The sequence below is a fragment of the Prionailurus bengalensis genome, chromosome D2 (assembly GCF_016509475.1).
Source record: "Prionailurus bengalensis isolate Pbe53 chromosome D2, Fcat_Pben_1.1_paternal_pri, whole genome shotgun sequence".
In the NCBI taxonomy this organism is placed as follows: Eukaryota; Metazoa; Chordata; class Mammalia; order Carnivora; family Felidae; genus Prionailurus; species Prionailurus bengalensis.
The window spans coordinates 44,595,259-44,883,616 of record NC_057351.1 but is presented as its reverse complement, the minus strand read 5'-3'; the positions used below and the strand labels follow the sequence as shown (position 1 = coordinate 44,883,616).

General features: G+C 41.9%; 7 protein-coding genes across 9 annotated transcripts in view; 2 read left to right on the top strand and 5 right to left on the bottom strand.

Annotated features, from left to right (window-relative positions):
- SHLD2 (shieldin complex subunit 2) overlaps positions 1-50,719 on the bottom strand; it is an 83,098-nt gene extending 32,379 nt beyond the window's left edge. Inside the window, exons 1-3 of one of the 2 annotated variants that reach the window (XM_043596786.1) lie at positions 50,636-50,702; positions 36,437-36,572; positions 1,432-2,968 (exon numbers count right to left, since the gene is read on the bottom strand). In XM_043596786.1, coding sequence (XP_043452721.1) covers positions 1,432-2,905 — 1,474 coding nt within the window. In that variant the 5' untranslated portion in view covers positions 2,906-2,968; positions 36,437-36,572; positions 50,636-50,702. Of the gene's footprint in view, positions 1-1,431; positions 2,969-36,436; positions 36,573-50,635 lie in introns of both variants that reach the window. The other variant, XM_043596787.1, reaches the window with a different exon arrangement.
- A 41-nt stretch (positions 50,720-50,760) lies between these two features.
- GLUD1 (glutamate dehydrogenase 1) lies at positions 50,761-88,807 on the top strand. The gene is made up of 13 exons (XM_043596789.1): positions 50,761-51,505; positions 67,501-67,581; positions 68,094-68,149; positions 68,958-69,021; positions 73,734-73,828; positions 78,136-78,315; positions 79,048-79,185; positions 79,391-79,528; positions 79,960-80,040; positions 81,394-81,517; positions 82,300-82,391; positions 86,434-86,496; positions 87,384-88,807. The coding sequence occupies exons 1-13, from the start codon at positions 51,046-51,048 to the stop codon at positions 87,501-87,503; spliced, it is 1,692 nt and encodes a 563-aa protein (XP_043452724.1). The 5' UTR covers positions 50,761-51,045; the 3' UTR covers positions 87,504-88,807.
- Positions 88,808-98,092: 9,285 nt separating this feature from the next.
- Positions 98,093-103,131, bottom strand: FAM25A (family with sequence similarity 25 member A). Its single transcript, XM_043596785.1, has 3 exons — positions 100,935-103,131; positions 99,220-99,282; positions 98,093-98,282 (listed from the first exon to the last, which is right to left on the bottom strand). The coding sequence occupies exons 1-3, from the start codon at positions 101,005-101,007 to the stop codon at positions 98,149-98,151; spliced, it is 270 nt and encodes an 89-aa protein (XP_043452720.1). The 5' UTR covers positions 101,008-103,131; the 3' UTR covers positions 98,093-98,148.
- Positions 103,132-110,002: 6,871 nt separating this feature from the next.
- ADIRF (adipogenesis regulatory factor) lies at positions 110,003-112,320 on the bottom strand. Its single transcript, XM_043596784.1, has 3 exons — positions 112,177-112,320; positions 110,398-110,460; positions 110,003-110,195 (listed from the first exon to the last, which is right to left on the bottom strand). Exons 1-3 carry the CDS (start codon positions 112,235-112,237, stop codon positions 110,092-110,094), a joined length of 228 nt encoding a protein of 75 aa, XP_043452719.1. The 5' UTR covers positions 112,238-112,320; the 3' UTR covers positions 110,003-110,091.
- Positions 112,321-115,996: 3,676 nt separating this feature from the next.
- SNCG (synuclein gamma) lies at positions 115,997-120,688 on the bottom strand. 2 transcript variants are annotated; one of them, XM_043596782.1, is made up of 5 exons: positions 120,322-120,680; positions 119,468-119,509; positions 119,031-119,158; positions 116,536-116,607; positions 115,997-116,293 (listed from the first exon to the last, which is right to left on the bottom strand). In XM_043596782.1, the coding sequence occupies exons 1-5, from the start codon at positions 120,440-120,442 to the stop codon at positions 116,273-116,275; spliced, it is 384 nt and encodes a 127-aa protein (XP_043452717.1). In that variant the 5' UTR covers positions 120,443-120,680; the 3' UTR covers positions 115,997-116,272. The 2 variants fall into 2 exon arrangements, with proteins under 2 accessions (XP_043452717.1, XP_043452718.1); XM_043596783.1 differs by lacking the exon at positions 119,468-119,509 and having other exon boundaries at positions 120,322-120,688.
- An 822-nt stretch (positions 120,689-121,510) lies between these two features.
- MMRN2 (multimerin 2) lies at positions 121,511-138,536 on the top strand. The gene is made up of 7 exons (XM_043596781.1): positions 121,511-121,780; positions 130,835-130,963; positions 131,056-131,162; positions 131,262-131,342; positions 132,093-132,245; positions 132,412-134,148; positions 137,312-138,536. The coding sequence occupies exons 1-7, from the start codon at positions 121,617-121,619 to the stop codon at positions 137,695-137,697; spliced, it is 2,757 nt and encodes a 918-aa protein (XP_043452716.1). The 5' UTR covers positions 121,511-121,616; the 3' UTR covers positions 137,698-138,536.
- Positions 138,537-146,509: 7,973 nt separating this feature from the next.
- Positions 146,510-285,296, bottom strand: BMPR1A (bone morphogenetic protein receptor type 1A). Its single transcript, XM_043596780.1, has 13 exons — positions 285,201-285,296; positions 205,238-205,352; positions 178,988-179,206; positions 170,789-170,951; positions 169,862-169,964; positions 165,443-165,539; positions 165,180-165,279; positions 159,628-159,772; positions 155,333-155,525; positions 153,537-153,834; positions 151,447-151,622; positions 150,313-150,443; positions 146,510-150,228 (listed from the first exon to the last, which is right to left on the bottom strand). The coding sequence occupies exons 3-13, from the start codon at positions 179,052-179,054 to the stop codon at positions 150,103-150,105; spliced, it is 1,599 nt and encodes a 532-aa protein (XP_043452715.1). The 5' UTR covers positions 179,055-179,206; positions 205,238-205,352; positions 285,201-285,296; the 3' UTR covers positions 146,510-150,102.
- Positions 285,297-288,358: the final 3,062 nt, after the last annotated feature.

Here is a 288,358-nt window from a genome sequence, read left to right as displayed (position 1 = left end):
TCTTTTTCCAAGCTTCTAAGGCTCACCACTCTTCTTCTCTACCACATTCTTTCTTTAGACACGTTATTGAGCTTAATCAGTTTCCTCCCAGTCTGGGACTCATCCTTAAAATGACTGGTATCTCCGGTCTAATACAATGTGTATTTATTTTCAATTAATGAAGAACCTGTAACACAATGTTAGATTTCTTATGTCAGAAAAAGAAGCAAGGTAAAAACTGTTCCTTGGAAGGTATTATGCTAAGTGAAATAAGTCAGTCAGAGAAAGACAGATATCATATATTTTCACTCATATGTGGAACTTGAGGAACTTAACAGAAGACTGGAGGGGAAGGGAAGAGGGGGAAAAAATAGCTACAAACAGAGAGGGAGGGAGGCAAACCCTAAGAGACTCTTAAATACAGAGGACAAACTGAGGGTTGATGGTGGGGGAGAGGGGGAGGGCACCTGTTGGGATGAGCACTGGATGTTGTATGTAAGCGACGAATCATGAGAATCTACCCCCAAAACCAAGAGCACACTGTACACACTGTATGTTAGCCAATTTGACAATAAGTTATATTAAAAAAAAAAAAAGAATGTTCTTAATGATTACAAGTATATAGTAAGAGTATGGGTTCCAGAGTCTAGGTGAAATTCCGGCTTTGCCACTTCCTAGATGTGTGAAACTGGGTAAGTGGCTTTACTTTTCTGGGTCTCAGTTTCCTCAAAGTAAAAAATGGGGATAATAATCCATACCTTTTTCATACAGTTGTTGTAATGAGTTGACATACATGCAAAGTTTAAAACACAAAATAAGTTCCCAATAAACATCAACCATCCTCTGCGTACGAATACACATTCTAAGGAGCACAGGGAGAACAACAGGACGGTAACTCTCCGAAACATTACCAGTGGTGACATGAGGCTGGTTTACTATCAAAAGGTCTTCCTTTCCACATTTCCAAATGTGATTAATACAATTTTAGTAATTAAAAACACAATAGAAAATCTGTCTCTGATCCCTCACTAAGAATGCGATGTGCACAGCATTATCAGGGAGTAAGGAGTAGAAACACTCTCCTTTCATAAGACTGCTAATATAAAGAAAAGGCTTAAAAATAAGACACACGTAGACAAAGCCGTAAGAAAACAAAGAGCAAGCCTGATGATATGACCTGATTGCTAACAGAGCAAATGAAGGAGGGGTGCAACCAGGGAAGGCTTCGTAAAAGAGGAGTGGAAGGGAGGTTCAGAACAAAGCAGACTAGAGCACGGGCCCAGATACAGCAAAGCACAGGATACAGGGCAATGGTTAGGAGACCAAAGCAGATGCTGGAAGGGGCTGGACCACGTTGGCTCCCACAGAGGCAAACGGTAAAAAGGCGGGGTAAAAGTGGGAGTGCAGAAAAGCCTACAGCTTTAAGCTACCACTATCCCATGATGACCTTACCTGTGAGCAAAATTATATCTCCAAGAAACACTGTAAGTGCCCAAAATGCTGCAGTCCTCCACAGAACGACCTTCTTCTTAATTTCTGATTGGTCAGTTACCACAATCGTTGCTAAAGGCACTTGAGAGCCAGAATTTGGCCCAGACTTTATATTTATTTCTTTCACATGACATGGAGATAATACCATGACTAAACAATTATACTTCCGACCTTTAGAATCACAATTTTTTATTAATGATGTCTTTTTAATCCCCTTAAAACTAGACACATGCCTCTGGCCCACTGCTGCAGTAGGATCTCTTGCATCAGAAACCAACTTAATTTTCTTGGATGGTTGGAAGGCTTTAGACAGAGCTTTGGAATGGCCCAATTTATCTTCAGAGGTCCAATTTCTTTTAGTAGAACTTTTCTGGAAGGTATTTAGTTGGGAACACAGTATTCCTGAGCAATAGGACTCAATACATACATCACTGGGGGGCACTTTGTCTTCAAAATTGAAAAGTTCCTGAGATCCTATATTTTCTTCAAGACCTTTATCAGGCTTCACGTGAGTGTCACCACTTTTTGTTTCAGGACAAACAGGACTGAAGAGTTCAAGGGAATGTGCTTGGTTTTGTCCACTTTCATCTCCTGCAAAAGCATTATTAGGCTGAATCAAACTATCTTCAGTTATCCTTATTTCCCCATCACTTGCCTTTGGTTCAATCTCCACACTTACGGGCCCTTTATTTCTAGAATTTTGTCCTTTATACCTCCTCTGAGATAAAAGAACAACCTGGCTGGCAGTCATTATACTAAGAAATTCAGTATCAGTAGATATTTTAAGGTCTGAGACCCTTCTAACAGGTTCAGACCTTGGCTTATCTTCCGTCTTCAAGGAAAAGAACCCTAGACACTGGTTTTGTCCCTCATAATGTCCGGTTGGCACACATTCTGTTTCAACAGCTCCCGGCCCTGTATGAATGTGTTCTGTACCACAGACTAAATCCAGTGCAGCAGCATGCTTATGATCTAACTGAAAGACATTTTTGTGAAAGTTTTGACCACATGTATTTGACTGATCTTTGTGCTGTTCATCTGTGATTTTCTTATTGTCACTGAAAAGCTTTGGATACTTTTCACCTTCAGTTAAATGCTGAACTCTGCCCTTAAGTTCACGTATTTGCACATCAGAACTAGTTATATCACTCACCCTTAAGAGGTGACTCTTCTGGGATTTTCCAGTCTCCGTGTCAGAAATACAATGTGTAAAGTCTTCTTTCACATGAACAGGTTCATTCATCGCCTTTGTTAAAAAATGACCACGAGGGAGATCTGGAGGGCCAACAGCTTCTAGGACTTGATAGTCTTCAAGAGTTTCGTGCATGCCTTTTTCATCCCTCGGATGTAAAGAACGGTGATTGTATAAAAGTTGAATTTTTTTCCAGGGGTCATCATCGGATATTAAAGAAGTTCGCTCCTGTGACATTGTCATGTTCAGTGGACCACCTGGGGCACCCCAAAAAAATGTGGACTTGAGATCTTCCACTCATAGTTTCTGAAAAAAATTTAAATGAGTATTTTGTCAGATTTTTTATATATTAACTTATTATATGTCATCAAAAACATAATTAATAAAGGTTGTTTATTTTGGTATTCCATTAAATTACGAAAGGCATAAATATACAAGAAATCATAAAGGGAAATCAAAATAGCCAGAAAATATCCTCACATGAAGACTCTTTAATACATTAAAAGGGATACTTAAAAAAAGACTACAAAAAAAATAAAGCTAAGTACACTGACATCAAATGGTGTTTAATTACATTTAAATAACAAGTTAGTAGAGAAGGAAAAATAAAGCATTGGTTTAATTGTACTACAATCACCTTTAAATTTCCTGTTTTCTTCACTCCATAGACTATCTCAGTAACTTTGGGGCCTCCTTCCTTCAACTGTGAACTTAGTTCCTGAGACCAAAATAGAAGGTTCAAACGGGAAGCGAGAGAAAATTAAAAAACTGAGGCTTGAGGCTCTCTTCAAGATGTAGAAGTGACTGTCATCTATGCTCACTCCAATCTGTTAGCATAATAATTACTTCTGTATTTTTAAATCTTCTCTGAAATACAAAGAATTAAGAGTAGTCATTTTGTAATACATGGATAAAAGAAACTCGTTATAATTTAAACTTTTTTCATTAACTGTGGCACCTGATATAAGTACACCTAAGAAAGCATCTTATTCATTAAGGTAAAAATGAAGAATTTTACCATGATTTACTTGATCATAACTGACTTTCAAAGGGAACTTATTAAAGAGATCCAGTCCTAGAGTTTGTTGAGAACTCTTTCACAGTGCTCCAGGGACAAAAAGACAGATAAGGCTCTTGGCCTAAGGGAACTGTCAGCCTGGTTTTAAAAAAACAAAATGGAGGGGTGCCTGGGTGGCCTAGTAGGTTGAGTGACTGAGGGTTCAACTCTTGATTTCAGCTCAGGTCATGATCCCAGGGTTGTGGGACTGGCCCGTGTCAGGCTCCACACTCAGTGTAGAGATTCTTGAGATTCTCTCTCTCCCTCTGCCCCTCTTCCCCACTCACACACTCTCTTTCTCTAAAATAAAAAAGTTAAAATAAAATTAAAAAACAAAAACAAAAAGGAGGGAAAAATAGTGAGTGTAAATTAACATTCTCAAAATAATGTAATGGATACTATAGACTATAAACAGGAAACGACCATCAGCCAGGGAAGAACGCAGCTACGGAAAGCAAGCACTGTGGCTAAGAGCACTTAAACAAAGGAAACAGCATCAGTAACAGGCAGAGTTATGAAAAACCATGGTATGACTAAGGACTTTTGATTAGAGTATAGGGTCCTTTGTAAAAAGATAAGTTTTCAAATCGTGAAAAGTCCATATAGAAGTATGGAAGTATATAGGAAGGAGGAACCATCAAGAAATGACAACTATAATCTCCTGTCACTCTTATCCTTGAAGATTCACTCATTGTCACCTTTTCCAAATCTAATAATTTATCCAATTATAATTCTTATGATTTCAATATCAGTGTGGATGATCCCTGGCCTCTCGACTCCTTGACCTCTTCTCCTCCATTGACTGTATTCTCCACCTTCCCCCAGTTATCCATTCGTATAGTCACGTACCCTCTCATTATCAATAACTGCACACCCTTCCCTAAACTCAATTTTAAACCTTCAACTCTCTGACTAGCTTCTCCCATCTTCCTACTCACTCCCTCTAAATGCACAACTCCAACAACTTTCTGAACGTGCAGGATCTACAACTGATCATACATACCACATTTTTACAGCTTTATTCTTCACTTCCCTCCTTAACCAGCTCAGCTGCTATGGCCCATTATTATAATCACTCCCTAGCACACATCGCTAATTCTACTGCTCTCCTCACTAAGATATTTGCCCAGCTGAACTCAAACACTGGTTGAATCACCACCTACTCTGCACCTATAGCCCATGGGCTAGAAGTAACTAGGAAAAAAAAATTACACCTTCATCTGAAAATTAGTCTCATTTTAAGTTCATTACCACTAACCTCCAAGTGGTACCTAGGAATCTATCTTTCCCTATCTGCTCACTCACTAAGGAGCTCTTTCATACCTCTTCATTCTCTAAGTCTCCAGAATCTCTTCCCCAGTCCTCGAGTACAGCTGGTGACCATGCTACCACCATCTCCATTTACAAGCTCTCAACAACATTCCTACCAACCCACCCCTGTCATATTATATACTGTGCCCACCTTCCTGTTACTATGGATGGACCATCCATGCTTCGATGCAAGGCCATCTCTTCATCACTTAGACATTAGATCTTATTCCCTTGTGTTTCCTCAGGTTCCAACAATTCTCCCCTTTGCTCCTACGTTATTTTTTTGCTCCGTACTGGAGCATCTCCATCCACATAGAAACATGCTACCATTTCTTCTCATGTTGTTATTCCTCACCTTCTTTGCTGCTCCAACTGTTGTACCATTCTGCTCCCTTCTTCAGCAAAATTCCTTGAGAGAATTGTCTATACTCCCTCTTCTCTTGTTCTCTCTTAAACCTACTCCTCTCAAGCTTTGGTCCAAACCACTCCACTAAAACACCACATTTCGAGGCCCCCAATAACCTCCACATTGCCATGATAAGTCAACTCTCTATCTTCAGCTCACTCAGCCCATCAGCAGCATTTGACACTGCTGACCATGCCTTCCTTCTTGAACACTCTACTAATTTGGCTTTAGGGATACTACATTCTCTTGGTTCCCACTCCACTTCATTCTATTTCAGCAGTTGCTCCTTCTTAGTCTCCTCTGCTAGCTCCTCCTCATTGCCAAACTTCTTGCTCAGGGGCCCGTCCTTGGATCCCTCTCTGTGCTCACTCTTGAAGTGACTTCATTCAGCCTCAGGCTCTGAATACCTTCTATACACGAATGACTATCACAAGTTTACCGCCATCACAACCTTTCCTCTGAACTCCTGACTCTTCAACCCACTTTCTACATACTCCCCACCACCACAAAATGTCTAATAGTCAGCTGTGCAGAAAAGAGGTAACACAGTAAGGCCTGAGACTCCCGTCATTAAAGACGGCTTGCTTGCAAGGTGGGCCCAGGTTGGCATCTAGGAATTTAAATTCCAGGAGGGTTCCCACCATTCCTTGATAAGAATAGCTCAGCCTGCCTAAACTATCTATGTAAACAATGTTACAATGAGCTGGAAACATCAATGTGTGCGCTATGCAGATGGTAGCTACGTAACCAGCACTCCTTAGAGAAATGGCTGATTCCAGGTCTGCAGCAGAAAGAGTACAAAAGAAACCTGAAATATCTCATCACACCAGGCAGCAGTAAAACTAGCAAAGACTACTAGGATGGTGTCAAAATAACTCAGGAGCCAACTTAAAGAGGTTCCCACTGGCCAAAGTTGAGCAACCAATAAGAATAATTACCATAATAGGTTGAAACACACCAAATCACCAAATATGTTTAAGCCCATGAGTTCACAAAGCTAACTAAAACAAGCTCACTTAGTGATCACCTTGAGAGGATATTGGTGACTAAGCAATTGTTTTAAAAGCTGGTGAGTGAAAAGAAACTTTATCCTTTCTTTACTAACAGTATTGTAAGATGACCAACTATTTAAAGAGAAGAAATCTCTCTTTACAGAGGTATCCTGCTAATAAACCAACAAATAAAAAAGAAATGACAGAAACACACCACTTTGCCACTCCTGATGAAGTAGCAGATTTTCTAGGCAATAAGTATAAGTGACTGCTAACATCGCAAGGTAGATGTCATAAGGGAGAATGGAGGGAATCTGTAGACTGAGATCAATTATAATGTACAGACCTTATTCAGATTCTGACTTGAAGACACAAATGTAAAAATACCTGTATTACAAGACAGCTGGAGGAACTGAAACTCTAATGTTTAATAACATTAAGGGATTATTGTTAGTTTTTAGTGGAATAACAATACCGAGGCTATGTATGAAAGAGTTACGTGCTAGAGACGCAGGAGTATCTGCAGGCAAGACAGCGTGACATCTCAGATTCCTTTAGAACACTGGGAGGGAGAGGGAGGGTGGGTGTAGATGAAGCAAGATGGGCCGTGTGTGATCAGGATGACGAAACACACAGAGGCTCACTGCACTAGTCACTCTCCTTTTGTATGTTTCAAATATCCTGTAACACAAGTCTTCACTTCTGTGTTGGCTTTTTTTACTATTTTATTTTAGAGAGAGGGAGAGAGCACGCACATGGCGTGTGCACAAGCAAACACAAGGCAGAGAAAGGGGCAGAGGGAGAGAGAGAGAGGATCCCAAGCAGGCTCCATGCTCAGCACAGAGCCCAATGCACGGGGCTCTATCCAACGACCCTGAGATCATGACCTGAGCCAAAATCAAGAGTAGGCCACTCAACCCAGGTGGCCCTCTTTGTTGTTGCTCTTAAGAAATACTGTTTCATACCCACAGGACTGCAAAAAGGTTTATGCAGAGATACCTAAGATTGGGGAACTCTCACACTGCAGGTAGAACAGGAAATTAGCATTCTACCAAATAATTCCACTTCCAAGTTTCTGCCCTGGAGAACTCCGGTCATATATATGTATACAAGAAAACATGTATGAGAATGATCATGGGATACTTTATAAGCAAAAAAAGTTTGGAACCTAAAAGCCCTTGGAGAGGAGAATGGATACATCGTGGAATATCCAGAGAAATATTACTGTACTATATGGCAGTAAAAAGCAGTTACAGGTCAGCATGGATACATCTTACAAATATAATTTTAAATGAAGGAAACAATTAGAAAAATATGTAACTTTTGGTATCAATATATTGAATATTTTTTGTATTTTTTAAAATTTGAGTATAGTTGACACACAATGTTACATTAGTTTCAGATATGCAACTTAGTGATTTGACAAGTTTATACATTATGCTATGTTCACCACAAGTATAGCTACTCTCTGTATTGAATTAAAATATATTTATTTTTAAATATGCCTGAGTATAAAATATATTTATTTTTAAATATGCCTGAGTATATGCCTGAGGATTGTGGTTAACTTTGGGAGAGAGGAATGGGGATATAATAGGTAAAGAGTAAAGGGCTTGAACTGTTCTGAACATGTTTTTTGTTTTTTGTTTTTTGTTTTTTAGTGTGGTGTGGTTAAAGAGGTGTTCCTTATATTGTTCAAAAATATTTTAATATTAAAAAATCCTAGAAAGAAAAACATTGAGAAGCAATATTAAGGATTATTTTTAAATTTTTTCTATATTTTAAAAGTTTTATTGTGATGAATAATGAATATGCATTATTTTCATAATAATTAAATCCTTTTTGCTTGGTAATTCAGGTTTTTCTTTTACAATCTTCAAACTGAATATGATGTTCCAATAGTTGTAGAACAAAGGACCCAAATCTAACATTGCAGAGTAAGACTTGAGCACAATGATGGCAGTTATTAATGTATTAGCAGCTAAACAAAGATACACTGCAATTTTCAAGGTTCACAATAATGAATTATTACCATAGAAACAAAATTATAGTGTTTAGGTGTCAAGTTTTGACAAATAAAAGAGAAGTAAGCATCACTAATTACCATAACTACATATCCCACCCTTGTCTAATCCACAGAAAGAATAACCTGTGTAAGGAATAACTTATATGTTGGACCAATCAACAATTTACTACTTATATATCATTATCCAGATTGGCCACTAGGGGGCCCCCAAATAGCAGAGCAAAAACCTTCAAGTTGTGAAGATGTGTTCAAACCAAGCAGAAGGAGAAATAAAACAGACTGACAAGCAGGTGAGAATACTTATTTTCAAATAAAATGTATAAAATTACTATGATAATGACCTCCCTTCTCTTAAATCTTTGGGTTTCTCTCCAATGGTTTCTTCCCTTTAATCTCAAATCTTTAAAAAACAAAACAAAAAAGCAAACTTCTATTTTGTTTCTATGTTCTTATTTCCCATTTATTCTTCAACTCACTTAAATACAGCTCTTACTCCACGCATCTTGCTAGAACACTTTTTACTATGAAAACCAATGCCCTCTAATAGCTAAATCCAAAGGTCAGTATTTGATCCTTATCTTATTACTACTTGAAACTGTTTGTAAGTCCCTCTTTCCTGAAACATTCTTTTTTTTTTTTCTGTGAGAGCATCAAATTGGAATTACTTTGTGCTTAAGAGACAGATAATTGTTGGTTTCTTCATTCAGTCATTCACATAACAAATACCTATTCAATACTATGTGCCAGACATTATGCTAAGTAGTGGGAACTCAGCGATAACAACAGGGAGTTTTAATAGTCTGATGAGAGAGATAAAATGACAATTCACAATAGTGACATTGAACTGCCATGGGATTAAATGCAGGGGTGTGCCTAGAAAGCAGAAGGTGGGGGCTACCAACCAAAATAGGACTGCCTATTATCTGCATTGGACTACAGTTAACGACAAAATTTTGAAACTAAATTTAAATAAATACAGGAAAAAAAAAAGGAGTACAATACAGCCCCCAAGTCCCCTTGCCCCCACTCCAGCACAGGACCCAGGAAAGCAGCTTTAGTTGCCTTACCCAAGAGACACCAGCTACAGAACGTTTTTAATCTCCAGAACGTTTTTACAGACAGTTTAAGACACTCACTGCTTCTGTGTCCTTACTTAACCTTTTCTCCTAAATGTCCTGCAAACAGACTTCTATTTCTTATCTCTGTTAAGACAACAGTGAAGTCCAAATTGTCAAATAAGCACTCACAGTACAGGACTACTCCAATCATAAAACTCTCTTTCCTTCGTTTCTAGAATGCTATGCTTTCCTGTTTCTTCTACCTCTCTGGTTCTTCTTTCTTTTTCCTTGGACCATCTTCTTTTCACTCCACACAACTCTGCAGAATTTCATCCAATCTCCTTCATTTAACTACTAAATATCCAATTATGCTTTACCAATCTATATTTAACCAACCACTCTCCCTATTATCAGACACATTTCTAGTTTCACTATATTTGACACAATCACAGTAGATTAAAAAAAAAAAAAAGCAACGTTCTATTTAGCTTTCTTGAAGGGAAAATCTGACTAAATGACCTTATATCTAGCCTGGATTACACAGTCCTTGGACTCAACTCTAGTATGGTTTATGGTTACAGGGCCATGAGGCCATAAGTCCCCAAGATTTAGAGCTCTATGTGCCCTCTAGACAGGGGAGGATGGGGAAGTGCACAGAGGTGACACAGGGCATCTTGAGAGTTCAGAAAAGATCTGGGAAAAGAGATGTCTGAAATGAATCAGTTCTATAAAACACAAGTGTGGAACTTCCCACACACACACCAAAAAAAATGGACTAGAAAGTATGGTCCTGTTAATTTAAAAAACAGTAATTTTGGGGTGCCTGGGTGGCTCAGTCGGTTGGGCGTCCGACTTCAGCTCAGGTCATGATCTCGAGGTCCATGAGTTCGAGCCCCGCGTTGGGCTCTGTGCTGACAGCTCAGAGCCTGGAGCCTGTTTCAGATTCTGTGTCTCCCTCTCTCTCTGACCCTCCCCCATTCATGCTCTGTCTCTCCCTGTCTCAAAAATAAATAAACGTTAAAAAAAAATTAAAAAAAAACAGTAATTTTTTACAAAGTCTTTATACCTAAGGCTGCTGCTATGAAATCCAGTAATTTATAGGAGTTGTGAGTATGTGAATAGGGGAATGGGATGTGGGCATCCTAGGTGAGGGCAGGGGAAACAAAATATTTATCAAAGCAAAAATACACAGACTGGAGAGTTGTTATAGACAACCGATAAATTTCAATGATTCTAGGATATGTTTTGGGTGTACTCAGAGGGTTAAAGCTCATTAAGATACCAGATGAAACTTGCAAGTACATATCCATTACCGTAGTTAATAATTACACAATTTCTCAATCTGCAGAAGGCCACTTCAGTCAGAAAGACCAATACAACCATAATCCTTTATCTTTAGAGTGGTCAGAGTCTGATGAATGGGTCAAAGATTTATAAAGCAGGATGAACTGTATCAGCAAGTTTTGTCTTTGCAGAACACTTCAACTAAAAATGCTTATTACAAAATATATGTGGTTTAAAGAGAGTGCTTTCTCCATCTTATTACCAACCTATAAATTTCAGTTATAATGCCTTTCTACGTCTATTTTACCAAAACCACTAAGCATCATAGATATTCAATAGCACCAAATGACAAAATGAAGAGTCAAGACAGGACTGTAATGAGAAACATGGGTTTTAGAGTAGGGTATATGGGTTACAACCCTATTCTATGACTTTACTAAAAATGTAAACTTGAAATTGTAGAAGCTAGGTGATCGTTACACAGGGTTCATCTTGCTACTTTTATATATATTTGAAAACATCTATAACAAAAAGTTAAATTGCTTTATAGGTCACATGGGAATCAAGTTTCTTTACCTGTCAAATGAGAATAACATCAATCCCTGTCTTATAGTGTTATTGTGGGATGGACACGGTACTCACTCAGTAAATATTAGTCTTAAAACCTGGACACTCTATACACACACACTTGGTAACACAAACAAAAACCAAGCCATTGTATTTCCTCCAAGGTTTTGTTTTTTTATGTATATTTTTATATAGTTGTAACTATAAAATTGAAATAAGTTCGTATTCTGTTTCCACGGTTTTATATGGCCACCGTTGTATGTCAATCTATAATGTTCCTAATCATTTTTAATGCTAGCTTAATAATTCAGTGATGAATCTAATTTAGTTAACCATTAATCTCCAATTCATTAATTTGTTTCTAACTTGTCACTATTATAGTCATTGCTGCAATAAATGATTTGGGGCATTGACCATCACGTTTCAATTATTATCTTGTGGTAATCTCCCAGGTGCGGAATTATTGGGTCAAAGACATGTCCATTGTTACCGCTCTTAAAATGTATTATTGTGTCATTTGCAAAAGAACTGAACAGTTTATAAAGCCACACAGGACAGCTGAGGGTTCCAGCTTTACACAACTTTGTTAGCGGCTGAAAAAATAATTGTACTAGTAAGGGTATTGTGAGGTAGTTTACTGCTGTTTCATTTGCATTTCCCTAGATATATATAAATAGAAAAAAATAGTAAATTTTAAATTATATTTGGATGACTATCCTTAATTTATGAGGAGCTATGCAAGCATGTGTGCACTCAGGCACACAAAATAATAAGAAAATCAGATCAGAAGATGAGCAGATACATAGTACAGAAAAAATACGTGGTTAAAAACAAAGAAAACTTTTGTCCTCCTAATAACATGAACGAAAAATGTATAAATTAATGAGAAAACATTACTACCTATCAAACTAGCAGGGATTCATTTAAAGGATACAAAGGTACAGGGAAATGACTTCTACTGACGGGTTTAAACTAGTAAAGCCTTTCTGGAGGACAATACGGCAATATATGTTAAAAGTCTTAAAATTCTGCATCCCTTTGGCCCCACAATTGCACTCCTAGGAGTTTAACCCAAAGGGAAAAACATCAGATACACTCTCACGTATTTAGCTACAAGGATATTCATAGCAGCATTGTGTAAAATGTTAAAAAGGAGAAAGTGAGAGGGTGTCTGGGTGGCTCAGTAGGTTAAGCATCTGACTTCAGCTCAGGTCATGATCTCATGGTTCATGGGTTCGAGCCCCACGTTGAGCTCTGTGCTGACAGCTCAGAGCCTGGAGCCTGCTTTGGATTCGGTGTTTCCCTCTCTCTCTGTCCCCCACCCCCGTTTGCTCGCTCTCTCTCTTTCCCTCTCTCTCTCTCTCTCTCTCCCTCTCTCAAAAACAAACATTAAAAAAATTTAAAAAGAAATTAAAAGTGATGAAAATGTGCATCCATTGAGGTCTGTTAAATAAATTATGGCACAGCCATACAAAGGCAAACTCCACAGCCATACACAGCCATTAAAAATCACAAAGGGGGGTGCGCCTGGGTGGCTCAGCCGGTTAAGCATCTGACTTCAGCTCAGGTCATGATCTCATGGTTTGTGGATTCAAGACCTACACCGGGCTCTGTGCTGACAGCTCAGAGCCTAGAGCCTGCTTCAGATTCTGTGTCTTCCTCTCTCTCTGCCCCTCCCCTGCTCATGCTCTGTCTCTCTCTCTCTCAAAAATAAATAAACATTAAAAAAAAAAATCATGAAGAGGGAGTGCCCAGCTCTTCAGTGGAAAAGCATGCAACTCTTGATCTCAGGGTTGTGAGTTCAAGCCCCACATTGGGTATATATTACTTCACGGGCCCAGTACACTTCTGCTGCGCCACTCTGCTCAGCACAGGTATAGATTACTTTAAATAAATTGAGGAACCTGGGTGGCTCAGTCGGTTAAGTGGCCGATTTCGGCCCAGGTCATGATCTCATGGTTCATGATGAGTTCAAGTCCTGCATCGGGCTCTGTGCTGACAGCTCAGAGCTTGGAGCCTGCTTCAGATTCTGTGTCTCCCTCTCTCTCTGACCCTCTCCCTCTCTCTCTCCCTCTCAAAAATAAACATTAAAAAAAATTTTAATAAATAAAATTTTTAAAAATCATGAACACATGTAATATCATATTTTTCCTTAGTATACTGATATATAAAACAAGAAGACTATAGAAAATTGTATATGGAAGAATTTTATATTTAAAAAAAATTTTTTTGTTAATGTTTATTTGTTTTTGAGAGAGACAACATGAGCAGGGGAGGGACAGAGAGGGAGACACAGAATCAGAAGCAGGCTTCAGGCTCTGAGCTCTCAGCACAGAGCCCGACGCAGGGCTTGAACTCACGAACTATGAGATTATGACCTTAGTCAAATTCGGACACTTAACCTACTGACCCACCAGACACCCCTATATTTTAAAATACAGTACTCAATGTACCACCATGTACCTTGAAGTTAAAAACCATTTCCCCTCCTATGTCAGAAAAATATGTGTTCTCCATAGTAACTGATACAAGTGGTAGTAAAAAAAAAAAAAAAAAAAAGCTTTTCTACACTTTAACCTCATTTAATTAATCCAATTTGTTACCTATGTCATTGTGCTAAGAAGTGACATGGAGTACTAATAACCCATGTATTACGTACATTCATGCTGAACTCTACTCCAAACAATCATCAATAGCTACTAAATGCTAGTACCAGAATTTCCCATTTAAGATGACAGAACAGTACCACACTTTAGGTGACTTATGAAAGGTTAAAAGATACAGTATTTGTCCTAAAAAAAAAAAAAAAAAGCAGTTGAAGTTTAAAGCTATTACTCATTCTTTCTTTTTTTTTTTTTTAAAGCTATTACTCATTCTTGTAGCTAAACTAACAGCTACTAAAACAAACCTGTGAGCAGACAAGTGATTCCCTAAATCTCCTTGCATAACCTTGACTTAATTTGCAACACTCTGGTCTTCAAGTGAGGCGTCTGTCATGGGCCCATAGCCACGAAAGGTCCACACAGTGCAGGGAGCGTCCTTAGTCCTACGGCAACACTGCAGGACTTTCTCCTTCCCGCTCCCTATTCCAGGCATTCACCCTTCTCCCAGTCAAGTCCAAGAATTTAAACAGGAAGCAAACCTTAATCTAGCTGCTTTTTTACCATAAGAATGTGGTGGCCAGACATTTGGCTTTGCCCAGAAGAGTCCTAGGTTAAGCATGCTATCCTGGTGTCCTGTTCAGTTTCCCTTTTCACTGGTTTAGAGATAAATTATACAGTCACCAAGTTAAGAACCACACAACTACATGAATAAATGCTCTAGCAGTGAAGAGTGTGCTTCCTGATACATTTTATCAGAAACATTTTAATAATAGGAACAATTTAAGGGAGAAAGGAAACATTCTGTTCAGTTTTCCTTTATGACTTCTTAAGTAATGAAATACTAATGGAAATTAGGTTGAATAGTATCTAAAACTTATAATATGCATTTGAGAATCTCACAACAAAGAATTAAATGAGGTAGAGAAAAGAATTAATATGTTTGGTAACTAAGGGGAAAAAGGGGCCTATGGCTGTCAAGTTCTGGGTAATGAAGCAGCAGACAATGGTACTAAAACTTCTGGATCCAGTCTTCCCACAAAACATCTCAGACAGCAAGACGTTAACTTGTCCAAGGCTCATGCTTTCTCAGGAATTCCAGTCGAATGAGAAATCCTAAATATACCCTAAAATATCACACTTCACATCCCCCTCCCCCACAGCAAAAGGACTAAACTCTGAGAAAGGAAATCACAATCTCATACACATAAGGTGGGTCCCAGGGGTCTGCCTGCCAACCCCTGTGCTTGCTATCATCTCCACCCACTCCCTAAAAATATGAAAAACAAAACAAAATCAAGGGAAAAAACAAAACAAAACAAAAAACAAATTTGCAACTTAAGCCATGACCTTGCTTTATAAAACGTCACACTGAGCAAATGGCAACTTCATCCTTCCAGTTCCTCAAGCCAAAGAGCCTGGCATCCTCACTGATTGCTTTCTTTTTCTCATAACTTCCAGTTGGTCATCGAATGCTTTTAGCCCTCCCTTTAAAATTCATTCAGAATTTGGCCACTTTGCTCCACCTTCGCCTGCCACTGCCCTGGTTCAAACCACCATGGTCTGGATAATTGGCAATAATAGTCTAATTGGTTTCCCTTTTTCCCCTCCGGCTCACTCTGATCACATGCCCCGGGTCACACAATCTGAAGGTAGTGGAGCAGGGACTGGAATGCAGGAAGTAGGAGCCTATGTTCCTAACCACTGTTCTCGATGTCCCTTTTCTGTCTTCACACATCTGTGCACCTAGAATCCAAGCTAGGACCTTGCCATTGAATCATGAAATATCCTCACAAAGCACTGACTTATCTAAAGAGGTGTGAAAAAAACAAAACTTCAGTATAAAGATGCTTCACTATCAAAGGATTCCACTGAGAAAGTTCACTGTAACTTAATAATGAAGTAAATAATAAATGGCTTTTAAGAAAACATCTTTTTTTTTTATCCCTTCCTTCCTTCCTATCTGCCCCAATCCTCTCTCCCTGCCTCCCATCCCTTCCTCCCCCTACCCCTCACCTCTTCTATCTTCTCTCTCACTTTTTACTTTAACCACCTGGCAAGGAGATGATAAGCTTCCAAGAAATTAAATATTCAAAATTTTAAAACCTGTTGCTTAGCTGGTTGAAAAAAAGAGTTTCGGATGACAGAGCTACCTACCTGACCTAACCTTACACTTTCTCCCTTTTATCTTTAATATCCTTAAAGTATACCCCAGCACCCAAGCACACTTGCATTAATATTCTTCCCCCAGACTCTTGTTTATTATTTTTTAAAAGCTGAAGTATAGTTAAACATTCAATAATAGGCACAGAACTTACAGGTTCTGTTCAGTGACTATTGACAAGTGTCTACACCCATGTAACCATCACCTGAAACAAGATATGGCACATTTGCATGGACCTCAGGAAGTATTCTCCTGTCCTTTTTTTTTTCCCCAAGTAATCTCTGTACCCAACATGGGGCTCAAACTCATGACCTGAAGATCAATAGTCAGATGCTCTACTGACTAAGCCAGTCAGATGCCCCTTTCCTGTCCTTTTCTAAACAATTTCCCTCCCTCTCCAGTCTGTAATTATTTCCTGATCTCTATCAGTGTAGAATAGTTTTGTTTTTTCTTGGATTTCATATAAACCATATACTCTATGTTCATTAATGTCTAATTCCTTTCACTTCACACAATGGTTTTGAGATTCATCTGTGTTGCTGGGCCAATCTGTTGTTGGCTACTGTGAACACATCGCAATTTTTTTTCTCCATTTTGCTATAGACAGACATTTCAGTTGCTTTCAATTTTTTTAGCTATGGTGAATAAGGCTGCTATGAACAGTTTTGAATTCATAATTTCAAGGACATATTTTTCATTTCCCTTCATTAAATATCTAGGAGAACTGACAAATCATCAGATAGATATGTATTTAATTTCATCAGAAACTGCCAAACAGTTCTCCAAAGTAACTGTACCCTTTTGCACAACCACCAGCAATGTATGGTTCCAGTTATATCACATCATCCCCAGTGCTTAGTATACTTAGTCTTTCTTTTGTTAGTCATTCTAGATGGTGTGAAATGGTATCTCAGTGTGAGTTTACATTGCATTATTTCCCTGTTGACTAAGTGATGTTGACAGCCTTTGCAAATGTTTATTGGCCATTAGTATATCCTCCTTTGGGAAGTCTGTTCATGTCTTTTCCTCATTTTGTTACTGGACTATTCCTCTTTTGCTCATTTTGCTGTTGGGCTTTTGCAGTTCTTTATATGCCCCAAATACAAGTCCTTTGACACATAAAAGTGGTAGAAATTATTCTTCCATCACTGGACATTCTAATTGTTGGGTGTTGGCTGTATTCCTTTAAAGAGTGATGGATTTAGTTTGGGTACACGGTTGAGTTACTTGCAATTCATTTGACACTTTCCTAACTTGCTTCTGAGCTTTGTTAGGGTGAGTTTAGATAGGGCTGCAGTCTATGGCTAATTTAACCCCACTCCAAGATTTCCAGCCAGTGTCCATGTATGAAACAGTCCCTCCCTTCATGCCTACTAGAAACACACATTATTCCAATCTCTGTGTGAGCTCCTGGAAGTGTTTGGTGTACTGAGTTCCAGTGTGGCTTTCTCCAGCATTATGTGGTTTCATACTTTGCATATGCAGATGAGTATTCAACAAAAGATTCTAAAGGACCCTTCTATAGATCTCCAGAGATCTCCTAGTTCTATGAATTTCTGTGTAGTACTCTCTGCTCCAGTTTTTTTACCCCACAAATTCTAGTTGTCTTAACTTCTCTAATCTCTCCTGGGTTCTACTGGTGTTTCCTTACTCTGTGCTGCAATCTAGAAAGTGCCTACAGGCAGTATGCTGGGGCACCTATAGTGCTCATGTCATTTATTTCAAGGCTTGCCATCCTGCACTGAGTGTTTTCCAATGTCTAAAAATACTTGTTTCATATATTTTAATCCTGTTTTCTAGTTTACAATAGGAGGGCAATTTTCAAAGCAGTTGATCCTGCACAGGAAGATGTACCATTTTTATAATAACTCTCTCTGTGTTATTTTTTAGTGGTTGCTCTCCAGATTAAAATATGCACCTGCTGTAAGTTATTAAGGTCTACCTACAAATAAAAGTGTACTAATTCAGTGTATGAAATTTATGACAGCATAATTCCATTTCCCTCTTGTGGCATCCTCATGGTATTATACTCTATTTCTATATAAGTTGTAAACCCCACATATGTTAATATTTTTGCTTTAAATAGCCAATAGTCTGTGTGCATATATTATACATAGCCAATAGCCTATGTGTATACATTATCCAAAAAGGTACCAAAAAGTTTTTCTATGTATTTGTGCCACTATTTACCATTTCTGCTGTTCTTTGTTCTTTTCTGTATACCCAAGGTTCCATCTGGTCTCTTTCATCTTTACCTTGTAGAACATTTTTTAGCACTTTTTGGCAGTTCAGATCTACTAGAGACAAATTCTTTCATCTTTGTTTTAAGTTTATTTATTTTGAGAGAGAGAGTACACCATGGAGGCGCCATGCACGCCAGGGAGGTACAGAGAGAGAGGAAGAGAGGGGTTCCCAAGCAGGCTCCGCACTGTCAGTGCAAAACCCAACATGGGGCTCAATTCCACAAACTATGAGATCATGACCTCAGCTGAAATCAAGAGTCAGATGCTTAACCGACTGAGTCACCCAGATGACCCAAATTCTGTCACTTTTTAATCTGTGTGAAAATATCTTTGTGTTACCTTGATTTCTATAGACTATTTCTGCTCAACATAGAATTCTAGGTTGACAGGGGTTTTTTTTTTTCCCCCTTCAGCACATTTATGGCTATCATCCCATTGTCTTTAAGCCTCCAGTTTTTTCTTTTTTTCTTTTTCTTTTTTTTTTATGTTTTTACTTATTTTTGAGAGAGAGAGAGAGAGAGAGAGAGCGAGCAGGGGAGGGGCAGTGAAACAGGGAGACACAGAATCCAAAGTAGGTTCCAGGCTCTGATCTGTCAGCACAGAGTCTCACACAGGGCATGAACCTACAGACTGCGAGATCATGACCTGAGCCAAAGTCAGATGCTCAACCAACTGAGCCACCCAGGTGCCCCGCCTCCAGTTTTTTTTTGATGAGTAGTTAGCCATAACCCATACTGTTATTCCCATGTATATACTGTATCTTTTATTCGGCTGCTTGTGCAATCTGCTCTTTAGTTTTCAGTAGTTTATGATGTGCGTAGGTCTGGAATTTTGTTGTTGTTGGGTTTGCTTTTGTTTTGTTTTGCATTTAGACTACTTAGGGCTTGCTGAACTTCTTGATTCTGTCAACTAAAGTATTTCATCAATTTTAGAAGTTCTTGACCATGGTCTCTTCAAATATGTCTTCTGCCACTTCTCTCTTCTTTCTAAGATTCCAGTTATACACACATTAGACTGACATTATCCCATAGGTGGAAGAGTTCTTTCCTCCCTCTCCCCAACTCTCTGTTCTCTTGTTTATCAATTTGGATATATTCCATCAACAAGTCTTCACATTCACTGATCCTTTCTTCTGATATGTTAAGAAGATATTAAGCCCATGTGACACATTCTTCACTTCTAATATTGTATTTTTCATATCTGGAACTTTGTTGAGTTTATTTATTTTTTTTATTTATTTTGAGACAGAGATGGAGAGCAAGCAGAGGAGGAGCAGAGAGAGAGAGAAGGAGACACAGAATCCCAAGCAGACTCCTCACTGTCAACACAGAGCCTTATGTGGGGATTGAACCCATGAACCGTGAGATCATGAGCTGGACCAAAACCAAGAGTCGGATGCTTAACCAACTGAGCCACTCAGGTGCCCCTTTGTTTCTAGAATTTCTGTTTGGTTCCTTGGTAGAGTTTCCAAGACTCTGCTAAAAATCCCCATCTTTTCATGCATAATGTCCACCTTTACCATTAGATCCTCTAGCATTCTTTTTTTCATAGTTATCTTTAAATCCCTATCTGATAATTCCACCAGCTGGATTATCTTTGGGTCTCTTTCTACTGGCTATTTCCTCTCCTGATATTTGGCCACATTTTCTTGCCTTTTCTTGTGTCTTGTAATTTTTTATGATAAGACAGACATTCTGTATAAAAATACATTAATGATTGAGGTAAGTAATATTCTACTTCTAGAAAGAGACATTACCCTTCTGTCAGGCCACTAGAATGTCCTCATATGTAAGTAATCTGGGCCTGGGCTTGGATGCAGCATTAGATTGATACAGTCTACCACTGGCTTCAAATATTTAGAGGGTGGGAATCAGTACTTTCACTAGAGCAGGGCCTGGGATCCAAGCCCAGGTAGGATTTCAGAGATCTGCCTGTGCTTCACGGCTAAGCCCATGGGCTTTCAAAACTGTGGGAGTGCTTTTATGTGTACACTGTGATTGAACAATTTAAGTAAACAGATGGCAGATGGTGTGAACCAGGTTTCTCACTACTGGAGTAAGAATTTACAGATAAACAAGGGGAGGAATTTAGAATGATCTATGTGGCAATGGATTTGAGTTGGATATGTCAATATGAACTCATTTGTATATATACAGATTAGTATACTTCCTGGCTCTGTCAGCTGAGAGGGCCTACAGGCACAACATCTCAGTAGCAACAAGCACATCTAACACCTAGATCTTGGTTTCTCGATTCTCCAATTAAAGCAACCAGGGCTCCTTGGAGAAAAGGCTGACTCTAGGACCGTGGCACGAAATATAGAAGATAAACCTGGAGCATCAGCAGTGCCAAAAAGTAAAAAAAGTGGCCACACACACACACACACACACACTGATGGGGGTATGTCAAAGAGGCATAGGAGCCAATTGAACCAGCTCCCAATGGCCAGAAGTGGAACAATTTCACCAACAAAATACAGTAGTATTGGATTATAACCTCAAGTATAAAATAAATATCCATGAGTCCATACTGTTAAAAGAATGATTGAACAAATAAATAAATGAGGGGAAAAGAGACAAATTTCCCGCACAGGAGAACTCCAAATAATTTACACAGATACTCCACCCTTAAGGACAGGAAGCGTAACTACCCACTTCTTAAGTGTGGGCTTTGCACAAGTGACTTCCTTCCACAGAGTACAGCATGGAAAGAGAGGGAAAAGGAGAAACTTGAAAAACACTACCTCCATCACATCCTCAAGCTCAACATCAACGCCACTAAGTCATGTACCCTTACTACGATGTGTAGTAAATGACAATTAATCTCTGTGGTCTTCCTCCCCAAAACCTAAAACCCCATCCTAATTATGAGAAAAATATGAGCCAAATACTAATAGAGGGACATTCTACAAAATGCCTCAACAATACTCCTCAAAACTGTCAAGGTCATCAAAATCAAGGTAAGTTGAGAAATTGCCACAGCCCAGAGGAATCTAAAGAAACATGAAAACTAAATGTAACGTGGAACCCTGGATGGGATCTTAGAACAGAAAGAGGACATTAGGTAAAGTCAAAGAACATATGAATAAAGTATGGATATTAGTTAAAAATAACATATCAATATTAGTTCATTACTTATAGTACATATACCATACTACTATAGGTGTTAATAACAGGGGAAATTTGGTGTGGGGCATAAGGGAACTTTCTGTACTACCTTTGTGATTTTTCCATAAAACTAAAACTATTCCAAAAAATAAAGTTCATTTTAATTTTTTTTAAGTTTATTTATTTATTTTGAGAGAGAGAGAGAAAGTCAGAGAGCACAAGTGGGGAAGGTGCAGAGAGAAGGAGAGGCAGAATCCCAAGCAGGTTCCACACCAACAGCACAGAGCCTGATGCAGGGCTCGAACCCACAAACCACGAGATCAGGACCTGAGCCGAGATCAAGAGTCAGATGCTTAACCGACTGAGCCACCCAGGCACCTCTGAAGTTCATTTTTAAAAAAGAAAAAGACTGGGAACTCACTCTCTGCTTTAAGCATGACTGCCAGATTTTCCCATCTGTTAGGGAATTTTTTTTACTTTCCAGTCCCACACCTTGCTTTCCGCAGCACACGTGATCTCTCTCAACCCTGTTCTTCCTCCCCAGCCTTCCTTTTGGAGGGCAGCTTCCAACGTTGTGTGAAAGCCTGGAATGAATTAGAGGAGTTTCTCTCACCTCTCCTGCCCCGTCCCCATTCCTTGGGGACTGGAAGCATCGAGTTTTCCATTAGAGTAGTTCCAGACTCTTGGGGGGAGGTCATCTCCAGCTGTTTCCCTGCTTTCAGCCCTCCTCCATAACTGAAAACCTGGGGTGCTTCTGGGGAGTTTCTCTCATCTCTCCAGGTCAACCCCCTGCTTGCTGAGGGTGGTTGCTGTGCACTAGGGGGGAGTTCTGTGGGCCTCGGGTAGGGTCTCTGTCAGCTCCACTTACTTGGTCCAGGGGTGTGGTTCATTACCCCTGAGCATTCAGGGAAGACCTGTAGGTGAGAGCTGGGGCCAGGTGCAGACTTGCCCTTTGGTATAAGAGCAGCCGGGGCTCCTCAGGATCCTAGCCCGTCCACACTAGCCCATATACACCAGCCCGCACCAGCCCACCCTGCCAAAGTGTGGTTGGTTTCTCCTCTCCCCTCATCTGCTGCTGGAAGGTTCCTCCTCTGTGGGCTGTTCTATCCCAGAGCAGCGATGGGTTTCTTCTCTAGTGTGAAGCTTTCATTACTTTCTGGAGTTTGGTTCATTTAGGTTTCCTTGTATCTTCAATCTCTTCCAACTGAGCCAGCCAGGCACCTCCAAAACACAATGCTTTTTAAAAGAGACCTTGGGAGGGGCTCCTGGGTGGCTCGGTCGGTTAAGCGTCCGACTTCAGGTCATGATCTCACGGTCCGTGAGTTCGAGCGCCGCGTTGGGCTCTGTGCCGACAGCTCAGAACCTGGAGCCTGTTTCAGATTCTGTGTCTCCCTCTCTCTCTGCCTCTCCCCTGTTCATGCTCTGTCTCTCTCTGTCTCAAAAATAAATAAACATTAAAAAAAATTAATAAAATAAAAGAGACCTTGGGAATTAAACTTAGGGAAACTTATCAGAAAGAATAGAGAATAAAATAGATGATAATATAAATAAATAAATAAATAAATAAGGAAATTGGAAGTCCAGTCAAGATAATTTAATATCTGTATAGTAGAGGCTCTAGAGGAAAAAAAAGTCAATTAAATAATTCAAGAAAATGTCCCCAAGTTAACTAATGTAAGTTTGCTAACTGAAAATACAGAATGCCGTCTATGACCATACCACCCTGAATGCACCCGATCCCGTCTGAGAACACAGAATGCACAGCATAATGGATTACAAAAGTACACTTATACTAAAGCATATCTTTTTGAAATGTCAAAGCAGTAGAAACAAAGAGAAAATCCTACAAGCTTCCCAAGATGGAAAAATAGGTTACAATGGGTGAGGAGTTAAGGATTTCAAACTTTCAACAGCCACAGTATAAGCTAGAAGACAGTGGAATAAAATCATCAAAATTCTGAAAGAAAATGATTCCAGTCTGACAATAATACACAGCCAAACTATTAATCAAGGTTGAGAGAAAATTTAAGGCCCTTTCAGACATGCAACGTATCGAGTAATATGTTCCTATTCCCTTTCTTCAGTGAAATGTGGGAGTGAACCGGGAAAGAAGACAACTCAGGAGAGAAGAAATAGAAGATCCAACACAAAAGAAAAGAGAACCCCTGGAATGATAGCTGGGCTCTCAGAAAACAGAAGCTACCCCACACCAGAGCACCTTGCCCTGGGAGGCATTTCTTCAAGATGACGACGCTAACAGAATAAATGATGTGAGAGAAAACAGAACTTTGGGCAACTGGTAGAAATTTTTGAGTTGAGTTAGTGGTGATAATGACCCAGAAATTCCTATACACAAGTTATCCCCTCAACTGAAAAGTCAGGTAATGTCAATATGTCAACGATATTACTTAAAAACCCACAGGTAAATCCCAAACAGCTAAGAGTTGAGGATAGCTACCTCAGAGAAAGGGGAATGAAGGCAGGGACTGAGAATTCCTGTTTGAACAATCCCTGACAAACTATTTAACCTGCTGAACTGTATAAACTTGAAAAAATATATACATAGAAAAATATGGAAGATGGGGAAAGAGTATAGAAAATCCACCTTGACAACTAAATCTGACCTCTGGAAACAAAGAAGTCTGACAAAATTGTCCCATAAAGTAAAAAATGACAAGAATGAATGAGTTTGGGTGGGGTGGGGGAAGAGGAAGAAAGAAGTAACATTACTTCCATGCTACCAAAACTCTGGTCCAATGCTCAGCATCAACAACAGAAATCCGTAAGTTTCTGGGCTCCATGTCCCTAGCCAGTAAAGTGGGTGTAACAGTATCTCTCACAGGACCACTGGTAGGCTTAAATCAAGATAATGCACATGAAGTGCTTATAGTGATGTTAGATATAAATATTATTAACACAGTTAATAATTCACTCTTCTTTAAATAACCGAAATTCTTTTTTGATATCCAATCAGCCAATTCAACTATCACAATACTGAAGAGTTTACTTGAAGAGTTACCTTGTCTACTCAAACATCAAGGCTTCCAACCCTTTCACAGATGTCTCCTAAAAAAGAGGGAGGGAGATAAACTGACTATCCAAGAGAAAGAGAAATTGTTTTAAAAAATACTTATCACACTAAAGTATTGACTGTACCAGAAAAACTACCCAGGTCACCATGCTTTATCTTACAGGTTTTCGTTGATTATGATCAATCATTCACTCACTAAGCAAGTCAGCAATTAGAATTGAAAACTTTGTACCAACTGTACATTAATTCAGTAATCCTGAGGCAAGAATTTTTCTATTTCAAAATAAGCAAAGTCTCCAACTTATGCACAGATTGTCTTCTCCAAGTTCAATTATACGCTGTTAAAAAGCTTGAGAAGCATTTTTCCAAAGAAACAAAATTATGAAATAAAGTTGAGACCCTGAGCAATCACCATAGTAAGTCCATAAGTACCTAAAAACCATAGAAAAAGAAATAAAACCACTTCTTTTGTGCTCCCACAGCTAGTAAAAAAAGAAACAACAAATAGCTCTTATTTGAGATTAGACATTATATGCCACATCTGGTTTCATTCATCTTTGTATCCTTTTAAACATAAACCATATAAAGCAAAGTAGCCGCCTTCTCTCAGGAGCTTAAAATATTTACTTAATGAATGAATACCTAGAATTAAGAGTCCAGCTTGAACCATACTCTTTCCTATGGAGAAATGCATTACAATTCCCAACTGAAGGAACATCTTCCTTTATCCTGGCAACAAGCCCAGTTTGAACACCAAGAATAATACAGTGTCAGCAGATACTTCATCGACATAATAGTCATTCCTCTTTAGAAATCATATTTTGGTCAGAGATCACTCATATTATTGCTAAGTATATAAAAATCACTAAATTGGGTTTTCCGAATATAAAACTTGACCTTCAAAACTTCCCTGATTTCTTTCCCTTTTAATAGCAGCCATCAACATTTTATCTGGAAAGGTTTTTTTCCCTAGTTTTATTGGGATTTAATTGACATATAATATTGTATTAGTTTAAGGTATACAGCATAACAATTTATGTACATATAGTGCAAAATGATCATGATAATTCTAGTTAACACCCATCACCATACAGTTACAATTTTGTTTCATCACAAATGTGATGAGAACATTTAAGATCTATTCTTCTCTTAGCAACTTCCAAACATGCAATATAGTATTTTTTTTTTTTTTAAGAAAGAGAGCACATGTGAGCTGGGAAGGAACAGAGGGAGAGAGAATCTTAAGCAGGCTCCATGATGAGCACAGAGCCAGACACAGGCTCGCTAGATCTCACAACCCTGAGATCATGACCTGAGTTGAAATCAAGAGTTGGATGCTTAAGCGACTAAGCCACCCAAGGTGCCCCTCAATACGGTATTTTTAACTATAGTCACCATGTTGTACATTACATCCCCAGAACTAAGTTATGTTATAACTGGAAATTTGTACCTTTTGACCACCTTTACACATTTCCCCCATCCCCCACCTCTGGCAATCACAGATTGGTTCTGTGTCTGGGCCTTTGGTTTTTAAAATTTTTTTTTTCAACGTTTTTATTTATTTTTGGTACAGAGAGAGACAGAGCATGAACGGGGGAGGGGCAGAGAGAGAGGGAGACACAGAATCGGAAACAGGCTCCAGGCTCCGAGCCATCAGCCCAGAGCCTGACGCGGGGCTGGAACTCACGGACCACGAGATCGTGACCTGGCTGAAGTCGGACGCTTAACCGACTGCGCCACCCAGGCGCCCCTGGTTTTTTAGATTCCACATGTAAATGAGATCATACAGTATTTGTCTTTCACTTAGCATAATGCCTTCACGTTCCATTTTTTTTTTTGCAAACAGCAAGATTTCCTTATTTTTTATCACTGAATATTCCAATGTGTGTGTGTGTGTTTGTGTGTGTGTGTGTGTGTGTGTGTGTGTGCGTGTGTGTGACACACTTTCTTTATCCACTCAGCCACTGATGGACACTTAGGTTGTTTCCATGTCCTCAGTATTATAGATAATGCTGCAGTGAATAAGGGGGTACAGATGACTCTTTTAAGATAGTGATTTCATTTCTTTCAGATATATCCCCAGAAGCAGAATCACTGGATCAAATGGTCATCCTATTTTTAATTTTTTGAGGTAGATTTTTGATTTGCAGTTTCTGTACTACTTCAAGTTAGTACAGAAGCTTATCAACTGCAAACTTAATACCATGTTCCCCAAAAATACCAAAAAAAAAAAAAAAACCCACCCCGTATTAAACAATATTCAAACAAAAAGATCCGATTAAAACCCAGTATTTCTGTAGCTCAAATGGAACTACCTACTCTTTGATATTTCAGAAGCAAAATAGATAAAGTTACCCAACACAATAACAAATTATTTTAGGCACCAAAATAATTGCAAAAATAACTGAAAATTATGTTAAAATTATAGAATTTAGTAAACATATCCAATATGCACAATGATACTGATTTTCATAGTTTAAAACCTGAGAGAAATTTACCTTAAAAAGAACTCCTTTAATTTTTCATTACTCTAAAAAAAACAATTCAATCTCTATAATATACCCAAACAGGAATAAAGATTAATTTATGCTAGAGAGAGAGAGAGCTCACTTCAAGCTTTTTTGAATGACTGATCATCACGTTTCTTCTTCCAAACACAAAATTCACATAGATTGTCACCTTAAATGAGATAAAGCATGGAAACTGCTTAAGCTCCAATCTAGTATCATAAATTACTCCATCAATGTTATTTCTCTTGAGCACTCTTTCTGCTCTAAAATTCTAAACCCCCAATAAAACCAACTTACTTTATTTCTTTATAATGCTTTCATCATATGTAAATGTATGAAGGCTATCTAAATATTTGTTAGAACAAATGTAGGAGGCTGAAGACTACTTGATGATGACTACTGACAACAGAAGCAGAGACACAGGTCATGTCATCAGCTGAGGAGACAAAAGCATCCCTAGACCACCGACTACATGAACACAACTAAAGATTTTTAAGTGAGGTCTATATGTGATATTTTTGAAAAATATTTGTACATCCAAGAAAATTTAATCATAATTAATTAAATCTATGTTGACTTTCATTTCAAGAATGTTTTCTGTAAAAAGAGCAATGTGCAATGTCTCTGCATTGGTAACCTATGTAATAAAACATGAAACTCACTAAGGAAAAGCAGAGCAGGAACCATTAATGTATCACTTTTAGAGATCTATCCTTATGTGAAAAAAGTAAACATCATTAATTGCAAGCATATTCCAAACTTTTAGGAGAATTAAGTGGATTAAGAAATAAAGATTAAGAGGGCATAAAGAATTTGACACTCTTTCTATGATTTCAATATATTTTATAGGCAAATTGACACATCCATCTGGCTTGTCAGAAGGGCTGTCATAATATTCTCAGGTTAACATTTTAATAAAAGTTTTTCTCATTTTTCCAAGTATCTTAGACAGCATTAAAAACTTCATAACATGATGTCACTGCTTTGGAAAAAGTCTGGTCGTTCCTCAAAAAGTTAAACATAGAGTTGCCATATGACCCAGTAATTCCATTCTAGCTATATACCAAGAAAAACTGAAAACTTACGTCCACACAAAAACTTTCACAAATGTTCATAGTAGCATCATGCACAATAGCCAAAAAGTGGAAGCAACTCAAACATCCAACTGGATGGATAAATAAAATGTGGTATATCCATCCATACAATGGAGTATTATTCCACCCTAAAAAGGAATGAAGAATTCGATATGTACCACAACAAAGACAAAACCTGAAAACCTGCAAAGTGAAAGAAACCAGACACACCAGGCGGTATATGGTACAACTCCATTTACATGAAATATTCAGAATAGGCAAATCCATAGATACGTAAGCAGATTATTGGCTGCCACGGGCTGGGAGAAAGGGGAAATGGGGAGCGACTGCTTCATGGGTACAGAGTTTCCTTTGGGGGTGATGAACAAGGTCTGGAACTAGATGTGGGGTGGCTGCACAAGACTGTGAACATCTTAACACCACTGAAACTTTTCGTTATGTGAATTACATCTCAATTAATACAAGAAACTCTATGTCACAAAAAATAAGACATTGACATCCTATCAGAGAAACATGGATTATTTTGGCAGCCCTTTAAAAACCTTATGGCTGCAGGGGTGCCTGAGTGGCTCAGTCAGTTAAGCATCCGACTTTGCCTCAGGTCATGGTCTCACCATTTGCTCCAAATGGAGCCATTTGCTTTATATACATTATTACTTATTTCAACCTCATGATACTTTACAAGACAGGTTAACTAACTTATCTAAGTTCACAACAGTAAGTTGTAAAGCCAGAATTGAAACCAAGGTCTGTTGGGCATACAACTGTTTTTGCCAAAACATTTTGAGTGTTGACTACAAAAGAATATATTTTCAGTTTAATTGGCAAACATTCATATTCTCTCCTGAACACGGTTTCCAAGTGGTTAGGAAATGAGAAAGAAAAAAGCGATTGAAAAGAACATTATTAAAGAGTAAAGTGAGGTGTCTGGAAAAACATGCAATGCATTCTGTGCCCACTATATGCCACATGTGTGCTGGCATGACCATTGAACTGTTACAACAATCCTGGGACATAAATACCAGTATTTCATTTTTTACATAAGAGGAAGCTGAAGCTTAAGAAGTTCAAGAAGGTCCAAGTTTAAAGACATCACAAGGCACAGAACTAGGATTAGAAATCAAATTCAGTTCATCAATACATATTTACTCGGTGCTTACTAGATTTCAGGGCTAGAAGAGGCACTTAGAATAGAATATTAGAGATCCCCCCACATACAGCTCAAACCAAACCCATTTTCTTTTCACTTAAGGAGTGAGTCATTGTGAAATTGAAAAATCCCTGTATATTTTTTCCTTTAATAGCTTTGTTTTAAATAATTATTCATGCTGGGGCACCTGGGTGGCTCAGTCAGTTGAGCGTCCAACTTCGGCTCAAGTCATGATCTCACAGTTTGTGGGTTCGAGCCCCACATCAGGCTCTGTGCTGACAGCTTTCTTGGAGCCTGGAGGAGCCTGCTTCGGATTCTGTGTCTCCTCTCTCTTCCCCTCCCCCATTCACGCTTTGTTTCACTCTGTTTCTCAAAAATACATGAATGTAAAAAAAATTTTTTAAATAATTATTCATGCTTTGGTTAGATGTATTAAGTACTGCCCCCTCAACTCCAAAGCTGACTGCCAGGAAAACTGAACAAACCTCTAGTAGCAAATGTAAAAATAGAAGCAATTCTGTCCTACATGCATGATTTTGAACGTACTGCTGGATGGAGAAGACCACTTTGGAAAATACACTTCACGTGTTCTGAAAGATGAATTAAACCCTTTAGCATTCTATGAAGCTTCTAAAGGTCTATCAGATGTTAAGTGACAACAGTGAAATTTCAAAAAGAACAGGATAAGTCAGCACCAGAGCTGGTTTAACATTAATAATAAGTGATCTAATAAATAGGCCTATGTTTGCCCAGTCAGGCTTTGCTTATTATGTCAGTTGGAAAGCCGGAAGGAAACTGGTTTTAACTCCCATACAACCTGTATCAGGACAACATCACTTTATCAGAAATGGAGCTGATGTCAGCATAACATCGAGACAGTTCATATTTAAAACTGACCTTTCTTTTCTAATTGTTTTTGCAATTCAATCATAGTATAGAATTGAGGGCAAGCAACATTTACTGAGAGCTTTCTATGTACCAGACATGACATGAATCTTATTTAATTCTCACAGCCACCGTGCAAGATATTAACTTTGTCTTTTAGAGGAAGAAACAGAAGTTTTGAGAAGTGAAATAAGTTTTCTAAGGTCACACAGCTTTCAGAGAGGCAGAGCCAAAGCTCAAATTCAGATGTTATTTATCATCATGTTCCAGAGCACTAAAAAGCTATCAGTTTCTTACCTTGTAAAGAAAATTTTATAAAAATAATAATAATAATAATAATAATAATAATAATAGCAGAGAAAGCAGAGTAACATAGTGATTTGGATTATAAACTGATTTAGTACCTCAAAAGTAGTATAGGGTGATGCTGACCTATTAAAAATTCCTGGGAAGGTCACTGTGAAAGAGAATATATATAAAGTACCTTAAAGTTAAAATAATAGTCTTTTAATAACATTTAAAATTAACAAATAAATATAATACTGAATACTATCAACAGAGAATTAAGTTAAAAAAGAAAAAAAGGAAAAGGAAAAGTTCTATTCTAAAACAATGGTGTTTAAGAGACTGGACCAGTGTAGGCTGGCTTAAGGTAGCACTTCCCAGTTAACTCCATGAAAAACCAATCCCTATAAAAATATGGGAAGATAATGAGATAATATAAAGATACGGAAAGAAATGCCAGACTTAACACTAAGCCAGTCTTCTTTCCAGTTACAAATAGTACAACATAGTGCTTAAAAGTCTTCTGGAGTCAGTCTATCTGGGTTTGAGTCCTGGCTCTTCTACATACTAAGCCATGACAGTGACTTTGGGCATGTTATTGCACCAATCTGGACCTCAGTTTTCTCCTCTGTAAACAAAAGGAGGTAATTGCAGAAGACAGACTTGTTGTAAAGATTAATATATATGGGATTGTTAGAACAAAGCCTCAAAATACTAAGTACTCAATAAATGTTAAATTGTCAGTGGTAATATATCATTTCCCTGAGTCTTTACTAAGCTGCTGAAAATTGATGCTCATTATTAATCACTAAACGGGGAAGGGATATAGTATGCAGTTTCCTCTCAAAATTACATGATGGAACCCACTTTTTCGCAGCCCATCAAAAAGACTGGTTAATGTGGTTTTTTTTTTTAATTTTTTTTAATGGTTATTTATTTTTGAGAGAGAGAGAGAAAGTGAGCATGAGTAGGGGAGGGGCAAGACACAGAATCTGAAGCAGGTTCCAGGCTCCAAACTGTCAGCACAGAGCCTGATGCAGGGTCACATCCACAAACCAGGAGATCATGACCTGAGCCAAAGTGGGACGCTTAACTGACTGAGCCACCCAGACACCCTGGTTAATGTCTTTAAAACAAAAAACAAAAAACCATACTCTGAGAAATAATAGAGAATTCCATCACTTAAATAAAATGTTAAAAAAAAAAAAAAAAAAAAAAAAAAAACAAGAACAAAAACAAGATTGGTGCTTCCCAGTTGGTGAACACATCAAGGTGCTGGAAGGGTGACGTGTCCAGAATGGGCGTGGAAGTGCCATTTCCCCCATGCCCTGCCCTACCTGTCTCTTCCATTTGGCTGTCCTTAAAAATAAACTAGTAATACCTCCTTACAGATTCCAGCACATGGATTCAGTGCCCAGAACCTATACATGTAGTGGAATGAAATACCATTTTATTTTCCATTCCATAGCCTGCATTGGCTTCAATCTGTTAAATACTGCCCCCTAAACTCCAAAGTTAACTGCCAGGAAAACTGAATAAACCTTCAGTAGCAAATGTAAAAATATAAGCAATTGTGTTCTACATGTATGATTGTAAACATACTGCTGGATGGACTGATCATCAGATCATTCAATTATCCAAAATACTGTGTGTTATCTATTCAGTCATCATCCAGCCTGCAATCATCTAAATAAGAACAAAAAATGTTTCCCATCATCAAGATATGGCCATCTATGTAAGTCTCATATCCCCTGTATAGATTTAAAGTCAATATTCAGATGGTGTTCTTGCATTTGATGTTTACTGTGCCCATTTGTGAAATTTACAGTCATTGCTGGAAGTGCCAACCATGCCACCCTATCACTAAGAATTTTTCTAAGCAATATGTGTCAGGATCTTCAGAAATGCGTACAGCCTTTGATCAAACAAATCCATTTCCAAGAATCTATACTATGCAAATAAATAAAGAATACACAATAAAATTTTATGCAAATACACATATTGTAACATGGTTTAATATTCTAAAAAATTAGAAATACAGTTGACTCTTGGGGTGCCTTGGGTGGCTCAGCTGGTTGAGTGTCCAACTCTTGATTTTGGCTCAGGTCACGATCCCAGGGTCATGGGATCGAGCCCCATGTCAGGCTCCATGCTGAGTGTGGAGCTTAAGATTCTCTCTCCCTCTGCCCCTCTCCCCCACTTGCATGCTCGTTCTCTCTCTAAAAAAAAGAAAGAAAAGAAAAGAAATACAGCTGACCTTCAAACAAAGAAGAGGTTAGGGGCATCAACTCCCACACAGTCAAAATTCTGACCATAACTTTTAACACCCCAAAGACTTAACTGATAGCTATTGTTGAGCTGAAGCCTTACCAATAACATAAACAGGTGATTAAAACCTACTGGTAGGTATAAAAACAGGTGATAAAATACCTACTGGTATGTAGTATGTACTATATACTGTATCCTTAGAATCAGCAGGTTAGAGAAAAGAAAATGTTATTAAGAAAATCCTAAAAAAGATAAAATACATTTACAGTACTACATTGCATTTGTTGAAAAAAATCTGCATGGGCATGCCTGGGTGGCTCAGTTGGGTAAGTGTCGACTCCTGGTTTCGGCCCAGGTCAGGATGAACCCCACATTGGGCTCTGTGCTGACAGCATGGAGTCTGCTTGGGATTCTCTCTCTCCCTCTCTCTCTACCCACCACCCCGTCCCACCCCCCACCCTACCCCTACTAACATGTATATGAGCTTTCTCTCACTCTCAAAATAAATAGACAATTTTTTAATCTGCATATAAGTGGACCTGCGTAGCTCAAACTTGTTTTGTTCAAGGTCAACTATAGTCAGAAAGTCTAATTTTAGGGGAAGGGTTAAATACAGAGTGGTATATTCGTCATATTGTGCAATCATTACAAATGATGTTATGAAGGTTATGAATAATGCTATGTGAAAAAGCAGATTACTAGTTTAAGTTTACAGTATAAGCATAATTATTTACCTAAAACAAACAAACCAACAAAACACCAAATAATCAAAATTTAGAGAAAAACTCAATCTAAAAAGAAAGACACCAAAACACCAAGTGTGGTTGATTTGAGCCATGGGTAACCCTTCCTTCCTAACTTCCTACATTGTCCAAGTTTTCTTTACTGAGTATATCTTACTGTTAAAATATTTCTTGAAAACTCAAAAAAATAAAAGGTCCAATTGTTTTTTAAAGTTGAATTTTTCTCTCCAAAATTGTCATTAACTCCTACTTGCCACCACTTGCCTTTGAGCTAAAGTTCTAATATGACAAAAGAAACAATATGAGGCAAATCAGCCTAGTGGTTAAAAAGATTTTAAAAAATTGTGGCATGTGATTTCTTTTGAATATTATCTATTATTTTGTGAGAGGCAGAGATAGTTATACATCTAAAGAAATCATGTTTTCTGCTGGGAGAACTGTTCTTGGTTTGTATAGTGAAATCATACATACCAATTATTTCTTTTTTTAATTTATTTTCTTTCTTTTTTTAATTGAAGTATAATTAACATACAGTATTATACTAGCTTCAGATGTACAATACAATGATTCAACAATTCTATCTGTACATTACTCAGTGTTTATCAAGGTCAGTGCTCAAGAGCACACAAATATTCTTAGGGCTGCGCAAAAACACCATGCATCATGCTTCTAAGTATTCCTTGCCCCGAGGAAGTCTGAAAGCATATTTAAATATGCCAAAAATTGGGCGCCTGGGTAGCTCAGTCAGTTAAGCACCCGACTTCAGCTCGGGTCATGATCTCGTGGTTTGTGAGTTCCAGCCCCACATCGAGCTCTGTGCTGGCAGCTCAGAGCCTGGAGCCTGCTTCAGATTCTGCGTCTCCCTCTCTGACCCATCCCCTGCTTGTACTCTGTGTGTGTGTGTGTCTCTCTCTCTCAAACAGGAATAAACATTAAAAAAAAATTTTTTTTTAATATGCCAAAGATCAACATAAAACCTTTGGCTTCAAGAAAGGCATTTTGGGAGAGGTAAAATTTTGAGAGTATTATTTTGCAACTTTATAATTTGACACATTTTCTAATTTTAAAAATAGACATTTAATGTGTAGCATTTCAGGTTATACTTTTTAACTTAAATATGACTTAAATACTGCTGCAATAGTATTAAATTTTTAAGTCATGAAGAAGATCACTAATCATCCTTACTGCTAGTCCCTCCTTTTGGGACTCAGAATTTTTTACATACCCCATCAAGCTGGCATCAGGTTTTCCAAAGGACTGATGACCTATGATTTCTCACCCCAATTTGGACTCAGGATTATCTCTACCTACCCACCCCTTAGAGAGAAGTTTGTCCTGGTGAAAAGATCACGTGACCACCAATCGCTTCTGCCCTGCCATGCTCCTTACCAGGGCTAGGCCTTGCCAAAGAAGAAAACACCTCCATGCTAGGGTTCTTCATGACATGCTGAGCAAAGGCCACAGATTGCTAAACATTGCTAAGCAGACCTGAAAATAATGAAGTCATCCAGTTTTGTGCACAACCAGTATCTCAGTCTGTCAGCATAAATACATTTTCCCACAAAATCAATAAAAATTTTGAGACCAGCTAAGACTACCATGTTTTTCATCATTACCACAATCATCCAAACCTAAGCCCCTCCAATTTAATTCCTCTTTGTCGCTGCACTCTGATCTCATTTCTGGTGTGTACTCCCCCTCCTCGACTAGCGCACATGTCCAATAGCTATATTTCCTGATAACCCTTTAAATGTTCCACTGTAAACAAATACCCTAAACCTTGAACCAATTTGAATAACATTCCAGCAGTCTTTCTGTCTAAACTAAAATCTGAATGCAAGCTATTCTTTCTCCTGCTCAGCTAAGGTGAGGCATGGAGGTCATTCTTTATTCACCAATGCAGTTCTTTACCCTCATATAAAAGTAACTCTGTAGAGGTTTATGTCCTGTTCCTGCCTTTCTCTCCTTGTTTCTGTCATCGACTGACCTCTTGGTCACTCTCCCACGTTCACTAAAGACTTTGGAACAAAGTTCATAATCTTCCCAACCCTTGTCCTAGAACCATTCTGAGCAACTTACTTCCTCTGTAGCTGGCTCCTGTTAACACCCTAGCTTTACAGTTCCCTTATCTGTTCAACCCCCGTAACCTTCACTTTCTCTCTACTTCAGAAATCTGCTCCATAACCAGCTCTTGCAGTCAGTCATAACCAGCAACTGCTCCTCTTATTTAATCTGAAATTTAACTTAATCTTAAATTCCAATATCCAGTCTCGACACTTCATATCCCAGCTGCTTTCTGGTTTCAAAAGTTACCCCCTATTCAGCTTAGCCTCAATGGCCCATTGCTTTAAACCCTATCACTGCTGAAATCTCTGGCCTCCCTTTCTGCCACACTGGCCCATTAGACAGGGACTTGTTCAACTTGTCTGCTCACTCAGGTTGCTGAGCCCTGACATGGGGGGAGAAGATCACTCATACAACTATATACACCAGAGCCATGAAATATGTGTCATTACAATTCGTCTAAGTAATCCATTCCATTAGCCCTCTCATTTCCACCAATGGCCTTCTGAAAATGCTCCCTTCTCCTCAAACTCTCCCCTACAATCACTATTTTCTTACTCGATAAACTCAGCTAATGACTTTAACCTCCCCACACTTTACTGAGAAAATTAATCAAGTGTAAGGAGGCCCCAAATCCCTCACCTACCACCCAAACACTTTTCTTCCTCAACACCATCTCTCCTTCCGCTACTCCTATGTCAGTAGAAACTATACTCCTACTCCTACTCCAGCCCTATATCGTCCCTCCATTCCCGCTAATCCTGAGGATAACATTCAGTCTCACATACTTCCTTTTTCCTGTATCAACTTCTCCCTTTCTGCCAACTTCTGTGTAGTGCATAACCATGTTGAAGTCACTCTCATCTTGATACAGCATGCCCTCTACCTACTATCCTTCAAGTTTTTTTTAAAAGAATGTCTGCACTTACTGTCTCCACCTTCTCGCAACCTTTCACCCTTCATCATCAGCAATCTGGCATTTATCTCCACCACAGACGCTCCATCGATGCTCTTCTAAAGACCATCAATCAGCTCCTTGTTTGCTCAGTCCTTATGTCCGTTAACCTATTTGAGACATTTGACACTGCTGACCACTGTTCCTTAAGACTTCTCAGTTTTCATTTGACAACCGGAAACCTACTTTATGACCAGAACTGGGGATAAAATGAGAAACATGACAGAGTTAATCCCTCAAGGAGCTTAGAGTCAAGTGGGGAAACTTCTATGATAACTCGTACTCTTCTTTCAACCTTGCAGATCACTCCTTCCTTTCTCTACTCGGTGCTCAGAGACTGACATTCCCTCAGGACTCCTTCCTTTGCTCTTCTCACTTCCATCCTGGGATTACCATGTTCACACTGCCTACTCACTGATGACGACCAAATATATATCTCTAGTTTAGAATTCTATCTTGAATTGTGGGCTCACTCATTCTATGAAAAGATATTGGTACTTCAATATCTATATTGAGAGTACATAAGTTTTTAATTTTGATAAAGACAAATTTATCTACTTTTTGTGCTTCTGGTGTCATATTTAAGTGTTTTTTTAAGTTTCTTTATTTTGAGAAAGAGTGCACGTGCCTAAGCCAGGGAGGGGTGGAGAGAGAGGGAGAGAGAGATTCTCAAGCAGGCTCTACACTATCAGCACAGAGCCCGATGCCGGGCTCAGTTCCATGAACCATGAGATCACGACCTGAGCCGAAATCAGGAGTTGGATGCTTAACCCACTGAGCCACCCAGGCATCCCTGGTGTCATATTTAAGAAACTGTTGCCTAATATAAGATGAAGAATATTTACACTTACATTTTTTCTAAGAGTTTTATAGTTTTGGCTCTTACATTTAGGTCGTTAGTCCAATGAAACCACAATTCTTGAAAGTTAAGAATTTCACGTGCAAGATCTAAGGGTTTTTTTTAATTCTAAATTAAAAAAAAGTTTTTTTATGTTTTATTTTATATTTGAGAGAGACAGAGACAGAGCGCACGCAAGGGAGGGGCAGAGAGATGGAGACAGATTCTGAAGCAGGCTCCAGGCTCCAAGCTGTCAGCACCGAGCCCAACGTGGGGCTCAAACTCACAAGCAGTGAGATCATGACCTGAGCTGAAGTTGGATGCTTAACTAACTGAGCCACCCAGATGCCCCAGGTTTTTTTTTAAGTTCTAAAACCCTGACTTTCAGCACCACAGACCAAAGCAAGAAAACTTTCCTGGTAGAGTTTATACTGTAAACTACAGCATAGAGGAAGTAGGAGGTGCTGGCGTAAATGCAATTCTCCCACAACAATTGAGAGGACATAGTTGAAGGAGGAGTACGGAGAGAAAGGGGAGCTAGAAAATAGTTAAAAGTTTGGAATTTTTCCTATCCCATCTGCGACTATGTCTTGGGGCGAGAAAGGGTGAGAAAATGTTTCTGGGTAAGGACTCAGAAGATAACTGTCTTTCCCTTTTGCAAGTTATGGTCCAGGGAACTGTATGTCTTTTAGCAAAAACCTCGCACCTGCCACTATATTAATGTGGTAGGTCAGTAACAGCCAAGGACATGCTCATACTATATTCCTGAAAAGCTGCCTCAAAGACCCAAGCACACCAGCATGCTGTAGAAACCATTAAGAAGTTTGTTTGGGGCCACTGGGCCCAAAAGAGCCCGGAATTAGGGTGGGTCCAGCACACACAGACCTGATGACCAGAGGTCAGTAGTAGCAGGGACATCAGCTTCAGACACAGCACAGCAGGCAGTGCCAATCAAGACTAAGCCAGCCAAGGTACAGCTCAGCAATGGCCAAAGTCAGAAAATGGCACAAAGATGAGATGCCCCCTCCTCAATGCCAGGAAAAATTATAAAGCTTCTCTACCAGTAGCCCCAACCCAGAAGAAAAAAAGAAGAGCTATGTGGAAAACTGAATCCTTGTAGAATGAAGCACAAAAAATAAAAAGCTGAAAACACAAAAAGAGTAGATAAGAAACACAGAAGATAAAGTGAAGGAGGACAGAATGGGGTAGAGACAGTATTTGAAGAAGTACCAGTTGAAAATATTCTAGAACCTAAAGGGGCCCCTGGGTGGCTCGGTCAGTTAAGTGTCTGACTTTGGCTCAGGTCATGATCTCACGGTTCGGTTCTTGAGTTTGAGCCCTGCGTTGGGCTCTGTGCTGACAACTCAGAGCCTGGAGCCTGCTTCTGATTGTGTCTCCCTCTCTCTCTGCCCTTCCCCCACTTGTGCTCTGGCTCTCTCTCTCAAAAATAAACATTAAAAAAGAAAAAGAAAAAAGAAAAGAAAATGTTCTAGAACCTGAAAAGATTTGCATCTCCAGATTCAAAAATCGCAAAGACAAATATACAACAGAAGATATCAGTAAAGCCAATAAACTAGTCAAATGAAGAGACACGCTGTCTGGTAAGCTGCCTCCCTAATCTCTTGCCATTTCTTCTTCTGCCTCTCCCTCCCTCCCCAACAGACCTACACATACACACACTCTAGCCACAATGAACCAAGGTGCAGTTACCTAACGCATATCATTTTGATCAGGCTTTTTTGGTTTAAAAAGACATTTCGACCAGCTCTGTAAGTGGGGAGGATATTATTAAGAGACACATGGATTAGAAATAAAACTAAAATTGGAAAGCCATCCTTCTGACCAAGTCACATCACAGGTTTCTGGCCAGCATTTAGACTGGACATGGTTGGGTATCTGCCCAAAAGGCGGTCAGTCATCTGTAACCTGAGGAACAGGATGAAGGTCACAGGGTACCAAACGTGACCATCAGAAAGAGCTGAGCTAAGAACACAGATCACGAATAAGATCAATAGTACAGCTCCAGGTAATTCAGCAAAAAGCATGTTGGTCAATATGACAATTTGACTAACATGACAATTAAAAAAAAAATCAATCTGTACCAATGCTAATTTCTTAATTTTGATAAATGTATTCTGGCTATATAAGATGTTATCATTAGGGGAAAATGGGTGAAGGGAACTCTGCAGTATCTTTGCACCTCTTCTATATATCTAAAATTATTTCTAAAGAAAACTTATTTCAGAACAAATTATTATTAGCATAATCACTTCAAAATAAAAATAAAATTTAAGAAGTGGAAAAAATGAATATATCTAGTCATTGTTTTTTCAACTGTTAGTATCTTAAAATATATCCTGGAGTGCTTGTGCCTAGATACCGATTTTTAAGCATTCTTCTTTCCTATTTCAGAATTTTCAGGTCTTAATCTACTCTTTAAAATTCAAATTCAGGGGTGCCTGGATGGCTCAGTTGGTTAAGCGTCTGACTTCAGCTCAGGTCACGACCTCTCACGATTTGTGAGTTTGAGCCCCGCATCAGGCTCTGTGCTGACAGCTCAGAGCCTGGAGCCTGTTTCAGATTCTGTGTTTCCCTCTCTCTCAGCCCTTCCCCCCATTCACCTTGTCTCTTTCTCAAAAATAAACATTAAAAATTTTTTAAGTATATATATCTAAAAATAGTAATAATAAATAAAATAAAATAAAATTCAAATTCAGAGTCAGGCTGGGGGATTGGTGGGGGGCCAGGGGTAAAAACAGAAGAAAAAATAAATTAAAAATCAAATTCAGTTTTTGCCAGTTATTACTATTTTAACTAATAACTATAGAGACAAATTAGGAAGATTTAAGTGTTTCATCATGAGAACCAATATGAGAAAAAGTGACTTGGATTAGAAATGACATGAGTCTGCAGAAATAGGTTAGGAATAAATGTAACTATCCCTTGTTGTCCCATCTGTTATGTTTCTGAGTTCAGACAGCAGATCTTGGATCAGCGAGGAATGCCTGTAGTTGAAAACGCATAGTCATTGCAGACTGATGGGGCAGTCTTCCTATTATTTTCATAGGCACACTTTTAAATTTTTCTCTAAGAAAATGTTAAAATAAATGACAACCATAAGAGGTAAGGAACTGGACTTTCTCAAGGTTTTTGTTTTTTTTTTTTGCTTTTTTTTTTTGCTTTTTTTTTTTGCTTTTTTTTTTTGCTTTTTTTTTTTTCAATTTAATTTTTTTCTAGTTACTTTCAAGCCAAGTGTGATTATTTCTCTCATGTTTCCTTCACTTTTTTTGGTGTTTGTATTGCATAAGAAAAGAGGCATGGCAATATGAAATTACACAAGATAGTCAAAGTCTGTCATTCTTTAGAATACTTATTAAAATACACCAAACAATTGTTATTCAAAAATAATTCCATTTTATATCTGACCTAGAAAAAAACACATGAAGGTATGGATAAATACCTGCTTTCAAAAGAGCCTTTCAACACAACTTCCCTTGCTCTTGAAGTCCTGACACCTCTCCTGTCTCTGTATCAGCACTTTCGCACTGATACACTGCTACACGCTGATACTTCATTTTTTTTAGTTTTATTTATTTGCTTTGAGAGAGAGAGAGAGGGAGGAGCAGAGAGAGAAGGAGACAGAATCCCAAGCAGGCTTCATGCTGTCAGTGCAGAGCCCGATGACAGGCTTTGAATTCACAAACCGTGAGATCATGACCCGAGCTGAAGTCGGACGCTTTACCAACTGAGCCACTCAGGAGCACCAATACTTAATTTTTTTTTAAGTCTATTTATTTTTTTTTGAAAGAGAAAGAGAGCACAGGAGGGACAGAGAGAGAGGGAGAGACAGAATCCCAAGCAGGCTCCGCACTGTCAGCATAGAGCCCAACCTGGGTCTTGATCCCACAAACGGTGAAATCATGACTTGAGCCAAAATTGAGTCGAACGCTTAACAGACTGAGCTACCCAGTCACCCCAACACTTAATTTCTTTTTAAACAGCTGGCCAGAACTTCCACTGTGGGTGGCTGGTGATATCAATTTCTAGAATCTAGAAACCTTTGTGTTTCATTGGTTTTATGTGGCCCTCCAGGAATACAATGATAAAGATTCTGTCTCTGACAAGAAAATTGTGGAGGACAAATATATGTAAAGGGCATCTTTACATATCTGCCCCAAGTATCTTCAAAATAGTCTTATCCCAAACTGTGTTTCTGATAGTATGTCCTATAACATAGAGGCTCCAATGAAATGGTCACTTCCGCCCTTAGCACAACAAAAGAACTTCCAGTTTCAACATAAAGGCCAGATTAGCCCTCCTGTTGACTTAAGCCACTTGCCTGTGTGTTACACCATTGACAAAAATTGCTGGTGGCAGCTTAATTTGAAGAGCTCATGAAATCATCTGAGCATTTTATATTTCATTATATTTCCCATATTGTCCCCCAGAAGCTGAGGATGGGTTTCTGTTCTGTTCTCTTATCTGGCAACACAGTAAATATTGCCTTATAAGTGTCAATGGCAAAAAAAAAAAAAAAAAAAAAAATTGAGGCATAATCTTAAAACTATAATCATTATATAAAATCTCAAAGGGAACTAGACTCAGCAAATGTCTCAATGTAGAGAACATGAAACATAATGATAGTTTTCAAAGGGAACTAGAATCTGTAGATTTCTCAATGTAGAGACATGAAACCACAAGCATAATTCCCAGTATTATATTTAAGAATGTTTAACCCCTCTGAAACTGTGTTTAAGTTCTAAGGAAATATATTATCACAGTAAGAACACAGAGCGGGCGAGCTATTTTCTGAAGCAAATACAGCAAACACTGCTGGTTGCCAACTTCACAATTATTCCTCCTGCTCTTTCTTCCTTGCTGGCAGTGCCTATCTGTACCTTAGAAGTTCAAAGTGTCAGAAAGCCCTACTTCTGGCTTCCTTCACAGCAAGGGCATGGCATATAACCCATTCCTAGCTACTGAGGCCCACCTGAAAGAGCTGAAGCTGGCCGGCAGGCTTTTGGAAAAGATTTTCTTTTTCATGTTTATTTATTTTTGAGAGAGAGTGCATGAGCAGGAGAGGGGCAGAAAGAGAGAGAAGGACAGAGGATCCAAAGAGGGTTCTGTGCTGGCAGCAGAGAGCCGGATGCAGGACTTGAACTCATGAATCATGAGATTATAACCTGAGCCAGACGCTCAACTGACAGAGCCACCCAGGCACCCCTGGAAAAGATGGTTTTTTTTTTAATGTTTGTTTTGAGAGAGAGAGAGAGAGAGAGAGAGCGTGTGTGTGTGTGTGTGTGGAGGAAGGAGCAGAGAGAGAGGGAGACACAGAATTGTAAGCAGGCTCCAGTATCTGAGATGTCAGCACAGAGCCTGATGCGGGACTCAAACCCACCAACCGTGGGATCATGACCTGAGCTGAAGTCAGATGCTCAACTGACTGAGCCACCCAGGTGCCCCAAGATTTTCTGTTACCAACAAAGAAATATGTATGGGAGGAAACTGCTGTTCCTACATAGCATAGTGCTATGCTCTACATAGCACTTAGTTGTTAACTTGATGTGACCCCTGGAACTGATATAGCAAACTTACAACCATGAAGAAAGAGACCACCAACTTGCTGAATGTAACACAGAAAAGCTCTTGGTTCCCTGATAGAATCACTGAGCCCTATACCAATAACCTACGGGAATAGCCTTGCCCCCAGGCTTCTTGTTAGATTATAGTTATCTCATTTAGTTTGCAGCTTCAGTCTAAGGCACTTTTATTTGGATAATGTCCCAACTAATACAGCTAGCAAATATCTTGTTCACTTCAAGGCCAGGAAGTTAGGCCACTGCTACTTAGCTGACCCCAACCATTACCAGTGTCTCTTCCTAGATCCATACTGCCTCATTCATGTTTTTCTTTTCTACCTTTCAATAAGAGCAGACTCAGTGCCATTACACTCATAGCTATGCTTCACAATAAAGTCTCTTTCTTCCGTAACTCTTCCATGATAGTCAATGAGAAGGTACTTTTTGCTTCTCTGACCTGCTTTTCAGTTATGTCTGCTTTTTTTTTTTAATTTTTTTTTTCAACGTTTATTTATTTTTGGGACAGAGAGAGACAGAGCATGAACGGGGGAGGGGCAGAGAGAGAGGGAGACACAGAATCGGAAACAGGCTCCAGGCTCTGAGCCATCAGCCCAGAGCCTGACGCAGGGCTCGAACTCACGGACCGCGAGATCGTGATCTGGCTGAAGTCGGACGCTTAACCGACTGCGCCACCCAGGCGCCCCTTGTTATGTCTGCTTTTAACAGCATCACAGACATGTCTCAATTTTTAGTAAAAATTTTTACACTTTTTTCCTTACTATTCTAACTCCAATCCCATAGTAAGATCACAAGTGATCTAAAATTTCCAAAATGGAAATGCAAAACCTAGAATAAAGATTTGCTTTTATAATGGGTCATCTACATAGATCAATAAATAGAGCTGAGGGGTGAGGCACCCTTTTAACATACAAGGGAAACAAAAGATCTCAATTTAAAAACAAAGAAAAGACAGAGACATAATGAATTACGTACAGGTGAGTTCAGAATCCCTTCTTAGTACAGTTAATTTTTAAGAGACCTATTTGTTTCTTGCATACTATGCTTAAAGAGATAAAGTTCCTACAATGAGTTTTTATGTTTATCCACAACATGGAAAGAGCCCTTAAGCAAGAGTTGATAAAAACCTTTGTTGAATATTATTCACCTTAACCAAACTAGACAAGTAGATATAAGTGACATTTAATTTATTAGGAAAAAAGTTTTTTTAAGAGGAAAAAAGACTACAAACTCAGATCCTTTTCTTGGATTTTGTTTACTGTTTTTTGCTTACTAAAAAAACATGCTCACTAAAGGGGAAAAATGAAAATGACAAACTTTTCTGAAAATCAATTAGAAACACAAAAGCAAGTATCAGAAAAAATTTTCCTGAAAATTATAGCACAATGGCTTGAAAAACAATCCATGATGCACCCAAATTACCAATATTGGAAAAAAAAAAAAAAAACCAGAATTAGAGAATACTAATTTTCAACCAAATTGATGCTTAAGCCAGACTGTTATCATGATCAAACTGCTTTCACCCAGAGTGTATGCTACCCTATATTCTCAAATCATTGTCTCATTTACCTTCAGGCCTTTGCATTTGGTGTTCCCATAACACAAGGTTCTCTTCTCTCCTCACACTCAACTGGCTGATTAATGAAGTACTAATAAGCACTTGTGTAAAACCTCTTGAAACATAGGGCGCCTGGCTGGATCAGTCACTAGAGTATGCAACCCTTGATTTCACGGTCATGAGTTCAAGCCCCATGCTGGGCATAGAGCTTACTTTAAAATAAAATAAAAATAAAAATAAAAATAAAATAAAATAAAGTACAGTAAAGTAAAGTAAAATAAAATAAAATAGGAGTGCCTGGGTGGCTCAGTTGGTTAAGTGTCTGACTCCAGATTTCAGCTCAGGTCATGATCTCAGTTCATGAGCCCACATTGGGCTCTGCACTGACAGTGTGGAAACTGCTTGGGATTCTCTCTCTCCCTCTCTCTTTGCCCCTCCTACACATCCAGTGCACTCCCTACCCCTCAAAAAAATAAACATTTAAAAAATAAAATAAAATAAAATGTTGTCACAAAATAATCTTAAAAAAAACTATTAAAATTAGAAAGATAGTGACCTAATAAAAGAAACATCAAATTCTTTAGTTCCTTGTTTAGAAGCTCTTATTTAAACTTTTTTTTTAAGTTGTATTTATTTATTTTGAGAGAGAGAGACAGAGAGAGCAAGCAGGGGAGAGGCAGAGAGAGAGGGAGAGAGAGAGAATCCCAAGCAGGCTACTTACCACCAGCACAGAGCCCAATGCATGGCTTGAACTCACGAACTGTGAGATCATGACCTGAGCCGAATCAAGAGTCAGACGTTTAACTGAGCTACCCAGGCACCCCTAGAAACTCTTGTTTAAAAAATCAAATATTTGACTTTTCTACTTATGTCAAATGAGAAGTGAACAACTTCACAGGAAAACAAAATTCTGATGGCTATTAAATTCTTCCTAAGTTCAAAATCACTGCTCATACTTAGGAAGATAAAGTCATCCTGAGAGAAAAAAGTCTGAAAACAGATGTTCTATGTAATAGGTTATTCATGGTTGCACTGCTGTGACTTCAAGGTATTAGAAGCAACTTACATGCCCATCAATGAGAGACTAGCAAAAATAACTATGGCATGTACATACAACGAAATACTGGGCAGTAAAAGAAAAATAAGCAGCAATTAGGCAGTGAAATAAAATACATCTATTGGAAAAGAAGTAAAACTATCGCCCTTCGCAGATGAGCTTGTAAGTAGAAAATCCTAAGAAATCCACTAAAGTAACTAATCATAAGTAATAAGTGAGCTCAGTAAGGTGAAAGCATAAAAGATCAATATACAATAATCGGGGCACCTGGGTGGTTCAGTCAGTTATGTGTCCAACTCGTGGTTTCAGCTTAGGTCACAATCTCACAGTTGTTGAGATTGACCCCGGTGTTGGGCTCTGCACTGACAGTGCTGGAGATTCTCTCTCTCTCTCTCTCTCTCTCTCTCTCTCTCTCAAAATAAATAAATAAGCTTTAAAAATAAAAATATATAATAATCAATTATATTTCTATAACGTGAAGTGAACAACCTGAAAATGAAGAAAACAATTTGAGTTACAATAGCATCTAAAAGAATAAAAGGCTTAGTGATAAACTTAACAAAGGAAGTACAGAACTTCTACTCTGAAAAGACAAAACACTGCTGAGAGCAATTTTCAAAGACCTAAGCAAATGAAAAAACATCTTATGTTCATGAAGCCCAGATGGGATATTGTTAAAATGGTACAACTCCCAGGGCACCTGGGTGGCTCAGTCGGTTAAGCGTCCGACTTCGGCTCAGGTCATGATCTCACGGTCCGTGAGTTTGAGCCCCACGTCAGGCTCTGTGCTGACAGCTCAGAGCCTGGAGCCTGCTTCAGATTCTGTGTCTCCCTCTCTCTCTGACCCTCCCCCATTCATGCTCTGTCTCTCTCTGTCTCAAAAATAAATAAACATTAAAAAAAAATTTTTTTTTTAAATGGTACAACTCCCCAAACAGATCTACAGATTCAACACAATCTCAATCAAAATTCCAGCTGGAGTCTTGCAGAAACTGATCACTTGATCCTAAAATTCATATGAAAATTCAAGGCACCCAGAAAAATCAATCTTGAAAAAGAACAAAGTGAGAGGACTCACACTTCCCAATTTCAAAATTTACTACAAAGCTACAGTAATCAAGATAGTGTGGTACTAGTGTAAAAAAAAGACATATGGGCAAGCAAAAATGAACTGAAGAGTCCAGAAATAAATCCTCACATTTAGGTCAATTAATTTTTTTTTTTAATTTTTTTTTTCAACGTTTTTTATTTTTTATTTTTGGGACAGAGAGAGACAGAGCATGAACGGGGGAGGGGCAGAGAGAGAGGGAGACACAGAATCGGAAACAGGCTCCAGGCTCCGAGCCATCAGCCCAGAGCCCGACGCGGGGCTCGAACTCCCGGACCGCGAGATCGTGACCTGGCTGAAGTCGGACGTTTAACCGACTGCGCCACCCAGGCGCCCCAGGTCAATTAATTTTTGATAGAGTGTGTAGACAATTAAATGGGGGGAAGAAACAACCTTTTGAACAAATGGATATCCACCAACAGAAGAATGAAATTGGATTCCTTCCTCATTCCATGTACAAAAATCAACTCAAAGTCCATTTTGAGACCAAAATGGAAAAGAACTAAATGTAAAAAGACCTAATGTAAAAGCTAACACTATAAAACTCTTACAAGAAAACATAGGTGTAAATCTTCATGACCTCCAATTAGACAATGACTTCTTAGACATGACACCAAAAGCACAAGCAATAAAAGATAACATTTATAAATTGAACATCATCAAAGTTAAAAATGTTTGTGCTTCAAAGGACACCACCAAAGATGTGGAAAGGCAACAACAGAACAGTAGCAAACGCCTCCGAATCAGGCATCTTATAAAGGATTTGTATCTAGAATATATAAAGAACTGTTACAACTCAACAATAAAAAAGACAAATAATCCAGTTAAAAAATATGAAAAGGAGGAAGGCCTGGTGGCTGTCGGTTAAGTAACCAGGTCTACTCAGGTCATGACATGAGTTCAAGCCCCGCCTCGGGCTCTGCACTGACAGCTGTGAGCCTGTTGGGGATTCTCTCTCCCTCTCTGCCTCTTCCTGGCTCTCTCAGGCATGAGTGCTCCGCCTCACTCTCCCTCTCTGTCTCTCTCAAAACAAATAAACTTTAAAAAAAAAAAATAGGAAAAGGAAATGAACAGACATTTCTCCAAGAAAAGATATGCAAATGACCAATGAGCAGGTGAAAAGATGTTCAACATCATTACCCATCAAGGAATTGCAAATCAAAACCAAAATGAGCTACCACTTAACACCAGATAGTAACAAGTGTTGCAGACGATGCAGAGAAACTGAAACCCTAATATACAGCTAGTAAGAAAGAAAATGGTGCAGCTGCTGTGGAAAACAGCTTGGCAGTTTCTCAAGGTTAAGAAAGCTTTTTTTCCCCCAAAGGTTAACAGCAATTCCACTTCTAGGTATATACCCAAGAGTTCAGAAAAGCTATGTCCAAACAAAAACTTGTACAAGAATGTTCATAAGAGCATGATTCACAATAGCTAAAATGTCCATGATGAATGGATTTTAAAATGTGATACAGTAACACAATACATACTATTTAGCCATAAATATGAAATACTGATACATGCTACAACATAGATGAATCTTTAAAACACTGTCCTAAGTGAAAGAAGCCAATCACAGAGGGCCACATATTGTATCATTCTGTTTAAATGAAATGTCAAGAAGAGACAAAGAGAGACACGGTAGAAAGTATGCATTTTTTCAAATCATTTTTTTAAAGATTATGTTGTTCATTTATTTATATGCTATATCTTTCTAAATCCTAAAACTCTTCTTCTGAAATATTTTTAAAAGCACTTTCAAACACAAAAGCATGCAATGATCAAAGAGAAATAACCTGCAATTTTAAAACAGCTAAGGAAAACTCATAAATGTCAAAGGCAGAACATGGATTTGTCTTTGTTGAAGGTTATCAAGTGACCAAAATTCCCTTCAAGTTAAATTCTGGCCTCCTTTTGAAATGGAAATTACTAATAATAAAACTTTCATTTACAAAATAACTGTATATTTTATAAAGGCAATCATCAATGTAATATATGGAATTGTTCAATCACTATATCGTACACCTAAATCAAATAAAATACTGTATGTTAACTATACTGGAATTTTAAATAAAATAAAATAAGAAAAAATCATCAATGTAAAGCTGAAACTTACTAGGCTTTATATCACAGTAGTTTAAATGCAACAAATACTTAAACTATTTCTTGGACAGTAGCAATAGAATAACTTTGGAGTCGAATACACAGGTTTGATTCCCAGACTGCTATTTACCTGCAAGGTGACCATCAACAATGTATTTGGCCTCTCTGAGCCTCAGTTCCCCCTTCTGTTAAATCGGGAATTACAATACCTACTTTAGTTTAAAGAGAAATACTCCCAACTACTTACTAAATGGGGGAAAGGAAAGTAGTGTTTGGAAAATATCACTCTTTTACCTATACCATTTGAATTTTCTGTATGATTTGAATTTTTTTTACAACTTATAATTTTAAAACACAATGGAAAATTTAAAAATAAAAGCATCCACTTTATAGGGTACTTATGGAACCATTTTGTAAGATATTTATACATAGGAGGCTCTCAAACATAATTTCCTCACTACTTCCATAGCCTTTCCAACTTTTGAATTCAGGTGAATACAACTTGGAAGAAGTTAAACATTTATTTTTCAGAAGGCTATGGCTATCAAGAAAGAGATAAACAGGGTAATAAAACTAAGCTTTCAAACCACTTTCCTCAAAACATACCAAAGAATTTAATCTGAAGAGAAAAAAATGTCCACATATTTACTGATGTTAATCACTTTATTCTAAAATTTTAGGATTTGGGGTTTGGTTTTCATGGCAGTTTTTTGCAATGTAAAATGATAATACCATCAAGTGAAAAGGAAATTTGGTACCTTGATTTTTTTTTTTTTTTTTTTTTACCAACAAGACAAATTCAGGATTCAGTTCACAGAGTATTTTTCACTGAAAAACAACATACAAATATAAATAATGATACATTTATCTAGCAAATAAGATAAAGTATCAGCTGCATCTTCTTTTAGAGCACACTGAGATAAATGAATATAATCTAACGATCTAGGTTGTCGCTTTGTACTTTGTGGTATATTGTAAGAATTAAGGACATTCTTTTCCATATTCTAATAGATGCATAAAGTGAATGTCAGGAAGTTGTTTTGCAGATCAAAAAGGTGCCATTTTAAACCACCAAAGTACACTGGAGCCACTAAAGTTGGTACTGTGGCCTTTGTTTGGTAGCTTTTCAGAAGACTGAGTCATAGGACTTACATGTGTCTTACCTACCCATAGGAGCCTATAACTTTAGCATTGCTCATCACATATGTGTAAGTACAAAATTAACCCTCATGTAGCTTAAAGTTTACAAAGCCTATTCTGGACCACTTAACACATATATTACTGAGAACTTCCTGGAGTATTATTATTCCATTTCTATAGTGCCTTTTTGTTTTTAAAACTATTTCAAGAACATACTTTTGAAAAGGGGAAACACGGTCAGTAAATGTTACAAAGATACAATGATTCACATAACTTTTATCTTGACATTAATGAATGGCTGCCATGGAGCAAAATTAAAAACTTAGTTTTTTGACTAAGGCCAGTGGGTAAGGGATTCCCCAGCTCCCAGGCTTTTTCCTTTCCTGAAAGCCACCTCAAAAATCCTACTCCGAATGACATTAAGTCCTTCGCACTCCCCGCAGTCAGAGCCAAGCCCACAGCCCGGCTTTCAACCGCCGCTCCCGCGTCGCGGAGCCCAGCCCCGCAGGAACACCAGAGGGCAGGCCAGAGAGTGCAGGGCGGCCACCCGGCCCGAGGGAGTGCGGGCAGAAAGGAGGGACACCCGTGACTCACCAGGCCCAGCCCGCCGCCAGACCGCACGCCTTCACACACCCCACCCCCCCCGCGGCGCGGCCCAGCCTGTCAGCGCCCCCCAGAGGCAGACAGGCCCCTTCCCGGGGCAGGCCCCCTACCGGAACGTGCCCACTCCCCACGAAGGCCCGCTCCCCTGGACGCGGTGGGGGCGCGCACTGACCTGAGACACCGCCTCCCTGCAGATCCGGCAGCCGGTGGGTCCCTCGCCCCGCCCCCAGGCCGGCGCGAGCATGCGCACTGGGCCCGCCCGCGCGCCTGCGCGCCCCCGAGCGCCCCTGCAAGGCACGCGCCGCCGCCTGGGAGGCCGGGCGAGGCCGCAGCAGAGGCGGAGGCCCGGCTCCCTGGGCGGCGCGCACCTCCCGCCCCCCGCCCTGCCATTCACTAGCGACTTGGGCCCGTGGCCCCCAAAGTCCGTCCTCCCCGTTAGGCGGCGGGCGCCGGAGGGGAGGGGACAGCCCAGGGGGCAGGAAGCTGCAGCTTAAAAGGGCAGCCCGCGCCGGGCCCTTCCTCCCTCCCTTCGTCCCCGGGCCTCCGACAGCGCCTCTGCTCCGCGGCCTCCGCCCCGCCGCCATGTACCGCTGCCTGGGCGAAGCGCTGCTGCTGTCCCGCGCCGGGCCCGCCGCCCTGGGCTCCGCGGCGGCCGACTCGGCCGCGCTGCTGGGCCGGGCCCGCGGGCAGCCCGCCGCCGCCGCCGCCGCCGCAGCCCCGCAGCCGGGGCTCGCGCCGACCGCCCGGCGACACTACAGCGAGGCGGCGGCCGACCGCGAGGACGACCCCAACTTCTTCAAGATGGTGGAGGGCTTCTTCGACCGCGGCGCCAGCATCGTGGAGGACAAGCTGGTGGAGGACCTCAAGACCCGGGAGAGCGAGGAGCAGAAGCGGAACCGGGTGCGCGGCATCCTGCGGATCATCAAGCCCTGCAACCATGTGCTGAGCTTGTCCTTCCCCATCCGACGCGACGACGGCTCCTGGGAGGTCATCGAAGGCTACCGAGCCCAGCACAGCCAGCACCGCACGCCCTGCAAGGGAGGTGAGCGCCGGCCGAGCCCCTAGCTCCCTTCCCAGCCGCCCTGCCTGGCCGGGGATCTGGCCCCCTCCCACGCTCCCCCGCCCCCCGCAGCAGGCGTGTCAGTCTCGCGCGGGTGGTGGGTTTTCCTCCCGAAATCCGCCACGTAGTGGTCCTGTCTTCCTCCCCCGTGAGCCATCATCCCGGGTTCCTGCAAGTGTGAACACTGTATGCTGAATAGATGCTGCACCGCTCTCCTTTTGATCTTAGTGTAGGTGACACCCAGGGTGGATCCTGACGAAATGCACTTCTAGATATGGGAATGACCGGCCCATCAGATTGTGCTCTGCAAGTTTTTGTGAGCATCTATGACTCACCGAACGAAAACTATGAGATAGTTTTTCCAGCTCTTTTTTTCCCCACTCATTTTTACATCAGTGGCAAATGATACAGGAACTTACAAAGTGAATTGTCTTGTGGATTTGAAATCTAGACAGTTTTACTAGGCAAACGATTTTACTAATTACAGCATTGGCTTTTTAAGTTGTTTTTCTACCCTGACAGCCTCAGTTTTGCGCGCGCGCCCACACACACACACACACACACACACACACACACACACAAAGTAATACATGAGCAACGTAACATCTCCGACAAATAAACACCCGGGCGCCCTGACAGTAAATCTTAAAGGGTGTAGAATGCAGGACAGCCCGCCAGCCAATGGAATGAAATAGCCCTGGGGGTGTGGACTGGTCCTGGCTAGCACCAGATTTGAGCTTGGGTAAAAGATAAAGTACTGAAGGAAAGGAGTTGAACGGTTACAATTTGATAGTCACCAATTTATCCCGTAGTTTAAATTTTCGAATATGTGTAGATTTGGCCTCTGCAGTCAGATTGCTTCCTTTGGGCCAATAAAAACTTTCAAACATTTCTCCTCAGTACATCTTTAAAGATGTATAAATGTAACCTTAAAAAAAAAAAAGGTAAAGCCACTTCTTTTCTATTAAAAAAAAAAATGATGTTTAATAAAGGCCCCAAGGAGGTGAAGTCTTGCTTGAGGTTGCTTGGCTAATAACCACAGAGAGGATGTTGGGCTGGACCCTTTGTCTCCATAAGCCTGTCACAGTGTTCTATTACACTAGCTGACTTGTAATGATAATTTTTAGAAATCTCTCTACTAGAAGAATTTGAACTCTGCTGGCATTCCCAGCCTGGGAACAAAGGTTGCCTGAACTGTTTAATGATTTACTTGTTAAATTTGCATTGGCCCCACCCTCTTCTAGGACATACCTTTAGAGCTTAATTATCCTCTAGCTCTGTTTCCTCTTCTCAAACTAATGTTTGAACCACTTTGACCTCTAATTTCCCTTTGCAGCTCCAAAATTACATAAAAGGTACACAGTCAGTCTCCTACATCACCTTCCTTCTTCCTACCACTCCCTTATTCTCTAAACCAAGAATACAAGTTTAGACTCCCAAGAAAAGCAAACAAGGATGACGGAGGAAGAGAGGTTAGCAAATACTAAACTGCAATGTGTCTTTAAAATGGACATCTAGTTTATATTATTATCCTGCTGGCAGTATTTTCCAGTCCCTTAAAAGATACACAAATAAACCATTATGTAAATTTCCGGCAGGATCTAATTTAGTTTCCCTGAAGTTCTTTACATTCCTGTTCTTTTTATGCCAAGCCCTCTCCTATCTTTATAAATCACAACTCCACAAACCCACTAAAGCAGCTAAAATTTACCATAGTTTGTCAGTCCTTATCCTCTTGTTTCCATGGCAGTTTCGTACCAAATTATTGAACCTAGCAACAAATCACATCAGCCCTCTTGAGACACTGTTATTGTAGCACTTGCTTGCACTGGAAGTGTAAGATACAGTTCTCTCTTCAGTTTATCCCATTTACCAGAAGGCATATACTAAAAGCACTATTAACTCCCAGCATATAAACATGGAGAAACCTATTTGCAACTAATGATTAATAACAGGCATTGAAAGATAACAGGACGTGTAAGAAAATTGGCCACTATAAAGTGATAAATATTATCTTAAGGAATTTGAAAGACATCATGGAGATGAGATTGGGAGGATTATATAGACCTGAAAGCCCTTAAAAATATTTTAGTGTGCTAAATAGGTGATCATCAAAATTTGAACATGCTTTCCTTTCATAACACTCCAGGATCTTTCTCCCCATTGCCACCTTCATCTCATTGCAGAGAATACATATTCTAAGAGCACTTTATTTTTGGTAGTTTTTGTCTCCAATTAAACATGAAAGCTTTATTTTGTTTTGCTTTGCTTGTAAGAAAGTTGTTGACCTCCTTGGTTGTATTGTGGTCTTAGAAATACAGAATACATTAGGTGATTGAAATTTTTAAGGATGCTTCGAATAATCCCTGTGACTTCAGTAAATCTTTCCCTTTTAAGCATACTTTAACACACTCGCTCTCACCTCCTCAACTGCCTTCTCTACCATAGTTCTTCTCAAAAACAAACAAACAAAAACCCAAAAAAGCCTTGTCTGCTCCTCTTCATACTTTTCATAACCCTCAGTTTTCTGCATCTAATCTTTCCTGGACCTTCTACCTGAGTTTCCAGAAATAAAATTTTCAAGGTTGAAAGTAACAATCTAATTATAATCTGTGTAAGGGAAACAGGTGTTTTTCAGACCTGGGGTGGCTGATGTGTACTTTCTTCCAAGTAAATATTTAATAATACATTTTAGGTTTTTTGCTTCTTTTCCTGCAAAGCATATTTAACTGAAATCATCAGATTGGTACCTATTAAGGATTTGCAAAAGAGTATGCTCTAGGCTTTGAAGGGAAGTTTTAAGAGCAGTCTTAATATTGTCAGCAAAGATGAATAGTGTGGGAATTTCTGCTTTGAGAAGACTTTTTCAAAGTTTCTTACATGTTTGAAAACATTATCAGTGATTGTTCCTGTTATCTTTCTCAGAATAAATTCTGTATATTTTTGGCCATGCTTCTGCCCATGTACCTTTTTAGAAAGGAAGTTTATCATTTAAAAGTCAGTTTTGAGGGAGAAGTACAGATTGGTAACAGCAATTCATTGATATAGGAGCAATTTAACTTTCTCTCCCAACTTGTCCTCCCCCACCTCTTTTCGTCATATTAAAACTATTAAGCCAAAATTCTGTTACTGATTCTTCCTTCTATCATAGAACTTTCTAAAGTTATCATTATTGAAATGAAGTTGATTGACTGTAAATGGAATGCCCTGATATACTGACCCTGAATCTTTTGTTTAACTGTAAATATCAGTATAAAAAAAAAAAAGTATAAACTGTGTTAACCCATTGACTTGTTTTTTAAGAGCCAAAATGCAAAAAAAAAAAGAAAAAGAAAAAGAAAACAGTGGGAGGTAGACAGGCTTTGTTCTTGTCTCTGGGGGACAGGATGCAGGGGTGGAGGGCAAGGGAGGCAACAGGATTGGAGTCTGTGTAGTATTAGTCCACTCGTCCTCTGGAATATAATTGTCTGATGATGATGGTACTTTGTGGCAACACTACAGAAAGTACTTTTACTGTTTTAAAAGGGCACATCCTCTGTCTTCACTGAAAAAAAAAAAAAAGTTTCTGACTTATTTCTGCTGGGTCAAATTGACAACCATCAAAACTTGGGTAACTTTGTTTTTTTGTTTTTATTTTTTTACAGTTTTTTTTAATGTACATTTATTTTTGAGAGCAAGAGACAGAGTGCTCTGGAAGAACAGAGCCCAGTGTGGGGCTCAGACCTTCAAACCATGAGATCATGACCTGAGCCTAGGTTGGATGCTTAACCTACTGAGCCACCCAGGCACCCCAAAGCTTGGTTAACTTTGAATAGACTCACACTTTCTAACATTCTCAGAGTGTGACTGTGTGTCTGCATCTACTTCCACAATATAAAATGTAGCCTTTGTAGATAGATTAAATTTAGGATTTAATGCATTCTGAAAATTCAGTTAAAAGACAAGTAATTGTATGGGGTGCCTAGGTGGCTCAGTTGGCAAGGTGTCCGACTTCAGCTCAAGTGACTTTGGCTCAGGTCGTGCTTTCACGGCTCATGGGTTCAAGCCCCGTGTCAGGCTGTGTGCTGACAGTTCAGAGCCTGGAGCCTGCTTCAGATTCTGTGTCTCCCTCTCTCTCTCTGCCCCTACCCCTCTCGCATGCACGCGTTCTCTCTCTCACTCTCAAAAATGAATAAACATTTAAAAAAAAATTTTTTTTTAAGGTAATTGTAATGTGTTCTTCTCCCTAGCCCTCATCCCTAAGGTTTTTGTTGGTGGTGCCACTGCTGTTGTTTTTAATACTTTTTAATTAAATCCAGAACTGTTTTGCCATGATAAAGGCCTTTTAATGTCATGGAAGCCAAATAGCTCAAAGCCTCTAAACCGCTCCCCTCTCACAAATATACTAGAGAACGAAGAGATCGCCATTCAGTCTTGCTGTCATTTGGTGTGAATCCACGTAGCTGGTTTGCTTTGGCATTCAGAACCCCATACGCAGGAACACAGACGCTGCCCGCTGCCCACTCATTATGCAGAGTACACATTGCAGGAATTGGGGCATCAAAAATTGGAGGACAGGCACCAGTATGTTAAACCCCAATAAAACTTGCAGTGTTTAAATTTTAAGCATAAGAAATAAGAATTAAACATGAACTTTCTGGCTTATAGGGGAAAGAAATTGGCCTTACAACTATTGATGATAAGTTAGATTGCTTAGGAAAATTGTTTTTGTCCAGTGATGTTAAAGGTGCTGAGGATTCTGCCAGGAACCAATAAAGACTAAACTATCAGCTTGTGGATGCTAAAAAATTCTGGGATGTTGTGGGGTTCTTTCCTGTTTATTTTGCATAATAATTAGATTTTCATAATACAAAAAAAAACTTTTTAACCTCTAATATCACTTAGTGAAGAGCATCAATTCATAAATGGCCCATGATGACTCCACCCAACAAACTCCTGTAAAAATACATGTATGTCTTTCAAATATTCATATAGTGATAACAGTTGTAAAATGACAAGTAAAACAGCTCTACCCCCAGTTCTTCCCCAGGAAATAACCGTCAACAACTTTAAATCCAAAGCCATTATCTAAAACTGACCTAGCTATTCTGAGGAACCAGTGTTTTTTCCCCTTTGCAGAAATTGATACAGATTGCAGTACTCACTATCAAGACTGAAGCATCAATGTAGGAAATACTACTGATAAAGGCAGGAAAGGTTTTGCAAAGGGCAAAAAGACAGCCTGGAAAAGGGCTGCTTCGAGACCTTCTAAGTTTCCTTTCACAAGGTAACAACACTTGGGAGATCCTGCCTCCACAAAGGTCAACTGGAAAGCAAGGGATAACCTAACATCTAACATTTATTGCATTCTCCGTGTATACCAGGCATTTTGCTAAGAGCTTTTCATGCATCATCGCTTTTATCCCTCATAACAACCTCATGAGATACACTGTTGGCCCTGATTTTCAAATGCAAATACCAAGGCTGAAAAGTGGAGGACTCCTGGTAAGGTTACACACCTAGTTACCTAGTGGAGTTGGGCCCTGTTAAGAGTCCCGTCCTCTGACTCCAGCACCCACTTTCTTAATAATTATTTTCTGGGGGCTTTCATGTAAGAAATTATACATTGTATCATAAGCAGTGATTGAGAACCATGCCATGTCATCCACACAATAATTCCCAACACTGGGGCTCATTTGAAATGTGTTAAAGGTTATTAGAAGGCCTGCCTTCTTCCTAGAAAAAACAAGTATATGCCAACAAGTGTGCATATAGAACTCACTCGTATATGATATCTTTATGGGCCCACTTATTCCAGTTACTTAGGCAATGGAAGAACATTTTAGAGTTTTCCACTGAAAGAGGTTTGAAGAGCTCTGGTGTTGAACAGTGGCTCATTTCTCTGCCAAAGTGTATGACATGTATCTTTAAGGGTTTTCAGTGGACTCATTTTAACATGGCTTGCTTCTGAGTGTCTCTTCCTTAAAAACGAAGAAGTTATAGTTTGTAATGAATTGCTATTTCTCCTGGTTATTTATTCTTGGAGAAAGTCTGTCAGACCTTTTAACTTTTCTGAATTGCTTCTTGGCTAGAGGAAAATGTGAAAGATGACACAAATGGAAATTATAAAGGTTGTCAGTAATATGACTCCTTTTGCCCACGTATCGTTATCATAAATATGTGAACACAGGCCTTCAAAACATTTTGTACATTTGAGCCTTAGCAGGATTTAGGACTCTTTTTTTTTTTTTTTTTTTTTTAAATCCCTTTTAGCAAGAGAGAAACAGCAAGGGAATAGTCAAGGGTGATAGTACCCCCATTGGGGGTTTACTGAATAAGCTATATGAGCTATATAGACTATATTCCAAATAAATCAGTTTTTCCATTATGTGTTCATTTTCTCTGCAGGCAAGAGCTTTAAACTTTATGCTTGATTAAGGAACATTCCTTAGCTCATGGGGATTTCTGATAGTTAACCTGTTCATTACAGGTCTTTTAATTGCCTACTCTGTGTCAGGTACCCTGCTCTTTGCTAAGGGAACTATTCACAAGAAAGTTTTAAAAAAGAAGAAGAAAACAAAGCTGATTTTTTTTTTCTTAAAATGTTTTTAATTGATTTCCTCAAAATAGAGCAGAATCCCAAATCCCTTCTGGTACCTATATCATTCTTCTTTTGCTTTTAGTTCAGTATTCTATTTCTACATTTTCCTTTCCCAGGAACAGTCAATAAATGACACAGTTGAAAACACTAAACAATGCATTGCTACAATAGTTCAAAGGAGATACCAGGGAGAGACAGTCTTGAGCTGCAGGTAGGGAAGGCTGGATAGGAGTTGGATGGGGGAAAAGGTCATTTAAAAAAAAATTTTTTTTTTTTTACATTTATTTACTTTTGAGAGACAGCAAGTGAGACAGAGCACAAGCGGGGGAGGGGCGGAGAGAGAAGGAGACACAGAATCTGAAGCAGGCTCCAAGCTCCTACCAAGTGTTCAGCCCAGAGCCCAACGCGGGGCTCAAACCCACAAACCTTGAGATCATGACCTGAGCTGAAGTCAGTCACTTAACTGACTGAGCCACCCAGGCGCCCTGAAAGGTCATTTTAGATAAAGAGAAATAAAGGCGGTGACTCGTTCAGCCCAGACAAGATGCAGGACTGTGTGTGATGGAGTCATAGGGACAGACTGTGTGTTTATAAATAGTGGAAAATGAGGTTTTATGACATAATATTTATTTGGTCTCTGCTCCCAATTCCTGACATAGAGCTCTTAAAATCTTTGTAATTTCCTGAGTGATGGGGGTGCTTGGAGCCTCCTTTGTCCTAATATTTGGTCTTGGACTCCAGTTCCTGATACAGAGCTCCTAAATCCCTTGGAATTTCCTGGGTGATAGGAGCATCTTTTGTTCTAATGAGGCACTTCTTGCTGGGTTCCTGGATAGCTTCAGGATGGCAGCTGGTGACTAGAAAGACCATGATTAGTAGCCTAGAACTTTCAGCCCCATCCCCTGCCCTCCATGGAAAGGAAAAGAGAAAAGAGTTGGACATTGAGTTAACACCCATCATGCCTCTGTGAGGAAGCCTTCATAAAAATCCGTAAACCACTAGGTTCTGAGAGCTTTCCTGATACCTCCATGTGTCAGGAAGACGGTGCACCTGTTACCTAGAGACAGGCTCCTGTGCTCAGGACCCTGATAATAAACCATTAAACATATGTAAAGTGTTTACTTGAGTTCTGTGAGCCATGATAGCAAATTATTAAACCTGAGGAGAGGGTGTGAGAGCATCCAGCCAAGTTGGACAAAAGTTATGGGTACTGTGGGCACCCAATACTTGAGATTGAAATGAAGGCCAGTCTTGTGGAACTAAGCCCTTAATCTGTGGGGTCTGTGCTAACTCCAGGTAGTCAGTGTCAAAATTGAATTAAATTGTGTATGACAACCAGTTGGTGTCCACAGAGAATTAGAGAGCTGGTTGTTGGTATGGAAAACCTGCACATATGGTGTCAGAAGTATGCGAGCAGAAACAGCTTTTTCCCTTTATGCTTGTTGGGTGCATAATGGTAAATGTAAATCCAGGAGAGCTAGGCTGCAGAGGAGCTGAGGATGAGGTGATAAGTAATAGCAGAAGAAATGAAAAGCAAAGAGCAGCTAAAAACATTTTAAAGGAAGGACAGTATTCCCCAACAGGTAGGATGTATCAATGAAGGAGAGAAAAGTCAAAGATAACTCGTTTCTAGTCTGAGGCTAGTTAGGAAGAAAAGGTGATATTATTATTAGGAAAGAAGACTGGATTTTGAAAATAAAGGAGATTTGGTGTAAAATGATCCTTAGCAAAACTTGGAAATACAGGCATATATATTTTCCCGATCTTACTCTTGCAAAATATAGTCGCTCTACCTGTAGTGCCCATCTATCCCTTATCTCCTTTCTCCCTTTAATTCTCTTCTTCCTCTTCAGAACCATCTCAAATATCACCTAGACTTGTAAATAATTTATATGAAACTGGATATCTGTAATTTCAATACTTTACCCTTTGAACCTTTTTATAACAGGTTATCGTTATGTTTTACTAAATGTTGTCCAGTTTTATATTCACCACTTTTACTAGCATCATTTCCAAGACCGGTTTGGTAGGAAGGTGTGGCTAAGTTTACTGCTATTCTCCCAATAAGTCGATGAAAAAAATGAACAAGATCCCCCTCTTAATGTGTAATCCTTCCTCCATCCATTGGGCAGTAAGTTCAATACTTACGCACACAACAGATCTCTGTGTCCTATAAATAATATGTACTTAAATGCAGGCAAATTATTTGGAAGGATCTATATATACCCACTTCAATCACCAAGAATAGTCCCCCATAAGAGAAGACTGGGATTACATAGTGGTATGTAATGGGAGGTCAGGGGAGACTTCCAATTTTTTGTTTTTAAGTTTTGATGAACGCATACACATATGTGTTGTATAATTTTTTAATGTTAATGAAAAGAAGAAGTGAAATGTCCTTTTCATTTCTCCAACATCAGCTAAACATATGCTTCCCAGAACTTATTATGAAGTTTGTCTCTTTAAGTGTTTGGTTCCTTGCCTTCCTACATAGACATGGACACTGTCAAAAGCAGTTAAAGGCTATGATATTCCTTTGTTCCTATGTGGCCTGCTTCTTGCACTGCCAACTGAATTTTTATCTGAGACTTCCCATGTTTTCCTAGGTCATTACATGCTGGAGGGTCCCAGTTCCCCACTGCCCCTTGCCCTCCTCTCCTCATTTGTAATTATGTTACTCTGTTACACGTTAGGAAATTATATTAGTATTAAGTGAGAAAAGATGTTCTCATGAGTAAATGGCAAGAGTGCTAGGGCATGCATTTCAAGAGTTCTGAGGTCTTTATGCTTTTCTGTGAGTTTTGTGCTTGTGGTAGAACTCTTGGTTTTCTGAAAAGTGAGAGAATGCAGTTGGAAATTGAATTTGTGATAAATAAATCAAAGACCTCTTAAAAGATCCAGGCTCAAGTAATTTTTAAAACCATTTAAGTTGTCATGAATGTGTTTCGTTAATGATTCATCACAGAAAAAAACAATGGTGACTTAGTTGCTAGGAGCTTTTTTGTATGTTTTTGGTTTTGAGTCAGCTCGCAAAAGGAAAAAAATTCAAGCTGCTCAGTTGTGGTTTTCACTGAAATTTTTCAAAGTAAGGAACTGGTGTGGTTTCTTCATCACTATAGCAGCTTTAGCTAATTTTTGCTTTTGATTTTGATTTCTCCTAGAAAAACCTGGTGTAGTAAGGAATATCTTTGGTCATTAAGTCAAAAGGCAGAGAAATGCTTTGTGCTGTGTAGTGTGCAGATGTCTGCATTTTATTAGTGTTCTTTTGAAACATCTGGATACCAGTTAGCTCAAAATAACTATGTGGCAGAGTTAATTACTCTTCAGAATAAGAGGTCTGATTTCAGACTACCACCAACCTCTATCTCCAGCTCTACCAGGTTTGATAAATAATAAACGCTGTCATGGGTGGTGGTCAGTTTCCGCTGGCGAACTGGAAGTACAGGTTACTCTGTGGGCCAGTGAGAATGGGGTCTTGATTTGGGGGTCCTTGTTTCTAAGGACACCTGCCGTGTGGTCCATACCTGCGTAATCACCCCATTTCCTTTCTAGTTCTGCCAGCTGTGGACTCTGCTTTTCATTGAAAGCATCCACCTCTGTCATGATACCTACTAGCGCTGTCGCTCACAGACCCCATCCGTCTCTTCCCAAACACTAGCAATGCTAGCGGCAACATAGGCTAATGGGTAGTGCTACAGGACTTTAGAATAGAAAAAAACCTAATTGACTCCTTTCCATTTCTGGAATAAAATTCTTGGCCCTTTTAGTTTCTGCCCTTGTGCCCCCATCCTATCCCTATCGGCCCTGCTCACTGTTAGCCTTCCCTGCCACCCCACAGAAAAGAAGTAAAGGCTTGCTGTTACGAAAAGTGACAACATCAGACTGCAAATAAGATCCTTCTTGCCTCACTTTGGTTTAAAATATTTTAAGGTTTCTTGGTTTTCTTCTGTGCATGTGTGTTCTTACCTGTCATTTGGCTTTATTGAACGACTTTGTTTTCAAATTCTGTGTTCTTCAAATATGGTAGGTATTCAGAAATGCTACGTTTCCCCCCTCCTTTACAACTTTGCAGTAGTCTGAGGTCTGCCCTAACTCCAGGTAGTCAGTGTCTCGTCAAGTATGTCGCATCATTTGTCCCTCACATACCCCAGTTGTGCTAATATCTCATAATCCATTGGATTTACAAATATAGTAGAGAGTGGCTTCTTTTTTGTGGTCATACTCTTAGTGTCCATCAGAATGTGGTTAAGAATTTTTAGGTGACCGCATATTTTTAGTAATTATCTTTGGTTTCCAGTCCCATGAGAAGCAAAGCAACTAGCCTTCCCTTAGGTGTAAGCTCCTGTACTGGAGGGAGTTTGTTTCATCTCAAGCATTGTTACAACACAGAGTATTTTACTTACGGCTATCCTTGAAGGGTTTTGGGGTTTTTTTGTTTTGTTTTGTTTTGTTTTGTTTTTTCCAGACTAACAGTTAAGTAACCCTGTGGTGGTATGTCTGCCAGCTTCCAGAAGTAACAACATTTATGTATCACTGATTAATCAGAAAGTTGAAATGAAAACCTATTTTTTCTTTAGCCCAGGCAGTAACCGACCACCTGCATTCCTTTCTGGGTACCTCCCTTGCCCCCTCCTTCCTCTGCTCCAGAGCTTCCCCGCCCGGCTAACGCTTCTGCTCCTTTCCTTATTACCCCTCCGTTGCCTCAATTCACTAGAAGCCTTTCTTGGCTCATAGCCTGCAGAAAATGCTGATGTGAAAGGTAATTTATGTAACTACTTCTCTTCTGTATCTTGCAGTTGAGTTTTCTGATTGGGCGTGGCTCGGAAAGAAAATTTCACTTTACACACAAGAATGCCTGGGTTCCATCCAGTGGAAACATGTTTTTTTGTTATACATACACAGTTTCTGACTCATGGTTCTAGAACTGTTGCAGTAACATAGGCATTTTGTTTACACTGTCTTGTACTAGGAGGGGTCCAGTTTCTAATTAGCATCAATGTCTAGAATAACAGGATTATAATCAGATTTGTAAATGTTACTGTTTCAGGCTGTGTTTAGTTTCCCACCGAATGTATTAGTTTGAAACACTGGATAAGGGAAAGTAACTTTTCCCTTCCCTTAAGAAAGCAAGAAAAATGATAGCTACACTTGTGAGCATGCTGTAGTATATAGAATTGTCCAGTCACTATGTGGAACACCTGAAACTAATGGAATATTTTTAAAGAAAGCAAGGGAAATTGGGGGCGCCTGGGTGGCTCAGTCGGTTAAGTGTCCGACTTCAGCTCAGGTCATGATCTCTTGGTGGTGGGTTCCAGCCCGCATCAGGCTCTGCGCTGACAGCTCAGAGCCTGGAGCCTGCTTCAGATTCCATGTCTCCCTCTTTCTCTGCCCCTCCCTTGCTCACGTGTTCTCTCTCTCTCTCTCTCTCTCTCTCTCTCTCTCCCCTTTCTCTCTCTCTCTCTCTCAAAAATAAACATTTAAAATTTTTTTAAAAAGAAAGGGAAATTAAAATAACGTAATGACTACTTCCACAGACTCTAAAAGAGCAATGAAGAAAGTGCTTTGTGTATGATAGAAATACTAATTCTCAATAGCAGACTATTATTCTGCCCTCATGAATTTATCTTAAAGTAATGAAATCAAGGTTTATTAAGCTGTTTGTTTAAACTCCTATAAGTTTAGCCTTTTTAAGACATAGGTTTCTTTGTTATCTGCCACTGCTTCGTAATACTTACAATAGCAGTGATAATATAGCTGAGATTGAACTATTGACCATGTCAGCTGCTTCACATGCATTGTCCTGTGCGGTCTTGATGGAACCTGAGAACAGAGGCTGTGCCTCCCCAGGTAAGCAAGTGCAGTCACCACAGTAGTTGCCACTGAGCTGGGTCCACTTGGTCAGGAAGTACCGGGCCCAGATCACGGGCCTAGCGTGGCCTTCACTGAGGCATTTGCCACATTGCATAGTAGCATTTTCACTGATTTTAAAAACATATTTTAGTGTTTAATTTTTTTTTTTAACGTTTATTTATTTTTGAGACAGAGAAAGACAGAGCATGAACGGGGGAGGGTCAGAGAGAGAGGGAGACACAGAATCCGAAGCAGTCAGCACAGCACCCGACGCGGGGCTCTAACTCACAGACCGCGAAATCATGACCTGAGCCGAAGTCGGACGATTAACTGACTGAGCCACCCAGGCACCCCAAAACATATTTTAGTGTTTAAGCCAAATTTTTTTCTTATTTTTGAGAGAGAGAGGATCTTTAGCAGGCTTCACACTCAGCATGGAGCCCAACTCAGGGCTCAGCCTCACGACCGTGAGATCATGACCTGCACTGAAATCAAGAATCGGACCCTTAACTGACTGAGCCACCGCCCAATTTTGCCTTAAAGAAACAAATGTTGGGGCGCCTGCGTGGCTCAGTCGGTTAAGTGGCCGACTTCGGCTCAGGTCATGATCTTGCAGTCCGTGGGTTCGGGCCCCGCGTCAGGCTCTGTGCTGACAGCTCACAGCCTGGAGCCTGTTTCAGATTCTGTGTCTCCCTCTCTCTGACCCTCCCCCGCTCATGCTCTGTCTTTCCCTGTCTCAAAAATAAAATAAAAACGTTAAAAAAAAAATTTAAAGAAACAAATGTTTAGTTGTAATATTACTTACATTTTTTTTTTTTTTCTGGAGTACTTTTTAGGACCTGGTGCTTTTGCCTCTTACTGCTTTATAGTCCTTTTGTAATACATGCAGTGTATTGTGAATTGTTTAGAACTTATAGGCCTGTCAGAATTTTTAGAGACTACGGTTTTTCTGTCTTAATACCTTAAGTTTTAAGAGTCAAGAAATATTCATATATTTATTCATCCTGTATTTGCATGCCTAATACACGCATCCATTTTCTATGTTAGGGACCAGGAATTGAAGCATTGAACAAAATACAGTCTGTCCTCATGGTGATAACTTCTCATGTGGGGAAGCCAAGACAGTAAACAAATCTATAATATAAAGTCAGTAGTAAAACATTAACGTAGAGGGGGCTAGAGAGTAGGAATGAGAAAGGTGCTGTTTTAAAGAAGGTGGTCAGGGAAGGCCTCTTGGAATGAAGAAAGTTTTAATAGAGGCCTGAGCAAAATAGGGAAGCAAGCTCTAAAGCAACAGGTAGCTGCTCTATCTTTAAAAAGACTATCCCTTCTTGGGGCACCTGGGTGCCTCATTTGGTTGAGCATCTTCAGCTCGGGTTACAATTTCACAGTTCATGAGTTCAAGCCCCATGTTGGGCTTTGTGCTGACAGTGCACAGCCTGCTTCAGATTCTCTGCCTCCCTCTCTGCCCCTCCCCTGCTCTCTCTCTTTCTCAAAACTAAATAAGCATTAAAAAAATTGTCCTTCCTTATTCTAAAATTTCATTAACAAGTACATTTGTTCCAAGAGCTCCCTTTTCTAAATATAATCATTTTATTTTTCTAATAGACTAAAGAAATATGTTCAGCTTTAGAATTTGCTCTTTATGATCTATGTACCACAGATAAAATTCTCTTAAGTCATATCATTGGCATTTAGCTTTGTGCAGTGGCAGTATCATGGCCAGTGAGGTTTATCCAAGGTGCAGTTATTGCTAATTGGAAAAGATATCATTTGTGTTTAGATAGATGTTTGCAGAAATATACAAGAAGCCATCTTTTAAAAATGACGGGGACGGGGGGCTTGCTTGGGTGGCTCAGTCAGTTAAGCATCTGACTTCGGCTCAGGTCATGATCTCGTGGTTTATGAGTTCCAGCCCCACATTGGGTTCTCTGCTGTTAGCACAGAGCCTATTTGAGATTGTCTGTCCTCTCCTCTCTCTCTCTCCCTCTCTCTCTCTCTCTCTCTCTGTCTGTCCCTCCCCCGCTCACGCATGCTGCTATCTCTCTCTCAAAAATAAACATTTAAAAAAATAAAAATGACTAGGGAAGTTTTCTCCAACCACCAGTTTATGAGATATTGTATATTGCTGTCTGAAAAACTTTTGTTCCCAAAATTCTTTAAGAGATGTCCCTGAGGCCCCCCATTACTGTAACTCAGTGGAAGTTGTACCCAGCGTCATTCAAGAATCCTTCATCGGGGCGCCTGGGTGGCGCAGTCGGTTAAGCGTCCGACTTCAGCCAGGTCACGATCTTGCGGTCCGTGAGTTCAAGCCCCGCGTCGGGCTCTGGGCTGATGGCTCAGAGCCTGGAGCCTGTTTCCGATTCTGTGTCTCCCTCTCTCTCTGCCCCTCCCCCGTTCATGCTCTGTCTCTCTCTGTCCCAAAAATAAATAAACGTTAAATGGATACCATCTGTAGGACTGGCCTTTACCCTGAACTTATGGCCTCTCTAATTTGAGGGGTTATGAAATTGATTCTTTAAAAAAAAAAAAAAAAAAAAAAGAATCCTTCATCGCTCACAAACACACATTGTGCCAGTGAGCGCCAGGTAGCATGCAGACATTAACCTCACCCTGGCCTTCTTCCTTTGGGTTGAGAAACAATGAACTGCAGAGGACAAAGGGTGGCCTAACCCTGAAAACCTTGGGAGGGTGAGTGACCAGGACCCACAAAACCAAAGTAGTGGACATACTTTCCACGTCCACTCTACCAAACACCTAACACTACCAAGTACAGGCGCATTGAGACACAGTTGTCTGTCGCTTGGCCTCCTGCCATCCTTGCAGAAAGGATAGAGGGAATTGCTCATCTCCAAGAAAAAGAAATGACTTGTCAGCTTCTCGTCTCTTGGTTGACAGGCTGACAGTGAATAAAGGGAGGAAGAGACTGGGACATCTGGGTGTACTCATTTGAAGCCAGAACTTCTATTTAGACATCTAATATTAGGTTGAATCAATCTGTTGACTATCCATTTGCTCATATTTGTATGCTATCAGAAAGCAAAATTTTTGAGCTCCTTGCTACCAAATCACCTAAGTCAAAACATGAAAGAAAAATTTTAAAGCCTTCCCGGAGTTAATTGCCTTCCTAAAAGTGTAACATTCATTTGAAGGTGGTTTTTGTCTTGTGAAATCATAGTTACTGGTGTTTCCCACTGGGCTGTCAGTCCCCAGAGGACAGGACTGTGCCCCATTCACCTCTTAATCCCCAGGAGCCCTGCTCCATGGTCTCATCCTGAGCTTGTACCAGAACACAGAAACTGCACTCCAACACCAGTCTTTCGCTCATAACTGTCCAAATACTTAAATTCAGTGCTCATTCTGTAGCTCTTGCTAGGTGACTCCTTAGATTTCCCTGGACTTTGTATCATAAGCTTCTTTAAGTGTTCTTGGAAATAACCAAGGTATTGAAATGCAAAAAGTGTGGACAGTTCAATTTCTAGCACTTTTTTTTTTAACCTGCCAGAAGGGTGTTCTAAATGCATCCCCTTCTTTCTCACCCCCTCAGGTATCCGTTACAGCACTGATGTGAGTGTAGATGAAGTGAAAGCCCTGGCTTCTCTGATGACCTACAAGTGTGCTGTGGTTGGTAAGTGATCTCCTTTGTTGCCACCTAATGGCGCTTGGGGAAATATGTTTACATACAGGGTTACTGTTAGGATGTTATTCAAGGTGCACAGTTTAATGCCCACACCATTTTTCAATTAGCCTTAATTAAGAGTTAGTCTTTTTTTTTTTTTAATGGAGGACTTGTTATAGGAATCAATTGGATTTTCTTGAAGTGTAGATCTTTTTTTTAAATCCCTTTCTGTACACTGTAAATAAGACCAAATCATAGTAGAAGGGAAATAAATGTTTTTTTCTTTTAGAATTAGGAAAGCACACTGATTACACATCGTAACTTGCCTAGCCTTATCATTTCTGTTCCTCTAGAGTTTTAGTTAAAGTACAACATTTTAGAAGAGATTGATGTGGGTTTATTTCTTGAATTTTTTGAAACTAAAGCTTAAAGTGTCATATTTATACATTGCATAGTGCTTTCTGCATCTTTAATTTTTTTATCCTTTGTATGGAATAACAACTTGCAGCCTTCTCTTCCAGATGTGCCATTTGGGGGTGCCAAGGCTGGTGTTAAGATCAATCCCAAGAACTATACTGTAAGTAACAAAATGACATTTGTGCACATGATAACACTGATGGGGGACTTGTAATTATTGGGCTTCTGTGTGTCCCCCATATCAGTGAGATTAATGGCCCCTGTTGCTTTTTAAAGGAATGGAAAAACAAGTAGAGAATTAACACATTGAGTGTTGTGCCATATAAGGGTCACCTGGCTTAACATCAATGATCAATGTCCTTTTTTCATTTTCTCACTTGGTTAGAAGGTAGTTAATACCTTCATATTCTTAGGCATTTATATCCATGTTATGTATTCTATAACATAAATATAATATGCTCTGTATAAATATAGTATATATTACTATGAGATTTTTGTGTTGGGTTATCAAGGTCCAGTGACAAATGTCTTAATTCAGTAAAAATCTTATTGTTTATCCTATCAGTTCCAAGTTAATTTAAGCCATTACTATACTTTACAGCACCAAAGTAACATCTGTTACAAACATAACATGTATGATTTCATTCTTTTTAAGATTAACCATTTAAATGAAAATATACCATAGGGATTGCTCATAGGGTCCTATATTAATACAAAGAGAACAGGAACTGGGATCTGAGCCCTAATTCTACTGTCTGTTGTTTATATGAGCTAATTTGTGATCTGTCATTTTCTCATCTTTAAAATGGAAATGCCTGCTTTATGAACTTTGAGGATTACACAAGAAGATAGGTGAAAATGTCCTATAAATAGAAAATATAATCCAACTATTACCTATCTCCACCAGTAGTTTTCTGTCAAAAACATTTGTTTCATTGTTGTTTTGTTTTCATGTTTTTCCTTTATAGGATAATGAATTAGAAAAGATCACAAGGAGGTTTACGATGGAGCTGGCAAAGAAGGGCTTTATTGGTACGTATTACCATGCAGGTTTCCACAGAGTAGGAACATCTAAAAAGTAATGTTCTTAAGGTAAACTCCTGCTTTTACCTGTGTGTACATGGGTAGAACTGCCCTTTTACTCTGAAAAGCTGGGTTCTGTGACAAATATGGTGGACGTACATGGGCCTGTTTTTGATACATCTCTAATAGCAAAGTTCAGGTTCTCACTATGCAGTATGGACACCAGACGGATCGCTTCCACCTCGTCTCCTTGTACAATCTCTGTTGTGATGTCCAGAAAGATTCTAGGAACTGAATAATACCTGTATTATAAACATTTTTTTAATATGTAGAAATCACTTTCACAGTAGTGATCCTGTTCTGAAAGCAGTGGGAAATCTGATGCCTTTGGAATTGGAGGTTCAGCACAGTGGGCACAGGCTGGGAGGTGAGGGGCCTCACACTAATAGCTCACGCTGCCATCACCGGCTGGTTTGGAGGGTTCCTGGGGCTCCTAATGTTTATTACTAGGCCCTTTCATCAAACACTAGATCTCTGAGGTGCTGATCTTCACTGGCTTGATGTTTCCGTATCATACTGTCATCTATCTCATGTGCTCTTTCGTACGAGATGTGAATTCTTTGCTGTGATGTGTAAATATTCATTTTAACTTTAATTTTCAAGGAAATTAAGTCTTTATATTTCTTTTGTTGATCTAGAGGGATTCTAATTTGTTTAAATAAAAAAAATATTTAATAGAATGTTTGCCCTTGTAACATAAAGAAGACTGACTAAAATAAGAAAGAAAATCTACTCTTTCTCTGTTTTCCAGCCCCTGTGTTTTTATTCCCCAATATTCTCCCAACTATTGGTTGACAGGTTCCTATGAACTTAAGATATCTTTATTTTGAAATGCCCTCTTTTTAGGGAAAAAAAAAGGACATGAAATAAATAAACTAGCATAGAAATAAATAAAAGTTAACACTAGAACTTTACCAGATTCAATATGTCTTTCATCATTTAAAAGGCATGCAGGGGTGGGGGCGCCTGGGTGGCTCAGTTGGTTGGACATCCAGCCGAGGCTCAGGTCTTGATCTCGCAGTTGGTGGGTTCGAGCCCCTGTGCTGAGAGCTCAGAGCCTCAAACCTGCTTTGGATTCTGTGTCTCCTTCTCTCTCTGCCCCTCCCCTGCTCTCTCTCTCTCTCTGTCTCTCAAAAATGAATAAACATTAAAAAAAAAATTGTAAGTAAACAAACAAAAGGCATGTGGATTCCTGGCATGCCTCCCCCTCAGCACTGCTGTGAGCTCATACAACCACCATACCGGCAAAGCAAGGCACTGGGTAGCTGGAGTTGACTGCCTCCTTTACGGAAATGCCCACTACTTCTGAGATTTGGGGAACTGCTGTCATGTTCAGCCTGTTGACAGCCTTCATGATTTTTATATCGTATTTCCTCTTAGCTTAAGTCGCAAACGTATTTAATGGTCTTGAGTGGTTTCAGACTTTATTCAGTTGTATTTATTGCCCTTATCTAGAGTATAACCAGCTAATTTTCTCTACATTTATATTGTCAAGTACCTTATAATTCCAAAGGTTAGAAGCAGTTTGACTCCTTGGTTTAAGTACTGAGGCCTCATTGCCTCACACTGCAGCTAACCCCATTGTGGCACGTAGAGGGAGGTGAAGGAGTTCTTTCTCTTCCCCCAGGACAGAACTGGTCCTGAGCAAACTTCTGGAACTGATGTCATTTCTCCATTCTTCTCCAGCTTCTCTTTCCACACAGTTTGAGAGTATGAGTTAAAGCTGGCTCGGAGTCCTGGCCCTGTCACATTGTGTGCATTTAGGATTAGCTTTTGAGTTTCTGCAAAAACAGTCAGCTGGGGTTTTCATAGGGATGTTGCCGCCCTCACCATGGTGAGTGTTCCAGTCCAGGAATACTGACTGTCCACGGACTCGGGCGTCCTTTAAGGTCTTTCAGTAGTAGTTTGTAGTCTTCGATGCACAGATTTATACCACTTCTGACAAGTTCATTCATAAATTGTGTGTGTGTGTGTGTGTGTGTGTGTGTGTGTACGTGTATGCATGTGTGTGTTCTGAGGGATATTGGTCTGTAGAATTCTTTTCTTGCAATGTCTATGATATCAGGATAATACTGGCCTCATAGAATGAGTTAAGAAGTGTTCTCTCCTCTTGTGTCTTTTTTTTTTAAAGCTTGTGAAGGTTGGTGCTAATTCTGCTGTGTGAGTTTTAGGTACCACCTTTGCAAACCGTGAAGTTCCCTTGCAATAACCTGATGTCTCCCTCCTTTTATTCCCCTAGTGTATCAGGCACCAGAATTGCCCTTTCAGCTCTTGCTCATGCTCTGTTAAAGCAACTGCACTCTCCAGCCAATTTTTCACCTTCTTTATACTATTATGGGATTGAGTGATGGCATTTTAGCTTTCCTGAGGGTAGTTACATGTTCTACAAGGTATGGACTTTCAGACCTGTTCTCTGTAAGATACTTGAGAATTTTTCTGCAACTCAGGAACTATTTGTGATCTGAATGTCAGTTTTTGTGTGGAATAGAAAACTCACAAGCCTAATAATATTTTGTGACTTTGGCGTTGGGTAGAGAGAGCTGTCTCACCTTAGGCTGTCTAGATGAATTGAGGTTTTTGAGAAGCAATGTATCATGGTACATTTCTGATTTACAAACTATATTCCTCATACTTGCTCCTTGCCAATAGCCCTTCTCCAACTGGAATTGTTATTTGAGCCAACAAGGTTACTTGACCCTTGATATTGCTAAAATACTTTTGTAGATACCACCAGAAGGATTCAGGAGCAATTTGTCGCTGATACCTTGGGAGAAAAGCAGTATGATTAAACACATCTTTACTGACATCCTCGACGTATGTCACTCTAAAGGAATGGACATCATGAGCAAATGGGGATGGTAGAGCCCTTTTGTCAGAGGATGAGGCTAGAATGTGGAATGAATCCTTCCAAGTAGGAGAGTTATATGGAAGGAGAGTAACTTTGGGGAAGTCAGACTTCATGAGGTTTAGAAGCTGCCTAAAGGAAAGGGTACTCAACTCAGGAGGGTGACAGATTGCCGGGAGGAGGGGCAGGACTGTAAAAAGCAAGGCTTGACCACTTCGCAGTTGTCTTATGCCATCTTGTGTCCATCGCATCACAACTTGTGCAGAGAAACACGTCACCTAGGATCTGGGCGTCTGAGATGTAGGAAAATACTAAAACGTACCTTGTTCTATTGGTTAAAAAGTAAAAAATATAGAACTCAGGGACAGCCCTTAGAAAGAACTTTATTTGACAGACTTAATAGTTTAATCATTTGGGGCGCCTGGGTGGCTCAGTCGGTTAGGCGACCAACTTCGGCTCAGGTCACGATCTCGCGGTCCGTGAGTTCTAGCCCCGCGTCGGACTCTGTGCTGACAGCTCAGGGCCTGGAGCCTGCTTCGTATTCTGTGTCTCCCTCTCTCTGACCCTCCCCTGTTCATGCTCTGTCTCTCCCTGTCTCAAAAATAAATAAACGTTAAAAAAATTTTTTTAAATAGTTTAATCATTTTTAAAGTTGTGTTTTCCTTTTTATGAAGGTAATGAGTTTGTATGATACAATTGACACAATATAGAAAGTTATAAACAAGGCCGAAATGGAAACCTAGTGAACAAGTGTGAGCGTGTCCTTCCAAACTTCTGCACGCAGACAGTGTATACACGTGGAAGGATAGATGCTTAGATGTTACACAGATCTAACTAGAGAGGGAAAAAGAATTTTATTTAAATAGGAACATACTGTATATGTGCTGTATGAAACCTGCTTTTTTTCCACGTGTGTTTCGGTGAATATTTTTTACATAGATACACCGTATTTTATTTAGTTGACTCACTAGATACTTAGGTTGTTTTGATTCTTACTATTTCAAGAGATGTATTTCTGTGTATCCCTACTTTGGCCGATTTGAGTAGGCATCATTTAACTCATTTTTATCTGAGATCTCAGTGTGGCCATCAGTATTAGTGCTGTCACTAGACTTTTTGTTGTTGTTGTTGCTGCTGCCTGTGGACTAACTTCTTATTATCCTCAAACTTTTTAATTTTCTGTGATCTGAGGAATTGAAAGCTAAGGTTTAAAATTGCATACACTGAGTAAGATTTGAACAACAGGCCAAAGCACAGGTGTGAAGGTATTAATGGGACTTAATTCAGTTGCTTCAACAATGTGTCTGTTTCTTCTTTTCCTACTTGGTGGGGAGGGCTTACCCATCCCTACCCCCGCCCCCAGAAGTGATGTGTTTCTGTGCTGTCTCAGACTCATACACTCCCTAACCGTAAGAGTCATCCTTCTGTAGGGCAAGATGGTACTGTTTACTCTAACTGCAGTTCAAGGAACTGACGTCAGGAGGGGTACACTGATTTGCTTATGCTCACATGTTCAGAAGTTCAGTTGAGTGGCTCACATCTGTCACAGCAGAGCTAACCTCCAAACATAGAGCCAGGAAACGCCACCGTAAGAAATTACTATGTAACAGTGTGTGTGTATAATTGTGTAGTGAAACATTTAGCAAATATTTCAATTAGTGGCTAATTTCAACTAATGGCTTCAATTAGTTACACAGATGAAATCTAAAGTTTTCTAACAGTGGTAGCTTTGTTATTATAGAAAATCCCAAGGATCTGTGTGTTTGAGAGGAGTTTATCTTAAAAGCTGGCACACTGCCCTTTCCTTGTGCCCCAGGTCCTGGCATCGATGTGCCTGCCCCAGACATGAGCACGGGCGAGCGGGAGATGTCCTGGATTGCTGATACCTATGCCAGCACCATCGGGCACTATGTAAGTACCCACCAAAGGTCCTGAGGGCCTCATTCGCCATCTACGAGAAATAGCAATTAAGCTCATTGTATGTGGAAGGTGAGAATTCTCTGGGTTTTTCTCCTCTCCTTTAATCATGTCTTGATTGGCATATTATTTTACTTCCCTCTCTCCAATCATAAACCATAAATGTAGTGAATATGGCCTGAGCTTTCATTTACATGCCTCCCCATCCTGAAAGCTGGGATGGAACCTCAAAAACGGATCACCTGCTAGGCAGAGCAGGACATGCTGCAAGACACTAGAAGGGAAGTAAAGAAGCAGATGAGGTATGGAGATAGTGTAATACAGAGAAGGAGTTACATCTCTGAAAGAAGGCTTCCTGGATGAGGTGTCTGGGCTAGACCTTGAAAATGGGTGGAATTTGAACACGGAGGTTACGGGGATAGGAGAAACAGTAGAGCTCAGACCATTAGGAGATGAGGCATATTAGAAGGGTGATAGAAGAGCGAAGAAATACATGAACTAGGACAAAAATACTCAAGGCCAGTGAGAGGGGAGCCTCTGGTGCTGACCCTGTCTTGGGGGCTGAGGGGGCTGGTGGTGTTGGGCTGCCCTGGAGCCCGGGGGCCCTGGGGGCTAGGGAGAAGCGGTGGTGCATGGCAGAGATAGGCTCCGCAGGACTGCAGTGGATGTGTGTCATCAAGGAAAAGGAGACCCGGGAAGACTTGAATCTAGGGGACTGAGCAGAAGTAGTGCCACTAATGCAGAACACAAAAAGAAAAGTCAACTTTCCATTCTTGGAAAAGGGTTGGAACCTTGAAAAACATTTAAGGGGTAGGAATCGAAAGGGAGTTGAAAAGACATACATTAAAAATGCATACATGAAGTACCTCTGCCACGCAAGCAGCGTTTCCAGTACAGTTGGGATAAATGAGAGCAGGGGAAGTTCTCATGCTGCGAAAAGGTGTAAGGGGGCCTGGCCAAGCCTTTGCAGGTGACATCAGAAAAGGCCTCCGTGAAGGAGTAAGCTTCTATTCTGCACTCTGAACATTGAATAGGATCAGCTGGGGAATGGGTGGGGGTGCGAGTGTGGCAGGCAGAAGGAACCACTGAGCAAAGTTCTGGAATGCAGAAGAGGGGAACCTGAGACTGAGAGGAGACCGTGGTAGCCAGAGGGGAAAGTGAGAGAGTAGGGCACAGGAGAGGCCAGTTAGAGGAAGGTCGGACTAGATCATCACCCCACGAGTGACAGCAGAGACTGGTTCTTTGTCCTGAAACCAGAAGGAAGCTGGGGACTGCTAACTATAAGCAGGTGTGAGGCATTTTGAGTGCCCCTCTGTGTGCAGCAGAGAATTGGGACTGTTGGGGGCAGGACACCATACAGGAGCCCAGAAGAGAGGGGGTACTGGCCTGCCCTGGTGCTGGGGAGAACTGGACGGACTAAAGAGGGATTTAGAGGGAAAGCAGTCAGTCATAGAAGAATGAGAAGTGCTGAGAGTTCCATGTGGTGATGTTAAGGGAGGGGTTTCTGGGAAGAGACCAGTTCAGCAACTAGATCATTCATGGGACGGAGATTGGAGCCAGGCTGCAAGGGGGTGTTGAGAGAGGGAAGTAGGGCATGAAGAGTAGCCTTCCCTGAGAAGAATGGCACTGGACAGCAGAGAGAAGACTTGAAAGGTGGCTGTTGCCCAAAGAGAAAGGTTTTTGTTGTTTTGTTGGCAAGTTGACTGGCTATGGCCCCAGATTCCTCCATGTGAGAGACGATGGGAGAAAGGTGTGAACAGTAGAGGTAGCAGAATCTTCCAAGGGAACAAAGTCCTCATGAATTTTCCTTTTAAGGGCCTTAGTGGAAAGATGAGCCTTGGAGAAGAGAAATATTCCCTCCTGAGAAGAAGGAAGGGGGCTGCAGCATGCAGGGGAGGAATTCAGACCCCGGGCTGATGTCTGAATTTCTGAGGGAGTGCAGTCTGTGGGTGGGAGCACGGGTGGGCAGCCTGGATTCTCAGGCTCCCTCACACACCAGCTCTGTGACCCATGACAGGTGCCTAGAGCTCTCTGTGCCTCCGTCTCCTCGTGTGTAAGACGACAATGTAATAGCACCCAGTGGGGGTTAAGTGGCTAGTAATATAATGCACTTAGAACAGCACCCACTCCTTAGTAAAACACACAGTATTACATCAGGTGAATTGTATAAATCCCTGAAATGAAACAGGAGAAGTATGAGACTCTTGAAAGAATTTTTATTTCAACTGCCACTCCCTAAAATGATGCTTTTCCATGTCACCTTTTGATGTTAAATGAGTTCTGGATATGGTCTCTCATTCTTTTTAAGCGAGACGCTAGACTGAAGAGTGCAGAGTAGTGGGCCATGTATCAAACATTATTTGTGGCTCATTCCCAGTGGTTAACAACAAAAGGAAATTTTGTGAGGCTCTGCCAGCAAACCCCGGCAAAAGACTTCCTTCTTAAAGTGACACCAAAATCAGGGCCTAAAAGTAAGGAAGCTACAGTTTTTCTGATTTCCAGATGTAGACCTGAACATGCTGCAACTTGTGTGTAATCCTGCCCAGAGGCACAGGCCTGGGAGGGAGGGGTGTTGTCGGTGGGCTCCCGGGACAGTCAGGTGTGCTGGGGGGCTGGGGAGCTGGGCGGCTGGCACCGGGCCTGACCTCGACAGGACTGTGGCTCCAGCATTTGCATTTGTACTGTTTAAAAGCATTTGGCACTAGGTGTGCAATTCTGCGTTCACAAGTGTTAATTATTCATGAAGGCAAACTGTGGGAAAACTACTAATTTCTGTAAATCACTTTACTAACTACTTTCTCTTTTTTTAGCTTTTATTCTTTTTGCTGGCAGTTATGCAGCTAATATAATTCTAAGTTGTCTTGGTAAAAATAGTTAAACAATACAGATAAAATCCAGGTCACTTTTTAACTCACCCAGCTAGAACATCTATTGGAGGGTAGGACTATGGTGTGAAGTAAGGCACTTCATCTTACTTTACATGGGTAACAGAGTGCCCCACGAGTTTATTAAGTAGCCATACCATCCATACTTTGTCCACGAATTTGAAACGCCTCCTTCATTTTGTGTTGGTTTCCTGTATGTGGTAGGACTGTCTAGTTTCTCCTGCCCCACTGATCAATCTGTGTCTCCTGCACTGTTCTGGCTGATACAGTTGACGGTATATTTGATATAACTCGGAAAGGACGCTCTCCCAAGCCCTTTCATTTTCCTAATTATGGTTGTTTCTGAACAAGAATACATGGTCAGTTCACAGACTACTGAAAGACGGTGGTGAAGACAGATCCTCTCCCACCCTGCTTTCCAGAGCACACTGCTGCCACCAGAGGCCCTCCCCTCACGGTGTAGGCAGGAGCGGCTCCGTCTCACCCACATATACCTTTCTGCTTCCCTAACCCCAACGATACCATACTAAGTGCACAAAAAAATGTGACTTCCTAGAAGTAGAATCTTTGGATTAATGGGAATTTTTATTTGGTAGGTATTCCTGCAAACCCCTTAGTTATTTTGTCTTTTTTTTTTTTAATTTCTTGAATACTTTTGTTAATCCACTCTTATTTGAACTTGAATATTATCTTTTAAAGTTCTTTTTTTTTAGGGGCGCCTGGGTAGCTCAGTCGGTTAAGCATCCGACTTCGACTCAGGTTATGATCTCACAGTTGGTGAGTTCAAGCCCCACATCGGGCTCTGCACTGACAGCTCAGAGCCTGGAGCCTGCTTCAGATTCTGTGTCTCCTTCTGTCTCTCTGCCCCTCCCCTGCTTGTGTTCATATTCTCTCTCTCTCTCTCTCTCTCTCTCTCTCTCTCTCTCTCAGAAATAAACATTTTTAAAAAATAAAGTTCTTTTTTTTTTTTAAGTGGCATTTTATTGAATTTCTAAATTAGTTGAGCAGAAGAGTATCTTAACCATATCGAGTGTTCCCATCTAACCGAGAACACCATAATATCTCTTCCTACTTAGGCTCCATTTTGGTGACGAGCTCAAGTTTTATAGTAGATTTTAAGACACATGTGAGATGTGTACTCCAACTTAATAGGGCTTAAATATTTTTGAGGGAATAATATTTTAAGCAGAACTATCTCTAGTTTCGTGATATTATTATTTGTACTTGATGATGTTAAATTCCTAAAAACCTTGTTTATCCCATTGGACAATATAGTCTATTTTATTATATATTTTCTAAGAATAGAAATCTGAAAAAGTAAGTTTTCTCCCTATTGGTGAATGTGTACCATGAGCACACACATAGTCTTAATGAGCATATTAGTTAGAAATGTGACATCTTGACTTTTTCTTGCAGGATATTAATGCCCATGCCTGTGTTACTGGTAAGCCCATCAGTCAGGGTGGAATCCATGGACGGATCTCTGCTACTGGCCGGGGAGTTTTCCATGGAATTGAAAACTTCATCAATGAAGCTTCTTACATGAGTATTTTAGGAATGACACCAGGGTTTGGAGACAAAACGTTTGTTGTTCAGGTAAGAATGTTTGCTTTTTTAAAGAGTAACCGATCTACATAAAGGAAGTTTTTCAGTGTTTTTAGATTTACAGTTTTTAAAATGTCATTCTTTTGAATCTTTTAAATTCTAGAGTGAATGTTTTCAGAGTAATACATGCCTTATTTTTTGAACCTTGGTATAATTCATGTGACTAGTACCAATTTAAGTATCTTGCAGATACATATGAAGCTATCACCAACTTCTTTGGGTCACAATTTAAATTGAAATTTAAACTTTGAATTAAAAGTTGAATATTTCAACTTTGAGGAAGAATGGGCTTGCTATTTGGATATTTTACTGAGTGGAATCTAAATTAAGTTGAATGCTACTTTATTATTTTTGTTTTTGAATCCTATTTTGAAATAGAATAGAATTCATATGCCTCCCAGTGAGTGACTTTATGTTGTTGGCAACCATAGGACAACTGGTCATCAGGGCCTGAGGATTTGGGTGGCATGACTGACCACTGCCAGTTCTTTATAAGCCACAAGGCTGCACCAAATTAAACTTCTTTGGGACCCATTATCACAAATTAATGGGTTCCATGTTCTGAAACAGATTGCTAAAGAGAAGCCATTTAGTACATTGTTTCTTATGGCAAAGGATTCTGAGAATTCTTCCTAAATTTACAGAAGGGGTACTGGTCAGAATCGACTTTACCATGTGCACTAAGACTTCAGTTTCTATATCACGTGTAATTGTTCTTTACAGGGATTTGGGAATGTGGGCCTGCACTCTATGAGATATTTACATCGTTTCGGTGCTAAATGTATTGGTGTTGGTGAATCTGATGGGAGCATATGGAATCCAGATGGTATTGACCCAAAGGAACTGGAAGACTTCAAATTGGTATGTCAATCTAATATCTCAATAGTCTGACTACCCTGAATATTGTAAAGTTGAAATAAGCCTTATTAAAATCTATTTCCATTGTTTACTTTTTAAAATGTAACCCAAAGAGCTCTTAATAGATGAGTCTTCATGTCATAGGCTCTAAACATAAACATTTAAACAGTGATGTAGCCATTAATTCTGATTTTTCAATCAATTTCAGCAACATGGATCAATCCTGGGCTTCCCCAAGGCAAAACCCTATGAAGGGAGCATCTTGGAGGCTGACTGTGACATACTGATCCCTGCTGCCAGCGAGAAGCAGCTGACCAAGTCCAATGCACCCAGAGTCAAAGCCAAGGTGAGAGCATGATAGAACCTGAGCTCAGCCTTACCAATGTAGAATGCCCTGAGGGTCATAGAAAAGCTCTTAGTTGGCTTTCCTTTTTTTCACACCTTTATTGGGATATAATTCATATACCATACAGTTCACCCAAGTGTAAAATTTCATAGCTTTTCGTGTATTCACAGTTATGCAGGCATCCATCACCATGAGTTTCCTCTTAAACCAAGCTTCCAAAAAGCAGTTAGGAAAATAGAAAGGTGAAAAATAATTGTATACGCTTTATAGAACAAAATAACTCTTAATAATTGCATTCAAACTGGAGTTCTGCCTCTTCCCGCCCCCACTCCCCTGCCCATCCCCCTGCCCATACACACACACACCTCTTGCACCTGCTGGAGGGGTTTGTGGTGATGTTGGTATTTCTATATGTCCTGACTCTCTTGCAGATCATTGCTGAGGGTGCCAATGGGCCGACAACTCCAGAGGCTGATAAGATCTTCCTGGAGAGGAACATTATGGTGATTCCAGTAAGTCATCTATCTGTGTTTGCCAGGTTTTAAATGTACTTGAAACCCTAACTGTCTTCTGTGAGGAATTGTGGGGAGAAGAAGATCGTCATTCATTTCCCAAGCTATAGTGAATTCTTCATCTGTATTTTGCTTTTAAGTAAATAAAGTAGAAGCATGCTTAGTGTAAAAAGCCTATCAATTTTCACTTTGACCTGAACTTTTTCTTCCAACTTCAGGCTCTTTCTTGAGTATGTATTTAGCCTTCTTAAGAATCTAATCATAGGGGCGCCTTGGTGGCTCAGTTAGTTAAGCATCCGCCTCTTGATTTCAGCTCAGGTCATGAGCCCATAGTAGTGGGATCAAGCCTTGTGTCAGGCTTGTGCTGACAGTACTGAGCCTGCTTGGGATTCTCTCTCTCTCTCTCTCTCTCTCTCTCTCTCTCTCTCTCTCACTGTCCCTCCCCCCCTCGCTCATGTGCGCACTCTCACTCTCAAAATAAATACATAAACTTTAAAAAAAGAATCCAATTATATAAATGTATATTGTGCTAGAAATACAAATTCTAACGTGAACAATGAGCTTTGGTGTAATTTCTAACCTTATGCGTTTCAAATGTCCCTTGCTGCTTTACTCAGAAAGCAAATATGAGGAATATGTGTTTCGGTTTTCACTGGGTAAGCATGGGGTTATTTGCAAGTGGAAGTTAGTGTGGACTTATGATGCATTTAGGACTTTTGCTGAAAACACTTAAGAAATTCAGTTTAGCTGAAACAGACTGCCCTTAGGTAGTATGAGAAGGAACGCTGATCTGGTGAGGCACCCTGTGGACAATCCAGTGCATCGCTGAGCGGGCAGTTTTGTCTAAAGACTTCTTTGGGAAAGAAGCTCTAACCATAGTTGATCAAATGCTTGTTAGTTTAATAAACAAAAAGTTAATTTTTTTCAAAATGGAAAAAAAAACTTAAGTGGATTGGGAAGGACGTTAGTTAAATTTAAATGTGAAATTCCTTTTTTTTTTTTTATATTTATTTATTTTGGGGAGAGTGCAAGCGGGGGAGAGGCAGAGAGTGGGGGACAGAGGATCCGAAGTGGACTCTGCACTGACAGGCTGACAGTATCGAGCCGATGCAGGGCTTGAACTCACAAACCGTTGAGATCATGACCTGAGCCGAAGTCGGACACTCAATCAATTGAGTCACCCAGGTGCCCCTTAGTGTGAAATTCCTGATACAATCTAAGATATATTTGGGAAGTTTGAAGCTTAATCTGCTTTGATGTTAAAATGGATCTCTGATGTTCATTGGAAGCTTTCAGTAAAGCCATGATCTTCTCATTTCTTTGGTGTCTTCCCTGTCACATTTTTGTGTGTAGGATCTCTACTTGAACGCCGGAGGAGTGACAGTATCCTACTTTGAGTGGCTGAAGAATCTAAATCATGTCAGCTATGGCCGTTTGACCTTCAAATATGAAAGGGATTCTAACTACCACTTGCTCAGTGAGTTCTGATGACCTTGTTCAAGAACAATCTTTGGGACCAGCTAAAAGGCTAGAACTAGCTTACACTCGAAAAGGACTGTTCGCTTTTTGTAATCCTAGAGAATTTAATCTTAGAACAGAAAATCATATTCTTCTCTCTCATGAGTCTTAGGACCAAAAATTATATTCAGGTGTTTACCCCGTGATATAATGTCTCTATAACATCATCTATAAGTTAATAAATATAAAGAGTATCCTTTTAAGCCAGGAACTCCTAGTGAGACTCATCCATTCCAGTCTCTGGTTGCTCCTAGTAAAGGCCTTTCTAGCGTCAAGAATTTTTGGAGTCTTCTGATGCAAGTGTGGTTTTTCCTTGACGAGAGTAGCTCCAGAGTTAATGGTCCAGTCTCATCAAGCTGGAATAAGACCAAGACCTCCAACCGAGCTTTACTCAGCCCTCTCTGAGAATCTGGGTGAAGTGTTCCATCGATTTCCGTTTCTTTTTCCCTCAGCATTTTCTTTTTAACAGAGCCAAGGAAAAACCGTGGTAATGGGTGTTATAGCAACAGAGCAGTGACCTAAATTCACATTTATGTAGGAATTTGGCAAAGTGCTTTATTCCCTTTTAACAGAGTTTTAAATGATTAACCCTTTTATGTCATTAGTGTTGAAGGTTTCTAAACTCTGTATTCGTTTTTGGGTTGTGGATATAGTTTGAGACTACTTTTGGTTGTACTTCAGTTTTGTTTTGTTTTTTTTTCCTACTAGCAATGTCTTAATTTCATCTCTTGGTTTTTATAGTGTCTGTTCAAGAAAGTTTGGAAAGAAAATTTGGAAAGCATGGTGGAACTATTCCTGTTGTGCCCACGGCGGAGTTCCAAGACAGGATATCGGTGAGTGTGCTGTGACAGGATGACACTTTCCACACCCAGCCAGCTCTTACTTTAGACCCAGGCCAGTTGATTGGGGTTATGGGTGGTCAGCAATATGACAGTGATGATAGGCTCTGTGTGTGCTTTGTACGCTCCTCTCTCGCTACATTCCAAATGTGGAGTAAGAAATTTAGTTTAAAATAAATGTATTTAATGGTTCTTCCAATCTTGATCCTTGTGCAATACAGATGACTCAACAGGTGGTTCTAACCTAATTGTGCAGAATTACTATGTATCTCTTCAGCTCCAGAGAAATAGAATAGAGAAGTAAACATTAGGGGCGCCTGTCTGGCTCAGTCAGAAGAACATGGGACTCTTGATCTCTGAGCCCCACGTTAGGTGTAGAGATTACTTAAAAATAAATAATTAAATGAACTTCTAAAAAAAAAAAAAAAAGAAAATGTTTAAAATAAAAACAAAGTAAACATTAAATTGAACTATATGAAGAATTGAAATTGCTATGTGGGCATGAATAAGAGTGAAAGAAAGCAGGTGTGTGTGAATTAGCTGTTGACGGGACTGAGTGGTAGTGCTCACATGCCATGAAGGGAACTTCCCCAGTAAATGCCAGAGACTTGAAAAGCAGAGTCAGGGGCGCCTGGGTGGCTCAGTCGGTGAAGCGTCTTACTTCGGATCAGGTCATGATCTCACGGTTTATGAGTTCGAGGCCCATGTCAGGCTCTGTGCTGACAGCCTGGAACCTGCTTCGGATTCTGTGTCTCCCTCCTCCCCCTCCTCCTCCTCCTTCTTCTTTCTCTCCCTCTCTCTCTCTCTCTCTCTAAAATAAAAGTAAAACATTAAAAAAAGAGAAAAGTCATAGGAAATAGGCCTAGAAAGGAAAGTGTTCAATCTCGTTAAAGAAATACAAATTAAAATAAGGTTTCTTTAATGTATTAAACTAGCAAAAACAATGGATCTTATACTCACCATGTCTGTGGCGAAACAGTTGTACCTTTATTTTGATGACAAGGCAGATTGGTGCAGCTCTTTAGAAATTTGAAGAACTATTACAGTTTTCCTGCCCGTTGACACTATCCTAACATCCCCCTTGCAAATTTATCCTAAGGAAATAATTCTAAAGGAGAGAAATGGCTCCATGCAAGATGATGTCGTTGGAATGGTGTTTGCAGTCAGGTTTTTTAAATTAGGTTTAATAGTCTACATATACATGGCAGGGAAATGGCTAAGTTGTAATATATCTTCTGAAATATTCAGTCATGGAAAGTAATGTAAGATTATATTACAACATGGGGAGCAGGGGAAGTTAAGGTTTTGTTTTGCAGAAGAAAAGATGCTTTTGCCACTCAGGGTATTAACCATTCCCCTAAATGAACCTTCATCTTTCCCGGACCATGTCTCTGTTAGCTGTGGTCCCTCTGTCTGCGGTGCCCTGACCCGCTCCCTGCTCAGGTAGCCTGCCCCTGAGGATCCCTCTGGGAGCCGGAATCGCACACATCCTTCCACCACACGTATCCAGGCAGCCCTTGCTATGGCCACCACCCCTAGATGGGCTTCTTGCTCCTCCCTGTGGTCGCCTGTGTCCCAGCCCAGGCCTGGCATGCAGCTGTCGCTCAGGCCGAAACCTGAGGAGGAGTGCAGAGGAGGACAGCCAGTTAGTTAGGGAGGCAGCCCGATGGCTTGCTGTTTGTGCTGTCTGAAAATAACCTTTGCCAGGACACTGGCCTTTCAGTGCTTCAAATTCCGGACCTTAATCCTGTGTCTCACCTCTTACTGAATGACTTGTCGCAGGAGTTTTGTAGTAAGTTTAAAAAACAGGGTTTTTTTCCCAGCTCCTTCCCTCTAGTTCCCCCTCCACGGCCGTGCTCTGGCCCTTCCAGGCCCCACATTATTGACCGTCTTTTCACTGTCCCCCGTCACCCCGGGATGTCCTCCGTTCTCTGAATTCCACACTCCGTCATTAGTCACTCCGGCTTGTTTTGCTCAGCATACCCCTTGCTGACACCCGGACCCTCATGAAACCCAACCGTGCTCCCTCCACACCTGCAGCCCTGTCACCGTAATCCTGACCACGAAACTTAGGTGCGCAGCCGGTGCTGTCCGGCAGTCATCCTACTTTTTCCTGGTCTTTCACTTTCTCATTCTTCTGATTGGCTGTATCACACGTTCTCCTCTTCTCTGTCCCCTGCACTCCAGCACCTGACCTGGGATCTGCCCACAGAGAAAATAGCAGTCAGAGAACTTCCCAGCACCCAACTCCGGGCGCCTGTGCCCTGTCTCCTGTCACAGAGCGACTCCGTGTGCCTGCATCTAAGCCCATTCTCAGCTCCCCGGGTGCACTGCTCGAGTGCGCATCCTCCCCCTCCTCCATCATCAGTCACTCCTATCAGCGTGCTGAATGCGGTCTTAAAACAAAATGCATCTCAATCCCAGCTCTCTTCCAAACTTTGTTCTTGCCGTGTGCATTTCCCTTTCCCTCACAGCAGACACCCTGAAGAGTTGCGTCCATTGCGTCTCCAGTTCTCCTAGGCTCAAACCTGCCCTGGTGCCCGCCACTCCGCCACAACTCGTCTTGTGCAAACACCGGCATCACTAGATCCAGTGACCGCTTTTCTGCCCTCATCTTACTTCTCCTGTCAGCACCTGCTGTCACGAGTGATCGTCCCCCCTGAAGCTAGTCTCCTGGCTTCCAGAACCCCACATCCTCACTGATTTTCTTCCTGCCTTTCCCTCACATTGCCTTCTGTGATTCTCACCACCTCTCCACACTCTTAACGTGGGAAGGCCCCTGGCCCTGAATCACTGCTCTGTCTGAATTCAGAATCTTTGTGATCTCACCCAGACTTCCGGTTTTCGGTCCATGTGTAGGCTGCCTCCCCCGACTAGAATATAAACTCCACGAGAGCAGAGAATTTTCATTATTTGTTTTCTGCTTTGTGCCCTGTGCCTAGAAGAGTGCCTGGCACGTAGTAACCACTCCATAAATGTTTGATGAGTAAATGAATGAGGGAGAGAAAGGCAGTACTGTACCTGTAGAACAAGTTTTTTCTTCCTAACTTAGTAGGACAGATCAAGGTTTGACCCAGCTGTTTGTTAACAGATACAAATGTATATAGAAATACACCTCCTAGCATACAGAGTGCCAACTACGTGAAGATCAGAGTAGACACATTTGGGTGGTGATCCACTTTCAAGTTTTCATCTCGCATAGCAGGATATATGTTTGATAGCTAGGTAGGACATACTAGAATGGGGCAGTAGTTAATTGTCCTAAAATTGTATTGTAATTTGTTTGTTTATTTATTTAGAGAGAAAGAGTAAGTGCACATGTGCACCTGTGCACAAGCAGAGGAGGAACAGAGAGAGAATCCCAAGCAGGCCCCACTCTGTCAGCACAGAGCCCAATGCGGGGCTCAATCTCAGGAACTATGAGATGTGTGACCTGAGCCAAAATCAAAAGTCAGACGCTTGACCAACTGAGCTACCCAGGCTCCCCGTCCTAAAATTTTAGAAAGCGTTCCAAAAAACAAATTAGATACTTAGAGGAATCCATTGATACAAATTGACTTACAGAAATAATTGGCATTGGAACGAGATGAGCACTCCTGAGTACACAGCCGGGTTTCTGCCACAGAGCACCTGTTGGAGGGGGCCACACTCCTTTCTGTGCCTTGTGCGGTGTCCCTGTTAGCTGGGAAGCAGAGATGAACACTTGTTGCTGTGGGCATCTGCGAATTGGGTGGGTGACCAGTGCTGGCCTCACTACTTGCCCTCCTGTTTCTTGTGCATGCTTTTCTGTGTACGTTCATTTTACCATGATCTTATTTCAGGAGTATCTGTTCACCGTCAAATGCAATGAAAACTAAACTGGGGTTAAAGCACAACTATTTAGCTATCGAGATACTGTATGGAAATTAAATGTATCTTTGCCAAAAGACAAAACAATTCTGTCTGGCGGTATATTGACTTGAGAATCCCTTGTGCTCTTACAATTGAAGCGTGTCTTTATGTGGTTTTGTTAAACTTCTGGTCTTTTCCCTAACAGGGGGCATCCGAGAAAGACATCGTGCACTCTGGCTTAGCTTACACTATGGAGCGTTCTGCCAGGGTACGTGTGCAATGCTGTTTGCCTTTCTGCTGGTGACCTGCAGCACAGCTCAACCGTGTCACCTCAGCTGCCAGATTGTGTGTGCTGTGGTCGAAGACAGCAGTCTGTTTACACGTTCTTCATTCGTGTGTAGCAAAATGCATGCTTGTTCAGTCTTAAATGACGGGCAGTGTTTTCAGGGTGTTCAGTATGTCTGCCGGGCTTTGGGAAATAAATGGTAATACCAGGTTAGGCGGGAATGGTGTTCGGCAGTTAGCTTTAGCTAGACATCACACAGTCAGCCAAACTGGATTGCAGTTGAGTACACCACTCTATTATCGCTACAGGAAACTACCTCACTGGAGAATTTGGTATAAACAAAAGGTTTTTTGACCCCTTGCTCCTTATTTCAAGACCTTAAACGCACTTTGATGCATTTCCCTCATTTCTTCTTGAGTTCAAACTCTGTCCACCCACCCTTAAGTTGAAATAGCATAAGCAGCCATTGATGATGGTGCTCGTTGTTAATTTGTTATAACAATTTGTTGTCAATACAACTGATGTACCGTAAATTCACCCTTTTAAAGTATACGGTCCACAACCTTAAGCATATTCACAAAGCTCCAGCACATTTTCAGCACCCCATTCTGAGTTTTATAAAATTATCACCAAGTCTAACAAGGAGCTTACTCCAGATAACAGGGCGTCTAAAGGCCGGAGACAGCTCACATCTAAAGAGCAGCTCCTTACTGCTGCCTAGTCAGTGGCGTACTTTGGTTGCAGAGAACAGGTCCTTCCTGACGGGTTTTGTGCCTGAGTCCTGCGCTGCCGTGGTGGCCGAGGCTCCTTGCACCGGGCCCGCGTGTGCCCCGCATGCACACTTCACCGTGTTTTCTCCTGCCTTTCAGCAAATCATGCGCACGGCTATGAAGTATAACCTGGGGTTAGACCTGAGAACGGCTGCCTATGTCAACGCCATTGAGAAAGTCTTCAAAGTATACAATGAAGCCGGTGTGACCTTCACCTAGATGGAGTGTGGCTGACCTCTTCACTGCCCTCTTCCCTCTTCATCTGCAGGCCCTTCACAAGTTTACATGTAACCACAGGAATCTCTCTCTCTCTCTCTCTCTCTCTCTCTCTCTCTCTCTCTCGACTTAATAGATAATGGACATCATTCTCAACAAGTCAGTCCAAACCAGGCCCTTTGAGAAAAAAGAAATTAAGGTTAGGGGATCATGTACAAGCTGATGAATATGAACATAGAAATTACCTAAGCCAGAGAGCAATTTGGGTATTTTGCCTTTAAATGAAAAGTCCCTTCCATCCGGCTATACCGCCTTGCTCCGCGGCTGCTTCCCAGTACAGCCAGAGCTGTGGCCAGGAAAGCACCTGTCATCCAAGAGCAGTCAGTTGCTTATTACTTCAGCTCTGGACAAGTCTGAGACGTGCTGTAACTTTGACACATCTAAGTAGCAGGTGTGTGGCATTTTCAGAAGGTGGCATGGTCCTCAAGTGAGTTACTGGTATTTTTACATCAGCAAAATAACTCAATTTTACAGATTGCAACAAAAATAAAAGCTATTTCTCTTTATGCATTTTATTCTTTTAGAATAAAATAAGTATGTGCTGCTGTAATAAAATTGCCTTTAATCACTTAATAAGCCTAACCTTGACTCAAGCAGTGAATGCCTATAAACATAATAAATGAAAAAGCTAGTATTTTTATAACATAAAACAGTATCATTTATAGCTTATCAATCATGTATTGTCCAGCAAAAATAAAAGGCCCGATGGAGAATTAAGTTATCTTCGTAACTGCAAATGATGGAGGCTATTTTTGTTAAGACTGTCAGAATTCACTAACCACAATTATGACATATAGTCCAAAGAGTGCAGTAACCTCCTTATCATGTTAATTAATTGTTCTCTGTTGAAGATCTACTGTGTTGTCTAATTGAACAATAATTCAAGTTGAGCGTCCCAGAAAAAATACCACTTGGGCTCCCACTTTGGAGTCTTGCTGGCGACTCTGAGCCGTGCCAATGGCCCCGACTCGCCCTGACTTTGTGTCCTCTGTTAGAGGCCTGTATTCTGCACACAGCTTCATTACCAGTGGGCTGAAAACAACCTTGGGTTGAGTGTTTTGTTTGGGGGTTATTTCGCCAAGGCCTTTTGAACAGTAGTGTCCCAGTGAAGTACTAGATATTATTTATGTAAGAATGAGCTTTTTTTTTTTAAACGACAATATCCTTTCAGAAATTTCTAACTACTTTGTAACTGCATGACTTAACCTGGTGATAAAAGCAGTTATTAAAAGTCTACCTTTTCCAAAGCTTATGTTTCTCTTCTGTGTTTTTATATTTGATAGTATCTCTTTTAGTAAATAATAAAACTACAGTTGGGTTTCTAAGGACTTTTGCAACAACCACCTATATAACACTTCTTTCCACTACATTATGAGCTGCCCAGATTTGATTAGTGAATTCTTTTGTGTTTCATTCTGTTAAATAGTATCAATGGCTATTCTTGGAAGAGGTTTTAGTGCTCAAAGCTGATATACTGAAGTAATTCTTAGTGTCTCTTTTTAATGAAGGACATTTTCATCGATTGGGGTTTTTGTTTTTAATAATTTAGCCACAGAATGTAACAGCTTAAGACAGAATACTAACCGTGGCAGCAGAACTGGATCCTAGACCCGACTCTGCCAGTAACTTAGCTGCCAAATTTGAAACTTACAGCTGGACTCTGTTTTGTCCTGATTCTGTCCAGAACATCTCTGCGGTCCTGAGTCGGGCAGTGGATGAACAAGCCCCCTGGGCACCGTGGACACAGTGAGCCCTTCCCCAGCTGGTCTGTCTACTTGCACTCTGGGTGGAGCTCTAACATGTGGGGTTGCAGAGCGATAGGCAAACAAGTCCCAGCATATTTGGAACCGGGCGGGGCAGTCAAATCAGGTCATGTGCAAGAGGGATGACAAGTAAGTCTTCGCTGTGGCCTGTGGCTAACATTAGGACTGATTTATAAGTGGTTTTTTAAAGATTAGATACACATCGATGTGTTACCGAGATTCGTGTGGGAAAACCGGTATTGTGCTTGCTGGCTATATAAAGACAACACGGTGCTGGTGTCAGTCTTGGTTTCTGGGGATTTGAGTTTGAAAATTCTGGTCAATTAGTCTTTCAGCTTCACTGAAATTTTCTAGTTTATTTACGTTTATAATTCTTTCAAAAACTTAACATATAATACTCTAAAGTTAAATTGCTTCTGAAAGAGCCATCGACAGCCTGTGTTACACTTGAAGAATGCTGCCTCACGAACCTCTGCCCCAGAATGTGTTTAATTACCCTGATAGGGAAATGAGACACAAAAGCTTGGCTTTTGGGTGTTGTTATTGTTGTTGTTGTTGTTTTAAGCAGTGCTTCTGGCAGCTCAATTACTAGAATTGGTGATTTACTTTAAAAAAAAAAAAAAGAAAAAACCTTAGCATCTTAACTCACAGGCTTTAGGTAAATTCATCAATCCCTAAACATCTCTGGTAGACCTTCTTAGCCGTGCCACACATTAAAACAGTCAAAACATGGCACGTGAAGAAAACTACATCTGTGAAGCTGGCACAGAGACCCCTGCAAAAGAATTTTCTTTAATTCTTTTTCTTTGTAATAGGGGCGTTCTGATTTGTTTTTTTTTTTTTTTTTCCACAAATAACTTTTATTGGCTTCTTTGTTTTTTAATCAAAGCTTCCACAGTGGTTTAGACAGTTTCTTAACCTCAACACTATTGACGTTCGGGGCCAGGTAGTTCTTTGTTTTGGGGGCTGCCCTGTGCTTTGTAGGGTGCTTGGCAGCACCCCTGGCCTCTGCCCATTAGATGCCAATAGCATCTCTCAGATGGGACAATCAAAAATGTATTCACATTGCCAAATGTCCCCTGAGGGGTGCCTGGTGACAATTACCGGTATAGAGAGCCAAGCAGTTCTACAAGTCTTACCGTGAACAACAGCTTATCCCTCCCATCTGTACACCCCACCTCACCATTCTCTACGCCCCACAGGCAACCACTTTCAGCAACTTTAAATGTTTCGTTTTCATTGCATTTAAATCCTTTGCTCGTTTTTTAATTGGGTTATTTTTTTTTAATGTTTATTTATCTTAGAGACAGAGTGTGATTGGGGGAGGAGCAGGGAGAGAGAGGGAGACAATCTGAAGCAGGCTCCAGGCTCTGAAATGTAAGCACAGAGCCCAATGCGGGGCTCAAACCCACGAACTGTGACATCATGACCTGAGCCAAGTCAGACACTTAACTGAGCCACCCAAGCGCCCTAATTATATTTTTATAATATAATTTATTATATAATATATATGATATCATTTTTATATAATTATATTTTTGTTGTTGGTTTGTAAGAGTTCTTTATATTTTCTGGATATGTGACCCTTATCAGATACATGATTTGTATTTTATTCTGTTGGTGTGTCTTTTCAATTTTTTGATGGTACCCTTTAACACAAAAGTTTTTGTGTTTTTTTGGCGGTGGGGAGGAATTTAGAGAGCGGAGAGCAAACTGGGGAGAGGAGCAGAGAGAGAAACTCAAGCAGGCTCCACACTCATCATGGAGCCTGATGTGGGGCTTGATCCCAAGATCCTAGGATCACAACCTGAGCTGAAATCCAGAGTCAGATGCTCAACTAACCAAGCAACCCAGGTGTCGCTGTTTTTTTTTTTGACAGAGTCCCATTTTATTTTTTCTTTGGTTGCTATGCTTTAGATGTTACAGCTAAGACACCATTGCCCAATCCAAGGTTACACAGGTCTGATGAATAATAACAAATGTTTGAAGAATTAACACAAATCCTTTTCAAACTCTTCCAAAGAAATAGAAGATGAAGAAACACTTCCTAACACCTCCTAGGACGCCAGCATTATTCTGATACCAAAGCCGGACAAAGACATCACAGGAAAAAGAAAACCACACCAGTATCCCTTATGAATGCGGACACAAAAATACTCAGCAAAATACTAACAAACTGAATCCAATAGTTCGTTACAGGTGTGTTACACATCATGACCAGGTAGGACTTCTCAGGAATGGTGCAACATAAGAAGATCCATCACCGTCACATTACGCTCCATTAAAAGAATAAAGGGAAAGAAAAAACACCTAGTCATCTCAATAGATGTGGGAAAAGCGTTTGACAGGATTCAAGACCTCGTAAGAAAACAACCAGCTAGGAACAGAAGGAACTTCTAAACATGACACAGGCATTTGCAAAAACCCACAGCTCCCATCATACTGGTGAAAACCAAAGTGGTATCTACATGCAGTGGAATATGAATGAAGCCAGATGCAGAAGGTCACATGCTATGTAAGTCCAGTTATGTGCCATATCCAGAATAGAGAAATCCGTAGATACGGAAAGCAGATTTGTGATTGCCAGGGCCTGGGGGGACGGACGGGGATGGTCAGGAGTGATTACTTAATGGGTAGAGGGTGTTTTTCTGAGGTGATAACAAAGTTTTAAAACTAGGAGTGACGGGGCACCTGGGTGGCAGAGTCGGTTAACCTTCAACTCTTGATTTCAGCTCAGGTCACCATCTCGTGATTGTGGGATTGAGCCCCACGTCGGGCTCAGCACAGCACAGAGCCTGCTTGGGGTTCTCTCTCTCCCTCTCTGCCCCTCCTCCACTTGTGCTTGCTCTCTCTGGCACTCTCTGTCTCTCTCAAATAAACTTAAGGGGCGCCTGGGTGGCTCAGTCGGTTAAGCATCCGACTTCAGCTCAGGTCGTGATCTCACTGTGTGATCTCGAGCCCCATGTCAGGCTCTGTGCTGATAGCTCAGAGCCTGGATCCTACTTCAGATTCTGTATCTCCCTCTCTCTCTGCCCCTCCTCTGCTCTCTCTCTCTCTCTGTCTCTCAAAAATAAACATTAAAAAAAATTTTTTTTAAGTAAATAAACTTAAAAAAAAGACCTTAAGAGTGATAGTTGTATAACATTGTGAATGTGCTAAATGCCACTGGACTATACTCTAAAACATTTAATTGTGCATTATATAAAATTCACTTAAATTAAAAATTAGTGAAGGACTACCAAAACAAAACAAAAAAAAAAAAAAACCCACTCAGCATTGAACCTCAGGAAGCATCCAGGGAGTCTAGTTGCAAGTTGGCCAAAGTTTCTGAGGACACATGTTCACAGCAAGTATCCTGTGGGGGGGAGCGGCAGTGGGTCCTGCTCTAAGCACACCCTCCCCTGGGAAGCCTGAAGTACCAAGTGTGAGCACAGACCGCTGTGCTCAGGGAGTTGCAGGAACCCGGGGCTGTGTGGACCTTTTGAAGCTGGGGGACAGGTCGAGGCCTGGGTCTGCCAGGTCTCCCCTGATGACATCAGGGTCAGCAGCATGGAGTGGTGGTCCTATGGGTTAAGGGGACTGTGCCAATGTGAGGTGAAAAGGCTGTGGTTGCTGGATATTAGAACTCCTGGTTGACGTCTCTCAGAGCTTCGAATAGGTTACCCTATTACCTCTGACCCCTGGTTTTTGATGAGAAGTCACCTGTTAATCTCATTGAACCTCCCTTTTCTGTGATGACTTCTTTTTCTGTTTCAAGAGTCTCTCTTTGTCTCTGGATTTGAACAGTTTGATTAGGATATGCCTACGTGATATCTATTTGAGTCTTCCTCCTTGGAAGTCTAGGTCAAATTTTCATCAAATTTGTTTTCAACCATTATCTCTTGAAATACTCTTCCTGCCTTTCCTCTCCCTCTGGTACTCCCATTGTGCATAAGGGAGCATTCCTGACAGTGAGTCTCTTCATTTTTTTTGGTTCATTTGTTTTGCTTTCTGTTCTTCAGGTTGGATAATCTCAAGGTATCTTCAAGTTTGCGGAATCTATCATATGTCTGCTCACATCTGATATTGGGCCCTCGAATGAATGTTTTCTTTCAGTTGTGCTTTCAACTCTAGAATCTCTATTCCGTTATTTTCGATAATTTCTATCCCTTTGTTTGTATTCTCTATCTGGTGTTGATCTTACACTTTAATTCTGTAAATGTGGTTTCCTTTAGCTCTTTGAACATGTTTAGAATAATTGATTTAAAGTCTTTGGTAATGGGGCGCCTGGGTGGCTCGGTTGGTTAAGCATCTGACTCTTGATTTCGGCTCAGGTCATGATAGCACGGTTTGTGGGTTCAAACCCCACACTGGGCTCTGCGATGACTGCACAGAGCCTACATGGGATTCTCTCTCTCTCCCTGTCTCTCTGCCCCTCCTCAGGTCTCACTCTCTCAAAATAAGTACATCAACTTGTTTTAAAAATTATATAAATAAATAAACTTTAAAAAATAAAGTCTTTGGTGAGTCCAATATTGGGGCTTACTCAGGCACAGTTTCCATTTCCCCCCCCCTTAAGTGGGTCATAATGTCTTTCCTTGCGAATCTTTTTTTATTTTTTCCAGAAAACTAGACGTATTAAATAATACACTGTGGCCACTCTGAAGTTGGATTCCAGGCCCTTCCCCCTAGATTGCTTGTTGCTTTTTGTTGTTGACTGTTTGTGTAGTAAACTTTTCTGAATTAATTCTATAGTCTGTTTTTGTTTTTGTTTTTGTTTTTTGCCATTGAAGTTTCCACTCAGCTTAGTGGTCAGCTAATGATCAGACAGATTTCTTTAAGTACCTAGAACCAACAGGTCTGCCTTCTTTGCCAGGGAACTCGTGCAGGTTGGGCCTCACCTCCAACACTCAGCTCGGCGGTTTATAAATCTCTGCCTTGGTTTCACTACCTGCTTGCACAGAGCCTCAAGATTGTTTAGAGGTGAGAGCTTTGAGCCTTCTCCAGTCTTTACTGAGCATGCGCACAGCCCTACACATGTGCATGGACTTCTAGACTCCCAGGAACATGTTGGAATTTTCAAAGTCCCTATGGATATCTCTTTCCTCAGGTTTTCCTTTTAAGCTTTTTGCTTAGCCTATTTTCCCAAACTGTTAGCACCCACCAACTTAAAAAATTGACTCTGTTTTATGACAAAGCCCGAGGGAAAAGACTGCTTACATTAAGTGAGCTCCTAGTCTGGACAAATAGAGGCAGCCTTGCAATTGGGTCTTCCTAGGAACCACCAGTCAAGTGAAATAATCACAGTTCTCTGTCAATGAGGCTTTGAAGGAACTCCAACTCTGTTCAGTGCTTTCCAGTAACTGCCAGGCTGTTGGTTTTCAAGGCTACCATGGAGCTGGAAAAGGTGGGGGCGGGGCATGGGTGGCACAGAATAGGGTAAGCTAAAAACATCACAAAGCTTGCCATTCTTAACAAGATTTTGTTTATTGAATTTGTTCTACATAAATGATCCCTGGATGGCTGTAAGCCTTTGGTTAAGAATTCTGAAAAAGTTGATGGGAATGCAAGCTGGTGCAGCCACTCTGGAAAACAGTATGAAAGTTCCTCAAAAAAATAAAAATAGAACTCCCCTACGACCCAGCAATTGCACTACTAGGTATTTATCCACAGGATACAGGTGTGCTGTTTCGAAGGGGCACATGCACCCCCATGTTTATAGCAGCACTATCCACAATAGCCAAAGTATGGAAAGAGCCCAAATGTCCATCAATGGATGAATTCATAAAGAAGATGTGATGTATATGTACAATGGAGTATTACTCGGCAATCAAAAAGAATGAAATCTTGCCATTTGCAACTACGTGGATGGAACTGGAGGGTATTATGCTAAGTGAAATTAGAGAAAGACAAAAATCATATGACTTCACTTATATGAGGACTTTAACAGACAAAACAGATGAACATAAGGGAAGGGAAACAAAAATAAAAACAGGGAGGGGGACAAAACAGAAGAGACTCATAAATATGGAGAACAAACAGAGGTTACTGGAGGGGGGATGGGCTAAATGGGTAAGAGGCACTAAGGAATCTACTTCTGAAATCATTGTTGCCCTATATGCAAACTAATATGGGTGTAAATTTTTAAAAAATAAAAGTATTCCGAAAAATATTCTGACTATATTTTTGCCAGTTTTCTCATTATTTTTATGGAGGAGGGAATTTTTGGAGGTCCCTGCTCCACCAGTTTCTCAGACGTCACTGTTGCTTTTTTTTTTTAATTTTTTTTTTTTAACGTTTATTTTTGAGACAGAGAGAGACAGAGCATGAACGGGGGAGGAGCAGAGAGAGAGGGAGACACAGAATCAGAAGGAGCCTCCAGGCTCCAAGCCATCAGCCCAGAGCCCGACGTGGGGCTCAAACTCACGGACCATGAGATCGTGACCTGAGCTGAAGTCGGACGCCCAACCGACTGAGCCACCCAGGCGCCCCCACTGTTGCTTTTTATAGCACATTTAGAGTTTGTCTGAGGCTGATGTCATACCCTCATTGCACAACACACACAGTAAAGAGAAAGTGAAGGATGGAAGGACTTATTCTAGAACAGCACACTGCAAGGTGATGTTAAGGGAACATAGGGAGCGCTTCTCCAACTCTGTAGTGAAGGCCAAATTTGTTTATTAATCTAATTCATCATTGTATGTTGTCCTACTTCATGTGACTAGTTCACATACAACTTGCCTTGCAAGTTCAACAACCAGAGCCGGTCTCTACCCTGTTCAACAAGAATTGTCTGCTGATCACACTCCTGGAGGTCCAGGCAATGTCAAATTGTTAGGAAAGTTTCTGAATGCTCTGTTTTTTCACTTATCTTGTCACCACGTGGGAATAACAAGGTTTGCAAACCAGTAAACTCTGAGTAGCACTTAACCTGCAAACGATCTTGAATAAGCTAGTACGAGGCCTCCTCGACAACATTTAAAAGTCTATCTGTGTTGGTTTTTCTCTTAAATTCAAGCATCACGGAACTATGTAATGCAGAAAATGCAGATTCCTCATATTCCCAAGGACACAGAGGTGAGCACTGTTAATATGTTTGCTATATATAAACTACCAGTTTTTTCCCCCATTCTTACACAAGTATGTGTTTGCTTTACAAAAACGAACTCTTTCTACATATGTATTTTACAACTTATAACTTATTTGGACATGTTCCTATATGGTACATGCACATTTTCCTCATTCTTGACAGTTATAGGGTATTCCATTTCATATATACATGCAATAATTGTTAACCAGGCCCTATTGGTGGCCATCCAGGCCCAGGTACCATTTTCAAGCTAAGGCATTACAGTCCACTAGAAGTAAGAGGTGTCAACTCTATATTATGCATTGCACCTAATAAGCAGAGCAAAACTTGCCATCCAAGTGATTTTTAAAATTTTTTTAATGTTTATTTTTGAGAGAGAGAGAGACAGAGACAGAGACAGAGGACAGCGTATGAGTGGGGGAGGGGCAGAGAGAGAGGCAGACACAGAATCTGAAGCAGGCTCCAGGCTCTGAGCTGTCAGCACAGAGGCTGACGCGGGTCTCGAACTCACAGACTGAGAGATCATGGCCTGAGCCGAAGTCAGATGTTTAACCAGCGGAGCCACCCAGATGTCCCAGCCATTTAAGTGATTTCTGACTGGCATGTTAGGGTGTTTCCAGCTCTTACTATTACATACAGGCTGCAAAGAAGCTGTGTGTTCACCGTCTAGGCATCGGTATGCACCTGTGCACACCTGAAGACTAAGGTCTGGTAAGAGGAACTGCTGTCCAAAGACTGTCCCAGCTGACACTGCCACCCACAGTGCTTCCATTGATTTGAGCTTGGGTTTAGACTGGGGGAATTAAAAAGTCTTCAGGAACCAAACCAAGATATAGAATCCAGATCTAACTGAACAGTGGCAGGACATTGGATATTCCTGGGCTGTTCAGAGACTTGTAAAGCCAATTCTCAAAAGAAAGCCAGAAATGTGGCGAGCCGGTGATATCCTCCTTAAAACGCCTTTTCTCCTCATTTCTGCTAAGAACGAGTAACTTCTGGCAAGAGAAATCAGCAATGCCTTTTCTTTACAAATCATTTCCTTTCTTAAATCCCAACTGTGAAGCTAAATGCTGCTTACACACACGTTTAACCTTTAGGGTGCTGACCACTCATGATGGGAAGAAGGCCAGGTCAGCATTCTTGGTCACTGCCACTATTCAGGCCTGACCAGTCTCCGGGGAAAGATCCAAACAGCGGCTTCAGCAGCCAATAAGCGGAGGACTCAGTTACTACTTGACCTGATTCTGTGACTGTCCGGCAGAAACACATCTCCATAGTCTCTTTCAGAACGTGAAGCATCTCAAAATGTCTGAGCCTGCCCGGCTAAACTCGCAATCAGGTTAGTCTATTGTCTTCCCTGAATCCTCTAAGGATTTCTTTGGGAAAACCCAAAGCACATGTGAGCTGAATTCTGTTCCTCCCTTGGGATGACCTGAAGGTGAGGACACGCGCTGAGGTGTCTGAAAGCTATATATAGTGTCTGGGGAAATGATCCCTGAAGAAGTATAGCACAGACCCTAACAATTCTTCAAGAGCTCCTTGCTGATGTGAGAAATCTCAGTGTGAGAGCAGCACAGCTGATCAATTGTGGGGACCTACTGCCCCCCAGAAGGTGCACATGCCGACCCCCTGCCCCTGCAGACACTCGGGACATAGGCAGCGTTGCCATCCAAACAGGAATAAACCCAGGGCTCAGTGCACACATTTCACAGCTTTTTATTGAGATTCAGGAAGAGTCCGCTGGAGGCAGGTGCGCTCACTGTCCCAGCTTGCCCAGGCCTTCTGCTGCATGGGTGACAGCGCTTGTGACTGTGTTGGTCACCGTCTCAGTGACTTCCTTCACCGCTTTGTCCCCTGCCTCATGGGCCTTCTTTAAGGCTTCGCCAATGGCTGTCAGGAAGAAAGAGGAACAACGTCCGGTGAGCAAAGTAAACATTTCCAGCTAGCAGGGCCCGCGTCAGCTGAAGTGGCCTGCGGGGATGCGGCGGTCTTACTGGACGGAGGCCTGGCCTTGCTGGATTCTGCCCCGATGGGACAGAGGGCAGCGAGGCTCCCGGAGGAATGCATTCAAACGTGGTTTCGGTTCCCTCCACAACTCGCGTTTCCCCAATTCTGAGTGAGGCGGCACCTGCTCCTCCCAAGGGCGCGCTGCCTACTCAGACCTCTTTTCTCTGTCAACTGCCTGCTTGTGTCTTCTGTCGTTTTCATATTGGTCCATCGTTTCTATTTACAAATGTTTTTCCTCCCTTTGTGGTTTTTCTCCTGGCTTGGCTTATCGCATTTTTTTTTTATTATGGAAAATTTGCAAGTTTTATATTGCCAGGTCTATCTAATATTTCCTATGTGGCTGTCGGGTTTTCCGTCACAGTTAAAAAGATCCTCTCCTCTCCCATATTATCCCCAATCCACCACCTTCTCTTCTAACAGTTTAACGATTTCATGTATCTAATACGTGAGCCCTGGATCCATCTGGAACCTATCATGTTGTAAGGAATGAGGCACTTTTAGTTACACTACAGCACACACACATAAACATTTATGCAAATATACATGTAAACACACAATCTCCTGTCTGAAATGTTTTGTCAGAGCGTGCTGCCACATAGTCTTTTGTGACCCCGTCTCCTTAACATCCCACGGAAAGGACTGTCTGGATGGATCTTGTTTTATTAGCAAAGTACAGTCTGTGGCCGCAGATGAGCATAGATAATTGCATACCAACTGAAAGGATGCAACATCAAGGTCAGGGTTTGACCGGGTTAGGCAATGAACGGGTTGCTCCCAGCATCTAGCTTCCCTCCTCCCCTGGCCCCAGCCTCAATGATACCTTTCTCTCCGGCCTCCTTGGCGTGTTCCACCACCTCCTTCACCACCTCCTCAACGGCATGAACTAAAAAGATGAGAAGCCCAGAGTGAGTGCAGTGCAAGCCAGCTTCTCCTCAAGGTGGAGCCCAAGACATCTGGGTGTCCTGGATGCCGCCCCCCGCCCCCCCACCTCCCGGTGAGACCAGGCAGCTCACAAGCAGGACCCTCAGCTGCCTTAATTCAGAGACTCCAGCGGGCCTGGCTGCCAGAAGACAAACCTAGGCAGTCAGACGAGAGCACAGGGCCCTCCGTGCCCCCTTGGCCTGGCAAGACCTGGAATGCAGAGGAGCAGGCCCTCATGCCAACGGGGCCCCTGAGGCCAAGGCGGGGCTCGTCTCCCAGGTCACCGCACCTCTCAGGTGAGCTGCTGTCCCACCACAGCTCCACTGGGGATGCCAGATCACGAAGTCTCCTCCAGCCAAACCCGAGCCCCCAGAGCAATTCCTCCAACAGGAGGAACTCTCCCACCACCTCAGAGTTGTCTAAAGTTCGTGCGGCAGTTGCTAGAACTGGAAGATTTTGGAGTCAGAAGAACGGCTTCTGATTTTACCTCCACTCTGCACACTTGGTTCCCTTATCTGTGGAGTGGGGATGATGCCGAACTCGGGGCCAGCGAGATATGCAAGAGAGAGGTCAACCCCAGCTGCAGAGCTAACATACGAAATACAGACATGTTTGCGGCCATGCAGAACTCTAACAGCCAACGCGGACACCAGTTGTTTTTCACAAAATGGCAGGACTAGCCTCCCGCTCAGAGTTGCTGGGGCATACACACCAAAAGGGTTTTGGGGCACCTGGCTGGCTCAGTCAGAAGAGCATGTGACTCTTGATCTTGGAGTCATGAGTTTGAGCCCCATGCTGGGTGTAGAGATTACTTAAAAATAAAGTCTTCAGGGGTGACTGGGCAGGCTCAGTCGTTTAAGCATCTGACTCTTGATTTCGTCACAGGTTCACGAGTTCGGGCTCCATGTTGGGTTCTGTGCTGACAGTGCAGAGCCTGCTTGGGATTCCCTGTCTCCTCTCTCTGCCTCTCCCCTGCACTCTCTCTTTCTCTCAAAATAAATAAACATTTAAAATATATAAAATAAAATCTTTATTTAAGAAAAGAGTTTCTGGGGACTTTGAAGAAATTGAAAACGTCCTTTGTATAAACCCAGGGGGCTGACTTTGAACAGAATCAGACTTGGTGGTTTCTTAGTAAAGAAATCTTTGAGGCATTAAAGTGATGCTAAAAATAAAAACCCATTTTCTTGTTTCTGTATAGGACATTCAAAATAGGCTGCTTTGATATGGAAGGACTCCCGGGTTTCCAGACGGGAGGATTCTAGCCACTGGAGGCTCACCCAGCACCTGGGCTCCCTTTTTGCTCCCAGGGACCTCCTCTGAGCTGTGTCCCTCCTGCCTCACAGACCCCAGAAATGGGTCCAACCGAGGGAGGCCTGTTTGGGGGCAATAGACCCCTCGTGACTCCACCCAAGCTGCCCTCTTCAGCTTCCACACCCCTCACTTCCTTTCTGTCCTTGTGGGATTGATGGGTTCCTCAAGGGGCCAAGGCCTGCCCCCAATCTGCTGAGATCAGCTTCCAACAGGCCCCATCGAGTCTGTCCCCACCTCTCCCCCCCCCCCCCCCCAGCCTAGGGAGAAGGGCCAGGTGGAAAGGAGCCTCTGGGTCCTTACCAGCTTCCTCAGTGGCCTTCTCAGTGCGGTGGGCCAGGCCCTCAGCAGCAAGTTTCCCCAGACCTCCCAGCATTGTGCGGTGACAGGTGGCAAACCAAGCAGGATGCTGCGGTCTGGATCAGCGTGCTTTTATAGATGCCTCTGATGCCTGCCTGGGCTCTGGGGCAGGAGCCCCCGCCCCAGCCAGGTAGGAGATCAGGTGGTGAGTCAGCGCAGGCGGCGGCAGGAAGATGAGGCTGGGTGGGGCTGCCCCAGTGCCGTGACTGCAGCCCTGCCCCTCTGGCAGTATGAGACCCTGACACCCGGTACTTGGGGACCCTCTGAGGGGCAGGGACAGGAGCAGGGCTGAGCCTGGAAAGGAGGCCTGACTGCCCTGGGAGATGACAGGCACTTGGGGACAGCAGCCTTTCCAGTCCCCTGGGCTTCAAGCTCCCCACAGCCTGGGCACTGCTGTGTATCCAGACAAGGCCTAGGACTTCCAGCCTGCTATCCAGGATCCTCAGGGTGCCCTAGTCAGGGGCTTGGGGGTCTGTGGGCCTGGGGACCTGGACAGTCCCTCAGGCCAGGGGCACAAGTGGAATGGGCACCACTGACCTCCCCATTCCCAAGGACTTCAGCTCTGCAGTGTCTCTGCAGCTTTCATTGGAAATTTGAGGGGCGGGGGAAGGGGGCTTCATGGTGGTACCTTGCCTACGGCTGAGGAGGACATAGCGTTAACCGGAAACCCAGTCATCCTGGCTTGCAGTCAGCTGCTTCTCACTCACAGGAGCACCTGAACCCCTGCGCAGCCCCATTCAGGGGCAGGCAGCACAGGAGAGAGCCCAGCACCCCTGCACCTCGGGGTCTGGCTTCTCGGAGAGGTCCTGTGAGGCTAGCAGTGTCCCCCAGGAGGTCCTACAGGAATAGATGGAGGACCCCAGCACCAGTAGGGGAGGTACATCTGGCCCTGGCCAGGATTCCCAGAAAGCCACTCTACAGGCCCCTGATGCATCACATGTTTAAGGGGCCAGGCTGCCTCCCTAGTTACTCAGGTTGAAGAGTGATGCCTCAAGCCACGTGTCACATGCCGCTTCCCTTACTCACCAGCCCAAACTTGAGCCTCAGTTTCCTCATCTATAAAATGGGGACAGCCACGCCTTCCTGGCGATGTCACTGATAGAGGGATCATGTGTGCAAGTTCTTGGTAAACTTCTGTTCCCTCCCTTTTGTCACTGATTGTGCTAGAGAGGGGCTGTTCGGGAGTGAGCCCTGACCGACCAGTAGCAAGGGCAGAGGGCCGGGGACTATGACCCCAGTGGCCAGGAGTCATGGAAGAAGTCCTCCCAAGTCCTTGTTCATGCCATCCAGGCCAGGGGCAGGAGTCTGAGGCTGCCTGCCCCCATGCCTGTTCTCTCAGCCTGTACAGATGCCCAGGAGGGTGCGGTGAACCCTAATTAGTGTTTACCCGACTCCAGGCCCTCATCGCCTGGGTCCTACGGGGCTGAGGCCCTCCCACATTCCTGATTGGTATTAGGAAGCCCCAAGCTGTGGCCGGCCCCCATGGCGGGGGGCGGGGGGGCAGGCAGTGGGTGCTGTGGCAGCAGAAACTCTGGGTCACAGGGCCACACACACCATTCTCCACTGGCAGGAGTGGTCGGGTATTAAACTGTCTTTGAGAGAAAGAACACAATAATACTACTCTTGCAACTATTACAGATGGCTATGTGTGACCCTGTGGACTCAGAAGAGGCTGTGAAGTGAGGGGCTCTGGAGCTTAAGCAGGTCCAGAAGACTGTTCTCCCCTCAGCACAGGTGAATTCCAGAGTCTTCTGCTCAGGGCAGTGCTGCCAAGAGTGGGGGACTTTGGGGACACAGTTGGGGGGAGTTGGGCTGAGAGACCCACAGGGATCTCCCTGGACCCAGCAAAGCTCTTTCCCTGTTTCCTCTGAGGTGGTGTGTGTCCCCCAGCCCCACAGGGGCTTGTTCCCCTGAGAGGATGGTGGTGTCATCCAGTGTTTCCGGGACAGATTCCAGACCTCACAGACCCCTCCACACCAGTTCCCATCCTGGGATACTGTTCTCCCTCTCCTCTGGAGCTCACTAGCCCCTCAATAGGTCCTTGCTAGGACTCAGTCCTTCCGCAGGACTCCGGTCCCAGGGCTAGTCCAGAGCCCCACCCAGTACAGCCTCTGGATATGCTTTTCTTCCACTGTTGGCTACTGTTGCCCTTACCACATCACCCTCCCTGCCTGTGAGCCCCTGCCCCTCCTCCCCTGCTGCACTGCCCTGGGAGGAGCACCTTGGCTCCAGTGACAACATATTGTGGCCCCAGATCTCTGGGCAAGACTGGGTCCAGACAAAGATCCCAAATGCCCAGCAAGGGGAAAGCAAGGGGCCTCGCCAAGCTGCCTAGGACCAGATGAGGGGACCCCTGACCTTGGTGCTGTGGCCCAGGGCCATCCCCTTTGGCCTTCCAGCTCATACTGTGACCAGCTTCCTGTTCTCTCAGCCCCGCCTGTGGATCACTGAGGGTGGTCTTCTTTCCAGGCAAAGAAACCCAAGACAGCCCAAGACCCTCCTAACCAGGGATGGATCCAGATGTGAGGGGCTGGGCTCCAGTGACTCCTGCAGGGAACATTACTGCCTGGATGAGTTGAAGATGACTCAGGTGGGAACCATCCCATCTTAGAAGAGGCCTGGCTCACCCTGCACCCCAGCAGAGCAGCCCTTGAACACAGGCACCTGTCCTGAGACAGAAGATCAAGTCCAGCCCCTGGGGCAGGACCATCAGGCCTTCAGAGGAGCCAACTAATCCTCCAAGTGGAATTTGTGCAACAACCCAGTTTGGCAAAGGATCAACTGGCTGCATCATCAAGTCACGGTGAGCCAATTTCTCATATGACAATTTGCCAACTTGGTAATTACCAGTTCTGAAAAATAAAAATAAAAAACTGTTTATTTTAAGTGTTCAAATACTCAGGGCTGTCTTACGTCTAAAGTGATAACTTCTTGTGTGATCTGAACTACGGTTGCCTATCCTCCTTCCGCTTTCTCTTCCTTCTGCTTCAGGGATTTGAGCTCACAGTATATACTGAGCCCACATACCCTGCACACACCGACCCCTCCCAGCCACAGGGAACCAAATCCTGACTCCTGGAGATGTTTTGTGGCCCCTCGGCATGTCAACATCACACATCCATGGATGTCAGTCAGGATTCTGTTGGAAATCAGAGGACACATCAAAGGGGTACCTAAGGAAGGGACTGTTCACAAAGCTGTGGGGAGACTTAAGAGAACCAATAAAGGATGGCAAGGTGCCCGGGGACCAGTCATGGTGACAGTTGTCACCACCCTGGGCCTGGAGGGGTAAGGGTAAGGAGCAAGGCTATACATATGCCAAGGAGAGCTGTGGCTTTACAAGAAGGTCATTCGACAAGAGCAGCAGCAGAGGAACCCAGCCACTGCCAAACCACGTCAAGCAAGGAGGGTACATGGGGAACAAATACCTCTCCTCTCCCTCTGTGACCTAGCCATGTGTCGCCCATTGGCTGAACCCAACTGGGACTGAGGGCAAGGGAGCCCTGGTGATGCAGTTCAGGAGGACAGGTTCCTGGGGCGAGGGCAGGGAGGAGCAGGCAGACAGTGGATATGGATTCTCTGTAAACAGAATACCAGCTCAGCCTGCCAGACTGCCATGTCTGGAGGCAACAGGGCAGCAGCTTAATTCTAAATAGTCCCATTTCTCCTTCTTGAAACCATATGAAGGAGGAGGGGGGGAAGGAGGAGAAGGAGGAAGAGGAGGAAGAGGAAGGCAGCCCATCATCAACACACACACATCAAATTTCTCTTCAGAGAAGCTGGGAAACCATGCAAATCCAGGAGCAGGTGAGACCAGCAGAACCAATGTGGGAAGGCAGGCAAGTGCAGAAGAGTGGGAGACACCCGGGGAGGGGGGGTGGTCTCAGGTGTTGAATGAGAACTCTTCGGGACAGAACTAAGAACCTGAGCAGGTGAAGGAGGAAGGAGAAGATGCCCAAGGAACTCCAGAGGTGTCAGACATAAGACCACCACCTTCCAAGAGTGAAGAGAGCCTTTGAGGAAACAAGGGCTAAACAAACCCTTGTTTGTAAAATGCTGGAGGCTGCAACTGGGAAAAGAGAAGGCTGCCCGTAGAATCTTCTAAAAGTCAGTTTGGTTCTAAGAGGCAGAGGGGTGGAGGGGTCACGGCTATACAGGTGAGTCCAGCACTTACATGAAAAAGGGGAAGGCTCCTGAGCAGAGGAGTCTGGGTGAATCCCCTGCCCCTACCCCCAACCCAGACTCCCACTGCCATCTGGGAAATGCCACTTCAGATCTGAACTTCAGATTCCTGACAGCCTCCAGCGTCAGGAATACAAGGGTTTTACGATTAATAGGGTAGTTTCTCTCTTCCAACTCAGTGTTAATTGAATTATGAAAGTAATATAGTTTTCCTGTCTTCCTCACCCAGACTCCCCTGACGGGGGTGTTCACATCTCACACACCCACAATACAATGATCAGAAGCCGGGAATTAACATTAGCATATTCAGCTAAATTAAAATCTAAATTTAGTCAATTTTAACTAAATTAATTAAAATTATTTCAATAATAATAAAAAAAAGTTTTTATTTTAATTTTTTAACATTTTTAAAATAGAAAATGCCAGGGTGCCTGAGTGGCTCAGTCGGTTGAGCGTCCGACTTCAGCTCAGGTCATGATCTCGTGGTTCATGTGTTTGAGTCCCACATCAGGCTCTGTGCTGACAGCTCGGACCCTGGAGCCTGCTTCAGATTCTGTGTCTCCCTTTCTCTCTGTCCCAACCCCCTCACGCTCTCTCTATCTCTCTCTCTTTCTCAAAAATAAAATAAACAGTAAAAAAATTTAAAAAAAAATTTTTTTTAACGTTTATTTATTTTTGAGACAGAAAGAGACAAAGCATGAACGGGGGAGGGTCAGAGAGAGGGAGACACAGAATCTGAAATAGGCTCCAGGCTCTGAGCTGTCAGCACAGAGCCTGACGCGGGGGTCGAACTCACGAACCGCGAGATCATGACCTGAGCCGAAGTCGGCCGCTTAACCAACTGAGCCACCCAGGCGCCCCCCAAAATTTTAAATATTAAATGCCACACACAAAAATAGAACACAATGAATCTTCATGGATACACTGCAATAACCCAAGAGGCCTGCAATAACCCGAGAGGCCTAGCTATAACAATTATGAGCTCAGACCCCAAGTCTTCCTAGTCCATCTGTAAATATTTTATTCTTGAGGAACCTTCTATTTTTTTAATGTTTATTTATTTTTGAGAGAGAGAGAGAGAATGAGTGGGGGAGAAGCAGAGAGAGAGGGAGACACAGAATCTGAAGCAGGCTCCAGGATCTGAGCTGTCAGCACAGAGCCCGACACAGGACTCAAACTCATGAGCCGTATGAGCCGTGAGATCATGACCTGAATCGAAGTCAGGTGCTTAACCAACTGAGCCACCCAGGCGCCATGAGGAACCTTCTAGCAGACTAATTCCAACCAAGTAACAGATAGCAAAACATGTTTTAGCAACAGGAATAGCAGAGAGCTTATAATATTTTCAGTTGCAGATCTAAGAGAAAACAAAGGTGTGGCTCAGGGTAGAGGAATGGAATGTAAATGCTTTCAAAAAGTAGAAACTAGAGGGGCACCTGGGTGGCTCAGTTGGTTGAGCACCTGACTTCGGCTCAGGTCATGATCTTGCTGTCCGTGAGTTTGAGCCCCACATCAGGCTCTGTGCTGACAAGCTCAGAGCCTGGAGCCTGCTTCAGATTCTGTGTCTCCCTCTCTCTTTGCGTCTCTTCTGCTCATGCTCTGTCTCTCTCTCTCTGCCAATAATAAATAAACACTAAAAAAAAAATTTACAAAAAGTAGAAACTAGAATGAGACAAATAACAACCAAAAAAGAGAGAGAATGAGAAAAAGAGAGAAGGGGGTTGAAAGCAGAAAATAGAAAACTCTGCTCCTTGTCTCTCATAAAATTTGCAATTCGACAGGAATCAGAGCTGAGAAGTCAAGTGGAACCAAAATGGAACCTGCCCTTGTCTCTCTTTTTAGTGACCTTGCGTCTAGCTAGTTGAGGAAGTAGAACCTGGAGAATCAGGAATTGTTTGGAGGAACTGCTAATGGAAGAATTGCTCTTTGGATCCTTGACCAGGACCCAAAGGTAGAGTGGCCACGGTCTGGGCTCAACTAGCTTCATGACCCTCATGGAGACAGGGCTGGGCTCCTATAGGCTCCCATGGGCTCCCCTGGTGTTGCACCCACTGTGTCCCAAACATGTAGCAAAACCAAGTTCAAACTGGCCTTCCCCCCATTCCCACAGTTTGCAATGTTGGGAAGAACAGGGCACATAGAAACAGGCATTTGCATGCTGCATGGGGCATCAGGAGTGTGGAAGGAGCTGCACCAAAGAAACGGCACCCAGGGTTCATCTGACAATATGCAAACTCATTGTTCTCTGGTAGGAGAACCAAAGGAGGTCAGGCGTGTATTCATTTAGCAGATGTTGCCAGAGCACCATTCTAGGCACTGGCATGCACTCATCAGTAGAAGGGACTTGGTTGCAGCCCCATGGACAACCATCAGAGAAGCATACTGGAAGGGTCTCGTTAGAATAACTGTGGAAAAGGAGGACAAGGTGTGAGACTGTATCAGCGGTTGCTGGACCCATCCTGAGTGTGTGTGCGTGTTGGAGGATGGACAAGGGAACTGAGATCTGAAGAATGAAAAAGTAGGAGCTCTAGACAAGAATGGTTAATGGAGGAGGACAGAGAGTGGTCTAGGCAGTAAAAACAGCACATGCAAAGACCCTGTGGTGAGCAGCAACATGATGTCAAGGGAAATGGAAAAGGGCCAACGTGGCTGAGGCAGAGAGGGCCAGGGTGTTGAGAGAGGAGGCTGGGGAGGCGGGTGAGGCCGGCCAGTGCAGGATGCTGGCTGGCATCCAGGTAACATGGGGATGACAAGCTTTTGTTTGTAAGAGAAAACCTGATTCACAGTGGCTCAAACAATGAGGGAAACTGCATCCTCTTGCTAGCATGGCAGGCTGAAAGACTGGTTAGTTTAGGGAATGAATAAAGTTGTGTTTTCCTTAGGCTTGTTTCTCCTATGGTTACATGTGGCTGGCACAGTTCTAAGCATCATTTCCAGCCACAAAAATATCCGGTGGAAGAGGGGGGACTGTTTCTTCCCTTGTCTGTCTTTTTTTGAGGATGGAGAATATTTCCTAGAAGCTCCCAGGCCCTCAGATGTGACCTCCCTTCTCCTTGGCCAGAGCTGGGCCCCACACCCATCCCTAAGGCAATCTCCTGGGGAGTGCAGGATGAAAAGGGATTGCTGGACCCACGGGGATTTCTCTCTGAGTCACCAGAGGAAGGACTCACACCAGAAAACATGTGTGGGCTCTGCCACCCCAGCCCATCAGGTCTCCCCCAAGCTGTGCACCCCCCTCCCCAGGTGGTCTCTCCTGACCCTGGCATTCACTCCTGGAGGCAGGGGCCCCTGGAGATGCTGGAAGTGCCCTCACACTACCCAGGTGTCTCTTTGAGGACCTTCTCTTTGGACCAGAAGGAGCAGCCTTGGCCCATTTTGCAGATCAAGCGAGGCCTTCTTTCTGGTACAGTCAGTAATAAGGAAACAAGAATGGAAGCTGGTTTGGCCCCCGGGTGAGGATGGGAGACGCTGACGGGGAGCGGGAGAAGATCTGTGGCCGGCCTGGGAGGGTTCTCAGGTTGGAGAAGAGAAAGGTCGCTGGAGCAGAGCTGCACCCACAGGGACACCTGGGCCTGGGCGGGGCGCCACACGACGACACTGCTCCCTGCTGGCGGCCGTGCAAGGCCTCCCATGAAGCCGGCCTCGTGTCCACGCGTGAGGGGAGACTACTCTTTTCTCTCTTATCTGCCCAGAATTGGGACGTGTAATTAGTATCTTTGAATGGAAACGGCTTGGCTACGTACATGCTCGTCCAGAGAGAATAAGATCCTCACGGGTGGAGGGAATAACGTGAGCAAAGGCTCGGAGGTGGGTAAGGGGAACGCGGAGTGGCAGGGGGTCCGGATGGAGGGGGCCGCCAGCGCCAGGCGCCAGGGCTGGGCCTTATCCTGTGGCAACTGTGAGTCACCCTGCAGCGGGGCTTACCGGGGCTGGTGTCGCGTGCGTGGACACGTGCTGGGGGGTGGGGGGGGGAGGGACTAAGTTTGCGGGAAGTCTAGTCCCTCTAGGGGCCCTGTGGCACGAAAGGGCCGGCCTCCATCCTGGAACAGAAAGTCCTGGTACGTCGGAGCGGGAAGGGGTGCTCGCGGGAGGGGTCGCGCGCGCACGTACACCGCCCTGTAGCCCACTGCAAGCCCACGTGCACCGCCCCTCGCGCCGCTGTTCCTCCCCCAGGGGGCGTGTCGTGGGCGGGGCTACTCTCGGCTGCAGCTCCAGTCCAGCCGAGGGGTGCGGCGGCTCCCGGCGTGTCCTAGCCTTCTCGGTCCTGCCCGGTGACTCACCGCCGGGTGGGGCCGGCACACAAACACCCCGCGGGCGGGGACCGGGGTGCGTCGAGGGCTTTAAGTGCTGCTCCTGCGACTCTGCGTCGTCCCCAGAGGTCCCGCCACCTGAGGTCCTCACAGGATCCCAGCGAGGGAGCCCCGGTGCTCGCAGCCTCCAGGCACAGCTAGCGGGGAGAAGTTCCCGAAGCCCAGCCCTTGGAGCCCCTATTCCCCTGCCCTGAGCTGAGCCCCTCAAGCATCTAGGGACCGAGTATCCCCTCCTAGGAGGCGCAGGGTTCCTGGAGCTGAGGGAGCGATTTGGGAACGGGGACCAGGTGTCTCCTGAACAGAGCTGGAGGCACACATACCTCATTGAACTTCGTATAAGGGAGCGTCTGGATTTGCGGTTGAGACCATGGGAAAAGAATTCTTGGACAGTTCGTCTGGGTTTCCGAATTTGGAATGCCAGAACTCTGGATGTCGGGGCTGGGTTTCTGCACACTGTGCAGGGCGGGGGCGAGAGAGGGCTGGGCCCGGCTTGTGGGGAGGAATGAAGTGGACAGGAGGTAGGAACATGTGCTTTAATAAGGCAGCAGGCCAAGGGCCCGCCAAAGCCCAGGGGCTGGAGGGCAGTCACCCATGTCTCCCTTCTGTCGTTATATGAGGCCTAATTTTTTCCCAAAACCTGAGAAAGTCTCAGAGGCCTGGTTAGCAGTCTTGTCGATGGTTTCCTGGGTGGCCTTGGCTACCTGGTCCATGGCTGGGGAAGGAAAGGAGAAAGCAGGTGAGGGCCAGGCCCTGGGAACCAGAGTCCTCTAGGGTTAGCCTGGCCTGGGTCTCCATCCCCAGGAAGCAATGTGGGCAGAGGGGCTTCAGAGTGGAGGGTATGTCTGGCTGAGGGCTGAATAGGGTGGGGAGTGTTCTGGGGCTGCCCGCCCTCCTGCCCACCAGCCCCACCAGACCTTTCTGCCCTGCTTCTGTGGCTTGGTCCACCACTTGCTGGGCCGATGATCCTGCCGCAGTCACTGGAACAGAGAGATGTGGCCCTTAGCCCCTATTGAGACACTGCCAACCACAGGGGCCCCACCATTGCCACCTCTATCTGTTCTCTAGAGTAGTGTGTCCTACAGGCCCAAGGGATGAATGCCATCAAAGTCAAGTCCTCTGACTAAAAAGTCCTGTGCCAGTGAGGCATAGGGGCCCCTTCCATGCCTCTGGGGTATTCTTGTTTATTTATAACTCTAGGCTCCTCCCCTCTGGCCTGCTTCTCTCTTCATCTCCAGGATTGCAGAGAAAACATCCCAACAGAGGCTGGAGCTGGCATCTGGGTTGTGGCTGCTCCTGGGCACGGCCCGGGAAGAACCCTGTCCCTCTTTCACAATTTCTCCCCCCAGAAGCCTGGCCCAGATGCCTGAATTCCCACCTCTAGTGCACCGGGGGCCCCACCCTTGCAAGGCCCTTTCACCACTGCTTCTCTCCCATGCCTCTCCCCAGAAGGCACACAAACAATGATGCTGGTGCCTCTGTGGGCATGCAACTTAAGGCATTAGGAAATGAAGTCCAGAAAGGAGGTGACACTTCCAAAGTCAGGCCATCTCCCCTGGACCAGAGTTTGTGCCTGTGGTGAACAGGGCTTCCAGGGGCTCAAGTGGGTCCCACCTGCTAGGGGAGCAGACAAGTGGCTCCAGCCTCCAGAGACCTGACTCATCCTTGCAGCTGAACTGGAAAGAAGCTGCTTTTACTCAGACCCTGGGTCAGGGAGGTGTAGGGGGGTCAGGCAGGCCCCGGGTCTGCGGCTCACAGAGGCTCCCGTGGGTCCTTATATGACAGAACCAGTCGGGGCCACAGAGAAGGAGCTTTTGCACCCAATTTACAGATGGGGAAAGTGTGGCCCAGAAGGAAGGGTCTTGTAGACAGGCTTCCTGGTAGCATTTTAGTTTCAGAGGAGCAACTGTGGGCATTCCCTGGGGCACTGATGAAGGAGGGGATTAGTTTGGGTGTTGTCTGTTCGTTGGGATATGTGCAGCACAAATTGGGAGCTGGAGGCCCAGGGGAGGCCGAGCTGGGCTGGAAAAGCCACAGCTGGTGGGCCTTAGGGCAGGGGTCTCCACACATTTCCTAACCCCAGTCCACCCTATGCCACCCCAGCTGTGTAATCTCAGGTCCCAGGAGGAAAGAGCTGGAGGTGGAGAAACAAGGCTGGGGACCTACCTTCTGAGGTGAGGGGTGAGAAGGCCCTCTGGGTGAGGACTTAGAAGGAAATGATTTTTTTCGGTAGGACGGGGGAGGTAGGGGAACTCAAAGCCGGGTGGTGGCAGGAGGAGCCCCTTCTGCCATCCCATCCGGTCCAGTGTGCCTCTGAGACCCCAAAGAGCAGAGATGGATCTCTCGGTGCACGGGGTGCGAAGTGCGCTCTCTCCGTGGACCTTCACCCTCCCCTAAGGACCGAGGTGGAGCTCCTCACGATCGGGGTGTGGCCGCTCCCCTCCCGCGCAGTCTCTTTATATTGGCTTCTGGCAATGCCCACATCGGCCCCCGAACTCCTGGGCCACCAATGTTTCCCCACCTCCCTCAAGGCATCATCCCTTGGGCTGGGCGGGGTGGGCGTCCTGCCAGATCCCTGCATCTCAAGGGAGGGCCCTCAGGACCCGGAGCGGCCCACCGACTTTCGGGATGCGTAACCCAGGACTTCTGCCTCCGTGAGTCCCTGCAAGTGCCCCGGGTCGCATCACTGTCCTCACCTGCTTCCTGGGCCGCCCCCTGCACTTGTTGCTTCAGGTCCTGCAAGCTCTTGCTGGCCATGACTGCCGGGGGTCTGCAAGGTCGTCAAGGATAGCTGCAGCGAAGTTGGATCCTGTTCACCTTGGCTGCGACCGAAGCTCCAGCTCTGGTTTTTAAGGCGCCCCAGGGCTGTCCCGCCCCGCGCGGGGCGGGGAAGAGGGGGCGCGGGGCGTTTCCCAGCAGACCGCCCCGGGGACTGACTGGGCCCTGCTCCAGCCTCCACAGACGGAGAACACATCCTCGCCTCAGGCCGGCCGTGGTGGGAAGGCGGCGCGGGGTCTGAAGAGGGGCACGGGGCTGCAGGGGGTGGGGGTTGGATCAGGGGTCCACAGAGGGGCAGGAGTGGAAGGGGGTGCACACACCAACCGCCTCCACATCGGCCCGACCCCTTGTCCCTAACCCTGAGGATCCAGTGGGCACTGGGTGAGCGCCAGGTCAGAATCTCAAGGCTGGAATTGACATTAATAATAGCAGCTGCCTTTTATTGAGCATTTACCTTGTGCCAGGCTCTGCCCTCAGGCTTTTCAGCCTCTTGTATAATCTTTGTAACAACTTGGTGAAATGAGTTCATGAACTCACCTGGCAGGGACTCGAATCCACGTGGGTGGGCTGTAAACCCTAGGGCCCTGACAACAGGCAACCCAGCTGTCCCCACACACTCAGCCTGGACACTGTAGAATGGCCGTCTGTCCTGCCGCCACTGGGACCAGGCAGGCTCAGAACAGAGAGGGTCGAGTAACTCCCTCTCACAGAGAGCCAGTCACTGGCAAGCACTCCTGGGGGAGGAAATAGCCCAAAGTGGAGGGGGAACAACGGAAGGAGCTGCAGGGTGCGCCCAGACCAGGGCGCAATCTAAGGTCACCAAAGCCCAATGAGTTGGGCAGGAGGTGAGGCTCAGAGAGGGCAGGGACGTACCCCGGTCCACACAGCGAAGAAGCGGATGGCCAAGCCTCAGACCGCTCAGTTAGCCTTTCCCTGGATGGAGCGCACGCAGAACGGACGTGGTGGCCACGTGGGGGCGCTGGGAGAGGGGTTAGAGACCTGGGAGTCAGCAGGGGAGCCAGAGATCCCGAGGACAGCAAAATGACCCAAGAGCCATGACCCCCTGGAGCTCAAGTGTGCACATAGGGCCTCCACTCCACCCTGCATTCTCCCACTCTGGAGCCCTCCTGCGCAGCCTGGAGGCCTCCACCGCACACCCTTTCTGCCGTGGGTGCTGCATCTTAACCCTCCCTTTAATGCCTGCCCTCTGATTCTTCCTCTCCGGGCCTGTCTCTGCGTCTCTGTGGAAGGTTCTCCTATTCTGGAGCTCTGGGGAGGCCTCCCCTATCCAGGTCCACTCCGCTAGGGCATGCCCTGCCTCTAACAGTTGGTGGCAGGGAGAGGGGGGGGGAGGCGGCAAGGAGAGGCCCGGAATAAACCTGGGAGCGGCAGCTGCAGTGTGGGATGTCTGGAGGCACGCGTGCACACACAATGAGAATGGATTAATGGAGATAAGGGCAACCCTGGTCAAGTAGAAGGGGCAGGCACTGAGATCAGAAGGGGGGAGGGGACACCATGCCCTGAGGAATCCAGATCCAGCCCTGCCACTCCCCCGCTCTTCCTGGCCTCTGGCAGGGCCAAGCCCAGAGCCCAAAGGCACTGCAGGAGCCAGACTGCTGCCTGGGGGACTCCCCGGAGACCAGCCTAGCCCCTGCCCTCCTGAATTCCCACCAGTAGCACCAGTCTCTTGGGCCAGAAGGGTCTTTTCACTGCAGCAGTGAAAATAGCAGTGGCTATTAAAGTTATTCAATGCCGGTGCTGGTCCCAGTGGGCAAGAACAAGACAGGGAGGCACAGTCTGGCCCAAGCAGGTGACAATAGAGACAGCTGGTGGTTCTAAAGCAGCAGGCACTGCAGTCATACCTCTTGGGTTCAAATACCCCTTAGGGCAAGCCCATCTCTCTGAGCCTCAGTGTCCCCATCCTTGATGGGGAGGGGGAAGACTATAACAGAATCTCCTCAAATGCTATTGTGATCATTTAAATGGACTGAAGGATGTCCAACACTCAGCCCAGCACCCCACAGTTCACCTGGGGCTTCTCAGGTGAGGAGAGGGGCAGGGAGAGATCAGTTGTTCCTCTAGCAAAGTCACGTGCAGCTGCAAGAGCAGAAAGCTCGTAACATGGGTTTAAAGGCTAAGAGCACTGCAGGTGCCGTGGGGCAGGGAACAGGCTTCCTGGACAGGGTGAACCTAGATGTTTGGCATATGACCCCAGGAACAGGCCCTGAATATGTGTCTAGGGTGGGGGTCAAGCAGCAGGGACCCTCCCAGGTTCCTTCAGCTTAGGCAGAGGACACTGGGAGCCTGGTGATGCACTGTCCCCAGGGGCTGGGTCTAGGTGTCCCCTTCCCCCTGATACCTTATCGGGCCGGCTCCTCTCTTTCCCTTACAGTCCAAAGAGCTCTCAGGCACACCCAGGCCCCAGACGGACTCCTCCTGGGCATGCACAGGCCTGCTTGTGTGCCTGCATCTGGGTCTGGAAGCAGGGAAACCCCTGACTGCCCTGAACCTCCTCCAGACCCTTCACTCCTCCCATGGTAGGTTTGGGGGTCTGGGGGACCTGCAGCCTCCTGCTCCTCTCAGCCTCCACAGCAGTGAGTGCCCATGGCCAGCAGAGTGGGATACACTCCTGCTCCGCTGGGCTCAGCTGGGTTCCCAGCCCCCAGGGCTGCCTGGCACCCCTGCTCCCCACCCCTGAGGCAGTATGAGAAAGTGCTGTGGTCTCGGGAGTGTCTGCATCAGGGTATGGACTGAAGCTCTGGCTCTGGTTCCCAGGGCTGGAGGCATGGGGCAAGTCACTTAGATGCTCCGAGCCCAAACCGTCTGGGCATCAAAGGGGATGCAATACCCCCACTGCCTATGAGCGAGCCCCCAGGGCATGATGCCTATAGCCCTTCGTGTAGGACACCTACCAGCCGGATCCCCAGGTGGTTTTGAAACATCTGCCATAAGTACCTGAGTCCACCCGGTCAGGGTGGCCGGAGCAGAGCATGGGACTTAACTGGGTGGCTCTGGAGCCAGGCCACCTTGCCTTCTGCCCGGTCTCTGCACCTCCTAGGCTCTGTGCCCCTGAGCAAGGTATTTAACCTCTCTGTTCCTCAGTTCATTCTCAGGGACACTGGGGTCACCTGAGACACCACCGGTTTGTTCTGAGGATTAAATTAGGTAAAGTGCTCGAGGCTGGGAGGAGCTCACTTTTACTACTTTCGAGGCGGAGGCTCACTCTCCTGCATCTCAGCTGTCCTTTTTTCTAATGATACTTGACAGGACTTCATGCCGAAGGACAGGAAAGCCCAGCTCCAAGCGGTGGGAGCTTGAGGCTGGGTGGGGCCAGGCAGGAGGAGCCGTGGGGTCACAACCTTCTGTGCTGAGAAGGATTCAGACAAGTCTTGCTATGGGTTTGCACTTTAGATCTTTGAAAGTTACCATCTGTTCCAGGAGGGGTGTTAGGTTGTCTGGGGGAGCCAAAAGCAGGGCAGCTTCCTCCATTATAAAAGGCAACTGGTGCAGGGGCCCTGAAGGCAGTGCCTGTGTCAGAAGGTTCCCGAAACGCCCAGGGCATGCCTGGAGGGTACCTGGCTCCAGACCTGCTTCCCAGACCTACCAGCAGGCTGGCCTGGCTCCGGTTCCTCGGGGCAGGGTGGTGGGGGGAGGGTGTTGGGGGGGGCGGTTGAGGGGGGGTGGGGGGTAGGAGATTTCTTCATGAATGAGGCAGCACAGAAAGGAAGCATGGGCATGTTATGGTCAGGAATGAGGACTTGAGTTTTATTTGGAATCATTAAAAACAAAAATTCACAGCAGCATCTGTGGGGTCAGAAGGACCAGGGGGCAAAGCGACTGATTGAGGGAGGTGAGGGAGGTGAAGGCAGTGTAGGAGGACAGGCCCTGTGGGTGGTCAGGTGTGGGAACATGGGCAACCCAGGTCACGCTCCAGGGCTGGGCAGTCCTCATGCCCGGTGGGGATGGGGTCCAAGGCAGAGGGCTCTTCCTCCTCCATGGCTGACTTGCATCCCTCTAGTCTCCTCCACTCTTGGCCTGGGAGAGAGAGTGACCTTCACACACAGCTCCAGGCTCCCACCCTCAGTGGCCACCCTGAGTGGGGTGGGGCTGGGAGTCATCTCTGCCCCTCCGCCCTGAGGAGCCTTTCATGAAGGGACCTCACGTTCAGGCTGAGGGGGCTGCAGAAGGTCACAAGGCTTCCCTGAGGGCTCGGGGGACCCTGGGAGGGAAGCAGGATTGCCCGGGTACCCTCTGTTCTCTGGGAGCCCAGCACCTACCTCCTCAGCCACTTCCTCTTCTGCTTTGGCTGCCTTGTCCTCCTGCGAGGGAGCTGGTTGCTCCAGGTCCTCCTGTGAGGGAGAAAAGGGGATGTGGGACAGTGTGGAGGGCGCAGAGGCCCCAGCTTCTCTGCACCCACGGCTCATCCACCTGGCCTCAAAGAGGAGCAGAGGCCCTTATCACCTTGCTGTATGCGGTGTGTCATCACCAGACTAACCAGAGGAGCGACAGAGCCTCACGTGAGGACCCACAGCGGGGGCTCTGATGATGCCGAGGCTTTATGGGGGCACCATGTATCTTGGAGCCCAGCCTCACACACCCCTGAACTAATGTGGAGTCTCTGGGCAGTCTGTGGTTGGGCCTTCTTACGGAGGAGGATGGTGGGGTGGGGTGGAGTGAGGTGGGGGTGGGCCATGGCCCTGAAGCCCTAGGCCTGACCCCACCCTCAGTGTCCCTGCATCATATGATCACACACTCTTGTCCTACTGAGCCCCCAAATAGCCCTAGGAAGAGGGGTGTTTTTACTGTTCATACTGAGGCCAGGGAGGCCACGTATCCAGCTAAAAGCCTCACAGCTCAAAGCAATGGGGCTGGTAGAGATCAGGTTCGGCTTGCTCCAGGTCCATCCCAATCCCTAGTAGCAGTTTTCTCTCTCCCTGCCTCCTGGATGGGCTCCGGGCTCAAGCTGGTCCGGTTGGAGCCAGCAGGCATTATACAATCCTCCCCACTTCCTGTGTCCTACCACCTTACCCCCGCTCAGACACTTGCCTAAGGTGACCTGCCCAGGAGGTAGTCGAGTGACAGCTGTGGGCAGGGCCAGACTGGGTGATCAGCCTGGATCCCGGTCTTAGCACCAACCTCTGGAGGATTCTGCCGTCTCCATGCTACTTCTGGGACATCCTTGGTGGATTGGGGCTTAAATGGGCACTGAACTCTGTCAGTCACAGTAGGGGCAGCTTTCCAGGCAAAGGGTAGGTGGCCACGGGCCAAGCCCTACCACCCAAGGCAGATGCATGAGGCCAGTGGAATGAAAGGGCTGTCAGACAGGCAGTGCTGCATCCTTCTATGGTTCACTGGAGGAAGAGTTGTGACTGGTTTCTGGGTGTCACCAGGAAATGTCTCCCTTGGGGCAGCTACCCCCACTCCGGGCCCTGGGGTAGCTCCATGAGCTTACCAGCCCTCCTTCAAGGCCAGAGAGGAGTGCCCAGGCTCCCTCTCAGAGGCCCAGTGGCAGCCTGACCCCACCCCAGTGCCTCCTTTGCTCTCCCGAGCACCTATGGGTCCTGCCTGGAGGCACAGATGATGATGGTATAGTCTCCTGCCTCTGTTGGGTGCTCACCATGACCCAGGTGTAACAGTTTCGTGGGGGCCATTTCCCTGCACGATCACACAATGTCATAATGAAACGGGGACGGTCACCCCCTCCCTTGTTACAGGAGAGGTAATGGAGGTGCCAAGGGGTTAAGTAGCTTCCCAAGGTCATATAGCTGGCAAGGGGCAGAGCTGGGAATGAGCAGACAGGTTGCCAGCTCTAAAGAGGTGGAGAACCTGTGCTGGCCCCCAAAGTGGACCCCTAGGCGCTGCCTCCTGGCAGGGGGGCCCCCTCCCCTTCCTCCCATCTGCTCCCTAAAGCAGGGGTCCTCATTGCTGGGTGCCTCAGAGAGGCCCATGCCTGGCCCCCATATAAACCGGGCCCCCACCACGGCCTCACACTCATGCAGAATCTCTCCCAGCACAGGCCCTGCAGCCAGGCTGCCCTGGGAACCCCAGGCTTGCGGGACTAGCCCCTGGGACCTTGGTCACATAACAAAACCTCTCTGGGCCTCATTTCCACACCCGGTCTCTGCAGATTCTGTGCCGACTGAATGAGTTAATACGTGTAAAATGCTTCAAGCAGAGCCTGCTCTGTGGTGGGTGCGGGAATAGCTCACCTAGCGGGCCTCCACCTCCTGGGGGCGCCCAACTGCGCCTGCGCCCTCTGCACCTGGCAGCCCACGGGGGCACACGCCTTAGCCCGCGCACAAAAGTGGAAGGCGGGGTCAGGACCCTAGCTGCTTTGTCACGAGGGGGCGCTGCTTCCCTGCTCCTCCCACCAGGCCCTGGAGGGAGGCTGGACAGCAGGCCGGTGGGCGGTGACTTTGGTAGCTCCAGCCTGGTGTCTTCTGGCCTGGAGGCCGCCTGTCACTGCGTGAGGCCCACAGCACCCTGCTTTCACTAGTGAAATGTGGTACCTCCCAAATGCGGAGCCTCAAGAGGACGTGGTTTTGAGCCTCACTTTCCAGGTGGGCCCCAAACTGCCCCCCTCACAAGAGGAATTATGAGGGTTCTAGGTGTTAATGGGTGTGAGAAACACCAAGTACAGACCATGGGCCCCCTCAATCTCTGCTTCCCTATATGTCATGAGGCAATACTGCTTTCTCCTCAGCTAGCCTCTCTGGGGCCCAGGAGAAAGGATGAGACTGGCCCGAGAGCCAGGGCCACCACTGGATCTCACCTTTCGAATCACTCCGGAGGTGATGGCGATGTTCTCTGCCTCCTCCACCGTCTTGATGGCCACTGTGTTGACGCTGGTGACCACGGCCTCACTCACAGCATTGGCCTGCTCCTTGGTCTTCTCAGCCACTGCAAGAGGACTCTGGCTGGCCGTGGTCCTGACCCCTCCTTGACTTGGCTTGCCCAAGTCAGGCTGAGCAACCCCTTTCTCAGGGCGCTCAAAACTCTGCCTCTACTGGAGGCCCTGGACTGCGCCTTTTTCTGACTCCGGGGGAGCCCTGATGCAGGAGGGGCACCCTGGGTCTATCTAACCTCATGTGCATGTACAGCTTAAGCTTCTAGTTGGAGGGTAGGAGGACCCTGGACTTGAGCCTTCAGTACCAGGTTGCAGTCCCTGGAGGTCCCAACCCCCATATCCCCTGGTCCTGGGCCCCTTACCTGAGGTCACACTCTGCACAACATTCTCCTTGGTCTTGGCTCCTGGGGAGGAAATGGAGGCGTCAGCCTACTCCTCCTGGTGTTGGGAGCGAGGTGGTCAGGGCAAACACACAGAACAGCTGAACAAGCTGTGGGGTTAGCAGGGGGGTGAGGTGGTGTCTGGGGGCCGGCAGTCCCTTCAAAGGCTGCTTCCTGCTGTGTCTGGAGGAAGGGGATGGATGGGAAGTGGATAGGACAGGACAGGGGGATGAGAGGGATCAGGCCTGAGGTAGGGTCCAGGCCCACCTGGGTGTGGTCTGGGCCTCGGAAGCAGCAGCAGGACGGAGCTGAGTCACCAGCTTCCGAGGGGCTGAAGGGGGTGGGGTTGACACTGAGGCTCAGGCTCCTCTCCCCTGCTTACCCTTCCCTCTGAACAGGGTGGGGACCTGGGGCTCCGCTGCTGAGCACCTTCCTGCTCTAGGCTCAAGCTGGCTTCTTATCTGAGCACAAGGGCCTGGAGGGGATGCTGGCGTGGGGGACACTGGTCTGCATCTGTGCACTCGTGTGTGTGTGTGTGTGTGTGTGTGTGTGCAAACAAGTGTGTCTGAAGGCCAAGTGCCCCTCTTGCTGTTCTGCTTCAGAGACCCTGGAGCCCTGAGGAGGTCAGAGCAGACACTGTGGGGTGCGGGGGATGGTATGCAGGGGGATGGGGTGCTCCAGGGCGTGGAGACCCTGACCTAATGGCCAGGACCTCATCCCCACCCAAAATGCCCCCCTGGGGCTGGGGGAGAAGGTTGGCCTAGGGTAACCGGGCACCCCCGCCTCTGGGCTCCCGGCCGCTGCACCCTGCCACGCCCTGCTTTGCCCAGACTCACCCACATACATGACCCCCTCCTTGGTCTTCTCAGCTGCTTCTGTCACCCCTTGCTTGGTCTTCTCCACAGCGCCCACCACACCCTCCTTGGCGATGGAGAAGCCCTTCTTGAAGACGTCCATGGTGGTGGGCAGTGCCAGCAGCCTGACTCTTCCAGTGAGCTATGGCTAGAGCTGGCAAGAACGCTGCTGCAGCCGCTGTCCCCGCTGCTGCCGCTGCCTCTTATTGACGCCCATGAAATATTGATGATGCGGCGGCGGCTGGCTGGTGGGAGCTCAGCCAGCAGGCCAGGGAGGGCGGGGGAGGAGGCCCGCCCTCACCTTCTCCGGGGGTTGGGCAGTGGGGTCCGGCTCCCCTGGGCCCCTGCTGCCCAGCCCTTCCCTCCTGCCCCCTGCCCTCCAGGAAGTGGCACAGGGGGCTGGACACATCCTAATCCATCACTGTCCCTCATTCATTCGCTGCCCTGCCCACCCACAGCCTGGCTGAGTGCTCTCAGGCCTGGGGCTGTTGCGTCTGTATACATCTGGGACAGAGGTGGTCAGGCAGGGGAGGCACCTTTGCTACCAGCTTCTCAGGTAGGGCAGGGGGGCAGGGCCATGTAGGCCAGGGGTTAAACAACAGTGGCCAACTTCCCAGACCGGCCCGGCCTGCCTGGCTACTCACTAGCACCGTGGATGCCCCCACGTCCCAGGGCTCCATCAAGGGCATCAAGGGCAGTGGGGGAGATGGGGCAGAGGAGCACACAAAGGGCCTCCCAGTGTCCTTGCCTCTGGCTAACATTGTGTGACCCTAGGACAGCTTTCTCTCTCTGAATCTCCGCCCACCTGCTGGCTCCCACCCACAGCCCAGTGGTGAAAGGCGCTGAGTAGGCACGAAGTGCCCCTCGCTTCCTGGACACCAGCATGGATGGGCAGCAGGTTCCCTGAGACTGAGCCGACCGCTTCCTGCAGACCCACCTCGAGGCTTGTGTTCTTCTCCTGACTCCCATGGGGACGTGTTGGTGGGGCCACCCCCCTGTGTGTTCCACACCTCCAGTGTCCCTGACCTGAGTCCTCTTAGAGAGGCACAGGAACCGGTCTGAGTTGTTGGCTGCCTCTGCAGGGGATGGTGGAGGTAGCTGGGGGGGGGTGAGGGGGGTGCCGGACGAGGCTCACTGGGTGGGCCGGCCCAGGCCACTTCCTCTCTTTGTTGTCCCTGTGCTTTCTTTTCCTTCTGAGGCTTAACTTGAAGACGACGTCAACATCACCAGCAGTGTGTGGAGTCACTTGCTGCGGCTGAGCCTGTCCCACGGCCAAAATGATCCTGACGCTGCTGCTCGGTCTCGGGGGGCCCCTAGGCTGGGGGCTGCTGGGGGCCTGCGCCAAGGCTTCAGGTAGCAGGCTCTCTGATCCACATAGCCCAAGGCCGCCTGCGGTCTGGAGGGCAGAGGCTGAGGATATCGGCAGGGACCCCATCAGACGGTAAGGAGGACCTCGACCTTGGGGGGGAGGTCATGGTACAGGATCTGAGTCCCAGCTCAGCCAGAACAGAGTATCTTGGAACCTCAGTTACCCATCTGTGAAATGACCTAATATTATGTACCTGCTGGGGCCGGCTGTGAGGCTGAATGAGATGCCTGGTGTCAGACTCCCTTCAGGAGGCCACCACCCCTCCAAGCCCAGACTGGGCACCCCAGGGCCCAGCCTAAGGACCACAGGAAGTTCCTCACCTGGCCCATGACAGGGAGCAACCTGGAGGTCGGGCAAGAGCATTTCTTGCCATCAACCACTTAGCAAGGGGTGATGAGGGGCAGTAGTTCCAGAAGTTTCCAGCTGGCCTGGCAGTGTCTCCCCTTCTTTGAAGTAAGTCAACTGACATTTGAGCCTCCATGAGGCTGGCCTGGCATAAGTCATGGAAGAGAGACACTCCTGGGGACTGGATTTTTATCTGAGTGCCCAGGAGAACTGGTATGGGTCTTCAGCCTACCCCTGAGAGACAAGCAGTGAGCAGACAGGGTACTCTGCCCTATTTCCAGACAAAGAGGAAGCCACGGCATCCAGTGAGTTCTGCTTCAGTGCCCCTCTGGAAATGAGTGGAATGGTCTTGTGACTGAACCAGGACACCATTTCCCAGTCTTTTATTTGTCCAGACTCAGGTGCCCCTGCTGATAAGGTGCTGGACCTGTGGGTTCCTCCTCGGGGTGTTCCACAGTCAGAACAGCAGGTGCCCTCATGGGGTCCCCCTTGGGGCTAGGCACTTTGCCGGGTGTTAGCTTGGTTAATCCTGCCAACAGCCGGGGTTACAGGGGAGGAACCCATGGCTCAGAGAGACTAAACACCTGACCCACGATCATACAGCTAAGGGGATCTAGAACCAGGATCTAGGTCTGACTTCAGAGCTCATGATCTGGTTCCCGAGCACTCAGAGGCAGCCCCACCCCCTAGACGCACTTTATATGCCTACCACACCCCCGACCACAGACACACACACACCAGACTTGGTGAGGGTGTTTATATGGGTTTGGAAGGTGAAAGGGGTCAGTTTACACCCACCCAGAGCCTTCCACCTGGCTCCCTGAGATTCACTATCACATTAGCTTATGGAATGAATCTGCCTGGGACAGTTGTCCTATAAGCTCTGACACTTCAAGGTGAATGTGTTTGTTGGACACTTTCCTGAAAATGGATTTGGCCATGGAAAGGAAAGAGTAATAAGCAAGTGCACACCGACTCTCAGGGAGGGAGGGGCTGGCCAAGTGGGGAGGAGGGGGCCCATCTCTGCCCCACCACCAGGTCGGCTCAGGGCTGGGTGGAGCAGGTGATTCTTGGTGGGGGGCTCCAGCCACCGAACTCTGATTTCAGGTGTAAGAACCAAGCCTCCCTACCCCAAAGCTCCTTTCTTCGGTGACCTGCTTCCTTTTGATAAAAGGGAGGCTTAAGGTCCCAGGTGGATCAGAAAGAAGTAGGAGACACCCCTCTTTCTCCCTACCCCGTTGGCTGTGGGGAGAGGCTTGTGGGCTGCGCTCATCCACTCCCTGGGTGGTCCCCGTGTGTGCATAGCATGTGCAGATGTACGTAGAAGGGATCCCCAGCCCAGGAACACCCGGGTCCCAGGGGAACCCGGGGGGTCCCAGCAGGCCTGCTAGGTCTCCTTCCCACAACCCAGAAGCGGCGGTCCCCACAGGCCCAGCCCAGGTTGTCAAGGTCTCCAGAGGGGCTGGTGTGAAAGGAAGGAAATCCTGCTCAGCTTCCTCGGGCTGATTGCTTCCCGTGCTCTGTAAAGGGACAGGCGGAAATGCTGCTCCAGTCTCCCTCCTGCAGCAGGGGAAGGGGAGGCGGGGCCCCTGCACCATCATCGACAAGACTGCTGGGCCTTGCCCCCCCCCCCCCCCACCTCTTTCTGGAGCTCCAGGGCTATGGCAGGCCTTGGATATGGGCCCAGATTAGACCCTTTGCAAAGAGAAGTTTGAACAGAACAGTTGGGTGCCGGATGCCTGGTCCCAGGGTGGAGGCAGGACGTGGTTGAATGTTCCCCCTGTCCTTGGGTGCCCCAGTCACCCGTGTATTTGGACTCCGTGGGGAGAAGGCTCTTTGGATGCCCCCTGGCTTTGGTGGGAGTGGGACGGAGCGGCAGTTAGGAGGTAGGCTTCTCAGAGCCTGCACTTGCTCCCCCTGCAGGACTGAGCCTGCGTTGAGGACCAGGCTGAGCCCTGGGCAAGGTGCCCCATCTCTACATGTCATGAGAGCTCTGCTGTCTCCACTTTCCGTGCTGTGAGGCTCAGAGGGATGGGGATGCCACCCTGGACCACACAGCTAAGTGACCGATCAGAGCAGGGGCCTGCAACCACCGGGCTGCAAACTCCAGGTGTCTTCTGTCCTGTCTCCCCCGGGATGGTGCTAATGTAGGGAGGCTGCTCCCAGCAGCCCAGCTCGCCCTGGCCACCAGCATCAGCTTCTCTTGACCCATGTACAAGTAGGTAGCATTTGTGATTTTTTTGCAACTGAGAGCTCGTAGCCCAGAGGAGTCAAGCATACGGCTGGAGGTCAGGCCACCAGCCACTGCCATGGCTGTATCTCCTGCACCTGTTCCTATTGTCAGAAGCACAAGGCTCTGGGCACACTCAGGGAACTCCCACTCTGGACATTGAGTGGGCTTCAGGCTCCTCTGCCAAAGCCCCTTTCAGAGACAAAGCCCTGCAAAATTCTCCGCTGGAGTGGTCATATTCACGGCTGCCTTCAGGGTCTCAGAAAGCAAGGATACCGAGAACACACCCTCCTTCCCCAGAAAGCCTTAAGGACTTAAGGGGCAGTCAGAGGTGAGGTTTACTGGCATTTAAGTGTCCCAGTGGACAATAGCAGCAGCACATCCATAATTCAGAAGGCCCCAGCTAACAGCCCTTTCCTAGCTAGAGGCTCCTCAGCCTCCCACGAAGCCCCTCCCTTTGCCCCCAGGGAGGGGCCGGAAGTGGGAATCTTCTCCACATTTCCAGGACTGGGGGAAGGGCCTTGCTCAAAGTCAACCTGAGTCCGGGAAGGGGGAGGGGAGGAGGGCCCAGGCTTCTCATCTCCCATTAAAAGCTCCAAAGGGGTCAGCAGACGCCCTCCTGACTGGGGCAAGGGGTCAGGTGGGGGCCGTGTCAGAGGCCCAGGGTAGCCCAAACCCAGCTGGCCCCAGGAGATGAGGGTGCAAAGAGCGCCCAGGCCTGAGACGAGGAGGCAGCGAGAACAATGGGTGCCTCAGCGAGCCGGGCTGGGGGCTCAGGCGCAGAGGGCCAGCGTGAAGCTGCCAGGAGCTGGAGGAAACCAAAGCAAAGGTCAGGAATGTTCCCAGGGCTTCTGGGCCAGGGCCTGCACTGTGCCAAGGGGGTTGGGCTGCCAAGGGAGGGGGAGTGTGGGCAGGGAGAATAGCTGGAGCCTGAGGTTTGGGCAGGTCAGGAGAGAAAGTTCCTGGGCAGGAAGAGTGGGCGGCACCGCTTCCGGTTCCAGGAGCTCCAGATGGAAAGTCCCAGTCACTCCCTGGCAGGCTGGACCAAACCCAGTGCGCCTGGGCACAGGCCTTCTGGACCCTCAGCAGCAGTTTGGAGCAACGAATGGAACTGTGTTTTGAGTGGGTGTTTCTCAACCTTGGCACGCCTGGCATTTGGGACTGGCTAATTCTTGGTTGTGGGGGTGCCGGGCTGTGCTGCCCACATTGCGGGGTGTTTAGCAGCATCCTTGGTCTCCACACACTGGATGCCAGGCGCTCCTCCCCACTCCCGGTGGTGACGACTGTAAAGGTCTCCAGAGGTTGACAAATACACCTAGCGGCAAAAGTCACTTCACCCCCTGCTGAGAACCACTGGTTTAGAGAAACAATTTTCCCCAGGCCTGAGCCCAAGTTGCAGAATTTCCAGGGAGCCCAGGGTGGGGGTGGGGTGGGGACTGGAGTTTCTGGTCCTGGAACAGTCCGTGAAGGTGGCCATCTCACCCGTGGTCCCTGAACTCTGGACCCAGCAACTTCGCGGTCTCTCTCTCTCTCTCTCCGTGTTGAGTGAACATTCTTTGCTTAAAATCAGGGCCAGGTCCACAGGCACGTGACTTGAGCAGTCACATAGGGTGCACCCACAGAAGGGCCTCACTCTTGGTTTAATCTTTATTGTTGTCCCGTATTTTTATTTTGCACTGGACGCTACAGATTATGCAGTTAGCTTTGTGTGAAATATCTACTATCTGTTCCTTTGCAGAAAAACTGCATGACCCTCTGGGTTAGAGTCAAACCTTCTACGAAGTTTGTTGACATGACCAGAAGCCCCTGCCCTCACTGGTCCCCACAGGCAATAATTTTCAACTATTTAGGTGATTCCTTTGGCATCCGTCTCTGTGTCTCTAACTAACATGTTTATATTGCTGCTTCTTTGGGAAGCTCTCATTCCCACTCCATACCCTAACCCCAACATGCACGCATAGCAAGCATGCAAGAGCACACCCATGTGCATATGCACGTGCGCGCGCGCACACACACACACACACACCCTATCCATCATCCTCCCACATTGTCATTTTGAGTGATTACATTCATGTGACTATGTATGCTATTCAGAGTGGAGACACTTCATACTTTTGGTCTTCCCTGGAGCAAACAATGGTTTCCACTTTTTTTGCTTCTTTTGCTTAGTTTCCTGCATCTCTGTCACTGCTCGATCCCAAACTCTTGGCCAGTTTGTCCACACCTGCTCTCCCCTTTCATCCGTGTCAGGTGTTTGACTACCTGTGTGTTCTTGGTGATTGCTGGTCTCAGAGCTCTAGCTCTGGACGCTGGCCCTGCACCCACTGCCCATCGTTGACCTGGGCTCGCCTGCACCATCTTCCTGGGGACTCCCTTCCCCTCAATTCTCTGATGGAATTCCTGTCTCCCGATGCCCTGCTTTCCTCTTTCTTGGTACCCTGGCTTGTGTCGGTGGGGCACTTCTGGCACAGTGGTACCCTGTCCTGGGCTGTGACTTAGAATGCCACAGAGAGCTTTAAAATGTTGATGCCCAGGCCACAATCCCAGAGAATCTTGCTTCATTGACTTGGAGTGGAGCCCAGAGGCTCTTCTTTTGAAAGTGCCACACAACGGTTTTGATGTGAAGATTTGATGGCAAGATTGCAAACCACTGTTCTGGTAGCTCCCTGATGTGGGGTCCTGGGGTAGGCAATGTTTTGAAAACTGGTGTGTTGAAAATGTTTTTATTCTTGCTCTCTTTGCTTTGACTGATAGTTAGGTTGGGTATAGGATTCTAAATTGGAAATATTTTTCCTTCCGTATTTTGAAGGCAGTTCTCCACTGTGTTCTAGTTTCCAGTATTGCTGTTGAGAGGCTCAAGGCCATTCTAATTGCTGGTGTGTGTGTGTGTGTGTGTGTGTGTGTGTTGATTTCTCTCGATAGAAAGTATAAAATTACCTTCATTCCCAGAGTTCTAAAATTTCATGATGATGTGAGTTTATTTTCATCACATTGTGGGTAATTAGTGGGCCCTTTGCATCTGAAAATTCAAGTCCTTCACTTCTGTAATATTTGATTTTTTTAATAAACGATTTCCTCCTTCTGTTCTCTTTCTGGAACTCCTGTTATTCAGATATTGGATTTCTGGTGTAGACCCTGGGTCTGGAGTTCTCTCTTGTCCAGCAAGAGAGCGGACACAGGTTTAAAATGCAAGAGAGGCTAATGTCTGGGAGGAGACAAAAGCCCTGAGTAAGGGTCCTTGCTCTGTTTTTATTAGGATCAGAAGGCTTACAAGCGTGATGGATGTGCACAAAGAGACAATGAAACCGTGAACATTAATTCACAGGCATGAGGGAAAGGGGGTTTTGAAGATATGTGTTGTCAGGGGTTTGGGTCAATACAAAACAAAGTCCTGGTGCCAGGCAGATGGTTGTTTACAGCAGGCATGATGCACCATGTCTGTTTATCTTAGCTAGCTTAGGGGACAAGACAGACAGAGCTTGCTACCTCAGGGTCAACAAAGCACCTTTCTTTTGCTAATTAGCTCCACTCTGGGCAAATTTGTCCTGCTGCCCCGCCTGCTGCAGTCTATAGTCCTGTTTACTGTTTACCTATTTTGGTCCTTCCTTCCTGTGAAAGCAGCTTTCTGCTATTGTACTAAGTTGGGGAGCGTTTCCTCCCTGAATACCTAATCTTGTTTACTATTCTTGGATGCTTTCATCCTGAGGTTTCCTATTTCTATACCTTTGTTCTATACTGGGGGCGCTTTGCCATGTTTACCTAATCTTGTTTACCTCACCTTGGATGCTTTCATCCTGTGGCTTTCTATTTCTTTATGCCTTGTTAACCCGTTGGTGCAAGCTCTGGGAATTCCTAATCTTATTCCCCACAGATTTCCAACACTGGTCTTCAGTTTTCCTGAGCTTTCCTCTCCTGTTTTCTTTTGCCCTTTGCTCTTCTTTTGGGGAAATTTTTTGAACTTTACCCTCTAACATTTTTATTAATTTTCTTTTGCATTTCTACTGTTATATTTTAAAATTTCCAGTGTTGTATTTTTCATTCTCTGTATGTGCTTCCATTAAACATTTTTAATGTTTGTTTTTGAGAGAGACAGAGTGTAAGTGGGGGAGGGGCAGAGAGAGAGGGAGCCACAGAAGCTGAAGCAGGCTCTAGGCTCTGAGCTGTCAGCACAGAGCCTGATGTGGGGCTTAAACCCACGAACCAGGGGCGCCTGGGTGGCGCAGTCGGTTAAGCGTCCAACTTCAGCCAGGTCACGATCTCGCGGTCCGTGAGTTCGAGCCCCGCGTCAGGCTCTGGGCTGATGGCTCGGAGCCTGGAGCCTGTTTCCGATTCTGTGTCTCCCTCTCTCTCTGCCCCTCCCCCGTTCATGCTCTGTCTCTCTCTGTCCCAAAAATAAATAAACGTTGGAAAAAAAAAAAAAAAAACACGAACCACAAGCTCACGACCTGAGCTGAAGTCAGACACTGAGCCAACTGAGCCACCCTGTATAGCACCCCTATATGTTCATCCTATTTTTTAATAGCTTCCTGTTCTTGTTTCTTGGATGCAGTAACTTCTCTTATAGATCTGGAGCTGTAATACAAATTTGGGGGACTTCTCTGCACAGTGTTGGTTTTCTCCAAGTTGATTTTTTTTCCAATTGTTTGTCTTTGATCTCCCTCTTTTGTACTAGAGGTTTTTCTCAGGAGTCATCTTGGACATCTGCCCACTTGAGAGCAGACAGACTAAGAAGCCCACTGGAAGCTGGATGTGTGGATGGGTCTTTCTAACCTCTTTTGTCATAATGTGCTCTGCTGGGCTATTTCACTGGGGGAGCCCCTGATGCCATTGTTTTTAGGTCGTTCCTCTTGAGTGGGGTCATTTTCCCGATGGGCTTTTTCAGTTTGCTACCAAGAGGGTAAAGGCTGGCTGCCAGGCTTTTGGGAGCCAAGCAGGAAGTCAGGCTGGGGGTCTCAGCCCTCAAGACAGATATGGTCACTCAATTCCCCTCAATCCTACCGCCTGCCCTCCTCAGCAGAATCCCGGTATGGTGGTGCCTGGTGGTCCCAGGACAGAGACCAGGTCCAGAGAATAAAATCCTAACCTGACGGCCACTCCATCTCCAAGGCCCTCGAACACTGCCTCCTAATATCTGACGAGTGTGGCCATTTCTCTCCACATCCACCACCATCACCCATGGAACCTGCCAGAATCTCCCACCTAGATCCCTGACACAGCCACCTATACCTCGCCTCTCCCTGGCCTTTCTGTACCCAGGAACCAAGGTGGCCCTTTCATGTGTGACGTCTCTGCTCAAACCCCTCCACAACTTTCTGCCCCTTCAGGACACAGTCCAGCTCCTCCTTAGGAGCTCAAGGCCTCCACGTTCTGGCTTCTCCTTACCTCAGCAGCCCCTTCCCTGCCCCAACCCTCTGCATCTCAGTGGGCCACACATCTCTGGCACAGTTCCTGGTGCCAAGTTAATCACCTCCTTCTGAAAGTCTCCCCGGGTCCTGGCACCTTCCACACCATCTGAGATGGCCTGCTCTCCCTGGGGACCCCGGAAGGAAGGTCTGTTACTCCATATTGGCACTGAATCCTGTTCAGCTTGAGCCCGGCACCCAATACCCAAGGGGTGCTGAGCTGAACTGAGCCCTGGAGGTCATTGCCGCTTGCAGCACTGGAGAGCTCCGTTCTGGGAGCTGATTGCTGGGGGAAGAACCCTCTGATCTATTCTACTGACCCCATCAAGCCTGCCACCGGGTCAGTGAACTGGGGCTGTGTCAGCCATGAGCACCCCCTGCTCCTGGGACTTGCAACAACATGCACTCGTAAAGAATGTAGATGGAGAGGCTACCTCTCAGGCATTCAGGGTGCTGAATGTGACCCCCAAACTACCCTGTAGGCTCTTTCCCAGAGAAGGGGCTGCTCCACTCAGCTGCCTTCTCCCACAGTTGTTTGAAAGTTCATTTCCATAATGGCCATAATGGGGAATGGACAGGGAGCAGGTGTCCTCCCTGAAGCCTGGTCTGTGGTGAAGACAGATGTGAGTGTAACAGGGCAGGGTGGCAGTGATCGCCGAGCACTTGTCAGGATCCCAGCACTTGGTTCCCATCCGCCCACTTGGAGGAGGGTATTATGATCTCTATCTGATAAATGGGAGAGTGGAAACTCCCTAAGTGCCTCACTCAAAGTCAGAGTGCGAAGGACTTGAACCCAGGACTCTCCAGCCCCAGCGGCATGATGCTGCTTCCCTGGCACCAACAGAGACAGCGAGAGGCCTTCCTGGCTCTGTGTGATTTTGGGGGTGCTTGTCAGCCTCTCTGTGCTGGCCCCTGGAAGCCAGTGGAGCAGGTGCCCTTGCAGGCAGGGTTTGTGGAGCCTTTGTCCAGGGGCCGAGGGATAAATAATGCAGAGTGCTCCCTTCTCAGGATAATGGATTCTAGAATCCCAGGCATTGGGTGGGGCAGGAAGGCAGGAGTGGGGCACTGGTACCGCTGTTGGCATCTAGGAAGGGTCATGTGGGACCCGGGTGTGGCTCAGCAGCCCTCTCCTCTGGCTTGTTTTTCCAGTAACTGGTGCCCTTACCAGAAGTCTAGGCTGGTCACCTTTGTAGCTGCTTGCAAAACAGAGAAATTCCTTGTCCACTCGCAGCAGCCATGTCCACAGGAGACTCCGGACTGCCAGAAAGTCAAAGTCATGTGAGTGGGGGCAGGATGGGGCAAGGCGGGCCACCCACCCAAGTCCTACACTGGCTCACTCTGGAGTCACCGAGCTGGCCATCTTTCCCCAGGTACCGCATGATACACAAGCCGGTGTACAAGGTCAAGCAGAAGGTTCTGGCTTCCGTGGCCTGGAAGTGCTGCCCAGGCTTTTCAGGCCCTGACTGCCGACACTACGGTAGGGCTCGCTGTGGCTCCCTCCCCTTCAACCTCTGACCCAGAGGTCAGGCAGCTCCTCTGACCTGTGGTGTCAACATCTGTTGCCTCCTCTCTGCAGATCCCACGGCAATCCTTGAGCCCGAAGATCCAGGGGATGGCCTCCAGGAGTCTTGGGATGGGCCAGTCGGCTTTGAACCAGGTATGCTGCTTTCCTAGAAGGTACAGGAGGGGCAGGCAGGCAGGCAGGCAGGCAGAAAGAACCCACATGCCCAGGCCATTTCAGGAAAACTCTGTGCCCAGAATCAGCAGGAGTCCCTCTGTGGCCCTGTATCACCCTACCCCCCCACACCAAGGAGGGCAGAGCCACAGGGCCCTCGGTCACTGCCTGTTGGCTAAGCACACACACCCTTTCCCTTGACTGCATTTTCTGGGAAGGATAGCTTCATCCGGCACCTACCTTGCCCCTTGAATGGGACAAGATCCCATGGCCTGGAAGAAACTTTCCCCCATGTCTCCTAACCAGGGCCAGAAAGTCGTGCTAGCCTTGGTGTATAGTCAGCACAGAACCACCAAGAGGCACCAATTGTGAGGCCTTTCAAGGCTGGACCACGGCCGACGTGGCAAATAAATTTCATCGTGCGGTGAACTCCTACCTTTAGACAAGGGCTGCCTAGGATGATTGTTGAGAGGCCATGTCCACACAGCCGAGGACAAAAGTGTGCCATGATTGATTAGGCGTGTCTGCTGTGGGTGCCCAGTGAGGGTGAGGGCTCAAGCGCCAAGCATTTCCCCCTCTGGAGCTAAAGGCTTCTGAGCTCCCGCTCACAGGACGTCAGCACACAGCTCCCTGATATTTCTATCTGAACCTGGAAATTTCTTTCTCCGTACCTCACGATCTGCCCAGATCTGGGGAGTGAGACCTCGACACTTATCCCTTGTGTGTCTTCAGGCCACCTGGCTGCAGAGATCAGCGACACCATGGTGCCACAGGAGGATCTCCAGAACGATATTCACCAGGTGGCAGACAGCCTCCCAGGCCTGTGGAAGGCGCTGGAAAGCAACGTCACAGCTGCGACCATGGAGGCAAATCAGACAGAGCCTGGTGAGTGGCAGGCTCCAGGGGTGGAGGAACAGCCTGTTCACATCTGAGGGGAGAGAGGAAGGCGGGGCAGGAAGGCCCAGATCTCAGAGGAGCCCCCTCTGGTCCCTGCCTGGGGAGGGGTGTCTGTTCCTTGCAGGGCTTGTGTACAAACGTGTCTCTGTTGCAGTGTTTCCTGGCAGATCCCTGGAGCAGGTGCTACTGCCCCACATGGACGCCTTCCTGCGAGTGCATTTCAGCCCCATTTGGAGCAGCTTCAACCAAAGCCTGCACAGCCTCTCCCAGGCCGTAAGAAACCTCTCTCTTGACGTGGAGGCCAACCAGCAGGCCATCCGGGGGGTCCAGGAGAGCACGGTGGCCAGAGCTGACTTCCAGGAGCTTGGTGCCAAATTTGAGACCAAGGTGCAGGACAACGCCCAGAGAGTGGGACAGCTGCGGCAGGACGTGGAGGAGCGCATGCACGCCCAGCACCTCTCCCTGCAGCAGTCCGTCTCCGAGGTACACGCAGATGTGGACGCCAAGTTGAAGAGGTTCCTTAAGGCCCAGGGGCCCGTGGGGGCCAACGGCAGCCTGGTCCCCGCGGCGGCGGGGGCAGCGGCAAGGCCGGAGCCCGAGAGCCTGCAGGCCAGGCTGGGCCAGCTGCAGAGGAACCTCTCAGCGCTGCACGCGGCCGCCGGCCGCAGGGAAGAGGAGTTGCGGGGCATCCTGGCGGACATGCAGGCCACCCTGGCGCAGCACGTGGAGGAGATCAAGGAGCTGTACTCGGAATCCGATGAGACCTTCGATCAGATCAGCCAGGTGGAGCACAAGCTGTTGGAGCTGCAGGTGAACCACACGGCGCTGCGCGAGCTGCGGGTGATCCTGATGGAGAAGTCGCTGATCATGGAGGAGAACAAGGAGGAGATGGAGCGGCAGCTCCTGGAGCTCAACCTCACCATCCAGCACCTGCACGGCACCAACGCCGACCTCATCAAGTACGTCAAGGACTGCGACTGCCAGAAGCTCTACTTGGACCTGAACGCCACACGAGCCCTGGAGGAGGCGCAGGTGGGCCCGGACGAGCGGCACCGGCTCGAGGGCTCGTCCCTGCAGGCCCTGAGCGACGCCGTGGCCGCCCTGTCGCTGGCGGTGGACGAGCGGCGGGCGGAGGGCGAGCGGGCGCGGGTCGACGGGGCGCGGCTGCGGAGCCAGCTGCGGGCGCTGGACGGCGAGGCGAGCGCGCTGCGGGAGGCGCACGGGGAGATGCGGCGCGAACTCGGCCAGCTGCACGGCTACTTCAAGGCCCTGCTGGACGACGCGCTGCGGCACGAGGCCGTGCTGGCCGCCCTTTTCGGAGAGGAGGTGATGGAGGAGATGTCCGAGCAGGCGCCCGGCCCGCTGCCGCTGCGCTACGAGCAGATCCGCGTCGGCCTGCAGGACGCCGCCAGCGGGCTGCAGGAGCAGGCGCTCGCCTGGGACGCGCTGGCCGCCCGCGTGGCGGCCCTGGAGGCGGCGGCGGAGGCGGCGGGAGGCCGCGATGCGTCGCCGGGGGAGGCCGGCGGGCGGGTCCCCGCCGGGCTGGCGCAGGAGCTGGAGCGCCTGGACGCCGACCTCCAGAGGGTGGGCCGTTGCTGCGAGGCCTCCGGGGTCTCCTCCCTCAACAGCTCCCTGGAGGGCCTGCAGGAGGCGCTGTCCGCCACCCAGCGCGACTTGGAGCAGCACCAGCGCCTCTTCCACAGCCTCTTCGGAAACTTCCAAGGGCTTTTGGCAGTCAACGTCAGCCTGGACCTGGGGAAGCTGCAGGCCATGCTGAGCAAGAAAGGGAAGAAGCGGCAGAAAGGTCTGGAAGCTTCCCGGAGGAGAGACAGGAAGGAAGCAGAGCCCAGGGCGGATGCACTTATCAAAGGGCCTGTGCTTTGGGAAGCAGGTGAGTTCCTGAGGGAAGGGGGGCGTGCGGCTGGGTAAATTGGGGAGGACAGGGCTGGCTGCTGGCAGCTCTTTTGCCTCGGAGAAGACCAGATGAAAGAGAACAAGGTGAGCATCCTTCAGGGGTACTCAGGGCCCGCTTTGCCCAGATCCCCCTTTCATTGACGGCCAGGGGCCTCTTAAGCTACCGGAAGTGTAAGCAGGTAGAAGTCACCAGAACCAACCATCAATGAGCAGGCAGAGGCCCTCCATGTAAACGTTTGGGGCCCGTATATACACCACGGAGCTGTCTGCCGCTCAGCCACTAGAGCGAGGAGGGGGATGCCTCCCTTCCCCGCAGGCCACAGCCTCAAATCTCTCCGTCCCAGCTCTTCCCCTCCACCCTGCTTCACCCCCTGTGTCTTTAATCAGCTCCCCTGTATACAAATATGTGACTAGGGACTGGTGTCACCGGCCATGGGCAGCACTCGGCAAGAGGAGAATACAGGGGAAGGCCTTGGGCCCTGAAAGGAGCTTGTCCTGCTAACATAGTAGACCCATGTTGCTGCTCTGCGCCAGGCCTTCCGTGGGCTTTGGCACGCGGAGTCATCATAACAGCTCAACAGTCCGTCATCACTGCCATCTTACCTGAAACTGAGGCTCAGTCAGGGCAAGTGTCCTGCTAGTTCGTACAGCTAGTAAGTGGCACAGGGAGTCCTGAACCCTGTCCAGCTGTCTCTAGGATGCTGGTTCTTCTCCTGTGAAAGGCCCTTGACGACGGGTCCCTGCAGGGCCCCGGGACCCTGGGCCTGGGAAGCTGGCTCTGAGGCTGATGTGATGTGCAGCCAGCCATCCTGGCCCCTCCCTGAATGTGGCCTGGGGAGGGAGACCACTAGACTCCGTGCCTCAAGTGACTCCCCCCTGCCAGAGAGGCTGGCCCTGGGGCTATGGCCACATCCTCATCCAGACACAGGACTGAGTACAGGGCTGCCATCTGGGCTGTCTGTATGCTGGTGTAGCCTGGCATGTGGGAGGTCTGAGGATCCCATCCCAAGCTCTTCCTGCTCCTGTCATTCTCCATCACGGCCCTGGAGGCCTTCGTGTGCCTGGGGGCAGTGGACCGCCTCTAGCACCACTTCCTTGTCTCAGTTTCTCCCTCTGTAAAATGGGAGAATCACTTTGTGCCCTGCAGGGAAGCCCACTGTCAGTTTTCCAGCTAGCAAATCAGTGAAGCACAGCCCTTCAGCCTCCTGCGGGGCAGAACTCTGCGGTAAGGCTGAACTCTGGGCGGCAGGCCGGCTGCAACATGTGGAGAGAGTGCCGAGTACCGGCAGAGGGCGCGCCGGGCGGGCATTCCTTCAGCTGGCCGAGCGCCCCACCTCCTGGACGCTGGGTGAACTGCAGAGCCAGCAGCAGGCCTGTGATCTTCCACAAATGGGAAAGCTATTCCAAACTTCCTAATTCTCAGAAAATCTTCCAGAACTAAAGAAGAGCAGAAATTTGACATTCACAAAACTATTGCTGGACCGGGAGCCAAAGAGCTGGGGCTGTAGGTGGGATCAAGTCACTAACCACTATGCCGCTTGCCCCTCCTTTAGGCTTTGGTTTTATCCCCTAAGAAATGGGGAGGTTTGGTCTCCTCTGAGAGACAGAGAGAGAGAGATACAGAGAGATAGAGAGTTGAGGGAGCACGTGAGGAACATCACCTCATTGATGCCAAGGCCAGTGTCATGGCCAGAACCCCAGTGGGACTCACCCTTCCCGTCTCCTGGCCCTGTCCTCCCCTGCCTGAGAGTCTTGGCCAGGCAGCCAGGTTGGCTCCTTCCTCACTGTACGCTCACCCCCCTATGCAGAGTGGCTCCTTCTGGCTCCAAGCCTGCATGTGGCCCTGGCAGGCCTCACGCCTATGTTCTCTTCGTCTCTCTTGTCCTCCTATGGCTGGGTAAAATGCTTCTTTCTTTTTTTTTTTCTTAAAAAAATTTTTTTACACTTATTTATTTTCGATAGAGAGAGACAGAGCACAGGTGGGGGAGGGACAGAGAGAGAAGGAGACACAGCATCCGAAGCAGGCTCCAGGCTGTGCGCTGTCAGCACAGAGCCCGACGCGGGCTCGCACTCACAAACCGCGAGATCATGACCTGAGCCGAAGTCGGACACTCAACCGACTGAGCCACCCAGGCGCCCCCAAAATGCTTCTTGCAATGGGAAGAGCACCAGAGATCAGGAGATCCAAAGACAGCTGCCAGTGTGGTAATTTATGATCTGTGTCACCTGGAGCAAGTGCTCCCTCTCTGGGCCCGTGTCCCCATCTGTAATCCCGGAGCTCTGTGCAACGGTTGGAAAACGTTAAGATGACCAGCTCGAAGAGTTTTCTTGCCCAGCCCTACCTGCTGTCCTGTCTCTAAGGTCTTGTGCCAAACATCCAGGAGGAAGGACCCTTCAGGGTTCTTTCATCCTCTCACCAGCGTTAGCATGATTACCTTGAGGATAGGGGTTATTTTCTTTTGGAGAGATCTCAAGATCCCCAGTAGGTGGCAGTAGTCTGGGAGTCGGAGACCCGGGTCCTGTCCCAGCTTGCCATTGGCAAGCCACATAGCTTTGGACAACCGGGTAAGCACTCAAGACTCAAAGTTTCCTCAAAGAAGGGTACTTACCTCTCAGGATGCTAGAAGGAAAAGGGAGCAAAGGAGGAAGTGCTTTTTATTTTTTTTTTTTTTATGTTTTTTTTTTTTCAACGTTTATTTATTTTTGGGACAGAGAGATACAGAGCATGAATGGGCGAGGGGCAGAGAGAGAGGGAGACACAGAATCGGAAACAGGCTCCAGGCTCTGAGCCATCAGCCCAGAGCCTGACGCGGGGCTCAAACTCACAGACCGCGAGATCGTGACCTGGCTGAAGTCGAACGCTTAACCGACTGCGCCACCCAGGCGCCCCAGGAAGTGCTTTTTAAAAACGTACACCAGGAGAGACAGCAGACTTGTATTTTCCTTTCTCTCAGTGACATGGTGAGTGCTGGCCCGTTGGCTCCCACTCTCTGAGGTTGCTATTGGGAACCCGTAGGGTATCTAGAAATAGTGGCTTATTCCTACTGTTAACAAGGTGAGAAAGGCAGGTCTCAGGGTTTAATTTGCCGTCTAAGGGAGTGAGGGATTGAGTCACTGAGCGCTTTCGTCCTGCATTCCAGGCTCCCCTGTGGCCTTCTATGCCAGCTTTTCAGAAGGGACGACTGCCCTGCAGACAGTGAAGTTCAACACTACCTACGTCAACATTGGCAGCAGCTACTTCCCCGAACACGGCTACTTCCGAGCCCCCGAGCGCGGGGTCTACCTGTTTGCAGTGAGCATTGAATTTGGCCCCGGGCCAGGTACAGGGCAGCTGGTGTTTGGAGGTCACCATCAGACCCCTGTCGGTTCCACTGAGGAGCGGAAGGGCGGAAGCACGGCAACAACCTTTGCCATGGCCGAGCTGCAAAAAGGCGAGAGAGTGTGGTTTGAGTTAACCCAGGGATCCGTAGTAAAGAGACACCCGCCAGGCACGACATTCGGGGGATTCCTTATGTTCAAGACCTGAACACTGGACACGGCCCCGACCAGACGTGGCGGACTCGCCCAGCTCTCCTTGGCCTGGAGCCCTGGCCAGGGGTGGTCTGGAGACCATCCAGCCGGTCCAGTTCTTCCTGGAAAACTTCTGCAAAGACAATGTGGTGTGTGTGGCCTCCCTCTAGATGCGCTGGGTTTCGCTATTTCTTACTGACGAGAAGCACCGGAATACTCCTCTCTGGGCAGAACCCGGCCCGGGACGGGTGAACGTTAGCTTGGCGCGCCTTCTGAGGCGGCATGGCTTGGACTCCGGCTCTCTGCCACACCCTGTGTTTTACGGCATCTTTGGTGTGCTGCTCCTCCTGGGGTTGGAAACTTGAAACCTTTCTCCCGCTTCTTCTCCCTGACCTTATGCCAGAAAAGCGTTCTTTCCCGGAAGGAACGTTCCACACAGAGGTGACATTTTGGACAATGTTGGAAACCGGTCTCTACCCACTACAGGGCAGTAGGAGAAAACCAACCTGTTTGGCCTTTACTAGCAACAGGGACAGAGGCCTCATTGAGTGACCAAAGGAACAAAATTATTATCTTCTCTTTGGTTTTAGTCCTTCTTTGAACTTATCTGTAGCCTTAATTTCACTTCTTTTTCTCCTTGCTGCCAGAAGATAAAGGCCAAGCATGCCAAACATGATCTAAAATGTGTACAGCCTTTACCTTTTTTTTTTTCCCCCACTTCCTCCACTAGCTAATGAGCGCCCTCATTCTTATTAGCATCTCTCACCGGGAAGGAGGCTGAGGGAGGAAGTGAAGGAAGATGGTCAAAATCTTCCTCAATAATGATCAGCTCTGGAATAAAGCAATGCCTTTCAAGTCTCTGCCTGGTTTACTTGTGGAGAGCAGAAAGATTTGGTAAAGTAGAAATGGAGGAAATGAAACTCTTTGGGATAAACGTGACTCTCATCATTCCAGGCCGTGTTTGACTTGACTTCAGTTAAGTTCCACATAAAACACGCAAGAGTCCTCCACGGTAGGCGGTGATGTGAATCTTGGGAGGAGACAGCACAGCCCAGAGTTGCCCCTATTCCCGCAATATCGATATATGGTTTTAAAAACATTACAGAGCCTGGAGCAAACTGGCTTGAGAAAGCTGTCATTGAATTGTCAGGAAATGTTTGTAGGTGTTCAATATTTGGGGTTTTTTAATTAAAAAAAATTTTTTTTTAAATTTTAGAGAGATAGTGCACGCAAGCAGGGGAGAGGGCCAGAGGGAGGGGGGAGAGAGAGAGAGAATCCTAAGCAGGCTCCGTGCTTAGCACACAGCCTGACGCCAGGGTTTGATGCCACAACCCTGGGATCACGACCTGAGCCAAAATCAGGAGTCACTTAACCGACTGAGCCACCCAGGAGCCCCTCAAAACTTGTTGAACACACTCTTCCCCATAAGCAAATTGGATTGGACTGGGTAGTGAACAAGGACGGGAGTTGGTTGTCAGGGTTAACGGGGTTCTCAGCCCTTCTCCTTGTTTCCTAAGGGTCATTAATTCAAACAGTTGTCCCTCAGAATTTATTTACCACTAAGCTCTGTGTGCTCAGTGTGCTCAAACATTAACGTTCAAAGAAGTGTGCCAGGCCGTTCTGCCACTGACAGCTTGACCCTGGAGTAAACCACCACCTCTCTTGAACTTTTCCCATTGGTAGTATGAGGTGGCTAGGCTAATAGCTTTCATTAAGTATCTTGGTGTTTTATTATCTCGACCACAGGGCCGACTCTGGCCTTCCTGCCCTTCGCTCTGGCCAGGGCCTCTTGCCTAATGTGGCTCTCAGTTGCCAAGACTAATCCCAACCCAAGGCATGATGCATTTGGGCCATTCCCGACCAAAGATTGGGAAGCCAGTACCAGGCCCCCCTTGCTGCTAGAAAGACCTCACTGTGTCTTCTTTCTGCTCAATCTGGCTACTATTGGTCAAGCCGTACTAAGTGGAAATGTTAGGGTAGCGTGGTCTTACCATTTAAGATGTTCATTTGGAATGTATTACAGCTAAACAGAGTGAACTCATCTCCATAACGGACATATGTCCTCTAACCCTCACATGGCGTGGATGAATCGCTCCAGAAGTTTCTGGGATGTGAACTGGAGAAAACAATGGTTCTTTTATTTATTTATTTTTAAATTTTATTTTGATTTTGAGAGAGAGGAGAAAGTGGGGGAAGGGAAGAGGGAGAGAATCTTAAGCAGGCTCCACGCTCAGTGCAGAGCCCAACACTCAACCAACTGAGCCACCCAGGCATCCCAACAGTGGTTCTTTTAAATAGGATGCTTTCCAATCAACAAAACCAATTTCACAAAACCTTATTATGTTTACTTCTATAATGAAGACACCAGATTAGCAAGAATTCTAGAGTTCATTTGACAGATTTCTGATCTCCACTATGGCATCTAATATCTCTGGGTACAGACTCTTTTTCCATTGCCCACCAGCCGTAGTGTTCCCCAGGGGTTAAAACATACTTCACTGTGGCATCCAGAACGAGGCAATGGTGGTATCCTACCTCCCCAAATTTGATGGGGAGAAAAAAACCATAAATATATTCAAAAACAATATGGAAAAACAAGAAAGGGTACCATAAGCAGATCAGAAAATTTTCCTAGTTCCTGAAAAATGGGAAGTAGAAGGGATCAAGTATAAAATGAAATAGGAGTAGGAAATCATAACCCAAAACCTTTGAGACTCCTGGAGATGGGAGTGATTTCGAGGGAACCCCAAACTGAAACTCAGCCCCTAAGACAGTTGAGGGGATGAGCAGAGGCGATACAGCTGAGGGGCAGCAGGCCCGGGGTCCCAGCCGTCCCCTGCCTGTGCGAAGCGGCTGGCGGCAGTGGCCTCTGCCCCGACCTAGGCAGTGCGGGGCGATCCTGGGCCTCCAACTGCAGGCTGGCTACTGCCCGTGGAGGCAGGAAGCTCCCAGAAGACATGGATAACCTTTTTTTTTTTTTTTAATTTTTTTTAACGTTTATTTATTTTTGAGACAGAGAGAGACAGAGCATGAACGGGGGAGGGGCAGAGAGAGAGGGAGACACAGAATCGGAAGCAGGCTCCAGGCTCTGAGCCATCAGCCCAGAGCCCGACGCGGGGCTGGAACTCGCGGACCGCGAGATCATGACCTGAGCTGAAGTTGGACGCTTAACCGACTGAGCCACCCAGGCGCCCCAAGACATGGATAACCTTACCCGCAGCAGTCCAGACGCATGTTCCCAGACCACAACATACTGTCAAAGTAACGCCTGACCTTTACTTTTATTTCAGAAACTTTTTTATTTTAGAAACACTGTGGAGAGGATATATGGTCTGTAAAAGATGTTCCTTTAAAAAATTTTTTTAATGTTTATTTTTGAGAGAGAGAGAGAGAGGGAGAGAGTGGGGGAGGGGCAGAGAGACAGGGAGACAGAATCTGAAGCAGGCTCCAGGCTCCAAGCTGTCAGCACAGAGCCTGACATGGGGCTCAAAGCCACCAACTGTGAGATCATGACCTGAGCCAAAGTCGGGGGCTGATCTGACTGTTCTTTTTTTTTTTTTCTTAATGTTTGTTTCTGAGAGAGAGTGCGATCACAAGTGGGGGAGAGACAGAGAGACCGGGACAGAAGATTCAAAGCGGGTGCTTTGCCAACAGCAGAGAGCCTGATGTGGGGCTCGAATTCACAAACCATGAGATCACGACCTGAGCTGAAGTTGGCGTTTAATTGAGCCACCCAGGAGCCCCTGTAAAAGATGCTTCTTAAAGCTCTCCTTTCCTCTGCCGCTCTGCAGCAACGCTGGCATCCTAGGTTTCTCTTGAAAATACCAAACATCATCAGCTCTGGTCTGAGCAGCGTTTCTCCATCCTCCATCAAGAAAGCTCCCCGAAACCTGGCCTAACAGTGACAAAACTTGCTGAGGGGCGGTGGGGGTGGGGGGCGAGCTAAATGTGGAGTGGGAAAAGCCTGAATCCTCTTGAGTAGGCGAAAAGAAAGTATCACTTATTTTTTTTTAATTTTATTTTGAGGGGAGGAGGGACAGAGAGAGAGAGAGAGAGCATGAGTGGGGGAAGGGCAGAGAGAGAGAGAGAGAGAGAGGGAGAGAGAGAATCCCAAGCAGGCTCCTCGCTGTCAGTGTAGAGCCCGATGCGGGGCTGAAACCCACAAACCGTGAGATCATGACCTGAGCTGAAATCGAGAGTCAGACACTCAACCGACTGAGCCACCCAGGTGCCCCAGAAAGGATCATTTCTCAATTTTTGCTCTAACAAACAGCTATTACCCCATCACTTCCTGATAAAAACAGGAGGCTGAGGAACACTGAACTGACATGAGCAGGGGTTCAGTAACGCAAAGATTAGCAACTACACCAAAGTGCTAAATATTTGTGGAAAACTAACATCATGAACAAGAGAATACAAAACTGAAAAAAATGTGAAGATTTTGGAATATTCAAGTCTCTAAAACAATACAGGAAACTGGAAATCTTATTTGCCACTCAGATTCTGGTTTCTAAATACCATCCTCTCTAAAAGGAATCAGAGTGCCTGGGAGCATGGCTGACCCCATGGCTGGGGCAGGTACAGTACCAGATGACCCTGGAACATCTTTTCAGCCCCCCCAAAGGGTAAGAAGTGCTCAAAAAAAGATGGGCATGTGGAAAAAGCCTCAAGAGCCAACTTGAATTTCCAGGGGTCAAGTCTGAATCAACTTGAGCATCAAAACAAATAATGACCTCATAGACTATAACCCATTGTATAAAATAAGAATCCATGAGTTCCTACTGATAATAAAAAATAAACAGGAAGGGAAGCTAGACCTCTTCCTTACAGAATGCCAATTAATAAATGTAAATGTAATAATGCAAGCAAAAGTCACTATTTTGTAACCACTGATTCACACTGGAATTACCAATGGCTGGGACAGTCTCAAATTATCTCCATAGCATAGTAATTACAAGGGAAAACAACCAACTGTGCAGTGAAGACAGTAGGCATCGCCTCGAGTAAGGGATCAACAATGACATTATCGATAATGGCCTTCCCAATGGGACACAAATATGTCCACAAACCCTCTGGCCTTTTTACTCTAGAAAATGTATCACAGAAGACAGAAACTGGAGAACTGTTTCAGATTGAACAGTAAGGAGACATGACAACTAAATGCAATGTGACAGATTCTGGGCCCAGAAAGTGTGCTCTCGAGGACTTTATTAGAATAAACTGGCAAAGGTCTGCAGGTTATAGTATTGCTGATAATTATAGTGTCAATGTCAACTTTCTTGATTTCGAAAACTGTACCTAATGGTTATGTAATAGAATATCCCTGAAATATTGAAAGAAACATGAGCTCTGTAATTTAATCCAAATAGTTCAGAAAAGGTGTATGTGTGTATGTATGCACGCACGTGTGCACAAACATTCCAAGACAAGCCTTTATGCCTGTATACACACACACACAGAGACTGATAAGGCAATTGTGGCAAAACGTAGTAGTAGTTTATGAATCTGGGTGAAGGGTAAATGGCATTCTTTATACTATTTTTACAACTTTTCTGGAATTTTGAAGTTATTTCAAAAAAAAAGCTAAAATCAAATTTGGTGGAGGGGCACCTGAGTGGCTCAGTGGGTAAAACATCTGACTCCTGATTTCTGCTCGGGTCACGATCTCACAGTTCATTAGATCAAGCCTCGTGTTGGGCTCTGCACCGACAGAGTGGAGCCTGCTTGGGATCTCCCTCCTTCTCTCTCTCAAAATAAATAGACATTTTAAAAAAAAACTTTGGTTTAATAAAACTTAGTAGATAGGCTGAAAAGAAGAAGGTAGGAGGGAACAAAGGAGAGACAGACTAAGAAATATGGAAGAAACATCCAGGACACCTAATATTTGCCTAATAGGAGTTCTAGAAAGAAAAGTAAAAGAAGAAAAGGGAGGAAATAGTGGAAGTTCTCAGGTTTAAGGAAAGGTTAAAAGCATGCAGTTAGTACTAACACAAAGAAATGTATCCAGACATGGCAAGTTTAAACTTCAAAACATCAAAAAAAAAAAAAAATCCTGTTTCTTGAATGAAATAAATTACAGTGGGCTGAATTAGACACATCAGACTTCTTACTGGCAATAGGGATGTTGGAAGTATCTTCAGTTAGATTCTATCTCCAGCCAAAGTCCTAGCCAAGAAGGAAGACAGAACCAAACAATAAGCTTTGATTTTTAAGTGTTTGATTGAAACGTCTTCCATAACAGTGTTGGTCTTTTATTTTGCCACGGCCTTTCGATCGTCTTTTTAATAGTTTTCAACGCTTACTCGGATTTTAGTCATGCAGCAAGTAGCAGCGAGCAGAGCAGCAGGTGCCCATCACCAACCTCAGTCATCAGCCAATTTTCACTTTGCTTTAAAAATGGCTCCCCTCTCAACGACGAAGGCCTTAGTTCTTTCTTCCTCTAGCTTGAAAATATTTTGAGTATTTCATACTGACCTTTGACTTCCAAATAACGGTAACATTTCAGGTTCCCCGTAGAGGGATATTTAGAGCACTGAGGTGGAGGTAGGAAGCACTGGGGAAGCTGGAATCACCTTGAACTTCGTTCTGAGCAGACATGTGGACACTCAGTAAAACTAACTGGACAAAGGCCAGGACTATCCGGTTTAGAGGAGGAAGAGGCAGGCCACGCATATTCCATCTAAACAGGAGAGTAACAATCTCTATCTCAAAGGGCAATTAGGGATTAACCTTTCAGCCCCAGCCTTGGCTTCGATCTGGAATATTTTTTGGGTGTACCTTCGCACTTGAACTAAGCCTCCTCTTGCTTTCCAGCTTTAGGGGGACTTGCCTCTTTCTGCTCTTAACCTGAGCTCACAGGACTGAACTCCAAGACCAGTGCAGTGCCCAGTGCCACTGGGTGGCCTCTGCCTTACACTGCTGGCTGGCTACCTTCGGTGCACCGTGTCTGCTTAGTCACGGCTGGACTGCTCCAAGGGCTGAAGCAAGGCTTTGCAGGAACACGCGTCTAACTTCATACAGTCTAAAGTGCCAGAAATGGTCCTTGTGCTACCAACAGGCAGATAAATATTTCTCCAAGTGAGCGAAGATTTAATGACTGAATTAGCGTCTGCTTGAAACTACCTACAAGGATTATTCTGAAAGAATAGTGTCCTCATCCCTTAATGTTTACTCTAATAGTCCTACTACTACTATTAAAGAAACCTTGGAAATAGTCACTATTCCAACTAATCAGTGAGAGTAACAGATTATGCTGGGAAGGAAAAATGAATATACTGACCCAGGTTTTGAGTCAGCCTTTAACAGATGGAAGGAAAGCTAGCAAGTATTTGATAGGCCCAAGAAATGCCTGATTCTTCTTTCCCAGGCTGCAGGGGAGTGTGTGCTATTGTTTCAAGAAAGCATCTTACAGTGAAACTAAATGGGGGTTCCTGTAAGGAATCTAAAATAGGCTATCTCCAAGCATGCATCTTTTTTGGCAAGGAGACCATTGACTAGTCCCAAACCTTTTATGATGATTTAACCTGTTCAACTGCCTAAGGCATCATAAGGTACATTGAATTTACACACAACTGCCCACAGCTCTGATTGGTGTTGGGAATATATGCAGGGAGGGTAAATGAAACTGCTGCAGAACAGAAGGAGAGCTATTGTCCCTCCTTGCATTTCCAGCTTTTAACAAAGCGTTTGCTGCAAGCAAGAACACTGTAAAGCCAGATAAATGGATTCCATTAATCTCAATAAAAAAATGAGTTACTGGGGCCACCTAGGTGGCTCTGTTGGTTAAGTGTCTGACTTAGGCTCAGGTCATGATCTCATGGTTTGTGAGTTCAAGCCCCACATTGGGCTCTGTGCTGATAGCTCAGAGCCTGGAGCTTGCTTTGGATTCTGTGTCTCTCTCTCTCTCTGCCCCTGCCCTGCTCGCACTCTGTTTAGGTCTCTCAAAAAGTGAATAAACGCTAAAAAAAAAAAAAAAAAAAAAAAAAAAAAAAAAAAAAAGAAATGAGTTAAATGGGAACAAACCAGGCACTATGGTAGCAGAGAGAGATGGAAATTGGAAGCAATGTAGCAAGATGAACCCTCTCTTGACATGACTAGTATGACTGTCCATGAGAAACCCTCCGGGCAGAAATATGGCAACATTTAACCAAGAACCTTTGATTTTTTTCATCTTAAATATTCCTTTAAAAGTTCATATTCACTAGTCTCACTTTTAGGAATGTAATCTAAGAGAATAAATTCATGATTTAAGAGATTTAGGTATACGGATGTGCAATACATTCGTTATATTTTTGAAAACAATGGAAATAACCCAAATATTCAACAGGGAATTACAAAAATAAATTATTCCATCTACTTGTTGGAATATTATGCATTCAACTTTTTTTTTAAGTTGTTTCGATGGATATTAATGACATACTATGGTCTTAATTTTGTAGAAAGTATGCAGTAGAAAAGAGTGAAAGGCAACATCCAAAAGTGAATAGGGGTAACATGTGGCAGAATTGCGAGTGATTTTATTTGCTTCTTTATGCTTTTCTGTTTTCCAAAGTTTCTGCAATGAGTGCATAGTTTTAGAATTAGAAAAAAAGTTTTTTTAGAGGGAAACAACCCTTCATTGTAATAGGTTTGTAACTTCTCTATCTACATGAAGGAAAGAGTGTGTGGTCACTTACCTGCTGTGTGTCCCACACTGGATTTCCAGTAGCTGAAATGCACATCTCAGAGACACGTGTACATACACTAACTTGCTGTAAAATCTCACCAGGCATGTGACTTTTGACACACAATACCGTCGGAGCAGAGTATCACAAAACACATCACTAAAGTATACTAAAATAAGGTTATTTACTTAAAAATGATACATTGGATGTAATCTATATATAGAACAAAGCAATTAATGGTAAACTTAATAAGGCACCTTTTAAACCAGATGCTGTACAAAATACATTTAGTGTATTACATATCAAAGATGAATCTATATTTTTGGTGTTTTACAATTGCATAATAAAACTGCTTGTTTTTAACCCTTCTTTTGATGTCTATGTACAACTTCCCTAATTAAGCTATAATGATATTTTCATTTATACAATATATATACTACATTTTAGTTTTTAAACAGGCAAGGACAATGGTCACTAAAAGAGCTTAAATAATTCCACTGAAAGCATAGTACAGAGCACAAGCTAAAATTACAGTAATAGATTTACTCCTTTGCAAAAGCAGTATTCACATACTTTCCTTACGGGATGACCATCACACGTGGCTTCACGTGCTGCCGGCCGGAGATTTAATTTGGTGTTTATGCACAAGTCAGCTCTGTGCGGTTTTCCACTGTAACTCTCATAACAGCACTGAGGCAATACGATGAACTGCTACCCTATTTTAACACCTGACCCAAGCAAGTAATAAATACCACCCCTTTCGACAGTACAAGAGCTACAACAATCTTTTTTAGAAAATCAATTAGTATTTCTCCTGTTGAGGTTAATTTAGGTATTTGGAACATTTCCAAACAACGTGTATGAAAAGAAACATAAGTGATTTAATTTATAACATCTTGCCTGGAATAAATAATTCAATATCAAATTTGATCTTGGGCCAGTTTAAGAGATACATGATTTTTTAAAAGTTGTATTACATTTTTGTCCTAAATAGAAGTAAAACGTACGAAAGAAAAAGGTACTGAGTATTTTTAGACTGCATAAATAAAAAATCTGGCACGTTTTGTAAAACATAATTTTCAAAAGCTATAGGCCACTCTCTAAAGTTTAGGGACACTTCTAATGTTGACCGAAATATCTTTTGTGAAGACATTTCCAGAGAAACTAGATTCAAGCTAAATTGTAAGTGGGGCCAAATAATGGCTCCTGGGGTTTTACAAATTATTAACTATATAGTACTATGTAATACTTCCTCTTAGTCTTTAAATATTTCACTTACTGGATGAACTTAGAAATTTAACAGTGAGAGTAGGAAGGAGAGAAGAAAATAAGTTTCATGCATATTTTTTGGACTTTAGTATTTCAAATATGGCATCATTTGCTTTCTAAAGAACATGCTTAGAAAATATTTTAACTGAACAAGCCACTGAAGTTAATTCTTGATACCACTTTTCATAGATCTATTTATTAAAAAAAAATCATTATAGTGGTCTTCTACTTATATACTATCTGTAATCGTCTGCTCTCACACACTATTTTAACATTACTAAGAATAGAGTTTGCCTTTCTTTACATACTTTGTTATTAAGATGACAAATAATTTCCAAGATCTATAGTTTATCCAATAAAAAATAAAGCAACCTTAGATTACGATCAGAGCTCAGAATTGTTCTTAAATCACATGGCAACATGGATTAGAATCGGTCAGTACAGACACAGGGAGAACATTCTGAAAGAGCACGTTATTGCATACTATCTATACATTTACTGATTTTGATGAACACTTCAAACTTTAATTATGTTAGATGAAAACTACTAAGCTTAGTCACACCTATTCAAGAAAATCTCAAATTTGTGAAGTTTCATGTATAAATAAGTAAGAGTTTCATCCTTAAACGCCAGTCAGATTTTTGGTAATGGATGGATACGTGCTCTGATTCCTCCCCTTTAAAGGTTTTTAACTATGTTGTGATATAATCACATTTATTTTATGTTACATTCAAAAAAAACTATTCACTTTGTGCACCCGTGAGCTGTTTGTTCAGGATAAGACATTAACAGGAAAAAGGCATTACAGAAGTGTAAGTTTAAGTAAATCAGAATTATTCCTTGGGATAACAAGGCATGCATAAAATATGTCGCATTGTACTGAATAATAGCTCTATGGAATAGACACAGGTAATGGCTACAGACATTTCATAGTCTACAGTCATATCACTAGATACTGAGCTTTTTTTGCCTGACTCTTCATTGTCATCACAAGTTATGGAACAGAAATCATACAACCAAAAGTCTCAAATGATTTAAATGCCCAAAATAGTTGTTGGTAAGTTTCTATCAGCCCTGAAATAGAAACTTCTAATTGGAGGATCCCTTCACAAAGAAAACATGAGATGACAGCATCTTATTGAAAGTCTATGCCTGAAATAACAAAGTCCTAGATTTGATATATGCTTTTGAATGCATTAATTCTGAAAATTTATATGTAGTTCTACTTTATAACTTCTTTTTTTTCTGATGATCTCTTAATTTTTTTCCCTTAAGAATGGGATATGAGGTACACAGGAGCTGGTTTCTACAGTATACATGTATGTACATATATAAAATATGGTTGTAAAGGAGGTGTTTTGCAAATAAAGCATATTACACACAAAATATAAATAACTTCCCTTTTAAAAGTTACTGAGAATAAAGAATATAGAACATGGTTATAGGCACTTACATTGCTATCAAATGCAGTAATTAGTAGTTCACTTCAATAAGAAGTGTTTTTCTTTAGAAGGTTCATGGCATTGGAAGTTCCAACTTTGGATAAGATGATTCTCAGGACAAAAGTTAAGAATTACCAAAAAGAAAAAAAGAAAAGAAAGAGATGGAAAGGGAGGGAGAGGAGGGGAGGGGAGAGGAAGCAGGTGGGGAGGGAGGGAGGAAGAAAAAGATGGTAATGAAAGGAAAACAGACCAAATTTACAGACACTTTAAACTTCTTTTGGCCTTTGTATCAACTTTCATGTTAAAAAATAAAGTTGGCAGAGAAGCTTGCTCACTTGCAAGGTAAGTAAATGGCTTTTATGTGATTGGAGAATCTTGATCAGATAATGCATTTTTAAAGCACAAAACCAACAGCCATCAATATCTTCCTGTGCATCCATAAATTCTTTTCTTCTAATTCGAATGGCAGCAGAAGAATCCTGGTGTGTGTGTGTGTGTGTGTGTGTGTGTGTGCGCGCGCGTGCACGTGTGTACACACCACCATCAAAGCATGACAAACTATCATAAACTAAGGAGTATCCCCAACAGATCATAATCCATAGGCTGTTTACAAAGGTGGGATACAAACAGATTAAACTTCCTCAGGTAGAAGGCAAAGTGTGTATTTCTCCATCTCCGCTGAATTCATTTGTCTTCTTAAGGCTTTCACAGAAAGCACCATTTTATGAACAGGGAATTCAGTACCCAGAGTCTGGAGACTTATTAATCAGGATTGAAGTCTTGATGTAGTTCATAAAAACCCAATTAAAAAAAAGGCATCAAAAACCACATTTAAAATAAAGCCGTCCATATATAAAGAACAAAGTGTTTAGAAGTTCCCAGCTTGTATTCTACAGAGTACTGAAAGGTTTAATATTAGCAGCCAGTGAAGGTGTAGTGAGGAAAGAGTCTGAGAACCAAGTTAGCATCCTTATTCTACTCTAATTCCACCCATTCCTTGGGTGAAAACAGTTCCTGCAGTCTAGAATTTCTCCTCAGGACTGTTTATCAAATCTTTACATCCTGGGATTCAACCATCTTGGCAAGTGTCTTCTTGATTCTCAGAGCTGTAAGTCTGGAGGCTGGATTATGGGCCCAGCATTCTGACATGAGCTTCAAAACTGCTCGTAGACACTGAAAAGTAAAGAGAGTGTGGTGAGCACATGAAGATCTTTGACGACACTTACCAACCACTTCAGGGGACGGAGCTCTGCTTACTTCATCACTGTTCCATCGATTGGACACAATTGGCCGCAAACGTTTGACACACACAACCTCACGCATATCTTCGTATGATGGATCATTGGGTACCATATTGTAATAAGGCAACTGGTACTCTTCTACTATCCCTGTAGGGAGGTGAGAAAACACAGTGGGCACAAAAAATGTCAACCTACTCAGCACCTCTTACTCAACTATGGGAGTTAAAACAGATTCCTACACAAAGAAGAAAAGAATTAGAGTAACGGATTCACTTTTAACAGTAAATGTATGTTCTTCTCTTTTTCATGCCTAATTATTTTCTCTACCTCCATTCGGGTAGGGTTCTATGAAACTTATGGACTTAGCTATGTATATCCCTTAAAAAAAGTAAGGTGAAATGCTCATTTATCTTTTTAGTCTAATTATTTACATACATATTTGTTCTTATTAATGAATGCAGTTTTTATTTTTTGTTCTACAGCAGAAAGACAACATGATTTGTGGGGAATAGTGAACATGGCAGGCCTGAGACTGCTGCCCTGAAAAGGCCTGCGTAGAGGGCTGAAGCTGGGCCAGTGTCTGGGAACTTGCCAGGTAAACAGTCCCCTACACGCATATAAAACTTCTCCTAAGTGATAAGGTCGCTCACTGTGCCTAGATGGTTTGTGCAAACAATATGGTTTATGCTGAACACCTGTTCTTGTTCTAGGAGTTTGGAATTCTGGTACTTGCTAGGTGGAGGGTGCCCATGTAACCTGGCTCTAAAAATATCTTTGGGTACTAGGTCTCTCATGAAGTTTCCTAGATGACAGTATTTCACAAGTGTCCTAACTCACTGCTGGAGGGATTAAGCACATCCTGTGTGACTCCACTGGGAGAGGGCTACTGGAGGCTTGTGCCCCATTTCCTCTGAACTTTGCTCCGTGCACTTTTCCCTTGGCTGACTTTATCTGTATTCTTTCACTGTAATAAATCTTAGCTGTGAGGACAACTATATGCTGAGTCCTGTGAGTCCTTGTAGTGAAATCACAAAATGTGGCAGTGGCCTTGATCCCCAACATATATGACATCTAAGTTATATAAATGGAGCTGTTGCTTTTTCAATAATGAGGATATAAACATAACTGGAACCACACTAACTAGTCTTACCTCCTGTGATACAACGACGAGCCATTTCCCAAATGATCAGGCCAAAGCTATAGATGTCGGCCATTATGTAGGGTTGGAAATGGTTTTTATTCAAGCTTTCATCCAGCACTTCCGGAGCCATGTAGCGTTTGGTGCCCACCCTGGTATTCAAGGGCACGTCAACTTCATTTGTGTCGCTGAAACAGAGACAATGTTCAGGTTGAGGGTCAGGAACAAAACAGTTTATCTACATGTGTACACACACACACACACACACACACACACACACACACCATACATAAATATATAAAAAATAAAACAAAACCTATCTACCTACCTACTTAATATCTCCACATTCCCTTAACAGAATTCCTTGGGGCCAGATAGACTTTAAAAGTTAGCATTTTCCAGATTTTAGAACAGTAACATACCCCTTAAATATGTTACATATCAAGTCAAGTTTTGTCACCAAACAAGTTTAGTGCCTCTTTAAGAAAAACGAGTGTACTGAATATAAGAAAAAGTGGTAGATAATTATATCCTAGAACAAGTGAATAAGAAACTGAGAGGAATCATTTGTTTTTACCATTCCCACATGATAAACTCAGTCTCTGTGACACAGGATTACATTTTCTTCTTCTTTATGGATCCAATCCACTTAGTTCTGTTGTGAGTAATGTTTACATAATCATATTGACAATCAGTAATAAATGATGTTTATTGGTTTTTCAAATCTTGGACTACATTTTAGAGTTGGAAGACATGAATGCTTTGTTGCTCAGGCCCCCAATTCTGGCAGGTTCTGGAAACTACTCTGAAGCTGAGATTAATATAATGTATTTTAGGTTTTCTTTTTTTCTTATTTTTTTTACATTTACTTATTTTTGAGAGACAGAATCTGAAGCAAGCTCCAGGCTCCGAGCTGTCAGCACAGAGCCCGATGCGGGGCTCAAACTCACAAACCATGAGATCATGACCTGAGCCAAAGTTGGACGCTTAACCGGACTGAGCCACCCATGAGCCCCTATTTTAGGTTTTCTTAAACAGCACCTGATGAACAGTTGAGCCAATGAACACTACAATGGCAAAGAACAACAACAGGATCAGAAGACTGTAACCACTAGGGAAGAAGATTTCAATTTTAATATTAATTTATTACAGACGGACAGATGGAGTACTTTTATTTTATAACCTGAAAGGAATTCTGAAATGTAAATTGCCTGCTGTTTCCTAGAGTTATAACAATATGAAAATAGTTTCAATGGTTTCCTAAAAATTTGGTAATTCTATTTAAAAAATACTGACAATTTCAAATGGTGATGGAGAACGGTATACTGTTGTGGGAGTGTAAAGCAACGCATGGCCCCTGAAGGGGCAGCCTGCAATCACACTATCCTTTGATAGGCACCTACTCTTTGTTTAGCCTCCTCTCCAGGAATCCACCACAAACAAATACTTGTACAAGTGTTCGAGGATATTATAAATGGGTAAAATACAATGTTTATTAAAGTATTTTTTAAAAAATAATAAAATACAGACAACTTTGATGCCCATCAGTTAGGTCATAGATGAAATAAACTATACTACATCTATATAACGGAAAACTTTGTATCAGCACTGTGAAAAAGAATGAAGCAGGGGTGCCTGCCTGGACGGTTCAGTTGGTTAAGCATCCAACTCTTGGTTTCAGCTCAGGTCATGATCTCACAGTTCATGAGTTAGAGTCCCACACTGGTTCCACGCTGACCGTGTGGAGCCTGCTTTGAATTCTCTCTCCAGCCCCCTTCCCTTCCTCCACAAGTGTGTGCATGCCCTCTCTCAAAATAAATAAATAAACTTAAAAAAAAAAAAATGAAGCAGAGCTACATAAACTGAAATAGAATGATGTCTAAAACAATAAAAAGCAGGAAATCAAGAATTATGTACGGTAGGATGCAATTTTTGTAAAAAAACAACAGAAAAACAAAACACCAAGACCAAAAAATCCCCACTATTTCTTTAGAGAAGTAAGTACAAATACGTGTATGGAACTCCACTATCCTGAATCCAAACAGGCAAATATCTTTTGGAGATTAAAATGACTTCAAAGCAGCAGGCAAAGAACCACTTACCTATTGAATTTAACAGCAAGGCCCAGGTCAGCAATACAGCAACTTCCATTTTTCTTAATGAGGATGTTTTTGCTTTTTAGGTCTCGATGAGCAATTGCAGGCTTTCCTTGGGTGCCATAAATTTCTGTGTGGAGGTGGCACAGACCACAGGCAGCTGAATAAGCCAACTTGAGCAGGGCTCTGGTGTCTAGTGTGGCACATTTCAGGAAATCATAGAGAGATCCGTTTTCATGGTAATCAGTAATCAAATAGAGCTGAGTCCAGGAGCCTGTACCTTTAATGTCTGCTGCTATAAAACCTGTTCAATTGATGAGTTTAAAAGGTTAGTTATTGGAGGTGTGTAGGAAGAATAATGAATGTTCATTCAGGATACAGAGAATAACCTAGGCATCATGTACAGATAAAAATTTAATTTGCCTAACAAAATCTCTTGAATGTGTTACCAATTTTTTCCTGCCATTTATACACACACCTCTACAATTCTGTAATACTTTTAAAATAATCTTAATGATAATCATGAAAACGACAATTATATCACTAAGAAAAAGATCACATATCAGAAAATAACCTGGGGGGATGTTATCCATATACATGATTCTCTAAGCATGAAGAACTACAAGAAGAAGGAATGTGGAAAAGCATTGAAATTGAAAAGTGGACACATTACAATAATAAAGTTAACATGTTCAACTAAGAGTCTGCTCCTAATTAAACCAGCTCCCAATTGTCCATCAAGCCTCATCGCATCTGCCTTTCCGTCTGGCTCACTGACAAGCAGGTCCATGATACTAGGCTCCTTTCCTTCTTTTTTCTTGTCCTCTTTCCCTTCAGAAAAAGGTCAGTGAGTGCTGGGTTGAACAGCATTGCCCTCCCCATTTCAACTCATGTCCACTTGGTACCTGTAAATGTGACCTTATTTGGAATACGATCTTTGTAGCTGTAATCAAATTCAGATGCGGTCATATGACATCAGGATGCACCCTAACTTAATGACCAGCATCCTTACAAGAGGAGGGAAATTTGGACAGAGACACACAGGGGAGAAGGCCGTATGACAACAAACAGCAAGAGTGTGGTCTCCAAGCCAAGAAATGCCAAAAATTGCTGGCAATCACCAGAAGCTGGGAAGAGACAAGGAAGGGGCCTCTCCCGGAGCCTTCAAAGAACATGGCTCTGCTGACACCCTCGCTTTAAACTTCTGGCTTCTAACTCTGGGAAATAAATTTCTGTTGTTTTAAGCCACCCAGTTTGTGGTAATTTGTTATGACAGCACTAGGAAACTAATAGTTAAGTGTCTGGAATACTTGTGGCAATGCGCTATGCACTCTCGAAATTAAAGGGTAGGGAAATAGTAGCTGAAAAGTCAGGAAAGCTAAAGGAGTCTATGTACCCTACTGATCAGATCATACCTAAATTATTTTTCTACTTTGTAAATGAAGGTGGGGGGTAGTTTAATTTACAAAAGGCAAAAAGGTACATATAGTTAAAGTTATACTAGAAAACTGCTTAAATTACCTTTCAAAAACTTGGGTTTTGTTACTGTATGAGTAAGTCCAATAAACACTACTTCCAATTTGAAACTCACTCTTGTTTTCTTAGTTGGACAGTAAATAAAGTGGTTGGTGGGCATTCAGGATTGTTTTGTATTTAAACTGTTGTATTCTCCTGGGTCTCCTTCAGCCAAACACACATAAGCGAATTCATGTATGTTTTCAAAGCCCATGTGGCAGGGTTCTATCTGCACCCCACTAACCGTGTCAGAGTATAGAATCGACTGAAACTGAACGTGTACCCACCAAGTATGTTTTCATGGCGCATCAGCACTGTCTGATAGATTTCCGTTTCTCGAAACCAGCTAGCTTCTTCAGTGGTGAAAAATACTTTGACTGCCACTTTTTCACCACGCCATTTACCCATCCATACTTCTCCATATCGGCCTTTACCGACTTGCCGGACCATCTGAATCTGTTTGGCAATAGTTCGCTGCACCTTCATAGAAAAAGGTAAAATGTTTGTGGAGTTCCTGATGAAAAGAACCTGCTAAGACTGAGAAAGTGGTCTGATGGCCCATCCCAACAAAAAGGATGGGATGTACGACCAGTCAATAGCCCTGTTAGAATTTATAACATTTTTTTTTCAACTTTGTTTTTTTAATTTATTTTTGGGACAGAGAGAGACAGAGCATGAATGGGGGAGGGGCAGAGAGAGAGGGAGACACAGAATCGGAAGCAAACTCCAGGCTCCGAGCCATCAGCCCAGAGCCTGATGCGGGGCTCAAACTCACGGACCGCGAGATCGTGACCTGGCTGAAGTCGGACGCTTAACCGACTGCGCCACCCAGGCGCCCCTATAACATATTTAAAAGTAGATAAAACAATGACAACATATTTTGTGAAATCACACACTAATGGATTGGTCAATGTGGCAGACCGTTTGCAAAAATGGTCAAAATAATTCCACTCCTAGTCCACACCCCCTTGGGTAGTCTCCTCCACAGACTCTGGGCATGGCCATGTGACTTGCTCTTGGCAACAGAACAACGTGATACAAGTGGAGACCTGAAAAGTGTCTGTGCTCTGGGGCTCGCCCTTTCTTGCTGAGCTGGGGAACTCTGTGACTGATGAACGATACCACGGGAAGCCCTGGCCATGTCTGGGAGCATCCAGCTCCAGCCAGGCAACTCTAGAGAAGGAACTGTCCAGCAGACCCACAGAATCATGAGGGATAATAAATATTTATTGCTCAAGCCACTAAGCTCGGGGTGCTTTATCATGCAGCAAAATCCAAATGACAGTTACCAATCTTCCACTCAAGTCTGGAAGACCCTATGTGATCTGGCTCCCACCTGACTCTCCAGCCTCATCATCTGCTATAATCACCCACCCACCACCCCTCTTATTTCTCTTATTTCAGCTTTCAGAATTCACTTAAGGGTGTTATTTCTCTGTGGAACACCTTCATAGCACACGTATACCTCGCAGCTGCTACACTTCTCACAATTATAATTTTATTATTATGTATACATGTATTTGTTTGAACTCTATTCCCTTCTACTCACAGAATATAGGGATTTGTTTAGGGCAATACCTAAAGTACAAGTATTTTCATTAATTTTCATTGAATCAAAGATGCACACTGCTTGCTACCTTTCATTTTCAGAAGCACTAGTGGCCATTCTAAATTAATAAGAACCCTAAGGTCCACGTTGGAAATGCAGTTAAAATGGACTAGATTTTGTGCATACCTAAACTGACTTAACTTTATGTATCATTTATTACAGAATCCTTTTATAGTTTTTAAAGAAAGTCAGGATTATTGAGGCATAATTTACATACAATAAAATCTACTCTTTTTGAGGACTGTGTTTTGACAAATGTATACAGTAATGCAACCATCAACACCCCAATTAAGATATAGAACGTTCCCAGGACCCAAGAAAGTTCCCTCCTGGCTCTTTAAAGTCAACCCCCCTCCCCCTCAGGCGCTGGTATCACTGATCTGTTTTCTTTCCCTACAGTTTTGCCTTTTCTAGAATATCACATAAATGAAAACACACAATATGTAGTCTTTTGTCTGGCTTTTTTCACTTAGCATAAAACACTTTGAAATTCATCTGTATTGTTGCTGCCTGTATCACTAGTTTCTTTTAATGGAAGAGTGGTATTCCACTGTATGAATATACTATGATTTGTTTATCCATTTACCAGCTGATGGATTTGGGGGCTGTTTACAACCCTATGTCTTACAAACAAAGCTGCTGTGAACACTCACATTCAGGTCTTTGTGTGGGCACGTCTGCATATCTCTTTGGTAAATACTTAGTGGAAGAATTTCACTGTATAGAAAGTATAAACTTAACTTTTCAGTCAACTGTCAACCTGTTTCCCAAAGTGGCTGAAATATTTTCATTCCCATCAGCAATGTATGAGGTATCTAGCTGATCTATATTCTTTTCAGCACTTAATGTTCTCAGCCTTAGCCACACTACTGGATGTGCAGTGTCTTGCTTTAATGTTTAATTTGCATTTGCCTGATGCTGCTGAGCACCTTTTCATGTGCTTCTTTGCCATTCTTTTATCTTCTTTTGGGAAGTATCTGTTCAAAATTTTGTCCATTTTTAAAAACTGGGTAGCCTTATTACTTAATTATAAATGTTCTTTATACATTCTGCAATAGAAATTCTTTCAGATCTGCATTGTCAGTTTGTGACTTATTTTTTCCTTTGTTTAAGTGTCTTCTGAATAGGAAAAGTTTTAAATTTTGAGAAAGCCCAATTCACCGGGGCACCTGGGTGGCTCAGTAGGTTAAGCATCCAACTCTTGGTTTTGGCTCAGGTCAGGATCTCACAGTTTCGTGAGTTCAAGCCCCACATTGGGCTCTGCACTGGCAGCACAGAGCCTGCTTGGGATTCCCTCTCCTCCCCTCTCTCTCGGCCTCACCCCACTTGCACTGTCTCGGTCTCTCTCAAAATAAATAAACTTAAAAAAAAAAAGTCCAATGTATCATTTAAAAAAATGATTCATGCCTTTTGTGTGCTAAGAAACCCTTGCTTAACCCAATGTCACAATGATTTTCTAAAACATTTTCTTTGAAGGGTTTTATACTTCAACTTTTACATTTAGGTCTATAAACCATTTCAAAGTAATTTTGTATTTGGAGATAAGGGTTGAAATATACTTTTTGGCAAACATATGCCCAATCTTCCCTGCAATGTTTGTTGAACAGACTGTCTTCTCCCCACTGAATTACTCTGGCACCCAATTCAAGTGATATTTGTATCCATTTCTATACTCTCCATTCTCTTCTACTGATATACATACTTGTATGTAAGGATCACACTGTGCTGATTATTGTAGCTTTATAGTAAGTACAGAAATCAGGTAGTGAATCTTTATTCTTTTTCCAAATTGCTTTGACTCTTCTACGAGGTCCTTTGCATTTCCATATAAATGTTAGAATCAGCTTATCAATTTCTAAAAAGTTTGCTCTGATTTCATATTGAATGCAAACTATAAATCAATTTAGGATCATTGAAATTTTAATACTGCATCTACTGATTCACAGACAGGATAGACATCTCCCTTTATTTAGGGTTTTGTTAATTTTTTAGCAATGTTTTCTAATTTTCAGTGCACAGGTCTTATATACATTTTGTTAAGCTTATTCTAAAATATATGATGTCTTTTAAAGCTATTTTAAATGATACTGCTTTAAAATTTTTAATTCCTGGGGTGCCAGGGCAGCTCAGTTGGTTGAGTGCCTGACTTCAGCTCAGGTCATGATCTCACAATTCGTGAATTTGAGCCCAGTGTCGGGCTCTGGGCTGACGCTCGGATCCTGGAGCTGGCTTTGGATTCTGTGTCTTCCTCTCTCTCTGCCCTTCCCCTGCTTGCACGCTCTCTCTCTCAAAAATAAACATTAAAATACATTTTTTAAAATAAAACATTAATTCCTAACGACTCGTTGCCAGTGTACCTAAATTCAATGATTTCTGTACAGTGACCATATATTCTGCAACCCTGATAAACTCACTTTACGGTACCATCCTTGAGATTTTCTATGTAGATATCATGTGGTCTGCATATGAAGATAGTTTTACTTTTACCTTTCCAATTCGATTACAGAATTCAATAAATTTAAAAATCAGAGATCAATGTATTTAAACAAATGCAATTAAATTAAAAATATATCTGGATCTCTAGTACTTATTAATTTGAAATAGTTATACTTCTCCCAGCCAATGAGTTTAACCTTAGATGCAAAGAATTTATATCTGATTCCTCTACAAGTTGGCTGTTAAAAGCAAAACTTGAGAGTTAACTCTAGCATTTATATAGCGCCTCATGATCACGTTTTTCCCTCTAACTTTGTTTGAGACTCTATCTTAATTGCCTGTTCTATTTTTCTTGTTTCATACTTCTTGTTTTTAACTGATTTCTCCTTGCATTACGGTAGCTATCTTTCTAAATAAGGGAAAAAAATGTGTGTTTCGTAACGTTCCCTACTCTGTAACAAATATGCTGTGTATGATCATATGAGGACAAATTCTGTATCGCTAAACCATTTGTGTTTGTATGACATTTTATCTTACCAATAAGGGTAGTCCAGATCCACTACCAGAACTCTGTGACTGGTCAATAAGGTCTTTTAATGATTCTCCAACCGGAATAAATGCTTCATCTTGTTCCAAATCACGATTGTAACGACGTCTGCTTGAGATGCTCTTGCAATAATGTCTTTTGAAAAAGCAGAAAATAAGCTACATTAAAATTCTAAAACTATAAAATTCTAGGGTTAAGAAAAATGTTGAGGTTGTCGACACCATCTTTCCTTTAGATAGGATCACATCCAAATTAGTCTTACAGGATAATATATTCTCTGTTAAAATAATATCCAGAAATGGAGCTTGTGAAGTAGAGTTCTATATATATGTTAAAATGCAATTTTTTTTCTACTTAAAGAACATCCTTTAACATATTTTGTGGTCCAAATCTGCTGGATATGAATTCTTTCAAGCTTTTGTATGTGTGTCTTTAGTTCACCTTCATTTTTTTGTTGTTTATTTATTTAGAGACAGAGACAGAATCCCAAGCAGGCTCTGCACTGTCAGCACAGAGTCCCACACAGGGCTCGATCTCATGAACCTCGACATCATGACCGGAGCTGAAACCAAGAGTTAGATGCTTAACTGACTGAGCCACCCAGGTACCCCAGTTTACCTTCATTTTTGAAAGTATTTTCTCTGCATATAGAATTCTAGGTTTATGACTTTTTACCCCTTGAGTACTTTAAAGTTTCTGCTCTATGCACACTGTTTCCCCTGAAAAGTTGGCTACCATCCTTACCCATCTTCCTCTGCACCTAATCTGCCTTTTCTCTGGCTGCAATTAAGATTTTTTTCCTTTATCACTGGTTTTGAGCTATTTGATAATGATGTGCCTTGGTGTAGATTTCTTTTTGTTGCTTGTACTTTGGCTCTATGGGTTTACAGTTCTAATTAAATTTGAAAAAAATTTGGTCATTATTTTTAAAAATAATTTGCTCTCTCCCCTCTTTTGGGAAGTCCAATTATATATACAGTTGACCACTGAAAAAAACATGGGTTTGAACTGCATGGATCCATTTAAGTGTAGATTTTTTTTTCAATACAGCACAGTACTACATATACATGTATTTTCTTTTCCTCATGATTTTCTTGACACATTTTCTTTTCTTTAGCTTACTCTAAGAATACAACATATAATACACACAACCTAAAAAATATGTGTTAATCAAGTGTTTATGTTATTGAAAAGGCTTCCAGTCAACAGTAGGCTATTAGTAGTTAAGTTTTGGGGGAGTCAGTTATACACAGATTTTGACTGCACAGGGGTTGGTTCCCCAAACCTCTGCACTATTCAACTGTCAACTGTATATACATTAGGTTGCATGAAGTCCCACAGTTCACTGGTGCTCATTTTTTTTTCATTTTAGTTTTTTGTTTTTTTATTTTATTTTAGAGAGAGAGAGAGAGAGGACATGTGAGGAAGATGGACAGAGGGAGAGAGAGAGAAAAAACCTTAAGCAGGCCAAGCTCAGCCTGATGCGGGGCTTAATCCCATGACCCTGGGATCATGACCCAAGCAAAACCAAGAGTCAGACACCCAACCAACTGAGCTGCCCAGGCGTCCTATCAATTTATTTTTAAAATATGTATTGATGGTTTAGTTTGTTTAGTTTCTCTTGCAGTGTCTTCATGTCTACTCATATTTTCTTCTACAGTATCTAATCTGTAATTAATCTCATCCAGTGTATATTTCATCTCAGGTATTATAGATTTCATTTCCTAAAGTCTGATATGGGTCTCTTTTAGATCTTCCAAGTCTCTATTTCACTTTTTGAACGTATAAAATACAGTTATAATAACTATTTTAATGCCCCTATTCACTAATTCTAACACTTCAATCAGTTTTCGGTTGGTGTTTTGATTCCTCATTACTGGTTGTATTAGTTGTATACCTGGTAATTGTTGACTAGATGGCAGATACTGTGAATTTTACCTTGTTGGTGCTGGGTGTTGTTATATTCTTCTAAATATTCTTATTTATTATTTTAAAGAAAGAGAGAGACAGCATGAACGGGGAAGAGAGACAGAGGAAGACTAAGACAGAATCTCAAGCAGGCTCCACACTCAACAAGGACCCCAACACTGGCCTTGATCCAATGACCCTGGGATCATGACCTGAACCAAAATCAAGAGTCAGAAGAGTCAGTCATCAACTGACTGAACTACCCAGGCGCTCCTCTAAATATCCTTGAACTTTGCTCTAGGATGTCATGTTTAGTTTAGAGCTAATTATTCCCCAATACTGAAGCAAGACCCTTCTGAGTACTCTAACCAAAGCCCTGGGGATTATGAGGTTTTCAAGTCTCCAGGTGATGGAAACAGACACTATTCCCAGACTTGTGTGAGCACTGAACACTGTTTCCTTCGATCTTTTCAGGCATTCTTACCCAGTCTTGGGCAGTTTCCTCACTTGTACATGCTGGTAAAGATTCAGCTGAATATTTGATAAGAACCTTCTGCAGATGTCCAGAGTTCTTTCCCTGTGAAGTTCTCTCCTCTTTAGTACTCTGTTATTCATACCCCAGACTCAGCTACATCTCCTTGAGCCAGAGCCTGATGGGCTACACCTGGGTTCCTCCTATGTCCTACAGCTAGAAACTCTCTCCAGGCAGTATGGTGGGCAATCATAAGGCTTACTTCATTTGTCTCTTGTTTTTCAGGGATTAGTGTCCTCACTGCCTCATTGGCAACTACTGATACATGAGTGGAGCTTACTGATTACAGACTTCACTGTGAGATAACTGCCTGGGCCATGTCACTGGGCCCATGGAGGTGAGTATATTTAGTTTTTTTTCTCTTGGGCTGGATGGATTTCCCCAAGAAGATTCTTCCTATTTCTTGTTTGAATAAGTCTGCCTAACAGAGTTCTGGGAGGGTTGAGGGGCCCACCAGTAAGTATATAAATGTTCACTTTACCTCCATGTTTTCACTATAATATCTCAGCCTCAATAATGGGATGCCACAACTAAGAATCTTATCTTTGTTCTTTTTTTTTTTTTTTAAAGATTTTTATTTATTTTTGAGAGACAAAGATAGACAGAGCATGAGTGGGGGACGGACAGAGAGAGAGGGAGACACAGGATCCGAAGCAGGCTCCAGGCTCTGAGCTGTCAGCACAGGGCCCGATGCAGGGCTCGAACTCAGGAACCTCGAAATCATGACCTGAGCTGAAGTCAGACGCTTAACCGACTGAGCCACCCAGGCGCCCTTCTTTGTTCTTTACAGAGAAACTTCTAGCTTTCTGTCAGGGAGATAGTAGGGGTGACTGTTCTGAACAAGAGTAGGGGTCTCAACATCTGTGGGACTTGTCATACAAGATGGACCACAACATTCTCACCTCCTGGTATGTAAGTCCCTGTTTCCCTTCCATAATGTTTTAGGGCTGACCTGTGTGACCAACACAATGTGGCAGAAGTGATGGTGTAACTTTGGAGTCTAGATCGTAAGCAGCATTGCAGCTTCCACCTTGATCTCTTGAATCACTCACCCTAGGAGGAAGAAGCCAGTCTTCATGCTGCAAGGATACTCATACAGCTCTGTTATGAGGCTCACATCAGAGAAACTAAGCTCCCCTGTCAACCTGTGAGCATCAGAAGTGAGCTACCTTGGAAAGTGATCTACCAGCTCTAGTCAAGCCTTTAGGTGAGCACAGCTCCTGCTGACATCTGACTGGACCTTATCAAAGATTCTGACGTGCAGTCAGTCACTCCTGAATTTCTGACCCACAGTGAGAGATAATAATTGCTGTTTTAAGCCACTATGTTTGGGAGTGATTTCCTAATGCAGTATTGCATAACACAGCATCTGACTTTCTAAAAATAGACTTTCAAGCAATCCTCTTGGTTTTACTGCCACTCTCAGCTTTACTCCCAGAGGTAACTGGTGCTGCCAATTTTCGAGCTTCTTGGGGAATTCTATAGTATAAACTGGTTGCACCTTTACTTTCTCAAATTCTAGCCTAGGAGTCTGATTTTGTAGGTCCGCAAAGTCACTTACTACTCATCCAAAAGTTTCCCAAGTTCCAAAAGTTTTGTTGTTGTTGTTGTTGTTGTTTTTTGCTGTTATCTGGTATCCCGTTCTCCTTGTCCTAGCTGGACAAAGAAGGTAAAAACTATTGCTTTTTCACTGGAGGCAGCAAAAGGGAGATGCTCAATCTGTCTCTTTATCTAAGAATTTCTGCCAGTATTACAGGTGGAAAACAGTATCTCAGTATGATTTTAATTTCTATTTTTCATATTGTGAATATTCTTGAGTCATCTTTTTATTTTTCTTTTCAGAGCTGTAAGTATTTCCTTTTAGATAAATGTGAGTTCAGTTTGGGGGGAATGTTTTCCCATTGAACTGCTAAGTTTTTTGTTTTTGATTTATAAAAGCTCTCTATATTTGAGAAATCAGCTCTTTGTAATATGAGATACCAATATTTTTCACTCTTTGTCTTCTGTTTATGGTGGTTTCTGCCACATAGTAAAGTTTTATTTTTATGTACTTGACCCAAGTTTTTCTTTTTTAAGGTTTTATTTTCTGTGTATGGGGTGTTTTTCTTTGCTTCTTGGTTTTATGTCAGTCACAGGTCTTCCACACTGAGATTATTTTTTTAAATTCTTCTAGGTCTGTTCCAGTGCTTTAATCAGTTAATGTTACATATTTAGATCCAAGATGGGTAAAACTTATTACGATGTAGGTTACTGACTGAACTTCATCTTTTTCTTTTTTTTTAAAGAGGGGGTGGAGGGAGAGAGGGGGAGAGGGGGGGGGGGGAGAGAGAGAGAGAGAGAGAGAGACAGAGACAGAGACAGAGAAAGAAAATTAAGCAGGCTACACACCCAGCATGGAGCCTGATGTGGGGCTCGATCCCACAACTGTGAGATCATGACCTGAGCCAAAATCAAGAGTCAACCAACTCTCAACTAAACGAGCTAACTATACACCCCTCATGTTTTTCTATATAGCCACCTACTACTAAATCCATTTGTCAAATAATCCATGTTTTCCCCAGTGATCTGGAATGTTACCTTTACCATATGCTAAATTTACTTATATACTGGGGTCTATTTATGGGTCTAGGAACCTGTTCCACTGATCTCTCAGTCTACTCATATGCCAATGAGATAATGCTTTATTATTGAAGTTTATCCCCTCCTCTTATTCCTCTTCTCTTTTGGCATCTGTCTTCTGAAATCATGACTAACCACAAACAATTCTGAAGCCCCAAGTAACTAAAGAACGATAACGCAGTTGTCTTCTTGGGACAGATTTTAAACATTCAGATACAAAAAGTTCAATATTCCATAAATAAGAAAAATCCTAAGTACTCATGAACAAGAAGTATAAAGTTGGGTTCAATTAACTGATTAATAGTAAGGTCCTCTTTTTCCTTAAGAAAAATATAATCTGGTTAAAGAAGACAGACCCAGAGAATACAAGTTAATGGTGTTTGAACTGCATTCAGTGGTCAATAACTTATGCCCATTGCCTTTTAAAGAACTACTTACATCTAATATTCAACAACATATTTTATATAAAAATAATGATCTTACTTGTAACAAAAGCAGCTGGAGAAGATGATCATAGCAACTATGCAGACAGCCATTGAAATGAGCACAACCAGCCAGCGAATGCTGCCATCAAAAAATGGACCTGACAAGGGAAGTGAACAACAAAGCACACATTTGATCTCTTCATCACATACGAAAGGAGAAAAATAACTTGGGAGTGTTAAATTCTAGAAAGCTTGCTTACTTGTCAAAATCAGAAAATATTTTACTGAAAATCACAATCACCCTCTTCTAGACGAACCTACCTATGACAACAGGGGGCAGTGTAGGTTGTAAATACTGGTTACATAAATTGGTCCGACAACATTCTATCGTCCGCCGTAGCTGTGCTTTTGGTGAATCCTAGAGGAAGAGTAAGGACAAAATTAAAAATGGCTTGATATTTTCAGGTGAAAATGAGGGTTTTTTTTTTTAAATATTCATGAACACAATTTCTAGCTCTGTTGAGTGAAAAGGACCTGCAAGTTTATGTGTTAAGAAAAGATTATCAAAAAATTATTTGTGTTGAAATAGTGTTGTAAGGATTGTAAAATGGTATTTCTTAAGAACATATGTATGTGGATGATGTGTTGGAACACTGGACTATAACTAAATTATAAACAAAAGTTCACAAGTATTTTTCACCAAAACTTTGGCATATCTTAATGTATTACTATTCACCTGTTTGTAGTAGTAAAAATCTAAGTCATGAGATCTTTTCCTAAAAAACATGGGTAATACACTTTATTGCAGTGATGAACTAGTAGGGTGCACAGGATCTCACAGCAGCACCAAGACGACTTAAGTGGAGGGCGTTGTAGTCTAAAGAAAGGAGACGTGAGGAAAAATAGTCGAGGAGGTAGAAGATACTGCAGAGTCTGCACAGAACAACTATGTTGAGACTAAGGAACCCAATGCAGAAGCAAGTTAAAGCAGATGTGGTGAGGACAAAGGCAAAATGCAGAAACCATACTCCTGAGAGTTTCTTAGAGACCACTGACCAGAGAGGAGATGTGTCCCTGACAGATCAGAAAATGAGCACAGGACAAGACTTCAGTCAAGAGAGCAGACATCAACAATTATGTGTGAAGTTTTACGTGATTGGTACAGTACTTGACAAGTTATTAACTTGAATGCTGACATTTCAGCACTGCCTGGGAAAACTGCCATTCTGGACCAAAATAGCAACAGAAAGGAATTGCTTGTCATTATAAAAGTAGCAGGAACATAAGCAGAAACTGACCATGTTATTCTTAAGTATCAGATGGCCAAAACAGAAAAACCTCAGTATAATCAAGTATTACTTTAAAAAGGTGAATGAATAGGAGTCCACGACTTGATCCTACCAGGAAAGATGGGTTGAGAGTATTGGGAAACTTCCAAAAGCACAAGTTTTCCATTTTAACTAAATTTTTAATGTTAAAAAAGTTTTACTTAAAAAAAAAAAGTTATTTTTTTAATGTTTTATTTTTTGAGAGACAGAGACAGAGGGTGACCAGGGGAGGGAGGGGCAGACAGAGGAGACACAGAATCTGAAGCAGACTCCAGGCTCTGAGCTGTCTGCACAGAGCCCGACGCAGGGCTTGAACCCACAAACACGAGATCATGACCTGAGCTGAAGTCAGACACTCAACTGACTGGGCCACCCACATGCCCCCAAACAGTTTTACTTTTAAATGACCATAAAGAGAAAGAAAAGAGAGAGATGTTAGGAGTTACACAAATGACTCTGAAATAACCCCAGATCGAGAACATTTACATGAAGGAGGGAATGGAGAGTATATTAACTGAAGGTGAATAAAAGGACTACGAAGCATCTACCAACAGTTGCAGGAAGGCTAATGTTCAAAATGAGCTCAGCCCTGCAGAAGACAAAATGTAAAGATCAACCAAGAAGGGGTTTCTCTAGCAATGCTAGAAGACCGCCAAGCAATGGATGTGTTGCTGAAAACCAGGAGGTGATGGAGGACAAGGAAAAAGCACTGTTACATGGCAGCTGCTTTCCCAGACGCCGGAAGAGACCCTCCGGGCTTCTGTATTCTTGGTGAGTGGCTGCCTCATGATCACACCCTGGCAAGAGAACACTTTGAGAGGGCTGGAAGGCAGGTGTGACAGGAAGAATTTAGAAAGGACAAGTGTTAGAAACTGAAGAGCTAAATGTTAGACTCTTTCTTATGTTAAAAGAACACAGACTGTGAAGTTTAACAACTAATTTATATTAGTGAAGTCAATTTGTGATATGCCTCGTTTAGGGGCATGCAAGATATGGGTTATTACTGCTGAGCTCACTGCTCTAACCATAGTTCTTCCTTCAATATTTTTAGTGATTAAAAAAATGTATAGAATATGTGGTTGATAAACATGCAAATGGCATAAAACTGCGAGAAATAATTAAATTATCATCCCCCCCCCCCCGCCAAATCCTGCCAAATTACAGCAAAGGGCTAATTCGTTTTTTGTTTTTTTTTTTTTTTTTACATTTATTTACTTATTTATTTTTGAGAGACAGAGAGAGACAGAGCACAAGCAGGGGATGGGCAGAGAGAGAAGGAGACCTAGAATCCGAAGCAGGCTCCAGGCTCCGAGCTGTCAGCACAGAGCCCGACGTGGGGCTCAAACCCACAAACTGTGAAATCATGACCTGAGCTGAAGTCAGATGCTCAACTGACTGAGCCACCCAGGCACCCCCAAAGGGCTATTCTAATATGATAAAATTTAACATAGACAGGCATATAACAACTATTTTCAAAAACTCATTCCATTTCCATCCTCTTATTTGTGGCAAGAAACCAAAGAATCAATATAGAATCTAAGAGATATGGTTCAGCAGTAGCATAAGTGGAAGACGGGGATTTTAGCTGACAGGTAGCTCAGTATGTTTCAAAGTGTGGTGTAACAATCCAACATCCAACATCCAACATGAGATCTGGCTGTATTTAGGAAAAGGAAAGGAGTTACTTATTCTCTGCGTTCCCCCCTCCCACCCCAGGTCAGACCACACTCAATTCTGCATATTACGCTGAGAAATCAGTGTAACTCTGAAGCTAATCAGACATGGAGCAGTGGAGGGGACTGTGAGCTATCATTTTCACCTATAGGCAAAGACTATAGGAATGGGGAGGAACACAGGACCACACAAACAGACCAAAAAACTTCCTTCACACAGTAAAAGGCTGTCATATGAAAGAGGCTTCAGATTTGATCCAAAGGGGCAGGGAGAGATTTGTAGTCATTAGGAGGAAAAGCTTTGTAAAGATCACGTCAGGTCATTAGTACAGATGAAATAGATGGTCTTGGGAGGTAATGAAGCCCTTGTCACTAGAGGTGTCACACCTAGAAAATAGATGGGATGAGGGGTGCCTGGGTGGCTCAGTTGGTTAAGCATCCAACTCTTGATTTCAGCTCAAGTCATGATCTCACGGTTGGTTATGAAATAGAGCCCTGGGGTTGGGGTGGTCTTAAGATCAAGTCCCACATCGGGCTGGCCATGGAGCCTGCTTAAGATAGTCACTCTATCTCTTTCTCTCTCAGAGGAGGAGGGGGAGGGGAAGAAGAAAATAAATTGGCGGGGGGGGGGGGCGCGGGTGCCTGATTGGCTCAGTCGGTTAAGCATCTGACTGCAGCTCAGGTCATGATCTCACGGTTCGTGAGTTCGAGTCCCGCATCGGGCTCTCTGCTGTCAGTGCAGAGTCTGCTTGGGATCCTGTCTCCCTCTTTCTGCCCCTCCTCTGTGTGCTCTCTCCCTCTCTCTCAAAAATAAACATTAAAATAAAAGTAGATGGGATGCAATATATGTGGGGGGGGGGGAGGGAGATGTGCAGAGGGGGCACATGGATCCCAAACTTTTAGCAGAGATTGGAACATATATCAATCCTGAGAGTTTCTTAATAATGTGAATCATTTCCTAAAATAGTTGAGGCTTAAATTTGTGTACAAACGGTTCTATCTAAAGCTGGAAGAATCCCTGGGGCAAAATTACTATACAGGATTTTGAAGAGATTAGGTTTATAACCAAGAGCCATGAGGATATTCATAAACTCTTTATTACCAGCCCTTGGATGCCTTTGCTGCTGCTGTTAAAACAACTCCACTGAGATTTCCTTACAAGGACTTAATGTTTCTGCATTGTCTCAGAGTGATACAAAGGTTATTCTTGCCCATCACCTTGAAGTCTTTCCAGTCAATTTGATAATCCACAGGTGATACTGTAACATTTTTTTTTTTGCAGTCATGACAATTTAGAAATAGGATATGATTTAAAACGTTTTTTTAAAAGTAAAATAGGGGCGCCTGGGTGGCTTAGTCGGTTGAGCGTTCGACTTCGGCTCAGGTCATGATCTCTCAGTCTGTGAGTTCAAGCCCCGCATCAGGCTCTGTGCTGACAGCTCAGAGCCTGGAGCCTGCTTCGGATTCTGTGTCTCCTTCTCTCTCTGCCCCTCCCCCACTCATTCTCTCTCTCAAAAATAAATAAACATAAAAATTAAAAAAAAAAATAAAGTAAAATAATCTGGAACTTCAATTACCACAATCATATTACCTGAAGTAAGAACTAAGCTTCCTCCAATATACTTGGTTTATAAGAACATAGAGTGATGTGCAGATCAGGCACACTTCTCCTGGGGAAATGAATACTTTTCACGTGGCCCCTCCCTTCTTTATTTCACAGGCCCTAAATCAGATCTTACCTTGCACTGAAAGTCAGATCCTTCATATTTCATACACCCTGAAGCTAATGTGGTTTCTCCTTGGTCATCTTCTTCTATGATGGCAAAGCAGTGCCCATTCGTTCTGAAAGAAAAAAAACCCAAAAACCAAAAAATATAACTTCACATTGAAGACATGATAAACTATCATATAATTTCAGTATTTTACATATATACGTTTTTGCTTTCTATTTGGTGATATTCAAAGAGCATACAGTTATTAGTAAAGTACAAAAACAGGACATTATCACTTTCATAACAGGGCGACAATTAACTGATGACACTCAGTTGTTCAGGGAATTTTTTTGGCTAGTAAGCCAATTCTTCAATGTCCCCAAACAATATGGAATAGAATTACATGATCATATATAAATGTGTTGAATAGTTAACATAAAATAAAGTAGGAAAATTAAAATGGTTATATAAATCAGAATTGGACTGGGAGCTCACTTGTATCAAAATAATATAAAATTAATTAAATATCACAATATCACACCTATCTTTCTGTAAAATATTTCGACCAATTTAGAATTACAAGATTTTGAGTGAGTTTGGTTTTTTTTTTTTTTTTTTGGTAATCTCTAAATTTTCTACAGTAAGTATCAGTAAACTTTATGATAAAAAGATCATTAAATAAACTCAAAACATTAGACAAATACCAGATTCCAATCCTTCTATCTCCTTTAAAAAGCTGTATTACAACGTTAACTCTGAGAAAAGAAACATCAATCATTTAATAGTACTAAATGTTCCCATACAAAGAACAAGAAGTTTTTTGGCTCTTTGTAAAAGATATCATATAAAATTAAAGAAAAAAAAAAAAAACACGAAGACAATGTAAACAATTCTTAAAATAGCACTAAATTCAATCCTATTCCCATAACTTTAAGGACTACATAAAGTACTTACATGCATGTGTTATTAATAGCATCATCCGGGCAGTGTCCTGAGCAATAGCACTTTAAAAAAGGCAAAGTATCCTCTGGTGCTAAGGTTACTCCATTTTCTGATTTTTTCTGGTCAGAGTCTGATTTCATCCCAGTACCATGGAGCATACTGTCCAGATTCTGCCCTGTATTCAAGTATGAAATTTGTGAAAACATCATTTCCGAAAAGCTAATTCTTCCATTTCAATTTTCAATGAGAAATTTCTAAGCTTTCTTAGTGTGTAATTATTATGTAATGGCAGCTTTCTTATGTAATGGCAGCTAATGTGTTTAATTAAAAATACATTTCATTCAGGGATGCCTGGGTAGCTCAGTCGGTTGAGCGTCTAGCTTCGGCTCAGGTCATGAACTCGCCGTCTGTGGGTTTGAGCCCTGCATCGGGCTCTGTGCTGACAACTTGGAGCCTGGAGCCTGTTTCAGACTCTGTCTCCCTCTCTCTCTGTCCGACCCTGCTCCCAATGTCTCTGTCTTTCAAAAATAAATAAACGTTAAAAAAATACATTTCGGGGCGCCTGGGTGGCGCAGTAGGTTAAGCGTCCGACTTCAGCCAGGTCACGATCTCGCGGTCCGTGAGTTCGAGCCCCGCGTCAGGCTCTGGGCTGATGGCTCAGAGCCTGGAGCCTGTTTCCAATTCTGTGTCTCCCTCTCTCTCTGCCCCTCCCCCATTCATGCTCTGTCTCTCTCTGTCCCAAAAATAAATAAACGTTAAAAAAAAAAAATTAAAAAAAAAATACATTTCATTCATACATTTAACATTTGTTAATAACCTATGATGCACAGAGTACTGCCCCAGGTATTGTTGGACATATGGAGAAGATTATGTCACAAGTTTTGCACCAGTGGAAGACAAGAGTGGCAGACATACAATATGGTCATAACCTACAAGAAAGGTACAAAATGGGAAATGGCTTCAGGGAAGGCTGAGATTATTTACAATTATTAAAAAATACACAAATTATGGGGCACCTGGGTGGCTCAGTTGGTTAAGCGTCTGACTCTTAATTTCAGCTCAGGTCATGATCTCAGGGTTTGTGAGATTGAGCCCTGTGTTGGGCTCTGCACTAGCAGAGAGGAGTCTGCTTGGGATTCTCCCTGTGCCTTTCTGTGCCTCCCCTACTCGCATGCTTTCTCTCTCAGAATAACTAAATAAACTTAAAAATATATATATACAAATTATGGTTCTTAAGCTCTTTGTCTCAAAACTTGGGACTAGCTTAAAAACAGTAAGTGCTCTATTTGTGCCTCTATGCGGAAGTGGAGTTACTAAGCATCTTGCTTTGGACTTTAATTGCTTAAGTAAGGGTATTGTGAGAGCATGGGGACTAATCATATTATCTGGTGCCCTTTATCTGAAGGTCACTGGTTCGAATCTAGACTATGCTGCCAGAAACTGAAGGTTACTGCAGGGCAGTAGTTAGCTTATGAAAACAGAACTGTGTTTTTGCATTAGAGTCAAGTAGCCTCAAATGACAGATACTGTCATATTTGGTACTGAATCTTTCAGGCTGAAAGCAGAACAGAACTTCTTAAAATGTGTGAGTAATTCTTCCCTCCCTCTGAATCAGCTGAAATTGGCTAGCTTATTCCTTGGAGGATTGACCTCCAAGGAATAAAATGTAGAGCCAAACAGGTATAAAATATTAAGAGAACTGTGTATAAGCAACATTTCATTATAACGTTCAAGCATAATGTAGACTTGACTTAAAATGTAGCCATACTGGTGAGATGAAGAGAGAAAAAGTAACACATATGCACACATTTGATAACAGGAAGAGAATGTGCTGCTAATTAAGTTTTAGCGATTCCATGCCCAGAATTTATTTTTTTAATGTTTACTTATTTATCTTGAGAGAGAGTGAGAGTGGACAGGGAAAGGGGCAGAGAGAGGAGGGGAAAGAGAACCTCAAGCAGGATTGTGGGGCTCGATCCAACGAAGTCTTGAGATTATGACCTGAGACGAAATCAAGAATCACTTACCGAATGAGCCACCCAGGCGCCCCTCCATGCCTTGAATTTTAATAATCTTCATTTAATCCTTTAAACTGATAACAAAACTTAAAGACCTCATGTATGCTAGCAATGTCAACTGCAAAAATAAAAAAAGGGAGGGTAGTGGCCAGGAAAGGAAGAAATCCACTAGGCTAAAAACAAGGAGACCTGGATTGTGGTCTACTATTCTCCTACTGTGGTCGTACCACAGTTTAGTTCACTGGGTGATCACGGAGAAGCCACCACTTCTCCAGGCCTCATTTAGCGAATAAGACTCCAGGACTAGAGGACACCTGAAGTCTCTTAACCAGCTTTCAAACCCATCACAATAACAGAAGGAAGCATCCGTTTAACTATGGAGAAAAATGGTCAAATAATATACCACATGCAATTAATTTTCCAAAAATCTAATGATACACAGAGAAAGTGGTAGTGTTGTAGAAATGACACTGAAATAACAGTGAGAAGTTAAGGGTTCAACTCCCAAATATGTCCACAGGTGGTACTCTCTGAATCTCATTCTCTAGCTCTAAAAAACAGTAATAATAATTCCTTCCCAATTCACACCAAGAGGTTATATACAGAAGAAATGAATAGACAGTAAAGGGCTTAATTAAATACAAAATAAGGTACAAATGGAAATATTATTTATTTACAAAGATTGTACTGTACTTAAAGATCACGGATACCTAGACTATGCAAAGTTCTATGATGGTTAATACACACAATTTCCCAAACACTATCTGAATTTAGGAAATAAAAATCCTAATTATAATAATTTGCATTTGGAACTTATATTACCTCAGATATTTATTTAACAAAACACTAACTATAGGCCAGCTATGTGCAGGCAAGTTACTGAATGCTGGAAACTGATGGAGTCCTTGAGAAACTTGGAGGGCAGTGAAGGGGAGGGGCGGTAAGCACGCAGATAAACACAGTGTGAACAGGGATACAATACAAAGGTAAACAAAGGAAGGAGCCTGTAACACAAACTCAGCCTGGGTGTCAAAGGCAAGAAAAACTAAGCTGTATCTTAAAGTTATAAACTTTCCCAAAATAGAGGCCTAGATGCAAAGAAAAATAGGTAGCAACAGCTTCTCTGCACCACCTCCCTAGGTGACAGCGCCCATTCCCACAGTTTAAGCAAATCTGTTTATGGTTCCTAGATTTACCCTCTAGCTTTGACCTGCTTGCAAGTAATCTCAAAATTAGCTTGTCCAAAATGGAACTCTTGACTTTTCTCTTCAAACCTGTCTCCCCAAGTCTTTTGGCTCACTCTCCAAAATAGATCTCAAGTTTTTCCCATTTTTCTCCAGCTCACCTGCTATTACCTGGGCCCATCATGGCATGCTACTTCTGAGATAGGAATCTCCACACTGACCTCCCTATTTCTGTTCTTGGCCCCTCCAATCTATTTCCCATACAGGAACCAGAGTTATCTTATAAATCTGATCCGATCCTGTTCACTCCCCTGCTTAAAACCAATTAATGGCTCCATATGCACTCGGAATAAACTCCAACCTCCTTCACCATGCCTACTGCCAGCAGGATTTGGAACCTCTGTACCTCTCCAACATCAACTTATAGCACCTGTCCTCCACCATGCTCAGGCACGCGGGTCTTCCGTCAACTCCTAGAATTTGCCAATCTCTTTCAAGTCTTGCATTTACAATGGCATAAAATTATGGGGTCTGGGCTGGGCTGAAGCTCTAGGATGTATCTCAAAACAAACACACGCAAAAAATATTTAAAGTTTGCACGCTCTAGTGTAACAGCTCAGAAAAAAAAAAAAACACAAATATATACGAATATGGAGACCGATAGCTAAAAGATACAAGTAACTACCTATAGGCACATTTACACCATGTTCCTTTGTCATTAATGGTAATTTTTGGCATCAATGATCTTACTACATTTTTTAAAATGTTTATTCATTCTGTGAGAGAAAGAGACAGAGCATGAGTAGGGGAGGGGCAGAGAGAGAGGCAGACACAGAATCTGAAGCAGGCTTCAGGCTTTGGGCTGTTAGCACAGAGCCCGACGCAGGGCTTGAACCCATGAAAGGCAAGATTATGACCTGAGTCGAATTCAGACAGTTAACCAAATGAGCCACCCAGGCGCCCCTGACTTTACTGCATTTTTATTCCCGGCTAAATAATTTTTCTCACTTTCCTAGTAATCTATGGGTTTCCTTTGTACAAAGCACAGAAACTCCTCCCCTGTCCTTAAAGCAGAATGTCTAGAATAGGAATAATTAGAAAGCAAAAGGCAGGAGGGCTGCAGAGACCAATGGGACATCAATGCATTGCATGTATGAAGTAATCAGTAACAGTTCTCCTTAATCTATGTGCTACGGCGCATGAGTGCTGAAGGCTGCTTTCAAGTCGCCCTTCTGAATGGGAGTTTATACAGCACTCATCCTATTTCTTCTTCATCACTAAATACTGGGTGTGTCGGGCACTGACAATTTCTCCCTTAGCCACACACTGCTGGACCGTGAAGAGGCATATATGAATCTGATGGACAAGGCTATATACTACATACATACTATATGAGTGGCTGAGTGCAACATGTGGATAAACCTCTGGGTTATATGTATATACCCCTCTGAGCACGAATTGAGTATTTCTACCAACACCAGCACTTTTAGTATATGCATGAAAGAAGGGTATGTATGATGTTAGGTAGACAAATGTGGTACCCTGCAACAGATGCCATTAGTTGTTTTCTCCCCTCTACCTTGCTGGCAACACACACACACACACACACACACACACACACACACACACACACCCCACACCCCTTTTTAAGTATTTGCTCCTCCTCCTGTGATTCAGAGAAGCATAGACCTACCCTCAGTAGAGACAATTATTTTGTCTAATCCAACAATTTCAGTTCCCTTCCCCTTGCCACTGTTTATACAAAAGCATAAATTAATTCTGGCCAATAAGGTTAGAAGGAAGTCTGCTGGGGAGGGGAAGGGAAGGGAAGGGGAGAGGTGTCTGAGGAAAGATTTCTTTACCAATTAAAAAGAGCCACGAGGAGGGTGCCTGGGTGGCTCAGTTGGTTAAGTGTCCAACTCTTGATTTCGGCTCAGGTCATGATCTCACGGTTCATGAGATCAAGCCCTGCATTGTACTGTGCGTTGACAGTGTGGAGTCTGCTTGGGATTCTCTCTTTCTCTCTTTTTGCTCCTTCCCTGCTCACGCTCGCTTGCTCTCTCTCAAAATAAATAAACTTCAACAACAACAACAAAAGAGCCATGAGAGACATCCACTCCTCTTCTACTTGATGTTGTCAACCCTAATTTGCCACATCTGCATGTGACATCTGGCTCCACAGTAGCCACCTGTGGCCATGAAGTAAGTTAACCCAGGACTAAATTAATAGGTGGAGTACAACACTGTTGAAATAGAGAAAGAATGTGATGAGCCACAGAATTAACTTACCGAAGTTGCCCTACCTTCAGACTTCTCGTTTTGTGATACAACATTTTCCTTATTGTTTAAGCTATTTTGAATTGTTTTGTTTGTAACCTAAGACTGAAAACATCTTAAATGACAGAAGAGATAAAATCTGTCCCAGGCTCTTTTAGTTGTCCAAAGGATATCTATTTTCCCTGTCTTCTCAGCTGACCAAACTCTGGTCTTGGGAAGCAATGGACTGAGATGAATCTGAGCTGACTATGACAGTCAGTCCTGTCTCTCAGTTTTCTAGTAGCCTTAGCAACTGTCTCAGTTTATCCAACAAAACAAGATAAAATCTGCCAGCAGAAGGTTAGTTTCTGGGGACAGTTTGCTTTCCTGAAGTAATGTCCAGTTGAGGTCAGCACTGAACCTTTCCCCATTTTTCCTTCCTCCAGTGTAGGTACAGAAGCCATTTTGTAACCATTAAGGAGAGGCCAAGAAAATTATAGATGTCAAACTTGACACCACTGAACTACTGAATGAACACCAGGAAATACCTACCATCTACATCAAAAATTATTTGTTCAAGTCACTGTTTGTGGAGTAATCAGTTACTTAAAGCTAAAATCCACTTCTAAAATGTGTGGCCAAGCCAAAAACAAGGACTAAATAGCTATTAGATGTTAATATCAAGTGACTCATTCTTCTGTTCCAACTTGAGTAACTTAATCGCAACGTAAAGCACTTTAATCTTAATCATAACATTTAATGTTCAAAAAATTCCTATTTACATCTAGGATCTGTGTTATTGGTTCTATTTTATAACAAGAAAACCAACATATGGAGAAATTTACTTTCCACAACTGACGCCCAAGTCAAAAGTAATTTCCACTAATAACCACTCTGCAATCCTTCTTAGAAATAGCATTAGAAATAATCCTCTAAGAAATAATATTTTCTTCTATGTTGGTTTAGTTCTTTTAAGACTGAAGTTTTTTTATGTTTATTTTTGAGAGAGAGAGAGAAAAAATGTGAGTCGGGGGAGGAGCAGAGATGCTGTCATGCTGTCGATGCGGGGCTTGGACTTACGAACCATGAGATCACTACCTGAGCTGAAGTCTGACTCTTAACCAACTGCACCACCAGGCGCCCCAAGACTAAATATTTTTATCTTATCATTTTTTTATACTGAAATTTATTGAACATTTTTTTTAATGTTTATTTATTCATTTTGAGACAGAGAAAGAAGGATAGTGAGAGGGAGACAGAGAATGCCAAGCAGGCTCCGCACTGTCAGCACACAGCCCAACACAGGGCTTGATTTCACAAACCGTGAGATGAAGATCTGAGCTGAAATCAAGAGTCCCATGCTTAAATGACCGAGCCACCCAGGCATCCCTTTATCTTATCATTGGAACCAACTATCAAACTAATCTTTTTGAAAGGAAATGTAACAAATTTTGCTCTTCATCACAGAAATATAATTCTTATTGAGATTTTTTTATTTATGCCTGATAACTAAATATCAATTTATTTCATCTAATGAAAGTTTATTATAGAGCAACTTGAATCAGGGTAGGGAAAGAATTTTGTATCATATTGCCTGTGTGATCTATATAGATTTTTAGAAAATTTAACATCAAATACTGATTACCTGGGGGTAAGGTAGGAAATGTTATTATTAATTTAACTCATCTTCAAAACTATGACACTTTGGTTAATGCTGATCAACAAGACATACAACAAGAGCTGTTAAAATAAAGGTGTTTTATTAAATAATTTGGTATTTCACACACAAAAAAGTGGCTTTTGGAAGTGGGCTGTGTTCTGAGCAAGAAAATAATAAAGATATTAATTACACCTATGACAAAATATGGAGAAGCTCTAGATTTTATTTTTATATTCACTCTTTAAAACGAAAATGTTAAAAAAAAATTGTGCTCTTAATAGTATCTCTTGTTGGTAGATATTAACCTTTGTCGCTGTGAATGAAGAAACATTATGAAAAAACGATCTGTGAAGACAAACTTAAATGAAGATGCCTAATAACTTTACTCTAAAATCCTTTTGCAAAGTAGTACTATCTCTTCAGTATGGAATAATGTCCTAATTAAACCATACAGGAAAAAGCCCACGTGCAAATATAGCCCATATGACCCGCAGAGTCATGACAATAATTTCCTGTTTGGGAGTTACAAGCAGTGAACACAAAATTACAATGTTGTTAGTAAGTAAAACTTTGAGTATTCTATGAAAAAATTTTAGTATTAGCACACGCAAGTGCAACTTACCATTCTGAAGATTTTTAATGACAAAATGATTTTTTTTAATTATTTACATTTATCCCTTATTGTATTTTAAAGAGGACAGGAATTTGAAAAATTAAGTCTTCAGTTTCTACTACCTGTGTCTTAGTCTTACTAGGTCAGATACTTTATTTTATACTTTATCTCATTTAATCCTCACAAGACTTAATATTGCACATCATAATACCTATGTTACGGATAAGAGAATAGGTTCTGAGAAGCTAAGATTTTACAAATACTTGAAAATGTTTCTATCACAGTCAAGTTCAAAATTACCTGGCATGTATTTGTTCTGTGCCTCACTCTTTGCCTCTTTATTTAAAAGCTATGCTGGCATACTAGCCTAACTGTTCAAAAAGGGACATCAGTTGAAAGATCAACTGCAAGAATGAGTGTTTCAAATATAGAAATAAATTACTAAAAAATATAAGATTACTTAAAAAAACACTGATTTACCTTGAACATAAGAAGTGATGAATAGATAGGCTCCCAATAATCTGATGTAAATATACAGCTGAGTCATTGTTCAGTTTTAATGTTTCCTGTATACTGTGACCTCTAATAACTGGTCTTGTTAGGTCGCTAATTTTAATTACTCTTATTCAAAGAGATTTTCTTGTAAAAGGTCTCAATCACTTGACAATGACTCCAACTTCCACTGCTTTCTCTTGACTCCTGAAAGATAAAAATTAAAAAAAAGGTAATGAATATAACTGAATTCTGGAAAGTTTCAAAACTAAGAGAGAAAAACAAATGCTCAAACATACCTTTAAATGATGAAATACATTTTTAAAGATTAAAGCTATCTTTATTTACAACAACAACAGTAAAAAGGCACTGTAGTTCAGAAACTTAAATAATTCAGTAATAGGTTGCCACCATTCCTGATCTTAGATTAACCACAGATAAAATAAATACACTAAATAATCCCAATAGTCTTTTCTGGCTGCTCTAAAGTAATTGTTTTACTACTAACAAGAACATTTCTAAATATACTAAGAATAAAGCAGGAAAATTTAACTTTAAAATACGAAGCTATTGGGGCACCTGGGTGGCTTAGTCGGTTAAGCATCTGCCTTTGGCTTAAGTCATGATCTCACAGTTCAGTTCGTGAGTTTGAGCCCCACACATCGGGCTCTCTGCTGTGCATGCAGAGCCCGCTTCAGATCCTGTTCCCCCTCTCTCTGCCCCTACCCGGCTTGTGGGCTTGTACACAAGTGCTTGTGCACACATGCTCCTTCTCTCTCCCTCTCCCTTTCCCTCTCCCTCTCCCTCCTCCTCCCTCTCTCTCTCTCTCTCTCAAATAAAAATAAATAAAAACTTTAAAACACGAAGATATTCATCATAATCTTTCAAATCCTAGTAGATGTGACAAAAACACCTCAAATCTTTATAATAACTCATTCTATAGAAAAAAAGCCTACCAAGATAATCATACATATTTTTTTTTTCAACGTTTATTTATTTTTGGGACAGAGAAAGACAGAGCATGAACGGGGGAGGGGCAGAGAGAGAGGGAGACACAGAATGGGAAACAGGCTCCAGGCTCCGAGCCATCAGCCCAGAGCCTGACGCGGGGCTCGAACTCACGGACCGCAAGATCGTGACCTGGCTGAAGTCGGACGCTTAACCGACTGCGCCACCCAGGCGCCCCGATAATCATACATATTAAAATATGCAGTGTGTGTCATCATTAAAACAAATATATCTTAAAATTATTTTCCTAAAATATTGCAAATCTGACTTCACTAGTATAAAATTGAGTTTTTAGGATGGATGATGTGAAACATTACCTCCCCAGTTAAGGTTTGGTTATTATAAAATAGTTAAATAGGTAACAAAAAAAGCCACACTAGTTTGTTTGTAGACGAATATAATTCTGTTTTTCCTCCCATCCTATTGGTCCCAGCAATTTGATTTTACTGATTTCAGCCTAAACTATTCCTGAATGAAAAATATTTTATTTATGATGCAATTACTCCTGGCGTGATTTCTACCATAAATAACCTGAACTTTCTATTTTATCAACCTAAGAATTTTCCACTTTAATTGGCTCTCCAAAGACACTGACAGGATTGAGGAAGTAAGGTTTACAGAGTGTCAATTATATTGTGTATTTTACATATGGCTTACTTCCAAAATCTCTGCCATTTCTCACTTCTCTACTATGAAATTAAACTGCTTCCCATCTTCAGAAGTGCTGAGAGTGTAGGGTGTAAAGTGTAAAATAATTACAGAACAACATCTACACTATGACTTAATTGCATTTCTTGGGAAAACTCCCTTCTTGAAATTATACAATTGTGATTCTAGGGATGCTTGTTTCAGGTTTCAAAGTCAAAAGACGTTTGCAGTGTAACTCCAACCGTGATCTCTCTCCATACTTCCATTTACCTATTAAATGTCTCTGCTAGGATTACACACCACGCATCTAAATCAAATGTATTAACTTTGCTTCCAACCCTCTAGGCCTGCCTCCTCCTCCTCCACTTGTTATCACAGAGGGTGGCGCCATCTCTTCAGTCACCCAGGCCAAAAGTCCTGACATCACTTCTGCCTCTGGCACTAGCTCTCCTGCCTCCATATTTTCACTCACTTATTCACTCCCTCCCTCACCTACCCACCCACCAACAGCACTTTCTGAGTGCATATGACAAGTGCAAGGTACTAGAATACAAATACGAATATGACCATCTCTGCTTCAAGGAGCTCACAGTCTTGGACAGTACACTGACTGCTATGACTGGTTCCATATTTCAGTGCTACTGTTTTTCCTCATCAATTTATTTAAAGATAGTATGTGGTCTAGCCTCACTACAGGGACAACCAAGGCACCTTGCAAAGCAGCCGGTGAGGCTCTAAGCACCTGCCACTTTCAGTCCCTTTCATAGGCAGGGAATTACGTGTGATTTCAAATATAGAAAATAAATATGAGACCTGTGACTGTTATCTGTGGGCACAAGTTCGAATCCTGATCTGCCGAAAATAAGTAACCTAACCTCTCTGGGTGAGTTTCTTTATCTGTAAAACTAAAATTACATTATTAACTCATAATTATTTTAAGAACTAAATGAGGTAATAGCTAACACACAGTCACCTCTAATTACGTACCAGTACCATTAAAAATGCTTTGAATATATTAGTATTAATTTATCAAATCATCACAACCACCTTATCAGGTAGGTGCAAGTATTATTTTAATTTCACAGCTGAGGAAACTGAGGCAAGCAGAGTTTAAGAAATTTATCAAAGATCATACAATTGGTAAGTGGCAGGGCTCCAATTCTAATCAAGGAGATCTGATTCCAGAGTCCACGTGTTACCTACTACCCTAGACTGCCCTTCTGGATATTTTATGTGCATTATACAACGTAAATTATACATCATGAAGCCTGGTATGGAAGAGGTGCTCAATAAGTTTCCTCCCCTCATACAGGTTTATACATGGCACAGGAAGTAACAGGTATGATCTATGCCACTCCCAACTTCAAGAAATTCTGATAGCCTAAAACCCTGCAATAACTTGTATGGAGAACAGCCAACAGCCAAGGGAAGGCTAAAGGTAAAATGGCTTCAATTGCCTCAGCTGTAATCCAACAATCGGAAGCCTTAATCTTTAAAAGTAAAATAATGGGTTTCAGCTGACTACCAGCTCCATATGCATCAGCACTTATGACAACTGCTAAGACATAAAGGCAATATTATCAAGCAGGGCTAGAAGCACACTGCTGTAATCAAAGAGGGTCACCACCTTACTTTATTCCACCTGATCAGGCCCCTTCAACACTTTAGAGAAGAATGACAGGAATGCAAAGGATAGGGAAATAACTACACTTGAGATACAACTCAAAGAAGGCGGGGGTGGGGGGTGGGGTCTTTGCTCACAGAATATCAAAGGAACAAAGTGTGAATGCACCTCTGTCAAGGACAGACAAGCTGGAAAGGAGACTACACCAAGTAAGTGATTCATCGGGTTCCTTCTAACTCTGAAGTCTCACAGGAATGGTGTTCTTGTCACTATTAACTTATTTCCTAAATATTTATTAAGTACCTATTACATACATGATTCTGTATTAGACACTGAGAATATACTGATGAGGGCAAAATGGACCCAGCCTTCATGGAGTTCATAGTCATTAAACAAGACAATTAAGACAGGCACTGAACAAGACAGTACAAAGCATATGTAATCATAACTTGTGGTAAGTGTGAGGAAAGAAAAGTGCCAGGTCCTAGAGAGGAATGGGGTAGGGACTTATTCTCATCTGGAGAGACTAAGGGAAGCCATGCTCAAAAGTAACATTCAAGGTGAGATCTAGAGAATAAGAGTTAGCCAGATAAAGAAATGGGGGTGAATTCTAGGCATAAGGAACAGCCTGTGCAAAGATCTTGAGGCAGAAAGGAGCAATGGAACAATGATATTTCTGAAATGGTGAAAATAAGGGATAGTTGGTAGCACGGGGGTCTGAAGAAACAAGAGAGACAAGGACCAGATCAGGCAAGGGCAGATGAAGGATTTGGGCTTTAAATCCAAGTGGGATGGGAAGGCAATTACCTGGTTTCTATGTAATGGACTGGAGGGGACAAAAGCAGAAGCTAACAGAACAGTAAGGACAGTGTAGTAGTCAGGAGAAAGACAATGGTGGTTAAGATTTGGGTGGTGGTGGTACAGTGGGTGGATACTTCACCAACAGACTTGGTAGGGCTTAGTAATGAATTAGATGTGGGGATAAGGGAGAGTGAGGGGTCAAAGAAGATCTCTACATTTCTGGCATGAGCAATTACTGAGATGAGGACAAGTGGATTTTGAAAGGAATGAGGGGAAGAGATCAAGGGTTCAATTTTAGACATTGGAGATTACCCAAAGGGAAATGTCTAATGGGCACCTGGTCCTGAAGCTTAAAGGACACACTTGGTATTGAAGATATAAATCTATTACGTCAATAGCACAGAGGTATTTGAAGCTATGGCTCTGAATGAGATGGCCTTCTAAGAATGAAAAGAGAAGAGGGTCCCAGAACACCAATGTTTGTTTAAAAACTGGATTAATAAATGCATTAAAACCACAGGGGCGCCTGGGTGGCTCGTCGGTTCAGTGTCTGACTTTGGCTCTGGTCATGATCTCAAGATTCACGGGTTTGAGCCCTGCGTCCGGCTCTGTACTGACAGCTCAGAGCCTAGGGCCTGCTTTGGATTCTGTGTCTCCCTCTCTCTCTGCCCCTCCCCTGCTCATACTCTGTCTCTCTCTTTCTCAAAAATAAATATACATTTAAATAAATAAATAAATAAATAAATAAATAAATAAATAAAAGCACTGAAACCATATACATTTATTTGTCATTCAGTGATAAAATAAGTTCATGGTCCAGGATCTATCCTGTGCAATATTAACATAGTGTAGATTAGCACAGCTGGAATATAAACTACTATTCACAAGTGGTATGTTTTCACAGGTCAAAAAAAAAAAAATCTACCAAAAAACCATTGTGGTGATCTAAAATAAGTCTAGAAATGCTCTGACAGTACCTTCAATAGGTGGAGCCTAATTCCATGCCTAGAATTCCCACTGGTCTTAATGAGTCACTGTTAACAAATAAAATGAGATGGAAACAACAGGGTATGACTTTTGAGGCTGGATCATAAAAGGCATTTCAGATTCCTCCTTGTTCTTTCTTGAAATACCCACTTTGAGGGAAGTTAGCTGCCATGTCATAAGGACACTCAACTCAAGCAACCTTACAGAGAAGGCCCCGCAGCAAGGAGCCAAGGCCTCCTGCTGACAGCATGTGAGTGAGCTACCTTGCACATAGACCTGGCAGCTTCACAGGTACAATTCATGAGACCCTACACTAGACCCAGCCGGCTAAGCCCCTGGTGGATTCCAGACCCTCAGAAAATGTAGGAGATGATAAATGGTTGTTTGAAGCTGCTAGGTTTTGGCGTAATTTGTTGAGCAGCAACAGAAAACACTCACTGCTATATAACACAATCATTATGAGAAATTTGCTGAAATAATAAAAAGCCTAATCACTGTAAGTTATTGTGCAGCCAAACAAAAAACAGAAAAGTCTGGAAAGCATAGTCAAATCAGAGCATAACAACGAAAGTATAAGATAGTTACAATGCCCAAAGAACTGGTTAATGTAAGTAACATCCATCTTTCTTTCAAAGGAGTAATCAAAAGTATGTTCTTTGTTTTAAAATTATCTCAACAAGTAAGGTTCATTTTCGTGGGGAGAAAACAGTCCCTGGTTCTACTCTATATACTGTTAAACACGTGCTCTTTTCCTTAGCCACAAAATGGGAATGATATTACTAACCCAAACAAGTTAGCAACGTGTCTCAGTATTAACCATTTGATAAATAACAAATGTCTGTTTTATTGTTGTAATTACTATTATTCATAATATAAATACTGATGACCTTCCCTTTATTTGTCCCACCATATTAACTGTTTCTGTAATCACGATATAACAAAACAGTAACCATAGTTTGCAACCATTCTTGAAACAGGGTATTTTATCATTCGAACATCTGAAAATAATATATTTTTTAAATTCCTAGAATGATTTGCTGGAATTTTTATATTAAAATTTAAAATATCTAATCTTGCCAAGCTAAGGATATAAGGAAATGCAGATATTTGAAATGTGACATGATCAAAATTTCTAAATGATGCTGGTGTTTAACAGTTATTTTAAACTATTTAGTCCAAATAGGCATCTAGATACATTTACTCTCCTTTGCTATACACACAGACTGGTGCCGTTTCTTCTTCAGGAAAATAAAACTAAGGCAAATTATTCAATAAAATATAAATAATTTCTTTTTAAATAAAAAGTTATAAAGCTTTGCAAACAGGAAGAACCAACAGTTCAATCAGAATTAAAAAAAAAAACAAAACAAAACAGGAAAAGGCTGAAGTCAGCTGAAAAAACAGACTAAAGTCATTCTTTCCTCTTCCCGTTAAGCCCCCCACCCTTAATTTTTACTTTCTAGTAGTGAGGTTTGGGAATTTTCAACAAGCTGGCCAGCTGCCAATTCCATAAAGTAGTGAGGAGAAAACTCCCCCTTCCAGGGGTCCCTCCCCCTAAGGCAGCTCCAGGCGCCTGGTCTGACAAGCTTTCTGAGAAGGACTAGACTCACTGCAGACTTTCTGGCTCCACAGCCATTGTTTGCATGGCTGCTGTGCTCCTTATCCAGAGCTTGGATTAGCATAAGAATATTGTCTTTTCTCTTAACGAGCAACCCATCCATTCCTTGCCCATTTCTAACCTCTACCCCCATCAATTCCTAAGCTAATATATACACATGCAACCGTAGTATCACCATTCACGGTTATTTTTATATCAGTGTAAAAAACAATCTCACCCAAATCTAAACATAAACCCTTAAGAAAATAACATGCTTAAATAAATAGTTATGTAAGTGTATCTGTGGTAATACACAGGAATCTCACCAAAAAGCCTGCCTTGGAGGCTATGCTGTGAGAATTTGTGATGAGTGAGACATTCATAATAAGGTCTTTTGGAAAGTCTTACTAAATTCCAAGCTACAGTCGGGATAGAGAAGTTCCACTTTACAAAGACATTTCTAACTGCCATGTCTTCCAACACCTTGAGGTCACTAATTTCATCATCGCCACTGAAATTACTTCCTAACTAGACTTAACTTTTCCCCAAAGCTCAATTATTTATTCAAAGCAAATTTAACACTTTTAACCTTTGTATTCCTGCTTAATCATCTCCTCTTTATTCAAAACCTTTCACTTTCCTTCTGTGCCAAGAGACCATTCTCCCCAACACAAGTATGAATTCTTCCAGGAACAGAAAGGCAATTCAAACTAGGATGGTATTATACATTGGTGATACATTTATATGCCTTACACCCTCACCAGGGGCCTCTATAGTAGATGCACAATAAATGCTTCTTGGTTTATGAAGTATTTTCCAAAACAGGAGATACTCTGTTTTCAACCATTCAACTTTATACTACAAATCTCCTAACTTAATGACTCTAGTTTTTCAGTTGGTTTCATTTTATTAAATGAAAAAGCTCACAAATAATTAGAACTAGATCATGCTATACACCAATCTTTGGCACATCCGCACTCAGAAGAGATTCTTACTGCCAGCTGTTAATTGAAATGGTCTGGGTGTTGTTCTGTCTCTCCTCTGGAATAAACACAAATGACCAAAAAAAACCAAAAAAAAAAGTGAAGTGAATTAGTGGTTACAGAGATGCCCGGGAGGGACAGCGTTTGGTCACCCGCAGGTGCATTAGAGGTAATGGTGAGCAATACTGTCTGCGTTTTCCGCACAGTATTTTTACACGGACAAAATCAGTATAATGTGGCAGTGAAGAGTTCAGGGTCTCGCATGAGACAGATCTAGGTCTTCTGTGCAGATTAAATGAGAGAAATTCAAATACTATTTAATGGTAACTTTATGTTACCATATCATCATCTTTATAATTTGCAAATTAGTTTTACGTGCATTATACCATCTGTATGACCCTAACAGTGAGTAAAATTATTCCTACTTTGACAGAGAAAAGACAGGCTCAGAGAGCTAAAGCAACTTGCTGAATTTCAAATAGCTGGCAACTTGAAGGAACAACTAAAACCTGGGTCTTCGAACCCCAAAGGCTGTGTTTCATCCAGTTAGTACATGAGTAAGTACAAACAGGAAGTTATTTTTTATTGAGCCACGTGAGATTTTATTTCATCTTCACAACTCTACAAGGAAAAGGTGAAGCTCAGCAAAGTTAAGAAACTTGCCCAAGTGCACACAACCAGTAAGAGGCAAGTCTGCTGCTGACAAAGCCCAAATTCCACTTGTTACTGCAAAGTCAGGAGCTGGTAGGTAATGAGAAAAAAAGAGAAACCAGTATGCCTCTTATTACACACCACTGCTTTTCAGAAAGAAAAAAAAAATCTCAGTACTCAGCTCTGTGATACTGAGCTGGGTCTTTGACCAGCTGGCTCCCTGACAGGCTCAGCCGACAAGGGAACCAGGGGAACAGAGAAAGCTGGAAGAGGGACTTCCTTCTTCCCAACTTCGCTGTTCCCACCATCTACTTGATTCACACCCTCCACACAGGCGGCAGAAGTAGGTTCCAGGTTTCAGCTTCCTTCCACACTCCCAGAACCAGCCCCAGGGCCCCCATTCAGACTCACTGGTGCCTGCACTCCAAGATCTGAGTGCCAGCTCCTCAAGACCTATGCTCTGAGCTCCTGAGGTGCCAGCAGCAGCCGGGCTCTTAGCTGCCTCCCCAGGGACACACTTTCTCCTCTAGGTTCTGAAAACTCAGTCTCCTAGGGGTGGTATCTGCTTCCACAATGACCATTTCTGCTTAATCCCAGTGTTCCTTTAGCTTTTTTCAATTCTCTAATACCTGGGTAGTCAATTCCCTATACCAAATTCTTCCTGTGAAAACAGCCAGTATGGTTTCAGGGCTCCTGACTGGGCCCTGATCGATACAAATACTTCCAGAAGACATATCTCAGAGAGTAACTGACTATACACGCACTACACACATATTTTCTATGTATTCACTTCATCAAAGAGGAACCAACAACATAGCTAATATTTCCTAAGTGCTATAAAGTGTGTTTTAATATATATTCAAAGAGATCGAAGATATTTTGACCCCAGGAATGAATTCTTCTAGACTCATTACATTTCAATTTTTCTCCCACAAATAATTATAACCCATCGAAGTTAGGTATTTGTTCAGGATTGGCTAGGCTTTCTATTCTAACCTATGTGACCCCAAATCAAAATGCTTGAAGAATACCAAAATTTTGGCATCAAAGCAGATTTTTCTTTTCCTTAAGCAACACTACATGTAATCAAAGACTTTCCTGAGTTAACTCAATCAATCCCTCTGGCCAAAAAATTAATTCAAATGCTAAATCAATCTTTTTTAAAAAAAATTTTTGAGAGAGAGAGAAAGAGAGAGCAAGCGCAAAAGCTGGGGGAGCAGCAGAGAGATAAGGAGGAAGAGAATCCCAAGCAGGCTCTGTACTGTCAGTGCAGAGCCTACTGTGGGGCTCCAACCCATGAACCGTGAGTTCTTGACCTTAGCTGAAATCAAGACTCAGATGCTTAACCGACTGAACCACCAGGTGCCCCTAAATCAATCTTTAAGTGGAATATAACCAACTTCCAGAACAAGGAAAGAAAAAATCAAGCAGAACTTCAAAAATAACAACCAAAAGCCCCCGTCTATATTTCACTCAGGAAACCAAATCATGCCCTCAGTATGAAACAACACCCTTTCAAAAACAGTCACGAGTTTCTGCAAATGTGTCCCTTCCTAAGAAGATCTGGAAATATGCGAGTGACTTTTTGGTTGGTGACAAGGGACCAAAATAGAAAATGCAATTCAATGTGCAGGGACGATTCCTTAAAGAATCGGTTCAACCCAATGTCCATAGTCCTCCCCTTGTTGAGAAATATGGATTCTTGACTAAATGACCTATCATTTTTCATTATTATCTGAAGGCTCCTCTGCGGTTCTCGATGTTTAAGAAGCAACAGCACTAGACCTCTAAGAAGAAAAATTATCTTGATCAAACTAACCTCTGAATGCAATTTTACTTTACTGTTTTTTCTTCTCACTTGACCACTTAAAAAAAAAAATTATCGTCTTGCTGTATTAACCACAGTGCTTACACAATGTAAAAACGATTGAAAAATCAACCGACATTTCTTCTCCACTTTATTCTCTACTTACAAATTTTTTAAAAAAAAATTCAGAGCACACAGGTTCCCCTGAAGCTCAGGAGTACAGGCGTCCCAGGCTCGGCCACTTGGCATATTCTATCCCCCCACGCTACAAGGAGAGCTCGTCTAATACTAGGACTCAGGACTGTGGCTGTGCCTGCAGAGACACAGTCACTCTTTCAGACTGAACATGCATAAGAAAACAGCAGCCCAAGAGGCTTTTGGCAGCTATGATGGGACTCGGAGGGGAACCAGAAGGCAGAGCCAGGACACGAAAAGAAGCCAGGTCCTTAGAGTGGTCAGTGAGCAGCAACCTTGCCTGAAGCCTGAATTACTCAGGCACTTGTCAGTTTACAGTCAATAAATTCTCTTTATTTTTTTAGGTCAGAGAGAGTCAGTTTTTCCGTTACAACCAAAAACATTCTAGTTGATAGGAAGGCTTAAGGGAAAGGCACACTTGAATATTCTGGGTTAGCATAAAATCAGTAATTCTGAATAAACTCAACAACAACAGAGACTGGTGTGAGAAAGAGTTACTTTAAAGATAGCTCAAGCAGTATACAAATTTACTTAAAAACGTGACCAGCAGCTACATAAAGAGAAACTCTTACTCCCCAAATCTGCTAGCCCCTCAGTCTTTCCCATGTCGGCTAACAGCCTCTTTACTTTCCAAGTTTCCCAGGCCTAAAATCTTGGGACTCATTCTTCACCACTCCTTCCTTCTTTCTCATATTCCATATCCTATCTGTCAGCAAATCCTGCTCGTTCTACCTTCAAAATATACCCAAAACAGATGCGCTTCTCACTACCTCTCTCTAGTCCGGGCCACCAACACTGTTTACCTGGATTACTGAGACAGCCTCCTAACTGGTCTCCCTGCTTGAACCCTTGCCCACCTACAGTATATTGTCAACACAGCAGAGTGGTGACAGGAAGCATGTTAGGTCACATCACTCCCCTGTTCACGCACAGTATGGGCTGACGTCTCCAATGGCCCACAGGACCCCAGCTCCTCCACTCCAACTGCGCTGCGCGCCCCCCGTCCCAGGACACGCCAGGCCTGGCCCTGCTGCAGGACACCTTGATGTCCGTGGGTCCCGCCACCCAGAGCGTTCCCCCCCCCCCGCCCCGCCAGACATCTGTATGAGTTGATACCTTACCTCTTCCAAGGATTTACTCAAATATCTCGTTCTTATTGACAGTGTTGGTGTTCACCCCTGGCACTCATATCCTCCTTCCCAGATTTATATCTGTTTTTTCTCTTCAGCACTTGTCACCCTATAATTTGATATACACTTTACGAATTATCTCGCTTACTGCTTGCTACCTGCTCCAGAATGTACGCCCCACATGGGCAAGGGTGTTAGTCTATTTTTTCACTCTGTATTGCCAGCACCAAGAAGAGTGTCTGGCCAGCACCAAGAAGAGCTGGTACTCAGTATTTGCTGAGGGAATGACTCAAATACAGCAGAAAGAATGAAAACATTATGCCAATTTCTTTTATATACAAATGAAACCTTCTCAAAAGGGCTGTACTCTGGATAAACTATTCCATTTCCTTATCTCAACACAACTGAAATGATACAAAAACCACACCACTTCCTTCTGCTCACTTTGAGCCCTGACGTGTGTCAAGATCCTGTGGGGAAAATTTTCCACTGTTTTCACTGCATATACTCAAGTCTGAGATATAAATTAAAAGGTCTTAAGAAAGTCTTGTATAAGTAAACGTAACTTCTCAGGATCTAAAATATTGCTTAAGGCAAACAATGGCTTGGGTATACTTCTGACAGTACCACATAGTTATAACAAGTTAAAGAACTGTGGAAATAATCACAGAGAAAGAGAAAACACAGCCCTTTCTTTCGTACAATGTGGTCTGACAAAGGGAACTGCAAACGGTCCAAGCTCGAGTGCAATACTTCAGTAAGCAGACACAGTAAGTTTCAAAGGCAATACTTACAAGTAAACTGCAGGTCACCAAAGGCCCTGAGTAAACCAGAAGGCGTTGCAATCAGATCATCCGTAATTCTTCCCTGTATTAAACCACAAACTACAGAAAACTAAACCTTGTGAACCAGTGGGTCTAAGAAAGAGCACCCTCGAGACTATAAATCCCGGTTTATTAACATGAAGCACCTGGAAATCCAGGAAGCGCTTCACCCTGCGGACGAACATTTAGGTTTTATTTTTGTTACTCTGTGTCAGAACATTGCTTCAGGTTAAAACATGCTGGTTCAGAGTAGTTTGCTGAAGAAGTTCTGTGGCGTGGGATGGACTCCCCCCCCCCCCCTTTTAGTATCTTTCAGCTGAGATACCTAGTTTAAATACTTATCAACTTATATTTTTATTTTAAAGAAAGTACTATAGGTAAGCACTGTCTTCAGGTCAGGTGGCCTCTGAGTTAATTCGAATTCTGCCTTAGGTGCCTAGCTGATCCTGACGAATTCACTTCCCTCTGTGGGCCTTGGTTTCCTTATCTGTAAAATAATGCCATGAAGTCTTCCACATCTCAATCCTGTGAGTCTATGAACTGTGCTCACTCAATATAGTACTTCAAAGATTTAACCTAAGAATTACCTAGATGTTACTGTATATACCTGCAACTAATAGAACACTGTATGTGAACTGCACTGGATTTACCACCACGGCTTAAAAAAAAGATTACCTAGGTGCTGAGTAAAGCAGGGCAAAAACCATGAATTCACATCCCCTCCCTCTGAGGTAACCACTACTCTGAATGTGGTATTTAACACCCATGTCTTCGTAGGCTTTTGCTGTATATAATACATACCCCAAACAACACACAGCATTGCTTTGCCTATTTTTGAATCTTCTATAGCTGTATAAAAAACTGTATCATTCTATATGTGTATTTTTATATTTGCTTATTTTTCACTCAACATTGTGAGTGATTTCCACAATATTTTTGAATTTTTCATTCATTGTCATTGTTACATAGAGTGTTCATTCTATGAATACCTTACAGCTGTACTGATCCATTCTCCTGTTGATGATGTAAGTTGTTTCCATATTCTGGTATAAGCAGTGCTTATAATAAGCATAAGCATAGTAAGCAAAGCACTTGAATAGCTGCTTCTGCTGTTGCTGTTTGAGCAAATAAATCTGTAAGGCAGAATCCCAGAAGTAGGACCCTGGGTCCAATGGTAGTGCTGGTAGATATTTTGGTAACTTCCCTGGGACTGTGACATTTTGCACTTCCAAATACACAATACTGATGTAAGGACAATGTTCAAATACTCCTAAAGGACACAGAATAAATGTTAACACATGGAAAGACATTATATTATGTATAGAAAGCCTCAATATCATGACTGTTCATTTTCCCTACATTAATTATAAATTTACTGATACTCTTTCTCACATTAAAGTTTTATTCTCTTCTTAGTTTGCTAAGAGTTTTCATCATAAATGGGGTCAAATTTTATTGTGTTTTTTCTCCATCTACTGATATGATCACAGTGTTTTCCTCTTTCCATGTGTTAATGGATAAATTAATTAGTAACGATCCATATTAAAAGCTTTCTTAAAGAGTAAATAATCTGTGCTAGTATAAAAAAAAATTTTGTTTTTACATTTATTTATTTTTGAGAAACAGAGTGAGACAAGGCATGAGCGGGGGAGGGGCAGAGAGAGAAGGAGACACAGAATCTGAAGCAGGCTCCAGGCTGTCAGCACAGAGCCTGATGCGGGGCTCGAACCCACGAACTGTGAGATCATGACCGGAGTCGAAGTCAGACGCTCAACTGACTGAGCCTCCCAGGTGCCCCAATGTGCTAGTTTTTAAAGATGTCCACAAATTCTTTCATATTCCTTTTTTCAAGAGGTGGGACCTAATTACTTTGAGTGTGTGCTGGACTGACAAACAGATGAAAGTGAAAGTGACCAAGTATGTGCTGACAGTAGGTCTTAAGAGGCAATGCAGCTTTCTCCTTGCTCTCTTTCTTGGGTCATTCACTCTGGGGTGAAGAACTGAGACGCCTTCTGCCAACAGCTGTAAGAGTGCACCATCTTGGAAGCAGATTCTCCCCTAGGAGAGCTTTCAGGTGAAGGTAGCCCCTGCTGGAATCCTAACTACAACCTCTTGAAACACTCTGAGCCCAAACCATCCAGTACACTACTTTTAAATTCATTTAAGTTTTTGTTGTTTCAAGTCCCTAAGTTTTGGGATAAATTGTTATGCAGCAGTAAGTTACACACGATCCTTGGATTCCTGGGATAAATTCAATTTTGTCATTATTGAATAATAAATTGGTCTTTGTCCCTGGTTCCTAGAAGGGAACCTCTAAAGTAAATTTTTGGAATTTCCTGGGTAACAGGAGTGTCTTTGTTATGTATGAGCCTCACAGATCATACCTGAGTTTATGATTCAGGATGGGGCCTGGTCACCAAAAAGACCAACCATGTGATTATAGAGGATTGGGGCACTGAATCGGCCCCACCTCTGGGGAGGGGACAGGGCTGAAGATTGAGTTCAATCATGTGGCCAATTGTTCAATCACGCCTACACAATGAAACGCCAATAAAAACACTGTACACCCTAGCTGAGATAAGTTTCCTGTAAACACACCAATGTGCCAGGAAGATGACATACCCTGATTCCAGGGGGACAGGAGGCCTCACCTTTGGAATTCTCACAGGCCTCATCCTATGTGTCTCTTCATTTGGCTGGTCCCAATATGTATCCTTTATAATAAAATGATCATTGTACATGTACCACTTTCTTGAATCCTGTGAGACATTTTAGTGAATCATTAAATAAAGTCTGAGGGGATCAGGGAATCCTCTGGGATTTGCAGTTCGTGAGAAGTCCAAACTTGTTAATGGCATCTCAAGAGAGGGCAGTCTTTTTTTTTGTTTGTTTTTTAAATGTTTCTTTATTTTTGAGAGAGAGTGAGCACGAGTGGGGGAGGGGCAGAAAGAGAAGGAGACAAAGAATCTGAAACAGGCTCCAGGCTCATAGCTGTTAGCACACCACTCGATGTAAGGCTTGAACTCAAACTACGAGATAACGACCTGAGCCAAAGTCAGATGCTTAACCGACTGAGCCACCCAGGCATCCCACAAGTGAGGGCAGTCTTGTTGGGGGACTGTGCCCTTATACCTGATGCTGACATTGGGTAAGTATTATCAGAATGGTACTGCAGTATTGTAGATATAATTATGTTTTTTTTTTTTTTAATTTTATTTTTGAGACAGAGAGAGACAGAGCATGAGCAGGGGAGGGGCAGAGAGAGAGGGAGACACAGAATCCGAAGCAGGCTCCAGGCTCTGAGCTATCAGCACAGAGCCTGACGCAGGGCTTGAACTCACAGACTGTGAGATCATGACCTGAGCTGAAGTCGGACGCTCAACCGACTGAGCCACCCAGGCGCCCCGATATGATTATGTTTAAATATACTCTCGGATTTGTTTTGCTAGAATTTTGTTATGTTTTACATCTGTATTCATAAGCAAGACTGGCCTATCACATTATCCATGTCTGGTTTTGGTATAAAAGTTATACTAGCCACACAGAATAAGCTGAGGAACTTGCTTTATTTTGCTGTTCTCTGGATCAGTACGTATAAATTTGGACATATTTACCACTAGAATAGTTTGGTAGAATAGTTTGAGTTTGATAGAACTCAGTTTTAAAATCATCTGGGCCAATGTGGCGCCTGGGTGGCTCTGTCAGTTGAGACTCCCAACTCTTGATTTCGGCTCAGGCCATGATCTCACGGGTCCATGGATTTGAGCCCCGCATCTGGCTCTGTGCAGACAGTATGGAGCCTGCTTGGGATTCTCTCTTTCCCTCTCTCTGGCCCTCTTCTGCTCACTGCCTTCTCTCTTCCTCTCTCAAAAGAAATAAAAACAAAGAAATAAAAATAAGATAAAATCATCTGGGCCAAGAGGTGCCTGGCTGGCTCAGATAGTATAGCATGTGGCTCTTTTGATTTGGGGGTTGAGTTTGAGACCCACATTGGGTGTAGGGATTGCTTACAAATAAAATCTTTTAAATTTCTTTTAAGTTTATTTATTTATTTTGAGAGAGAGAAAGAGAGAATGAGAACGAGCATCAGAGCTGGGGAGAGGGAGAGAGGGAGAGGGAGAGAGGGAGAGAGGGAGAGAGGGGGAGAGAGAGAGAGAGAGAGAGAGAGAGAGAGAGAGAGAATCCCAAGAAGGCCCTATGCCACCAGTGCAAAGCCCGACATGGGGCTCAGTCTCATGAACTTTGAGATCATGACCTGAACTGAAATCAAGAGTCAGACGTTTAACCCACTGAGCCAGGCAGGTACCGCTATTAAGTTACTTTTTTCTTTTAATGTTTATTTTATTTATCTTGGGAAAGAGAGAGACAGCGAGCGAGCAGGGGAGGGGCAGAGAGAGGGAGAGAGAAAATCCTAAGCAGGCTCTGCTCTGTCAGCACAGAGCCCAATGTGGGGCTCAATCTCATGAATCATGAGATCATGACCTGAGCAGAAATTAAGACTCAGACACTTAACCAACTAAGCCACCCAGGCGCCCCTATTAAGTTACCTTTTAAAAAGAAAACTGTCATTTTATTTAAATTATAAAATTCATTGACATAAAGTATTCTCTTATTTTTAAAAAAATCTCTTCTGTATTTGAAGTCACGTGCCCCCCTGTTTACATACACAATACTATTTGTGTTTTCTGGGTTTTTCTTGACCATTTAAAAGACTTATTTTATCAGCCTTCTCAAGAACCAATTTTTGGCTTTTGTAATCCTTTCCTATATATCTTAAAATATAATTTAAAACCCCAATTCTATTACTTATTACGTAGAAGCTTGCATAAGCTTCTGTGACTCAGTCTTCTCATCTATAAAGTGAGAATAATAACTGTACTTACCCCACAAGGTTATAAAGATTAAATGAAATAATCCCTGTAAAGCACATGGAACAATACAAGGGCTAAATAGCAAGTGCTGGCTTTTATCTTCATCATCTGTTTACTTCTCTTGAGTTTATTCTGTTGTTCTTTTCCTAATTTAGGTTAGATGCTTAGCTTATTAATACTTTTAATTTTTTTAATTTGAGTATTTAAGGCTTCAATGTGTCAGACAAGTATTAACATCCAAGTTTGCTTTATTGTTCAGTTCTAGATGTTTTCTGATTTGTATTGTCATTTTATTTTTGAGCTGTGGGATTTACAGAAGTCTTTTAAAATTTCCAAACATGGGTGTATATATACTGTTTGCTATTCATTTTTAGTTACGTGCACTTGTTGGCAAAAACTATGGCTGATACGATTATTTGAAATGTTTTAAAACTATCTATTTATTTATATTTTAAAATGTATTACAATTTGCTGTACAGCCTAGTAAATGGTCACATTTAATAAAATGCTAACTTCTAGAACCAAATGACCTTGTCAAGCTCTCTGCTTTAAAAATCTATGAATATTCTCATTTTAATAGGGTAGAATTAGCAAGACACCAGAAGAAGTGTCATAACCTGGCCTCTGCCAGCCTTTCGAATATCCTCCTCCTCCTCCTCCACACCCTTCCAACGCTCTAACTGTACTGAAATCACAGTAGCGCTCTCTCTATAGGCATTCGCTCCAGACTTCCATTCCTTTGCACAGCCTCTGTGCTTCACCAGGTTGAGTCTAATTTATTCTTCAAGAATTGGTCCACAAGAAATCCTGGCAGGCAATCCCTGATCCTTCCTCAGCAGGCTGAGTGAGGTCCCATCTCTACTTCCAGCGCACCCAGAACATTGACCATAGTTGCTTCATAGCTCTTGGCTAACATTCATTTAAAAACTATTTATTAATCCCTTGGTATGTGCTCTATGCTGATTACACAACAGTAAATGAAACAGACATGATTCCTCCCATTAAAAGACTTATATAGTCGGGTGAGTTTTTGACTTATCTTGAAGCATCTGTAATCTCCATTTTCTGGCACATAACTAAACAAAGCAATAAATGCTCAATAAATGAATAAAAGGAATAAGAAATTATATTAATCTCTTAAGAGAAACATAATTGAGGAGTTAAATTCACTATAAAAACCACATAACATACTCTAATATTCTTTATAAGTATGCTGGCATCTAAAAATGCATCTCCAAATCGTACAGTTATAGCCAGTAACTACCAATCCAGTAATCTCTATCTTACCTCTATCCAAGTACTAGCTAAGGAACTTCACTCCCATAATCACCTCTGGTGATTTCTAGATAATCAGAGAAAAGAAATTTAGATCCAAGTCATGAAATAGGGGAATCTCCATATATTCAAAAGCCCTCTTCCTAAAATATTTCGGGCTTATTTCATGTTTTGAATTATCTTAGCTCTAAGTTTATTAGCTTTTACTTATCACACTTGCCTTTAAGTTTATTTTGAGAGAGACAGACACAGCGCAAGTCCGGGAGGGGCAGAGAGGGTGGGGGGGATGAGAGTGAGAGAGAGAGAGAGAGAGAGAGAGAGAGAGAGAGAGAGAGTGAGAATGAGAGGGAGAGAGAGAGAGAGAGACAGAGAGACAGAGAGAATTCCAAGCAGGCTCTGTACTGGGTCCTGATGCAGGACTCAAACCCATGAAGCTGCAAGATCACGACCTGAGCCGAAACCTAGAGTCAGATGCTCAACCGACTGAGCCACTCAGGTGACCCTCTTATCATACTTAAAAAAAAAAAAAAATGTTTATCTTATTTATTTTGAGAGAGACAGAGTGTGTGTGTGTGAGTGAAGGAGGGGCAGAGAGAGAGGGAGAGCGAGAATCCCAAGCAGGCTCTGTGTTCATGCAGGGCTTGATCCCGCAAACTGTGAGATCATGATCTGAGCTGAAATCAAGAGTCAGACACTTAACAGAATGAGCCACCCAGGTGCCCCATCATACATTTTTTTAGTACTATGAAATAAGAAATTTAATATATTCTACATACTTTACATATATTAATTCATTTAATCTTCTTACTAACTTTACGAGGCAAGTATTCTCGGGGTGTCTGGATGGCTTAGTCGGTTAAACGTCCAACTTTGGCTCAGGTCATGATCTCGCGGTTTGGGAGTTCGAGCCCCACACTGGGCTCTGTGCTGACAGCTCAGAGCCTGGAGCCTGCTTTGGATTCTGTGTCTCCCCCTCTCTCTACCCCTCCCCCACTTGCACTGTCTCTCTCTCTCTCTGTCTCTCTCAAAAACAAAATAAACATTAAAAAAATAAAAAAATAAAAGTCGTACTAATGAGGCAAGTATTCTCATTATGCATAATTTTATAAGAATAAACCTGAAAATGAAGCATGATTTTTTTAAAGAAAGGTATTAAATACTAGAATTAACTCAAGAGGAAGTAGAATACCTAAATACACCATAACCTGACTATAAAGTGGTGGTCAACAGGCTGGAAATGGGATGGAGGGGAGGGTGATAAAGAAGGCAGTGGGGTGGGAGGCAGTGAGGAGGAGCCCAGGCTCTGGTGTACACTGTTCAAGATTTTATATAGTATGAGCTTATCAGACCTCCTTATTAGTCCCTTACAAACAAAGACTGGGTGGGAAGGAGCAAGGAAGGGGTGGAAGAAAGGGAGAAAAGGGAGGAAACTGATGAGCTCGAGTTAAACTGGAATTTCTGAGATACTTAAGATTGGAAATACCTCACAAACAGGTGAAAATATAAGACAGGAGAGCAGGAAGCAAGTATTTCAGATGGAGGGTAAGGATAGGAATTGTCACTACAGAATATGAAAAGATGCTACTGGAAATCTTGTGGCATGCTCTCCCCACAGTATCACATATAGCTGCAATAACATAGACAGCAACCCAAACCCAAAAGTACCCAAAATGGAGAATGACCAAATAAGTTAAGTCAGGAGTGTATCCACCAACTTAAAATAAGAATAATGGTATCTTGGGACACCTGGGTGGCTCAGTCAATTAAGCATCCGACCTCAGCTCAGGTCACGATCTCACAGTTGTGAGTTTGAGCCCCATGTCAAGCTCCGTGCTGACAGCTTGGAGCCCGGAGCCTGCTTAGGATTCTGTGTCTCCCTCTCTCACTGCCCCTTCCCTGTTCACTCTCTTTCTCTCTCAAAAATAAACACTAAAAAAAAAAATAAATAAGAAGAATGGTATCTTAGTTATGAGAGGGCTAGTCCTAATTTAAGACAATGGGAATAAACGTTCTGCCTCCCTTTGAAGGGGGTGGGTAGCATAATACGCAAAGAGCCTGAGGGCAAGGTCCACAGATTATCTACAGGATGAGTTCTAGATCTCTCTACAGCAGAGAGTAGGAATAAGACTAAATTTTCAGTGGTGTCCAGGGAGATACCAACAGTAAGGGCAGAGCACATCTTTTTTCCAAGCCTGGAGCTGTAACTGCTTTTCTGCAATGCAGCGTTTCAAAAAGCTGCTAGATCTAACAGATCTGCTACCTTGCTAAAGAATCTCCCAGCTGCCGGTGCCTGGAAGCACTGAGGACTCCTCCCAGAGTGCCAAGAAATCACTAACAATTTGTTGACTCCTCTGTTATCAGTCAACAGGACAGAAACAATTCTGCCTTCCCATGCTGACTGGTTTGCCAATGAACAGATACCTACAGCCAGAACTAAATGAGTGCTTAGGGAACCCAAGACCCCCATAAGTGGGCGCAAAATAAAATGCAGTTTGTTTTAAAAGGAACTCTACAACCAGAGGAAAGGCTAAGCTCAAAATGAGAACAGGTGGCTTCTACTTAGGCAGAGCTAACAGAAGACAGTGGGTGACAGTGCACACGCGAGACCCCAGGATGGTGTCTGTCCTCTCAGTAAAGAAGAACACTCACGGATGTCCAAGTACCGGAGCTGCCAAAAAGGACACCGATGCAGGACTGCAGCCCCAAAGACACTGTCACAGCAGCTCAAAGAGGATACCACCATTACGACAATGTGTCAATGTGAAGAAAGGGGAGCATCCCTGGGTTTCTATAGTGCGGGCAGTTGATGTGCTTATCAGTTACTGCTTTTCTCCTAAGTAACTCAAACATGAACAGCTCCACAACCACTGAAGAGCCACTGAACAGGACCCATTGAGAAGGGTACTTTGCATTCCTTATCATGACCTTTGTCCTGCACCTTCCCTTGAGGAACTCCATCTCTGGTGAATCCTTTTATATCCTAATTGAGAATTAATGCTCAGTGGAAGATGACTGTACATTAACAAACTTTTTTTAAATTTTGGGGTGACATAGAAGGCTGCCAGTTTTGATTAGGATGCAGAGGAGAAGAGGCTCTCAGCAGATCAAGCTCCAATACAAGCTGCCCTGATGCTCAGACTCAAAGGTACAAGAAATAATCTGTGGTAGATTCTCTGACAAGTTCCAATAGGAGAGTTGGAGCACAGACCCCTAGATTTTCTGAGGCAAGGATATGACTTCATAACACTGTATGAAAACTGTAGCTCCTGGCATGACATTGGGCCCCAGTAGAGAACCCAACTATGGAACATCAAGGATTTAGTGACCAGAGCTACCCATCCATGATTCACAAGGTCAGGTGAAGCAGCAAGCTATTATATGATAGAAATGGTATTTTTGTGATAGTACCTAGGCAGTGGTAGAGGGCACTAGTAAATACAAGTCCAGAACCTCATGTCACCTACTCTTATCACAACAGATGTCTTTACTTATGCTCACGCCAACAACTTTATGGTGGGTTCCTGGTAACCAATGACAAAAAAGAAAAACCTGGGTCCTGGCTGACAAAGACAGATAAAAAATGACTACTGCTCTACAGCCCTACTTGGATGACTCTGAAAGACAATGAGGAGGCAGAAATTCTCTCAGTGGGCATGGCAAAGAGAGAAGTGGCCAAACAAGAAAAAACATGGACTCCTTAGGAGTGGTGAATGGTATGGCTGATTGGGTAGGGTGATGGAAGGAGCAAAAGTGGAAAATAAAAGAGAAGGAACCTGGAGAAGAAGCATGTTGATGGTTCTAGAAGAGCCCAAAGTGCCAACCTTTATATCTTACGTTAATGCCCACCACAAAACACCAACAATGCTTTGGTGCATTTAACAATGAGGTGCATTTAACTACATTCCCAACTATAGATGGAATAACTTGTCACTTGACTGCAGTGAGCTTTTGCTCTGGGCCACCTCAATGCTTGGCCAACAGGGTCATGAATGGAGGAGCCACAGTGACAGACAGGAAGGCTTTACACAGGCCCAACAGCATGGGTTCTTCCTTACTGAAGGTGGCCTAATCACTGCCACTGACACATGTGGGTATAGAACTGACACTCCAGATATGCTTTTGTCTTCCTTGCCCACAGTATATCATCCCGCCAGCACCACTATCCCAAGGTTTATAGATCACCTCATGAGGAGTATCAATTATGGCCTCAGGATCAGCTACAGGATTGGGGATTACAGCTTGGTCCACTAACCCTCTTGTTTTGGAAATTTCTTTTAGTGATTACAACCAGCCTCCAATTTGAAGCAGACAAAGTGGGCTTAATGGAACATGAGGCAATCTGAGAAATAAAAACAGGCTATAGCAAACACTTGTGGTGCTGGCAACACATCCCCTTACCCTACCGGCCTCATTATAGCTATGGTGGACAGCTCTATGCACTGCCTGACAGTATCTGATACCAAGTATAAGCCAAGGCATTGCTGTTTTGCTCCTTAGTGTTTTCTCCAAACTTAAAGAAGACTGCTCAGCAGTATGTAGGCACAGCCATACAAATGCTAGAGTTAAAGCTCCAGGAGCAATCTTCAACTAACAGAAGATGAAAAGTCATTGGGGCACCGGGCTTGCTAGGTCAGAAGAGCATCTGATTCTTGATCTCAGGGTCATAAGTTAGAGCCCCTTGCTGGGTGTAGAGATTCCTCAAATAACAAAAACCTCAAAAAAAAAAAAAAAAAAAAAAAAAAGATGATTAAAGTCAGTGGATAAATGTCCCAAGCTCCCTGTCCTTTGATGGGACAATACTACGGCGCATTCAGAGGGTCCCCACGATTGCCCATAGTGATAACCGGCTCCTTACCACACTTTATGTAACTTCTCTCACCTTTCCCTTTCTCCCATTTCTGCTTCTTTGGATCACCTTGCAAATAAACTACCTAGTCGTAAGTCCTTTTCTCAGGCTCTACTTTCAAAGGAGCCCAAACTAAGAAGTGGTGCAGTCAGGACTCAGGCTAAAACAATGTGGCTCCACAGCCTGCACTTTAACAAGAGCATATTCCCTCTTTAAAGCAGCAGAATAGGGTGCAATACACTATGGGATCCTAAATGTAAATACCAGTGAGCAAGCATATACACAGCAACAAAGAGATTTTAACTTTCTAGTGGTGAAGAAAACTGGAAAAAAGGGGCAGACTATATATAGCCAAACCTAAGTCAATTAAATACATACATACACACACACCAAAGACATATTCAAAGACATATAGCAAACAAATGAGACTGCTTTCCTATGGCAGGAGGAGACAAGGAGAGTGGAGATCAAGAAGAAAGTAAATAAAATAAATCAATTGAGGGACCTTATAAAGAACAAAGTAATTTTACTCCTGTAAATGTAAGATATGATTAACTTGAGTTTCTGAGTCACAGTCCGAACATACTGTCACAATATTAAATGGAAAAGTCAACAGTACTTGTTATGAATTGGAAGTTATCAAAATAAATATAAAACTCTGAAAATATTTTTATTTACTTATTTATTTTTGATGTTTATTTTTGAGAGAGAAAGAAAGTGTGTGTGCAGGCATGTATGTGAGCATGGGAGGGTCAGAGAAAGAGACATTACAATCCAAAGCAGGCTCCAGGCTCTGAGCTGTCAGCATAGATCATGACCTGAGCCAAAGTCGGACGTTTAACTGACTGAGCTACCCAGAAACCCCTGCAAATATTTTTAAAAATTCACCTGTGTTAAGACCTAAAATCATTCTGAACAGTACTGGCAGCACACATTCCATACTTTGAGAAACACTGTTGTCACTATCCTGAGATAAGAATGATAGAGGGATCTTCAAAATATATATATTTTTTGGGGCGCCTGGGTGGCTCAGTCAGTTGAGAGTTGGACTTCAGCTCAGGTCATGATCTCACAGTTCATGGGTTCAAGCCCTGCACTGGGCTCCCTGTCAGCGCAGAGCAGGCTCGGGATCCTCTGTACTCCTCTTTCTCTGCCCCTCTCCCTCTCATGCTCTTGCTCTCGCTCAAAAATAAATAAACATTAAAAACACCTTTAATATACATTTTAATAGTAAAAATATTAATTTGAAAGCTTAACTAGATTTATGTTAAAGAGAAAACTTGAGGGGTGCCTGGATGGCTCAGTCAGTTAAACAACCAACTTTGGGTCAGGTATTTCTCTCTCTCAAAAAAAAACACTAAAAATGTTTTTAAAAAGAGAAAACTTGATAAGAGCTGAATCACAAAGCCTTTTCTTAATGTGAATGCTTTCCTTCCTCAATAATGTAATGTTTTCCAGTTACACAATGTATAATCACAAAACAGTGACTACTTAATTTTCAATATAAAATGTTGGAATCTCTCTAAATATTGCAAAGTCCTAAATCAGTCATCAACTAAGAGCTGAAAAGAACTTTAATAAAAGCACCAAAACTAGCTAGTTTTATATTATGAGGTAACTTATTACCTCACTGAAAGGTATTTCTCTAAGGACATTACCATACTGATGGTTATTTGTTAACACGAAACCATCAAATTCTGCTTCATAAATTTCTTCATTGATCCCAATTCACTGAGCAGTAACTCCATTAAAATAAGATACCATCCTTCAGTAACAGTGTCAGAATTATACCTGAAGGAATATTTTAAACATTTTTTACTAAATCTTGCTTAGCATTTAAAACTATAGCAAAAGACGTAATATGAACAGAACAGTATTTTTTTCTTTAAAAACTGCTCTTTTAAAAAACGCAATACCTTAAAAAATTAATTTTTAAAAATAAGAATAGGGATGCCTGGGTCACTCAGTCGGTTGAGCATCCGACTCTTTTTTTTTTTTTTTTTTAATTTTTTTTTTCAACGTTTATTTATTTTTGGGACAGAGAGAGACAGAGCATGAACGGGGGAGGGGCAGAGAGAGAGGGAGACACAGAATCGGAAACAGGCTCCAGGCTCCGAGCCATCAGCCCAGAGCCCGACGCGGGGCTCGAACTCACGGACCGCGAGATCGTGACCTGGCTGAAGTCGGACGCTTAACCGACTGCGCCACCCAGGCGCCCCGAGCATCCGACTCTTGATTTCAGCTCAGTCATGATCTTGAGGTTCGTGGGATCAAGCCCCTCGTCAGGCTCCACACTGAGCATAGAGCCTGCTTGGGATTCTCTCTCATTCTCTGCCCCTATCCCATGCACATGTGCTCTCTCTCTCTCTCTCTAAAGAAACAAACAAAAAGAATAAAAAAGGCAATACTTTGCTTTTTTTATGGTATCTCCCTTACAATATGCTAAGACTTGAAACATGATGTACAAAAATATGTGTTGTATGTAAACAAATGACAAAATGAAGAGACCAATAAGACAATAAAACATTAATTTTAATGTTTCCTTAAGCTTAGAAAACTTAGGGTGCCTGGGTGGCTCAGTCAGTTAAATGTCTGACTCTTGATTTCAGCTCAGGTCATAAGCTCACAGTTTGTGAGTTTGAGCCCCACTTGGGGTTCTGTGCTGAGTGCATGGAGCCTGCTTGGGATTCTGTCTCCCTCTCTCTCTGACCCTCCCTCACTTGCTCTCTATCTCTAGCTCAAAATAAATAAAAATAAACTTTAAAAATAAATAAATAAACTCAGGAAACTTAGATTTGAAAAATTACTTATATTTGCTATGGATGCTGCCCAACATTATCCGTACTATCCAGACAGAATGCATGGGCATCATCATCTCTTTCCAACATCCAGTCAGAAATTACTGTTGATACAGAAGGACTATTTTCAACTGTTAAGAAAATGAGAATTTTCATATAATTCTAATTATTTTCTTAAAAGTCGTTTTCTTACCTCAGAGATGTGGCTAGATAAAACTGTACTTCCAATTTTCTCCAAACAGCTTTGACCTATGCTTCCATCTCATGAATTCCAAGACAGTATTAAACTGATGCATATTTTCATAAATCTGTTAAAAAAAAAAAAAGAACTTATTTAGACTAAAAGAAACATGCAGAAGCAATACTAAAACAATGTCCTGTGTAAAACTATACATTTTCAATGTAAAGTCAATGAAAATTCTAAAGTACTTTAACCTATTGCTTTACCATTTTCCCAACCTCTGCCCAAAGAAGTTTCCCATTTTGCATATTTTCAACTTTGCAAAGATAACAGTAGTTCTGTGGAAAAAGTTACTCACGTGTAAAATTTCTGTATCAGCTTAGACTTTTGAAAAAAAAAATCACATCTTAAACTGGAAAAGCAGGAGCAGCTAGAAGCAACACTAAAATCTATAATTCTACAACATTCAAACCCCTATGTCAGCAAAACTATATTTGACCACCCAGCTAATATCCCTATTTTCACTTTTATCACAAAATCTCTGTAAGCAGTTTTCATTTCAGTCAAGCTTTCCCCTAGAATATCAGGAACTGGAGGGGTCAGGAATGAATCGCATCGCTTGGTCTAAGCCCAGGGGATGGGTTACAACTATGTGACCCCTGACATTCAGTTCCCCTGCTGCCTTAAGAGACAAAATTCACAAATCTGGAAGAGGGAAACAATGAAAAATTTAAATCTATTTAAAGAAGTGTGTTGTTTACTTAGAGATCTTGAAAATAATTTTGTTGAATGTATCTTTTAACTGAAACTTCAAATAGCAAGGTATTCTGTTTCATATTGTAAAAGGAAAAATTTTAAGCTGCATGAACACTACCTATGTCCCACTGCAAGGTCAAAATGCCTTTGTCTTCAAGTGCATTTAGAAGTATCATTTGTGTCACACTGAGGTTTAATAGTCTTGGCAATAATGACTGAATTCATGTAAACTGGGCAACCTGAAACTGTCTAGCATATCAGATAGCAGGCTTTCTTAAAGACAAGAGTCTCCACTCAGCAGACAGGCTGCCATAGGACCATGCTAAATCTTTCATGGTCCAACTAAAGACAGACTGACCCTGAAAGCAATTAGCAATGCTTTGTCTGCATTTAAGAGCTTTTACTGTCTTCACAATGCACTGGTTACCTACAACTTAACTGGTCCCTAACGTTTTTCAGGGTACTGACAGGACTATACAACTCTTAGAATACCACTTAGAGAAAAGAGGGCAGGAATGGAGATACACTGTTTAGGATTTTGTTTTTCTGAGATGTTCACAGTCTTAAAAAATTTCCCTTATATAATCAAAAAATAAATGCATTGTATTTCCATTTTAGAAATGACAAATATTTTCCTCAAAAGCCCCTCTTTGCCAACAACTCCATTCTTCCCAAATGGTGTGTGTGGAAGAAAAGAGGGAAGGCAATCACTTATATTAAGCAAAGCTCAGATTAACCTATTCTCCTAAAGGTTAAAACAATCCATCAAAATGACTATGTTTAAAAATACATGGCTTGATTCTAATTCTACCAGGTTATTTCCAATGGATCAAATAAAATTAACATGTGAACCACTTACCAACCATTGTTTATTACAGCACTATTTATTACACCACCATTTCCTTGGTGTGAAAAAAAAGAACTGAAGCTTTAGGCTAAGTCTAAAGTTAATAAAAAGAAAAATACATAATTAAAGAATCTGGAAATATGCCACCTTCAAAGTCCAAGATCCTGCCCGAATTTTCTATCCTCCCTCCATCCTCTCAATGCAGAAATAAATGACAAAAAAATATAACTGTCTAAAGATTGAATCTAAGACCAACTAATGAAAACCAAGTAAATGTGACCTTACTACTAAGAGGTAAATAAAAGATTAATCAAAGGACAGGATATGCTTCACAGTACAGGTCTGCAAATCACTTTTTACAAACTAAAACTGTGTGAATAAACTAAAGCTTTCCCTAACCTTTGCAATATAGTGCTACAGTCCTATAAGCAGAAATCAGTAAACATGTGCAGCTTTAATCACTTAACTTACAAGGTAATATACCACAGGCTTTTAGCACTATGAACTTGGGTTTAACAACCATAACGATCCAGTCAAAACTGAATACTAAACAAGTATGATAATGCTTTCATCAAAAATTTTGTGTCTGAAATTTTCAAGCCTGTTAGTGCTGGAAAACACATTGAAGAAAAAATAATTCTTTTAAAAACACATCAGAGCTTCTTAATGATAGAATAAGTGAAAAACAAACCCTTCTAGATATATTCTAATGTTTTATGATTGAGCTAATGTTAGAATTTCAAAGTTGGTAAATATGGGCAAACAAATGTGAAAAGTGCATTTTAATCCCACATTATCTTTACAAAATACCTTTATTTGCCACCAAAATGTACACATCCCTCATGGTTCTCAAAATTATTAAAGTTGTTAAACTTTTTTAAAAATTATTTTGAGAGAGACAGAGACAGCATGATTAGGGGAGGAGCAGAAAGAGAAGGAGAAAGAGATTCCCAAGCAGGCTCTACACTGTCAGGGCTGAAACTGATGTGGGACTTGAACTCATGAAACCAGGAGATCATGACCTGAGCTGAAATCTAGTCAGACGCTTAACCGACTGAGCCACCTAGGCACCCCAAAAGTTGTTAAACTTTAAACCACTGGGGTACTGGGCACCTGGGTGGCTGAATCGGTTGAGTGCCTGACTCGATTTCAGCTCAGGTCATGATCCCACGGTGGGAGGATCGAGCTCCAAGTCGGACTCTGCACTGACAGCACAGAGCCTGTTTGGGATTCTCTCTTTCTCCCTTATCTTCTGTCTCTCTCCTGCTCACGAGCTCGCTGTCTCTCGCATGCTCTCTCTCTAAAGAGAATTAGATAAATGTTTTAAAAATAAATAAACCACTGGGGTACTTAAAAGATCACTAACCATACATAACCCATCAGTGACAAACACGAACTAAGGATATTATAGTCATCTTTGACTCCGACGTTTTAGGACATCGACCATTCACTCCTATATAAGATTTGCTTTACAGAAATAATAGTGTACATATGCTTTTGATAAATATACTCATAAGACAAAATGTAAGATTACTTTTGAGTTTGTACAAAATGTCAGAAAGTGGTCATTTCCTAGTCTTCACAAAATCAGCAATACTGACAACATATTTTTTCTTTCTACCACTCTAAATCCTCTCCTTCTCATCTTCATTTCTCCTCTCCAAGCACCATAAAAAGTACCCCAAATGTTGGACAAATATTGCTGTTAACACTATCACTGCATTCTTATAACCGTTTTAAAAAATCAGAAACCACACTACAAAATAATATTTGACAAAACGTTCCAGCTGGGCTCTTAAACTAAATGCATTAATATTACAATCTTTGGTACATTAACTGGAAAATTCCAACATCATGCTTCAGAAAAATACAATACAGTTTTAGCTATAAGTAACTCAAATGAGCAGTGTAATTTAGGTTTATCATGCATTATTATTATTATTTTTTTTTTGAGAGAGAGAGAGAGAGAGAGAAGAGAGAGATCATGAGAGCAGGGGAGAGGAAGAGGAAGAGGGAGAGGGAGAGAATCCCAAGCAGTCTCCACTCCCAGCATGGAGCCTGACCATGGCGCTTGATTTCACAACCATGAGATCATGACGTGAGCCAAAATCAAGAGTTGAATGCTTAACTAAGCCACCCAGGCGCCCCTATCAAGCACTTCTATAATAAAGCAGGTTAGTACCACATCACACAGAAAGGAAGGGTCAACTTATGGACGGGTTGTGTTCTAAAACATCACTTACAAATTGAATATAAGCATGATTTTACAACTTAACATGCCTTTCCCATAAAAGCAAAGATTTAAACAGCAGTATTAAACCCACAATACAAATGAACTACAGTGCACGATTCTATGTAGCACTCTTCTGCTTAAGCATATTTCCATACCAAACTCTAAGCTTTTATTCACTGTTGTATTCTAGAATCTAGCACAGTTGATGACACAGAGTAGGATTTCAACAAATACTAGCTGATCTGAAGTACTGAATAGCAACAACTCAATGATATGAAACCAGCCTGTCTAGAAAACCTTACCTATCTTAATTATAACAGATAACCAAAAGGCAAGGGGAGAAAAGCTCCCTCCAAAAGATATGTGAAAAGGATTCTCAACACCAGGCTTGGAAAGCTCTGGTCTAAGCCAATTGTGGCAATTTCCATTCTCCTTGCCAGTAAGACAAGAGACTAAATTGCTGGGGAGCTTCTGGATGATGAAAAAAAGACACTTGGGTGAAAACCCCTTCCATCCCCCAACCTTTTTTTCCAGGCAACTCTGGGTTTGAGTTTGTCAAGCAGAATGAGGCAGCTATCTTAGGACCATAAGGAAAGAGATGGCCTAAGAAGACAACCCAACAAATAATGAAGCTTCTGCACAGCTAAGGAAACAGTCAGCAAAACTAAAAGGCAACGAATGGAATGGGAGAAGATATTTGCAAACAACATTTCAAGTAAAGGGTTAGTATCCAAAATCTAGAAAGAACTTATCAAACTCAACACCCAAAAAACAAATAATCCAGTAAAGAAATGGGCAAAAGACATAAATAGACACTTCTCCAAAGAAGACATCCAGATGCCCAACCAACACATGAAAAAATGTTCAACATCACTAATCATCAGGGAAATACAAATCAAAACCATAATGAGATACCACCTCACATCTGTCAGAATGGCTAACATTAACAAGTCAGGCAACAACAGATGTTGGCAAAGATGCAGAGAAAGAGGATCTCTTTTGCATCGTTGGTGGGAATGCAAACTGGTGCAGTCACTCTGGAAAACACTATGGAGGTTCCTCAAAAAATTAAAAATAGAACTACCCTACACCCCAGCAATTACACTACTAAGTATTTATCCAAGGGATACAAGTATGCTGTTTCGAAGGGGCACATGCACCCCAATGTTTACAGCAGCACTATCAACAATAACCAAAGTATGGAAAGAGCCCAAATGTCCAACAATGGATGAATGGATAAAGAAGATGTGATATATGTATACAGTGGAATATTACTCAGCAATCAAAAAGAATGAAATCTTGCCATTTCCAACTGCGTGGATGGAACTAGAGGGTATCATGCTAAGTGAAATTAGACAGCCAGAAAGAGACAAATATCGTATGACTTCACTCGTAGGAGGACTTTAAGAGACAAAACAGATGAACATAAGAGAAGGGAAGCAAAAATAATATAAAAATGGGGAGAAGGACAAAACATAAGAGACTCTTAAATATAGAGAAAAAACAGAGGGTTGTTGAAGGGGTTGTGGGAGAGCGGATGGGCTAAATAGGTAAGGGAGCATTAAGGAATCTACTCCTGAAATCATTGGTGCACTATCTGCTAACTAACTTGGATGTAAATTAAAAGATAAATTATTAAAAAAAAAAAAGAATGGCTGCATCAAAAGACAGAAAGAATCTGGGTCCTTGGTGATGCTATAATGCTTGAATGTTTTAACTAGGTTGGATCTTTTTATTATATTAAATCTTTTTATTGTTTAACCAGTTTTCAATTACCAAAAGTAACCCAGCAAATACAGTGATTTAGAAGCCAATACGCCATTTACTTTCATGAATTCAACTTTTATTTATACAATGATAACTCATCTAAATTATATCTCAATCCTGGGGCACCTGGGTGGCTCAGTCGGTTAAGCGGCCGACTTCCGCTCAGGTCGTGATCTCGCGGTCCGTGAGTTCGAGCCCCACGTCGAGCTCTGTGCTGACAGCTCAGAGCCTGGAGCCTGTTTCAGATTCTGTGTCTCCCTCTCTCTGACCCTCCCCTGTTCATGCTCTGTCTCTCTCTGTCTCAAAAATAAATAAACGTTAAAAAAAAAATTAAAAAAAAAATAAATTATATCTCAATCCAGATCCTTCTCTTGAACTAATACAAATTTCCAAAGTACTAAATATTAAATAGTTATTCCAGTGGCACATTAAGAGAACGGAAGTGATATAAAAGCCATCATCTACCAGCACAAAAATTGTTTATGCACTCATATTCACTTGCATGGCTAACAGCAGCACCACCACCTATCCAACTGTCAAAGTTGGAAATCTAGGAAGCACTAATCTCATCTCCCTCTGCTTCATCTATTATATTGAGGTAATTAAGAAATGCTGCCCATTCTGATATATCTTTAAAATCTGTCTCCTTTATATCTATACACACCTAGTACAGGCTCTCATCTTTCACTGCAGCCTGCCTTCATTCTTACCTCCTTCACTGTACCTTTGTTTCTAAAATACAACTGTGCTTCTTGAAAAGATTATAAACACCATAAGTTATCAGGAAAATAAAAATTAAAACTATAATTAGAAACCACTACATACCCACCGGAATGGTCATAATAAAAAAGACAGACAATACCAAGTGTTGGTAAGGACATGGAGAAACTGGAACTCTCACACACTGCTATAAAATGATGCAACCGCTTGGAAGAACCGTTCAGCAATTTCTTGAAAAGTTAAACATAAACTCACTATATGATCCAAAATTCCCTCTATGGAAATACCCAAGAGATATGAAAATGTGTGTCTATACAAAGACTTATACACAAATGTTCTCAGCAGTATTATTCATAATAGCCAAAAGTGAAAACAACCCAAAGGTCCATCAACTGGTGAATGGATAAAGTGTGGCATAATCATACAATGGAATACTATCAGGTAATAAAGTACTGGCACATGTTACAACTCGAATGTACCTCAAACACATGCTAAGTAAATGAAGCCAGTTGCAAAATACCATGTATCATATGATTCCATGCATACGAAATATTTAGAAAAGGCAAATTTAGACAATCAGACCAAAGCAGTGGTTACCTAAAGCAAGGGGCAGAAGTGGGAAATTTGGAGCAGTGATGAAATGTTCTAAAATACTTACAGCACAACTCTAAAATTCTACTATAAATAAAAAAATACAAGTGTGCTTTAAAACTTTTCAACAATTTCCACTTGTGTATAAAATGAAGGCCAAAATCTTTAGAAGGCTATCTATAGACTGCTATAATCTGCTTTCCGTCTATTTAACCTGCTTTATCTTCTACTATAATCTCTGCCAAAAAGTCTCCTGCTGGTCATTATTAAACTATTTGCTATTTCCTAAATATGCCCAGTTATTTAATGCTTCTCCCTTTCTTTGAACTTGCTATTCTAATTCAAAAATCAAAATGTTATCTTTATATTTTGCCAAGTGAACTTCCATTTGTCCTCACAAAGATCCATCTCAAATACCTCCTTTCATTGAATCCTCTCCACTCCCTACGTGTTGCTAACTTGCTGAGTCTGGTAATAACACACTTAGTGCTTAGCACACTGAATTCTGATGATCTATTTAAAGGTATGTCTTACTTATTAAGATAACCCCTGTGTACAGCAATTGCATTTTACTAATACTTGTGTTCCCTGTGTTTTAAGCACAGTCCAGTGACCAGCACAAAGGAGATAATCCATGTATTTTCGAATAAATGATTGATGAAGAATGACAGGAAAAAGAAAAATCCCCAAGTAGGCAAAATGAGCTCTGCACCACAAAGACCCTTGTGTAAGTATGGTTAAAGCTGGTTACATAAGAAAGAAAAACAGAAAACCATCCAGTCTCACCTAAGTGTTTATCAGGGTGGGATCAGTTAAATAGCCACAATGAACATTACACAGTCCTTTAAAAGAATGAGAATCATTTATTTGTGCTGATATAGAATGATATCCCAAATATCCTACAGTTATAAAAATTATAAAAAGAGTCACTCCACTATTAAAAAGAAAACTATACACACAAACAGCAGTGTGTGTGTGTGTGCGTGTGTGTGTGTGTATGTGTATGCACACACATACAACATGTATGAGGAAAGTAGAGATGAAAAGGTACACACCAACTCATCGGAATATAGGCAAAAAAGTGGAAACAACCTAAATGCCTATCAACTCATGAACAGATACACAAAAGGTGGTATATCCATCCAACTAAATATTATTTATCCATAAAAATAAATTAAGCCATAAAAAGAATCAATTCCAATACAACATATGAACACTGAAAATATTACGCTAAGTGAAAGAAGCCAGACAAAAGGCCACGTGTTATATGGTTCCATTTATACAAAATACCCAAAATATGCAATTCCACAGAGACAGAAAACAGATTAATGGTTGTGTGGGATTGGGAGTGGAGGGTGGGAATGGAGAAAGACACCAAAGGGATGATCTATATAAGAAAAAAAAGGATAAATTTGAATTCATCAAAATTAAACTGTTTGCTCTGCAAAAGACCCTGTTAAAAAGATGAAAAGACAAGACACAGTATAGGAAAATATACTTGCAAACCCTAGATGTGACAAACGATCCATATCTAGAATATATCCAGAAATATCAAAATTCAACATTAAAAAAAATTCACCTAGAAACTGGGCAAAGAACATGAAGAGCGATTTCACTGAAGATATTTGGATAGCAAATAAGCACATGAAAAGATATGGTCAACAACAACAGCCATCAGGGAAACGCAAATTAAGACTACACTGAGATCACTAAGCACCCACTGGAATAACTAAAATAAAAAACAGGGCAATACCAAGTTCTGGCAAGAATATGAAGAAAATGAATCCTTCCTACGTTGCTGATGAGAATGTAAAATGCAACAGCCACTCTGGAAAATGGTTTAGAAGTTTCTTTAAAAACGAAATACACACTCACATGTAACCAAATGCCTCCTGGTTACAAAGAAACGAACATGAATGTTAGTAGCAGCTTTATTTTTAATAGCCCAAAACTGGAGAAAATAAAATGTCCTTCAAAAGGTAAATGGTTAAACTATGGTACATCCATACAACAGAATCTTATACTCAGCAATAAAAAGGAATAAACTACTGTTACACAAAACAACTTGGGTGAATCTCAAAGGATTAGGCTGAGTGCAAAAAGGTCACATAATGTAGGATTCCATTTATAAAACACTCTCAAAATGATAAAATTATACAGATGGAAAAAAGACTAATGGCGGCAGCTGTGTGGGTGGCATAAGGGAGGTCTTTGCGGTGACAGAATCTGTACCTTGTTGCTGACGTGGTTACCTAAATCTACATGTATACTTAAATGGCACAGCACAATACATATAAAATGAACCAATGTCAATTGCTGGTTTGGTATTGTACATCAGGTAGTATTAAGTAACCACTGGAGGAAGGTGAAGGGTACAAGGGACCTCTCATTATTTTTGCAATGTCCTATGAATCTAGAATTACTTCTAAGCAATTAAACATTTTTAAGCTCTATTTCCTAAAAATGTTTTACCTCTGCTTTAAATTAGATTTTGAACAAAATAACTGTTCAAAGACTATTCAAGATATATTACTTCTTTCCAATCAGCTAGAAAACTTCAATTCTGCAGTGGTTTCTAGTATCCTATGGAAATGAGGAGTGCCCATAATAGAAGTCTAAAGAAACCAGCAGTTCCTAGACCAAATTCTGGGTCTGGGAAGCAGTAACTGCTATTTCAATGGGTGCCCATCTGTTCTAAGAGTGACACACATAGGAAGTTTGATGCAGCCACCTGCCCCAGGATGAATCCCCAAATAATCATCTACCCATATATTCTTTTCCAATTTATCCTTCCTTACAAAGAAGCATAGAAACCACCTCTATGTTTTCATTTTAATTTTTCTCTATAATTTATTAGCACAATACACACTGTACACATGGGCATTTAAATTGTGATATATCTTCTTCCCCTTTCCAAGTAAACCTAACTCAGTCAGTGAAGAAATATGTATCACCCATTTATTTCCATAAAATGATAAGAAATTACCAACAGAACATTTATTTTATTAGTTGTAAAAGCACCCACGGGGCAAGTTCCTCTGGATAGTTTCACTACATTATATAAACAGGAAAATTTCTATTCTGAGGAATCATCAGGAATTGATTTTAGACTGCTAAGAGTCCATCAATTCTTCTAAAAATGGGCATTGTTTATACTTTTCAATAAAGCATAAACATTATTTAGAATTAACATTATGAACACCAATTACAGCGTTACGCTACAATATAGTGAATCGCCACAGACTATTAGTAATTTACTTCCTCTCCTGATATAATCCAATGGAAAATACACAATGCTATCTATATAGCATTCATCCCCCCCAAATTTAACTTTAATCTAGTCATGAAATACAAAAACACAAGCAGCAAATTGTGGGATATCCTACTTAAAAAAAAAAAAAAAAACCACCTTGGGGCACCTGGGTGGCTTAGTTGGCTAAGTGTCCAACTCAGCTCACGTCATGATCTCGTGGTTTGTGGATTCCAGCCCCACATTAGGCTCTCTGCTGTCAGTGTGGAGCCCATTTCGGATCCTCTGTCTCCCTCTCTCTCTCTTGCTCCATCCCCAATTGTGCTCTGTATCTCAAAAATAAATAAACATTTTTTTTTTTTAATAAATAAACATTTTTTAAAAAATCATTTAAAAAAAAACTAGGTAAGATTTCAGAAAAGACCACTGGGGGGTGGGAGATAAGGGGCAGTAGAATAGTGATAATGGAAACTCTCAATCAAAGAAAACTAAAGATATATGACAACCAAATGAGAAATATATTCCTTATTTAGTTCCTAGATCAAATATCAAAATGGGGCACCTGGCTCAGTCAGTAGAGCATGCGACTTTTTCTTTTTTTAATTTTTTTTTTTACCGTTTATTTATTTTTGAGACAGAGAGAGACAGAGCATGAATGGGGGAGGGGCAGCAGAGAGAGAGGGAGACACAGAATCGGAAGCAGTCTCCAGGCTCCGAGCCGTCAGCCCAGAGCCCGACACGGGGCTCGAACTCACGGACTGCGAGATCGTGACCTGAGCTGAAGTCGGATGCTTAACCGACTGAGCCACCCAGGCGCCCCGAGCATGTGACTTTTGATCTAAGGGTGTGACTTCAAGCCCCATGTTTGGTGTGGAGCCTACTTAAAAAACAAATAAAAATAGCTACAAAGAACTCTTTTGAAAACAAAGTATAAGAAATTTAAGTAAGGGAAGTATATTACACAATATTATATTGGTATTAAATCTCTTAGCTATGATAATGTAGCTCTTAAGGAAAACAACCTGTTTCTTAGGATACACTTGCTAAAATATTTAGGGGTAAAGTTTCAAGACATTTGCAGATAACTTTCAAATGGTAAAAAAAAAAAAATGTATATGTGTTTTTATAAACAGAGAAAGTAGATGAAGCAAAAGGTTATTAGCAAGTGAACTGGTAAAATGGGTTTTTACTATTTTCAAACTTTATTTTAAAAGTTTTTAAAGTAAAAAAATTGGGGAAAATATATACTTTATCAGTTATGAGGGTTTTTTTTTAACGTTTATTTTTGAGAGAGAGAGCTGGCAGGGGAGGGGCAGAGAGCGAGGGACAGAGATCTGAAGTGGGCTCTGCACTGTCAGCGCAGAACCCCAGGAACTAAGAGACCAGGACCTGAGCCAAAGTTGGATGCTTGACCAACTGAACTACCCAGAAGCCCCTTAATTAGGTACGAGTTTTAATTCCACACATGATTTTAGTAAACAATGTCAGTACGACAGAAGTTACTAAAATCAAATACTAACAGATCTATAAGAAGTCCCAAAGATCCTCCCTCCATCGACAAATTTTAAAGCTTTTTCCTAGAAATTGTAAATTATGAGTTGTTCAACAGGATGAAAAATTACATTTTGTTCAAAAGGTCAAAAATTACAGCTGTGCTTCCAACACAGAGCACTATAACCAGCCTGAAGGCATATGGCTTTAAAAGAACTGCAAATCAATTGTACTGTGCAAAATTTACAAAGGTTTTATTTGATCCTGAAGTAGAGATAGCCACACTGATATGTTAGAACATATTTTCAAATGTTCTATTTAGCAAATAGAAGAATGTTTTAAAATTTCTTTCTCCAAACAGATCTGTTTCCTAATGATGGATACCATATTTTTCAGGCTGCTAAAGCAAGGTAAAAAGGATAGAATGAATTCCTCTAAAACATGGGTAGTTTCCTAAAACAACTAATTACATCTCATGAAAATAGGTAACACTTATCACCTCAAGGATGTACTGGTTATGTCAGACTTTAATCCAATAATCTGTTATAAAATATTTGACTTAATTACTATTTATTAAAAACAAAACTGCCTTCATTAAATACCCAGCTGTCATTCATCCAAATGTGTGCATCAGGGAGACTGAAGAAATGATATTCCAGAAATTACAGAAAATAATTTTTGATTAACAGCATCCATATAAAATCTATCATTGTACAGGAATATGCAAAGGAATCACATCCAACAGGAGGGGAAATGGACTACAGCTATTTCCTCCAAAGGCTGGGCGTGGGACAGTGTTGCTACATGTCCGTAGGTGGGTAAAAACATAGGGAAGAAAGTTTTAGCTGGGAAGCCTGCATTGAAGTTCTCACCTCTATGTAATGAGAGGCAGGTAGTTAATTACTAAACAGTACTGTCTTTTAAATCAGTGAGTCACATGCCTAAGGGAGGAGCTTATAAGCAGGATCAGCAACAACCAAGGCAATGAAGTAAGATTTCAAACAGAAGCAACAACAGGTTTTAAAAACTTTCAGACAGACAATTAGAAGCACCCATCCCAATATAATGCACATAAGCCAACAGCAGGACTATGGACTAACCAACCACCTTCTTGTAAGACACGTCATGCACTTTTGGGACTAAGTTTGTGAAGTTAGATAGGTCTGAATTGCAGAGAATAGATCTATTGTTAACAGGCAAGAGAGACTCAAAGAGAAAGGAAAACAAGATCACTTGATAAGACTTCTGAGGACACGATAGTGTATTTTAAAACATTTAAGACACAGTTTCCCCCTGGTAAGCAACATTTAATCACCTTGAGTCAGCCATAAATGTATCAAAACTCAAACAATAGTACCAAGATGATAATACAAATAGTGCCATACCACCATACATGATGATTATCTGAGAAGTTTCAAAGACCACTGTTTCACAGGGGGAGAGATCACTGGGGGCTGATTTTAAACTGGCCTGTCCAAGACTGACAGGGTTTGACAATATTCAAGGAGGGAGTAGTGAGTGGGGCCCAGGGAGGGTACACTGTGCCTGGCCACTGTCCCACCTGAGGCCTGGACTCTAGAGGGGTAGAGCAGGATAATCAATGTATGGTCTGACCCAGATGATACATACAAAACCACCCTTGAAGCTCATGTCTGTAGCAGACATCAATGCTCATTTTAGTTCTCTTTCCAATCAAGCACTGAAGATTTCACAGTCCTCCTAAATACAGAACAGCCAAGATGTCAAAATGTTTGAAATTCACCTACCATTCTTCTAGAAGGAGAAGATAAAGAGAATACAGGGTTAACAGCATGGCCTCTGCAGCCAGCCTGAGTAGCAAGGTTAGAATCCTGGCTCCACCACTATCCATTATGATACTTTGATCCAAAGTTGCTTAACCTCATCTGTACCTAATGTGTAAAATAGGGACAATGACTGCATGTATCTGAAAGACAACGATCAAAGGAGTTACTGTAGGTATGGCACTTAGAACAGTGCCATGAAAACAGAAGTACTTCCTAAGTGTAAGTGACTGCTATTATTTTCTATCAAATAAAAAAATCAACTGTATTCTCAAAGTAATTAGAATTTTAAATGAGGGGTAATAATATAAAATGCATAAAAACGCTGCAAAGTACACAAAACATTTGAATCACTGACAGAAACACCTTTCAATATTCAATAACAATGCCTAATAGCATCAAACACTTGCTAGTTGACTTAAGAACAAAAGTACTGGAACAAAGACATCATTCTCTAAATTCACTGAACTCTGGTTTATTGAACACCTTCTAGGTGCCGATTACTGTGCTAAATTCTACACATTTATTATCTAGCTTAATCCTCAAAGTAAACTTATGAGGCAGGTACTTCTACTAATTCCACATTACATATAAGAAACTGACACTGAGCGGTTAAGTAACCCATCCAAAGTCACACGGGTAATAGATAATAGAGATGGAATTTGAACCCAGGGCAGGCATACTCCAGAGGGTGCACTTCTAATCCTATACCCTGCAGTAGTCCCTTTCTTCTTCTCTGCAGGGAAGGTGTTCCAAGACCCCCAGTAGACGCCTGAAACCACGGGCAGTATCAAACCCACTATATACTATGCTTTTTCTTAGACGTGTATTCCTATGATGAAGTCTAACACAAGTTAACTAATAATAAAATAGAACAATAATAATATACTATAAAACAGTCACATGAATATGGTCTCTCTCGAAGTATCTTCCTGTTCTGTCTTACCCTTCCGGTGGTGATGTGAGATGATAAAACGCCTATGTGATGAGATGAAGTGATGTGGATGATGCAGGTGTTGTGACACCATTAGGCTACTACTGACTGGACATCTGCTTCCCAACCCCAGTTAACCATAGGTAACTGAAATCACAAAAAGTAAAACTGTGGCAAACCCTGGACAACTGGTCATGTATAACAATAGGATAAATATAAAATACTATATTAAAATAATAAAGTTATGGAAAGGGAGGTGACAGCTAAAGGGTATGACCTTTCATTCTGAGGTGATGAAAATGTTCTAAAACAGACTGCAGTGATGGTTGCACACATTTGTGAATATATAAAAAACCACTGAAGTGTACACTTTATTTTTTTTTGTTTACTTATTTTCAGAGAAAGAGAGCGAGCAAGCACGAGCAGAGGAGGGGTGGTGGGCAGAGACAGAATCCCAAGCATATTCTGCACTGTCAGCACAGAGCCCCATACGAGACTCGATCTCATAAACCATGAGATCATGACCTAAGATGAAATCGAGTGTTGGACGCTTAACCGGTTGAGCCACCCAGGGGTCCCTGAAATATACGTTTTAAATGGGTGAACTTCAAGACAAGTGCAATTTAAATTCACTAAGAGAGATTTTTCTATTTCACCAATAAAAATCTATCAAAAGAATCATGATGTGCATTTAGCTCTATCAATGGTCTTACAACATTCTTGATAGCAAAACAAAACAAAAATAATCTAAATAAAGTTCATATTCTATAGTAATGATAGCTAACATTTATTAAGCTCCAAGAATATTTTTTTATGTATTATCTCATTTATTACAACAACCCTAGGTGTGAGAAAAGAATGTTATCTTCATTTTCCAGAGGAGGAAACAGAAACACAGAGGAGTATCCTGCTTACGGTCACACAGCTACTGAGTACCTGGAGCCAGGATTCCAACCTGGGCAGTCTCAACACTGCTAGTTTGTGTGAATAGTAATTCACACTGCAGAAGAATAAGTGCTTGAAAATATACTCACAATATATTAAAATAGAAAAAAAATCAGAGATCAGAGAAACAACAGATAAAGTATGAGCCTGCTTTTGTTTAATACACATTAAAAAAGCAGATGGAACAGACATGGCCCCCAATTTAACATTGGGTATCTCCAAGAGGTAGTATTACAATAGATAATTATCTTCTTTATACTTTTCTGTATTTTCCACATTTTATATTGCAAGGCAATTTTTTTTAAGTGAAGTTCTTTAAAAAAAAAAGTAAAAAGTGACAAATTTACATACTGCAGAAAGGACAAGTAACAAAACATGGAAGAAGCTGCTAAATTTGCTAAATGGGTCACTGACAAATTCAAGGTAAGTGGTAGAAGGCATAAATGACAATGGCAGGGAAGATGTAAAAAAGGGGGGGAGGGTGCCTGGATGACTCAGTCAGTTGAGTGTCCAACTCTTGACTTTGGCTCAGGTCATGACCCCAGGGTCGTGGGATCAAGCCCTGCTTTGGGACTCCGCACTGAGCGTGGAGCCTGCTTGGGATTCTCTCTCCCCCCTTCCCTCTGCCCCTCTTCCCCACTCGTGCGCTCTCTCTAAAATAAAATTTAAAAAAAAATTTTGTAAGGCACTATTCAGGTACACACTAGCATTCTGAGAGGTTTGGAGGCTATAAAAATGGCACATAGCTTCAGTAATAGCAGTGTCAAGGAAAGGTTTTGCTGGTTTGTTTTTAATCTGAAGGGAATTTGATCAGGGTTATAATTGAACTGGAAATAGTCTGTCAAGGATGGAAAGAGAGACAAGGAAAGGGAGGTCTCAGAATATAAGAACTCTGTCTTAGAAAAAGGGAAACTACTTGTGAAACAGAAGAGAGAAGAAAAAAACTCATAAAAAGAGATCTTTGAGATGGAGAAAAACCAGAACTTCCATCTGGTACCTTCAAACTTTTCTAGAAAATATAAAGTGAAGTCATCTTCCAAAACCGAAAGGGTGGAAATTAGGCACAGGCAGAGAGGTATGGAGTAGTGGCAAAAATGCCGGAAAGCAACTGGATTCACTAATTGGCCAGAACTAGCAGTAGCCACCTAACGATCTCATGACATAACAGAAAGTACTGGAGGAAGCTGGGAAAATTGCTTCTTCCCCACAGTTAGCGTGCACATGAAGCTGCACCACACAAACACAGAATCCATGGGTGCCTGGAGACTATTACTCTATTACTAATCCCTTGGGTAACAACCACGTAATAGTCTATGAAGCTGATGTTACAAAGTGCTATCATTTTTAGATGACGTGAATCATCTAAGGAAGCACCAGAGTTCTGAAGCATAAATTTCAAATTTGACAAAAAGAAGATCGTTTTCTAGGAAAAATCAAGTTGCAAAGATCTTAGCATGTATTTTTTATGTATGTATAAACTTTGTATAATTGAAAAGTTTTCCCCAAACAGGTAGATTGTTCTGAAACATGGTGTTTTTAGTACAAATACCTTTCTTTTCTTTTTTTTTTTAGTACAAATACCTTTCTAAAGCAGCTCTAAAAAAAAGTAAGTAGCAACAGGGTGCTGTTCACATAAGGATAAGGACCCTGACTGGACAACACTGTAGGTACAGGACGGGCTTGTTAACGAGTGGGCTTCACCACAGGGTAACTGGGCAGTCACCTGCCGGTGTAGATATAGAGACCCTCAAATGTCCAGTTCTGTTGCTCTCTTCTCTGGAGTCACTGAGTTTCTTAGAAAAAAGAGTCTTCCAAGGGCACCTGGGTGGCTCAGTCAGTTAAGCATCCGACTTCAGCTGAGGTCATGATCTCATGGTTTGTGGGTTCAAGCCCCTCATCGGGCTCTGTGCTGACAGCTCAGAGCCTGGAGACCACTTCAGATTCTGTGTCTCCCTCTCTCTCTGCCCCTCCCCCACTCGCACTTTGTCTCTGTCTCTCGAAAATAAATACAACATTAAAAAAAAAAGAGTCGGGGCGCCTGGGTGGCGCAGTCGGTTAAGCGTCCGACTTCAGCCAGGTCACGATCTCGCGGCCCGTGAGTTCGAGCCCCGCGTCGGGCTCTGGGTTGATGGCTCAGAGCCTGGAGCCTGTTTCCGATTCTGTGTCTCCCTCTCTCTCTGCCCCTCCCCCATTCATGCTCTGTCTCTCTCTGTCCCAAAAATAAATAAACGTTGAAAAAAAAAAAAAAAAAAAAAGAGTCTCCTAGATGGAGGGTATACACTTCTGACTGCCAGTGTTCTACAAATAGGCGAGGAAAGGGACAAAGAACAGAAAGGACACATCACCTGATGTGTAGTGTACAGACCTCTGCTTAATCTCCATTTACAGTGTATTTTTCTGTATACTCCAATTCTGGAGCCTCATTGGTGTAGTTTCTCTAGACAGTCAAATTCCCAATTTCTGCTGGGATACTGAATTAGACCAGGATGGGTCCAGCACCGTCCAAGATAAATATAATACTACAAGTGCAACCACACATATAACTTTACATTTTCTAGTACCCTCGTGAAAAAAGAAAAAGAACAGAAATTAATTTGAATGTATTTTATTTAACTCAAGAGACCCAAAATAGTACTTCAATGCAAAAAATATAAAAATTATTAAGACATCTTCCACCCTTTTTACATACTTAGACTTCCAAATCTGATGTGCACTTTACATTTACATTTATACTTGAGATTTAGCACAACCTCAATTAGGACTAGCCACATGTTAAGTGCTCAACAATTACATGTGGCTGGCTAGTGGCTACCATATTAAATAGTACAGTCTAAGTTACGCTAGTGTAACATAGGAGTCCAAAATGTCAATGGCTCAACATAACGAAAAATTTACTTATGTCTCATGTAAAATGTCCAACATGGGCAGGCATAGTCCACTTCACAGTCATCCACGGACCCAGGCTGACCATCTTGTTCCTGTACCAAATGAAACACATGGCTAGGTACTTCCTAAGTAAAGACCAAAGAATCTTCATGGACCTTTCACCGTGTCAACCCAGAAGCAACATGCACTTCCCCTCAAAGTCCACTGGCCAGATCAGTCACATGATACCTCTTTACCTGAAGGAAACAAAGGGATTAAATGTTCCCATATGCTTGAAATGAAAGAACTGGATGTAAAAGAGCACTAAGAAGTCATTAGCACAGGCACGCACCTGGCTATGTGGACAAGTATGAGACGAAGATCTAAGCCCTAGGTTCCAGGGTATAACTGTTTCTTACAGATTTTTAAACCAGTTTTTAGCCTGAATTCTTAACCCTGTTCCATAAAACTGATGCCTGCAATTCTGGGACACTTACAGGGGTAAAATCCAGTTTGCTTGTGAGCACATACCTCTAGAAGCTAAACACACTGGAGGGAACAGCAGGCAACTTTGAAAATACAAGTAAAACTAGGGAGGGTGCAAGAGTTGATGAATCTAACTGCAGATAATGTCAAAGAGCCTAATAGCAAATGGTCTCATGTTGACGTAGTAGTCCAACCTCTGAATTTAGAAAATACCCAACCAGGCCTCCCTTCCAGCACAGAGCCTTTCACTGGAGAATAAACTGTTAGGAATAAAAACAAAATTGAACAGAAAAGGTATAGCTGAGGCAATGGAAAAAGAAAGCTCACGGAGAAGTAAAGGACAGTGATACAATCAGGGGATCCTTGAAGGTAATCACCCAACTTCTGAAATGTAATTGAAAACAATTCTGGGGGTGCCTAGGTGGCTCAGTCGGTTAAGTGTCCAACTTCAGCTGAGGTCATGATCTCGTAGTCTGTGAGTTCGAGCCCCGCATCAGGCTCTGTGCTGACAGCGCAGAGCCTGGAGCCTGCTTCAGATTCTGTGTCTCCCTCTCTCTCTCTCTGCCCCTCCCCGCTCACACTCTGTCTCTGTCTCAAAAATAAATATTAAAAAAAATTTTTTAACAAAAAAAAAGAAAAAAACCCCAATTCTATGAAGTTAAAAATGCTATCCTGAATCACTATATTTCCTTCTAAAAACCCAGGAAAACTAATTTCAAAATGTCCCATGAAGAAGTTTCCAGAATCCAATCTCATACAAGTTACTATAAGGTTAAATAACATCCTCTTATGCAATTAAAGCAAACTGGAAGAGAGCAACACAAAACTGATAAAAACTGTAACCTACTAAAAAGCTAAAAGTGTTAAGAAAACTATATAAGGCATGTAAAAAACAACATCAGATGGAGAACCTCAGAAATGTGAGAACATGACTCAAAAAAAAGAATCAGAATTTTAAAAATTTTATTTTAGATATAAAGACTAAAAACAAAAGAGCATAAGAGTAGATAAACACAACAGGTAATGTGAAAAGGAATCTATCCCTAAAAATTAAAAAAAAAATTTTTTTGTATGAAGAAATAAAAAGAATTCTAGATTCTAGGAAAAGTGAAAAATACTGTTCTAACTTTTGTTCAAAATAGTAATCACTGGGGTGCCTGGGTGGCAGGGTGAGCGTCCGACTTCGGCTCAGGTCACGATCTCACGGTCCTTGAGTTCAAGCCCCACATCGGGCTCTGTGCTGACAGCTCAGAGCCTGGAGCCTGTTTCAGATTCTGTGTCTCCCTCTCTCTCTGACCCACCCCGTTCATGTTCTATCTCTGTCTCAAAAATAAATAAACATTAAAAAAAAAAAAGTAATCACTGAAGAAAACCCAAGAAAGGGAACTAAACACTAAAAGCTAATTCAAGAAAATTTTCCTAAAAGATCTAAAACTACATGTTTATGGCATACAATGCATACACTTGAGAATACCAACACAAAATAAAACCAAAACATATTACAGTAAAATCACAGAACTTTTATAAGAATAAACAAAACCTATGTGAGCATCTAGGCCAAAATGTCAAATAACTAATAAGGAAGAGAGAATTACATTATCGGCAGGTTTTTCCAAAAGCAACAGTTTATGACAGAAAAAAAGTTAAAATACTCAAGAAACAAAATGAGAGCCAACAATTTTATAGCTGGTAAAACTAATTTTCCAATATAAATGATACACATTATCATCATGCAAAAATTCAGGGAATAATGTTCTCACAAGTGTTTCTAGAGAAATCTCCTAGAGAATAAGCTTCAGAGAGCCAATATGATTAAAGGAATACGGACATAAGGACTGGAAGTGAGCGTTAAATAGCAACTGGGGTGCGTGGGTGGCTCAGTCAGTTGAGCGTCCGACTTTGGCTCAGGTCATGATCTCACGGTCTGTGAGTTCAAGCCCCTCACTGGGCTCTGTGCTCACAGCTCAGAGCCTGGAGCCTGCTTCAGATTCTGTGTCTCCCTCTCTCTCTCTGCCCCTCCCCTGCTCACATTCTGTCTCTCTCTCTCTCAAAAATAAAGACTAAAAAAAAAAATTAAAAATAAATAAATAAATAAATAAATAAATAGCAACTTACAGACTCACTAAATACAGTGAAAAGGAGGAAAGTTATAGCACATAATGGCTATATGACCTGATAATATAGACAGTATAACTACCAAGAAATAAAGAGCATATGAAAAAAGTATTAACTCTCTTCAATAATATTGGTGGTGGATGTATTAGTTCTGTTATTGTGAAACTATAAGATATATAATATGATAAAATAAATGAGGGTAGAATATTCTATTGCCCCTATATCCTTGAAAACCAGGATTCCCAATATCTATTTTCTAGTACTATTCACCTAAAAGACCTACAAATGAAGACAAAACAGTAGCAATGAGCATCCTGAGAGTCCAGATCATGGTTTTGAAATACTACTTCCCAATGAAAGAAACCAGGATTCATAGAAATGTTTCCTGTTTGAGGCAGAATTGTTTCAAGATGTTCTTGGAATGTCTTGTTTTATAAGGTAGTAAAGAAGCTAACCAACAACTATTTGAGTGATGTCAAAGGACTCAGGAACCAACCTGAAGAGACTCCTAATGGGCCAAAGATGGGATACTTTGGGCTTTAGCAAGTATATAAGAATTGGAACAGATTGAATCTCATCAAATGTGTTTAAATCCATGATGGATGAAGCGGCAGAGGAGCGAGGTTGACAGAGGAGGGGGAGGAGAAGGTGGGGTGGAAGGAAGGGAGGAAAGGAGGAAAGAAAACCAATCACCTTCAGAGAAGATACGGAGCCATTTCAACATTTTAAAAACTGTTATGAGGGACCAACCCACTGATAGGGGGACCCCCACGCTTTATGAGTTTAACCTTCGGGAGTTCTACTAGGTCATTACAGTGAATATCAAAGAAAAATCCCCTTGAGATTCTGCCAGAAAGAGGGGGGAAAATACCATTTTGAAATACATCACAGCATTCTATCATTCGTAAGGCCTGCCTTTTCAAGAAAAACTATTTTACCAGAGCCTAAATTATGTTTTTTTGTTTGTTATTTGCCAAAGCCTAAAAAGCCTAGGACAAGGGAAACACCCAACTCTAGCCCAGGCTAGCCTTCCATGTGCGGGAGGGAGGAACACAACTAAGAAGCACTTATGAAGTTCAAGGTCCAGAGACACCGGCTCACTAAAAAAATGAGACTTCATCAGCGCACCTGGGTGGCTCTGTCCGCTAAGTGAGTGACTCTTGATTTCGGCTCAGGTCATGATCTTGCAGTTCCTGAGTTCAAGCCCCACGATGGGTTCTGAGCTGACAGTGCAGAGCCTGCTTGAGATTCTCTCTCTCTCCCCCCCCGCCCCTCCTCCACTCACACACTCTCAAAATAAATTAAAAACAAAAAAATGAGACCTCATCATAAGACTACAGAACACTTCCTCTCCCCCCAGTACCTTAACACCACATTACTAAAGGCCTATTTACAGCAGTTTCTTTTTACCTTGTACATCATGTACAGCCAGCAAGAAAAAAATCACAAGGCATACTAAAAGGCAAACACCAGTTTGAAGAGACAGAGCATCAGAACCAGACTCTGATATGGTAGAGAGAACAGAATGATCAGACTGGGAATTTAAAACAACTACAATCACTGTGCTGTGGACTCTGCTGGGCAGAGTAGCCAGTATGCAAGAACAGATACATAACAAAAGCAGAGAGATGGAATGCATAACAAAAATGGAAGAATGTCTTTGATGGGCTTATTAGTAGACTAGTAATGACTAAGGAAAGAATCTCTGAGCTTGAGGATATCACTGTAAAAAATCCCCAAAACTTAAAAGCAAACCAAGAGACTGAAAAAGATTTTTTAAAAGAACAGAACATCAAAGAACTGTGGGACAACTACAAAAAGTATAACACATATAATACAAGTATCAAAAGAAGAAGCAGCAGGAAAAGGAAAAGAAAAAGAGAAAGGAACAGAAAAAAATATATGAAACACTAATGACTGAAAAATTTTCCAAATTAATGTCAAACACCAAGCCACAGATCCAGAAAGTTCAGAGAACACCAAGCAGGGTAAATGGCCAAAAAAACTATGCCTATACAGCTCATTTTCAAACTACAGAAAACCAAAGATAAATAACTAGAAAGAAATAAACTTGAAAGAAGAACACACACACACAAAAAAAAAAACACTTTACCTATACAGGAGCAAAGATATGAATTACATCCAACTTCTCAGAAACCATGCAGACAAGAAGAGAATGGAATGAAACATTTAAAGTGTCAAAATAGGGGCGCCTGGGTGGCTCAGTCAGTTATGCATCCAACTCTGGCTCAAATCACGATCTCACAGTTCCTGGGTTCAAGCTCCATATCAGGCTCTGCACTGACAATGAGAAGCCTGCTTAGGATCTTTCTACCTCTCTCTCTGCCCCTCCTTGGCTTGTACTTTCTCTCTCATAATAAATAAATAAACTTAAAAAATAAAATAAAGTGTCAAAACTTTTCAAAAACAAAACAAAGCAAAACAAAACAAAACCACCAACCTTGAATTCCGTACCCTGTAAATTATTCTTCAAAAGTGGAGCAGAAATGGAGATTTTACCAGGTGTACAAAATTGAGGCAATCCGTTGCCAGTAGACCTGCCTTGCAGATAACACTGAAAAGAAGTTCTTTAGAGAGAAGGAAAATGATATAGTTCAGAAACACAGATCAAAATAAAGAAAGGAATAACACTGAAAGATATATGCACCCCTATGCTTATTTGCAGCATTATTTACAACATCCAACGGATGGAAGCAAGCCAAGTGTCCATCAATGGATGAATGGATACAGAAGATGTGGTGTATATGTATATACAATGGAATACTACTCAGCCATAAAAAGAATGAGTTCTTGCCATTTGTGAAAACATGCATGGATCTAGAGGGTATTGCGCTAAGTGTAACAAGTCACAAAAAGAGAAATACTCTGACTTCTCTTAAATGTGGAATCTTAAAAACAAAACAAACAAACAAAAACCAGAAAGAGACTCATAAATACAGAGAACATGGTTGCCAGAAGGTCGGGAGGAGGGGGAACGGGTAAAATAGGTGAAGAGGATTAAGAGGTACAAACTTCCAGTTATAAAATAAGTAAGTCATGGAGATTAGAAGTACGGCATAGGGAAGATAATCAATATTATATGGTAAATTACATCAATAATCACTGTAACGTCAAAAGTCTAAATACACAAATTAAAAAGACAGGGACTGTCAGAATAAATCAAAAAACAAGTGGTCTGTGATATATGTGGTCTGTAAGAAACCCACTTTAAATATAAAGACATGTTATTAAATAAAAGTAAATGGATGCAGAAAGATTCACCACACTAACACTAATCAAAGAAAGTGGGAATAGCTGTATTAATTTCAGACAGAGTAACTTCAGAGCAAGGAAAGTTATCAGAAATAAACAAAAGAATTACATAATCATAAAGGGGTCAATTCTTCAAGAAGACAATTCTTTTTTCTTTTGATGTTTATTTATTTATATTTGAGAGGGAGAGAGAGGGAATGAACATGGAAGAAGGAGCAGAGAGGGAAAGAATCCCAACCAGGTTTTGTGCTCTCAACACAGAGAACCGTGAGATATACCTGATCTAGAAACAAGAGTCAGACACTTAACCAACTGAGCCACCCAGGCACCTCAAGACACTATTCTTTTTTTTTTTGAAGACACAATCCTTAATGTGTATATATGCACCTAACCAGGAGACATCAAAATACAAGAGACAAAAGCTGATAGAATTGCAAGGAAAAACAGATGGATCCACTATTACGTTGATGACTTCAACACCCCTCTATCAGAAAGGGACAGATACAGCAGGCAGAAAATAAAAATAAGATTATAGTTGAACTCAACAGCACCATCAATAAGCTGGATATAATTGATATTTATCAACTACTTCATCCAAAAATGGCAGAATATATATGATTCTCAAGCTCATATGGAACATTCACCAATACAGACCACAATTCTGGGCCATATATACCTTAACAAATTTAAAAGATCCAAATTCATCTAATGTCTCTTCTCAGACCACAATGAAATTAAAGTAGAAACAAAACCTGAAAGATACCTGGAAAATCTCCAATACATGGAGATTAAACAATTTATTTCTAAATTTTAAAAAAGGCCAAAGAAGAAACCTCAAGAGAAATTTAGAAATAATTTGAACTAAATGAAAATGTAAATACAACTTTTCCAAGTTTGTAGGATGCAATGAAAGCAGTGCTTAGAGGGGAAATGAGAGCACTAAATGCATATATTAGAAAAGAAGAAAGATCTAAAATCAATAACGTAAGTTGTCACCTAAAAAACTAACAAGAAAAGCAAACTAAATTCAAAGTAAGCAGGGCGCCTGGGTGGCGTAGTCGGTTAAGCGTCCGACTTCAGCCAGGTCACGATCTCGCAGTCTGTGAGTTCGAGCCCCGCGTCGGGCTCTGGGCTGATGGCTCAGAGCCTGGAGCCTGTTTCCGATGCTGTGTCTCCCTCTCTCTCTGCCCCTCCCCCGTTCATGCTCTGTGTCTCTCTGTCCCAAAAATAAATAAACGTTGAAAAAAAAATTTAAGAAAAAATTCAAAGTAAGCAAATGAAAATAAACAATAAAAATTAGAGCAGAAAACAATGAAACTGAAGCAGGGAAAAAAAAAATCAATGAAACCAAAAGCTGGTTCTTTGAGAAGATCAATAAAATTGATAAAAAGAGAAATGATACAAAGTACTAAAACAGCATAAGAAATGAAAGAGGGAATTATCACTACAGATCACACGGTCACTACAAGAATAATCACAGTATATCATGAACCTCATTATGCCCACAGATGAAATGGACCAATTCCTTGAAAGGTACAATGTGCCTGACAAGATGCTTAACATCATTCATCATCAGAGAAACACAAGTCAAAATCACAAACACAGGAAACAATAGATGTTATGCAGACAAGGATGTGGAAAAAGGAAACCCTTTAACACTATTGGTAGGAAGGCAAACTTGTGCAGTCACTCTGGAAAACAGTATAGACGTTCCTCAAAAAGTTAAAAATAGAACTAACCTATGACCCATGACCCAGCAATTACACTACTAGGTATTTACCCAAAGGATACAAAAATACAGATTCGAAGGGGTATGTACACCCTGATGTTTTTAGCAACGTTAGCAACAATAGTCAAACTACGGAAAGAGCCCAAATATCCAATGACCGATGAGTGGGTAAAGAAAATGTGGTATATATTTACAACAGAATATTACGCAGCCATCAAAAAGAATGAAATCTTGACATCTGCTACAATGTGGATGAAGCTAGAATATATTATGCTAAGCGAAGTAAGTCAGTCAGAGAAAGACAAATACCGTATGGTTTCACACTCATATGTAAAATTTAAGAAACAAAACAGATGAATATATGGGAAGGAAAATAATAGAGTGAGAGGGAGAGGAGCAAACCATAAGACTCTTAACTATAAAGAACAAACAGAGTTGAAGGAGGGAGGTGGGTGGGGGATGAGCTACAAGGATAATGAATATTAAGGAGGGCACTTGTTATGATGACTACTGGGTGTTATATATAGTGAACGAATCACTAAATTCTACTTCTCAAACCAATATTACACTGCATATTACCTAGAATTTAAATAAAAATTTGAAACAAATGAAAGTCAATGTGCCAAAACACACAAATGAAGAAATGAAGAAACAGACAATCTAAACAGGCTTGTCTCTACTAGAGCAATTGAATCATAATTAATAAGCTTCCAAGGCAGAAAGCACCAGGTTCTGATGAGTTCTCTAGTGAATTCTAGCAAACATGAAGATATTATACCAATTCTCTACAATCTTATCCAGAAGATAGAAGCTAAAGCAATACCTCCTATTTCATGCTATATACTCCATACCAAAAAGACAAACACATTACAAGAAAACTACAGATTAACATCTCTCATAAACATATATACAAAAGTCCTGAACAGAACATTATCCAAAATATATATATAAAGAGTTACATACCACAGCCAAGTGGGATTTATCCTATGTATGCAAGGCTGGATCAACATTTGAAAAATCAATTAATGCAACCCATTATATCCACAGACTAAAGAAAAATCACATGATCCTATCATTAGATGCAGAAAAAGTATTTGACAATATTCAACATCCATTCATGATAAAAATTCTCAGAAAACTAGGAATAGAAAGGAACTTTCTCAATTTGATTAAAAAAAATTTACAAAAACCTACAACTACTTAATATCATACTTAACGGTGAGACACTCAAAGCTTTCCCACTAAAATCAGGAACAAGGGAACAATACTCTCTCTCACCACTCCTTTTCACACTGTAAGTCCTAACCAAGGGAATAAAAGAAAAAGAAATAAAAGGTATACAAATTGAAAAAGAAGAAATACAACTGTCTTTGCTCATAGATGACATGACTATCTATGTAGAAAATTCAGAAGAATCAACAGCAACAACAAACTCCTAGAATAGTGACTCCAGCAAGGCTTCAGGATACAGGGTTAAAATATAAAAGTCAACTGCTTTCCTATATACCAGCAATGAACAAGTGGAATCTGAAATGTAAAAGCTATCACTTATATTAGAATCCCCCCAAAATGAAATACTTAGGTTTATACAAATCTAACAAAATATGTACAGGATCTGTATGAGGAAAACTACAAAACTCTGATTAAAAAAAAAAAAAAATCAAAGAGCTAAATAAATGGAAAGATGACCCATGTTCACGGATAAGAAGACTCAATACCGTCAAGATGCCAGTTCTTCCCTACCTGATCTACAGAGTCAGTAAAATCCCGGTCAAAAGCGCAGCAAATTATTTCGTGGATCTTGACAAACTGATTCTAAAGTTGATACAGAGATTAAAAAAAAAAAAACAAAAAAAAAACTAGGCTAATCAACACAATATCATAGGAGACGAATAAAGTTGGAGGACTGATGGTACCAACTTCAAGATTCACAGTAAGGCTACAGTAATCAAGACAGGGTGGTACTGGTAATAGAACAGACAAATAGATCAATGAAAAACAATGCAGAGCCCAGAAATAGACCCACATAAATATACTCAACTGACACTTGACAAAGGAGCAATGGCCATAACAATGGAGCAAAGTCTTTTCAGTAAATGGTGCTAAAACAATTGAACATCCACATTTTTTTTAAAGCTCGGGAGAGGGGGGGGGCGGGGGGAGGAGTGCCTAAACATAGACTTTTCATCCTTCACAAAAATTAACTCAAAATGGTTCACAGACCTAAATGTAAAATGCAAGACTCTTAGGAAACAGTGTAAGAGAAAACTTAGATGACCTGGGGTTTGGCAATGACTTCTGAGATGTAACACCAAAGGCGTAATCCATTAAAGAAACAACTGATAAGCTGGGCTTCATTAAAATTAAACACTTCTGCTCTATAAAATACAATGTCGGGGCACCTGGGTGGCGCAGTCGGTTGAGTGTCCGACTTCAGCCAGGTCACGATCTCGCGGTCCGGGAGTTCGAGCCCCGCGTCGGGCTCTGGGCTGATGGCTCGGAGCCTGGGGCCTGTTTCCGATTCTGTGTCTCCCTCTCTCTCTCTGCCCCTCCCCCGTTCATGCTCTGTCTCTCTCTGTCCCAAAAATAAATAAAACGTTGAAAAAGAAAAAAAAAAATTTAAAATACCATGTCAAGGGAATGAGAAGACAAGCCACAGACTAAGAAAAAATACTTGGAAAAGATATATCTGAGGACTGTTTTCCAAAATATACAAACAACCGTTACCAGTAAGAAAAGAAACCCAATGTAAAAATAAGCAAAAGACGCAAACAGAACTTTACCAATAAAGATGTACAGATAGCATATAAGCATATGAAAAGATGTTCAATATCTTATATCATTAAGGATTTGCAAATCAAAGCAACAATCAGACAGATGTCACTACACACTTAGAGTAGTCAACAAAACACTGACAACACTAAACACTGATAAGGATATGGAATAAGGACTCTCATTTATTACTGGCGGGAATGCAAAATGATACAACCACGTTGTAATAGTGTGACACTTTCTTACAAAACTAAAAGTACTAGTAGCAAATCTAGAAATCATGTCTTTGGTACTGCAAGTGAGTTAAAAGCTTACGTCTACACAAGGATATTTATAGCAGCTTTATCCATAATTGCTGAAACGTGGAAGCAACCAAGATGTCCTTCAGTACGTGAATGGATAAATAAGCTGTGGTACATCCAGACAATGGATTATTACTGAGCACTAGAAAGAAATGAGCTATCAAGCCATGAAAAGACATGGAGAAAACTTAAATGAATATTGCTAAGTAAATCTGAAAAGGCTATATACCATATAATTCCAATTATATGGCATTCTGGAAAAGGCAACACTATGGTGTCAGTAAAAAGATCAGAGGTTGCCAGGGTTAGGTGGTAGGGAGGGATGCACAGGCAGAACACAGAGGAATCTTAGGGCAGAAAAGCTATTCTGTATACTACTGGGGTGGATTCATGTTATTATACATTCGTCAAAATACATAGAATGTATAACACCAAGAGTGAACCCTAATGTAAACTAAGGACTATGGGTGATGATGTGTCAATGTAGGTTCATGAACTATAACAAATGTACCACCCTGGTGGGGGTTGTTGATAATGGGGGAGGCTATGGAGATGCAGAGGGTAGGTATATGGGAAATCTCTTTACATTCTGCTCAATTTTGCTGTGAACGTGAAACTTCTCTAAAAAATAAAATCTATTTAAAGTGTGTGTGTGTTTGTGTGTCTGTCTTTATGGTGTATTTTTCTTACATTTTATTAATATAATGTAATTCATCAATTCTAAGACACACATCTTTTCACATTTTAACAAGTGTAAAATCAGGAACATCCTAAAATCAATATAGTATTTAATAGGTATCATTTTTTTTCTCAATGGTTAGAATAACAGTATTATCAATACCTGCAGATTATACAGATATATGTGCTATAGGGTTGATGAAACACATTCCAGAATATATAACTTAACTTCAGAAAGAATTAGATGAGTTTGCTAGTACTAACCGCCAAATGTTTTTTCATATACAAACCTTGTAAAATGTAATAAATATGAGTTTTCCACTAGCAGCAGACTGATTTCTAATTAATTCATCAGTGGATTAATATGTTCAAAATCCTCAACTTTAGTATTACTTAATATGATTAATCACCTCTATTTATGTATCACTCACGGTGCTACATTCTTCTCCCTAACCTAAACAGAATTTCTTCATTCAGATGTTCAGTCACTCAGATGTAAGAATCATCACATGCACAACCCTTAGATGCATTAAGAGCTGCCCTCATCTCTTATGCTAAGCATGCTTTGGAAACTCATCCATTCTAACACATTCCATCAGATTTGTAAAGTTATTTTTTTAGTATTTAATGAATGTATAGTTTGTTTTTGGAATCCTCTAGGAAAAAGGCTGGCTTTTTATTCACTGCTGGTCCTTCGACCATAATTATTACATTTTTGCCAATTCTTTCTCCCCACCCACTTCTGGTCATTTCTCCAGCCCTGCAAAATCTTACCCATCTGGCTTTATAGAGTAAGCTGTAAAATTAATTTAAAAACTCAGATAGATTCTCCACTCTAAAATACACTTTTAAAATCAAACTCACTGAAAATTAGTCAACTCTGTCCATTCCTGTTCCACCAGTTTAAAAAAAAAAAAAGGATGCTATTGAAAGTTATAAATTTCTGTGGACAATGCCACCAACTAATAGGAGGGTTCTAAGAAACACATGGTAAAACTCCAGAAACCACAATGTACTTCACCCACTCATAAGGAAATGCACACTTTGTTTTCTTCACCATCACAATCTGGAATTTAGAAAAATGTAGTGATAACAATCCTTAAAGAAAAGTCAACATTTCTGCAGCCCATTTCTAACAAAATAAAATGCAAATGACAGGTGAGAAATCATTATTTCTGCATGAAGCCACAGAATATGACCCTTTTTTGTTTGTCTGTTTTCCTACAGCAATACCAGTAAAATTACTTATGCCTCTGCCTGTTCAACTTCAGTGCACATGAATTCGTGAATGAGCACATTCAAGAATATCTAAAAGTTAATAAATATTATACACAATGGAAAACACTCTTTAACAAATTATAGATCATGGGGTGCCTGGGTGGCTCAGTTGGTTAAGCATCTGACTCAATTTCGGCTCAGGTCATATCTCACAAGTTCATGGGATCGAGCCCCACATCGGGCTCTGCATCAACAGCATGGAGCCTGCTTGGGATTCTCTCTCTCCCTCACTCTCTGCCCCTCCCTCGTTCATCCTCTCTCTCTCAAAATAAACAAACATTAAAAAAATTATAGATTGGTATTATGACAGGGGTGTGGGTTCCAGAGATCTGTGCATTTTTTGAAACTAATTGGACTATACACATAAGCCCTGTGCATTTCACTTTATATATGTGTGTGTATATATATACGATATATATATATCGTATATATATTGGTTGGATTACAGTTGAAGGTATTTGTACAAACTAAAATTATTTTTGAAAAAATAATAAAAACATCTATTTCCTAAATATGTTCACTGAAAGGGACTAAAAGCAATGACAGCCAGTACCAATAAAAAACACCTATAATGGCCATATCCTGGTTCCTATGTATTGTTTCCATTAACTCTAGGGGTGAGTTAACTAGAGATGACCATTTTCTCCGTCTCTTCACATGGCTGTGTTTCAATTTTCCCTTTTCTATAAGGACACAGATCACATTGGATTAGGGCCCACTTTAACAGGATCATTTTAATTTGATGATGTTTGCAAAGACATTATCTCCAAAAAGGTCACATTCTGACATCCTATGGGTATTTTATAAGAGAATATATGGAATTTTATGGAGAAATTTTATGAGAAATAAGAAATCTGCCTGGTCTTCAAGTATCTCCCCATAAATTGCTTATTAGTTGTAAAGGGGAAAGGAGTAACTCTATGATGGAGAAAAAGGAGGACATCTTGACCAGGCAATCAAAATTAATATTAGCAATTCACATTACCAACGTAGGACAAACATATTAAGCCTCTGAATACAATACCCTAAGAAAGGAGACATCCTCATTTATGTAAAATTCTGGCCAGAGATGCATCATCTAAATCCAATAATGAGAAAATGTCAGATAACTCCAAATGGTGGAATATGGCATAAAATAACTGGCTTATATTCTTCAAAAATGTTAATGTCATGCAAAATAAAAGACAACTAAGGACCTGCTCCAAATTAAAGAAACAGGAGAACTAAATATCATATGTGATGCCATGCTTAATCCTCTCTGGAGGAGAAAAGTCAAAAACCTTTTTTGACTGCTTAGTTGAGACAAGAGACAACACAGGAAGAGAGACTGTAGACTAAAGTACTGTCTCAATGTTAAGTTCCCTGAATTTGATAACCTAAGTGGGATTACATATGAGAATATCCTTGTTCTTGGAAAACAGAAACTGAGACATTAAGGGTAAAAGGACATAATATATACAACATTACTCTCTCAAACAGTTCATCAAAAATAAATTGCATGTATGTAGGTGGGTGAAGGAAAGAGGGAGAGAACCAGAGAACGATACAAATTGGAAAACTGTCAAAAACTGATGAATGTAGGTAAAAATATAGGGAGTTCACTGTGCAATTCTTGCATCTTTTCTATATAAATAAAACAAAATAAAAACAAAATAAAACCAAAAATGAATTATGGTCACCTGGGTGGCTCAGTCAGTTTAGCGTCAGACTCTTGATTTCAGCTCAGGTCATGATCTCACATTCGTGGGATTGAGCCCCATGTTGGGCTCTGCACTGACAGCACTTGGGATTCTCTCTCTCCCTCTGTCCCTCCCCAACACACACACACAACACACACACACACACACACACACACTCTCTCTCTCTCTCTCTCTCTCTGAAAATAAATAATAAAATAAATTAAAAAAAAAAAACACAAAAATGAATTAAGTTCGTATGTTGTAGCCCTAAGCCCCAGTACCTCAGAATGTGACCTTATTTGGAGACAATGTCTTTGCAGAAGTCATCAAATTAAAATGATATCATTAGAGTGGGTCCTAATCCAATGTGATTGGTGTCCAAAGGGGAAATTTGACACAGATGTGTCCAAAAGAGAGAGAGAGCAAACAGCCATCCACAATCCCATGAATGCGTGAAGCTATGAGAAGTGAAGGTAAGAGGTCTGGAACAGAACCTTCCCCTGCACCTTCAGAGACAGCACAGCCCAGGCAACAACTTGATTTTGGATGTTAGCCTCCAGAAGTGGGAGAAAATAATTTTCTGCTATTCTAAGCAAAAACAAAAAACAAAAGAATTAGAATAGCAAAAAAACTAGCTTTAAGGTATTATGCTAAAATAAAATGCTTTTCACAGATATATGAGATATGCTTTCACCAAATTACAATGTTTAAAAAACACAAATATTTGTATTCACTGTTGTTCACCAAAAATGGAAGAAATCATCAAACACCAACCTTGCAACATAAAACTGTGATGTAAAAAGATTAACCAAATTCAATGCACTATCCCTAAAATAAGCACTTTTAACACAAACTAAATCCCAAACTGAGAATACATTAAAATTGGTTTAGCAAAGTTATCATTATTTAAAGATCATAGTATATATATATATTTTAAATCCTCACTTCAGATCAATGGAAAAAGTATCAAAACTAAAAAAAAAAAGTTAAGTATGTTGAATGGCTTAAATACACAATTGGTAAGTTGTATATTAACAGTTTATAAAATATAATGGAAAAACAATCTCAAAATGGCATTTAAAAGTAATACTACAAAACTTTACTGAATGTCAAAGAAGACTAATAAAAGAAGCTATGCCATTTTAGGAGTTATAAAACTACAAACACTGTAAAAATGTCAGTTCTCTCCAAATCTATCAATAAGTGTTAACAGGCTTTTAAATGGAATCAGACAAAAGGAGTCTGAAGGCATTTGAAAAAATAAACATTGAAATATCCTACCTTTTTAGAAAAACACCATTTGCCTCACCAATTATTAAAATACAGTGAAAGTTGGGTGCCTGGGTGGCTCACTCGGTTAAGCGCCAGACTTCAGCTCAGGTCATGATCTCACAGTTCGTGAGTTCAAGCCCCACATTGGGCTCTGTGCTGACAGCTCAGAGCCTGGAGCCTGCTTTGGATTCTGTGTCTCCCCCTTTCTTTGCCCCTTTGCTACTCACACTCTGTCTCTCCATCTCTCAAAAATAAACAAACAAACATTAATTAATTAATTAATTAATTAATTAATAAAATACAGTGAAACCTACGTCAATATAAAGAGTGTGACCCTACTATCACAAGACAGATTACAAGAGAAGATAAAGGGGCACCTGGGTGGCTCAGTTGGTTAAGCACCTGACTCTTGATTTTGGTTCAGGTCACAATCTCAGTCGTGGGATCAAGCCCCATGTCAGGTTCTGCATGGACAGCACGGAGCCTACTTGGGATTCTCTCTCGCCCCCTCTCTCCCTGTCCTTCCCCTGCCCTAGCTCTCTAAGCAAATAAATATTTAAAAAATATAAGACAAGATCAAGAGTAGACCAAGAAATAGAAGAATATAATAAAAAAACATCCCAAATCAATAAAAGGTGTTGAGAGAACTTGCTAACCATTCGGGAAAAAACTTAAGTTGGATCCTTACCTCACGCAACAAAATTAATTCCAGATAAATAAAAGGTTAAAATGTAAAATGTGAAGCTATAAAAGAACTTGAAAATAATACTGCAATGAGGAAGGAATTTCTAAGTTTGACATCAGAGGTAAGGAAAGGCTGATGTAAACTTATTGAAGGTAACACTGAATACAACTTTTTTCTGTTTTATGGATCAGTCTTAATAAGCCTATAACATTATTACAGTGATGTTGTGTTTTCAGAGTAGTGACTAGGGCAGTAAGATCAGAGTACTGTATTCTACCTATTTGACTTCATTTCATAGAGAACAATTTTCCACTTTGATTTCACAACTGGCTTTTCCTGTAATGGTTAGGAGGTTATTGAATAATAAAAAGTATTTAAAACCTTTTTTTCCACATTTCTGTGATTGCTATCTTCAGTTGGAATGAAATATTATCTAAAATTCAGGTAACTTCCTGTAAGTTGGTACTGAGTTATTAGAATAAACATCAAATTTTAAAATTAATATTTTAGGTAGAGAAATAAGAATTACCTACAAAAATGTATTTTCTCCCTCAAGCTAGTACCACTGGATCCTAGTGTCACTTGCACCGTGACTGGGTTAAATCACTTGCATTATAAGCCAATGTCTGCAGGGAACCTGGGTGGCTCAGTCGGTTGAGCGTCTGCCTTTGGCTCAAGTCATGATTTCACGGCTCATGGGTTCGAGCCCCACGTCGGGCTCTGTGCTAACAGCTCAGAGCCTGGAGCCTGCTGTCTCCCTCTTTCTCTGCTCCTCCCCCACCCAAGCTCTGTCTCTCTCAAAAATGAATAAACATTAAAAAAAAAAATAAGATAATGTTTACTCTTCAGGAAAAGGAAAAAGAAAAGTCCTTATTTAAATGTGATATCCCATGTCACATACCTAGATTCTTCTCCCTTTTTCTTCCTTTCCTTTCTGAGACAGTGTGAGTAGGGGAGAGGGGCAGAGGAAGAGAGAAAGAGAATCCCAAGCAGGCTCCATGCTCAGTGTGGAGTCTGACATGGGGGCCCGCAACCCTGAGACCATGACCTGAGCCAAAATCAAGGGTCAGACATTCAACCGACTGGAGCCACCCAAGCACCCCATTTTTTTTTTTTTTTTTAGATTCCCTTTCCCTTCTGCCATAGTCACTCAAGAATTGTGCCTGCAGTAGTATTCCTAGTATTCCAAGAAGTATTCCTAATCTAGTTCAGGCTTAACGTCGTTATTTTTAACTTTCCAAATCCTCTTCTGTCCTTTCACAAATTAGCCCAAAATGCAGCATATAAGGCATAAAACCTCAGTGATGATACTGAATGCACACAGGGTTTAAAGGCCTAAGCATAAGGGCTTGAACCAGCAAGAGTCCGTCCTCAGCCCCAACTCAGTATGTCCCTCAGTCACCACTTGGACTTAGCTAAAAGATGTGCAAGGCTGTAGAGTCCTAGCACAGCAGGTGAGTTTCATGCAGAGGAGTCAGCTGTGGCAAACACCACTGAGATGAGGAAGATGAGGACAAAAAATGTGGCACCATGGAGTCCATCAGTGATACCGACAAGAATGGGTTCTGAGACATTAATGGTGGGGGGCAGTTAGAATAATGACTGGAGAGACTTAAATAATCTGTATGTGACTTTTATTCTCACAGCAGCATCACTAACTTTCTTTTGTTTTCTTTTTTTAAAAGAATCTCCATTGATGTTCGAGTTCTTGTTGTAGGCAAAGCTTTTCATCACACATCTTTTCCACATATCACGCTAATCACAGCTCTTACCAAAACTTGTTTCTTAGATCCTAACCTGTGGTCTTTTGAACATGTAAAAATGTTCTTTATCTTCCATAAAGAATTATACGCTCTCCTATTTTTCCTGACTCTGTCTGAGGTTTCTCTCTTTTGACAGAGACATTGGCACTGTCAGTTCAGTACTAGGGAGACACCAGGGGAGTGCCAGAGATGATGGCATCCTACCCTTAGTTCCGTTGATTGTTGTAACTGGGGAACAAAGGACCTGTGCTGTCCATCACCCAGTTTTTCTTTTTTTTTTTTTTTAATTTTTTTTAATGTTTATTTATTTTTGAGACAGAGAGAGACAGAGCATGAATGGGGGAGGGTCAGAGAGAGAGGGAGACACAGAATCCGAAGCAGGCTCCAGACTCCGAGCTGTCAGCACAGAGCCCGACGCGGGGCTCGAACTCACGGACCGTGAGATCATGACCTGAGCCGAAATCGGACGCTTAACTGACTGAGCCACCCAGGCGCCCCTGTCACCCAGTTTTTCCAGATGAGCCAAAAATCTGGATTTTCTTTTTATGAAATCTCCCAATTTTTAATTGTTTGCAACTAATTAAAAACAAAAATACAGTACAGGCCAAACATAAGATGCCTGCAGGCTAAATCGAGCTGAAAGGCCATTGGTTTCCAACCTCTAGGGAAGGAATCATAGTGGGTCTGCCTATTTCTCTTTTGCCTTTTTTCTTGATTTTAGGTAATTCTTCCTTCCAAGCAGGGATTTCACAAGCCTTTAAGGTACTCATTCAGAGATTCAAAGTGAGGTTCAATGACCTACCAACATTACCAAGTGCCATTAAACACTTCTCTCTTTGAAAGTAATATACCATTACTTGCATGTCGATAACTGGTTTGGGATGGGAATGAAATTCACCTTTAAATTTACACTTGTTCTTTAGACGTTTTCATATATCTACAGAAGTATGACAATTAGCATTTACAGAGCACCTACAGTGTGCCAGGCACATTACGAAGCAGTTTCACACTTTGGTATTTCATTAAAGCCTAAATTACCTTGTAAAGTAGATTTTATTAACTCATTTTACAGACGACTTGCAATAGTTCACAAAGTTCTCAGTTTTGTTTCTCTGCCCTCAGAAGCCAGCAACGTGGTTGGTTAGGCTTGCTTTTTTGACAGGTATCATCAATCAAGAATAATTACAACCGTCTTAAATCACAGTAACAAAAATGCAAAGTAAAGTATTGAAGGATGATATCCTTTGAAAAAACAGCTAAACCTTAATTTCAACTCCTTGAATTCCTTAGTTCTGTTGATCTTCCAATCACTGAAAGAGTCATAGTTATTTTCAAGATAAGTAAAATTGAAGTCAGCTCTTCTTTTTGGTTAATGTTTCTTTTCTAGGGCCTCAGAAAACACTGGCCATTTTACAAAAACCGAAGCTTTTCATTAATTAAAGAGGACCACAAAAAGAACATGGGCTGCTGCCACTAAGGCAGCAGCAGGCAAGTGTGGAGGTGAGGCCGTGTGTTAGGCCCAGTAACACACAACCAAGGAGGATTCCCTACTTACGTGGACCTCACAGTTTGTAGGAATGGAAACAGATCTTAAAGAAATGTTCATACAAATTACAATTTAATTACAGTCATAATAAGTGCCACCAACGAAATTAAAAATGGGGTGCTATGATAGATAGCTTTGATAAAGCTGTGTAAGTTTAAGTAAAAACTGGGCAAAATCTCAATCTAACCAGGGAGGTAAAAAGACAAACTGCTCTGTTCCAGTCAAGTGGCTCCTTTAAGAATATTAGTCTCAAGGATTACATTAAACTTCTATAAATAACCAATTCTACTTATATTTTATATATCCTAGCATAAGTTTAAGTCTTCATTTTAACATCTTCAAAGCTACTCACTTCCCTACAAGACAGAAAGATAGAGCACGAGTGGTGGAGGGGCACAGAGAGAGGGAGACACAGAATCCGAAGCAGGCTCCAGGCTCTGAGCTGTCAGCACAGAGCCCAATGTGCGGCTTGAACCCACAATACGTAAGATCATGACCTGAGCTGAAGTCAGATGCTTAACTGACTGAGCCACCCAGGCTCCCCAAACCTCAATATTTTAAAAAGTAGAACACTTATCAGCATTTCAGTCCAAGGCTCAACAAATATTTAAATAATTAAAGCATGTTATATATTTATAAAAACAAACAAACAAAAAAAACAAAACCAATAAGATTTATCAAATAATGTTAAAATGCAACTTTTATTGATGCCATGCAGAAAAATTTAATGTTAATTTTTTAAGTATGGAAACTGTGAAAATGGGTCAATTACTTGGCTTTTGCAAAAACATAAAAATAACAAGGGGTCAGGAAGGTACAAAAGCAACAAAGCACTAAAACTGGTCATGGTCTTTGAGTAAAAAAACAGACACTTAACATAAGGAAGAAATACAAAAATTTTTAAAGTATGCTTAAGAAAACGTGTCCAAGGGGCACATGGGTGGTTCAGGTTAAGTGACTTTCTTAACCCTCTCCCTCTTTGCCCCTCCCCCCACATGTGTGTGCTCTCTCTCTCCTAAAAATAAACACCAAAAAAAAATTTTAAGAAAAACAGAAAATGTGTCCAAAATGTGTCTCAAATCAATTAGTGATTTTATGTCAAAATAACAAATAACAAATGTATAGACTGTTCAAATATAATAAGTACATATAAACATAAATACAATAAAGATCTCTCATGAGATTTATCTCCATTTTCCTATTTTCTCCAAGGTTTACTACATTTAATTTTTAAATATATATATATTTATATATCACTGGTTTAAATAACATCCTACATCAGCATACTCTATTCTCACCAGTCGCTTTTAAACATTTTCCCTGCTTCATGGAGTCATAGATTTGTTAACAATATAGGGAACCACATGTCAATCTGTTTGGAACAAGGTCCATACCTAGACACATGAAGTTCAGAAAAAAAGTCCTACGTGGTCCTGACAAAGCCCCATGTAACTTAAAGAATGAAAAATTCACAAATCCTAACAAACACAGCTTTTCTTGCCCCTTCCAAAAACCACCTTTAAAAAGACAAGTGAGGGGCGCCTGGGTGGCTCAGTCGGTTGAACGTCTGACTTCAGCTCAGGTCATGATCTCACAGTCTGTGAGTTTGAGTCCCACATCGGGGTCTGTGCTGACAGCTTGGAGCCTGGAGCCTGATTCGGATTCTGTGTTTCCCTTTCTCTCTGCCCCTGCCGAGCTCATGCTCTGTCTCTGTCTCAAAAATAAATAAAAACATTAAAAAAAAATTAAAAAGGACACGTGAACCAAAAAACAGAAGTCATCTTAACATCCCATATTTATTAAAAATCTAATATATTTAAGGTACTCAGTACATGTGATGTGATTGGGGCCAGACAGGAAGACACATAACCAAACTTCCAGCATAGTGTGGCTGCCTTTCACTTTCTTCGTGTGTAAGCTAATACCTACTTTACAGACTATTTTAAAGATCCTCCACAATGGCACTGTATTTGGCATTCTGTAAGTACCCAAGTGGTAGCCAGTATAATTATTTTAAATCAAATTAGAGACAGGAAACAAATAGGAAGAAAATGAACAGTACAAACAGGCATAAGAAGCCCCAAAGAAGCACAGAAAAGGAAGAAATGCCCAGGAGCCCAGCTGAAATTAAAGTTTCAAGGAGAAGGTAAGAGACAGGCTCTGCCTGTCGAGAAGTCTGGGACTTAGCAGACAAGAAGGGAAGAAGGATTCACAGAGAAGCAGAGATAAGACTACAGAATTACAGCCATAAGAGTACAGAATTAGGGCCACAGCATAGAAAGCCAAATCCAGTATCGTTATTACTAAGAAAAAAAAAAGTAAATAAATCAGAACTAAATCATGAGCTAGAGACAGTAAAACCTATATGAACAGGGCAAAACAGAGCATCAAGTCCCAATGCCCAATCACAAATTTTTACCACAAGTGTCTTTTCTCTTTGAGAAAAAGTGGATTAAGACAAGTCTGTTTAGCAAATACAACACCTACTCTCAAAATACCAAAAAGACTGATACAAATGTGACTACGTATTTCTACAATACGATCTGACTACTGATTATAGTGACCTTCTTTAGAAGACTATTAAGCAAAATGATGAACATTACTAATACTTAAAATGACCTAAAATGAGGGGGAAAACACAATACTTTTTAATGGGCTGATAATGCTTAACAGAGGTATACAAGCTTCTTAACCCCTCAGAAACGGGGTTACACATAAACATATTTATGAAATATAAGTATCCCCTGCTCTTTGAAAGTTCAAACTAGGCCACTTTGCTTTTATGAAAGATCTGTATTAGCACCTGTTTTCACTAACCGAAAGAAATCCAAGGAGGATTTTCGCTTTTATGAAAAAGGCAAAAGGCAAAAATTAGCGTTCAGTGTTTGTTTCACAGCAAGCCATTCTAGAAGCAGTACGCACCCCAGCAACTAGAGTGGCGCCACCAGGCTCCTTCTCCAGGAACTACACTCAGCATCTCGGCAGCAAGCTGCCGTGCTTGGAACCGGGTCCGTATGCATTTGTGCTGTACCTCGACTTGTTTTGTGCATGTTAGCAAGATGTGTCTTAAAGTATCAAAAAAAGCCTAAGAGAAGTTATTTTGGGGGTCTGGGAACGCTCAAAAAAATGTCCATATAAATTATTGTAACTGCTTCTTCACTTCATGCCATTTTGGTTTTTACCAGGAAAGGTCTCACAGGTAACAATCCACTTTCAGACAGCAGGGGAAACATACATACTTAAATTTTAATAACCATTTTTTAATGATTCCTTAAAGGTTAAAAAAAAGTTTATATTCTTACTTAAAACTAAACTAGGAAAAATTACAACATAAGTCCAATTGACATTCAGAATATGGCACTAGGATTTTTAGGAGTTTTTATGTGAAAAATCTTTTTAAAGTCTTCATTTATCTAAGAGCAGCAAGGATATAGAACAAAAGAAATACTGTAACTGCTTTGGGGACTTTTTACCACCATGTTTCAAAAACACACAAACAGTCCAATTCATGCCATTCTGTGCCAAGAAAGCTATTTTTCCCCTCAAAATACAATTTAAAATACGCTAATTTTAACTCAATTTAAGTTGAATTTATGTTTAACTGCAATATTAAAATATATAACTTGTAGGCCTTTCAAAGAAAATATCTTTTTTTAAATACCTCTGAATATACCAAGACATAATCTTCAGGCTTACTTGGAACCTAAACTACATAAAGGTATAGGCTTTAATAGAAAAAATAGTGACTTTTACAAATATTTAAGTTAAAATGACTCTCTTCTAGAGCCCTCTCAGAGAAGATACCTAAGTCTCTTGCTCCCCAAGTGGGGGCAGGGTTGAAGATATTGTGGCAAAAGCGATTCTAGCCTCACCAGTGTGGCTCTAAACTTGAAGTGCAGTGGTAGGCTCTGGAACAAAGAATGTGTAACTTGATCTCTTTTCCTTCTCTCCTCCTTCACAGCAACATTTAGAAAGTAATTTAACCTCTCAAAATGGCATCTTTGTGCTGCTTAGGGGAAAAACATCTATTCACTATTACAGCATAAGGGAAAAAATAAGAAATCAAATCATTTTTTAAAATGGTTCTTGCTTTATAGTGATATTTTTTATGTCAAAACATTGAGTATATAGACAAGCCAATTATAAATGAAGCCTTTATTTTTGCTATTTGAAGGTCCACAATACAAGATTAAAAAATACAGCTCAGGTTTTAAGAATAATTGGTCTTATTAATACAAGGTGGACTTAGTATTTATTTTGCTTCTACAAAAAAGGGAGTAATTAGCTCCTAAGAAGTTTTCAGAAGAAAAAACAATTAAGAATACAAATAATCTAGATAAATTTGAAATGTCTAAATGAATCATGCAAGTTACAAATACTTTAAATTTTTGTATTATCTTTTCATTTATCCTAATTTAATAAAGAAGACAAGTCAATCTGAAAATCTAGAAAAGAACAATAAAAACCTGAAAAAAAAATTTGCTAGCCAGGTATCAAAGATGTACTGAACATTCTCATCACTGTCAAAAATGTTTAAAGGTATTCTCAAACCACCAAAATTTTATATGACTTTTATACATTTCAAAGCAGTCCTACATTCATGATGTAATCTGATCCTCACAAAAACCTTGTGAGTTAGGTGATCACAAATTTGCTTAGTTGAGAGTCACAAAAAGGTTGGTGGAAGTCTCTTGACTCCAGTCTATAGCCCTAAACTATTTCTATTTCAGTACATACTAGTAAGTATTATTATCCCCTTTTTACCAGAGAAGAAACAGGGTCAGAAGTAAATAACTTGCCTAAAATCACAATGCCGACACATGAACTGTAGTCCTTACACCTATGAAAATAAATATGTAAAACCAACAGTTTAATGCTATGTAACTGACAAAAAAGCCAACTGTGGCAGAATCATGGTGATTCCGCAGATGCGATTAAGGGCATGGACTCTGAGAGAGATTATCCTGTTGGCCTCAGTCTAATCATGAGTCCTTAAAAGCAGAGAACCTTTCCCAGCTGTGGTTAGGGAGAGACAGAGATGACAAAGGGTCAGAAAGATGAGATCGTTTGGCTTAGAAGATGAGGAGGCAGGAGGCCGTGAGCCAAGGGCTGTGGTCGGCCTCTAGAAGCTGGAAAAGCTGCAATGGGCAAAGAATCAGATTCTCCACTAGGAGCCTCCAGAAAGGAACACAGTCCTGTGGACACCTTGATTTTAGCCTGGTGAGACCTGGTGTTGGACTTCTAAGCTGTAGAACTGTAATATAATGAATCTGTCCTCTTTAAAGCACTAAGTTTGTGGTATTACAGCAGCAACAGAAAACTAATATACCAATTGTACTATCTAACTGACTGCTATAGACTGAATGTTGGTAGCCTCCAAAACACATGTTAAATCCTCATGCCCAAGGTGATGGTATCTGCCGGTGGAGCGTTTAGGAGGTAATTAGGTCCCAAGGGTAGAGAGCTCAAGAAGGGACTGGAGTCCTTATAAAAGGGAACCCAGAGAGCTCCCCTGTTCCTCCTGCCATGTGAGGATGGATACAGAGAAAAGATGGCATCTATGAACCAGGAAGTAGGTTCTCACTAGACACCAAATGCCAGCACCTTGATCGTAGGCCTCTCAGCCTCCAGATGGTAAGAAATAAGTTTCTGTTCTTATAAGCCACTCGGTTTATGGTATCTTGTACTAGTAGCCTGGACAGACTAAGACAATAGACTATTCTGTATTTTAAAATCTTACGATATTAAAAAACAGTCTGTCAGTGAGCACATGTGTAATCAGAAATCCTGCCCTGTGTATAGATGAAATAAAAACATAGGCATCTGTCACTACACAACTAGATATGGTTTTGCTGCTAATGATATTCTGGCCCAATGTTATTTCTATAAAGTCTATTACAAATCATCCAGTCATACATGTCTGCAGTTTAAATGGAAATTTTTAGAAATGTTCCTTTGACCATCAATAAGCCTCTGTTTAAAAATTATTTGGGGGGCGCCTGGGTGGTGCAGTTGGTTAAGCGTCCGACTTCAGCCAGGTCATGATCTCGCGGTCCGTGAGTTCGAGCCCCGCGTCAGGCTCTGGGCTGATGGCTCAGAGCCTAGAGCCTGTTTCCGATTCTGTGTCTCCCTCTCTCTCTGCCCCTCCCCCGTTCATGCTCTGTCTCTCTCTGTCCCAAAAATAAATAAACGTTGAAAAAAAAAATTTTTTTTTAATTATTTGGGATTCAATTATCATTACTATTAGCATACAAAATGGATTTAAATGACAAGCATATTACAGATTTGATAAGAAATTAACAACATTAAAGGTAAAAATTTTACTGGAAATGTATCTGTTAATGGATGGGGCTTTCTGTTTTCAATTAGATCATTCATCTGCTGACAGTTCAGCATATTGTTATTAATTTTTGTCAAAGAAAGCACTGAGAAATTTTGTTCATATAAATAGGTGAATGGGATGGGAATGAAAGGTATTTTGTCAGCAGTCACATAATTTTCAAAATTCCTTCTGAGTTATTTGTTGAAAAATCCCATACTGATTTACCATCAAAAATATTTTTAATGATTTAGCAGCTGATTATTTCTGAATACTGGAATTGAGAAATCTTTCAATGTCATTGGCAAAAAAAATTGGAAGCCATTAACAGATTTATTCCCCAGAAATTAGAGCTAATTACTTTCTCAATACTAACACCAACATTTGGAATTACCACTTTTAGGGGTCCCTGAGGTTTTGTTTAGTTTTTGGAAATATATTAACATACCATAAAATTCACTCTTTTAAAGTGTTCAACTCAGTGGCTATCAGCATATTCACAAACTTGTACAACCATCACCACTACCTAATTCCAGAACATTTTCATTACCCTAAAAAAGAACCGTACAACCATTAACAAGCACACACAACACCCCCACCCCCACTCCATCTAGTCCACTAAGCCATTTTTTGTCTCTATGAATTTCCCTATTCTGGACGTTTCGTATAAACGGAAACACACAATATTTGGTCCTATGTGACTGGCTTCTTTCACCTAGCATAATACTTTCAAGTTAACCCATGTTGTAACATGAGACAGTATTTTCCTTCATGGGTGAGCATCCATTACATAGATAGAGCACATTTTACCTATTTATCAGCTGACGGACACTGGCTTGAATCCACTTCTTAGCTATTAAAGAATAATGCTGCCAAGAACTTTCATATGCAAGTGTTTGTGTCAACATATATTTCTAATTCTCTATGGCATATACCTAGGAGTGGAACTGCTGGATCACATACTAACTCTATGTCTAACCTTTTGAGAAACAGCTGATCTATTTCCCAAAGCAGCAGCAGCATTTCACAGCCCCACAAACAGTATGAGGGTTCCCATTTATCCGCATCCTTACCAACACTTGTTATTACCTATCTTTTTTTATTCCCCTCATCCTAATGGATGTGAAGTGGTATCTCACTGTGGTTTCTCTGATGACTCTGATGACTAATGATATTAAGCATCTTTCCATCTATCTTACTGGCCACTTGTACATCTTCTTTGGAAAAACATCTATTCAAATCCTTTCCCCATTTAAAAATTCAGGGTATCCTGGGGCACCTAGGTGGCTCAGTCGGTTAAGCATCCGACTCGGTCAGTGAGTTCAAGTCCCGCGTCAGGCTCTGTGCTGACAGCTCGGAGCCTGGATCCTGCTTCGCATTCTGTGTCTCCCTCTCTCTCTGCTCCTCTGCTCACATGCTGTCTCTCTCTCAAAAATAAAGATTAAAAAAAAAAAAATTTTTTTTTTAAATTTTTTTTAAATAAATAAATAAATAAAATTCAGGGTATTTTTTTGTTTGTTGTAAGTGTTCCTATGTATTCTGGACACAAGTCACTCATCAGACATATGATTTACAAATATTCTCACCTATTCTGTGAGTTGTCTGCTCACTCTCTTGATAGTATCCTGTGATGTATGCAGGTTTTTCATTTTGAAGAAGTCCAACTTATCTACATTTTCCTTTTGATTGCTTGTGTTTCTGATGTCCTATCTTAGAAACAACTGCCTAATCCAAGACCACAGAGATTTACATCAAAGTATTCTTCTAAGAGTTTCATAGTTCAGCTCTTAAATTTAGGTCTTTGATTTATTTTGAGTTAACTCCTGCATATGATATGAGGTAGGGATCCAACTTCATTCTTTTGCAATTGTTGTCTCAGAATTATCTTGATATCCTTTTTTTCCACAGAAGTACTTCCACCAGAGGGCAAATGCATCATGATAAGAGTAAGAACAGGGGAAGTGTTATGTCATAAATGTCATAAAATGAAGGACAACAGTGGAGAGGATTATGGGAAAGAAGGAATTGCTTGAAAGACCAGTTCACAGAAAGATCAATTTTAAGAAAGAACACATGTAGGGGCCCCAGGGTGGCTCAGTCAGTTAAACATCCAACTCTTGATTTTGACTCAGGTCATAATCTCATGGTTTGTGAGTTCGAGCCCTGGGTCCAGCTCTGCCCTGACAGTGTGGAGCATGCTTGGGATTCTCTCTCTCTCCCCCACCTCTCTCTCTCTCTGCCCCTCCACTGCTTGCATTTTCTCTCTCTCTCTCTCTCTCTCTCAAAATAAATAAATAAATAAACTTCAAAAAAAAAAAAAAGAGCACATGTAGAAGTTTAAGGTCTGGAAACTGATTCACTTAAAACTATCCATGTGCTTGTGTACCACCAGGAGTTTGCGTTTCCACTCAAAGTTCAAGACCAATGTTTGAATGCTGCCCTATACTACTGCCTCAACTCTGGGGGTGGGGGTGGGGGATCATTTGTGAACAGTATTTTTATATTTCAATTGTGTAAGTAATAAAATGAGACGGAGCTTAGGATGAATCTAGTGATAAGAGGAAGTCTAGAGGAGTTTCACCCTATATATACACCACTCAGCCAAATAGAAAAGTTCACTTCTATTCCCTGTTTTACATGAAATGTATTTGGTTCAATGCATGCATTAAGGGAATGGAATTCTCTTTTAAATCTTATTTTATTGATGCGAGAGTAATAACAACGAAAAACGCACTAAGAAAGTCTACTTTGAGTCTACTAGTTTACTCACTTTATGCCTAGGCTCCCTTGAAACAAATCCTCCTAGGCTAGGGACATAGTACGGCATCGGTGAATAGAAATTTTTAGGTCAAACCCTCGTCCCCATGATACACCACTTCCCTTTCCTCTAAAATGTATGTTTAGTCGAATTCTTTTCCCCTGAGATCAGTCCAATTTGTGACACTGGCAAAACAGATATGCTATCTATTTCCTCTTATCACATAACTCTGACAGTTTAATAGGTTTGTAGTGTGACTTTGGGGTTATTTCATTTCCTGTGCCTTTAATTGGAATTAAGCACAGACAGCATTTTCACACATGATAATTTACTAAGTATTTCTGCCCATGTCCACTAACTGTTCACCACCCTCTAATCCTAAATACTTATTCAACAAATCTGAATATTTTATTTTGCATTAAAAGCTTCTACCTGTTGGTTATATATCTCATACCCCACTGTTGCCTTCCACTATAATGTTATTGGTTTTACTGTACAAAAGTTACTTATTTTTCAAATTAAAATCCAAGTATCCAAACATTAATTACTGGCCCTTTTCTCCACAGGTGTGTTGTTCCTGGTGCTAAATTTAAAACCTGTTTCTGTACTCTTATACAATTTATTTAATTAATGCAATTTTTAAATCTATTATCAGTTATTCTACTTCAGATGGTTGTGGTCTGAACTGAGACAACATGTTTTAAAAGAATGTGAAATCCATAATGCAAACATTAGGTGGTATTGTTATTTGTAACTTTTAACTCTGACATCACTCACAGAATGATAAAGATGATATGTCAACCAAGTAAAACCTTAATATCCAATAAAGTGTGTTGAGAAACTGGCTGTCTGGCTCAAAATAAATAAATTAAACAAACAAACAAAGCCCTATCTTATTCCTTAAACCAAAAATAAATTGTAGATTAAAAAGATATTTAAAGTAGAAGAAAATAGTTTTGTTCTCATTATTTAATATTCTCCAACAAGGGGAGGCCATTCTAAGCATGACACATTAAGTTACTGAGGGAAAGAATGGTAAGTTCCTTTCAGGAAAAGTGACATTTCAGTTGCCAATTAGACATCCAAGCAAAGTATAAACCCGTATTACTCAGGAGGCATTCAGAACTGGAGATTAAAAGTTGGACATCATCCAGAGAGAGCTGCAAAGCCTTGAGGTCAGATCAGATCAAGGGAAAGAGTACTGAAAGGTGTAAGAACTGGCCCCTGGAGGTGCTCCCTGAGAAAAAAAGACTGAGATGGAGACAAAGAAGGGGTACTCATCCTGGAAACCAAGTGAAGAAAGTGTCCTCACGAGGAGAGAGTAAGTGACCACCTGTGTCAAATACTGTTAACGGGACAAATAACTGGAGAATGAGAAAGAAGAGTCATGGGTAAGGTTTGTAAGAGCGGTTTAGGCAGGGTGCTGGGAGGGAAAACCTAATGAGAGGGGGCAGACTCATAAGATATTGGGAGAAAAAACCCTGAAAACAAAGTACAGACACATCTTTTGGAAAAAAGAGGTGGGAGGGGGGAGCAACAGTTAAAAGGGAAAGTGGAGTTAAGAGAGGTTTTGTCGGAGAACCTGGCTGGCTCAGTCAGTAGAGCATGTGACTATGTGACTCTTCACTTCAGGGTTGTAGATTTGCGCCCCACGTTGGGTGTGGAGATTACTTTAAAAAAAAATAGAATCTTAAAAAAAAGAGAGCGAGAAAGAGAGAGAGAGAGAGAGAGAGGTTTTACTGTTGTTTAAGATAAGAGAAGAGTATGTTGGTGTGCCGATGAGAATGATCCTGCATCACGTAAGAGAGGAGATGGAATGAAGCACAGTGCAGGCTGTGGCCCTTGCTAGAAGCATGGTCAGTTCTTTCCATTACGACAGAAGGCAGGCAGGATACACGGGGTATCTATCTTCTTAAGGCATCTATTTTCTCAGTCAAATGAAAGGCAAAATTGCGTATGGAGAGTAAAGAATACAAAAGGTAATGTCAGAGGTCTGAAGAGGAGGAAGTTTAAATGACCAGCTAGGTCAGACCAGGAGAGTAAATGGACTAAGAGCAATTGTTGACCAACACGAAGGGCTCATCTGACCTCAGTAGTCATTAACTGGAAGTAAACCAATCAGCAAAGAAATTCTCCAGCCACTTGCAGCAGCAAAAGTGCAAGTGTATAATCAAAGCACCCAAATATAAGCAAACAATGACAAAACTGAAGACAGAAATAAATAGTAAAACAAAACAATAGATTTCAATATCCCACTTTTAATAATGGATAGAACCAGACAGAAGACCAATAACAAAACAGAATTTGAACAACACTTTGGACCACTGGGCCTACACAGAACATACACAGAACACAGAACACTCCACCCAACAGCAGCCAAACACACATTCTTAAGCACACATGGAACATTCTCTAGGATAGATCACATGTTATACCACAAAGCAAGTCTTGACAAAGTTAAGAATACTGAAATCATACCAAGTATCTTTTCCAACCACAATGGAATGAAGCTAGAAATCAAGTGAAGGAAAACTGGAAAATTCACAAAGATGTGAAAATTAAACAACACACTCTTAAACAACTAATGGCTCAAAGAACTAAGGGAGATTAGAAAATATCTTGAGACAAATGAAAACAAAAACACAACATACCAAAACATGGGATGCAGCAGAAGTAGGTCTACAACGAATGTTTGTGGTGGTAAATGCCTACAATTAAAAAAGAGAGGGTCTCAAATCAATAATCTAGCTTCATACCTTTGAGAACTAGAAAAAGAAAAACAAACTAAACTCCAAAGTTGTACAGAAGCAACCAATAAAGATTCCACTAGTAATAAAACAGAGGACAGAAGAATAGAAACAATTAATGAGTTTATTTTTTGAAAAGATCAAAGAAACTGACAAACCTAACAAGGCCTAAGAAGAGAGAAGGCTCACATAACTAAAATCAGAAATGAAAGAGGAGACACTACAACTGATGTCACAGAAATAAAGAAAGATTTAAGAGACTATGATGATTAATTACACATCACCAATTTGGATTGCCTAGAAGAAATGAATACATTCCTAGAAACATACAACCCACCAAGACTGAATCATGAAGGAAATGAAAACCTAAACAGACCTGTAACCAGTATGGAAATTGAATCACTAATCAAAAATCTTCCAACAAAAAAGCCCAAGACCAAGTGGTTCCACTGGAGAATTCTATATAACACTTAAGGAAGAATTTATGTCAATCCTTTTCAAAGTCTTCCAAAAAACTAAAAAGGAAGGAATACTTCCAAACTCATTTTACAACCTCTGATACCAGAGCCAGACAAAGATAGTATTAGAAAAGAAAACTACAGACCAATATCGCTAATGAATATAGATGCAAAATTCCTCAACAAAATACCAGCAAACCAAGATGAACAGCACATTTAAAGTACTACACACCATGACCAAGTGGGATTTACCCTTGAGGTGCAAGGATAGTTCAGTGTAAAAAAAAAAAAAAAATCAATAAATGTAATACACCACATTAACACAATGAAGAACAAAAATCACATGATCGTCTCAACTGGTGCAGAAAAATCATTTGACAGAATGCAACAACCTTCCATATAAAAAACACTCAACAAACTAGAAATAGAAAGTAATTACTTTAACATAATAAAGGTCATATATGAAAAGCCCAACATCACACTCAATGATGGAAACTGAAAGCTTTTCCTGTAAGATCAGTAACAAAAGGGTGATTGCTCTCACCACTTCTATTCAACATAGTATTGAAAGCCCTAGCCACAGCAATTAAGCAAAGGGGAAAAAAAGGCATTCAGATCAGAAAGGAAGAAATAAAATTATCCCTGTTCACAGCTGACATATTATATGTAGGAATACATAAAGATTCAACACAGAAAAAAAAAACAAACCTGTTAGAATAAATGAATTTAGCAAACTTAAAAGATATATGACATATAATCTACATTCAAAAACTAGTGGTGTTTCTGTATACTAACAATAAATAATCCAGAAAGGAAATTAAGAAAATAACCCGATTTAAAAAGGGGGGGGGGGGGGGCTAGAAAACAACCTTGTTTACAATGGGGGGAGGGATGGGCAAAATGGGGGAAGAGGAGTGGGAGATACAGGTTCCCAGTTATGGAATAAGTAGATCACAAGAATAGAAGACACAGCATAGGGAACAGTCAATGGTATTGTAGTATCACTGTACGAAGACACATGCTCACTTGTGGTGAGCACAGCATAATATATTAAAACTTGTCAAAAACAGTATACCATACCCCTGAAACTAATGTAACTTTGTGTGTTACCTATATTTCAATACGAAAATAAATATTAAAAAATAAATAAAATGGAAGACAAAAAGAAAAATGCTGAAATAATTTTTGTTTTGAAAGAAGTATACTTACAAATTCACCAATATAGAGATTACCAATATTATTTGTAATAATAAATTGACATGAAGCAGATAATATTAAAACATAATGGCCTATTTTTTTAAAAACTGGAAGGGTGGGGCACCTGGGTGGTTCAGTCAGTTAAGCGTCTGACTCTTGATTTCGGCTCAGGTCATGATGTCATGGTTCGTGGGTTTGAGCCCAGCACGGAGCCTGCTTGGCATTCTCTCTGTCTCTCTCTCTGCCCTCCCCTGCTCATGCTCTCTCTCAAAATAAATAAATTAAAAAAAAAAAAAAAAAAAAAAAAGGAAAGGGGACGCCTGGATGGCTCAGTGGGTAGAGCATGCAACTCTTGATCTTGGGGCTGTGAGTTCTAGCCCCACACTCGTAGAGACTACTTAAAAAAATAAAATCTTTAAGAAAAGAAAGAAAGAAAATGCTTAGGAATAATAGTTAAACAAGGAAGTAAATGAACTGTGACACAAATTAAAGATGACACAAATAAACACAAAGACAATGTCCACACTGCCCAAAGCTATTTACAGATTCAATGCAATCCTTGTGAAAATCCTAATGGCATATTTTGCATAAACAGAAAAAACTATCTTAAAATTCATACAGAATCTCAAAGGACCCCAAATAGCCAAAACAATCTCAAGAAAGAAGAACAAAGCCGGAGGTCTCACACTTCCTGATTTCAAAACATTAAAAGCTACAGTAATCAAAAAGTATGGTATAGGCATAAATAGAGACATGTAGACCAAGAGAAGAGAAAACAGCCCCAGAAATAAACCCTCACATATATGGTCAAATTATCTTCAATAAAGGTGCTAAGACTACACAGTGGGGGAAGGCCAGTCTCTCCAACAAGTCGTGCTGGGGAAACTGGATATGCTCATACAACAGAATGAAGACAGGTCCTTCCTTACCTTCCACCATAATTCATTTAATTAATTATACTTAATTCAAAATGGATTAAAGACTTAAGCATAAGATCTGAAACTATAAAACTCTTAGAAGAAAATATAGGGAAAAAGCTTCATGACACTGGAATGAACAATGATTTCTTGAATATGACGTCAAAAGCACAGGCAACAGCAACAAAAACAGACAAATGGGACTGCATCAAAACTTAAAAACTTTTGCAGCAAAGGAAGCAATCAACCAGATTAAAAGGCAACCAGCAGCATGGCAGAATTATTTGCAAACCATATAATGGGTAAGTTATTAATATTCAGAATATACAAAGAATTCCTACAATTTGGTAACAAAAATAATAGTAACCTAATTAAAAAATGTACAAAGGACTCGCTTGAATGGACACTTCTCCAAAGAAGATACACAAATGGCCAACAAGCATCTGAAAGATACTTACATCACTGGTCACTGGTGAAATTCAAATCCAAACCACAATGAGATACCACCTAATACCCATTAGAATGGCCCTTATCAAAACAATAGAAAATAACAAGTGTTGCAAGATGTGGAGAAATTAGAATCCTTGTGCACTGCTGGTGGCTGTATAAAATGGTGCAGCTGCAGCGCCTGGATGGCTCAGTCACTCGAGCATCTGACCTTGGCTTAGATCATGATCTCACGGTTGTGGGTTCGAGCCCTGCATTGGGCTCTGCACTGACAGCTCAGAGCCTGGAACCTGCTTCAGATTCTGTGTCTCCCTCTTTCTCTGCCCCTCCCCCACTTGAGTGTGCACTCTCTCTGCAAAATAAACAAATATTTAAAAAAGAAAAAGGGTATAATCTATTTAAAAATAAATAGGGGAACCTGGATGGCTTAGTCAGTTAAGTGTCCAACTTTCGCTCAGGTCACGATCTCACAGTTCATGAGTTCACGCCCTGCGTTAGGCTCTGTGCTGACAGCTCAGAGCCTGGAACCTGCTTCGGATTCTGTGGATTCTGTGTCTCCCTCTCTCCCCTCCCCCACTCACGTGCGCACCCGTGTACGCGCTCTCTCTCTCTCTCAAAAATAAACATAAAAAAATTGTTTTAATAAAAATATATAAATAAAATGGTGCAGTCACTATGGAAAAACAGTATGGAAGCTCTTAAAAAATTAAAAATAGAAGTATATAATCCAGCAATTCCATTTCTGGGTATATATTCAAAAGAATTGAAAACAGGATCTCAAAGACAGATTTGAGCACCTATGTTCATCGCAGCATTATTCACAAACCGAGAAGTGAAAGCAACGTAAATGTCCATCAAGAGATGCACAGGTAAAGAAAATGTGGTATACACATGCAATGGAGTATTATTCAACCTTAAAAAACAAGGAAATGTTGTCATATGCTACAAACATGGATGAACCTTGAGGACATTATGCTAAGTAAAAAAAGTCAATCACAAAAAAGCCATACACTGCATGATTTCACTTACACCTGCAGTACCTAAAGTAATTAAATCCACAGAAACAGAAAGCAGAAGGGCAGCAAACTGCCAGGGGCTAGAGAGAGAGAGAAATGGGAAGATGCTGTTCAATGAGTATAGTTTAGTCAGGCAGATGAAAACAGTTCTAGAGATCTGTTGTATGACAATGTGCACATAATTAACAATACCATACTGAACACTTAAAAATCATTAAGAGGGTAAAATTATAAGTTTCTTACCACAAACTACAAAGTACAGAATAGGCAGATTTGGATTTATCCAATATTGGAGTTTCTCAACTAAGCAACGTAGCAAGCGAGAACAAGGGTGTTGAGAAGATTTGCAGCTGAACATTTATGACTGGCCACAGAATTGAAACTGAGAAAGGAGAAGGGTGAGAACATAAGGGGCAGTGTAATGAGAAACACTAAAAAGGTAATAGGGTCAATGGGTTCTGTAGATCTCAGGGAAAAGGATTGTTTGTTCTAGAAGGCATGGGCTGGAAAGATCAGAAGTGATGGATGATCAGAGAGTAGGGTTCTTGAAACTGAAATTATGGAGGTTACAGTCACTATAATTATGAACACATTATTATCGTATAACAGATCTGAGGTATGATGAGGTGGCTGAGGTAGAGTGGAAGACACTGGCAGAGGTCAAGAGACAAGAGGCCAGGAAGGTTGTGGAAGAATCACCCACCTGGATGTTGAGATAGATCATCAAGAATTAAAATAAACTGCTATTGGAGACAGTGCGCCATATAAAATAAAACCTTCACAGAATAAAGGAGGCTGGGGAGAGGAGAGAGTAAGCCCAGGTTCCATGGAAAACTGGGAGGAGCAATAGCAGTACAGTATTATCTCATGAGGAGACTGAAAAATCATGTTTTCTGTTTGATGTTAAGTAAAGTGAGAGGGAGAGTGGTGTTAGAGTAGCGAAGAAGGGCAAACAGATTCATGTTTAGGTCCAAAGGAGAGGTGGTCTGAAAGAGAAAAATCACAACTTAAGTGGGCTGCAAAGAACCAGGGTTTTCCAGTGTGACTCAAGTTTTAGGACGTCTATGAACTTGATGTTTAGATGGGAAAAAATTACATCTTGAGTTTCATTAACCTCTAACTTAAATTATTTAAGTAGGAGAGTAGACAAAACCCGTAGTAGTATTAGCAGTACCTACAACTTTGTAACTAAAAAGAAATTGGATATTTTGATCAAATTACATTGTTGCAAATAATTTAAAGTATTATTTATGCCTCACCATTATTTAAAAATTAGGGTAGTTGTAAAAAAAATTAGGGTAGTTGTTAAAACCTGCCATTGGGTTATTTAATAAGTTAATAAAAGAACATCTGTATTAACTATATCTAAAAAAAAGTTTAACTACTTTAATAGCTACATTTCAATATAATTGATTTCCTTAGTAATCCAGTGTGTTTTATTTTATACATTTACAAACATTAGTCTGAAAAGGGGGACAGACTGCCCCCAAAACTTCAGAATGCCTGAGAGCAAGAAGGTGAATAGAATGGTCAGAAATGAGGCAAACAGAAAGGCTCCAGGGATTGGAGGGCAGTGGAAGAAAAGGGTCTGCTAAAGAGATTAAACACAGCTTTATGTCCCCATAAATTCAATGTGAAGTTAAACAGAATGAGGGAGATGTAGAAAACGTTATGTGAAAAAGGCAAGCTGCGACACAGAATGCATGAAGCCATTGGTATAAAACACACACACACACACACACACACAAAACAGAAATAAACTTTTGTAAAGGAAAATTTGAGGAGGATATATAAAGTGGCAGCCGTAGTTTAGAATGAGAAGAAAACTCAGGAGAGAGCAGCAAGAGAGGAGGAATGGGGAGGGACACCTGGGTGGCTCGGTCGGTTAAGTGTCTGACTCTTGGTTTTGGGTCGGGTCATGAATTCAAGCCCTGCATCAGGCTCGGAGCCTTCTCTTCCTCTCTCTGCCCCTCCCCCGCTCACTCTGTCTCTCTTGAAGTGAATGAATAAACTTAAAAAAATTTTTTTAAAGAGAGGAGGAAAATGGAAAGCTCGCTTTTCTGTATGGTTTGAACAGTTTGCTGCAAGTATGTATTACACTAAAAAAACAAAAACAAAAAAACAAGGGGCATCTGGGTGGCCCAGTCAGTTAAGCATCCAACTTCAGCTCAGGTCATGACCTCTCAGTTCGTGAGTTCAAGCCCCACATTGGGCTCTGTGCTGACAGCTCAAGAGCCTGGAGGCTGCTTCAGATTCTGTGGCTTCCTCTGTCTCTGCCCCTCCCCTGCTTGCATGCTTGCTCTCTCTCTCTCTCAAAAATAAACATTAAAAAAAATTTTAAACTTACTTTGTAGAGAAATCTTCTTTTCCTTAGTATATTCTTTTGTATTCTTGCAGGACACTAAGGGCTAGGCCTCTGGGTTCTCCAGGGAACTCAGTGATGCATTATTTCACAGAAATGTTGTCTAAAAACAATTTTTTTTTATATACCAGGGGGAGATGGGCATCATAGAGAATAGTTTTAGCTATGTGGGGCTGTCATGAAGCAATCTGCCTTGCGTTAGGCCCTCAAACATTTGACTTCTGTATTAAGACAAGTAGGAAATTGGAAGCTTCATCTCCTGGAGCTTTCTCTTCATGATCAAAACATGTCTGGGACAGAAAACTGCAAAGCAGTCCATGCTTAATAGACATTTATCAAATGTAGCAAACATGATAGTACTTCTCTCAAGTTGAACAGCTACTGCTGATGTATAGGGAACCCAGTTATTTTTTAGTTCACCATGTATATGCCATCTTACTGAACTCATTTATTAGGTTCCCAAGTTTATCAACGGATTCTCCTGGTTTTTCTAGAGCATATGCAAGGAGTTGAAATTTTGACTTTCCCTTTCAAGTATTTATATGTTTTTTTTTTTCCTTTGTCCTCTCTTACTCCATTGGCTGGGGCCTCTAGTTAAATGCTTAACAGAAGTATTAAAAACGAGCTTAGTAAAGGGGCACCTGGGTGGCTCAGTCGGTTAAGCATCCGACTTTGGCTCAGGTCATGACCTCGCGCTCCGTGAGCTCAAGCCCCGCATCGGGCTCTGTGCTGACAGCTCAGAGTCTGGAGCCTGTTTCAGATTCTGTGTCTCCCTCTCTCTCTGACCCTCCCCCGTTCATGCTATGTCTCTCTCTGTCTCAAAAACAAATAAACGTTTAAAAAAAAATTTTTTAATGAGCTTAGTATTATTCTTTTCATAAAAAAATTTTTACCAGTTGGGTTTACTACATTCTTTAAGTAGTTTTACCCCCTCTCAAATTAAGGAAGTTGCCTTCTTTTCCTAAACCTAGTCTATCAGAAATGGTTACTGAATTTTATCTGGTATCTTTTGTCATCAATTGAAATGATCGTACTGTTTTCCTTCTTTGATTTACTAATATAGTGTAAATGACACTGAAAGATTTCCTAAGGTCAAATCATCCTTGATTCCCAGGGAGAGTTTTTCCCTATATAGTTTTAACACACTGTTAGATTCAGTTTCCTAGTATCTTATTTTGGATCTTACAACTATGTGATAAAGGAAAATAGCCTATTGTTTTCTCTTCCTGTGCTATGCTAGCTTCAAAGGGCATCTTCTCTATTACATTTCTCTTCTTTCCTCTGGAAATCTGTGTAACACAGGGATCATCGATTACTTTAAAGTCCTGTAAAAATATCTGGCCCTTTTAAAGGCTGTATCTTGAACAGTTCCATCTACTTCTTCATCAGCTACTGGACTATCAAGCTTTCCTATTCCTTCTGAAAATTTCAGTAATTTATATTTTCCTAGGAAATAATCGGTTTCATTAATTTCTAGGCTGACTGGCATGAAGTTCTGCACAGTGTCCCCTTCTGAGGCTCTCATCTCAGCACGTATAGAGGTGTCCACGGCTTGTGGTGTCTGCCTCCAGCTTGTTTTCTTCGTAACCAGACTTGCCAAGAGTCTGCCAGCTCTGATTTTACTGTCAAGAGAGGGTTTATTCTGGGAGCGCCTGGATGGCTCAGTTGGTGAAGAGTGTGACTCTTGATCTCAGGGTTATGAGCTCTAGTGCCACAGTGGGTGTACACATTACTTAAAAATCAAATCTTAAAAAAAAAAAAGTTGTTTTACTTTTCATTAACTTATACTTTTACATTTATTAATTGCTTTGTTTTACATCATTTGGTTTATTTGTTTTTAATCAGTTTAAACTGAATATCTTGTCCATTCAGCTTTAATCTTTCCTGTTTATTAATTCATATTTAATTGCTATGAATTTTCCAGAAAGTTTCACATTGGCAACATTGATATGTAGTGCTTCTCTCTATAATTAATGTCTAAATTGTGTGACTTCAGTTACGAACATCCCTTTAAGCTGTTTAAAAGGTATGTCTCTTCCCTTGCTCCCAAAGAAGGTAGATGTTTTTGTTTTGGATTTATGTTTTTGTTTGTTCTGTATGATTTTATATGGGGGGGGCATCCTATTGCTGTTAATTTCTATTGCACTATGGTCAGAAAATATAAATATAACCTACTTAAGTTTTGCTTTCTGAAAATCTGATTTTCTTTGCAGCACAAAACAGGCTCACTTTTTGTGACTCCCCATGTTGGGAAAGAAAGCATACACATTCTTAAGAAATCTCTGCAGGAACTACAGCCAGTCTTCATTAATGATCTAGAACTGAGAACTGTAAACCCACTGAATACCAGTAGTTATTTCTTTCTCCCCCAAGTTCCACAATACTTTATTTCTGCAATGCATCTGATTCACTGTTCTCTCTAGATCAACTTCTGATCACTCAGCTACTTGAATCCCACCCCTGAATCTGTGTCTAATGACCTGAGCACTCCAGTGCTAAGTCCCATCAGTCTCCAGTACCCAAAGCAAACTCCTAGGCCTAACAATCCAACTGGCCCCACTTGGATCTGGATTCCATCCTCACTCTACCCAACTACAGCCAGGAACAGCAAGGTCATTGTTGTAAAGACCTTAAAAAGCTCACCCACAGCCAGGCCTCCTCTGCTTCCAGGAGCATGGGGAGAACTACACTCCTCCATCCCCTTGCTGTTAGGTAAGCCAAATGACTAGTTTTGACTGGAGAAGTTACATAATTGCTGGTTACAAGACCCTCCAATGTTTTCTTCCCTTCCACAGCAACCAAGAAAGCCATGTGTTCCAAAGGTACAGCTGCAAGAGGGTAAAACCTGACAGGCTTTATCTCAACTGCCTACTTCCCTCAAGCTGAACATGGGACGATAAATAAACTTTTTGCTCTGTCCAGCCAATGAAATTTGAGGACTTTGTTCATTAATGAGGCATAATTTAACCTATCCTGATTAATATAGTCCTGTTAACCAATACCTTCCAGAGCTGCGGGGAAGTCAAATTCTCTGATATATTCCCTATTTATAATAAAATTGACATCTCTAGTACAAATGAAATTTGGGAGAGAGGGTCTTTCTCTTCTGTAGTCTCTACAATTTTTTCTAAAAATAATATATATGGTTTTCATAATCATAAGAAAAATACTCTTTAAAGTGCTCATAAAAGTTTCAATGGACTTAGCACTTTGGAACTACACACTTTAGCCATCAGCTAGTCTAGTCCTGATCACTTTCATTCAGAACAGAGACATGAAGCATGTACTGAGGACTATCCAACTAGTAGGTACTGGATGAAGGATAATTACTCAGGCCTCTGGATTGCCGAATTTAAGTCAGTCAACATAACACACTTTAAGATTTATTCTCTCAGGGCACCTGAGTGGCTCAGTCAGGTAAGCATACAACTTCGGCTCAGGTCATGATCTCACAGTTCAGGAGTTCAAGCCCCACATTGGGCTCCGTGCTGACAGCTTGGAGCCTGCTTCAGATTGTGTGTCTCCCTCCCCCTCTGCCCCTCTCCCATGCTCACTCCCCCTCCCCATTCCCCCTCCCCTCGCGCTCTCTTGCTCTCTCTCAAAAATAAATGAACATTAAAAATTCTTTAAATTTTTTTAAATGAAAAAATAAAAATAAAATAAAAAGATGTATTCTCTCATTTTTTAAAAATAGACTTCCTATGAATCTCCATGGGTCATTTCCCCACTTTATCCTAATCAGTTTTGTACATTATCTCACCACATTCTCAACATAAATAAGTTTAGGTCTCCTATTACCACTCTTCTAGTCCTCTAAACTTGTGTTTCCTAGCACCAACATTACACTGTAATTGTATACCTGAGTAGGTTTGTGGTTTTATTGATGCTGGTCTCCCCAACTAGAACATAAGCTCCATGAAAGCAGAACTCAGGGCTATTTTATTCACTATTCACTATTTATTCACTATTATATAACCAAGTCTGGACAGTTTCTGGTCTATCACAGGTGCTCATTATATACTTACCAAATTGAAGTATACTTTCCAAGTCTTAAAAACTTAGAAATAATTACCAAGACTAAAACTGATCATCTCAGAGTTCTTATGTGTTTCTTCAGAAAGCCTGTTCTCCTTAGAAAAGTTAAGGGTTCTATGAAAGGGCCAAGAAAACGGGAGGTTTTCATAAGGGGTATATGTTATAGATACACATGAAAATAACGATCCTATGATAAAATGTTTTCCCTCAAGCAGAGAAAAATTCTACTGCAACAGAGCCCTCCCCCCCAAAAAAGGAGGGGCGCCTGGTGGCTCAGTTATTTCAACCATATCTGTCCCCCTTCTTTACAAAAAAAAAAAAAAAAAAAGGAGGGGCGCTTGGGTGGCTCAGTCAGTTAAACGTCTGACTTCAGCTCAGGTTATAATCTCACAGCTTGCGAGTTCAGGCTCCCACATCGGACTCTGTGCTGATAGCTCAGAGCCTGGAGCCTGTTTCAGATTCTGTGTCCGTCTCTCGATCTGTCCCTCCCCTGTTCATGCTCTCTCTCTCTCTCAAGAATAAAAAAATTTTCTTTTTAAATTAAAAAAAAAAAAAAGGAATCTGATGTAAAATTTAAAACTAAAATCTTCCCTCAATCCAATCAAAAATTGATTGATTTCCCTCAATCCAATCAAAAATAAGAGGAATTGCCAATCATTTTCATTTCTTGAGATGGACACTTAAATCATTGATCTTTAGCCTTTCTACTTTTCTAATACATATTTTTTAAGCTGTAACATTTCCTCTAAGTATAGAATCAAGTGTATCCCAAATTTTGCTATGAGTCTATTTTTATTATGATTGAATCCTATTGCTTTCTAATTCCTCTATAACTTTTTATTTAACTCACGGGTTTAGAATTAGAAGTGCACTGCTTAATTTCAAAGATTTTCTCACTATCTTTTGTAATTGATTTCTAACTTAATTCCACTACGGTCAGAGGACACTGTGAATGATTTCAATCTTTTGATATCTGTTGAGGCTTGCTTTAAGACCAACAAATGGATCATATTCTATCTTCACTGGGTGCTGTGTTCTATATTACATTTTTTTAGTGTTCTCTGGCTTTCAATCTCCTTACTAATTTTCTGTCTGCTAGTTAAATCAGTAATCAGTGATTGATTATGGCCCCTGATCTAAAATTTTAGGTAACTTATACACTGCTTACTATGGGTCGGGTATGGTTCTAAAATATAAAACATATGTATAGGTAATATATATATATATATATATATATATATATATATATATATAAACCTAAAACCACTCCATGAGGTAAGGAGCATTATTACCAATTTACAGATGAGGAAACCGACACAGAGATATTTGTCAAATCAATCTGCCAAAATTGCTGGTTGCACAGCTAGGAAGAAGCAGATCTGGGATTTAAACCCAAGAAGAGTTGGGATTTAAACCCAAATGGAGTCCATGCTGTTAACCACTAATTATATAATATTAAATTATATACACACATACACATACACACACACACACAATATAAACACACGTATATAATATGGGCTTTAATATATATATGCATATAGAGTGGTTAAGAGCATGGATATATATCTTTGTATATATATTTTATATATGTTATAGATACACACAAAGATAATGCTCCTATGATAAAATGTTTTCCCTCAAGTAGAGAAAAATTCTACTGCAACAGAGCCCGCAAAAATAGTTAAGAACAATTTTTTATCAGAAGTACTTAACTATGTGAATTTGAAAGTACATAATAACTATTGCATCCTCAGTATCAGGGCAAACTATGTAAAAAATAAGAACAGGAAAAGAAACTAAAAAGAATTATATGAAATAAGATCCACAGTTATTATGAGATGTTGACGAGTCTTATGCTCTTTGTTCTCCTATCCCACGACTTCTAAATACTGTGTATCACCCTTAGAATGAAGAACACAAGAGCTTAATACAGTCCCTAACTGAACTGACAATGTTCTGTGTTAATTCTCAAGTGAAAAGAGACAACGTTAGCAAGACCATGAAAATCACAGGAGATAATGGATATAAAAGTGCTCTGTAAACTATGTAATATACAAATGTTAATAATTACAAAGCATCCTAGGACTAAATAAAAGCTTTTTCATGTCTTTCCCCTTGTAAATTTCAGCTGCTAATTTAAAGTGCCTAACTTTGAAAACACAAATATTTTGTTTAAACAAATTCAGAAGAGTTGGTTTTTGAAAGGCAGAACATTAAAGTGCCACATATCCTTGAACACTGACAAAAAGGAAAACAATGACAAATTTACAAAAGCATTACACTCTCTCAGTATCCTGAAAATACCCTGATCTGTAATTTAATAAAATGTTGATTCGGTGCTGAAGATACAAATAGGAACTCTAAATTTACCCCAAAAAGTGATGTTATTTCCAGAAAAGAATTTTTATAACTCATAAAAAAGAGGAATAATTCATTTAAAGATGAATTAAATATACATTATATAACAAAAAATGTACACATCACAATTAGTGATAAGAATACATGCTCAATCCATTGAGGATAGGTTTTCCTTTCAAAGTTTCCTTTGCTGTTTCTGCACGGAACCTATGAATAAAGAATGCACAGCTGCCTAGCAGATGTATAATTTCAGTGTTCAGATTCCATTCTTTCTAGTTTCATTCTGCTAGAGGTTTTGGATGTTCTATTTCCATATGGTTTCTGACCTCCCTCAGTTTGGGTTCTACCTCCCCACATCTTATTCTATTTTAGTCCATTATTACAGAAAAACACATCAAATTTGAAACATCTTAACTTTGTTTTAAAGCTTAAAAGTTGCAAAAGTTGCAACTTTTTTCAGCAGCAAAAGTTGCTGAAAAAGAAAGGGAGAATATACAGACAAAAAGATAATCAGGTAACTAAAACAAGACAGCCAAATTTCCAAACCTGCGCCAAAACCAAGAGTCAGACGCTCAACCAACTGAGCCACCCAGGCACCCCAGAACTTTCTATCTCAATAGCCCTACTCCATGCCACCTTGTTTCTTCTATTTCAGGTTCGGACACTCGGCTTTCACACAAGCAGAGAATTCCAGTTTTACTCACCTGATTTCCTCAAACTCTTTAAGTTATGGGAGAATCGTTAAGCAATAAAGTTTTTGTTTTAACTGATACTGCATATACCAAAAGGTTTGCTAGTGTTCTTGCATAATATGAATATGAGGGATTTTTACTTTTTTTCCTCAGAGCTTCTCTAAGTTTTAAATTTGTTCAGTGAGCATTACTTTTGTAATCAAGATGCAAAAAGACTTTTGAACAAAAACTTGCAAGGAAAGAGATTATGTTTAAATGTCTACATGTCTAACAAACTGTGTTTTAATAATTTCTGTGGAACACAAGCAAATTAATAATATTCCAGAGGACAATATCGGCATCATTAATGGGTAAAAATCAGGTTTCATTCCTCAGCCTATCTGACTCCCAAAACGGCCCCACAGATGGACTTACTCATTTTCTATTTTCAACTGATGTGGCAGTTATTTTTTTATCTTTTTTCCTTCCTGTTCTCTCACAGGGCAGATTTTCAATGTATTCTAAGAAACAATACAAATAACATGATTATGTTAAGCAAAACTCTGCCCAGTTTCAGCTACTTTACGAGTAATAGTCAAGGTAAAGCAGTGAAAAAAGGCCTAGCTGTGTGATCGCTAACAATTAAATGGTGTCTATATCTCAGAAATGAGATATATGATACAGCACTAATTTTTAAAAACTGTTTATGGGAAGCATTCTGGATAAATGCTGTAAAAGCAACTGCTCCATTGGACTTTGAATACTGTTTTCTCCACGATGCAAAACATCAGGGAAGCAAAAAAATTTAATTAATTAATTAATTTAAAAATACCTATGAAAAGTTTCTGACAAATTTTAGTATTAAAAAGAGAAGAAGGGGGGCGCCTGGGTGGCTCAGTTGGTTAAGCATCCGACTTCAGCTCAGGTCATGATCTCAGTCTGTGAGTTCGAGCCTCGCATCAGGCTCTGTGCTGACAGCTCGGAGCCTGGAACCCGCTTCAGATTCTGTGTCTCCCTCTCTCTCTGCCCCTCCCCTGTTCATGCTCTGTCTCTCTCTGTCTCAAAAATAAATAAAAACATTAAAAATAAAATAAAATTTAAAAAAAGAGAGAAGTAGGTGTTAATTGTCAAAAGTCAAGTATAACCCATCAAATACGTATATTTAGACCATAAGAGGAGAGAACGTTTTACCAGGTACCTCAGTTAACACACCAGCAAACAGGCAAATCCATCTACTGTATGTGAACAGGCACTAGAAGCAGCAGGTAAAAATCAAATAAAACATGTGCGTGTGTAGAGTACACATCCTCATCTTAAAATTGTCCTACTCCCTTTGAAAATGAACATAATTCTGTGGTTAAGAACACGGTCTCTGCAGTCAGACTACCTGGGTTTGATTCCTTAGCTTTGCCACTGACTAGCTGCACAACCCTTGACAAGTTATTCCACCTCTGTGGCCTCATTCTCCTCTCATAACCGTACCTATCATAGAACAGCACTTAAAATAGGGCTAGGCGAATGTAAGGAAAATAGGTATTATCTAGTCCCTCTATTTTATTGCTCTACAGCATTTAAACTAAAACCCACTCACCTTTTCAACATGAACAGCTGAAAGTTAATTTAAAGCTTCATGAATTCAAAATCTCCTATACTGAGTAAAATATATTACACTAATGCTTTTTACAGAGTACTTTTTACTTTAACGTTTCTGAGGCTTGATAAATTCTTACAACTCCATAAAAACTAAGGATACCATATTTTACTTAATGTTGCAATTAAGGTTAACATATACAGTTTATAAATTTGAAATGCACTAGTTAGAATTAAATAAAATATGTTTAATGTTAAAATTATATTGCGCAGAACTGGAATGCACTTGGAAACAGAACCATTAAGATGATCAAAGGATCATGTACAACTCTAAAAGCTTTGTACAGAAAAAAGAATGGGGGCTGGTGTCAGAGGGGCTTTAGTGGGAACTTAAGCTGATACTTCTATGACTTTAATAAGGGATCTGAAATTGGTACAAACATGAGAAAAGGTTTTATTCTTCTCCAGCTTCCACCTCCAACTATGGTTGGTCCAATTTCCCTTTCACACACCACCTCCCCTTAATGACATCTGGAACAATTTCTACAGCTTTCCAGTAGTTTTCAGTTATAAAAATGTCCAGTTCAGTTGACTGCTCTTTAAAACTTTAATCTTCAAAAAAAAATTTTTTTAACATTTATTTATTATTAGAGACAGAGAGAGACAGAGCATAAGCACAGGAGGGGCAGAAAGAGGAAGAAACACAGAATACAAAGCAGGCTCCAGGCTCTGAGCTGTCAGCACAGAGCCCGACACAGGGCTCGAACTCACGGACCGTGAGATCATGACCTGAGCCGAAGCCAGATGCTTAACCAACTGAGCCAGCCACGCGCCCCTAAAACTTTAATCTTCAATCTTGCAATCATCTCTTTCCCTTCCAAACCCAGGCTGGGTCCATGGTCCATGAAAAGTTCAACTGGGGAAGGGGTGTGGTCTGACCTGTTTTGGGAGGAGTGGGGGATGAGGGAGAACAGAATAAACGTCTCAACATCTGAGTACTCCTGCAGTCCTCTGGGGTGGCTGCCACCACCCGGCTAATACAGACCATGACACAGGCAGCCAAATGATGGCTTCTCCTCTGGGGACAGGCTGGAGCACTCTGGTGACCGAGAGGTGAGGGGCTCAAACCCAACTGCACATTTCCCTTCCCAAAGACCTGCTTCAGCTCAACCTCTCCTACTTTTGCTCCCCTCTCCAGGAGAGCCAGCCCTGTCAAGATGCCTAAAGCCTAGTTACCTTCTGCTTTACCCACGTGAACAGAAATTCGAAACAAGTACAGGGTGTTCTGCTACCCTCAGTCCACAAGGAGATTTCTCTGCACTTTTTTTTACCCTTTGCTCAAGGAGGCACAGATCAACCAATCAGCTGCATCATGACTACCGGCTAGGAAATGAGATGTGCTGCTCTACTTTTTGCTAGCACTCCCTAACCTCACGAGTGGCTCTCTTAGACCTCCCCGCACTAAGCTTCTAAGGAAAGGCCACCCCAAGGGAAGAGGAACGGAGCAAAAAGTGTACAATGCTCCCCACCTAGGCAAACTAGCCATCGAGGTGACTGCTGTGCACAATTTCCCTCCCCTCCATTCTCTGACAGGTTTCTGTCACACCCTAATAAGCTCTAGAAAGGATTCAGGCCACTAAATGCTTGGGCTTTCTTTAGACTGTAGAATCACTGACTTATCCTTAACCCTAAGGTCCTAGTCCCCGTTCCGAGCTAACTAGGAAAGTCTGATTCTACTTACTTCTTACTCTTACCTCTCTGATCTTGTTGGGGCAATTAACCCTCATTAGCCTCAGATTCTTAACATATACAACCGGAAAAGCCACAAAACTTCCCAGTATCAACTTACCAGTACTGCCAGTACACAAAAGTACTTTGCAAATTCAAGTGTTAATAATGCTAACAAAATAACACTTTCAGAAGGTATCAGGATTAGATTTCATCTTCAAGGACCCTATATATACAGCCATTCAAATTGCTTTTGAAGACAGAACTGACCTCATCTTCCCCCACACAAATAATTCATCTTCGCTTACACTTACTAAGCATTACAATGTGGCAAAAATAGTGTTTAGTGCTTCACTGCACTCACTCACTCAGTCTTTGCAGTAACTCTGTGAGAAAACGATTATTACCCTCATTTGACATACAAGGAAATAAAGCTTAGATTAACCACTTTGGTGCAAGGTCACGAACCTAGTAAACAGAGTAGTAAGGTATGGAACACAATAAATGTGAAGCTAGATAACATGTCAATAATTCAAGGTTTAATAAACATTTCAAGTTATCTGGAATACAGGTAAACGGGAAGTCACTGTAATCATCTCAAGAGCCCTTTACCGGTTTAAGAAAGTAGAGGCTTCTTTGTATATTTTACTTACTTAATCTTAACTGAATGACCTTTTTTGTTGTTTCTTCTGATTGTGACCAGTGGAACCTGTCACAAACCATCTTCTACGCAAATTGATAAGATGCTAAGAAAGAACAGGAAACAGTGAATAACTTTAGAAAGAACAAAGGCTTAGTCAACACAATTAATCATGCCACTTGATTAAGAAATAGCATTATAACTGTAGGAATATATTCAGGAAGAGAGGAATGTCTCTCTAATTGTACATTCTACCTCATTTAACAAATTTTTAGTTTTGAAGAATACATTTTGAAAATTGTAGCTTAAAGAAATTTGACTTATGCTCTTTATATTTAAAATACTTAACTTTGTTTTTAGACAGTGAAACTTCACTTGCTTATTATCCCTTGCCCCAGCAGTCAGAAACAACCTGCCATTGCTAAGGAGGAAAAACTTTTACACGTAGAAGTAAAAGAAGAAAAAATTTTCTTCTACCCTCTTAGGTTCTGAATTTGGGGGCCTGCAAATTACACTGACAGAAGTCAGATTAGCAAAAAAAAAAAAAAAAAAGACAGATTTTTATTCATTCACCACCATTTACATACAAGTGTGACTAAAAGAGGCAGTTAGAATTTGGGGCTCCTGTGTTAATATGGGGAGAGGGGAGGAGGACACTTACAGGAAACAAAGGACTTTTAAGAAAGATACATGGGCCCCTAGGAAAATGAATATATGATACGATGTGTGACAATGTCAGTTTAGATGTGGTGCCACTTTTTCTCTCTGCTCTCTAGTGATAAAAGTCAATCTTCCCTGGTTTCAAAACTCTGGGGAGCAGCTTTGTGATAACTGAGTTTTCTCTGAGAGTCTGTTTTTAGGCAGATCAGGAAGTTCCCCAGAAAAGCCTATTCTCAAATACCTTCAGGGCAAAATAATTTTTATGCCACAGTGATGTATTCTGTACCCCTTCACCACCAACATAGACAAATATCTGAACGCTTACTGTGTACAAGGCACTGAATTAGTACCGATGGCAAAACAAAATATTTTAAGACAAAATTCACTCACCAAGGAGCTTATAAAATAAATTGAGAGTATGAGACAACTTAAACTTTTTATTTTTTTTGTTTCTAAATACCCTTACAACAGCAAAAGAATTTTTATATATTATGAACAAAAATAAAAAACAAATGACAAAAAAAAATGCATTATACCAAGAGTTAATATCCATACCCCAAAAAAGAGTCTCTACAAAATGAGTAAGAAAAAAAGATTAGAAAAACAAAGGAGAGATAAATGCAAAGAACCAACAAACTATAAAATTCTCCTCAACCTTAGTCAATCAAAGAAATACAAATTAAAACTACAATACTGTTTTTTCAGCTGGCAGCCTGGCAAAGATTAAAATAGACTGATACTATGATGTGTTGGTGAGGGGTTAGGGGAAATACTCACAAACACTGTTGGCTGGAATGTGAATTGTTACAAAGATTGTGCAGAGCAGTTTGGCACTATAGGCATTATACATGGCTTCTCTTACATACAGTAAACACATGTCTAAGAATTCATCCTATAAAATAAAAATAGTCTCAGAGGATATGTACAAGCACCACAGCACTGTTTACAATGCAAAAAAAGGAAAAAGAAAAAGAAACAAGAAAAATACCTTGCAACAAATTGGAAACAATCTAGTCATCAATAGGGGGCTGGTAAATAAAATGACGGTATATTCATAAAAGGGAATATTACATGGCTACTAAAAAGAATGAGTAAATCAACACCTAATGACATAAAAAGAGTACTCTATATTCAGTGAAGACAGAGTTAAAGAAAAGGATGCATAGTATCACCTCATTTTTTGGAAATGGGGAGAGAAAAAGAAAAAAATGAAGACAGTGGAAGAGGAAGATTACATTTACCTCTATACTCTTAACACTGTAATCCAGGGGGGACGTGGGGGCAGGATTACAGAAGACTCACTTTATGCCTGAAGTTTCAACCAAATACGTGTAACTTCTGTAAACAGAAGAAACAAAGGAAGGTGCTATGGCAATACAGTTAGGGAGACTATATTGGGGTTTTACAAGACTAAAAGCTGAGAAGGCTTGTAGTAAAGAAATCTAATATGTTAATAGATGGTACAAGAAACACCAAAATACTGCCTTCAAATAATGACACAGAAGGGGTGCCTGGGTGGCTCAGTCGGTTGAGTGTCCAACTTTGGCTCAGGTCATGATCGCATAGCTCGTGAGTTCGAGCCCCCTGTGGGCTCTGTGCTGACAGCTCAGAGCCTAGAGCCTGCTTCAGATTCTGTGTCTCCCTTTCTCTCTGCCCCTCCTTCTCTCTCTCTCTCTCTCTCTCTCTCTCTCTCTCTCAAAAATAAACATTTAAAAATTTTTCAAAAAAAAAAAAAAGTAGAAATCAATGAAAGAGGGGCGCCTGGGTGCCTCAGTTGGTTAGGCGACTGACTTCGGCTCAGGTCATGATCTCACACAGTTCATGAGTTCGAGCCACGCACTGGGCTCTGTGTTGACAGCTCAGAGCCTGGAGCCTGCTTCCAATTCTGTGTCTCCCTCTGTCTCTGCCCCACCCCTGCTCACACTCTGTCTCTGTCTCTCTCTCAAAAATAAATAAACATTAAAAAAAATTTTTTTAAATAATGACACAGAAGAGCTCTTTTAAGTGTGGACCACTGAGGAAGGCTTCACAGAAGAAGTAAGATTTTGAAGCATTTTGATAAGCATAGGGAGAAGGAAAGTCGAAGGCAACACCGTACAATTTAATGTATAATTTTAAGTTTTTTCTAGCCATATTTCAAAAGAGAAAATCTGATCCTTTTTCTTTGAAAGTTAATTTTACTATTACTTAACCCAACATATTCAAAACAGTATCATTTCAACATGCAATCAGTATTTTAAAAGCATAATGAGATACTTTACATTCCTTTTTTTGTACTATCTTCAAAATGTGGTACGCAATTCTGACCAGCCACATCTCAAATGTTCAACAGCCACGTGCGGTACTGGCTACTGGAGTGGACAGCAGAAGTCTAAGGACTCTGAACGGAAACTCAGAACTGGATATTTCAGTGACTTAAGCTAATAAAATAGTAGTATGAAGTGAATAAGGCAAAAAGGCAGACTAGGCCAGAGCAAGAGGCCAGTCTGAGAGAATTTGAATTTTATATTGTAAGCAAATAAGAAACCAGTGGAAAATATTTATCGAGTAGGAATGATGACTAAGGCACTATTTCAGGAAGATTAACTTCTTTTTCTTTACTCAGATCATACATAAATTCAACATGCAGTTTTTTTCCCCAACGTTTTTATTCTGTGAAAGATTACTAAAATGGAGACGTAAAACAGTATCTGTCATCAAGCAACTACATTTTGTTGATTTAAGATGCTTCTGAATAGCTACTGTTGAAAAATTTTTATTTCATGGTACCTTTATTTATTTTTTATTTTTTTTAACGTTTATTTATTTTTGAGACAGAGAGAGACAGAGCATGAACGGGGGAGGGTCAGAGAGAGAGGGAGACACAGAATCGGAAGCAGGCTCTAGGCTCCGAGCCATCAGCCCAGAGCCCAATGCGGGGCTCGAACTCACGAACCGTGAGATCACGACCTGAGTCGAAGTCGGACGCTTAACCGACTGAGCCACCCAGGCGCCCCTATTTCATGGTACCTTTAAACAATTTTTTGAAAAATACATTGGTAAGAACTTTACCAAAGTTTAATGGCCTTTACTTTAACACTCCCTATCAACAGCTCCCTTTAGTTAGGAATCTAAATTATTCTTAATTAAATGCAAAATTCAGACACTCAAGATGTTAAACTGATGGACTACATCACAAAAAATTGTAACTGCTAGTAGGAAAACTACCCACGAATTTTACCTTACAGAAAACAGTATCACAACCATGCAAGTTTCCTCCAGATGTCTCAACTTCAAAACTGAGAGCCTCTAACATTTCAGATAATCTACCTAAAGGCTAAAGAAAAAAAAAAAATTTAATGCTCAAGAAATGAGATAAGAAAGCAGGGCATGAAAGAACACCACTGGCCACAGGCCATTCCATTCGTTACTTACAATGACTGCCAAGGCAGGAAGAGGGACTCTGCAGCCAAGAGTCAGAAACCCAGTGATGTCATCATGACCAAAAGCATTACATGACCTGCAATTTCAGCAACTAACTGCTCTGCATTAAAGCCATGGAATTTTCTTTTTTCTTTTCGCCAAGTCCCCTTCAGTTTTTAAGATAAGGAAACAGAGATCCAGACAGGTTTAGTGTAGTATTCAAAACTGCACAGCTAACTTAGTGGTAAAACCAGTACTAGATTTTAATTTATAAAAACTCAGGGGTTCCTGCATGGCTTGGTCAGTTGAGCGTCTGACTTCAGCTCAGGTCATGATCTCACGGTTCATGAGTTCGAGCCCTGCGCCGGGCTCTGTGCTGACAGCTCAGAGCCGGGAGCCTGCTTTGGATTCTCTGTCTCCCTCTCTTCTCTCTGCCCCTCCCCTGCTCACACTCTCTCTCTATCTCAAAAGTAAATAAACATTAAAACAATCTAAAAAAAGAAAAACTCAGAAGCCAAAACTTAAGTGTTCTACTGCTGCTTTATAATTTTTCATTATTTCTCAAGTTATTCACATTAGATGCATTCCTTTCAGAACTTTTTTTTATAAATACTTTTTAAAAAAATATTTATTTTTGAGAGAAAGAGCACAAGAGGGAGAGAGGTGTCAGTGGGGGTGGGTTGGGGGGACAGAGGATCTGAAGCAGGCTCTATGCTGACAGCAGAGAACCCAGTGCGGGTCTCAAACTCACAAACCATCAGATCATGACCTGATCCAAAGTCGGATGCCTAACCAACTGAGCCACCTAGGTGCCCCTCCTTTCGTAACTTTTAAAAAGCAGAAAAGTGTTTGCTTCAAAAACTACTGAATACTTCCAGAAACATCCTCCCTCTTCTTCCTGATCTACAGTGTCACTCTACAGACCATTTTCTCAGGAAAGCCTTCCCAAGCACCTGTACCCTAAATAGACCCAATCCCTTATTACACACTTATGAGCTCCTGTACTTCCCTTCTGTAGATCTTAAAATAAATACAAGTGGGGCGCCTGGGTGGCGCAGTCGGTTGAGCGTCCGACTTCAGCCAGGTCACGATCTCGCGGTCCGGGAGTTCGAGCCCCGCGTCAGGCTCTGGGCTGATGGCTCAGAGCCTGGAGCCTGTTTCCGATTCTGTGTCTCCTTCTCTCTCTGCCCCTCCCCCGTTCATGCTCTGTGTCTCTCTGTCCCAAAAATAAATAAACGTTGAAAAAAAATTTTTTTTAAATAAATACAAGTAGACAATTATTTCTGAAATTATTTAACGTCTATCTTCTCTATTTAGGTCTTAAACTGGTGTTTCTCAGGGCTGTTCTAGGCTCTTTACTGTGTATAGCAAGAGTTCCTGATATGAAATCCATAACATAACCATGAAATTATACACAGAATTACTACGTTTGTGTATTTTTCTTCAGATACTCAAAAAAAAAAAAGATCTTAAAAAATGTTAACAACCAAAAGACAGTGGATTTGTGTTGTTCACTGCCCAAAGCCATCCTTTCTTTGGGGGAACAACCACTTTCCCATCTCTCATGGTTCTAGGAAGGCTATGAGTGCCAGTGTTTAACTGGCTGACTGCTCCGGGGCATGTAAGCAAGGCCTGGCGGGTGTCGGCATCCCAGACTCCAGACGGTCCCAGGAAGAATCTCTCCTTGGGACAGAATATATGCACCTGGGAAAGGGGTGCCCTTTTTACATCTTGAATCCATATGGGCCACATAAGCCTGGAGTTGACACTGTCCATCCTCTGCCAAATGAAAAGTATCTGTCTGAAAATCAAGCCCAAAGAGTGGAGAGCAGACAGACCCTTGATTACATCATCTGAGCACTTCTATCCAAACATGAGTATTGGCAGTCTTTTTAAAAACATGAAAGGGGGGGGGGGGGGGCACCTGGGTGGCGTAGTCGGTTAAGCGTCCGACTTCAGCCAGGATCACGATCTCGCGGTCCGTGAGTTCGAGTCCCGCGTCAGGCTCTGGGCTGATGGCTCAGAGCCTGGAGCCTGTTTCCAATTCTGTGTCTCCCTCTCTCTCTGCCCCTCCCCCGTTCATGCTCTGTCTCTCTCTGTCCCAAAAATAAATAAACGTTGAAAAAAAAATTAAAAATTAAAAAAAAAAAAGAACAAAAAAAAAACATGAAGGGGGGAGAGGGGGTAATGACCCCTTTTCACCTTTAAGCTAAGAGTTGAATTTGTCACTTTTAAGCAAAAGTCACTTGAGAAAGCCACCCAATTTCCACTGATAGAATTTACAACCTACATGGCAATCGCTCCCAAAGATCTACCTGCAGTCCAAACCTCTATCAAATTCCAGCCCCATACATGCAATGCTAAGTGGAAATCTCTACTTGGTATTTCAGAACTCTGTATTATCAAAACCAAACTACTGTCCTCCACAAACCTGGTCTCATTTTTCATCTCAACCAACACACATTTACCTTATCAGGTTTCCGAGCTAGAAACCCGCCAGTCATTCATGCCAATCCCATTCCTTCTCTCATCCATAGCTAACTACCAAGTCCTGTCCATTCTAGACCCTAATTATCTGCCACCATCCTAGTCTGGGCCAAGATGGAACAGGTTTCAGTGTCCCCTACAAGTTTCAGTGTCCTGTGTCTTCCTTCCTTCAAAATGATTCCCCACTAACTCCTCTCCCCAAACTGCAAATCTGATTATTTTATCCCTACTACTGACATACCCGCATCCTCCTTAAATCAGTAGTAGCCAATTACATATGACTAGAGCAATAGCCAAGCTCCACTGTTGCACGTTATTAGTGGTATAACAAATGTACACCATAAAAAAAGTTCATCAGAAACACAGAAGTATAAAAAAAGAACATCCATGGCATCGGAGTAGCTCATATTCACCTGTTTTTAATAAAAGATACTCAAAAATAATGTCCTTAACTAGTCAAGGTCTGTATGAACTTGGCTTGGGAATCCACTGGGCCCACCATCATCTGATCTAAAGCCCTACTCTAACCTAGTGCTGTTTTCAAAAACCACAACACTACTGGGGCTCCCCAGACATATCATTTTGTTTCTATTTTTTAAAAACTGACAGCCTTTAAAATATTAACCATAAAAACTAGCAAAGCACCTCACAATCAGACTGGCATATCGAGTTGTGGGAGACCCCATCCAAAAATAAATATTTCTCTATACCGCTTGAAATGCTTTACTCATTAAAAAGGTTTAACAGACACCCTCCTTTTAAAGAAAACTTTTCATAGTAAACAGCACAACTAATAAGTCTCTCCCACATAAGTCTGGCTTAAATTCTTCTTTCCAATATCTAAACTAAAGGAATGGTAGCTTCGGTTAACAGAGAAAAACCATATTCAATTCTATGGCACATATATTTTTCATATTTCAGTATCTCTGAAATTAGACCTTACAATCAATGGCTTCTTAAAATTAACTAGAAGCATATTTTCTTTATGAACGGCTCAAAAAAGTATGGTGTACCTTGTAAGATCAGCATTTAATCTTGTAAGCATTAAAGAGTTGGACTGACCTGGTCACTTGGACCTAAGATATTTAAAAAGCATTTTAAAAGCATAAACACTAATAAAAGGTGGAAGAGGGAAGAAGGAAAGACTTTCTGGTTTAAACTTTAGCCTAAGAGGAAACCCATTTTCCTTTCTCTCCATGGCTCTCTGCTCCCAAAATCCAAAAATGAGAAGGTCTTTCTCCTCCAATTATCCATTTTATATGCAACAAAGTCAGTTACACACCCAGTCTGCAGTTTAGTAGCCGAACCAGTATTTGTATACAAATCGCTATAAAAGACCAAATGACTTACGGAACTGCATACTTAACACGTGCACATCACTGTATATAAAAGACACTTCGATAAAGTTGATTTTTTTTTTAGAGATTTTATTTTTGAATAATCTCTACATCCAACATGAGGCTTGACCTCACAAGCCCTAGATCAAGAGCCACATGCTCCACTGACTGAGCGCCCCAATAAAAGTTGAATTTTTTTAAAGACAAATCAATAGGGATGCCTGGGTGGCTCAGTCAGTTAAGCATCTGACTCTCGATTTGGGCTCAGGTCATGATCTCATGGTCTGTGGGTTCGAACCCTGCATGGAGACCCACGTGGTGAGTGTAGGGCCTGCTTGCAAATCATATTCATTCTTTCTTTCTTTCTCTCTCTCTCTCTCTCTCTCTGTCTCTCGGTCTGCCCCTCCCCCCTCATAATAAATAAATAAATTTTTAAAAAGAAAAAGACAAACCAGTAAGTGCAGGAAGAAAATATTAGATAAAAATTTTGCCTTTAAAAAAATCCCTTCCTTCAGGAGCATCTGGGTGGCTCACTCAGTTAAGTGTCCTACTTGCACTCAGGTCATGATCTTGCAGTCCATGGGTTCGAGCCCCGTGTCAGGCTCTGTGCTGACAGCTCAGAGCCTGGAGCCTGTTTTGGATTCTGTGTCTTCCCGCCCTTCCCCTGCTCGCACTCTGTCCCTCTCTCTCTCTCTCTCTCAAAAATAAACGAACACTAAAAAAAAATTTTTTTTTAATTAAAAAAAAATATCCCTTCCTTCAGAAGGGATTCCACTCAGAAGAAAATGGGATGGGGCGCCTGGGTGGCGCAGTCGGTTAAGCGTCCGACTTCAGCCAGGTCACGATCTCGCGGTCCGGGAGTTCGAGCCCCGCGTCAGGCTCTGGGCTGATGGCTCAGAGCCTGGAGCCTGTTTCCAATTCTGTGTCTCCCTCTCTCTCTGCCCCTCCCCCGTTCATGCTCTGTCTCTCTCTGTCCCCCCCAAAAAATAAATAAACGTTGAAAAAAGTTTAAAAAAAAAAAAAAAAGAAAATGGGAAAGATTTCAGAAAAGGGACAAAGCGCATGTGCAGGAAACAAAAATAATGGGAGATGAGAATGAGGGAAATCTGGGTAAATCCTCATGAAACCACTTCATTTCACAGAAGACACTGGAAACTTGTGAGAAGAGAAGTGACACAAACTGGGCTTCAAGATTAACTTCAGCAGAACTGCATAAGATAACCCATATAACAGTGGAAGTGAAGAAGAGCACAGCATTAGCCCAAGTGGGATGAGAACCTGATTCAGTAGGCAAGAAAAAAAAAAAGGAAAAAGGAAAATTATCAACCATACTAATATATACACAATCTGTAACACTGCATACAAATATATATTCAATCAAAGAAATTTAGGGGCCCTTGTGTGGCTCAGTCAGTTAAGCATCCGACTTGGCTCAGGTCTTGATCTCGTGGTTCATGAGTTCAAGCACCGCATCAGGCTCTGTGCTGACAGCTCAGAGCCCGGAGCCTGCTTCAGAGTCTGTGTGTCCCTCTCTCTCTGCCCCCTCCCCTACTGGTTCTCTGTCTCTCTAAAATGAATAAACATTAAAAAAAATTTTTTCTTTTTTTTTTTTTTTTTAATTTTTTTTCAATGTTTATTTATTTTTGGGACAGAGAGAGACAGAGCATGAACGGGGGAGGGGCAGAGACAGAGGGAGACACAGAATCGGAAACAGGCTCCAGGCTCCGAGCCATCAGCCCAGAGCCTGACGCGGGGCTCGAACTCACGGACCGCGAGATCGTGACCTGGCTGAAGTCGGACGCTTAACCGACTGCGCCACCCAGGCGCCCCAAAAAAATTTTTTTCTTTTAAGAAAAAGAATTGTGTTAAAACCAAATAACAGTAGATTTGAAAACTCAACAAATAAATTTCTGGAGAAAATATTAAACACTAAAGTTCACACAAGAAATAGAAAACCTAAACAGACCAACAGTTGTTAAATAAACTGAAATGATATTCAGAGTCCTCTACAGAAAAGAAAGAAAGAAAGAAAGAAAGAAAGAAAGAAAGAAAGAAAGAAAGAAGAAAGAAAGAAGAAAAAAGAAAAGAAAATCTAAGCCTGAATGGTGTTATAGGTGAGGTCTGTAGAACTCCCAAGAAAGATCCTTCCAGTCTAAACCACTCCTGAAAAGAGGAAAAGGAAAGGTGCCCCAATTCATTTTATGAGTCTATTATAACCTTCATACCATGTATCAAGAGCTGTACCTAAGTCAGCAGGAATAAAGAGGGACAATACCATGAAAAGCAGAAGCAATAGATGCTGGCTACAGATACAATGTGACAGAATGGGGAAAGGTCTGGATTTGGTATGACATCAACAGAAATAAGGAACACCAGGGAAACAAGTTTGGTAAGGAAGGAGTTTAGTTTCAACTAGAACAATCAGGTAGAGGTATGCATAAAGCAACTGGGAAAAAACAAGGATTCACGTGCAGAGGAGAAATAAAGAATAGAGGTCTGAGAAGTATTCAGACAGAAGTGTCTGAACAATAATAATGCCAAGGGACTAGTGACATACAGAAAAATGAACTGACCAGTAAAACCTGGAGAACACATATTAAGCAAGAAGAAAAGAAAGGGGCAAAGAGGAACAAAGTCAGTATGTCACCGAAGCCCTCTGTCCATCTAGTTAATTCTCACTCATCCTTCAGAATCATCTTGAGTTACAAAGTGACATTTTTAAGGCCTTCCCCCATTCTCCCAGCAGCAGGTCAGGTCTTCTAACACTGGGCACTTTAATTGTAATCACAATACAGTTATAGAATTCATTCTTCAATCTATGTTTCCTCCAATAAACTTGATGCTCCATGAAGGCAAGGGCATTGTCTGTTGTAGCATCCCATAGCCTTGCAGTGGAAGTATTCGTTGAATACAATGGATAAATGAACAAAAGCCAAGGAAAGGCATTTCAAGAATGAGAAGTTGATGTAAGTATCACAGAACGCTCAAGGAGTTGATTTAGAACACATTAATAAATGTGCCACTTAGCTTATAGGTGAACCTTGTGAGGGTGAAATCCGGGTAACAAGGAGTTAAGAACTGAATGCCCGGCCAGGAAGTAAATGCAGGAAAAATAAACTACTCTTGACAATCTCCAGAGATGGGATTACGAAGGTATGAATTTTAATTTTACTTCAATTTTGCTCTATTTTACCATTTTTTAATGAACGTGTATTACTTTTACAAGGAAACGTTTTTTATTTTTTGTTTTTTTTGTTTTTTTTCTTAGCGTTAATATGATTTGAAAAGGAAAAGCAGCAACATGACATCTTGAGGGAGTAGCACGCCCAAGGGAAGGTTTTTGTAAACTGAAAAAAACCCTTTAGCACATCTGTACTTCTAACATCTCTAAGACAAAAGGGAGTAACTCCTATTCCATTAAGCAGGAGAGAGGAGAAAAATGAAACAAGGTGTTAAACTGGTAGGAAGAACAAAAAATGTTCCACTGAAATGGAAGGAAAGAAAGCACATGATAGAAGTAACTCAGTACATTCTGGCAGGAGCTCCCTCCCACTGAATGCCTCAAGCTTTTCAGTAAAGGGTGTGAAGAAGTGAAGCAAGCAGAAAAAAGTTTGAAATGAGTTCCACGAATAATATGAATCGGATGGGGAACCCAACAACCGTGAGTGGAATACTGGTTCTCTGAAAAGTGTCTTCTAAATTTCAATCACCCTTTGTAAATTCAACCCCTTTCTAGCTCAGAACTGCCAGTATTTTAACTTTAAGTTTAAATATCTAAATAATTCTGGCCCACACACTTTTCAAGAATTGAAAACAGTGATAAGCATTAAAGTTACATCGTAATTCACAGTTTTAATTCAGACGTGAACTCCTAATACAATAAAGGAGTTGTTTTCAACTCAAGCAACAAACAGCGATCATTTCAAGTATGAGTAATTGAAAATGCTCCTAACTATAAACCTGTTTGCAGAAAGAGGTTTTGCTGTTTCCAAACTCCTAGTCCATCTCACTTTTGACAGTTTCTGATTAGCAGAGAAAATTCAGAGTTCAAATCCCAGCACACTTAGACAAGTTACTTAACCTCTTTGCGTCTCGGTTTCCTCGCCTAAAAAATGAACACCATAACCAGGGTTATCACAAGGATTAAATGACGTCACACAGGTAAATGTGCCAAGTTCGCACTGTGTACTCAAAAGAGTTTGCTAACCGTTTGAAAGACAAAAACTGCAGCGCTCTGACCAAATTAAAACATCCGAGAGCATGAAAGAGTATACAAGTCACAAAACGCCAGACTCTAACACATAGCACATTATTTTTCTTTCCTGACTCAAGCTATTTTCTTTTCTTGCCAAATCTTTCCACTAGGAGTCTGGAAAGAAGGGGGGGGGGGGGGGGGGAGGTTACATTCACTCCGGCAGAAAGTTTTCAGAAACTGAAGCGCAGAATCACAACAGACATGGCAGCGGAGGCCGCGCAGGACAACAGGTGAACCTCCGAGAAACCTGGCACCTTCCCGCGGACAAGTTTTCAGGGAGGGCTTGCAACTCCCCCCGACTCTACCACCCCACGAAACAGACATTTTTTTTCTCCTTCGCAGCAGCGTAGAGAGACATAACGCGAACAGCAACCTCGCAGCTCCTGGGAGAGAGAGGTGAGCGCCTTTCCCATTTAAGGATTCAAGAAGCGTCCTTGGAGGCGGCTTTCGCCCACATCGCCTCCCCAAACTCGGCCTGAAACCCAGGGGGTGGGGAACAAAAGAGGGGCCGGGCGGCGGGGCCGCAGCGGGGAGCTGCAAGGAGCCGACGTCGGGAGTCCGGGGGGCCGGGGTCTCCGGCGGGGTCGGGCCCGGGGTGGGGGCGCCGGACGGCGGGGCCCAACGGGCCGCGGCCTGACAGAGCCGAGGCGGCGGGGACCCCGCGAGGCGGCCGGACCGGGCCGCCCCCAGCTCAGGCCTCCCGCGCGCGCCCCGCTCCCCCCGAAACTTCTCCCGGAGCCCGCGCCGGCCTTCCCGCAGCCGCCGGCCTCTCCCGGCGCACACACGCACTCTCGGACGAGCCAACTCACCCGGACCCCGGGGAACTCATCGTCCAGCCCTCGGCGCGGAGCGGGGTGGGCGCGGCGAGCCGCCGGGGCGCGGCGGGGGCCCGACTCGGCCTCCGCCCTCGGCGTGCAGCGGCCCCGGCCCGGTCGCCCCTCGAGCGGCCGTGCGATCCTCGTCTCGCGCGGACGGACGCGCCGGAGCCCGAGCCTTCCTGCCCTTTCTCCCCGCCCTCCTCCCTCCTCCTTCGCCGAGAGCCAGCAGGCGGATTCCAATCTCGGCAGCCGCCGCCGCCGCCGCCACTGCCGCCGCCGCCGACACTCGCAGGGGTGGGGGGGCGGCGCGGGCGCGGGGGCCTGGGGGAGGGGCGGGCCTCCGCGGGACTCGGCGCCGCGCGCGCGCACTGGGAAGACGCCCGCCCCGCCCCGGACACGAAAGGAGCCGAGCGCGCGGCGGAAGCGCCCGAAGGGTCCCCGAGGTCCGGCGCCCCGCTGCCGGGGAAGAGGGCCCGCAGCCGGCAAGGGGGCGCCGGGCTGCGGTGGGGGGACTTCTCCTCCGCGCGGCCCCACCGGCCCCTCCCCACCAGGCAGCCCTACCGCCGCCGTGGCAGGGCCGGCTGGTCTCCGGGAGCCGCGACCCACCGACGCCGCGTGCGGGACGCACATGACGGAGCGCGGTGGAGGAGCGCGGACACCGCGGACGCGGTCTGGGCCCTCCCGCGTCCCTTCGCGTGGACCCCCTCTGCGACACGCTCTAATGCTCCACGTGGGCGCCAGCACTCACACGCCACGGCTGGGAATTGCCGGGTCGTGGTAGTGGTCGTGGCGACAAAGAAAGGGAAATGTAGCCACACCGCTTCCATTATCCACCCACCGCTCCCCGGCTTCTTGGTCTGGGCTCTCTGCCAGGGTGCCGAGGCCTAGGTAGGCAGGCGCAGGTGGGCGGGCTCCGAGGGAGCGGCTGGGGGAAGAGGCCTCTCCGCGTGGACCCCCGCAGCTCCGAGCCCCGGCTGTCCCGGGCCCTGTGACCTACCGAGCCGGTGAACTCCTAAAGCAGAAGAGGAGCGGCGGCGTTACCCCGGGCCAGCTGAAGTCCGCGGACTATAAATATTGCTCGCTCCTCTACTTTGGCTCTCTCTTAGGACCTTGCGTGCCTTCCGGAGTCCCGTTCCCTCCTTTTGGAAAATGCAAATAATTGTCACTACTCCTTTTCTTCCATTTCCCTTCATTTGGGGACAATGCTGGTAAACGTATTCAGTGTCCTGCATGTGAAGAAAGAACATAGGCTCCCTTTTAACAACCAAATGTGACCTTAATCATTTTGGTAAGTGTTGCAACAGTGTGTATGGTGTTAAGTCTCTACAAAAGATAACTTTTTTTTATTAACTTGTTTTATTTTTTATTTTTTTAAATTTACATCCAAATTAGCATATAGTGAGTGCAACAATGACTTCAGGAGGAGATTCCTTAGTTCCCCTTACCCATTTAGCCCATCCCCCCTCCCACAACCCCTCCCATAACCCTCAGTTTGTTCTGCATATTTATGAATCTCTAAAAGATAACTCTTTTTAAGGTCCTTTCATAAAATCACTTTTTCAACTAGGTAAAAAGAAAGAGGGAAGAAAAAGAATGTGCCAGGCACTGGCATTTGTTGTTATACGCATTCTCCCTAAAGAGATGTTTGGATTCCAGAGTATTCCCTAATAATCTTGTTTAAATGTCTAAATTCTTTTACATTCTTGTTTAAAGAGGTTTTTTTCTCTCCTCCTTTTGCAAACCACTTCTGATGCCTTATATATCTTCTGTGATTCCAAATTATTTTTCAATTCTGGTTATTCTCTTAAGTTTTTTAATGAACTCTTGAGCTGTCTCAGATTTAAGTCATGGGTGGTTGTATCTTGCTTTACAGGGGGAATGTATGGTATATGAATTTCCTGGCATCAACTATGAGTTTCCTTACATCAACTAAAACTTGCCACTTTTTCAAGTTTTCTATATACTACACGGCTTTAATTTTAGGGGCAAGGGTCGACCTTTTGCTTAAGGAGATTAAGATTCATTGACCAAAGAAATCAATGATGTATGCTGAGTAATGTGTCATGGCAGATAAAATCATGACAGGTGTGTTAATATACCCTCTGAAGCCTAGTCCAATTTTTAGGCATATGAATCAGACCATAAAATAGACAAGAATCTCAGTTTAAAACTTTAGTACATCAAGGTCCTGAAATGTACAACTTGGCATTACCTGGGTTTTGTTATATGCCACTGTAGAAATGGTAGCAAAATAGAGGCAATGACATTTTAAGTCATGATATCTTTGCATCTCTACGAAAGGATCTCCTTTTCAAGTCTTTGGGACTTTACTTGACATCCTTTTGCTCTCCTTAGATAAAGCCCGCCTAGTGCCCAAGCTTAAATCCTTAGCCTTTTCATAGCAGGCAACCTACCTACCTACAACAGAGCAGGGCATGGTGTTCTCTTCGGTTCCTGGCATGTGTATGCATGCCAGCCTGTTTCTCCAGTTTGCCCACTAAATGAACAGAGCAGCCAGGAAGCCCAAGGAAACATCTGGACACGTATTGTCTGGCCCCCAAACTCAGACAATACCTCAAAGTCCAAATTTAACATTCTCTATAATGTGATGGTTTTCCTTTAAGTAGATTAATAGAATGGGCTGGAAGTGAGCTTTTTTTTCTCTGTACAGTTAGAGGTGTAGGCCCCCAAGAGTGGTAGTTGTGTACTCAAATCACATAGCCTTAGTTTGGAAGGTTCTCAGATCCTCAAAGACCTTCCCTGATCATCTGACTTGAATTAGCACCCAACCTAGTCAATTTTGTTTTCTTTATACCACTTTTTACTAATTTAAATTACCTTGTTTGTTCAGTTACTGGTTTATAGTCTGAGTTTCTCTGCGTCACTAGAATGTAAACTCCATGAGAGCAAAGACTTTGTCCATCTTGTTTTCAGCTCTTTCCTTGCTGCTTAGCTCCTGCCACACAAGTGCTCATATCTGTTGAACGAATGAGCGAGATAAGGGTAGAATTTCCTCTAGGCATTTCTGAACCTTGGCATCAAGATCTAGTTTTAGAGGGTGGCATGGACTATGTTGAAAAGGATATGAGCGGGTCAGGAAAACTGGGTTATACCATCTTTAGAGAAGGCAATTGTTCTAGATAGATCCA

Excerpts from the sequence above, each read along its gene's own strand:
- GLUD1 (XM_043596789.1), top strand. The coding sequence starts at position 51,046 with ATGTACCGCTGCCTGGGCGAAGCGCTGCTGCTGTCCCGCGCCGGGCCC. Across the intron at positions 69,022-73,733 it reads GGCAAAGAAGGGCTTTATTG|GTCCTGGCATCGATGTGCCT; the intron begins GTACGTATTACC and ends CTTGTGCCCCAG. Across the intron at positions 79,186-79,390 it reads AACTGGAAGACTTCAAATTG|CAACATGGATCAATCCTGGG; the intron begins GTATGTCAATCT and ends AATCAATTTCAG.
- SNCG (XM_043596782.1), bottom strand. The coding sequence starts at position 120,442 with ATGGACGTCTTCAAGAAGGGCTTCTCCATCGCCAAGGAGGGTGTGGTG. Across the intron at positions 119,510-120,321 it reads GGAGGGGGTCATGTATGTGG|GAGCCAAGACCAAGGAGAAT; the intron begins GTGAGTCTGGGC and ends TTTCCTCCCCAG. Across the intron at positions 119,159-119,467 it reads TGTGCAGAGTGTGACCTCAG|TGGCTGAGAAGACCAAGGAG; the intron begins GTAAGGGGCCCA and ends GTCCTCTTGCAG.
- MMRN2 (XM_043596781.1), top strand. The coding sequence starts at position 121,617 with ATGATCCTGACGCTGCTGCTCGGTCTCGGGGGGCCCCTAGGCTGGGGG. Across the intron at positions 131,163-131,261 it reads CCCTGACTGCCGACACTACG|ATCCCACGGCAATCCTTGAG; the intron begins GTAGGGCTCGCT and ends TCCTCTCTGCAG. Across the intron at positions 132,246-132,411 it reads GGCAAATCAGACAGAGCCTG|TGTTTCCTGGCAGATCCCTG; the intron begins GTGAGTGGCAGG and ends TCTCTGTTGCAG.
- BMPR1A (XM_043596780.1), bottom strand. The coding sequence starts at position 179,054 with ATGACTCAGCTGTATATTTACATCAGATTATTGGGAGCCTATCTATTC. Across the intron at positions 165,540-169,861 it reads GATCTGACTTTCAGTGCAAG|GATTCACCAAAAGCACAGCT; the intron begins GTAAGATCTGAT and ends CTCTTCCTCTAG. Across the intron at positions 151,623-153,536 it reads CTTGCTGTTAAATTCAATAG|CGACACAAATGAAGTTGACG; the intron begins GTAAGTGGTTCT and ends TCTCTGTTTCAG.
- FAM25A (XM_043596785.1), bottom strand. The coding sequence starts at position 101,007 with ATGCTGGGAGGTCTGGGGAAACTTGCTGCTGAGGGCCTGGCCCACCGC. Across the intron at positions 99,283-100,934 it reads GAAGGCCACTGAGGAAGCTG|TTCATGCCGTTGAGGAGGTG; the intron begins GTAAGGACCCAG and ends TCATCTTTTTAG. Across the intron at positions 98,283-99,219 it reads CAAGGAGGCCGGAGAGAAAG|CCATTGGCGAAGCCTTAAAG; the intron begins GTATCATTGAGG and ends TCTTCCTGACAG.
- ADIRF (XM_043596784.1), bottom strand. The coding sequence starts at position 112,237 with ATGGCCAGCAAGAGCTTGCAGGACCTGAAGCAACAAGTGCAGGGGGCG. Across the intron at positions 110,461-112,176 it reads GGGGGCGGCCCAGGAAGCAG|TGACTGCGGCAGGATCATCG; the intron begins GTGAGGACAGTG and ends TCTCTGTTCCAG. Across the intron at positions 110,196-110,397 it reads CACAGAAGCAGGGCAGAAAG|CCATGGACCAGGTAGCCAAG; the intron begins GTCTGGTGGGGC and ends TTCCTTCCCCAG.